Source organism: Coturnix japonica, chromosome 1 (assembly GCF_054131305.1).
Source record: "Coturnix japonica strain WE chromosome 1, WE-NBRP24, whole genome shotgun sequence".
Lineage (NCBI taxonomy): Eukaryota > Metazoa > Chordata > Aves > Galliformes > Phasianidae > Coturnix > Coturnix japonica.
The window spans coordinates 25,479,147-25,705,280 of NC_140663.1; the positions used below are offsets into that span (position 1 = coordinate 25,479,147).

Sequence of the window (226,134 nt, forward strand, 5' to 3'; positions counted from 1 at the left end):
ATCCTCATTCATTCAATGCAGTTTGTAACTGTATAAGTTAATAAGCATTCTGTATGCTTTTCAGAATTAAATAGTTCCATACAGCTCTTTGTTTTCCTTTAGATTTAAAATCGATTGCTAACCTGCTATGCAGGTAGAGACAAATAGAGATACAGATGTTGATGTAAATACATGAAGACTAATGGTCAAATTCACACAGTTAGAAAGAATTCACAAATATCAGTTATTTTTAACTCTGTGTATCTATTTTATATCTATGTATATTTAAGTATTCAATAGGTGAACTTAAATGAAGTCACGTACAGAGTCTGCCTTTTACAAAGAGGCAATAGTAAAAGTCTGACAAGATTAATCCTGTTTTCAGCATGGTGTTCTTTGATGTCTGTCCTACATCTGCCTTTGGGTTTGCTTTTTTTTTTTTTATTTTTTTTTCTTTATAAAGAGCTGTTTCACAACTTTTAATCATTTTATAATGTACCACAGATATTTCACCAAACTAATTTCAATATTAAAGTTAAAAATCAGATTTCTTATAACACCATTGCTCCCTACACTAAGAAATGCTTATTTCATTACTGTGAAGAATTAACTGTTTCTTTTCACCTCAAGAGCCCAAAATGCTGTTGCTATAATATACAAAAATTTCTAAAAGTCTGAATTGAAGCCCTGCCACATTAATTTCACTGTGCTGTTTATTAATCTTTGAATCATCCATCACTCAAAACAGACACACAAAATACCTTCTTTCACGATGCTTTCATCACATAATACATAAAGTTCTCTGTATGTAAATCAGCAAAGTAGCTAAATGATACACAAATCACAATCAAATGCTATTGTAACTTTTACACAAAAGCAAAGTTCACATACGAAGCAATGTAGCAAGGAGCTAGTCTGCCATGAAGCTATTAGAAAGGACAGAGATTTTCTTACCTTCAGTAATGCCACTGGGGAACCACACAGACCACAGCTGGGCAATGAAGAACGGTGACCAACAGAGAACATATGCAACAACTGTCACCACTGTCATTTTTACAGTCTTGATCATAGCCTTTGAAATACAGTTCACACTGCTGGCTCGGGATGGCAGGACTTGCTTCTGATTCGTTACTTCATACTCATTCTGCTTTTTCACATAGATATTTCTTTTGATTATTTTGCAAATCTTAACCTGGCAAGTGATAAGGATGGTCGAGGGAATGAAGAATATGACTACAAAAATCCAAGTCACATATGCTTTTGGGCCCCACGGTTGAATAAATTCAGCCCAACATTCAAAGATATCTGGAGATATTTCAGTCTTAGAAAAGATAAATACCTGTGGTAGGCTAAGAATCAAGGATATAGACCAGCTGGTGCAAATGGGAATGTTCCACAGAGCTCTCTTCTTTTGGAAAGTGACCATAGGGTAGCAAACTGCTTGATATCTGTCCACTGTCATGACCACTATCATATAAGTAGAGGCAAACATACCTAGCAATTGCAGATACTTGATAATTCTGCACAAGAAATCTGGCCCTATGAAAACATCTGTAATATCCCATATGAGTTGAGGCAGCACTTGAAAAAAAGCTACCACTAAGTCAGCTATGCTGAGGTGCAGCATGAATACATACATCCTAGAGAGCTTCTTTCTTCTTCTCCACAGCACCAGAATGAGAATAAAATTGCCCACAGACGCTGTCAGAAATATCACCCCCAGTACAGCAATCTCTACTTGAGCTAATTGCTCATCTCTTTCCGGTCTTCCAACAGGATCTGACTTATTTGTCAAACCCAGGAATCTGTGAGGAGGACTTTCAGTCTGATGTGTGCTATCCTGCATAGGAAATGAAAAATTCTTCATAGTGCACAGAAGCTACTCCCAGTAGCTGCTACTTGCGACTCAGGATGAAAGCTGTGAAGTGCCAGCCAGCAATAAACCAGCACAGGCTCGGGTTTCAGGATATCTTCAAACAAATCTCCTCCTGCTTGTGCGAACTAAAGCAGTGGACCTGTGTCTCAATGAAATTCTGCCTCTTGCTGGAGTGCAAAAAGGCTTTATATAGGCTCCGAGTGGAGCTTATGTAACTCCAGAGTCATCAAGTAGGCTGCCGGCACCCGAGCCAATAGCAGCGCGAGCCACACAAGTGGGCGAAAGACATAAATAAAGGGAGAACTTCACAGGCTCTACATAATTAAATTACTCACTTCAGTCAAAAGCTTAACTTGTAAATAGCTGTGGCCAAAATCATGCTTAAATGATATTACTCTCGGGAGTGTGTTCAAATATTTTTTATTCAACGCAGAAGTGTGTGCTTCAGCTTAATCAGAAGGAATGTTTGTACGTAGACGGAAAGTTAGGCCCCTGAGCTCAGATGCATCGTAACTGCAGTCCCCTGGGTTCCTGGGGCAAGATCACATCCTAAATGCAGCGGAGACAAATAAATACATTTTTCCAAAGTGGTTTGTTTTGTTTTGTTTTGTTTCGTTTTGTTTTTTGAGTCACCTGATTCTGAAAGGGGAAAAATAGTTTTGACTGCCCTAAAAATAATGCTTTTATTTCAAGAAGAACTCAAGCTTTGGATGGTTTATTTCCTTAGTAAAATAAAAAATAACACGTGTAAAATAAATTATTTTAGTGGGATCATGAGCCTACTGAGAATTTAACAGGAAAAGAAGTGAAAATTCAACTGAGTAAAAGGTCTTCACAATAATATACTTTTGTAGGGTGTCTATTCAACGAGTGACAAAGGCTGAAAGGTCATTTTTCACTGTCTAATTCTTTTTATTTTTGTGCAGTGAGTTGCATCACAACCATAAGTGTGTCGTTGTTCTTTCAGTGTAACTTTTGCGTATTGGTAGTGGCAGATAAGAATAACAATATTGATTTAATTCCATTTGTTCTCCCTCAGTCTGTTCTCTCAATCACAAAAAGATGGATTTAATAAAAAGAATTAATTTAACATGAAAGATAACACATATTTCTATGCAAACTTGTCTGAAGATAGAGCGCTCATATCCTTTTGGATAAGGTCAGAAGAGTGGTAATTTTAAGTTCTTCTGAAGAGTTAACTGATTAGGTTATAATTCTGTCCGTACTACATGAATACCATGTTATACATATGCAGTATAGTACCTCTATACTGGTTTAGCATCATGGTCAAGATTATGTTAAAAAAGCAGCTGTGTAGTCATGTGAACAGATTTACACCTCCTTGGCACTGAATGTTTTCATCAGCATACAGGGGTAGGGCAAGATGCATAAACAGGATGCTGAGAGACTCCAAAGGTTTGTAGACACAGTGATATTTCTTTTCTCTCCATTTTTTTTCCCCTTCCATCCCACCATGGGACTGACATTAATACCTCAAGCAAGACTAACCTTATGAAAGCAGACAAAAGACAAGCACAACAATCTCAGTAAATTTTGCCACTGACAGCAGCTATTAGTATCCTTAGTCCAGATTTGTCTGAACACTACTGCAGCTGCCTGAGTCTCTAACAGCTTCTTTCTATGATCACGCTGCAAAGCCTATGAATCATAACCACTTAATCTAATATACCTGATAATTTTTTCCTAACTGGAAGGCTGTCTGTAACAAACACAGATTCCAAAGGTTTCTTCTTTTTATTTTCCACCCAGACTGCAATACATCCCAAGCAGTGGGATGCAGCACAACATGACTATAAGGGAACAAATGATTTTGCCTTCACCCTTTGCTTAGTAACTTTCAGGAGAATAACTGAGCTGACCACAGCCTGAGAATATCGGGCAATTCTTCTGGTTGCAAACACTCTGCTGCAGAGCAGGCTGGCTGATCTTCAACTCTATCTTCAGGTGAAGACAAAATTTCAGGTGTGTGCTCCAAAATCATTTACCCTGAAAACCTTACTGTACGAGTTAACAAAAAAACAGGCATGTTCTTTGTTACTCTAGGAGGCTGAGATAACACCTAAGTTTATGCAGTGGTTAGAACTAAGTGGATTGAAACATGAACATGCTGAATAGAAAGCAAAGCCTAGGCGTAGGTAAAGATAAATTTACACTTCATGATTTGAAAGACAATCAAAGAATTATGTCAAAAAATACTAAATATGAAACACAAGTCATTTCTGGGATAGTACTGAAAGACTAACAAGAATATAATACCATAATCATATCTGTACAACTTTCACAGTGCATCATGTATGAGTAGACATATTTTGAGAAAACATGCTTTTTCACCTACACCTAGGACAGCAAGAACCCTGGAGACACACTGATCTTTGGAGGTTTATGTGTGGCCTCAGCACCCAGAGCCTGGGCAGCACAAATGCTGTAATAGGTATCAGCCCCAGCATGTGGACATGGGCGGAAGGGCAAGCACACTGCAACACATAACCTTTGTCATGTTTATAAAAAAGGAGGGGCCCTTCTTGTACAAATTGTCCTAGTGATGTAAGACACCACTCCATCTTGCCTATAATTAGTTCAATATATGTTAATAGTTTCACAACTTTATAATCGCGCTCTTTCCATTCTATTCATCCACGCTAGCTGACATTTAGGATAATGTTATACTGAAATTGATTCCACTCTGGGAATATAACTGTCTGTGAAAAGAAAAACAGAATAACAGATGAAAATGTTTAAGCCGTCTTAGCTGTTCTTTTACTCTGTTATTTCTTTCACCCCTTGCCGAGCTTTGTATCATTCCAAATCCTATCTGTCCAAGTTAAATTCTTTCCCTAAATTATTTACTTTCAGTAGAGTGGGAAGGTACATTGTAATTAATAACTGCTGAATTTCTCAGTGTGGGCCTTCATCTAATGCTTGTGAGGTAGCTGGTAGGGAGGGATTCAGCTCACAAACTAAGACAAATTTAGGTGTCTGTTTAGAATTTCATAATGACATAGTCGTCCAGCCTGGAGGGCCTCTTTTCCAACCTCCTGCTAAAAGCAGGGTCAACACTGGATTTAGACCAGTTTACTTAGCAGCTGTCTGGTCACACCTCCTTGAAAACCTCCAAAAACAGATTCCACAGCACTCTTGGGTAATTTGTTCCAAATACTTAATAGTTGTCATAGTAGAAAAGCTTTCCTTCTGTGCCACCAGAACCTCCCCTGCTTCTGACCCGTGTCTCTCATGTTTCTTCCACCATCTCAGTGAAGAAGCTGGCTCCAGCTTCACCCTGAGCCTCCCTATGGGTACTGGAAGGACTCTACTAGGTCTTCTGAAAGCCTTCCCTCCTCCAGGCTGAACACATTTGCACCAGGAGCCCTGCAGAAGACATTATATTCAAGGAGCTAGGGATCTTCACTAGGCCATCTCTGCTCTGCTGGGCCTTCCACTTAAATCCTGTGCTTTCTTCTGGTAAATGTTATTATGCAGATGTCATTCTAGCCTGTGAGAAGATATATGATTGCTACACAAAAGAGGCACCATGAGGTGGAAGGAAGGAGGAACCTCTTAATAGACAGGATGCATGGAGCGTGCTAGGGGAAGATCTCTCCAGTGCTGCACAAAAGCAGTGTTCCCAGCTCCTGATTAGACCTGACATGCTTACTGTTTAAATATTTTTTTTACCCTCTAGCCCTCAGAACACCTCCATGGTCCTATGCCAAGCTCCCTTAAGCTCATCAATATATTCCTGTATGGGGACTCCAAAACTGGTGACAGAACTCCAGACACAGCATAAAAAGTGCTGAGTAAAGGGGAATAACTATGTCTCCTGACCTATGGATTACACGTGAGTTTTGTATCTCAATTCTCATAACATGCAAAATAAATAAATAAATAAATAAAGAGAGATCAAGCCTTCACTTCAGTGCTTAAACACAGGTGCTGAGTCCTGTATTAGTTGTTGTAGTGATATTGCTCAAAATTTATTTGGAATCATAGAATCATTTGAGTTGGAAGGGGCCATTAAAGGTCATCTAGTCCTACTCTTCTGCAACAAATAGAGGCGTGTACAACTAGATCAGGTTGTTCAGACACCTGTCCAACCTTACCTTGAATGTCTCTAGAGATGGGACATCCATCACCTCACTACCCTTATGACCCAGGTGCAGGACTGGGTCTTGCACTTGAATTTATTGAACCTTATCAGGTTTTCCTGGGCTCACTGCTTGAACCTGTCTGGGTCTCTCTGGATGGCATCTCGTCTTGTGAGCATACTGACTGCACCTCACAGTTTGGTGTCATCCACAAACTTACTGAGAGTGCACTTGATCTCCCTGTTGATGTCATTGATGAAGATATTAAAGAACACCAGTCCCAGCAGAGATCTCTGACAGACACCATCCATCACTGATGTCTATCCAGCCACTGACAATAACAAAGAAAAACCTTCAAAAAATGATCAGTTGTTTCATCTCATGATAGGCATGAGATAGGACTTTTTATTAAATATAACTCATGAAGACAAAACATTTCCATTCTTTTATTTAGGAATGCATAAATAAATTCTAAAACCTTACTATTTAAGAAAAGATCAAGTGGAAAACACTACTATCTGCTTTTGACTTAAGAAACCTCAGTCTGTCACTTTACCTGTGAGACTCTGTTGATCTGAAGAGCTAGTAGTTAATTATTACTGAATTCATCACGTCACGAAAACCAATTAATTAAGAAAAGCAAATTTTTGCATAGTTGGCTACATTCCTAGTATATTTTGAAGAAATATAAAATTATTTCCTTAGTGGTGATGTCATCCTATTTCAATTAAAATCTTAATCTGTAGGTCAAAAAAAATAAGTGTGAAGACTGAATTACCAAGAACATGTATAAACACTGACTTCTTACTTGAAATGTTTATTTGTAAAGCATTTTGCTAGTAACATGTTCTAGAGGAGACAAAAAACAAACATACTGTATTGAAATTATTGTCATGGTAGAGAATGCATTCTATCAGATACATTAAGTAACAAATACATAGTGATAGCAAAAATGTAACTCATTTTTGGCATAGTATAATTGTCAGCAGATGCATTATTTCACTTAGTGAAAGTTACACGAGTGCTCTGTCAGGATTTAGGCTGTCATACGGATGAATTTGCAGTAAGGTAGTTTAATATTTTTCAGTATTAAAATACAGCTTATTTCCAGATTCAGCATATAAACAACTTTGTTGAAAGCCATTTTTACCGGACTAAAATTATGACCATCATTTTGCTGCTGCATTGGTACGAATTTCTACAGTTCTGGTCTTTAAAAAAAAAAATTAAAAAAAAAAAAATCCCCCTACTAATTCTTTATTTATATTAATGTACATGTGTTTGTTTGTTTGTTTGGTTTTTTGGACAAGGTATAAAGATTTGCCCCAAAACTATATAATTTTGGATCTCTGGAAATAAAGCTGCATCAAATGCAACAATTAAACACAAAGTGCCAATAAAAGACACAGAAAAAGCATATTGGAAATAATATTGCAGGCAGCACATGTACAGTCATCCAATAAAGACAGATACTAATGCTGTTGTCACAACACAAGACCCAATATGATGAATGGTGTCAATAACTCCATTCTTCAGAAGGAAGAGAACTTTTAAGTGAGAAGCAGAACTCTTGGGAAACACAAAAGACTATTACAAAGTAAGTCTGGACAATTCAAATTCTCATCAGTATTTAATCCAGACCTACTTTAAACTACCTTAAATTTTAACTTTATAATAAACATGGGATAAATTTCTGTCCTGATAAACACGTATATAAATGGAAACTGGAAATCAAATCCTTCAAAGTAGATCAGGCTCTTAGTTGTACACATACCTATGTTTTGTATGTACACCTGTGTGCATACCTGTGCAGACATATGTGTGTTCAAAAGCTGCTCTCCCTAAACACAGCTCAGATGCTTTTCACCTTCTGTGGAATTATGTTCTGAGTAGTATGCCAACTGTGTATTTGAAGGAAGGGGGAGTTACTTCAGTAAGATTAATAGCTACATAACAAATCCAGCTTTATATACTCAAAATGTTGGACTGCAACATATCAAATTACTATAATTACTCTTAGGCAATATTTTTGGACCAAGACTCCCATAAACTAAGAACAGCAGGAATTAGCCCCAGGCATTAAAGCTGGAGAAAAACAATAGGTATTGGCCCCCTCTGGCTCGTAACTAGATTATTACAGGTACTCATCACAGAACAGTAAAACCATCTACGTAAATTAGTACGTGATTCTTTTTAATCCCTATGGATGTTATGTCCAAGAGAATCACTTTTTAACCTTTTCCAGTAAACTTTAAACTTTATTATTCACCAGCTCTGATCTCATTCTTTGTGCATGTTTCTGATTTCAGAGCTGTTACTGACAGCAGGGAGTGAGAGTCCCACTTGGCCTGAGGACTAAGTTTGCTAGATTCTCATACTTGAATTATGGTGGTAGAATTATTTTCCACAGACTATAGATCATTCTCCAAATAATACCTTATTCCCATTGCCACAGTAAAAAATTGCGCAACTTTAATAAACCGTGCTTAACTGCACAATACTGAGCTTTTGCTTTTTGCTTATCAGGCTACTTTATATTGAGACATAAATCTTTATAATCTAGGTATGTAAGCTTCTTCCAAAACTTGTCTTTTTAATTTGCAGCATGCCAGTTCATCTGCCACTAGTGCAGTGGAATATGGCTGATAGAGAAGGATACCCACAGGAGCCTCAGTGAGGCTCTGGGCAGAACTAACAGAAGTGTAACTTAGGAGAAGGAGTTCTGGCTTAGAAATTGAATGGCTTTGAAGAATAATGACAAAATACCCCTTCAACAGATGAGAAGCTATAAACAGAGTTTTTGAGCATGGGTACAAATGCTAAGAGGGAACCTGGCATAATACTTCAGAACTGGTGGAAGAGTCAGACTTACCTCAATGCTTAAAATAAAGACAAAGTAAACAGTGATGAGTCAGTTCTTCGTACAACACTGAGTAAGTAATAGCAAACAAGAAGGACGGGGAATTAATTCCAGAGTACCTAAAAGAACTGTGTGTTTTGACTTCTTCCATTCTTGCCAAGAATTTGGTCTGACACGTACGCAATTACACCCTCAGCCAGATGCTGCAATAATGACATTCACATCTACCAGTTTTTGCATGCTAAAAGATAACACAGAAACTATTATAGTAATCACAGAGGGCTGAAAAAGAATTGTAATATGACCTCTAGCATGAGTCTGAATTACAAACTCTAAGTAATCTACTGCATTATTCATAATTACTATGTAATTATTTGATTAATACATTCTTATTTTTAGCAGCCAGGTTTATAGAATGCACAAAGGCCCTGATCAAGGCAGAAACCACTGACTATGGGCTGTGGAGAAGCAGGAAGTCAAGGTTGACTATAAGGAATATTAAGTAGCAATAGAATCCAAACCCCTGATTTAGGGATACAGGTTCCTTTATGGGAAGCAGGAAACTGCTTGGAAGTAGTGAAGCACATAAATGAATAGAAAGGAACATAGTGGAAATTTCAGATCCCGATTCTAATTAAGTCTTAACTCCCAGCTAAGGCCTGGTATCCTCATCCACTGAAAATGCAGAGCCTGCAATTCTACAGGTATCATAGAATCATTCCTTCAGGGAACACGCTGGGACTCACCCAGTTCTTTTAAATGGGGTGAGAAAATGGAAGTTCATGGGTAGGGAGAGGAGAAACAGCAGGAAAAGGAGGAAAGAGGAAAAGGAATAAGGTCATTGATGATATGTAGTGTAAAACTATCTTGAATAGAAAATTTGAACGGGTGATGTAAGAAAATAGTTTAGTGCAGTTTTCAGCCTCAGGAAGTTTAAATACATATTTCTGATCCCATGAGAAAACTTATTGCTCCTTGATGTATTTGCAATGCAAAGCACAAAATGCTTTCTTCTTCTGTTGTTGAAACTTGGTGACTATGCAGGAAAGAAGAGTCATAGAACCAAGAAAAACCATGGAAACTATAGGTTTTTTAAAGTTCCCTTCCAACTCAAAACGTTTCATGATTGTCTGAAAAAGGGACATAGCTCTACATCCTTGTGGCTAAAGCACTCCCATGGAAAGAAGGGCAGGCCACACTCTGGTGTTTGGTCCTGTATGTACTTTTTATATCAAACACTACTGCAAACTAAGAATCTGAAGAAATAAGATCAGAAGCTGTGGTCATCTTTTTGACTTTCTAACCATGAGATCGAAAAGTTGTATGTAATTTCAAACTTACCTTCTGTATTAGCACTTTTACTTCTGCAATTTGAAAAACCTCATGAGGAAAGATTTAACAAGAACAGTTTATGTATTTTCTGGTTATAGTTAATGAGGTTGCCAGCACTGCACAATGTATCACAGAATCTGTATAGCTGCGGTAGCAGCTCAACGAGGGAAACACCAGGTTTGATTGTGTATGACCTGTTACAGTTCTAGTGTTGTATATGCACATCAACATTTAATAGCAACCAATTATGTGCTGGCTACCAGTTCTATAAATGCACCACACATCTATGCATAATAAGCAATGCAAAGCACAGCAATTCAAATCTGTTTTGTTTGCTAACAGAAACTCATGCATGCACAGAGAGTAAATGTTGCATCCATGGTGCAGACAGTATCCCAGAGCCTGCAACAGGCACGCTAGCACTGCAGGTCGATGGATTCACATTTGGATGGATGACTCAGAGCAGATGTACCCTCAGGGACTCTGACCCTCATGATAAATGAAGTGTCAAACACTTATTTTGGAACATGCAACTGGGATAGGAACAGTGTAATAGTCCAAAATATTACTGGCTGACAGATGATCATATATTTCATGCTTAGTACTACGAGTTCTATGAAATTGAACTGCCTCCTTAACAAATGTTAATTCTCTGTTACTCTCTATTACGAAGTTCAGTTACAACAAGGAGCAAAGTTGCCTAATTAATGATGTAAAATAAAGATGCTAAGCAGTTGCAAAATAAGTTTTATATTGCCTGTCGTTGTAATTTACTGAACTGCACAACCATGAGACTGCTGGGCAAGGATGGCTATCTCTGAATTATTTTCTTCAGTTTGATTTGTTTGAGCCCTTTTTAGGGCTTGAAGAATTTCAGCCATTCTTTGACAAGAGAAAAATATAGAAGGGAAGTAACTGAGATAAACAAAGCAATCAGGAATAAATGTCAAAAAATTTCATTTGATTATTTGCAGTATTTGTGCCCAAAAAGCACACATCCAAATGAGAGGCTGAAGGAGGTATCCAAGCTGTCAGAAGTATGTGACCAATAGTCTTCATTCTTATTAGTTTGAACAGTGTGTGCTTATTCAAGTTGCACATTAATTTCTCAATACCGTAACTCCAAGAACTAGGAAATATTTTCCCATTTATGTCTGCCATCTAGTGTTAAAAGGCAGAATACCTGTGTTTTGCATTTAGACAGCTTAAAAACCTTGGGTACACCATGCAGCTTCTGTCCATTGCACTACATTGATGAAAATGGAAAACAGCATTTTCCCTAGGACTTAACGGAAGATGCTATATTAAAGCAATTACCCCAGATACCATTATTAGCAGAATGCTGGTCTCTCAGTTCATGTTAATTTGCCCTAGAGATTTGAACAAACTTATGTTTGCTCCCAAGTTTGCGTGTCTTGATTACTATGTGTTTCCAGGACACTATCCATAATCAAATGGGAGTTATAAAAACAAAACCACATGTCTACAAATGCTCAAAAGATATACATACGTATAATATCTTCATATTATGTGTACAGTGAAAGTATATGAAAATATATCTTTTCAGGCATAACAGCTCACCCCTGGAAGTTGATTAGATTTCATTAATCTAAGTTGAACTCAGTGGACTCTGCAACTGAAATAGTTTCACTATCTAAAGGGTTACTGAGCCTGCAGATGTATAGAGATTGCAAGTATGGCTTTGTGGGATTCCATAATACAAAAAGACACAAAAGCTTTATCTTCTAAAAATTTCTGTTTATCACAGATCACAACAAATCACCACTAGCAAGTATACTATGATTAGTAAGGTGATTATCTACCAATAAAAAACAAGCTATTATAGATATTTAAGGAAGCAAACATATATGCAGTAGAAAATAAGAGTACGACACTAAAAACTGAACAGTAGCAACAATTAAGGGCAGTAGAAAGGCAATTAGATGTAAAAAAATCACCAATGTATCAGCAAATAGAGATTAGCATTATAGGTTCAAAAAACTTATCAGTAGTATTATGGAAGTGAATATACTTCCATAGGATTAACTTCACAAAGCTGTAACAGCAAATATGGCAGGTTGTACTTAGCAAGACTATATTTATGACCAATTTCATAGGAAGGCTGCTCTGAAAGTAGTGCTCTTTCAGCACTCAGAAACAGCAGTGGCAATGCTGGAATATCACAAAGTTTGGAGTAAGTAGGTCTTACAAGTGCTTACACAGGAACAGAAAGAATGCCATATGCAAGTTTTTCATGACCTTCTGGATACTCAGTACAAGGTGGAAGGTGGCAGTTTCCTGGATGGCTCTATTACTCACGACAAGACATGGTGCCACCACTATGACCTAGTATCATAGTGGCAATGTGTGAATTCCCCATCAAAGAAAAACTTCAAGACAGAGTCATCAGCTGGCAAAGTGATATGAAGTCTTTTGCAATAGGAAGGGAGTGATCCTTCTGGATTTTCTGGAACCTGGACAAATCAGCAGCTCTGACCGCTACATCACAGTGCTGACTAAGCTGAAGATTTAAATTTGCCGAGTCAGGCCAGAGAAGAAGACAGCCTTTCTCTTGCAACACAATAACACCAGAACCCACACCAATTTGAAGACCATGGAGCACTTTGCCCATGTTGGCTGGACTGTCCTACCGCATCTACCATAGAGTCTGAATTTAGCGCCTCTTGACTTCCATCCATTTGGGCCAGTGACAGGTGGACTGCATGGGCAAGACTTTCCTAACAACGATGGCTGCCATAGGAACTGGGAATCATTGGGTCAACTCCTCTGTTACAGATCTTTATGAGTGCAGCATATGGGCTTTTGTTCATTGCTGGCGAAAATGCAGAATGAATGGTGATGACTATGATGAAAAATAGTGGTTTTTAACTGAGAATTTGCTGTATTAAACAGAGTCATTGTGCTTTTTGTATCCATTGTAAGTTTCATGGAAATTGAAAGGAGGCATTACTTGAGTGACCTATGAACGTATATATATATATGCATAGAATCACCAGTTCCAAATGATCAAACCAGTCCAAGAAAAGGTGTCGTTGTCTTACCAACCTCAAAGGTTCTAATTAAAAAAACTGATCGCAGAAGAGACAGATTACTCTAGGAAGCAGTCACAGAAAGGAGACAAAAGTGATGAACAGTCTCGCTTCAAAGCTGGTCCACATCACAGAGTGTGGACTATCATGGAGTTTAGGAGTCAGTTCAAGAGTTAGGAGTCAACTTGACTCCAGTGAAGTTTCAATCTATTTAAAATAAAAGAGAGAAGTGAGCCATGAATAGAGGCATAGAGAGAGGCAGAGGGAGAATAAAAAGTCTTTGATTTTTTAAATTGTTAGAAGGATAATAACCATAAAAATGAAACTACATTCAGTATTATCTGAAACTGGAAACTGCCACTTTTCAAGGGACCAGCCTGACAGAAATTGCGTTGCTAGGCATCCAGTCTAACAGACATCATCAGTCAAAACATTGATAATCACAGAAAAAAATCTTGGTTGAAGCTTTACAAAGAAAGTATTGAAACAAATGAAATTTTAAAATGTACATTCAATTAAAATTAAAATATATCTCAAGATGTGAAAGAGGGGAAAAAAATGAAAAAAGGATCATTTTCATACTGTATGAGAACTACTTTATTTGGAGTTTGTCACCCTCTGAATGTCTTGAGCAGATTTATCTCCCTAATCTAAAAATCAGGCACTTAGTCAGATGGGGTGAATCAGCTCTCCTTTGAATATGAAGAGAATCCAGAAAATTAGTTTAGTGGAGGTGCCTATCTCTTAGATAAATGGGTAACATTTCTCATTAATGTCTCTATTAAGAGAATGGGAATGCACTTTAGTAAGGGAGATTTAAATGTGTACATCATGGTCAGGCATGGAACCAAAATATACTTAGAAAATGAATAGAGTTGAGATATTATTAACTAACTCTATCAATTCCAAGGAGTAACAGACCAAGAAATAAAAATAGGATGGTGGATAATCAGTAAGTCCACCCACGGAAAGACATGTCAGACTTCTGTGTACAAAAATCAGTGGGAAGGACCACCAACTTACTGTAGATTTAGTTGATAGAGAAACATTAACTCCCAATTATGACCATATTCAACTGTGAATGCAATCTGTGGTAGTACCAATTATAAGAGAATGTAAAGAAGACACTTTATCCACTGGAATTTGAAAGATGGTTTGGAAGAATGCAACTAAATTTGAAAAAGAATTCCAGTCCTGGTGGTATTTACTTAATTTTACTAATGATCCCATCAACGATGAAGCCACCAGTTTTGTCTTAACAGTGTGGTTATTTTGGTATATATCATATATCCAATCATTGCACTAGGATTAAGTCACAGTGAGACTAAACTATATTCATTAGAACACAAAAGTGTGGGCCAGAAGAGTCAGAAACAAATAGCAAACTTGTGATTGTGTGCATTGCATGAGAAGGGTGAGGTATGAATCATAACATAAAAGCCTGAGACTTTTGTCTTGACATTGAGTAGAATGTTATTTCCCAATGAACACCCTGAAAATGTATATTTTTGAAAATTATGTGCTTGTACAAGAACCCTTTGTGATTTTATAAATATTTGTGCTTTTAGCTTTACTGAAACTATGGCGTGCAACCTTAATTATTCAACTCCTGTAATGTTTTATCAGTTATTACAATCTGATTACATACTAAGTCTGGATTTGTTGCCTGCTTCTACTGGAATGAATCATACTGGTAAAGAGACTGCTGCAAAGAAATGCTCTGTGTCAGCTACTGAAACAATGGACTAAAAGCCTAAGCACCATTTATCATGATGCAGTGGAGATGCACCATGTTTGGAAAGAGTGTGAAAAAATGGAAAGCATGATTGGTGGGAAACTACTATTGAGTGGTCACTCACAGCAACACGGATTTTTAATGTAGCAAAGTGGGGGTTAGAATCTTCTCCCAGGTAACAGCAATTGGACTAGAGGGAATAGCTTTAAGCTGCACTGGGGTAGGTTCAGGTTGTATAGTACGGAAAATTTCTATCCAGAAACAGTGTTAAGGCATTGGTACAGGCTGCTTAGGGAAGTGGTGGAGTCACCATTCTTGGAGGTGCACAAAAAAAAAGGATAGCTGTGGTGGTGAGTGATATGTTTTAGTGGACATGGTGGTGGTGGCTTGATGGCTGGATTAGATGATTTTAGTCGTCTTTTTCAACCTTAATAATTCTTTCATTCTATGATTCTACGGAAGACAATGCTAAACTAGTGAAACATTTGAGAAGATGTGGATGCACAATTTGCGCCTGGGAATATATGAATGTATCCCTTCTTGTTCAGCATTTTTTAGGCTTTTTTTGCTGAGTTGTGTGGTTGTTCTGAAAAGCTGATGAATCATAGGTCCCTGAACATGCTTAGATCAACAGGTTTGGACATGCTCAGGGAGACCTGTGTGCAAGAATGTTTTTGTTTGCAATCAGACCTGAAACATGAAATCCCTTAGAAGAACTTTTTGTGTAGAAGAGGTTGTATGTACACACCTCAATGGTAAAATGAATGACTTAGCTGGCACAGAAGGGCTCATGGGAGAATGTGTGATTGATCAGGAAAGAGCTATTTACAGATAAAAGGGATCTGTAGTAACTTTCATGTTATTATTTGGCAAAGAAAATCAGGATGCGCACGAGCAGTATAAGGCTTAAAGGAGCAGAACCTTCTTCTTACTAAAGTTGTTGGTCTTTTGCCTAATCCTCTGTTGCTATAAGAATGCAATTTATCCTACTTAAAGCCAGCTCAGACTGTTGCTTCAGATGGGCAACTGGTTCCTAGGAGATCCACCTCCATCCACCACCAGGCAAACAAACAAGGAGTTCTAGGGTGTGCACCAGGGCAGACACAACTGGGGAGGCTGCTTTGGCTTACACTGCTAGCAGTGAACTTACTCCTGTATCATAACCTAAAATCTATCAGAACTGTGATTCTTTTATAACATAACATTAAGTTATGATCTAGAAACTCATAAAATAATGGACTACCTGCATAGCTATGTCTGGCACTTAGGGCTGAGGCCATGACTGTGTCATCTGCATCAGAAATAGCATGTGCAGAAGAAAGCTATGAAGTTGGAAAAGGGACTCGAAAATTGGAGTGACTGATGGAAGTGGTATAGTTTAGTCTGTAGATGAGGAGGCTGAAGGGAGTCCTTATAGCTCCCTTACAACTATGAGGTTGCATATGAAATGAGGTTGCGTATGAAATGAGGTTGCAGCGAAGAGGTTGTTTGTTTCATTTATAAGATAAGTGACAGAACATGAAGTAATGGTCTCAAGTTGCACCAGATGAGGCTTAAACTGGACATTAGGAAGAAGTTAGAGGTTGGCCAAGCATTGGAAAAGGCTGCCAAGGCAAGTGGAGAGGGCCAAGTAGGGTGTTAGGAACTAAGGCTCTTCACCACAGGGCGGTGGGCATGGAACAGGCTGCCCAGGGCAGTGGTCATGGCACCAAACTGCATGAGTTCAAGGAGCGTTCGGACAGTGCTCTCAGGTTTGAATGCTGGGTGGTCCTGTGTGGAGCTCAGTGGTCCTTGTGTGTCCCTTCCAACTTGGGATATTCTGTGACTCATCAAATATTCAAGAGTTGGGAGATGTCCTGTAGGTAGCTGAATCTGTTTGATTCTGATACTAATTACAACATGCAACAGACTTAAATATTCCCAGGGCAAAGAAAACATCAGGTAAGGAAATTAATTTTGCTTTTTGATTAGTGAGAGAGATCATTAGTAAGTGGTGGAACCCCACCCACAAACCAAACACTGCCTCTCTTTTGGGATAGGGTGAGGAGCTCCTCACCCCACGGTGACTTCACCTGTCGCGCCTCCAACACCGGTGACGCAGTGGTAGGAATGCCGCGTTGCAACACCGGAGGCCGTGGGTTCGAATCCCCCTGTGGTGCAAGTGGTAGAAGTGCCGCTCTGCTACACAGGGGCTCGAATCCCGGGGGGTTGGACTCGATGATCTCTCAGGTCCCTTCCAACCCGCACGAGACTGTGATACTGTGACTATGATAATACTTAAGAGAACTACACTTAAGGCAGGTGGGAAGGCTGGACTCTGCTCCTCACGGCTCCTCACTCCTAACACCCCCACAAGCCGCCTGAGGACAGGGCGAAGAACCAGCTGGACCGCTTCATCCCTGTGGGCAGGCTCAGCTGTTCCTTGCCGTACACCGTAGTCGTGTCACAGCGCACGTCGCCCTCCAAGCGCAGCTCGCGCGCATGCGCACCCATCACACCACCCGCCCCGGACACCTCACGATGATGACGTCACGCCGCCCAGGCTCACCCCCTCCCCCCTCGCTTTGGGGATGTCAGTCTCAGCTGTTTCCGGCGCGCTGGGAGCGGCGCATGCGCACTGTGAGAGCTCCCCCGTTATGGGCTGTTGTTGTCACTGCCGCCCCGCTCGGCCTGGGGGTGCCCGGTGAGTCGCGGCCTCCGCGGCCGCCTTGTAAGAGAGGGCGGCGGCCTGGGGAGCGGGGGACGGCGGGAGCCGCTGTGTGACGGGTACCCACCGGCTGACGGGTACACACCGCCCCCGGGACGAGGAGGAGGAGGAGGGGGCGGCGGCAGCGCGTGTCGGGCACGAGGGGGTGGGCGTGGGTTGAGGCGGGCCTGGCCTGTCCGCCCTCTGACGCGGCGCTCGCGAAATCGTTTCCTTGAAGTGAAGGTCCAAACAAAGCACGCCCTCTGCCCCTTCCCCCAACGTCTGCCCGCCTATATCAGCCCCGGGCCGGTGGCTGGTAGCGCTGGACGAGTTGGAGTGGGCACGGTATGAGGAATCTGTAAGTAGCAGCCCTTTGCATGCAGCTGGGCCTGCTTTGGCCTTGCCGCTTGGCAGCAGTTGGGCCGGGGGTTGCCGTTTGCCATGGAGGTAAACGATGGATTTGGGCCCGTGTGTCTACGTGAATCCTGTGTAGAGCTATGAGCCGCCCTGGGAAAGTTCGTGGTTTGCTTGTGGATTAAGAATTATGTGGTGTACTGGCTTTAGGATGGGATCGCTTCATTGAATTTAGTTATTGAACTTAGTTCGGAATTACACAGATTTGAGCAAAGCATTGGTGAGCACTTTCTGCCCTGAGAGGAATTCCTCCAAGAGGCAACTGTACTGTATCATTTTCATTTGGAATTTTGTCTCATTGTACAAAATCGCTTGCAAAAAAATGTGTAGATTTCTGCCTATGGGAAGAACTAGCAGGTGCTTTTCTGTGTGTCACTAAATGGTTTCGATAAGGGTTATATGTTGCTTAAGGTGAACATTAACTTTTAATGAAAGTTAAGTCTTTTACTTGTTGGGACTTTACTACCAAGTGCCCTGAGCAGTAGGTATCACCACTGTAAGGTTGTTTATCTGCCTTTACCGGAGCTGTAAATAAGCTGCATCAGCTTTAAATAACGCTGAGCTTTTAGTGTAACTTGTTACTGATTTCATGTTTCTGTTATTTTATTTATTTTCCAGGTAACAGCACGATTTGAGGCTTGTTTATTGAAATCTATTTTCCAGGATGAAGTAGACAAACAACAACATAGGAAAGGTGTAATTTATAAGTAATGACAGTTCATTTGTCTCTAGATGCGTATTTGTTCTTTGTCATTAACCCCAAAAGTCTTTGGTGGAAGCAAAGAAACAAGTACTTGTGTTTGTATCGACCTAAAGTCTGCTGGAGGTTAAGTCATGCCATTCACCTTAGAGTATTTCATACCGGTGAGCCTCAGTATAAACTGGCCAGAAGCAGAACGTTGTGGTATAGCAGACACATCTTCAGTCGTGACTTTTTGTACTACAGAGTTTCGAAACTTTTAACTTCGTCTTCCAAGGGACTTACAAAAGTGAACAGTCGCATGTCACGAATTAAGAATACTATAGAATCCGTTTCAAAGGCAGTGTCTGGCACTCACAGCGAACTGGTTTCACGAATAGCTCGTTTGAAGTCACATTCAGGTACTCTAGGAAAGGATACTAAAAGTAATGCGGATGAAAATAACCTCAATGTGAATCTGGAAAGTTGTAAACAAGTCTCTGATGCCAGAACTCAGGAGGATTGCGACAGAGGCCTCGCTGCCAAGAAATTCAGTAACACAAATGAAAACTGGGAGTGTGTGTTAAACAGTACAAGTGACACTAAGCAAGATATTCCAGAAGATTCACCGTCTGCTAAAAACCACCTTTTTCATATAAGTTACCTTTCCACAAGTTTTGGCGAGACTTATAACTTTGTTGCTGATCATATCAACTGGTATTTCAGTAATAGTTCTGTTATGGATCCAGAGAAGAAGAGGGATGCTTTGTTACAGAGCTCTAAAAGTGAAGCAAAGCTTGATTCATCGGAGAATACTGTAATTAGTAAAGAAAAGACAGTGAATTCAGCAGCTACTTCAGCTCCTGAAACAGAGACTCAAGGTGCTGAGAAGTCAAATGCTACTCTTCCTGTTGCCACTAAAAAAAGTATTGCAGACTTTTTTTCATATCCCAGTAACAGTGTACAGGCTTTTGTAGACAATTACATTGGTGGGTTCGTTCCCAAGTTAAGATCGGATACAAAAGTTACTGCAGAGGTAAAGAGTAAACAGCCCGAGCAAGAAGGGCCTGAGAAGGATGAGGAGGATGAAGACAAAGAGAATAAGATTGTGGAAGAGAAGGAAAAACATCTGTCCATTCAGAGAGAAAAAGTAAGTCTTTCAGTGTTATTTTTACAGACCTGTTGTTTCTATGTGTATTTTATAGCTGTGTATATATTCATGTGTGCATATAGTGTGTATGTAGGTCATATCTATATACATTATGGGTAGATGTAGATATTTATTCTTGTTGTAATTACAGTAGTATTATGCTTTTTCATGATCAACCTGCTGTAATTCTGGGGTTGTCCTGAAAAAGCACCACATAAGAAATACTGATACCGGTTTGCTTTGGTGCGTTGTTACTGTGAGCATTCTTTACTTATTTTCTAGTAGGCCAAGTCTGTTTATGTCTAAGAAAACCTTGTTTGTGTTCTGTAGCAGACCTTTAGTACAGCAAGTGCTGTCCAGGACTTCTGTGAAATCTTAAAATAACCTTTTGCTTGCAGTTAGGCTTGACAATTTGCACGTGTGTCTTAGTGTAGCCCTGTGTTTTATGTGTAACTTTTTCTGTTTTAGATCATAGCAAGAGTGAGTATCGATAACAGGACTCGAGCTTTAGTTCAAGCCCTACGAAGATCCTCAAATCAAAGAGTCTGTATCAGCAGGGTCGAAGAACTGACTTACCACCTTCTGGAATTTCCAGAGAGCAGAGGAGTTGCAATTAAGGTGCAAAAAGTTATGCTTAAACAAGCAATAAATATCTCTCAGAGAAAGTTTTATAAAGTAACATTTTCTTCAGTGTTTTTATGGGCTAGGCATATTTTTAATTTGTGAAGAATATAGTTTTTTATAGCTATTTGTTTAGCTGGTTCAAGCAGATCTGACAGCTATCAGTATTTTAACTTTAGACTCGTAGGATTGTTATGTTTAATTTAGAAGCATACAGCATTGTCACGTGGATAGATAATATAGCTTACTCTAGTGGTAAGTGATGGTTGTACACTGTGTTCTGTTTTGCAATGGGCCAGAAAGGAATGTACAGTACAGTTGATCTTTGTGTGTACAATAGTTGTGATGCTTCTTTATGTGTTCCTTGCTAAGACAGAGGACAGGACTGGAACATAGCCATCAAATAATAAGTTTATGTCATCTAGTTCTACTTGTTTTCTTTCCTGCCTGTAGTGAAAGGACAGGAGGTAGCTGGTAGACTATTCCAGCACTACTAACCAAATCACAGTGCTTCAGTCCCATGTCTTTTCTCAGCAGATGTGACAATTAGCTGACATGAGCTGTAAAACTGGTGCAGTGAAGTTCCAGCCAGATGAATTACCCTATAGCTGAGCACAGGTCAAGAACACACATGAATAGTTATGAATTATTTTATTATGAGAGAGTATGCTTGCTACTTCCTCAGTGAATATAATCTTATGCATCTTTGTAGTAATAATTCCAAATGTAAAGATTAGTCAGTAGGAGGAAGAATTCTAACTTTTGTTTGATATTATTGTACTATTTCAAATGCAATTCCTACTTTGCAACAGAGTGATATTTATCCAGCAAAATCTGTGCTTTTACCTATACTTTAATACGCTTAGGACTTAAATTTCTATTTGGCAAATGTAACAATGTCAATAAAATTAAATAGGTAAAATGCAGCAACAACTAAAATACCAGTAAATATATTAGAAGGATTTAAATTTCAGCTTGCTTGTGGAATTTTGATAGCCGGCTATTTTAACCATAATTTTAGCAACAATAATAATACAACATAATATTGGAGACATTTCTTCCTTATGTTAGATATAGAGATGGGTTTAAAGAAATTTCCCTTCAACTAATAAACGGCTATTACTCTAAAATGCAAAACTAGTAAATTTGAGTGTGAATTCTTTCTGTGTAAGCATGTTGAGGAATGTAAAGTTATTTCCTTCTGACTGCAGGAAAAGATAATCCCATGCCTATTGCGATTGAGACAAGCAAATGATGAAAGTCTCCAGGCTGCTGTTAGAGAGACTTTGGCAATAATCGGATATACAGATCCAGTGAAAGGCTGGGGAGTTCGAGTCCTTGCTATTGATGGAGGAGGAACAAGGTGAAACTTTTTATTTTATTTTCTCATAGTGTATCTGGAAATTGAATTGCAGTTTCTCTTTAATATTTTTGTGCCTAAACCAGTTCTGTTGCATTTGACTGTTCAAGTGTTAGGTACTTACTTTTGCATGTGTTTGTGCTTAAACTTCTATTAATATATATATACTGCAAGTCCTTAATTGCCTGTGCTCTAGTTCTGTGTTAATTAGTACACCTACCAGAATTTGTAGGAAGCATCAAAATCATGTACATTAAATTTAAAATCTTGTTAACTGAAAACTATGTTTTGAGACATGTTTGAAGAAATATTTTTAGCAAATATTTGCTGAATGATTAATCTTTATTGTTAGAGTGGAGTATAAAGTCCACAACAAAAATAGTTACACTAACTTTGTTTCCTCATATTATGTGGTAAGGAGTAAGAATGTGGTGCAAACCTGATGTTTGCACTAGATAGTAGTATTTTAAAAATACAGGGTACTGTGTTAGTATAACATATAATTATTATCAATATATCTAAATTGTCTTTTTTTTTCTTAAGTACTTATAAGTTTAAAATTATTTACTGGGAAGTACTCTGTAGGTATTGTACTGTAAAGGTATTGTTTTGTTCCTATAAAACAGTAATATAACTTAGTCATACACACAGTACAATGAAATTAATATAAATTTATTAATAAAATGAATAGGAAGAAAAGAGTTTTATGTGTCCCCTTGTGAATTGAGGAGGTTTCTTTTTATGTATTGCATGTTTTACAGGGTAAGACTTTCAAGAACTTGCTACTGATTTGGACTTTCCTAATGTTTCTGTTGAAGCACCTTATTGTTAGAAATCAGAATCTGTAGCTATAGCATGAAAATGAAACAAGTCCAGAGAGTAAGCCTGATCACTGACTACTGTCTGTCTTGTGGATTAATTGGTAGTGTTCAGCTGATGTTTTTACAGGGCTGAATAGCTCTCTTCACCTCAAGCCAGGATAGGGTTAGAAGTAGCATGCATTAGGGGCTGTTCTCAGCAGAATGTGTTGCCAAGATAGTGTTTGCTTCAGTGCTTCTTTTGCCTTATGCAGTTCTTTAGCATTGGTCTGGAAAGGACTGATACCTTGTTTTAATTCCCTGAAATGTTCTTAATATTGTATATACTGGTTATAATTAAGCAGAGGTAGGCTTAATTAATTAAATTTGCGTAAGATAAAACTACCACTGTGTATGAACATGTTGGGTTTTTTGTGTATTTCAGGGGTTTAGTTGCACTTCAGACACTACGGAAACTAGAAGAACTTACTGGAAAGCCAGTTCATCATCTTTTTGACTACATTTGTGGTGTAAGCACAGGTAATTGTTACTCCACAAGTTGGAATTTTGTTATGCATATAGTAAGAATGTCTGAAGTTAGATGTAGACTTGGCAAAATTTGCCACATTCATGATTTAGGGTATAAGCTGGGGAAAGTACACATTTAACTTCTTTAGTTCTTCTACATAAAAAAACTTTGGGTCATTTATGATATACTACTTAATTCAGCCTTAAGAGTAGGCTAAGAGGTAGGCCTTATTGCTCTTATCTAATAAGGAAATAGAGAGAAAACAAAGCAAGATGCTTCATGAAGGTACACAGTGATAGGAAAAAAGTTAACAGAAAAACTGGAATATGGGAATGTATGATTAGGATAAGAAATCACCTTTATTCTTACAAAGATGATTTGACAGTAGGAAGAGTAGCATGGTAAGACTGAAATATCAGTCCTTGGAGATGCTCAAAAGTCAGATGAACAAATCCTGAACAGCATGTTCTAGTTGAATCAGTTTCACCAGGAGGTTGGACTAAATGACCTCTAGAGTTTCCTCCTGTCCTCAGTCATTACCCTGTGACTCAGTAAGTTGCCTCTCCCTAGGAGGCAAGAAACTGTAAAGGTAAGCTTCTTTTAGAAAGACTATCATTGCTTCAGGACGTTATGGTAAACTAATTACAGTGCATTTCTGTTTTCTAACATGAGAGATGTATTCAATAGTTCAGTTTCTGTTATCATCAGTCCAACAGTTTTATCTCTAGCAGATAGGCCTAGTATTCTTACTTGCTTCAATCCCACTACTCTGTAACTGCTAATAAATGCTTAACGTGTTCTTTTAAGCTTTACTTCAATTAGCAAGTTTTTGTCTGTGCTAAGTCCCAAGTGCAACACGTGACAGTGTTGGCTGGGAGAGACTGTGAATGTTTGTCAGCATGTGCTAGTTGTGTACTTGACCATTGTGATTTACATTGATGGTACTTTGTATTTATACCAATAGGATTTGCAGATGCTTGCAGCTGGTTGAACTGTGATTTGCCGAAGTGATGTATTAAAACATGAGAGGGATGCCCCTTATGTTACGGATCTTCTTTTCTGCTGCACAATTCATCTCTCTTATTATCCTTTAGCTGTGTGGCCTTGAGGATTAGGCTTTGCTGTAAATTTAATATCACAGTCTTTGTAGATAGCAACTTGTACTTCTCTGTAGTGATCATGGGGTGTAAATGTGGAAGCCACACAGGCAAATCTGTATAATGATGCTGTAATGAGCCCTGTAAATTTAACTTGCTTGCCCATTGCTGAGCATAATATCTGGGTCTGGAAGTACCAGAAAATCTTCAAGCCCATGAAGTGCAAGGATGGCCGCTGAATGTTATGTGTTTTTTTGTTTTTTTTTTTTAATGGAGAACAGAGTTAATGTATACTGAGTTTATGCTGTATAAAAGTCCAAAGATGAAAGCAAGTAGTACCATTTTTCCATGAACTGAGCTATTGGGAATTCCATCTGTTTATCACAGAGCTCTGGAGTGTGGTATGCTTTCATAAGCGTACACAACACTTAACCTTTTGAGGACTTCCTACCTGCATGTTTGCTAGAGTTTTCACTTCTTGTGGAGTCCCCAGATACATCAGTCAGAGATGCTTTTCAATAGCGGTGCGCTTACAGTTCAGTCACAGGGAGCAGTTTGTAACATCAAGAATATGTGATCAGGCCAACTGCATATATGTGTGTTTTCCACGTGTGGATCTCCTCCAAGAATGCTAATAGGACTTCTTCCTAAATCTTTGTATAATTAGTAATCTTTGTAATAATTAGTGCCATTTTGAAGTATTGTGTGGTGGATTGGATCACTGACATGCTCCGATGCACTGGAAAACAGTATGATTGGAGAGCCACTCATAGAATCATAGAATGGCCTGGGTTGAAAAGGATCTCAAAGATAATCTAGTTTTAAGCCCTCTGTTGTGTGCAAGATTGCCAACTACTGAACCTGGTGGCCGAGTCACATCCAGCCTGGCCTTGAATGCCCCCAGCGATGGGGCAACCACAACCTCCTTGGGCAACTTGTTCCAGTGCGTCACCACCCTCTGTGTGGAAAAACTTCCTCCTAATATCTAACCTGAATTTCCCATCCTAGTTTAAAACCACTCCCCCTTGTCCTATCACAATCCACCCTTGTAAGCAGTGTTTCCCCCTCCTGTTTATACTCTCCCACTCAGTTAACTAAAGAATCATCTGAACTGTAGTGATCTCTTTGATTAGTGATTCTGTGTGTATATGAAATCTTCATAAGGATCTTCTCCAAAAATCCTCCAAGCTGAGAACAATACAGGGTTTATTCTCCTGTGCATTCTCCCACCCTTCATGGATTTGTAGGTTAGGAGCCTCCTGAAACTCAAGCTGGCATTTCTAGTAATGGTCTGGGTGTGTTTTTTCTCCCCCGTGTTTTCTTTCCAGTATTGAAATGCTTTTTGAACCTCTTCCTGATGGAAGAAATACTTTTTCAGGACAACTTGTAAATACGTCAAGTTGTGATATTACAGAGTTGGAATTGACCTTAGAAGCCTATCTCATTTCCCAAGAGATGAATAAGCTTTGTCTGTTTCACTGCTGACAATTGTCAGATTTTGTATCATAACAGATGTCTTTAGAAACCTTGTTCTGGCGTTCTGTTGTCATTAGACAACAACATTTCCAAAAGGTGATGTCAATCATCCTTTTGCAGTTCAAATGCATTTCCCCATGTCCTGACTCCCCAGGGACATGGATGACATTGTTTCTTTTCTCTTTGAAGCAGTCTGCTGTGCATTTAAAGGCTTTCACTGTTTATTTGGTCTTTCCTTGGAGATTTATTACCTTGACACATGGTGGCTTGGTTGTTGGTTTTTTTTTTGGTGGAAATATATATGTGTATATATGCATATATATATTTTTAATTTTATTTTTTATTTTTTACTGTTAGGACCAGATATAGAGCTACAGCTGGCGTTTGTTGGTGCCAAGTAAGGAAGGAATACGTTCATCCATCAGCTTGCATTCTTGCTTATCTTATGTCTTATTAGCCTGCTGTGTATCCGTGTTCTTCAAGTTACGGTCCTTAGCCTCTCAAGTTTTATTTAACTGGGCTTTTTTTTGTTCTCTGAGATGTTGGCAGCCAAGGCTGAGATGGTAGCTGGAATGTAGAAGTCTGTCGTAATAGGCCAGAATGTGGCGGAAGCTTTAGACATGTTTTCTCTGGGTCATCAGGTAGAGCTTAGACTATACCTGTGATTTTTTCACTTTACTCTCCTGGGAGTGTCTTGTTACCACCCAACAGATTTCAGTAAAGCCCTTTAATGGGTAACTCAACTGATAATATCTATTGCCATTTGTGTGCTAACAGACTATGGTTTTTTTTTTAAGCTGTTTTTCTGGTGGTAATGGGGAAAATGTTTTTTGCACTTGGTATTCTGCAACTGTGCTGTTTGGAAACTGTTTTTTCTTAAAAGGGTCATTCTTTTTTTTAGGCACACACTAGATGGCAGTGTTTATGAATAGAATAGTTCAGTTGGAAGAGACCTTAGAAGGTTATCAAGTCTAACTGTCTGACCACTACAGGGTTAACCAAATGTTAGAGTATAACAGTGTAACACAGATGCCTCCTCTACACAGGCAAGCTTAGGGTATTGTTGCCTGTCTAGGAAGCTGTTCCAGTGTTAGACCACTTGCACAGTAAATACGTTTTTCCTAACATCCAGTCTGAACCTCCTCTTGCACAGCTTTATGTCATTCCTCTATGTGCTGTTGATGGTTCCCAGGAGAAGAAACTGACATCTTCCTCTGCATCTCCCTTCCTCAGGGTGCTGCAGGGAGAAATGAGGTCACCTATCGGCCTCTTCTTCTCCAGGCTAGATATACCAGGTGTTCTCTGCCTCTCCTCACAGGATATGCCTTGCCATGCTTTTACCTGTTCTATTACCCTACTCTGCAAGCTTTTGAGGACCTTAATTTTTTATTTTTTTTTTTTTATACTGTGAAGTGCAGAACTGCACACGCTTTAGTGAAGCTGTATCACTGCTAAATGTAGTGGGAGAATTCTCAGCTGGCTGGCTCTGCAGTATTTAATGCACCCCCAAAAAGCAGTTTGCCCTCTTGGCTGCTGGAGTGCACTGGTTGCTCATGCTGAGCCTGCTGTCACCACCGCCAAGGTCCCTTTCTGCTGAGCTGCTCGCAAGTCACTGGTCTCCCAGGCTGAGTCTGGTGTTATTCCTTTCTAAGCGCAGCAATGGCCATTTTACTTTATTGAACTTGATACTGTTAATGATCACCCAGTACTCTGTTCTATCTAGATCCTTCTGCAAGGCATCCATCAGTGATTAATTATAAATGGTTGCAACCAAATAGATTTCAAAACAGTCAGAGCTCCCCTGTTATAGAATTTGCTAGAAGTTTTCTTCAAAGAGTTGAGGAGTTTGTAAGATAGCAAGTAATGCTCCAAATATTCTTAAATACAACAGCACAGACTATTCCTACACATTTCTCTTTCCAAATAAAGCAGTGGGTTTAACCTGCTTTCTGCCAAATATGTTTTGGCAGCGATAAAGTTTGCAGAACAAAAGAATAGCATTTGTCAGTGTATAAAATTGTCTTTGAAAATAGACTCTTCCTATCTTCTAGTTGTCCTTTAAAAACATTATATATTATTTTTGAAAATGAATTTGGTGTTAGAAATGACAGTTGATCACCCTTTTCAAAACTGACTTTTTCTTAACCTATGAATGTTATGGTAATTAGTAATCCATCATTATAATCTTATTACGTGCTATTCTTAACATTTCAAAATATTTCTTTTCAGGAGCTATATTAGCTTTTATGCTGGGGTTATTCCATATCCCTCTGGATGACTGCGAAGAACTATATCACAAGTTGGGATCAGATGTTTTTAAGCAGAATGTTATTGTTGGAACAGTGAAGATGGGCTGGAGCCACGCCTTTTATGACAGTGATATCTGGGAAAAAATGCTCAAGTAAGTTGGTTTTTTATTTTAAGAAAAAAGTAAAATATAATTCACTGTTACATGTTTTGATGGCCTTCATTTGTGTTAGCGTCTCTTTAGTAAGTGAACTGTTAAAGAAAAATGATTAGTATGTAGTCTCATTCTTTTGAAATAGTTGTTTTAATATTTAGCAGAACATTGAAATCCCTTAGTGTACTGTTTTTTGGGAGCAGAGTAAGCTTTTAGTGTGCTGATTTCTGCTTATACTTTTGAATGTTTGCCAAATACTTGATCTGACTCATTTCAGATCTGCATCAAATTTTACTAGCCACCTGCTGTGCTTTTTTTTCTTTTTTGTAAGCAGATATAGTAAGAACTGAAATAAGTTGTAATAGGGATATTAGATGTTAGCTGCTCTACTGAGGGGTTATAACCATTTCCCATTCCTATAAAATATGAAGTCTGTCAAAATTGCAATGGAAAAAATATTCACTATGTTGAAGTTAGCAATGTAAAGGTATATAAATGCATTAACAGGTATTAGGGAAAAAATCACTGGAAGAAATAATTGTGTATTATGTGTTCTGTTATTTTTCATTCATCTGTATTCATATTGATAGTTCAGTTCTTGAAAATTTATAGTGTAAGCTCGCACTGCTACAGAGAGAACAGAAATGACTTAATATGAGAGCAGATGTAAAATGGTGAAAAGCTTATTTGGATAAGTAGTGAGTTTCTTACGTTGGCCCGTGCTTCTCAAGTTGTAAACATCTCACTGCTTTACTGAAGTGAAGCCTCCAAACATTTCTTTGTGCTTTTGCATATTTTTAGGAATAAATTTTGTTGATGAAATCAGTATTTTTCTTCTAAGAAAATTGGAGCTGTTTTTCTGCCCAGAAAATTATAAAATTACAAAAGTTAGCTCGTGACAGTATTTTGTATGCTTTTAATTAAAATAAAAATCCTTTGCACCTACATATAACACAAGGGAAGTAAAACACTCTACTCATGTATAGTACATAAAAGCAAGGCATTTATATTATTCATAAATCAGATTTTAAAATTAAATGTACTGATCATAAAATCGTATTGTAGAATTGAAGAATCGCTTGGGTTGGAAGGGACCTCGAGGTTCATCAAGTTCCAGTCCCCCTGCCACAGACAGGCTTGCTTAGCAGCTAGATCAAGTACTAAATCAGATTCTCTGGGGCCTATACAGCCTGGCTTTAAATGCCTCGAGGGACAGGACATCTGCAACCTGTTCCAGCACCTAACCAGTGTCTCAGTTAAAAACTTCCCCTTGACATCTAAAATAAGGGAGACTTAGACTAGTTTAAAACCATTCCCCCTCTCTCTATCTTTGTTTTCTTGTGAAAAATGTTGATTTCCATCTCATTTATAAAATTCTTTTGAGTATTGAAAGGGCACAGTGAAGTCTCCCTGCAGCCTTTTCTTTTCTCGGCTTGAACAAGTCCAGTTCCTTTAGCCTGTCTTCATAAGAGAGAATCATCGTTTTGGCGCTCCTCTGGACCCTCTCTGAAAACTCCACATCTTTGTGTTAAGGGCCCCTGACTTGAACATATTACTCCAGGTGGGGCTCTGTGAGAGCAGAATAGAAAGGGACAGTCACCTCCCTGCCCCTGCTGTCCACCCCATTTCTCATGGAACACAGGATACAGTTGGTCTTCCATGTTGCTAGTACATACTGCTACCTCATGTTAGGGGTTTTGGTTGATGAAGAACTTAATCTTTCTCAATAGAGCTACTCTCAAGGAGTTCTTGTCCCAGTTCATATGCATACCTGGGATTACCTTGACCCATGTGCAAAACCTTGTACTATGTGTTATTGAACCTCATTAGGTTTAGAAGTACCCACCTTTTGAGTTTATTAAGGTCCCTCTGGATGGCATCCCTTCCTTCTGCTGTATCAACCACACTGCTCAGTTCAGTGTCGTGAACAAATTTACTGAGGGTGCACTTAACTTCAGCATTTAATGGAATTATTTCCAGGAATTAATCTTGCTGAAAATAATCAACTACATTAGTGATTAGAATACAAGATATGGAGAAATTTTCACATATAAAATGAATACTAAATGCATGCTAAATTACTGTTATGGAAGATATTCTTCTCAATCATGCAGGATGGTGCATTTATGTTCTTAGCATTTGATCTCGTAATGGAAAACATTTACTTTTGTTCCTATAGAGCTTCTTCATGATATTGCTTTTATATATATATATATATATATTCTTAAATGTAGCAAAGTACTTTGTTTTTCTCTTGTAAAGTAGTTCAGTAATCCTGATGAATTTTGGTTATGTGATGAACTGAGTAACTGAATCAAGAACTCAGTCACTCTTCAAGCTCATTCCCAATGGCCTAGAAACTTTCGTTCATTTTGTCCATATAAATTAACCGCAGTAACCTGATTATTAAAGTGAAATTCAATGATTGTTTCTTCTAAATGAAAAATTCTTGTAAGGAGTTGTTTCACGTATCTTTTGTTCATGATAAAACTCACAGAGCATTTTCATTTTTCCACATTTATTTGTAGAGAAAAAATGGGATCAAATCTAATGATAGAAACTGCACGGAATTCCAAATGTCCAAAGGTAAGTACAGTGTTCTAATGTGAATGCTAATCATATGCTCTTTGAGTACCTGTTAAGAGTTTAAGTATTATCGGGGAAGAATGTAAGAAAAAAATAAGGACTGATAAGTTCTGCAAGATCTGTGCAAGGTAACCTATGCTTCTAAAGAATAAAAATCCTTTAGAAGCTTAGATTTTTATTGCATTTTTTTTTTTCATGTTTTTAGTTAATAATGTAGGTTAGAAGATGTTTTAGGTTTGTAAGCAGAAAATTGGTAAATGGCTCTATGTCCAGATGGAGTCTGGTAAGGAGTGGTCTGGCCCGTCTTGGGATCAGTACTCTTTTAACATCTTTATCAGTGACCTAGATGATGAAGTTGAGTGCAGCCTCTGCAAGTTTGGAGAGGATGCCAAGTTGAGTACTGCGGTTGATAAGATAAAAGGAAGGAATGCTACCCAAAGGGACCTTGACAAACTTGAAAGGTGGGCCCATGTAAAAATTATGAGGTTTAGCAAAGTTAAGTGCAGAGTGTTGCATGTGGGTCAGTGCAGTCTCAGATATGAGTGCAGACTGGGAGAAGGACTCCTTAAGAGTAGCCCTACCCAGAAGGACCTGGGGGTCCTGGAGAATGAAAAACAGCATGAATCAGCATTGTACACTTGTAGCCTGGAAGGTCAGCGATATCCTGGGCTGCATCAAAAAAGGGCTGGTCAGCAGTGTGAGGGAGCTGATTGTCTGTCTCTACTGTGCCTTTGTGAGGCCTCATTTTAAGTATTGTGTCCAAGTCTGGAGCAAAGAAAGATGCAGGGCTTTTGGAGAGGGTTCAAAGGATGGCCACGAGGATGATTAGAGGGCTGTTGTTCAGTTTGGAAAAGAGAAGGCTCTGAGGAAACCTTGTTATGGTCTCCCAGTATTTAAAGGGAGACTTTAAACATGAGGACAATTGACTTTTTACACGGTACATAGTGATAGGGCAAATGGGAATGGTTTCAAACTAACGGAGGAGAGATTTAGATTAGATGTCAGGGGAAGTCTTTGGGGCTGTTGAGGTGCTGGGGCATGTTGCCCAAAGATGTGGATGCCCTGTCCCTGAGGGTGTTCTAGGCCAGACTGGGTGGGTGCACTGAACAACTCTAGTGCTTAATCTAGCCGTCGGCAACCCTGCCTGTGGCTTGGGGGTTGGAACCAGATGATCTTTGCAGTCCCTTCCAATCCAAGCCATTCTATGAAATGCTTATGTCAACTTCCTTAAGTTTTGTAGAGGTAACTTTCAATAGAAGATTGTAGTGTCTGGAGATCCCACATATTAAATGTGATACATCTTACCGTGAAGTAAGAGAAAGGAGCCTCTCTCTGTGTTACCTGGATCGCTAAGTTTTCTTCAGTCTTGTCTGTTGGCCTTAAGATCTCTATTCTTCCTGTATCTGAAGGGCACCAATTAATTGGAGGGATGTTATATACAGAAACAGCATGAAAGATGAGAAAGCATGGGTATTTTATTTTTGGTGAAGGATAGGGTGTGAAGAAAGAAGAGAAATATAATAGCATATATTTCAGAACAATCTGTAATTAACAGGTGTTTTGGTGCCACAGTACTGTATTCAATGCTTTACTGTTAAATGGAGGACATTCACATTTTTCTAAACATAGAAACACGTGCTTGACTGACTGCGTTCCTAGCCCATGTCTAAAACAAGGACATGAAAAGGACACAGTGGTATGTTACTTTCTGAGAGAGAAGCTAGCCTACACTGACTTGAAAGTTATCTTTGAACTGGGATATTTGGCTTCATTCCATGTTCTTCAGTAATAAAATGCGAATATAAATAGAATTGAAACTAGTTGTTGATAGCAGTCAGTGTAGTGGTTGCAATCTTTGGGAAGCCAGTAAAATCAAAATAAAATACATAGTTGCATAAACTGTGCTGCTGTAAAATTCCTGAAGAGATAGATTCTTCCAAAATGTGCTCAGTATTTTACCAGTTGCACTTGCTTCAAGAAGTTAAATATGAGTAGTAAAAAGAAAAAAAAAAAAAAAAAAAGGTAAAAACTCAGGTATTGATTTAATAGGTTTATTTATTAAAATTTCTTAAGTATTTTTTTTTTTTCCTCAATGCTTCTAGCAGTGCTTAGAATCAGGCCTTTTTTTGGACAAAACAGGAGTTTTTTTTTCTCCAACAAATCACAGAATCAGAGACTTGTAAGGGTTGGAAGTGACCTCTAGAGATCGTGTCCAACCCCCCTCTGCCAAAGCAGGCTCCCTACACCATGTCACACAGGTAGGCCTCCAGGTGGGTCTTGAATATCTCCAGACAAGGAGACTCTACCACCTCCCTGGGCAGCCTGTTCCAGTGCTCCGTCACCCTCACCGTGAAGAAGTTCTTCTGCACATTCGTGCGGAAAATGATAGAGTACGATCATTCCTGCATTTTCCTTCTGTGTTTGTTTGGTTTTTGTTTTCTGTATAGATGTAATGCTTATCTTGATTTCTTTTCCTTTCCAAAGGTAAGCTTACTGTAAATTAAACAACTGTCTTAGCTGAAGAGTGGAAATGAATACAGTGATATCCCAGTGTCAGCTGCTAGTAAGGCTGGTGCTGAGTAATGTTTCACAGAAAAAAACCCTACTCTGTAATGAACAGTACACAAAATAGAATTGAACACCCACTTGTCTGCTGTATTGTTCTGAATGGTGTCAGGCAGACTGGCTGCGTCATTGCTAAAAGGTCTTGCATATTCTAAAGCTTATCCATAATTATAGGTACACCCACCTCATGCTATTATATCTGGAAAATATGCTAAATTTTGCAATTGTACATTTTTTAATGGAAATGCAGCTTTGACTTTTCACATACATTTGTCTGACTTAAAGATGTTTGTGTCCTTAAAAAAAAAAAAACAAACAACCTTGAAATAAAATCTTTCAAAGGTTTTCTTTTTGAAAGAGATCCTTTCTGCAGTTCTTTAGTTGAAGTTGCAGCTTTAAGTAATTATTTTCTAGGAGAAATTTTTTGATGTGTCAAGTACATGTATTTTGTGCCACTGTTACATTGTTGGATACTAACTTGTGAGAACTGTTAGTGGTTTTCATGCACTTATTGCATTTATTAAGATTGTTCTCTTGGAGTGCATTGAAGACGTTGGAGTTTGAAATACTATCTACGTTTATATATATATAGCAAACATGAAGAGTATTGAGATGGAATATTTTCTGTAGCTCTAAATTCTGTTCATAAGGGTGAAACTTCTTTAGTTGCATAGCTTTCTGTTAAAATATTGGTAAGCAGATATTGGTAGCAACAAAATAGGAACAATGAGAGGTTTAAAAAAGCATTCTCCTTAGGGAGGTTGTTGGTTTTTTCTTTCTTTTAACATTTACATAGGTATTATTGTAAAAGTTAGTGAACATGCACTGAGCAGAGTTTCTGTGAAGCATTTAATGTATAAATTGTTTTTAGTTTGTTTTCTTAAGTTTGAGAATTTGTCCTTATCTGTTATAACTTGATTTTATTCCTTTCAATTCACCAGGTAGCCGCAGTCAGCACCATTGTAAACAGAGGAACACCACTGAAAGCTTTTGTTTTTAGAAACTACAACCACTTCCCTGGGGTGAAGTCTCATTATATTGGAGGCTGTCAGTATAAACTGTGGCAGGCCATTAGAGCATCATCGGCTGCACCAGGGTACTTCCAGGAATATGTTTTGGGCGATGATCTTCACCAGGTAAGCTGAAGTCTTAGCCTTGAGTAAATATTTTTCCAGGTAGAATGCTGGAAAATCAGAATTAATCAAATAATTTTATAGCAGAAAGAAAGTCTAGGGTAGGTAGGAGCAAGGAAGAAAACTTATTTTGTGTATATAGACTTTACAGAACCAGAGATTGGCACTGGCTTAAAAAATGTAGGCTTCCTAAAATATGACCTTAAGTTCTTCTACTGTTCCTTTCTTCTCTGCCTGGGAGGGAACTTTATATGAGTTGTAAATGGCCTTTGACTTCCTGCTTACATCTGGTATTTCATTGAGCATTATTTCACTAGGTGGATGATACGGCTTTCCATCTAACAGTACTGCAAAGCATGAAAATTTCAAGTTGTATGTTTCTGTGCCCCTTTTTATTACTGAATAATTTTTGTTTATGGGTCTGCTTTTACTTCCTTTTACTGATGGAATCAGTGTAGAACTTAAGAAGCTGAGTTTAAAAGCAAAAAGAATAAAAGCTGCTATGGCAGTAAGATTAAATTCAGAAGACAGCTTCAAAAGAAATTCACTTAAGTGTGAAGTGATATATCCTACTAACAGTGAATGCTGTTTTATTGTATTATAGCTCTTTTTGGTGATCATGAGTGGTAAAGAGGAAAGGAAATTAACTTTATGTAGTACATTTTTCTTCTGACCTTCGTTATTGTCCTCCAGTACCTGTTGATTGTTTGTTCTGTAACTATGAGTTCGAGAGAATGCTTCTTATAGTATTTAATTAAAAGTAGTAGTGCTTATTTTGGAAAAGATATATTATAATCTCTTGCAAAAAAGGCTGTGAAGGATGACTGAATCCAAGGCCTTCAAGCAGAGACAGTATAGGATTGCAGTCTTTCTAAAGAAAGCATCTATTATATTTCCATCATATTAGTTCACATGTTGGCATTAATCTTAACTCTTGGAAAGCAATGATGGCATATTTGTGTGATGTGTACCATAATCAAGCATAAATACACCCAGACCGCATCCAGAATTTCTTCTGGTATTTATTAAAGTACTGTAGAATCTCATTAGTATTGTCATATGCATAAGTACTACTGAATTTTAAAGACTAACAAATAATACACTAAGAGTCCGTAAATGGAAGCACTGATAGAAAGGCAAAACCGGTAGAATATAATTGAGAAATTAGCATAGGAGGAAAGTGCAGAAATGTGTCTGTAATAATCCTGTGAAGAAACTGAAAGCAAGTCTGTGCACATTTTCTGCCTAGACTGATCTCCTGCTTTACTAGTAATAATAGGAGAGGGTAAAAATACTTAATGAAACTGTAGGCCATGGCTTGTAGATTCATAAAGCAGTATGTATGCAACATACTAGGATTTTGAGGGTATCTAACATTTCATATAGATTTATTTTTCCAGTGCTCAGTTTCTCTTTCTGTAATGTACACAGTTGCAGTTGCTGAGGTTTCTGGAAAGCTTAATAAGAAAGTTTATCATAGACCTTATCCATTTCTTCTAGTGTAAGATCACTCTTCAGTGTGTAATGTAATTAACTTACTTGTATTGGATGAATTTATCTAATTTTAAACGTTAATTAATGGAGACTTGTTATTGGCAATTTTGTCTGTGTATTGCAAAAACATCAAATAATCATTAAATGCAATGACTGAAAATGGTGATTTCAGAAGGTAAGCTATATCTTGAAATAACATTTATAAAGAGCTGGCGTAATTACATTCAGATATATAAAAATTACGTAAGTTGGGGGTTAATGTTCTCATGAAGGGCAGGATAGCCTTATTGCATCAACCAGATTGAGGGTGCTTTTATTTTCTTCATGTTCTGTTTTTCTTCTCTCCTTAGGGCCTTTTTGTTTTTCATTTTGTTTCCTTTACTATGCTGCATCTGGTTATCCCCAAAGCATATAATCAGATGCCACCTGAAATAAGCAAATAGGCTGTTTTATTTTTTGGGGAAAGCTAAAAGGGGAGTGGCACATCAGATTCTTTTTTTCAAATCTTGAAACACAGTCGTCTTCCACCTGTCCAAGTAGAACTGGAAAGAGGGCTAGTTTAGTCTTTGGAGCTGCTCCAAGCTGCTCCTTAACTACTTGGTTGGTCAGGGTTAAGCTATGCGAGGCACTTTTCTTTCTCTTCTCACCATCCTACCCCCTCTTTCCTTGAGTTGAGAGCACATCAAAGCCTGTCTCTGTTTCCAAATGAAGAATAGCTGTATGGAATGATTTTAAACTTCTACAAAATACTTAATTGCCAGACTTCAGTGAAATGTATTAAAGTGGATTGTCAAACAACCTATACTCACTTTAAGTCCTATTTACCAGACCAGAACACATTAAAAAATTGATTAATATTATTAGAGACCAGGTCCAATATTCTCAGATATTTAAATGACATCTAGTTCATTTTTCATACTTGGAGTTCTTTGGACAAAGCCCTTCCATGTGATCAGACCAGCGTTGCCTCACAAGCTCACAGTTCTTTTCTTATTAAAGCACTCTCTTTGGTGTATTTGGATTACTAAAGAGCAAGAGATTAGGATGTCGCTTGCTTAGTTCTACAAAATTCCTAAGGCTGTAGATTTTGTATTCACTTTGCAAGGAGTTCATCATGGTAAACCACGGGGAATTAAATGTATTTTCAGTATTAAAACAGTTCATTGTAGTAGAACTAGATACTAGATTTTCTAGTTATTCTTCCATATCATTTAAAAATCTATATTCTTTCCAAGCATGATATGTTAATAGTCTTGAACTCTTTAAATTTCTTTTAGGTTGTTGTCTTTTGTCTTTCAAACTTTTCTGATTTTCTTTCCTAGATTACATTTATTATTTTTTAGCACATGGGATGTGCTTGGTTTTTTTTTAATAGACAGCAGGCTAACAAGGTTCTATATGGCAAATGCTTCATAACTTTTTGCATGTGGATTTGAGAATCAGATTAATTTGCATCAGTGCACATTTGAGCTACCTTGAATTACTTTGTTTTGATCCTGAGGGAAGAACCTCCTTGTCTTCATCAAACTTATATGCATGTTTTGAATGGAATGGTACCTCAGTGGAAAATGTAAGGTGACCGAGGGGTTTTATTTCTAGTAAGTATCCAAGATTGAAAACAATATGTATATGTAAATGTTTCTAAATGGAACATGAAATTCAGTAATATTTCTGGTTGAAATGGATTTGTTACTAATATTTCAGCTTTAGGATTTTTTTTTGAATAGGTTAATATAGCTCTTGTGAGTATTAGGAAATCCAGCATCATTATTGTAGGAGTTAACTATAACTGGCTGAGAACGTTAACATGACGAATCTTATATGGTGCTATCATAGTTTATATGGAAAACTCTTTTCTGTTTATCACTTTAATCTCGCACACTAACAGACTGGACTGCTTTTGAGCTACAGAAACAAATGAAGCACATAATTGTTAGGCAGTAGTACCATGATTTTATTTTTTAATTCATCATACAGTATGCATTCACTGTGTGCTGAAAGCTTTGATACTGTCCAATGTAGAAAATACAATGGTCTTCTCTGGATTTTTTTTTTAATGGGTTGGAGACTTGTATTAATTTATCAACATTATCTTTTCTAGTTTAACCTCTATATAATGTACTTCTGCACTGCTTGTATTTCTACATGGTTCAAAAAAATAGAGAAGGCCAGAAATGTGAAAATATTTGTAAAAAGCCTTGAAAAACTCAGAATGGTAAATAAAATGAGATCAGCTTCATTGTTTGGGACTCTAAAGGATATTATATAGATACCAGGCTTTGTATTGGCTTATCACTCAACTGTAGGTTGAAAACTGAATGAAAGGCACTCTGTCATTTGGTTTGACTTTAAATTTGTGGAAATACTTTTACAGTGGAAGCACAGTGGATTTTTTTTATAGTCAGTCTGCATATTCACTTTTCATTTCGTCTGGCCTTTGTTAAAATTGATGTTGGATTAGTGCTATGTGTGAGGATGATATTAATTCTTAAAGATTTTATGTATAATACTGGCTGTATATGCTGCAGTCATGCTTGAGCTAACTGTGTTTGTCCACTTTAACACTCACATTTCCATCCATACGTATATATTTATATATGTATGTGTATTTGTGTGCACACACTCGCACCCTTTCTCTGGGAATTCCAGTCTCACTTCCTGTATTAGCCTCTGCAAATGTTTGAGAGGATTGTAGTGTGTTAATTTATTAATAAGTTAATTATTTCTATAACTCCTCTGATATAACTGCTAAAAGATATTTCCAGGTGCCTGAATGCTTTGTTTTTATTTGTGCAGTTGATAACTTGATGCCAGATGTATTCAATTTCCATTTTTTTAAAAAATAAGTAGTTAAAAAACCAAATAGCAATATTTACATTCAGGTCAGTGGTGCCATGCTATCTTGTTCCACCCTGTCAAGAAGGAAAAACAGCGCAGCTGTTGGTAGATGAGGGGAGGAGGATTAATACTCTTTGTGGTTCAAAAGAGGAAGACATTAGCATTCAAAGGGATTTAATCCCTGTAACATGCTTCTCCAGGAACCCTGCGAGTCGAGAGAGACGGAGTCATGATGTCACAGTGTACAAGCTGTATTGCCACGTATCAGCTTTTTGATACTAAAATCTATTTAAGAAGCACTGAGTGTCTTAATCTCTCTCCAGCCAGTGCTTTTCTTTTTTTCCCACTTCTTCCCACAGAGGAGTGTCTTTTTTTATTTTGTTTTTATTTTTTACATTGCTCACATTGCTCTTTTCTTCTGCAGTGTAAAAAGCATTTCCTTTTTAGCTGTTCAACAGTGTCACTTCAGTAGACGGTGCAGTATGCTGAGCAAATTGCCAATTAATTAATAGAGCAATTTGGGATTTAACAATCATTATGCACACTTCACTCACTTGATTTTACGGTAAAAACTAAACTTGTACCACAGGATTAATTAGGGCATGGGGAGAATGGGAAGTAATTTATCAAAACCATATATTTTACTTAAAATAAAATATCCTGTTTAACACGTTTTCTTACAGTACATTCCCATGATTTCACTGCTTTGATGCAATTCATGTAATAGAACACCAGTGTTGACTTACAGCAGTGTTTAAATAATGGTATTTTCCAGACCACCTTTGAGCAAGATCAAATGCTGAAGTATTTAAGAAAACGGCAGCTAATCTGTTAGTTGAGCTTTAATAACCCAGGAGAAAAATGCATATGGTGAGAATGTGATCTAGAAATAAATAAATATATAGTAATATAATATGTAACTAAAATTTCAAGCTTCACCTCAGTGAAAGGGGGGGGAGAGGGGAGTGGAAGTGTTTTCTTCATATTCTTCAGACTTCTGTGCTTTTAGTTGGTGGTAAATTTGCAAGCGCCATTTCATGTTTGTAGCTTGTTATGAGAGAGGCCTTCAAAAGTGATTCGCTTAATAGATCCTACCCTAATTGGTTTTACACGGTAGCTTTTAAAATTAGATTCAAGGGTACTTCCCAGGCTCTAAGAAGACATAGAATATAGGTCACATTGGAGTTCTTTTCATTCTTAGGATATGCCACGGTGATCAGCATGTACCAGAGCTTATACAGACTGTGCTTTAATAGGTGTATCTTGTTCTCACAATGATAGAAACAGATATTTCTTTGTTTCTTTACTTGTTGCCATACACATTTTGTTCACTATGTGGATATATGGAGTTCGTTTTCTCCTGTGGATTCTATGGATTTGGTTAGCAGCTCATAGGGTGAGTGGCCAAAGGGCAGTTTACCAGCCTTCATGCTGTTTACTGCAGCAGTGTTACTGTGCAAAGCAGGCTGCTTATAGGCTTCCCAGCAGAGACTGACTAAATGACTTGGTTTTGGAAGATTTGTTTCGTGAAAGGAAATAGTGGGTTTGTTTTGTTTAGGCATTTAATTTGGAAGCATTATGAATGTGAATCTACCATGATTCAGAGTGATACTCTGTTACTGTAAATGTAATAGTTGTGTGCTTTTGTGAAAAAGGAGGAAATAACAAAGTCACTCCCATAGGAGCTGTATTAGGTCACGCTATTTTTTTTTAAACTTTCACACTCCGTGCATCCTTATTAACACCATTTACCAGCTAATATTTGCTATAACTAAATCTTATAAAATCAGAGGAGACTGGCACAATAAAAATAAACTAAAAGCTGAGGCCGTGCAGTAGTGTGTTCAGTCATTATTATAGGCTGCTACTGTCAAGTGCTGACATCACTGGCTGTAGTTTCTGAGGAGATCACAAGGGACTATTTTCTGTCAGTTATGCCTGTAATTTTTATTTTAGGCTGTACATCTGTCCAATAGCGACTTGGAAGGGACTGTATTTCCTTATGAAATAGCCTTGGGATGGTCATTGTGGAGGAAAGCCTAAGAGAGTGCTGTTAGTGTCGATCTAGTTACATTGTGTATGAGATGGTGGCCTGATGCATGTTGTGAGTAATCACTTTGTGCTTTGTCGTATACCATCAATTCTGATTTCCCTTTTGCATTGTAGTTCAGCTTAGGAAACTGCCCTGTTTGTCATGGATGCAGGTCTTAGTACCACAGCAGTGATACTTTCCACCATGCATAGAAAATGTGCATGAAGTTGATTGGATACTACCAAGTACATTCATGATAGTTGAACAGGGTACAATGCCTAAGCCCTGTTTCCTGTGCTGAGCTTTTCTTTTAGTGCATGGATTAATCTATAGTGCTAATTTTGCAAATCCCAAGCAGGTTGGAGTTCTCTTTGATTCTTCATGTTGCAGTTCTTCTTCTACGGAGTATGTGTTCAATTATGTCTTTAGCAGTGTATTCTTCTTATATTTTACATCATATTTTCTATTTTTGTCTAATTTTTGAGAATTATTTCAGCTGGCATTTCCTTAGGGGGAAAAAACCCAGGAGAGCACAGATCAAAACAGTTTCCCTTGGGTCAAATCCAGTCCTCTGTTATTGTTGCCAGCTACATTATAGACTGTAGTTCATAAACATGTAAATCTGTCTTTGCTGCTGTTACCCTTTCGGAAGGTTATTTTGAGAAGGATATTTAATCTTTTGATGGCCAGGAGATTTCGGATTTTGTTTATTCTGTTTATGATTGCTTTCTAGTTTAATTAACTCTTATTTTACTGGCATTTACACCCTCCTCTCCTCATAATTGGAAATACAAATACTAGGTTGTTGATATCAAAATGCTGACTCCTCCATGTCAGTTACTTCCACTGATTAACTCACTTTCTCTTAATTTTTGTCCATGTTACAATCAAATTCTGTACTTATGAACCTGTTTTGTTCAGTTTCAATGTAATAAAATATAACATCTGCATCACAAAGAATGAAACTAGTAAATAATAAAAATAGTTGGCATAGTTTTGTTAAAGTAAATGAATGGACTAATTTCATTTGACTTCACAGTATGAAAGGTGAAACTCCTCTTTATTTCTGCCTGTGCTTTACAAACACACCAGGGAGAACAGAAGTTGGGATGTGTGTTTGGGGCCAGTGTGGATTTAACTACAACCCAGCTTTTTTTTAATCTACACTGCACACTATGATCCCTTCTTGCTTGTTGTTGGGGTTCCATGTTTTAAATTCTGTCATTCATTACTTAATTAATGTAATTAAATGTAGTACACAGCTTATGCCTTTAATGGAATATCCCACCGTACATTTCATTGCCCAATAATTCTTTCTAGCAAATCTTCACCAATACAGTGTAAGTACATTTTCTGTGTCTGACATAAAAATTAATTCAGTAATGTCTTCAGAGCAGCTGGTTGTTTTCTGTGAATTAATGACCTGCTGGGATGAGTTAATAATTTAAGATAATCACCTAGCACTGTACCTCTGCCAACCATTCATTCTAAAGATACGTCAAGAGCAAACGTGGCTAATATAGAGGAAAATAATGTGAAATATGTTATTAAATATTTAGTAATACCAATTGGTAGCTCTCGGAAGCATTTAGCATGAGATTTGTATGTATATAAGCAGTGTAGTGTGGCATCACTAATTTTTTTACAGAAATAAGTAGTTCATGGGAGGACAGTTATACTGAAAACTAAACTTAGCTTTCAGTCTTTACATAAAATATAAGAGGTATCCAATAATTTGATCTTAATATGAGGTGTTTTTTAGCTGATGTAGTAGAAGTACCAATTTAGCTTTTAAGATGTTCTAGTTTTTTACTAATCTAATCTTTACTAAAAATAATGGAAATATTAATATCAATGCCATTTAATAATGCAGATACATAAGCATCGAATTATATTTTCTTCACAAGCACTTTCTAAAGAGTTTTTCTGTTTGCCCATTCAAATGGCATCAGTTTTCTGCTCTAAACTGGAGCAGTTGTTTGTCACAGCTCCAGTGTTTGTTTTTCTAGTGTCAAAAAAAAGATAGCCATTATAAAACAATGAGCAGAACACATTTGGGGAATATCAAAAGAGCATCCGAATTTCATTCAGAATCACATTCTTGAAGTTTGGTGTACAGGAGGAATGCATTTGTATTCTCACTTCTGTCTTCTACACTGGGAGCACTCCCTGCTGCTCATATGAACGTACTGAGCTGATTTTGCAGAATGATTTGGCAAAGCTTACTTTTTATTGAAGGAGATGAGGCTAAATGTTTTTGGAGTAAGTGTTTGAATTTTCAGAGCACTGATCTCTTACCATTGTGCGGAGAGTCTCCAAGTGCTCATTTGAAACAGTAAATCTTATTCTTAATCTGCATCTATTAATTATTTTTATGTTGATTTTAAGCACCAAATTTGAAAAATACTCTTCAGAGTCTCTTCAGAATCTTAGCCTGTCTTGTCTCAGCCTGTGATAGCTTTGTACTAGTTCTTTTCCACGCCTTCCATATTTACAATGAAAGTAAACAACAGAGCAAGTCTGTAGAAGTGAGCTAAAATGCAAAGCATGTCAGCATAGGCAGTGAGGTGAAGTGGTTACTATGGAGCCTGCAAACTCAGCTTCCAAATGTCAGACTTGGCTTTCTTAAGTTATATCCTTCGCACAGTGCTAGATTATTTTCTTCACAAAGCTTAACATCACATAAGTGAAACTTGGGATGTTACATGCAGCCATTAGAAGGCACAACTTGAGATTGACAACATTAGGAAATGGAATGAGATTTTATAGGTAAACAGTGTCTTCTGAACTTCATTTAAAAACAACAAGCTGTCCAAAATAAACTGTTATTTAGACTGCTCGGTTGTTTTTGGTTTTTTTTGTTTGTTTGTTTTTTAACATCTTCATTTTAAGAACTGTTTTTAAACTACTGTTTTGAATGGCTGAGGTGATTTTTATATGTTCACCATAGTTATGTACATGAGACAAGAATTTTCATAAGGTTCTGTACTTCCAGGCTGCTGAGTCGTCTGGAGCACTTCTTTTATTTGAGTTCTCTGTATTTTCATTTGGATTATGAAGTAAATGAGGAACATTAGACAATACTGAAGCATGCATACCTTAATGCCTAGAACTGCATGAGCAAAAAATCTTCACCAAAGAGATTTCAATGGAGCGTTATGCCTACAAAAAGTGCACTTATCCTGCTTTAAATAAATCGATGTGGTAGTCAAACCACAAGGGAAGCCTTCTCTGCTTTGTAACTGTCAAAATACTTGAGGGAAATATTAACTACAGCTCTAGCATAGCTAACTAACGCCGGGCCCTAAAAGTGTGGTTGTGCTTGCATTGACAAGTTATAGAAAAATCTGTGCTCACTGTACTGTCTGCAAATTAAGGTGACTTAAGTGTGATTTTGCAAAGTTCAGAGGTTGAACGAGCGCATAAGATTTGCTAGTGCACTGACTATAGCAGCACAGGGAAGAGGTAACTTTGTATGCTTGGGAAGTGAAGAAGTTTGCAGTTGTATTGCAAACCAACTGAATGAGAGGAGGTGGTTAAATGTAGTCAAGGACAATCTAAGAATGGGAGAACAAAGCAAATGAGTCACTGGTCTGCTCTGGCTGGTTGCCTGGCACATAGTCAGACAATTGCATATTTTTATGGATGTTAATCAGCAATTTTGTCATTTAAAGAGTTGCTGTAAGTCAGCCCTTCAGCTCATTTCTAAGGTATGTGCTGTGTGTGAAAAATGCACATTGGCTTTTATATTTTTTTTAAGACTCCAGACTGTACTGGAGTAGTTCTATATTTTGTAAGAAAGGCTTTTAAAAGTTTGTTTTACAGCTAAAATAACACGTACCTACAACGATTCATACGCTGTTTCTTTAAAGAGTAGAACATTTGGAAAATGAAAGAGAATGAGGCCTCGGGAGGTTGTCTAGTCCAGTCTCCTGTTCAAAGCAGAGTAAACTTCAAAGTTGGGTCATGTTCCCAGGGCCTCGCCAAGCTGGATTTTGGAAATATCCAAGAACAGAGATTCTACAGCTTTCTTTGTCTGCACTTTGTTCTGTGCTTTTTTAAAGAGTCTATCTAGATATTTTCCCCCCTCCCTTAGACAGAAGGCTGTGATTTGACTCCTCTTTGACTTACTCTTTTATCAGGCTAAATAAATCCAATTCTGTGCATCATCTTTTATGTCGTGTTCTTTAGTCCCCAAACCAGCTTAGTGGTTCTTTACTGTCCACGTCCCATTTCTTCAGTGTCTTGTAACTGAGTGTCCAAAACTGGACACAGCATTCCTAGTGTGACCTCATGAGTATTGAGTTAAAGGGAATTATCACTTCACTTAACTTACTGGTTGTTATGCTCTTAGCCCAGTATGCTATTAGTATTCATTCATGCAAATATATGTTGATAACGTATTCGTATATCTAATGTACTATTCATATTGTCTCTCTTTATTGTCTCTCTCACAGACAGTGCTATACCATAGCAATATAGATAGAAGGGCAACACGTTCTACTAGGAGCATAAAACGTTTGGGGTCAGGCTTCTGAAGCTTGTATTGTAATTTAAACCATCACTTTATATCAACAAGATTCTTGTGATGCTATACATGGCATAAAGAAGCTGTTTTATTTACATTATTTGTTTTTGTACATAGGCATTAAGAGAGTAGAATTGTGCTATCCAGTGTGAGTCCGTTAAATCTATGCTCTTCAATTATACATAGGTTGCTCCAAAAGTAATACCTCCTGTTTATTTCCATGGAAGCTACAGCAGATACAATGAACACAATAGCACTATTTGATAGAACAAATTCTCAGCTACACAATGCTTTTTCAACACAGTCACCATCATTAGCTGTGCATTTTTGCCACCAATGAACAAAAGCCTGTGTGCCATGCTTGTAATAAACCTGCACAGGGGAAGATGCCCCATTGTTACTGCCTTCACTGTTGGAATGTATCACACACTGCCTCGCTGTGTTCCCATCCACTGTTTGTTCTCCATCAACATTCAGCAACTGTCAATGAATGTCAATGAATGCAATTTTTTCTACATGTAGGAATTCATTGACGCACCTTTGCTTTATCTGCACTTCACTGTCAGACCCCATTCTGTCAGACTGCCCCTCTGCTGCCATCTGTCACACAGCAACAACATGGAATAGGATATTGGTGGGAAGGTTCAACCTCTACTGCTGCACCACCAACACCTGCCTCTGGCATTATGGACCAGCATAATAAAGTAGGAGGCACTGCTTTCAGAGCAGCTCTCATAAAATATGAGGTGTTACTAGGGAGCAGACCTGTATGTCTCAGGAAGAACTTCTTGTGCAATTTTATGAAGACAGAGCAAGAAGGCAATTATTTGGAATCAGGGAAGTCAATCTCTGATAATTTCTGGTCTTAGAACTGGATTTTTACTTTTTTAACAGTTCTTAAAATTTATATAGAAAATTTACAGTGAGATCATTGAAACTAATGTGCAATATTTAGAATGTGACAGTTTCATTCTTTGACTTAATGTGTTCTAATGCTTCTGGAGCTGCAAATCATTATTTAAATTATTGCAATACATCCTTCGCTGAGTCTTCTAATGTCCAGTTGAATTAAGAATGTTATTTACTGATTCAGTAGTTGATCTCTGAAAGCAGAATAGCAATAAGATGAACGTCTTTGTCAGAGTAAGCTGATTTGAAACACCCTGTTCACTGGAGGGCAGAAGGACTAGATGGCCTTTAAAGGTCTCTCCCAACTCTAAGGATTCTATGATTTTGTGTTATCTTTCTTTGGTGTTTTTTCTGTTACTTTGATTAAAGATACAGTGGTATTCTGTTATTAACTACGCCCTGTATTTTGATAACACTAAGCTTTCCCATGGTGGAAAAAAAATCATGCTTGATTAAAGTATATTGGCAAGATCAGTGGAAATTATTTGGTAAGCATTTTTTAATCTAGGTTATAAAGAAATAAGTAAGTACCATAAAGATAAGTATTAAGATTTCCGATTAAGATTCATGGGGAATTAAATCAAGGACAAAGACATCCTTGTATTTTGTTTTCTATGTAGAATGAAATTTATCCGTAAGCAAGGATAATAGGCACTGAAAAGACTATTCATTTTAGCAGTGTTTTGAGCAAAGTAGACAGTATTCCAGAAGCAGTTCAAAGATCTTTTTGTAGGTTGAAATAGAAGCTTGATAAACAAAAAAACCCAACTCTATCTCAGCAATCCTGTTCCTACTTTTCTAGCACAGCTGTAGTTAATAACAGTTTCTGTACAGTGTGCATCAATTCCGTAATGTTTTTCATTCTAAGCTCTGTATGAATGTCAGTGGTTTCTTTGTTATTCTTGTAATGGGATTGACAGGTACAGGATTTAGGTAGTTCACAGAGCCTTTGCTTTTTGCTTATGCAAATACTCAGCCATATACTATTTCGACTATATTTTATATGGTTTTTTGAATGGCTGTAAAATTCTTGGCCTTTGCTATGATTAATTACTGTTCTTAACTACAGAAATCTTGAAAACAAAAGGTCTCACTTACGTTCATACATTCTACTTCTTGCACTCCACAAGTATCCTTTAGTATGCTCTTCTGGCTGTCTTAGAAGCCTAGAAGACAGAAGTACTTATTAAGTAGCAGAGATGTACCAGTTAAGTGAGCAAGTTCAGTGCAGGGTCACAAAGATGGTGAAGGGATTGGAGCATCTCATATGAGGGGAAACAGAGTGGGGTCTGTTCAGCCTAGAGAAGAGAAGACTCATGGGGGAGGGGTATCTTACCAACGTGAAATAAAGGTTTGGAGAGAATGTAGAAGAGGAATATCCTTAGAAAAGACGAGGGGTAATAACACAAATTAAAACACATTAAATTCCACCTGAACTGAAGATTATTATGAGGGTGGTCAAGCACTGAGAGAGATTGCCCAGAAAGGTTTTTGGAGTCTCCGTGTGTTGAGATACTCAGAATCCAACTGGTTATCGCCCTTGGCAGCACGCTCCAGCTGATCCTCTGCAAGGAGGGGGTTTGGACTACGTGATCTCAAAATGTCCTTCCTAATCTAAACTAAGCACTCACACCAGCAGAACTGACCAGAGATTCAAGAGGTGATCTGACAGTGTCCATAAGCCCAGGAAGCTTAGCTATGCAGCTGCTGCAAAGCCCAAACAGAATGCTTGCAGAAGAGATGGAAATTATCGCCTGTTTTATTGAGATATTTTAATATAAAAATGCTATACCCGTTCAGTTTGTAATTGCAAATTTGTTTTGTTTACATCATATATAGTATTAACCCTTATATTTATTTTTAATTTACAGGATGGAGGCTTGCTTCTAAATAACCCTTCTGCACTGGCAGTTCATGAGTGCAAGTGTCTTTGGCCAGATGTTCCACTGCAGTGCCTGGTATCGCTGGGTACTGGCCGGTACGAAAATGCAGGGAAGACGAATGTCACATACACCAGTTTGAAAGCCAAACTCACAAACGTTATCAGCAGTGCAACTGACACAGAAGGTTAGTGTCTTAATTTGTCTTTGCTCTCTGGCTCTTTTCAGCTTTTTGATGATTCTTATAATTTCAATTCAGATAGCAATTTGCAACATTTTGTTTTTCCCTTTTTCTCTGTCTAACCCACTGAAACTTCTGCCTAGGTCTTATAATGTGTAGCAAGAACTGTGTTTGTTTGACTATATGTCAAAATCGAATGCAGACTAAAGGAGAGTTTTTGCTTTCAGAAAGCTGTTTTCACCCAGCAAGTGTTTGGAACAGATTGTCCAGAGAGGTGGTGAATGCACTGTCCTTGGGGGGACATTCGAGGTCAGGCTGGACTGGACTCTGAACAACCTGATCTAGCTGATCTCCCTGTTCATTGCAGGGGGGTTGGACTAAATGACCCTTAAGGGTCTCTTCCAACTCGAACAATTATATGATTCTGCAATTTGAATTATAGCAAGAAAGCATGCATTTAAAGCATATATCTTCTGAACTCGTTACATATAGCTAGTGTTTTAATACTAGTATTACAGATTTTCTGGAGATGGTAATACCAGTGCATTTCTCAGTGTTATCTCCATGAGTCTGCATCATCATCATTGTGCCATTGCTGAGCTCTTTTAGCTTATGAGGTCTCAGCTGTTAGTAGGTGGCTGATGACATGGGTATACTGCAGGTACCTGAAAAATGAGAATTCCATTAGTAATCCATCAGGATTTGTACAAAGGGATATTGATATTGAGAGGGGGAGTGTTAGAATACACAGAAGGAAGTAAGAGAGTGAAAGCTGGAAGTAGTCACGGAAATGGAAGTTTAAAGGAGATAGGGGGATCTTAAAGGAGGGAGAAATTAAGTTGTGGAAGAAGAAAAGAGGAAGCAAAGAGAGGGACAAATACATCTATTACATAGCCAGTTTATTTATGTACTGCTTAACTTTCAGAATGCAAACATTTTAAATTAAATGAAAATTCCAAAACCAAAATGTGTATTCATATTTAATAGTTGCAGTTTAAAGAAAGCTTCAAAGCTACCTATTTCTTTTACTGCAGACTTTGAGATTAGAGTGGAATATATAGGTCTCTGTTTCACAATCTTCTCCCGTTAATATTGAGTGTAACAAATCATGAGGATCCTGAGTGGGGATAAGTAAGTCACATTACTGCTGTTCAGAATGTCTTCTTTTTCATCAAGGAATGAACATATGTGTACCTGGATATTTCACAAAGTCTCCTCGATTATCATGAGTGCAGTTGCCTTAGAATAAAAGTTGAAGGTTTTCAGCAGAAATAGGGCTGTGGGGTTGTTTGCAAAATAGTTTTATTAATTCGTGTAAGACAATAGTGGAAAAAAAATGTACTTAGCAAAGCAGCACATATTTACACTTTCTGTGTCCAGAGCACCTGTTCAGACTGTAGGGCTATTTGTCTCTCGTGTAAATGTAACGTTTTCCTGCATTTGTTTTCAATGCAGAAGTTCACACCATGCTGGATGCACTGTTACCACCAGACACTTATTTCAGATTTAACCCTCTGATGAATGAAGACATTGCTCTGGACGAAAGTCGGAAGGAGAAGCTCAGCCAGCTGCAGACAGATGGGATTCGCTATTTGGAACGAAATGAAGAAAAACTGAGAAAAGCAGCAAAAATATTAACAGAAGAAAAATCAACTTTACAGAAATTTCACGATTGGATAAAATTAAAGGCTGATATGTATGAAGGTTTTCCTTTTCTTTCCAAATTGTGAATCTGTAATGCATGGAAGTCTGTAAATGTGAACCTTATTTCAGAAAACTCATTCAGTGCTGTAGAGGAACGGTGTTCATTGTGGGTGAGCAACATCTTTGGAAGCTGTCCGTAGAACTCTGTTGCGATGCAGGATGGCTGTTTTGTGCCCACTTCCTTGATATCAAGTTTTATGTTGTTAATTATTTTCAGAACTTTAGGGATCTTACTGTTGTTCTTATTCAATTTGTTGAAGTTGGTAAAACTGAAAATTATGAGAACAGTGCATTTTTCAGTGCGTGTACCATATTTATGGCTGGAGTGAGACTCTTGTCAGCCGCCAGGCTCATTGCAAATGAACCAATTAATGACAAATAAAATCCTCATTCACTTTAGGGTAGGCAACGTACTTGTTAGGCTCTTACGTAGCCACTGTGTTTAACAGAAGTGAAGCCAAAAACAAAAACAAACCCTTTGCCTGTGTTAATTGCACTTTTACATTTGAAAGATAACATTTAAATTCTTCTTCTTTCCAGTGGTTTTTGTACATAACTGTTCGGTGAGATGTTTGGATGAATATAAATGGCATATTAAATTATGAAGATTAACCAATATTCTTAGGACTTACTGCCTTTGTTGTTTTTTTTTACTGACTTCGTTCTTTGGTTTGTTCGTTCTTTGGAAATAATCCCAAGCCTTCCAACTACATTTGAGCTGCTGTTCTCATCAGAAGGTAAAGGAAATAAAGCTTAAAAACAGTTCACTAGTTATGCAAGTGAGAAGCTTATTATAGAAGCTTCAGTTTTTGATGCCAAACCTCCACCGTCAAGAAAAATGTAGCAGTTGGTACCTGAAATAATAGATTATGCATTGCCTTTTATCTTTCAGCTTTCATTCGTGCACTCTCGTGAAATCATGTTAGAGTTGTGAGGTTTTCTTCACAGCTTTACTATGATCTTACTACTCATTCCATTGCAACCTCTTGCTTATGTTATGCAAGGGGTTGTGGTAAGCGATGCCAATACTGTACATAAGTGAAACATTTTCAGCAGCACTATTAGGAACACTAATGAAATGGGACTTAGCTGCTGTCTCGTGTTGGGCTTCAATACAAGTCAAGCACGTTTCTCTGGGTGACTTTTTGCACCTTAGTAGACTGCTGCATGGAACTGCTTATTCTGTAACACGTCCAAAAAGCAACGTTTGTCCATTTGTTTTTCAGGGGTTATAGAGTGCCACTGCATGTTCTAAATATATTGCTTACCTTGACAGTCACCTTCTGCACTTGTCTTCTCCAGTCAAATATCAGTAGGTTACTTTTCAGAAGAGGACGTGGATGAGGATGATGTTGATCCTCAGGAGCTGCCACGTTGCATTTTGTGACTGTGGGGGAAAATATTTGATTTGGGCTGGTTTCTATTTTTCAATATGAGAAAAAGTATACCTGAGTGTTTTGTATTTTTTTCTCTACTCAAATACCCACTGTTTTCTGGTGTTCCCTCACTTCTTGGACTTGTTTGGTCAGTGAAGCTGATAGGTGCCATTAGCACACAACAAACTGAAGCCTTCAGTTTCTTATTTAACTCTTCCCCATGCAAATAAATTCGAGGTGCACAAGGATTAAAGAAGCCTTTATTATTCAGCATGCAAGGGAGGGAAAAGGAGAAACTGAGAGAAAGAAATCTCAGTTTAATTTTTACAAGAATGAAACCCATGAGCCGCTGGTGTTGGACACTTGGGTAAGTGCAAGAGCTGATCGACTCCATTGGTGTGAAATCACTTCGCAGGTGGGATGTCTTTTCTGTTTTCTGCAGCGCTAAGATTTTATGTAGAACCTTGGCCTTTAAACCTTTCATAAGAATGCATTAAACATGTTTGTTCTAGGCTGATGAGAGCAGTTTGTCTGACTTCTGAGATCCCATATTTCAGAAATTAGAATGTATTTGCGAAGGCATCAGCCTTGCCTGCATGTTAGAAGTGTTCCGTGAAAGATTTCTTGTGTGATTACACTTGGAAGCTACTGTTCCTGTTCCTCCGTTTGTTCTTGATGTAACTATATTTGCTTAGGTTTCCTTTCTTTCTTCCTTTCTTCCTTTCCTTTTTTAAGTACACATAAAATAATAGAGTTGAGCTACAGAGTAATTAATTCAGACTGTTTTAGGCCACTTTGTGTATAGACTCACAAGATGTGTGTATTGAATCCTTTCAAACTACAATCTTTGATCCTCGGCATTGCAGTGCTGCGCTGTCTATCAGGCGCTAATTAGGAGTTTGCGCTCCCTTCTAAACCATTTTAAAACACGCGGCCATGAGAGATGTATCGCTCTGGCTGTAATTAGTTTTTAGTTACTTACAGATATGAGCAGTTTCCAAGGATTCCCACTTATCCTGTTCCTACATCACAGAATACAACTGTTTACAGGAAGTTTATTGAGGCTTTAGATGTGGAATCCCAACTGATATTCTAACAGAAGAAAATGGAATAGGGAAAGCTGTAGAGGAATCAGAACTGGTTACATATGGAGAAGGAATTTAAAATTAAAGGGGCTAATTGGTAGGCAGCAGATGGTCTAGACATGGATCATATACCAGCATATTTTAACTAAGCACGTGGATGGAATGAAGAACACGAAAACCAGGTGAATCCAGGAAGGGTCCTCGATACGGTGAACAAGGAGAATTCAGTGCATCATGAATCTAAGGAGGAAATTGGTTAGAGAGAAAGCAGTGCCTTTGAAGAACACCGGTGTAAGATCAACAGAAGAAGGAAGATTACTGTAATGCAGAAAATCGAGTTAAAGGAATCCTGCTATGAAGGAGTACCCTGAGGAATGATGTGCATTTATCCAGTTAACTAACAGAAACCGAGTCAGCAAATTCACAGCTCCAAAACCAGGTGCATGTATCAGTGCACCTCAGGGGATGCCACGGACTGACAGATAGGAATAAAAGCGGAATAGGAGATATCAGTGTGAATTTTGGAAATTAAACCGCAAGAATAAACTGGATAACTGTTCCAGGTTACCTGGTGTGAGAGTAGAAAACAGAATTCTTCTGCCCAGATGTCTGATCACATTTGAATATGCCAAGCTTGCATACTGAAAATGAGCAGGTTCATGCTTTAGTTTAGAACGTGATAATGCCAAACCTTCGTAAAATTGACATAGTACCCTTGGTCTGATTGTGAGGAGCAGGAAGAAGGAGTCTAGACAACGAAATGAAAGGGTGAAGATGTAACATAATGTCTCTTAATGCAATGTCAGAAAGAGAAAATGCCCCTTGGACGTGTCTTAGTTTCTAATTGCCTTTGCAGCAGGAGATAGTAGTTGAAAGATGATTCATTACCATAGGAAAGAAAATCAAACTTTTACATGATGTAATGTGAGGCATTGATTTTAGGATATTTCCTGGCAGTGGCAATTCAGTACTAATATGAAAATACCGATTCTTTGCAGAGGGCACAGGCATCGAGAGTTGAATGTAATTACAGCTGGGACGCTGCTGTTAGTGACATTCAGACTAAAACAGATGCAAAGAAGGGCTGCCAAGGGGAATGTTAAGAGAACATGGTTTGGTTCACATTCCAGCTTAGAAAACAAGGTCTGGAAGGAGGGTACATGCTTTGTTCCTTCAAGGAGGAAAAGGTAATAAAATAAGGGGCAACACTTCCATAAAACCAAGGGCATTTAAACTGACCAATATGAAACAGGCAGAAAATGAAAAGGTTCCAAAATCCAAAGCAGCAATGTTACAAAATACAGCAGAGCTATGCAGAGAGTTAACAGGGAGAAAGAAACTCTCTTGCTGTAAGTTTTAAAACAATTCCTGAATAGGTTTCTACAGTGTGACACTATAAGGGCTGCAGGCTTCAAGGCCAGGAGAATCTTGCTAACCTGCGCAGTAAGAGCTCATTAACCCTTTATATGCAACAGGCATCTGGGCCCCTTATTAGCACCTTATTAACCCCCTTATATACAACAGGTTTATGAACACATGCGTTGAGAGGGAAAGGTATGCTGTACAGCTGTTCTGTAATCTTTAGAAGAAAGAAGGAATCGCCATCCTTTGGTTCCATTGAGCACCCATCCTCTGGATCCTATAGATACGCTTAAAGGATGATGGCAATAAAGATGATGGGAGACATCAGCGCTTCCTTTAGTGCCTTCCAGCAGTTGTTCTTGGCTACAACCATAGAATCGTAGAGTCCTTAGAGTTACAAGGACCTCTGAAGACCATCTAGACCAACTTCCCTGTGCTCAACAGGGACACCACAGGTAGATCAGGTTGCCCAGGGCCTGATCCAGCCTTGCCTTGAAAATCTCCAGTGATGGGACATCAGCCACATCACTGGGCAACCTGTTCCACTGCCTTACCACCCTCACTGTATAATAATTTTTCCTTATATACAACTTAAATCACCCTTCTTTAAGCTTGAAACCACCTCCCCTTTTCCTGTCGTAACAGACCCCGATGAAGAGTCTGTCCCCTTCCTTCCTGTATCTCCCCCTTTTCAGAGGCTGCTAGCAGGTTACCTCACAGCCTTCACTTCTCCAGGCTGAACAGCCCCAGCTCTCTCAGGCTGTACTCTTAGGAGTGGTGTTCCATCCCTTGGATCATTTTTGTGGCCCTTCTCTGGATGTGCTCCCACATGTCCATATCTCCCCTGTACTGAGGACTCCACATGTGGACACAGTATCCAGGTGATGCTTCACCAGTGCAGAGCAGATGAGCAGGATCACATCCCTTGCCCTGCTGGCCATGTTTCTTTCAATGCAGCCCAGGATATGGTTGGCTTTCTGGGCTGTGAAGGTACATTGCTGACTCACATCCAGCTTTCCATCCATATACAAAGGAAAAGAAGCATGCCAAGTTCCTCCTCCTCAAGTGCTGCAGAAGCAGGATAAGCAGGACCGTTCCTTACCCCAATCCCACCAGTGGCCACATCCTTGTAGTGTAATCTCAGGGGGCTGCTGTCCCACTGCTGCTCTTTTTCATGACTTGGCCTCCTCATTACCATGCCTGCAGTTGGGTATCTCCTGGTACTATTCAATTTCTATGCCTTGCCTGGTTGTTATGAAGACAGTTCTATAATGTTATTTAATAAAGTTGTCAGGCATCGCATGTGAGATATCATTAGTGATTTTCAACACAATGGTATAAAAATGAAACAAGTACTGAAGCAATCCAGTACTGGAAATGCGTGTTTAATCTCCAGTAGTAATGCAATTTTGCTGTTCCTTTATGATTTCATTTAATTTACTGCTTTCTTGTCAGACTGTCACACCAGAAATGCAGAGAGCTGAAAAGCCAGGTACTGAGTACTGCTGTATCCCTATAAGGAAAGGCAAACATAACATGTACTGCTTAAATGTAAAGTCACAGAATGAAACCATGGGCACAACTAAACCTGACCTTAAAGGACTGCTTTGCAAAGTTTGTGAAGATATAAAATGTCACAGCTTCACAGCTTGGTCACTGTGTCCGTTCTGGCTGCTTCATTTCTTGTGTGTTAAAGCCCTCACCAAACAAAGAGAACAAAGCTTTGAAAAGATCTGGTTATAAATACAGCAAGAAAGACAATAAATAACACTTCCTTCAACTGAGTTATCATGAATTTGCACTAGATATGTCACAAATCCTTGGGAAGAGCTACAGATCAGCGAGGAAAGCTTAGATGAGATTAGCAGGAAAAACATGGTGTGAACAGCTGTTTGTTGTGTGGGCTTATATGTACACACACACACATACACACACACATAGATATCTATACATGTATGTTAGAATAACACAAAAAGCAAGTGTGCTGCTGTTCTCATGCACTTTATATCTGGCATGTATACTTCAGCCTGTCTGAGGAAAGCTCTTCCTCATCTATTATGCAGTACTCAGTTTGCTGCAGCTCCTCAGGTAAATGTCAGCTCTTTTCAAACCAATGCGGCAGCCTCATCACAATTCAACTTCAAACAAATGTTATTAAAAAACAGAAGTGTTTCCAGAAGTGTAAATACCCAGTATGCTGGATTAAAACAGAGGGGCTGCTACTGTCTTTTGTCAGCAACTGGTGTAAGTGGTAGACCCAGAAAGCAGCACTGCTTCATGAAGTCACTCCATACTCAGACAGCAGTCGGTTATTCAGCACCCACTCTCTTCCTTCACATTGGAGTGTACTTCATATTAGTAGTCAGTGATGCTGTACTGAAAAAGATGCCTCTCTTTCCTCCCAGAGATAATAAGGAAGAAGACAGAGTTCATTACAATCCAGGACACAGTGCCTCTGTTTTCCTCACTCATAATAGCGGCTTAGAACGAAGCAGCTTGTGCATCAAGACCTCACAAAACAATGCCCCATAGTCAAAATACCCCATGGTCACAATAGCCTGCAGCCAGTAAAAGTACCAGAAAGGACAGTTTCTCAGGTTCACAAACTACTCTGAAACCTCTGATTTCCAATGAAGCTTAGACTGCCAAGCACTAAAGACAAAGGGAAAGATTGGAGGTACTGAGCATCTCTGAAGAACATCCTCACGGTGAGTTCTCCATTGCAAAAACACTTCAGAAGTGCTGAGACCGCAGAACAAATGAACCTCCAGCTGACGGCCCATACCTTGTTCTGGTAACCTTATTCTAGCAGGTGCCCTCCTGATGAACGCTCACCTCTGGCATCAGATGGCCAGCTGACAGATAGAGCTGTTCATGTAATGGGCATCTCAAGAGCAGAAGACTCCCATCCCCACCCTCTCTAACAGACAAATTTGCTCTACAGCAAGACAGGAAAACTCCCAAACTGGATTCAGCGTTGGGCTGAGGGACTGGGCTGGGTTAAAGCAGGTTTCCACATGTACTAAGGAGAGGAGACTGTTTCCTGAGCAAACACAAAAAAGGGAGACACATGGGTGCTGCTCTGCTAACCCTGCAAGTCCCTTGTAGGACTTACCGTTCCCATCACAGGATGACATGGGGATAGGTGGGCTGCTATTCCAATCATGGTCAAGTTCTCTTTTGCATGAGAGGACACTCTCCTCATGGAGGTGGAAAAACATCACGAGTCCCAAACTGGTCCCGAAATAGGAGCATGAAAGTCCTGTGACTTGAGGAACACAGTCCCAGAACATCAGCAGGGTCACTCTCCAGAACCCCCAAGCATTCTCTAGACATACGCTTGCCTCCTTTTAGGTGCTGCCAGGGGTATGCTAAGGGAAGATGATTTGTGCTCCGCTTTGCAGTGAAGGAATCTAAAACTGCAGAGCAGGCTCAGAGCTCAGATGCAGCAACAAACAGAACTTCTAATTAGGAGAGTTAGAGCTTTCTGAAGAAAAAGAACAGCTCAGAAGTGTGTACTTTCTATATCATGACAGTTCCTGGATGGCTTTTCTTCCCAGTCACCTACAAAGAAAGAAAATAAAGACTTTCTTCGGGAGGTAAGTCACCCTGTCAGACTGTATTTGTAAAACCAAACATATTGCATATCATAAATCTTTCCTCCGGAGCACTAAACATCAGATTAGAAATTAACTGAATACTGTTTGCTTTGTAATCGGATGCAGATATGCTCGAGTAGCATTTTAGAGATAGAATACCACAGCCTTCATCTGGCTTGAAATACCTGCCAGTCAATGCCTTAGTGTTACCCCATTGTCTGCAGTAACATATTGTGAAGGTCACAGCATCAGATCACAGGTCCCCTGTGAGTATTTGACATCTTTGGGATTTTATTCAGGTATGCATGTCAGATCTGGGCATCTAATCTCTATGTATATATCTCTATCATTGCTAAAACATGACGTCACGATAAAAGTCATCTTGCCTTGTTGAAGATCTGGAACATTTATTGTGAGTTGAGGCGTAGGTTTACTTCCCTAGGGGCATAACTTAGAATAGCATTTCTGCACAGGTTCCAATGGGTATTGCCTCCAGATCTTCCATTTTCCTTTTCCCTTCTGCTCATCTATTTCTCCATTTCTTTCCAGACAGAAGCGTATTTTCCTAAGATAGCTCTCCTTGTGTTCCTTCTTGACTTTGTGCCACAGAACAAAACACGATAAAAGTGTTACAGCAACAACAAAAGCAAAAAGCATTCGCCTCATATCTCCTGCTCAAAAATGTCACTGATACAGCATTGCTAAAACTTTGAGCTGAGCTCAGAAGTTTCTCAGAACAACAGAAGTGAGAAAATCGCCATTACGCTGCTAAAACAAGAGAAAATCATTGATAGTGCCAAGGGATTGGTTTGGTGTTTGGATTGGATTGAACTTTGGAAAATAAGGGAAAATTAGGAAAAAAAACCCGTGAAGTTTAATGTCACGTATAATAGACATAGTATGTTTTTGGAGAGAATTTGAGATGACAGAAGAATCTATTTGCCTTGAAAGCATGCACTGAAACAGTGAACCACAACTTGTGTATAGATTGCAGGTATTTGTATATCAGGCATGGAAATTATTCTTGAAGTGCTACATAAAATTGTTACTTAACATATCAAAGCATGTGAGGAAACTAAAATCTGTTTATTTCATCCACTGCAGTGGAAACACTGAACAGCTGTGTGCACATATACAGAAAAAAACCCAGTATGAACTCCATACAATTAAAATTTCGTATGAGGAGTACAGTCATTCTTCTGGCTCCATTTATGGCACTTTGTTTGATTAAGAAGTCAAGGAGTCAGTCCCATGGATCCAGAGGTTTTCTTTGCCTGTCCTAAAGCTGGCTGACCCACCTCCAGTTCTGGGTGTCAGAGCTACCTCTGCCAGACCAGTGAAAGCCTGCGCCATATCACTTGCCAGCAGGTGGGGTTTACAGCACCAAGGAGAAATAAAAGTGCATCCTTTACTTTTTTAGGCTTGCTTCCACTATGCCTTTATTATTAAGGGAGTAAAAAATCCGGCTGGTATTAGGGAGTTGGTGTCAAACAAGAAAAACTTTGGCTAATAAACCAAATATTGCACAGTTTGTGCTCTGTCACTTCAACCATGTGATTTAAAAGCATTTAGCAGCTAATTATATTAATAAGTTTGGCATGTTTTCAAGGTGTTCTGGGGAACTTCTATACTGAAAATGATGGACTCCTGGAGCAGCTGACATCACAGCCAGCAGGAGGTGAACGGCTGTCCTTTAAAATTGGGAAGGAGCTAAATTCTTTCATTTATTTTAGTGAGATGCACCACACAGCTGGGAGACACCCAAACTTAACAATAATTGCTGTTTATGACACTCGCTTTTCTAATAAAGCGTAAATAAAGAGTGAGACAGAGAAGACAGTTCTCATAAACTGTGCCATGTTCCTCCAGTTTGTGAAAAGAAAATGACACGATCTTCCTGGAAAAGAATGGAGTATGTTTCTTTCTGAGTACTTTGAAGTATCTTATTTGTCTGAGATGGATTTCTTGAACTCTTCTAAATTCCCAGCCCATACCTAGAAGTCCATGCAAGAAATCTGCACTGGAACTTTCCAAGAAATCAGCTCCTCTCTGGATGATCATTACAGTCCTTTTCAACCCAGGCCATTCTATGATTCTATGACTCTATGCTCTCCAAAGAGCTCATGATTTGCAATTCCAGTGATCACTGTGTCTTACAAACACTATTTGGTGCTGGGACTATGACAAAGCCTTTGGATTATTAACTAACTTTATTCCCAGTTAAAGCTGAGAATTACAGCCTAGATTATTACCGAGGCGATGGGCTGTTGCTTTTCCTCCTATCCCAGATGTTCTTCCTGACATTTTCAGGGTCAGATTTTTTCTTCCTTTTCTAGTATTATGGTAACAAACACAAACATAAAGTGAGAAACATTTCACACAAAGTAATTGTAGTTTTCTGGGCCTTTCAAAATAAAGTTATCCTGATACGATGACCAATGTAAGAGAGTCTTACAAATATGTTTGGTTATTCAGAAACAATGCTGATTGTTCACTGGCATCTGTTTTCAGAAAGCTATAAGGACCATGAACAGCAAATCATTGATGTCTCTCCTCTGGGAGTTTAGTAGAGCCAGCAAATTTATCCAGAGAATTTCTCACTTTCAAAGCTTCAAGGAATCCAAGCATGAGCCTTTAGGGCAACAGTGTGTTTACAATTTAAAAGCAATCTCATCCTCAGAAGATCCAAAAGACTTAGAGAACAAGGTGTCTCTTAAGCAAGCAGACTAGAAAAGCCGGGTGGGCTTTTTACTAGTTCAAGACTAAAGAATAACTTCAAAAAGCCTTAACTGATGTAATTCTATAGCAAACTTTCTGTCTTTTTCTTTCCAGTCACTCAGGCAAAACCTTCCTTCATTCCAAGCCTGCACGTGATCAAAATTCATATTCACGTGTCGGGAAAGGAAGCAAATATTATTCTTTCAACAACTTTACTCTTTCTCATTGTCATCTGTAAAGTTTGTGTATGTGTCTGTTTATCATTAAGGGTGCTTTTGTACATTGTACATATGCACAGGAAAGTGCGTGAACATTTGGTGGATTGGAATTAAGAGTCCATTAGAGCAATAATAGCAATAGCTCTAAATTGTTTTTAGTCATTTTCCAGAATCTTGGAACGATTTCTGGGTGATTTCTATACTTGTCAGACATTTAGCAAAAAGACGGGACAGGTTAAATCATAAGGTTGGGCTTAACCTCAACCTCCTAATTTTCAACATGGACCCACTTAGCATTCAGCACCTTAGAAGTCCCTTGGAAGAAGATGTCTGGTGTCTGCAGACTTTTGATCGTGAACCACGAATCTGGCTACTAAGAGATTTTTAAGGACTTGGCCAATCCTTTTAAATGGAAAAATAGGAACACAAATCATGTATGCAAGCCATGTTTGCTATCTGCAGAAAGTTCAGTCTGTTGTGTGAAGGACTTCCTTCCTTTGTTTATATGCCAGAAAAAACACAGGTCGTCGTGAAATCAATACCCAATTCCCATCAGCTTGAGTCATTTCATCGTGTTGAATAGAGCTGTCAAAAATGACTGTAGTTTCCATAGTATGCTACAGATCGCATTAAATATTTATTTCACTTAATCCTTTATCTCTCAAGTTCCTGAAAAGTTACAAAGATCTTTTATGACCCTTGAGATCACCTTCTGAGAATGGCCAAAAGTACCGTTCTCTGTATACTTTGGCATCTTTTTGTGTTTAAAAAGTTCATCTCCCTCTTCTACCTCTCAAAATTGTTCTCTGAAGCATTTTTAGAGCACTTCAATCTAATTGACTAGGCTTCCCACAAAACCAGGATGGTAACGTCTTGCTGTAATCACAATTGTCCAGAGTGTTTGAGAAACATTTTAAACACCTTCTTTTCAGCCTTTCCTACCCAGCAGCTAAAAAAGCCAAGTATTCCAAATGAAAAGACTGCTGTCATCTCTCCTTCCAAAGACATTTCACATTGCATGGAGTACACAGGAGAGAATGCTCTGATCATTAGTCAAATTATCAAGCTGCTGGGCAGAAAGGAGGCAAAGGGAGAAAAATGCCATGAAGTATTTGGTGTAGGTATACGGTTAAAACCCATTTCTTCATAAATAGGCAAATATATAATTACAGAGTTTCTGTGTGTTTTTGTGAGATGTATTTTATATGCCGTAAGCTTACTTTCTCTCAGGATTTGACTAGCCTATACAAGGTGGAAGAGCACCAGTAGAGTGGACTGAAACCACCTCATCATCAGATTCTCCCAGATGCTGTTCTAAGGTTTCTGCCCTGAGAAATTAAAATTCATTAAGATTCATTCTGCTTCATTCCTTTACATTCTCCTGACCAAGTCAATAGAAGACAGGGCAGGTGATGGCACTTGTAGCTCCTTGAAGAACAGGACCCACTCCTTGTATTCAACCATCTAAGTCCTGAAGGAAGTTTGAGCCCTGTGACGGCAGTACAACATGTTCAATGCTTAGTCATGAATTGCCCTTTGAGAAAATAGTTCTGAGGCCTAAAATTGAGCATTATTTTTCAGTTCTTGACAGCATTTCTGTATGATTCTCTTGCCGACCTAGTTCTCAACATATTTTATATTGAAATACATCCTTTGCATGGTTCTCTTTGAAGGCTGATTTTCATAGAATCATAGTCACAGAATGGCCTGGGTTGAAAAGAATCTCAATGATCATCCAGTTTCAAACTCCCTGCTACGAGCAGGGTCACCAACCACCAGACCAGGCTGCCCAGAGCCACATCCAGCCTGGCCTTAAATGCTTCCAGGAATGGGGCATCCACAACCTCCTTGGGCAACCTGTTCAGTGAGTCACCACCCGCTGTGTGAAAAACTTCCTCCTGAATTCTAACCTAAACCTCCCATTTTGTTTTTGTAATTGCATACCAAGCAGTGCAACTTTTAATATTAGACATTATCACTGGAGCTTTTGATACTGACTTTAAGGTATTTCTCACCGGTTTACTTTGCGTAAAATGCTTTCTGCTACACTGTACTCCACTCACCACTGTAAAACCCCAGACCAAGTGAAACAGTGGCGTAACTCACATAAAAATCACAAGTGATATTGAGCTGAATAAAAGCAGAGTGTTAAAATACAGGCATTTGCAGCTGAGCAAGGCACCCGCTGGTCCTGTTACAGTCAATGGAGAGAAACAGGCATTTCTAGGATGCAACTCAGCTCATCCTACTGTAGACATCTAAAATAGGTTAGATGAATCATACGCTAGAAGTGTCTATTTCTGGTTCCCTTTATACTCAGTGGAGTGACTAGCTCAGGTGCAGACATTGACATAGTAGACATCTAAACTTAGGTGAGATGAACAAACCAAAATGTTTGTCCATGCCTCTTAAAAAATTCTGGTCTACAAACAAAATGTTAAATAATTCTTTTCAGCTAAGGTGAGTCTCTTTGACTATCAAACTTCTGAATGTTTAGTTGGTAAATTCTTCCTGAAAACAGTATGGAAATGCCCACATAATTACTGATAGCTATCACAGACAAGTTTTGGATAGCTTTTCCTGTGTCACAATACTGCAACCACATGTATCTATTTTGTGTATCCATTAACTGGATGTATCATGCATCTAGAATCATAGAATTGTAGAATCATAGAATCACAAGGTTGGAAAGGACCTACAAGATCACCTAGTCCAACCATCCTCCCTTTACCATACCTACAGAAAACCCCCAACCCATATCTCGTAGCTCCTCACCCAGACGCCTCTTGAACACTGCCAGGGACAGCAACTCCACCACCTCCCTGGGCAGCCATTCCAGTTCCTGACCACTCTCTCAGAGAAAAAGTTCCTTCTTATGTCCAATCTAAACCTCTTCTGGTACAACTTGTGGCCATTTCCTCGGGTTCTGTTTGTTGCTTGGGAGAAGAGGCCAAGGCTCTCCCCAAGTTCCCTTCAGGAAGTTGTACAGTGCAATGAGGTCTCCCTGGAGCCTTCTCTTCTCCAGGCTAAACAATCCCAGCTCCCCGAGCTGCTCCTCATAAGGCCTGTGCTCCAGACCCCTCACCAGTTTTGTTGCCCTCCTCTGGACACATTCCAGAGCCTCAATGTCTTTCTTGTAGTGAGGAGCCCAAAACTGAACACAATACTCAAGATGCAGCTTCACCAGAGCTGAGTACAGGGGGATGATGATTACCTTTCTGCTCTTGCTAGCCACACTATTTCTTATACAGACCAGGATGCCATTGGCCTTCTTGGCCACCTGGGCACACTGTCGGCTCATGCTCAGCCAAGCATCGACCAACACCTCAGGTCCCTTTCCTCTTCACAGGATGCACCTGATCATTGTTTCCCCAAACAAAGACTTAAATACTCAACAGATTTTTTTCAAATATGGAAGTTGGTGACAGAAAAGTAAATGAATTAAGGTTGCTGTTAATGATTCATGAATACTAAAACACTTACTTTGGAAACACCCATTCATGGATCTAATTGCAACAGGCAAAGTGAGGAGAAATGCTAAAAAAACACACTGTAATCATGGAATTATGATTCCAGAGATGATACAAAGCAGCAGTGAATTACTTTAAAACGTAACAGTCCTTCAGCCACACAACTTCTATTCACATGCTTCTACCAACAAACTCACCTATCTATTTTCGCTTGATGCCACCATCCTACTGCCAGTGTTGTTGGCACTGCTCCACAGTAGATGCCATCACCAGCAGGAGTAGCTCCTAGCTCTGCTATCTGCTGCATAAATACTAAATTTGTTTATGTAACACTAAATAATAATAATGATATGTGTGCCACCATTTGGAAAGTTATGCTTTATGCTGATGAATGTATGCATTTGTTTATCTTGTTAATAATAAAAGATTGAATTTAATTTCTATGGGGTATCATGTAACCATAGCAATTGCAACATTTCAGCTTAAACATACACTGAGGTAGTAACTGTCTGTCACACCCTTCATGCAGTGCTTGAAAACTCTTCACTTATTTGGTTTCTGCAGCCTAACACGCAGCACTGAGTTTGCCATAGCCCAATTGATTTGTGTTTACAAAATCCATCATATGTGGTTTCTAACATCCAAATATGAACCAAATCTCCATTTCTACACTTAAAAATAAACCAAAGAAAAAACTTTCAAGTCTTTCCCTTTTAAGTGTGCTAAGTTTCTCATTCCACCTCCTGAAGCTTTGGCTCACCGTGTTCTCCAGAAATCTGGCAAGGATGCAAAAAGACAGCTGAGAAATCACGCTTCTCTCAGCATTTTATGCCCACGTTTTCTTGAAGCCAGAACTGGCTACATATTCTCCCTATGAAACAGCATCTTGGAAGCATAGTTAGCCAATATCCCAATGTTTTAGGCTCTCTGTTTACACATTGCATGATTTTTACTTAAGCCACAGTGTTTCCGCATTAAATAAATCGGCAAAGGGAATTCTATGCTAAGAATAAATACAAACAAATGGAAATAAAGAACATACAGGGCTATAGCGTAAATTCAAGCACTTCCCTCTCTTCATAAAAAGGATTTTTTTCACATCCTTTTAATCTTCTTTACATATTCAGCTCTCAAACAATAATGCCCTAGCATCAGATTGATGGGAGCCTGCATATCTCCAGAGTCTGAAGCAGTAGTGTCTGACTTATTATTTATCCCTTGGATATTTATACGCATGTGCTATATCATTTATAGCATCTGTTATTCATCCGGAGTGCTGTTTTTCAGTAGGTCAGCTGTTCAGATTTAACTTGACAGCGTCATAATTGGTTCTCTGCAAAGATGCAGGATGAGAGCTTTTTGTTTACCTTGGGCATTGTGCTCTATTAAGTTATCACCGTGGAGTTCACCTTGAGAGCTGTTTCCTGAAACACATAAAGAAGAGTTAACCACTATAAAAGTTACTACCTCACAGTCCACAAAAGGGTGTTCCTAAGATGGCTGATAGCACCCTCAGCAGTGGCAGATGATCGAGTTTATCATGTGTCAAACACAGTCTTGGATTAATTTTGAGCAATATTGAGCATAGCCTACAGGAGCCTCAAAATGATATTATAATGCTTTCTGACTGCTATTAAATGAGCTGCAGGATGTGAAAGGGAAGTGCAGGTGTGCACTGTGAGCATGCTGGGATGCATTGACGGGGATGTGCTTTCAACAGAGCTGTCTATGTGAATAAGTACTGAATCAGGCTGGAATATAGGGGTAAACTGGAATAAAGGGAGGTGATGGAGTCGCTGTCCCTGCAACTGTTCACAAAAGGTGGAGATGAGGCACTGAGGGTTAGTGGGCACAGTGCTGGTGCGTTGATGGTTGGACTAGACGGTCTTAGCGATCTTTTCCAACCTCAACGACCCAGTAAACAACCCTCACTTGAGACTCTCCTCCAACAGCTCTGACCCACATTCACTCCCTCAGCACCGGCTCCTCAGCGCCCACCATCCCGTAGCCGTGCGCTGGGAGCTCAACGCTGCCCGGACGCGGTCGTGCCTTGGCCCTGTCCGTGCGGCAGAGCCACGGAGCAATGCGGGCCTCCGTCCTCCCCCAGCCGGCCTCGTTTACTGTATCGTCGTACCCGGGGCTGCGGGAGCTGCTGGCTGCGGTCCTGCAAACACCCGTGTTTAACTGCACGCATGGGAGCAGCGCTGCCGAGCTCAATGGGGCTATTCTCGAGCGTAAAATAATACCCTTGTCTCCCGTTTGGGAACTTGCTGAGCCCGTCTATTTAGAGGGGCACTGCCGGGCTAAAATAATGCCTCTATTTAAAACGGCGGGGAGGGGGGTGCCCCGCGGCGATCCGGGTTCCCCGCCCGGACGAGGACAGCAGGGCGGGCGGCCGCCGCCCACGCAGACACCGGGGAGATCGATCCGGTCCACTCCGGGGATCCTCCCGAGGGCCGGCAGCCAGGACGGCCCGCTCTCCCCGCTACAAACAGGAGCGGGGCGCTGCCCAAGATGGAGGCGGCCGCCCCTCCGCCTCAGGTGCGAGGGACCCGGCTCCGCGCCGTCCCCACTCCCTCCTCCGCCCGCCGCGCGCTCTAGCGCAGGCGCGCTCCTTCCCTCCCCCCGCGGGAGCGCGCGCCCCGGTAGGGCCGGGCGGGGGCGGCGGGGAGGTGATAGGCGCGGGAGCGCGCCCGCCGCCGCTCTTCTCGCTGGGTTGCCGGGCGTGCGGCAGGAGGAGGCGCGCGGCCGCGGGTCTCCATCGACTGACTGACTGTCGGGTGGAGGGGCCGCAGTTTCTGTGAGTACCGCGTCGTCCCCCTCATCCAGCCCCGGCGGCGGGGAGCTGAGCGGCAGCTGAGCGGGAGCTGAGCGGGAGCTGCCCGCCGGGCGCGGTGCGGATCCCGGCGGCAGGTGCCGGGCTCGAAGCACCTGACGGGGAGGCGGAGGCAGCTCGGGCTGCAGGTGCGGGAGGCGGGCGCCGGAGGTGGCAGCTGCCGGCGAAGAGGGGCGCGGCGGGCCCGGCTGTGGAGCGGCACGGCCCACACCGGCTCGGCTCGGCGTGTGGCGGCGATTCCGCCCGGCGCGGCCCCTGCCGGGTGCCTGGAGGTCGCCATTTCGCGCTCGGCAGCGGCCGGGAGCTGCCTGTGCCGGGAGCTGGAGCTGTCTGTGCCGGGAGCTGTCTATGCTGAACCGCCGGCGGCAGCCCCAGGTGAGCCCCGCAGCGCTGCCCGGCCGGAGCCGCCCCCGCCCGGCTCTTTGCGCCGCCTCCCGCTGCTGCTGTCGGGTTGGGGGGTGAGGAGAGCACAAGGGGGGTCGGGGTGTGTAGTGTCCTGGAACCGGCATAGAAAATGGCAACGGGAGCGCGAGCAGCGATGCACCTGCTCCTCGGTTCTAAAGTCATCATTAAGTGAACGTTCTGCTCAACTTTCCGGCACGGTGCTGTTAGTTCTGAAGTCTGAAATGCGTTTACGCTCCGTCTCGGGAGCCGGGGTTTAGGCGCTATCTGATTAATGAGGACAAGCTGTTTAAATATTTAAGCTCGCGGTATTCCAGCCCAGTCAATAGGGCTGTTCCACACGGACAAATGCAGTGTGACAGCAGCGTTGTTCATTAGTTGGCTGTGTAGGGTGATAAAATCATGGAGGATGTGATGTGCTGCTCTGTGGTGAAATGTGCAGATCGTGACCTGGTCTTCTGTTTGTAAATATCCTCTTCTTCGTTCTTCCTTTAAACAAGGAAGGCTCTTCTAGGCTCTTCTGCTGAGCCTAGAAGCCAACTGCCAACAGTGTTCCTGTGCTGTTGTATGCTTAGAAAAGGTGGGTGAAACATGAAAAGAACTTTATCAAATCTAACAGGTGCAATGTTAATTGTTTCAGCTTCTTCCATTATTTAGCATGATCAGCGTGGTAGCTTATGGATTGTGATTGTATGGGGCCGTGCATGCGGTAGGTCAGTGTGCAACACCAGAAGGCATCTGGGCTTCATGTTGAGTTGGAAAGCAGTGTAGATGCCAAGAGATGCATCTGCAGGTGTTCTTTTGGCAAAGGGTATCAGCTGTCAGAGAAAGCGTGGTGTGATACCCTGAAGCACCCGCAAGTCAGAAAGCTGACATTCTGATTTTTGCCTAATCTGATAATTTGCGTGCGCACACACTTCATGCATTTCACAGGCGTTGGAAGAGACCTCAGGAGAAAAACCAGTCCAACCCCCTGCTAAAGCAGGTTCCCTTGAGCAGGCTGTGGTAGGTTTCTTTAGTTGATGTTTGTTCTTACTTTTGAGTATGACTTGCAAAGCAAGAGATTGGAGTTGCTAAAGAACCGAAGACTGTGGAAATTATTTATCTGAATTCAGAAACACTTTGATATTCTCTTGGGTGTTTAAAAACAGCTGTTGGGCTGTATCGATAGGGTTGGCAAAGTGTGTTTTGAGAATACTGAATTTAAAAGCAAACCAACCAAACCCTGACAGGAAATGGCTTAGTGGTGAGAGAACCCGGGATCCGCTGAATGAATTTGTATTCTGGATTGTGCAAAGGAGATTTAGCTAAAGGAAAGCTGTACAGCTGTGTGTCAGCATCAGATGATGTGGCTGTGTGTACCAGCTGGTGCTAATGATGAGGCTAAAACCCTCTTCATAACTCAGAGTAAAGCCACAATTAATCATCCTCACATTAGTACTTTGTTCTGTAATTGGTCTCACTGGTTACAGTAAAAATACTTGAAAGTAATCATGCTTAAGGTGAGGGAGATCACCAGAATCTGGTCTTTAGTTATTGTTCCTTATCTTCTCGCAGAAAGGGTAATGTTTATCACGTTTCCTGCAGAGCTGGTTTGCAGAGAAATGATTTTAGCATGGAAATCCGACTTCCTTAAATGGTCTTTATTGTCAGGCATGAAATGAGATAACAGATCCAGTGGTACTTACTCATATCTCCTAATAGCGCCCTGTGCTTTGGTCTTTCTCTCTGGCACTCAGAAGGGCAATGGCAGAAGCGTTAATAACCAAATTGTAGGTTCCTGGAATTAATGAGGCATCTCTCTAACTGACAGTCCTTATTGGGTTGAAGATTCTGATTTTGAGCCAGGAAAAGGTAATGCAAATCTCCCCATTCTTTTTGCTGTGGTGAAGTAGTGCATCTCCGTAGTATCTGGATGTAAAATGTACTGAGTGTATTAAGGACTGGGGATTTATTGGTAAAGCTTAGATGCCTCAGTCAGCCTGAAACCCAAATCTGCTGTTTGCAGCTGTGGAGCTGCTGTTCTCTTTTGTTTTATTTGGTTGTCCCAAATCATCTTGGGCTGTAATTATTTACCTTCCGATATATCTGAAGAGTGCAGTAAACATATCCAGTGAAAACCAAGTAGTGCAGTTTAATCTTGTCATTCTTTATGAAAAGAGTTTGTAAAATGGGAAGCTGTACAGAGACAGTACATCCCAGTAATGTAAGCTGAGGGAATAATGTAGGAGGCTGTCTGCTGGGCAATGTGCAGTGAGTCTGATTTCGCCTTCCTGAGTGGGCTGATAGTATTCAAAAAATTCTGTTATACTTTATCTGCAGTGATAATTTGCATTTTAAATTAGTGAGTATGTTTATTGCCTGTTAGCTTTAGTATTAAAGGTACTGTAATTTAATGCATTTATGAATATTATGGGGGTTTGTTTGTTTGTTTCTTAATACTAAGAAAATTTGGAAAGAGTTAAATGTCAGTAATAATCGTAGCATGATTTGCCTGATTTGCCTTGAGTTTTGCCCTATTGCTTGTGTAGCAGGAAAATATAGTTGCAAGCTGGCTGTACTGCTTTCTTCGGAGCTACTGAGGGCTGGCTGGGCTTTCAGTTATTTACCTCCATAGAAAACTGGAAGGAAAAAAGTGAACAAAGGAGGTCTGTTTTGCCTGTCCCACTTGCTGGGCTGTTGTCTTTGCCCTTTTCAGTGAAGAAGGGGGTAGAGCTGGGTCAGAGTTGAAGAACACTGAAAAGGAATTCAAGTCTCATATTGAAATGTGAACGATAGCTTAGTTTGAGAGCCGAACGTGCTTGTTTGAGTTGGAGTTTTTCTATCTGTGGGAGCTGTAACTGACAGCTGGTGACGGACTGTCATACTGACGCTGCAAGGTGCAGCTAGATGTGCGCCCGAGCCCTGATTAAGACTCTCAGTAAACAAGTACGTATCTGATGAGACGATTAATACCGGAGATAGTGATGCTAGACAGTTTGCAACACTAGACACTTGATTGTGCGAGTTAAGGGCAAGCCCCTGCAGCTGGCACACATTCAGGCTTGCTTGTCTAGCCTAATTGCATTGCAAATACCTCTCTGGATTGCTCTGTAGCTTCTCCCTTCTCCTAAGTGTTGAATAAGTACAGAAACGTTCATCTGGATCTTCTATTAACTGTTACAAGAGGCTTTCAGTTTTGTTTTGTTTTGGTGTATGAATCAGGATAAATGTATCTTACTATTCACTTCATGAATGCACTGTTTCCCTACACTGTTTTGGTTTTGAAATGGCTCGATTCATAATGTGATTACAGCTTTCCCCTTGTTAACTTTTTAGTATGGAAGCATATCAGCTTGAATTATAAAATGTTTCTGTATGAGCTCACAGTACCCCCATTCTACTTTAAGCCACCAAACTTTGTAGAAAAAGCAGCATTTCATGCAGAGCATCTCAGACGCACAAAAATAGCCAAGTGAGGAGAAAAGGCCAGTTCAACTTATAAGGACGTGATAACTTTAAAAAACAGACACATTAAAAAGGATCTGGCTGTCTAGTTGGTCAATTAGAGCGGACAAAATTAGCACTGATGTGGTGTCTGTAAATCCTTGTGTAAGGCTGCTGAATTTGGATGAGGTCTAGTGGGAATGCAGGTGTTCTCATACTCGGTCTGCAGCATTAGGTGTACGTGACCTTTTAATTTCCTCTGGTTTGAAGCATGTAATTGTTACTGTTTAACATCTTGTTTGAGGAAAACAAAAGTTTTGCATAACCAGGAAGTTTGGGATCTGTCTTTGACTAAATAAAAAGCTTCACTGATCAGTTATCCAAAGTGTTAACGTACCATGTTCCCTTACAGACTTATCAAGATTTGGGCCTGGCAGTGCTTATACATTAATACAGGTATTTTTTTGTGTGCGTGTCTTTCTGAACTATAACTTTCACTTCCACCTTCCTTTTATCAGTGTTCAGTGTTGCATTTGTCCAACTTGAGTCTGAGAGCTTATGTGGAGGAGTTGCCTTTTGAGCGTAACAAACCTGTGGAGGTCTGTATGCATGTATGTGAAGGCACTGTCCATGGTCAATTAGTGCAAAAAACAACTGTTGTGCAAGAAGTGGGGTTAGGGAACACTTCTGCAGCTGGAGAACAATGCCATGGATTTAATTGACCTGTACATGGGCACTGGCCCAGGGAAGTCTTCCAGCTGAATGTTGTACTGTAGCATTGGCAAAGTAATAGAAATGGTTGAAATGCTAACCGAGAGTCTGATTGAAGTGATGAATTAGGAACAGAATCCACAAGGAGGGCCACTGTTCGAGTAAAAGGGTAAAGAACAAAACGCGTTACAGAGTTTTTCGTCAGAAAGAAGTGGTAGAACTGAGGGATTTGGGAAAGAAAATATCACTGGAAGCCATTGAGGAAAGGCAATGGTAGAATAATCAGGGAACATACATACAACTTGTGCACTTATAAAAAGGGATTTTCAAGAGTATTTTAAAATGCCAGATGGTTCACTTTCGTTTTATCAGTAGCCTCCCTATAACCTTCAGTTATAGGATAGGCAATCCTCTTCCCTACTCTTAGAGTCTGCGTCTAGTGGGAATAAAAAGTGGAGCTTCCTGTCCTGCTACTGTTCACATCTCTGGGTTAATCAAAATAACCAGTGCCTTTCTTATTCAAATCTCTGTGGAATATGAGCAAGACAAACGTGTTGTGAGCTATTCTTTGGGTGGGATAACAAGGTCTAGATGGTTGGTTGCTGCTTTGGATAAGCTGGAGACTGTAGGTTCCTGCCCTCAGCCCACTCCATTTATGGACCAATGTTGGGGTCTGTAGACAAACTAAATACAACAGGATGTTTAATCCTATTGTGTTCTTCTTTACTGAAAAATGAAAGGTATTTTTTCTTCTTACTTAGCATAGCTGAATTGGTAACTTGGTGATTGTTACATACTATCAAAATCTGGTTCTTGCCTTGGGTGATATAGTAATAGGCTGTGCTAGCTATTTTACTGTTTTTTAATCTATTATGACTCTGTGTGTATACATATAGTTTTTATATAAACTATATATATATATTGTTTTTACTGAAGCTCAGAAAAGACAACTGCATTCCTTTTCCTTTCTTTCAAATTTTGTAGGATTTGAGTGAGTCTAGAACAAGTGAAAGAAAATGGTAGAAATAGAGGCCTACTGTTTTTCTTGTGTCTTGGAGCAGTAAGCTTGGTGTTATAGGTCCAGCTGTTCTGAAGAGCTGTGTTTTCTATGCATGGTGAGCCTTTTTAATTTCCCTGTACCATAATGTACAGCGCAGTCTTGGGGTTGTCATGTTCTGAGTGATTTGTGGCTTTCTTGAGGGTGCAGTGGGAATCATTGTAGTGTTGCTGTGGTCAAGTCTGTAAGTCATGAGGGCCAGGGCCTTGTCACCTTCTGGTTCTGATTCCTACTTCTGTTAATCACAGTATTTATGATTGATCTACGCTAAAGTTCAGAGACTCCAAAAGGCAAGGAATACCTTGGCAGTGAAGGTGGATGGGAAAGATGTGTCCTTGGTTGGGTCTGTCACACAGAATTCATGGTTATTTGAACTCTTTCTAGCACAAAGGCCATGCTACTTTTGCCTGGGCATCGGTTTGGTTATGTTTGTAGGGCTGATGAAGACAATTACTGTTCATATGATGACCCAGCCCAAGTAATGCTATGTGGGTGTCTTTGTGTTTGTGAAGAAACTCCCTCTTCTTATCAAAACTGGTTGTACTTTGTTTGACATGCTTTTCTCTGCTCTTATGTAGGTTTTGGTTACGTGCATAATAAAACCAATGAAACTAATTTCGGGGCTTTGTGTTCACATGCCAAATGTGTTTTGAATCATTTTGAAGATTGTCTGTGTGGCTAATGCCTTTAAAAACATCAAATAACAAGGGAAAGGGATTACCACCTACGGCTTCTCTGAAGATGAAGGTTTAGAGCTGGGAAACAATTTTCTCTAACTCCTTCCTGGTTGTATGATACCATGAAAATAAGGAATTTGAGTGATTGTTCTTCGGTTATGTGAAATAACATATCTGCTAGAAGAGCAGTGTAAATAACTGAGCAAAAAGCAATAAATTATCCTTGCCAATTGGATGTTATTGTCTGTATTGATCTTGCATGATAGACAACATCATAGAAATTTCTGTAGTAGTGTAAATCTGAAACAGTAAGTGCACATCCTCCTTTAAATATCCAGCAAGAAGCTCAAGTTGGCTGGAAGCTAACAGTGTTAGCACTTGCATGCGGCAATTCTATAAAATGCATTTGTAACTTATAGGGGGGGAAAAATCTGGGAAACAGTGAAGGTGATCTTGACCAGCAGAGGGCGGACATATTGTTTATAGAGCACAAAACAAATCCTTAGAAAGGAGATACTCTCTGTGTCTGAAAATACAATGAAAGTGAATGGATAACATACTATAAATACATAGAATGTCCTAAGTATTATGTAAACACTATTATGTTCTGTTAGTATAAGATGAAAGTAAACATGTCTGCTAATAACTGGTCGATGGCTGTGCATTCATACAAAGGAACGCAGAAAAGCAATTCACTGGATCACTGAACCCAATAACTTCAATTAAAGTGCATTTTCATGTCCATCATCATTTGACAGTAGCAAGCATACCCCTTGCTCAATAGTTTTTCTCTTGCAGGTAAAGAATAACTTAATTCAGTCTTCATGTCATTGCAGATTCCCCAACATTTGCATGTTCTTCTACTGTTTTTTATTAATAACACTTAGGTTCTTTAGAGCATATAATTTTGCTTCTTAGGGTATCATGGAAAATACTTAACATTATGGGCCTAAGGTTAAGTACTTCAATGGAAGTAGCCTTTTTCAGGAGTTTTGTAGTACTGTAGTTTGTAGTGAAAGATGATGTTTGGTCATTTTATATAGCTTTCCTGCTACAAATGCAGGATCCTGATTAAAGCACGTTTGCCTTTACTGTGTCTTGTACCTTCTCAAGTTACAGTGATAGTCTCCTTTCTCGGAATTACTTTCTTCTAAAATCTAGGCTGCCTTTTTAAGAAAAGCAACAGTATTCTTTATCCTGTGGTTTCAAACTCGCAGGATTTGTTATTCTTTAGACGCAAATCTTAAGAGCTTTCCTTGTTCTCTGCGGACTTGATTCAGCTTGTTTCGGGAATGAAGCATCATCAATATAGCCTTAAAAGCTGCCCTAGATTTCTAATTTCCCCACTGTTGCTTCCAGCAGATGCATTTCTCTTAACAGCAGGATTTCTGGAGAAGTTATTTCTATGACTGTTTACAGATATCGTTCTCAAAACTTTAGCTGGAGGAATTTTTCTCCCAGTTAGTTCTAAGATTTTATGTACTACTTCACAATCTTTTCCACTTGGCACTGAAATATGGAAGTTTTTTTTTCATATTATTCAGGAAGATGTCCTGGCAGAATGGGCAGCATCAGATACTCAAGTGTGTCAGTGGAATTAATGATTTATTAAGATTTGCATCTAATAGTTCAGTTGGGTAATGTGTCCAAGCACTTGGCTTTTCAATGCATTGTTCAAGTTATGACTTTAGCTTCATAGAGGTTGAATTCTGCTGCTTAAATACAGTGACAGAAACATTATTGCCAAGAACATGCTCCGTAGCTGGAAATGGTTGCCAGGATTAGTCCAAGTATTAGTAGATTAGTTGTAGTGTTTAATACATAATATAGATGCTTATATTTGTTTCTTTTCTCTTCTGTGAAGTTGAGATACTGTCATAAGAGTAAATGATTTATTTTCCCCCTTGGTTTGAAACACACACCATGAAGTATTAGCCATTGCTGCGAAAAACGGTTTCGTACGGTAAGCTGAAGTAAATAACACCTGCCCTTTTATTATACTAGATGGGGAAATTTTAAATTAAAAACTACTATGCAACTTCCCAACTTGACTGTTAATAAAAAGACATGAACTACAATGGAGAAGATAAGTCCTGAAAGCTGAAGGTGGTTTGGAAAATAGCTGATGAGAGGAGATGAAACAAAGGCAAATAGGTCTCTTAAACTACTCGCAAATAGCTGTTAATAGAATGGAGTTACGATTGCTTGTTTACTAAAACATAATATCAGGTTACTGTTTTAATGAATGGAGCTTGTAACTATGGAGTATTGTGTGGACTGGCAAATAATTAAGCTAAACAATTTAGTACTACAAGAAATAATAAGTTGAAAGATTGCTCTCATAACGATCACACACCTATTCCTTGTCTTGTTGCTCACTAGAGGAAAAATATTTCACTGCTGGTGTCATGGTCTACACTCCAGTGATTATTCTACATGCTCAGGATGAGTTGTTCTTTTTATATGAAAAAGCTTAGAGTAAATGAAGGCTGGAAGTAGGGGGCAGGTATACATGCAAACAAAAATAGTTTCAGTGATTGAGTATTATCAATTGTCTTACTTAACCCAGAAACTTATCCTCCCTCCTGTCTGGTAGACTCCCATAATCAAAAGTGAATGTATCAGCATCTAGGTAGGGGTATAACCTTCTGAAGGAAAGGACTGTTTGTTTATAGGAAAACTGGATTGAGATTAAATAAAAGAAAACAGTGGGTATTTCAGAGCAATTCCTAATGTTTCATTGTTATTTTCTGGAATTATTTTTTATTTCTCCCAAATGCAAGATCATGGAGTTCTTTAGTTGCATGCAGATAGGTCAGATAAGGCACAATTATTAAGCAAGTAACTTCTTATTCAGTCAAGGAAAGGTACCTGTTTTTTTGACCCTCACAGTATTAAAGCTAGGGATATAGTTGCTTAGTCTGTCAAAGCAAAAAGAGCTTTGAGCAGATGCAGTTGCATTCTGCCCTTTTATAGACTTTAGAATGTAAAAATCTGTGTATGAATTGTGCATTTTCTGACTATGGTTGGGAATGCAGGGGAGACAGGAGGTTGTACTTTTCTTTAGTTGATTCTGTGTTGTACGAGGACTCCATGTTGACCTTGTGTGTCACGAGGAAGCACTGGGACTCTCTGAGCTCTTATTCTTCAGCTTGTGGCCTGGGTTTGGGTCTTCTGTGGCAGGACCACTTGATCTGTCAGCAGTTTGTATAGCAGAAGTTGGAGAGTCACCTCAAGTAAGGCTGACTGAAGCAGGTAGTTATTGGGTGCACAGGTGCCATGTCTTCAGCTCACTAACTGTAGAGGCCCAGGAGGTTATGGAGCAGGCTTACAAGAGGTTATGAAAACTAGGAGGGTAGGGATGAATGTCAGCAGTAGGTTGGGCATTTGGGGCTGTAATTCATGTTTTGGTCTCCCAAGCCAGCTGTGTTCTAGTTCTTTGTAGTTATATAGGCAGCAGTATATAATATACAAAGGTGAATTATATCAGTATCATATAGTAGATTTTATTCAGTAAAGCCAAGATCTGTGCAGTAGAGTAAGTTGGGAAGGGACAGAAAGAATGGCTGCTTTGGATAGTGGAAGTTAAAGAAAGCTGTGCTGTAAGGTGCAGGGGCTCATTTCTCTAACATCTGGACTGCAGCAATCTATTCTGAGGTTATACTGGAAAAAGGCTACATAGAATAAATGCATCTCAAGCCTGAGGAATACCTTGAATCATGCATGTTTTGAGACTAAAGGAAGTGAGGAGGAAATGCGGTGTTACAAATAAAGTGTTACAGATCACTTTGAGGGGTGAAATTGCAAGCGTTGTCTTTCACCATTCAAACTGGAGAAGATGATCAGCTTGATATGAGATCTTGTTTAATTATGTGACAATACTTAAATAGATCACAAAACCAATATTGGTTGTTAAGAGAAAAATCATCTTTGCTATACAGTATAAAAGCTCTAAACAGGAGTCCGTCTTATAAACTTAATGTGCTTTTAAGATCTTTAAACTGGCAAAGCTGGAGTGCAACCTAACAGAAGAACCTGTTTCTCTAAAGATGAAGAATAATGCTGCTCCCTGAGGTTGTGTGTTTGACTTACCCTGGATGGTAAAGGATGGAGTAAGATATCTGTTTCTGAAAACACATCTATAAAAATTGTTGAATATTTACTTTCATTAGGACTTCTGTGATTATGGGGAGTAATTTATAATTTACTGTAGTGAGTTAACGCACTGCTTTGAACTGGTATTTTTTTATTATTAAAAAGTAGAATTCAGATTAGTGTAATTATGAATTTGCATTTCATAATGCATTATCTAATTATGGTCATTTAATTTTTCTCCAATTTAAATATTAATTGATTAAAAAGGAACTAATTTGATTGTGTCGGTCTTGCATTGAAGCATGACTTGGAAATTAAAACTTAGGTATGTTAAAATATATTGCTATTCAGTATTATCAATTTCTATATTTTAATAATAATCTTTTTGATGCTAAATATCACTGGAAAAATAACCCATAACTGTTTTGAGAGAACAGAAACTCAACTTTTGTAGTGAAATTAAGTTTGTGAACACTAACCCTCTACCAAAGACTTGTGCAGTATCTGGAAGGAAACATCTGGAATTCTTAATTAGCATCTAGAAGAGCATCACTGGGAATTCCTATGTCTTCTTTATCCCTATTTATGCCATCTTAAGGTAGTGAATTTTACTCATTTATTTTTACCTGCTATACAGGTACTGGTGAATATTTAACAGTAATTAATAGTGTGAAAATCTTACTTTGAATGCAGTTGTGTAATGGTAAGCATAGAATTATAAAACAGAACTTCAGAGTTCCTTTTAAGAAGGCTTACAGTCTTAAATATAATTAGACAACCAGACTTTGAAGTAAATAGTTTAAAAACTTTGCTGTATGATGACTCCAGAGCTTTCATATAAAATGATTCTGCTAATTTTTCTATGTTCATTGAGACTGTGACTGCCTAGTTATGTTACTAGGCACAATCAGATGGTAATTGATGATTGCTGTTCAAAGACACAGTTAATGAGTACAAGGGAGTATGGTTTTATAGCTCTAATGTTTTTAAAAAACATTAAAGCTAGCTCCATTAAATATGTTAACATGTTGTTCTACTGTTCTACACCAGAGTTTAGAAATACTCTGAAGGAATGTCTGCTTTTTGTATTATACTTTCAGAAGCATTTCATGTAACATATCTAACTAGTCAAAAGTTTTTATTTGCACTAAAGAAGCTAGATTTTAGTTTTTTAATCTTATTGGGGATTTGACATGGAAGACTTGTGTTTATACCTGACTAGTTTAATTCTGAATAGTGCTTCATTACTGGAAAGCAAACAACTATGTTGTAAAGAAAATATCCTTCACGGATGGCTTAGTGAGATGGCACCGTTGTATGTCTTGGAGAGCCAGAATGGCCAAATCCACACTGGCTTTATCCTACATATGAATGAATGATATTCTGCTGCCTATATTCAAATTGACAATTAGATTGGTAAATACAATATCTGATGACAAACAAAATAGGAGTTTTGACTTCATTGTATTTTCAAGAAAGATGGGGGAGGGAAGGTTTCTTGTACATCCAATCAACTGTCCTGAAAATTGTCAGTGGTTTTGATGTTACGTTGGTAATTTGTAACGTTAGAAGTAGCATCCTGTAGTAGCTTTTTATTTAAAGCTGTTCATTGTCTTTATTTCTGTTTATTCTCTGACATATGAGCAGGCCTGAGTCCCCCAGAACAAGAAAGACATGGAGCACTTGGAACGAGTCCAGGGGAGGGCAACTGAGATGATAAGAGGGCTGGAGAACCTCTCCTAGGAGGAAAGGTTGAGGGAGCTGGGCTTGTTTAGCTTGGAGAAGGCTCTGGGGAGACCTCATTGTGGCCTTCCAGTACTTCAAGGGAGCATATAAACAGGAGGGAGAATGACTGTTTATGAGAGTGGATACTGATAGGACAAGGAGGAATAGTTTTAAACTGAGGCAGGGGAGATTTAGGTTAGTTATTATGAGGAAGTTTTTCACACAGTGTGGTGACGCACTGGAACAGAGGCACCTAAGGTGCAACTTCTATGCAGGAGGTACTGCTATCCATTGCTATCAATTCAAGACAGTCAGCATAAAAGTCATATCTCAGGATCTCTGTTGGGATCACATAACCATGTGCTTAAAAGAATAAAAATAAAAATCCAGCCTGGGTGGTTTGAGATGCAAGAGTGATGAAACAGGTTAGATGGGTTAATCTGAAAACTTGTGAGTGGTAGATGTAACCTTTGCTCAAAAAATCCTGTCTGAGTAGTATTTTAAAGGACTTGCTGGAGTTGTGGTGCAGTGACCTTACTTCAAGTATTCTGGGGGGAGAAAAAAGAAATAAAAAAAAAAGAAGTCACCACACAATTCTCTTTTTTGTTCCTTTTTTTTCTCCTCCTTCCATCTGGTGTCATTACTTAAAGACTTTTTTTTTTTTTTTTTTTTTTTTTCATGTAATCTTACATGTCAGACCAGAAAAAACCTTTACGTAAGCTGGGAGTAGTGCCTCAAGGACTAATCTGAACACTGGATTGGGCTTTTGACCACTTTGTCCTTTAGTTCAGTGCAGGTTTGATTAAAAATAAATATTTTTAGGTATTATGCCAGAATATTTAATCTGGAAACCACTAGGGAAGCAATACAAATGCAGATGAAGTAGGCTTAATATGACTTCCAGTTTTGGGAAGTGACTGTAGCATTTTCCGTGAATAAAAGAATATAATCCTTTGTCTCCAAATAACTTTCTTAATACTGTTGCATTGTCAAACAGCTGTTTGTTGAAAATTGAGGTAAAAGTTGTTGGGCACTGTTCCATAGAGTAATGCTCATCTGGAGAATCTAATCTCTCAGTTCTTTACTGGATGGCAATAGGAGTCTTCAGCTGGATTAGATGAGATTCCTCAAAACGTTTGCTGTTATTTATGCATGATCTGCTTCTGTTGGTTATGTTAACCTTATGTTCAAAATGCTTCCCAGCTGTCTTGCACCAATAGCGGAAAATACCGTGTAACCAGGAACAGTTTAGGCTGCCTTGGGATGTCTCTGGGAGTGCTGGATTCTCAACCTGGGGTTCTAGTAATGCATTTAAGCACATGACTAACTCTTCTCAGTCAGTCTGTGTGCAACATGAACTGCCTGGGCAAACTACAGAGGTCACTACAGTTCCCAATAGGAGAAGTCCTGTAGACATTAGCCTGGCTGTATAGGCAGCTGGGGGTGACATCAGCCACCACTGTGCACAGGTTGATCTGTGGGCTGGTTTGGGAGACATGACTCACTGCGATACTGAAGTAGCATTGTGGATCTGCACACCAGTGCAGGCAAAGCTTCTGAAAAATATGTATTTTTTTAAACTAGTAAACGGTATGTCTAAAGACAAGTTTTTATACTGATGTTTATTACTCACTTTACAGCTGTTGCCACTTACAAAATGTAGTATTTCAACTACAGAATTAATACAGCCTGTGAAATTGGATGTCCTTTTTCTGCTGGCAGCAATGGTAAAAAAAATATTTTTACTTTATCAGGACAGTACAACAGTAAATTTAAGCAACAGAAAATGCAGCAAGCCTCTGTGCTTTAAGTTGATGAAGTCTCTGGGAGAGAGCTGCCATAAACCTATCCCTCTGCCTTAGGCATCTGCTTTTAGCTGCTGTCAGAGATAAGACCTGCGGCTAGATGGACCTTTGTGGTTATGCAAAGTGAATGCCAGGCTTGGTAGGACACATGGCACTTGTACTTGCAAATTATAGATTTAAAACTAACCAGCTAATGATTTGGAAAGCTACTGAACTCTGGGATATTTTTTTGAGAAAAGGTAGTGTAATAATAGAATATATCTGTAGACGTAGTACAGAGTGTATACGTGTATGTGTGCTCAGGGTGAATGCCTGTTGGGTAGTGAGCCAGCCTGCCGAACACAACTTTGTTACTAGCATTTTGCTTCTTAATGAGAATAGATGTGCTCTGAAGACCAATCCAATGGAGTGTTTGTCTTCAATTAGAAGCATTAAGGATTTTGTATCTCACTTGAGATTTGAACTGGTGCTCAGCAGAGAGGAAGGCGGCAGTTTAAGGTAGGTGGCTTCCAGAACAGGTATGTTATCGCTTTGGGGTATCTCTAATGATACAGAATATCTCTAATGTATATACAGAATATCTCTAATGTATCTCTAAAGATACAGGATTACTAGCGCAACGACACATCATCAGTAGGGTAAAACTAACCTGTCTCACAACGGTCTAAAATTCATAAATTAAAGAAAAAGCTAAAATCAGTTTTAGTGCTTGGGTGCCACTCCGGCTTTGGGTGTTGCATTTGTGAATAGAAGACATTGATTTGATGTCACAAGTATTTTTTAACAGGATTACAAAATACAAATAGCATTATGTAAGACAGATTACCTATGGCTTTAATATAGGGTTGTTTGTAGGCCAGAGGCTGTTTTGCTCAGTTATATACATTTGTTTATAACCAAGCACATTAGGATTAGGTTTAGCAGGATACCATTTTCTAAATCCATAGTATTTTCAGGTTAGATTATTTCATCTTTGGGTTTAAAATTATGAACTTAAAATCTGAACTGTGATTTATTTTCTTCAACTTCTTTCAGTATGGATAGCTTCTTTGACCAGGATCATTACGAACCACCTGATTTTCAATGTTAAGTTTGCTTTTTTTCATTGAAGCATAACTTTTTTTTCCTTCAGAGAACCACTTTATTCCAAAACCCACATTAAGACCTTCCTTATTTCCTGTACATCAGATAATATGTGGACAAAATGTCATTGCACGTCAGATCAGTGAAGTGTTGATTTTGTAATGAACTACAGGGAAAACGTTACCAGCAGTTGAATTTGAAATAATTTATAAATGGCTTCATACATGCAGTACTGCAAGTTCTTGACCTTTTAGTGAATGAAATTTCAGGAAGCTTACATAGCTGGTACAGAATAGCTTCATGTGACTCTACATTGTTGTCATTGCTTTATTCTCTGAATGCCTGAAATGTGCCACTCCCTATTGGATGGGCAGAAGAGAGAAAGTCTTTTACAAAGGTAGTGTTTCTGTTTGGAAAGCTGAAATCTTTATAGTATTCAGAAACAGCCACTGTTCACTATTATCAGATTCAGCTAAAACAAGCAAAATAGAGTCCCTCCTTAAACAAACAAACAAACAAACAAACAAAAAAACACACAAAAAAAAATCCCTTCTTTTTTTCCATTTCCCCATGGCTGATACTCAGTTTCATTCAAATATACTGGCACCTTCTGGTTTGAGCACTGAGGTTTCTTCCAAAGCTTTTCTTACTCAGGTATTTTTCTAGAAAGGAAAGATTTGGTAGTATTTTCTGAATGACGAGATGCATTAAGTGTACACGGAAGGAAAAGGAGAAACGGATTTAAGCAGTGATGAAAAGTTAGTATTGCATAAATGCAAACAAAAAATAGTTATTGCAAGCATTTTAGGAAGCTCTTTTGAAATTGCCTGATTTTGTAGTTTTTCTTGTGTTGTGACTTTTGCATCTCTTATTGCAATGTGGTACTTCTTGCATTGGCTTAATTTTCATTTCTACTGAGCTCTGTTCTAGCAGTACTGAAATAGGACGTCCACGTGTTACAGGTGATAAGAAGTTTGAATATTCTAGAGATAATCAGCGTACTTTCTTGGAAGGTAAAGTCTTGTATCATTTTCAATCTGCCTTTTCTAGGCAACATTTGGATGGATCCTGATCTGTTCCAGGGGGCGTATCATCCTTGTTTCTGAGAGACCTGAGAAACAGGGTGCTGACTTTGAGGACTTTTTACGGTGGTGATAATTTCTGGTAAAAAATTGGCTGGAGAGGCATCTTAAGAAAAGTTCCTTTTGCGTGATTACATTCAAGTTATACCTCAAAGAGATAAAAATACAATGGAGTTTGAAGGTCGATGTTCTTTAAATACCAAGGAAGCAGCTGAGAAAGCCTATGGCTTCCTGCTAAGCTCAGCTCTCTCTCTCTACCCCTCAGTTTTAAGTAGACAGGAATTAGTCCTGGAGACATTGTGCACTGAGTTATTAAATGACAATCTGATCAAGGACACAGCTGTGATTTGTATGACTTTCACATCTCTCTCTTCTAATGTATGAGACTAGTGGGAGTGACATTCTGTTGTTCTCCTTATGGTCTCTTGTGGTCTTCAAGTGCTGAAAAGGAGAAGAGGGATAGTGTTCGGAAGGGGAGAATGAAATCTCTATGAAGTCATTTGTCAGCTTGCTCCAGGCAGTAGTGATGCAGTCATTTCCTTTAGTTTAAAATTAAGTGTGGGTATTTTCACTGAAATGGGATTATTCACAGTAGTGGCTCAGTGTATTTCAGTAACTCTGTCCTCAGATGGTTTTTGTTTTTTAATTCTTTTTTCCTCTATGCTCGCACACAAACCCCAGACATTATCTGTGTCCTCTTCTGATGGTATTTGAGCAAACAAAATTTCTTAGTAGGTTATGTGACAAAAAGTTTTTAAAGTAAGTGCACAAAGTTGTATTTTGAAGCGTCAGCTTTGAAATATCTCAAAAATACACACAACATAGACTAACCAAGCTCCATGTCTGTTCTTGTTTGTTGTGCTATACCTATGGATTATGAGTTCTCAGTGAGACCAGGCTGTACACTTCTTAACCTGCATGGTTCAGAAGTAAGGTGCTTAAGCAAACTTTATAAAATATTAAAAAATAAATTGGAAGTGGGAGATAATAGTAACAACTGTATGATATGGACTTTGATGTTTCCTCTTTGGTTTATCATCAGTGCACTTGTTAAACTTGATCAATAAAGCTGCTTCCTGTGGTAAATAATCCACGGAATATGGTGAAATGGGAGAAATGCATGCAATGGCAAGCTCTTCTCTGTATTATTACCCTCTTCCTGCTGCATCCTCAGCTGTTCTGAATGGGAAGGGTAGAAAGAGACTACCTCTGTGAAGTGGTTTGTGCAGACCACTGCCAAATGTTTTCTGTGCTGAGCCTACTGAATTAGTAGAAGGTGAAATGATCAGTGCTGAATGCTTGTGGAAATCAAAACGGTCATTTCAATTCACATACAGATTGTAGGTAACTACCCTGTCCTTGAATAGTAGGAAATAATTTAAAATCTACATTTATTTTAATATATTCATATATAAATACATCACAGGTTTTATTTGTTGGCTTGTTTTCATTCTTTTAGAAGACTTCTATTGCAGAGTTCTTGGAATGGAGAAATTCTGCACTTAGTAAGATGAGAAGGAACGAAACTTTCATCTTCTGAAGCTGATTTTTCATTTTCTACAGAAGTTATGTCCTGCAGTAACTTGTGTCTAGATCATTAAATTTTTCTGTAATATTTTCTTGGTGTTCTTTATTTTCAGAGTGAAGTCTGTGAATATTGCCCTTGTGTGCATCCTTCCAGAAACAGCATTTTTACTGCAGTTGAAGTAAAACCTAAGTCCAACATCATTTTTTTAATCAGAAAATGTACTTTGTCATGCCTGATATTACTCTAGGCCTTACCAGAAGGATAGCAAAAACTGCAATTTACACTGAGTCTGAATTAATCCATTCTGTAATTTGATGCAAGAAACTGATATTCTCATGAGACTATAACCTCTTTCATAGTGAACCAATTATAACTCGGTGTTCTTTTTTTCTATCTATCATGTATGCATACTTTTTTCTTTTTTTCCTGTGACATTTGGAATTATGAAGTCTTTGATTACAAAATTTCCTAGTCCTTATAGCAAAGATTAGATGACATATAGAGATATATTTAATCTGCAAATATGGCTTGACATTTCTTGGTTTTGAATGCTTTCATCCACTGTCAAATTTGGTATTTATCAATGAAATAATTTGGTTTTAGGGTTGATTTCTATTCCTCTTCCTCCTTGCTTTATGTCTTTCACCCTCTCCCACTCAAAAATAACTTTTAAAAATGTTTTTAAAAGACTCATTGGTTTTGGTTACTGGCTAATCCCGGTGAGTGACTGAGAGTCTTCTGATTTTAGAATAAAAGATCTATTGGCATAACACAGGCTGGAACTTCTCATGGGTACTATATTCACCAATACTAAGTATGTCTGCCTTTCTCACCTACAAATGTAAATCACCATGATGAATCCCAGGGTCAGAGATGATGTAGCTGTTGGCTGTCACTGCTGGTTCTTGACCTTTTCAGTGTGTACCCAGAAACGTGTGCTAAGGGAATATTTGTGAAACATCACCAAGAAGGAACAGCAGAAAAAAAGTGGTGAGTGCTTCCTAAGGGATACTGCTGCTGAATGAAGCCGTCCTGTTCTCTATTGCTTATGGACTCACAAAGCTACATATGTTGGCTTCTGTCCCATTACTTTGTATGACTCCTCATAACCCTGTGTGCTGTCTCTTGGTCTCTCTGAGTGATCTGCAGAGTGCCTGTGCCACAGGCATGCCTAGTATGAAGCACAGATGCAAGGAGGAGGCTTGACTTCCTCAAGTCAGAAATTCTTTCCCTTTCTTCAGGCTGATACAGAGAGGGGGTAAACATAATAGATATATAACTGTGGAGTGACACCTGTTGCTTTCCACCATGTCCTTACCCCATCAGCTCATTTGAGTGCAAGAAGGTTGAATGCCTCTTTTCAGGAAGAACCAGTGGTCTGGCAGCTCCAGAAAAAATCAGCTCTTGGAGCTGAATTTCATCTTCTTGGATGGATCTCATCTTTTTTTGTAGAGGCTGATATGGGTTCCTGACCAAATGGTCATGGGTTTGCTTTGTGCTGTGGATATGGCAACAGTCTGGCCTTGTTTCCTGATGCTGTTTTAAACCAGTGTGACCCAAACTACTGCTCACTCAGCCCATTCTAAGAACTCAGACAGTTAGCTATAGATAATATCACCTAATTCCACCATGAAATGATTGGGACTGGGTAATGGAAAACCTCCTGACAAGAGCTGTTTTGCTTTGAATAATGCGAACGCTGCATCCTCCTGGTGAGCCCAGAGCTATTTCCCTGTGGCCATGGGTCTTTGTTGCTGCTCCTGATAGTCTGCACGTCCTTTCAACAGTGTAATTACCAGAGCCCTGCTGCAGTCAGGCTGAAATGCGAGGTGTACATCCAGCTGATGTTGTTTGCTCCTGTGTATGGAAAGTTTCTACAAAAGAAGGTTTAGCTGTTTTTATTTTTCAGACATGTTAATGGTCAGCAATAAGATACAAACCCTTTTGCAGATCGCTGCTTACTCCAGTCCCTCTATCAGAAATATGAAGAAAAAAATATATCTTAGTATAGTAGAAGTGCTAAATGTATTGCAAGACAAAGAATGTTTCACCAAAAAAAGAATAAAACTTTTTTTTTTTTTTTTGGTGGCAAGCACCATCTTTATCACCATTTCTTCCATAATAATTTTGAGAAAGCAGAGGTTGATTTATTTTAAGTAGCTCTTTGTGGCTTTTATGAATGTTACTGAGAAAGTAACTGTGTATTATACTCAGATTTTCAGACCTCTGTCTATACAAGAAGGTATCTATTAAGTTTATACTGTGTTACTTCTGATAAGAGAAATTCGGTATATAAGGAGAACTATAAGATAGCTTTCAGAAATATGGATTTCTAAACAAAGTATATTTGTTCAGTATTAATGTAGCTTACTGAATTGTTTTTAAAGTATGTGAATATGTATTTTAAAAGTAAGGTAGTTTATAAACTCGAGCATAAACTTATTAGTGCATTCAATTTTGATAAATAAACTGCAGGGTGAATGAAGCTAAACTCGTAAATACATGAAATAAAGCCAAATGTACCTAATAGAAATATAAACTGTGATTATTTTAGCCTTCTTTCTCCCACGCCTCAATTTTAGGCAATTCTGTTTGCTGATTATTGTGTGTGGAAGATGAGAAAGAAGGCAAGGTTGGATAAAGGCTGTTGCCTCATCTGGCTCACAGCTGGTGCCATCCCTTTAGGAGAGCTCTGATTGCAATAAGCACGTGCTTTAATTGCCTTGCAAGATGAAAAGGCTGGGGCATTCTATTAGCATTTCTCACATGACAAAATAAAAAGAACTGCTTTGCGTGTTTCTCGCTATCGCTTTAGCTTTCAAATTTTTATTTAAAAATAAGTATCTGCAGCTTCTAATCTCCATGAATTTTACACTGCAGTGGTTCAGAAAATTGTGTTATCACTCTGAAATATTTAGTAAAAGATCCTCTTCTGAGGCTTAATAATTCCTGACACATTATTTTAGCTTAAATATTTGGAAGTCTTTCTCACTTCATTTTAAAAGGACGATCTTAAAATGATAATTCTTCGAGGATATCTTTCAAGGTTTGGTTGGTTTGTTTGTTTTCCTGCTGGTAAGTGCCTCTGTCAGCACTTCAGTACTTACATGTATTTTACACATAGTTAAATGATTAACTGGAAATACCTGCTCTTTAAAGGTGGTGAAATCTGCTATGTCAGATATACAGGAGATTTCAGTTTAACTACATGCTAGATGAGGAAAACACTTTCTCTTCTTTTTCTATGCCTTCTCTCTGCTAATTTTGCACCGCTGTCCCCTGAGGACTCTGCAGTCTTCTAGACGAGTCATCTTGTAGTTTTGATCATTTTTTGTTAATCTCCTCTGAAGTGACTGAAATTTGAGGAGATGGTTTGAGGGATGGCAAATACAACACAGAAAATATAGATGTATCATGGATTCATGTGGTGTAAGCATGTTATGTTTCTCTTTTTTCCCCTGATTCTCGATCTGCTTTTTTTTTTTTTTTTTTTTTCCACTTAGTGATGAGAGCTGTGCTGGTCTTTCTTAGAAATAATATTTATAAACCTAGTATATCATTATTGAATTTTTAGAAATTAATTCTGAATCTTTGAATTTCTTCTGCTATTTTCTTGTCCACTGGCTTCATGCTGCATTACTTGTGGTCAGTTCTTGTCTTTAGGACGACGCTTTAGGAACACAAGCTGCCTCACAGTTTGGTCTTTCTCCAGATCATTTTTGAATAGATTAAGAAGCATAAGCCTGAGCACAAATCCCTGCGGGATTCTGGACAGGATTCTTTCCCTATATGACAATAGTACCTAGTTAGAATTTTAAAGCTACCCCTCATATTACAAGTAGAAACAGTAATGAAAACTCAAACTTGTACTTGTTTCTCTTCCTTATTTGTTGTGTAGTCTGTGCTTAGTAACTAGTGTTTGATAGCAATAAATGCTAGTGGATGTTTGCTGTGTTCTCATTGCTGCTGTTTTAACCTTTATTATTATTATTATTATTATTATTATTATTATTATTATTATTATTATTATTATTATTATTATATTTTTTGTTTTGGTGTCTTAAAACACAGAGCAGAGTAGCTACACCAGTAGTTGTGAGCTACTGAAACTTCGAACAGGGAATGGAAAAGAGAATGTACAGGAAGTTGCATAGATGAAATCTTCATGTTGCAGCATATAAATCTGTATGTATTTTGTTTTCCAAGAACCAGTACTATATAATAGAACTTTTTCAATATATATATATATTTTTTTTATTATTTCATTAAAAAAATATATATATTTATAGTGCAAGGTATTTGGAAGTCTGACAGCTGATTAGTTCCATGTTCTTTGGTGGTACAGCATCTCTAATGCTTAATTTGTAATTCAAAACAACCCTTTTATTACATGGAAGGACACATTCAGACTAACATTTACAATGATTTGTATCAATTATTGTATCTGCTGATTGCATAAATTCACATTTCAAAAGCATGCGACTTCACTATATCAGAGAACGCGCCTATTGTTAAATAACTTTTATATACAGATGCTTGTTGCACTTCAACTATAAACATACATACATACAACCACTGAAGATAAAAATAATTGTCATTCTTTTGTTGGATGTTACTTGCTTTTGCATTGTAAGAGCAGAAGAACTAAAATGTCTCAAACTTGTGCAATAGCAGGGCTCGGGTGTTTGTGAGGAGTGATGGTGTGTCACTGTGGGTGTATGAGCAGCTCCCAGAATCCAGAAACCTGGATGTGGAGATGGAGCAAGCAGTGGCATGGTTATTATGAGAGCTTCCTGAAAGAGAAAGGGAGGATGGTTTCTTTTGGTGTTTTCAGTAAGCATGCTTGACTTTTAAATTCATTTCCGACCTCTTATCAAAATGGCTGTAACCTCAGGGCAGCGTGACTACATTGTCCTTCTATGCACTCATGCTGAGAAAGCAGACTGATTCAGACTTCTGTTTAAATAGTTGCATGTGTAGAGGTTCTTCTGTTTGTGCAATGTGTCAGGGGTTGGACTGGCAGTAATTCTGCTATAGTGTAATCTTTTGGTTTTGTACTTTTTTTTTTCTCTTATGATTCAAGTTTCCAGTAAGTTGCAAATAGACATCTTTGTTCTCTATTTCCCCCTCCTTCCCTTACCCTCCCTTAGTATAAGGGTTTCACTGGACAGGACAGAAAAAGAGAATGGACAGTTGGAGGAACAGCAAATGAAACCTCAGAGTTCTCAAGGGATGTTAAGCAGCTGGTAGTGACCAGATGACAAAAGACTTCTTCAAAAGAGTTGCGGGGAAGAAGTAGAGAGTGAGAAGTGTTTTCAGCTGTGCTGAGAAAAGGAAATGCAGATTGGAAAGTCTTAAAAAAGGGGGGGAAAAGGGAAATGGATTGTCATAAGGAGAAAATTAGAAATAAGAACAAGAAAGTAACCTTTGTAGCGCAACTTCTCAGTGTATTTATATGCTTACATAGACATTTGTATAAGTGGTTGTGGGATTGGAAGGCAACGTTTAGGACAAAATATGTTGTGCGTGTTTCTGTATATATTTCTGTTCATTTGAATTGAATTTTGAATGTGCAAATTCTTTCCTAACAGGAAGTTCAGATCAAATGGCAGCTTCAGTTCCTTCATTTGTTATTACTGAGTGACATAGACCTGAACAGACAAAGAGAAAGCAGTAGCCTAATCAAAGTGGAATACATGGAGATATTTTCAGTTCTGCTGTATATGGAGTTAGGATTAGAAAGGCTAAAGGTAGCAAATATTTAAGCAATTGTCAGTATATTCCAGAATAGTTGATTTAGGCATCTGAACTACATGAAAATATGTGCCCTGGATATGCTAAAGGTCTCAGAGCCCTTGGATAACTAGAAAGGAAACAGTGGCCTTGATTGCTGGTTGGACATCTCAGTCACTCCACCACCACCACCATCAGCCCAGTTTATTTGTGTACTTGCGCGTGTGTTTGGTTCAGCTCTCCAATCACACAACAGGGGAAGACTTCAAAAAGCAACCAACAGGCAAAACCACTTTAGGCCTCTGACTGGAACAGTGTTCTCTAGTAGTGTTAGCCACTCATATTAATTACCCCTGCTAAGTCAAAGGCTTCTGTTTGCTTAAATCTCCTGGTTTAAAATCTCCCTGGCCATTGTCCTCATGGGGAGCTGTAGTCTGACAGAGGCTGGAGTCAATTTGTTCATTCATAGCTTAAATGAAAGCCTTGGTTCTAGCTTTATTAACGTTAATTAAAATAAAGATTGCCTTTGTAAATGAAGAAGAGAAAGCTTTATGCATATTTTTTTCCTGTAAATGACCAATGCTAATTGTTTTTCTACAGCTTCTTGTGAACTTATAGCTTCTATTTATATCAGGTCCGTTTATTCAGCCCTTTAGATTTTTAAAGCTGGCTCTAGCAATGTCCTTTCCTTGTAATAATTTCTGGAGGGACAGCTTTTAAATTTAGTAAACCATTCCATTGTAAAAGAGACAAGTGCGTAGAAAACATGCCTATTATTTCCATAGCTAATTTTTAATCCGATTATTATCAACAAGATGCTTCTGTGAAAATGTATTACAGCTAACCTGTAAGAAAAAATGAGTTACTGTGGGTGAGTTACTGTTCATTGTATGTTTTTATATGAACATAATTTGAAATTGTCTAGTATTTCCTGATTCCTTTGGCTTTTTTCACTCTTTGTTGCACTTTTACCCTCAGATTCACGTTTATGTACTCTGAAAGGAAAGGTAAAGATTCCACGTTGTCTCTAGGGTGATAGCTGGATTTGAGAGAAGTTTTTTCCTCCTTCTCTTTCTTATCAAAGAGATAAGCAATTAAAAACACAAAAGAAAATACTCCTGTACTCTTTTTCTAGGTTGGATTCATTAAATGTGTAACAGGCTGTTGTAGCACCGTCTCTGTGATCATAGACGTGATGATAGAAAATAGACTTGGCAGATCAAGGCAGTGTGATGAGCTGCTGGAGATGAATCTGTCCCACGTCTTTTCCCACTTTCCCTGAGGCAATTCTTCTCAGCACAGTAACCTATTTCCATCTTACTGGGCTATTTTGCAAATCTCATTAAAATATGATTAAAATGAAATGCAACAAAACTTATAAGACAAACTTGATTAGAAGATGAACTATTACATTCATATTACCCCTAGGTACTACTTGATAAGTATAATTTAAACTTTATTCGTATTTGAAAGCAATTATCTGTTCTAACTAGAACTTCTTTTCTCGAAAGCATTTATTTTAATCTCAGGTTTGGGAAGATTTAAATATCTTAATTTTCTTGGTAGTTATTTATCTTTTTTAGAGAATTTTTACCTTTTTTTTTTTTAAAATCTCATGCATAATTTCCATCTTAACTCAGCTGTGAGCTCAAATGCAGATAAAAATAATGTTTAATCTTTAGTTTAACTTCAAGGTCAATCTTAGATTCTTGTGATGATAAACTTTTGTGTTGATTGACTAAATGTGTTCACAAGAAAGGGATTAATGTACCATGCCAGTTATCTCATAAAATGCAAGAGCATAAGAGGGAGCTGGCTTTTGAATTCTGTCTAGGAGGAACTTACAAGTCTGTCCTTCTTGAACATGAAGAAATTCAACTGGAAGGAAATTACATTTTCATTTGGTTCTGTTCCAAAACTGACTAGTGGAATTTCTTCTTGACCACTTTCCTACACTCAGTGGATTGTCTCCTGTGTCACATCACATATTTAAGTTAGGATGTATTTTAGCGGTTTGCGATCTGTGAGCAGTTGTTGGGCTTGCTGTTGAAGAAGGAAATTTGTGAGAAGAAGCCTTCTCACAAGGCCTCTCTTGTTATTTAACCATACAGGAACAGATTCTCTTGGCTTGACATTTGGCTCAGATGGGACTTAGTCTGGTGAGGCACCACGGCTTTGTGAATTTGAGATGGGCAGTGAGTCACACAGATTCCAGTTGGAAAATGTTACCCATTATTCCTGCTTAGATCTGATAGTTATTATCATGAGACTTTCAAGAGAAAAAGTCCCTCTCCATTCCTTTCCTAGTGAGTTATCTGTCTTCATTGATTTCTTTTGACTAGTTTTTAGTTAGAATCAGCTTTTTAGACCGTACATTCTTAGGGTATTCTCTAATTGATATCTAATTGCTGTTTTGTATTTTCTTCCCTTCCCTTCCCTTCCCTTCCCTTCCCTTCCCTTCCCTTCCCTTCCCTTCCCTTCCCTTCCCTTCCCTTCCCTTCCCTTCCCTTCCCTTCCCTTCCCTTCCCTTCCCTTCCCTTCCCTTCCCTTCCCTTCCCTTCCCTTCCCTTCCCTTCCCTTCCCTTCCCTTCCCTTCCCTTCCCTTTTTTTCTTTTTTTTTTTTTTACTTTTCTGCTAAGGCAGGTACTCATACCCATGATTTCAGTCCTAATTCCATTTGTCCCAGAGAGCTTAAGTATAAGCAGGCAGGTACGGCAATTCTACAGTGGGATTTTCATCTTGATATGTTGGAGGTTTTCTGTTGGTTGTTTTTTTTTCCTTCTGTTTTATAGCCCACAATACCATCCTTCACTTCATCTGCCCAGTGATTTTATGAACCCATGCATAATTCTGCTGTTCACAACATTCTCTGTGCTGTCTAAATTGCATTTTTATCTTCACTATGCCATATACTAAAGCTTATAGTCAGTTTTTACCCAGTCACTTTTACCATCTGTTCTCTTTATACCTTCTAATCCCCACCTCTCCAGCCATGTTGTTGTTGACCTGAAAGTAGCAAACTTCTCTCCAGAAATCATTTAGTGGTCCTTTACAGTCCTTGCTGGTTGCTTCTCAGCCAGTTCTAGGAGTTATCGTGTTCTGAGTTGGGCAGAGGACAATTGTATGTGTTGTTCAGGAGACAGGTGTCCTACATGATATGCCATCAGGTAGAATGTATTTTCCCTTGTCTCATTATTACCGGTTCTCAACTTCTGGCTTTTTGATTGCTTGAGAATTGAGCTGACGTTTCTGAAGAACTGTTACATTGCCAAGATCTTATTTTTGGTAACAGTCTGCCTGGAACTTGTTAGCAAATCTGTTCATGGGCGGTGTCCCAGTGTGTGTTCTTCTGGTTTTGCTGCAGTGAATTTCATCTGCTGCCCTGTCACCCACATGGTCAGCATATACCCAGCAGTATGCACACTACTTGGTCTCACTGCCTGCTCTCATTGTCAGCACTTAAAGCAAGGAGGAAACTGCCTCTGTCTATATTCCTAAGCATCAGGATTTGTGTATGTGTGTGTGTCCACCTGCTTTCATGTAAAGACTCTTCCATATGTACTTAATTTATTACCATTGTTAGTATTTGTTTCACAGGGAGGTACTGTGAAATAATTTTACTTCTCCAAGTATTTTACTGGAAAAACTGTCTCTGTCATTCGCAGTGTACAGTTACTGACTGTTCATGTTAAAATCTTACCACCTCCCAAATGACCAGAGTTTACTACTACATGGTAATATTTCACACTTTGGCATTTTTTTGTTTATTTGTGTGGTCATTGCAAACTGCTCTTAAAAACCAACACCTGTCCTCTCTATTTTCCTGTATGTGTGTGCCCTGGTAGCTGCTTTAGGGCTTAATGTAGAGAAGCAGAGGTGTGCAGTTCCTCTCTGTTATCTGACAGGCTGGTTTGTATGTAAAGCAGCTAAGTATGAAAATTTACATTGCTGTGAGTTGATCTGGGGCATACCTGTACTACGCTACCTCTCAGGCTGGAAGCATCAACGCAGACTTGAGAAGAAGCCAGCTTGTCTCTGCAGTTCAGATCAGCACCTGTTTCTGTGCTGATGGAGGTTTCTCACACCTGAGTTGCTTCAGATGTAGCTGTGCCGTCTGTGCTTTGTGAGATAAGGCTGTTACCTGAGGCATCCTCGTGCTGAGCACAGCCTAAGTTTTGTTATAGAGAACAAAAGCTCATGAAGAACAGGGTCAGAGGAAAAAAGAAACAAGATTTTATGATGGTGTTCACACACATAAGATTATTGAAGTCTCTACCAGTTTTTGGATGCTGAATCATTTCCTACCATCCTTTTTAGATGGAGATAGATAGCTGAAAAATATACACAACTTTGGAAAATGCACTCATAGCTGAAGACTGAACATTAGAACACTTAAAACAGAGGAAAAGGTGTGTTTTGGGGTGGGCTTTTTTCCCCATAGTATTTTAAAACATTCATGTTTATTGAAGTATTGGAAGCAGTGGAAAGCGGAACTTGGGTGTCAGGCTCAGCAGTGATTCTCATGACTTCCTTTCTCTTCAAGCTTCTGTATAACCTCAGCATTTGGGGCCATGATTTGTGTGCTTGATAGGCATCTTAATTTCTTCAGTAAATAACCATGAACAACTAAAATTTTTCCCCCTCCTATTTATCGGGCTGATGACTACAAAGTTATTTAGCTCGCCCTATAACACTGAGTTGTCATTGACTTTGATTGAATTCTGAAGCATAGTATTGTCATTGTTTCATATTCCTTTTTTATTTTCAGTGCAAGGCAGGCAAATGTGTGTATCTGAACTACCTTTGTTGAAGTAATCAATGAGGTTCAAGATGATTTATGGAAAGCAGTGGGTGACCTCTGTTTGTTGGAATGTCCTTTGTCATCCTAATGTTTGCCAGGCAGTGCTGCTTTACAGCACTGTGCTGTGAAGAGCAAGGGTGCACACAGGGTGGTTCATGCAGTGCTGAAATTGAATGATGGCATGAGAAGCTTTTCTGAGTCTAATACCAGGATGTGGAGATTTTTTTCCCCTGCAAATACAAACACTGTTGTCAGGATATATCAACTCTTTGTTACTATAGATTTCAGACCAGTACTAAATCAGCTTGAGAAAGTTCTTGAGACTCTCTGTCACTTTCTTATGGTAAATGCATTTCCTCATTTAAGTTTCTGCAGGAAAGACACTATAAGGACTTTTGTGTATCATTAGATAGATTATCAGTGTTATACATACAGATTTTGGAACATCTTCAGTGTCTTTTTAATGGCACCTGAACGCAGAGGTTGGTGTCTTTAACTGGCAGGATTTCAATTGACGTGCATCACTGTTTGAGCCTATGTATGCACTTTTTTTTCTTGCTGTACTGTGCTTAAGTCTTTGAAAAGTAATGTATTGTGAAATACTGTAATTTAACTTTATTTCTTTAATGCAGGGAAGAAAAGCATCCGTAACACCTGAGTGCAGACTTCAGCATTTTTTAGCATGAAGGAGAACAGTGACAAAGCCTCAGTTATAAATAATGATTCCCAATTTATCATTATTTGAAAAAATGTGCTGTATTAAAAGCTGTTTTCCTTACATCATCTTCTATTGATTTAATAGCTATCGAATTTGACTTGATCTGTTTATGCCTTGTGCTAGCATGTATTGCTTTGGAAGGCCTCATTAGCTGTCTGTCTTCAATTAAATTACGTCTGCCTGCAACAGGATTGTAATTTAGTTCATTACACTTTTTAGCAATCAGTGATATCTGGTAAATTGTCAGATGTTGTTTGATTAACTTAAGTAAATTTCTTCATTCCCCCCAGATGACCTTTCAAGGAGCTTTAAACCTGTGTTGCTTATCTGACCCATAAATTATTGTCTGAGCACCAGAGAAAAGCAGAATTCAGTGAAGATGTATTATATTGTGTCTGCTTATTATATTGTGTAAATAATCAATTCATTATGAGAGTGCGTTATATGGATACATCTGTACCAGCAGCAATTTACAAATCATTCACTTTGTATGAATTACTCAGGCTCTTACCATGTAGTCGTAGTCCAAGTGTGTACTCTGCGGGGGGCTGGGGGAGGAAACTGTCAATGAGAAATATATGGAAGATGACCTCTCCCTGGAGACAGAGTGATCAGTGGGCAGCTGCAGAGAGGTCTCTGCAACAAAGGGAAATGGTCGGAAGGTAGAGAAAGGAAGGCTAAGACAAGTGGGTTGTCTATGGGATTGGATCTTAAGCTTTTAAAACTTACTACTATAAACATGAAAACTTGAATCAGTGGTCAGTGTGCCTTGTTCTCACACTCAAAACATTCTTTAATATTAGATTTTGTTGTCTTTTTGTAGAAGTCTTCTGTATGCTCTGTAGAAAAGCTGAAATATCAGTTTCAAAGCTCTAGAACTCGTTGTGTTCTCTTAAGGTCTTAAAGTTTTCAAACAAAAAAACCCAAACCTGTTGACTGGGTTGAAATGCCTCTTAATCTATTGTGTTGTTAGAAGTCAAATAGGTAAGCAGAAAGTAGTAGGAAATTCTCAAACTGTAGACTTTTCCACCTGAGTTAAAATGTTCATGTTGATTTTTTTTCCCCTCAAAATATAAGCAAAACCAGAAATAAAGGAAACAATTAAAGCACCGTGTTTGTATTTAAAATACAAATCTCAATTTATCCAAAGCTATCATGACATTAGAATATATTAAATACTCCCTGATCTTAAGCCATCAAATATTCAAGTGTCTTTCTTAAAGATTGAGGTGGAGTTTATCACGTAATTGAAAGAGTCGTATACTTCAGTGCCTAGTTATGATCTATTAAATTTAACATAAAACGAGTGCTTGCAACAATCCAGCTTTGCTGCAGTGTGTGTATGGCAGGGTTCTTTCTGAAAAATATCTCACTGTAGGTATATGGCAGAGGCTTGCTTTTGTTAAGGTCAGCCACTTGGGAGTTCTCTATTTAGTGAATCATGTAGGTTGTGTAATGATTAGATGCCAAGTCACGATCTAGCACTTGGAGCTAATTTTACTTCCAATGTGCTGCTTTTGAATGCAGAGCTCTTCATGCTGACACTGTTACATTCCCCTGTAGCTGAGGGAGGCTGCTCCTTGCTGCCAGGCTTCCTGCAAGGCTCTGAGCAGGACAGATGGGGTTGGGGCACCACAGTGGCTTTGAGGCTCAGGCCCTGAGAATCCCAGTCATTTTAGGGGCTGGTGGATATGTTTGTAGTAAAAGATCATCTGTTACCTGATGTTCTTTTTGCATTCCTGAATTGCTTTCTCCTAAGGATGCGGAGCCTGAGACAAAAGTTCAGTATTACTCATTCTGACCAGCCCAGACATTGCCAAGCTGTCTGAGCCAACTCTGTGCTGCTCCAGTTCTGTATACAGCTATTCCTCCTGTGGTTCTAACCAGTGGAAGGGGGTCCCTGGTTGCTAGTTAGAACTGCATAAATTGACTGATAAAGCACTGCTAGGGTCTGCCTCCTCTTGTACCCTGGCAACATCTCTACCACGTGGTATTTGGCTCTGGGTCTCCTATGATCCCTATGTAGTCATCCTGAGCTGTAAGTCAATTGATATTTTTGTGAAGAGGCAAGGAAGATTTAGTTCAAAGTATTTGATGTAACGTGAAGATTGTGGTATAGGATGTTCTTGGATAGGTGTACTGTGTGTCCATGGGAGAAAGAGTATTTGAGAGTACAAGGGCTATCTAAGACTGCTGAAAGAACCAGGACTAAGGCAGTCTCATTAATGCTGTCCAATGCAAACGGCTCTCAAGTGAAGAATAATTCTAAAAATCTAGTTGAGGTGACCTGTGAGAGCTATGTAGTAAACTAATAAACAGTCTGGGTGGTCTAGCAGCTTGAGGCTTTATTAAGTCCGTGGATGTACTGCCTGCATTACACATGTATTCAGTGTGTGATTCGGCAAAGGAATCAAGTACTGTAAAGGGATGGGGAGAAAAGGGTTAGCCTGAAACACTGGAAGCTTGTTTATGTATGTGGATTTGCAGGGGGGGAAATGAAGAGTGAAACAGATGAGAGAAAAGCCAGGTGGAGGTGGGTGACCAGAAGAAACCCCAAGGAATGGGAAAACAAAAGCTTGATTTGTGGAGAGTGTGACCCTTAGTTAAAGAATAGCAGGGCAAGAAGAACAACTGTTTGTACGTGTCCTATCCGCAGTCTGAAATATGCTTCTGAATGGTGTGCTTTACATAGCTTTGAAGGCTGACTGCAAGATTTTAGAGTTGTAACTAATTCTGTATATTCCACTGCAAAAGCATAAGTTGTCTCCTCTGTTGTTTTTTTGGCAAAATGACATTTGCTTTTTTAGGCTTCTCTTTAGATAAATAGATAATTAGATAATGCCATGCTTGCTGTAGCAGACCCTAAGATTCCAACTCTGTGTTAAAGCCGTGATTATTTAGAATCATGCCATATAAGGGAATTCTTATCTCCAAATTTGTTTCTGAAATCTTAGTATGGAGGTTTTGCTGAAGGACCTAAACTTGCAAAATATAGAATTCAGTAGAAAAATTAGAATAAATTTGCAAGCTTTAGTCTTACAGTGATTACAGTGCACATTATTATACGGTAAGGCATACTAAAGTTGATGTAATAAATCATGTTTACACAAGGGGCAGGGATGAAATTGCTGCTGGAAAAATTGATTTTAATTATTGATGTGGATATAGGATAACACTTTGTTCTGCCATATGCCATTTATGAAATATACATGGAATTGGGTGGTGGGGAAAGCGTCCCTACAAGAAGCTGGCAAGCATGCCCATAGCAATAAATATCAAAACCTCCCAATAAATGTTTTGCAGAAACTCTGTGGCATTGTAGGCCTGACTTCCCTGCTGTTTCTAGCACAAATAACCTGGTTTCTGTGTCCAGATACCTACCAATAGGCTTCTGGGTGTTTTGAGGTAGATTTTTTTGCACCATATTTGAATTTAAAACTTTCATATTTGTTGAAATATGGGAAAGCCCTGCTGCTGCCTGCTCTGCAGTCACACCCTGGGCCTGACGTGTAAGAAAGGATGTGTAATGCCTGGTGATGGCACAGTGTCATGGCAGGGCCCTGTCAGTGCTCAGATGCCCAAGGTGCTGCGTTTTTCAGCCTTGTAGCCAAAAATCAGATCTTGTAAAAGTCTTTTTTGTGTTCCTCTCTCCTCCTCCTAGGGCAAAAACAAGCCACAGGCATTGTGGGCACAAAAATGTGGGGTTTAGTTTCTTCACCATCTGGTGTTAGGCTTCTTGCTAGAGGAGCCAGGTGGCTTCTGTGGGTAATTCACCTCCGCAGGTAAGAACTATTTCAATGCCCTGTAGTTTTAACAGATGCTATCAATATACATACTTGGTGCTAAAATACATGCACAAACAAATGCAGATATTTTATTGCCATTTTACACAGACAGCACTGCGGACAGCTTTGTTACCAGCTAGTCAGCCTGGCTCTTTTCTCAACATTTCAATACCTGGGTTCCTGAATTAGCTGCATACATCCAGATGCATTAGTTGCTTGCTTCTGATGTGTAAGAAAGGAGAGGATGTACTTTGCAGAGACTTCAGTGGATGCAACAGAATTTGTTCTCAGATGGGAAACTAATTTAGACTGTCAGGTGTTCAGCAGAAGGTGCTTCATAGTACAGATACAGTGCAGCATTTGCTTTTTTTATTTAAAAAAATAAAATAGCATATGTTATACGTGATGATTCTGGCCACCAGTGATAGTTCCTAGTGAGTGCCTGATTTGAATGGTGGTCTGGGAGCTCAGGGTCAGGGCACTGAGTACTGGTTAGGAAACGCAGACCAGGGCCAGATAAGCCTAATAGGACTATGCAGAACATAGAAAGGAGTGAGCATCTGTTACCATGACATTGTCATTGCCCAAGATTTTTTTTGCCTTTTGAAGCTTGTGTAATTGTCATACTGGAGTGTATCATCTGTTCCTTCTTTATAGCCCTAAGTCATTTAAGCTCTCAATATGCTGTGTAAAATAAGAGCTGCTATTTGACTGTGCCATGTTGAATGGTGCATTGAAGCTGCCTGTAAAAAAGACTTTGTAAAATAATGTTTAAATCTATATTATTGAGAGTTTTTAATTTCTATTTTGCAAATGAAGTTAATTGGACCTCAAATAGTATCTCATTGTGAATATCTGAATTGTTAACTATCCTTTCAACCCAGGTGGGATGGCAGAATATATACTTCTTTTTTTCCACCAACTGACTGGCACTGTTAATCTGTTTAATGTCACCTGAATTACTCCAAGTTCAGTATCTTTGATCTGGTTACTCTGAGACTGTTGGTATCTTTGTAAAAACAGCTGAGCAGTCCAAATGGCTTTATAATGAAGCTATCCCCAGTGTGAGGCTGTTTAAATATATGACAGAAATTGTCTTAAATGATGAAAAATATAGCTTAAAAATCATCAGTTTTTCTATAGCTGTGTACTCAACTGTATTTTGAGTTATTTTCTTTGTCGTTGCTGTCTCTGTAAACTCCATGAAGGTATCTTTATAGTGTTGAGCTGTCAGGAAAGCAGAACTTTTAAAACATCCTCAGGAAACTGGAAGTTGAAAGTTTTGCACTGAGTTCTTTAAACTTGAATCTCTATCTCAAAAAAAAAAAAAAAAAAAAGTTCAAATGCTCTTTAATGTTTTATTTTGATAAAATAGACATCTTGTCAGTGTTTAAAGTCAAAATAACATTAAATATTTAATGACACTATAGCTTTAGCTTACTGTGTGTTTTTAAAGCTCGGTACTTCAAAGTGTGGTAGTAGATCTCTGTGTTAACCTTGATTGATAGATGTGTATAAGTCCTTTCAAGTAACCTCTAGCCACTGTTTCATTTATTTATTTATTTATCTTCCTTGGGACTGTTCCTGCATTGGATTTGGCTTTGTTAACAATATACACATCATCTCTTGCTTTTTTATAGAATTTTGAGAGTGAAAGTATTGATTTAAAATTGCTTGCTGCCTGTGGTGCGTGTGGCCCAAGTATTATTATTTTGCTGATAAGGAAGAACTGTGAATGCATACAACACTGTCTGTGCTGATGGATTACCCTAGACAGTCTATAACAACAGTGAAAAAAGAATTTGATTTCCACTTGCAAAACCATTACAACATAGGAATGAAATGGACTTTTCCTTTTAAAACTTAGTAAATATATACTTACTTACATATTTGTATAAATTCTGGATTTAGAAGGCTCACTAAAGGCTTATTCACTGAGTAAAAAATGACCTATCTGAATAAGCATATATCAATACAGAATGTTTTCAGTTCTTTGAGACTGATTCATAATTTGGTATAGGCAAAATTCCAGTAAGACTTTTGGATTTACCGTAACATAGAGCTTTGCCCAGCATGGCTCCTGAACTGAAATGTTCCTTTATTGTTATGGTCCTCTGCTTTACTTGCTGAAAGCCGCTGATTGGTGGTGCTGTCTAAAAATGGAGTAAAATAACTCAAATATGTTGCTAATAATAATAATAAGGGGGTGGGCATGGGGTGAAGGGGCAGCTCTTCATGTGGACATTAAATAGTCCTGTGAATTTCCTCCTTCTCCTTGCACTATGTAATTTTACCTACAACTTAATGTTTGTTTGAAATCTAGTCTGTGAATATATGTAATAGCATATTCTATCTAGACATATTCCTGATACAGTGCATTAAGGTAAGTAAATGAGAACCCTCTGTCATCAAGATAGGTAAAATACACTTGTTAACAATGCCATTACCTTCCTGGTTTCTGAAGTGGATAAACCTGTTGTCAAGAACAACTTTATGTTTTTTCCTCCATTTTGATGGGAAAGGATCTTCGTTGACTTTAGGAGGCAAGAAAAAGATCCGTGAGTAAAATGCCATTCTAAATCTTCATGTGCATTCGGTCCCATGGACTTGTGACAGTCCAGGTGGAGGAGGAGTTCTTTAACTGTCTCCACCTGAATCACTGGAGGTGTATTCTGCATTGCATCCCAGACTTCCAGATCAGGGCGTAAAGTGCCCTGAGGATAACTGATCTGCATATTAAAGGCAGATGTAAAGAAGGCATTTGTAATTGGAGAGAAGAGCTAGCATAACTCATTGGAACTAGGGGTTTTATTGACGGGAAGAGGTGTTCAGTGCAGGTTGGAAAGTAAATTAGGGGAGCGTATGATGAATGGATGTTAAAGCTTTAATGGACCATTCACAGATAGTACTATATCATGACAGTGATAAAAGCCCCTCAAAGGGGAGAAACAAAGCCCACTTGTAGTATTGTTTGATTACTATATATTTTACAAGCTTATCAAGCTCTGAACCTTAAGGCTGCATTTGTTACATGTGAGACCTTCCCTTTTGAAAAGGAACATGCTACATTTGTTACCTTGGCAAACTGCTGGAAATCTCTGATTCCCAGGTTTTAGCCTTTTGGAAGCCAGGGCTACGGCCTCTCCTGTGCAAGTAAAACCTATTCTATATATAGAGAACACACTAAATTTGTATGTGAGGTTGCTATTTTACAATTGTGTACGTGCTATACGATTTGGTAATCAAAAAGTGCTTAAAATGGGCAGTTTCTTTGATACTAGCAAAACAGGCTTCTGCAGAGATCATGCTCTTATGAAGACTCTTAGGCTTTCCTTAGTTTGTAAGAAATCATCTGACAAAATATGTGAGATCGGGAAAAACCATGAAGGGAGTAACATCACTGTTTTAAACTCATTTTTGTGTGTGTACATACTTTATCTGCTATTGTACAGAGACAAGGAAAGGGAAAGTTGGCATCTTTTGTCACAGTGCAGAAGCTGTGCCTCCGAGGAGAAAATGCTGAAGGTTTAGTCCTGCTTTATGTAAGGGACTATGTACACAATAATGCTGCCACGCACTTTTTCTCTGTCTGTGATTATAGAGAGAACTGTGCTGTGTCACTGCCTGGGAGAGCCCAGTCGTTTCCAGTGGTAGGCAAGCTCTGTGAGAACCTGTTGAGAGCAGTCCTTGGGAGACACATGTAGATAAACTTAGTTTCTAGGTGCCAGTCAAGATGCAGTCATGCTTTGAGCAGAGAGCTGCTAAATTTGTTCCAACTGTTTCAGGAAGGGGGGACAGCTCCAGAGCCTCGAGTCAAATTAGAGACACTACTGAGTTGTTTGCTTCCAGGTACAGTGGCAGATGAAATTGGACAGAGGAACAAAGATTTGGTTTGGTTCCATCCAGCTCCCTCTCTGGGCATTAATATGTATGTACATTGCAGGCAGAAGTTGAAATAATGTCCTTCATACCAAGAGAAGCCTTTGGAAAGATGAAACATCCTGAAAAGATTTTTGCAACAAAACAGGGCACACCATATTCCTTTTCTTTCCTTTCCCTTGATCAGAGACCCACTGCCACCACTGTTGAAACATACCACCTGCTATGCTCATATTCGCTGTTTGGGTCTCTGTAAACGTTCTGCAAGCGTGGATGAAAGTCGGTGGATACCATTTTTTTCCGTATGGCACCTTCATATGCACTTCCATGTCAGATGCCGTTTTGTCAGACTGTTCTGCTGCCATCTATTGCATGGAAACAAAATGGAATGGAATGTTGGTGGGAAGGTTCAGCCTCTACTGTCATACCACCATCATCTGCCTCTGACATTGTGAGCCATCGGAATAAAATAGGAGGCATTACTTTCGAAGCAGCCATTGTATATATTCTTTTCTTTCCTAGAACCAAGATTCTAACTATCCTCTTCTGGCTGTAATCATCCTCATCTTATTCTCTTCACATTCTCTTTCTCTCTGGCTTCATTCAATCTTTTGGTAGTTTAAGGTGATTTTAGTTTGGTATTTCAGTAATTTCTCCCATTGTTGCAGTGTGCCATCAGCTAATTGTTACTGATGCTGTGAGGGGTTTTGTGTGTGCTGATAAATTTCCCTGTCCTGGGGCTTATAAGCTGCATGTTTGTCTGTGTGTGTACTGTATTTCAGTGGCCCATGTGTTTAAATGGCCTTGGGCATCCAGTGGTCAGGGATACTCCCTGTTCACAAAGGAAGGCAAAAACAGTTCCCTCATGAAAAAAAGAGAGGATAGTGCTGGAGAAAATCCTAACGCTGTGTACCTCACTGTATAACAGCCTCATCAAATGTAATGTGAAAGGAGGAAAAGAAACCCATTCGCTTGTGTCTCTGACAGTGCCAAGCTGTATGTGCTATAGCTGCTAAAATAATAAAGTGAATGAACCTTGAGTTGTTTGAAGAGGGCTCTTCTCAGTCTGGAGTCACTGCTGGGAAATCTTACTCTCCTTGACAACAGTTCTGTGTGCTAAACAGCTTAAAATGCTGTGCGTGTGGGAAAGGTCTCTCTTCAACAGATTCAGTGAAGTCGTAGAGTCATAGAACGCTTTTAACCGCTTTGTCTTAGTTTAGTGTTTGTATTCCCTAGTATTTCCAATATTTTTTTTTATACTTATTTAATTTTGACACAGAGCAATCAGTTTTCCAGTTTGCTGTCTATCTGTGGTGAACACTGTGAAAACATTTTGCTGTTCTGTGCTTATGGGATCTTGACTTCATACTAACACCTAATGCTTACTGGTCACTCTTCAGAATCCATCTCCCATCCCAAATATTTGGAATGGGAGTGGGGTGTACAGATAGCAGTTAACGTTCGTTCTATGTTTTGATATGGCTGGATAGCTTTGTTATGTTAGCATGACTCTTCTGTCTTTAGGCTTAGATTATTTGATGTTAGATGATTCAAGTCTACCACTCCTTTTCTTCCTGCAATATTTTAGAGAGGCCTTGCTTGGCCTAAATGCCAACATTTAAGCATTGTGGGACCATGTGCCCCATATGCATGGTGCTCCTGAACCACACTATCTTTTAGTTTTAGACCCCATGCCTTTTAAATGGTAGGACAAGGTAAACTACCAAGCTACTTGAAGAGCTCAGCTGAGTATTAACACTAGCTAAATTTTGGTATGACTTAGAAAGAATTCACGTTTGTTTCCTGACTATTGTCAAATGTCTTGAAAGAGTTGAGGCCATCTGGAAGGGAAAACAAAAAATACATGAAAAGGAAGATGAATGAGAAGTCAGCATCATCAGACAATTGCTAAATATTTTTTTGTGTCTATTTTTTCTTTTCTTTTTGCAGTGGGTCTTAAAGCAAGGAGTTGTGCGCTACATACGCACATTACAGATATTTTTAGCTTAAGGAGTTCAATAGGTTAAAAAGTAGCTTTGTTAATATGTAAATTGTTCAGCAAGACATTCCTGATGGCTATATTAGTTTAAAGGTTTCCTGCGACTAAAATGGTAATAAGATGTAAAACAAGATGCCATGGGTAATATTATGATTACTGAAAAATTTATGTAACTCATTGAACATTTTTAGTGGCATACACGATTATTTCTGTCAAAGAAAAAACTTGCTGTTATGACTGAAAGCTTTCTCATCATAAAAACATATTATGGGGTAAGAAAACCAGTTCATAGAGTTCTTTTTAAGTCTCCACCTTAAAGAGTCTGATTTTATAACTGCCATGCTGACAAAGCCAAGTGACAGATTTTTGCTGTGGGTTTTGAGCTTACCATTAAATATAGCATCTCCATTTTTTGAATGTTTTGAGTTGCCCACTGAGTAGCTACTGTCTGAAAAGTACGAATCACAGTGGGAAGCTGAAAGGGAATGGGCCTCCAGAACATTTAGTGTTTAATGGGGCTACAGCTGTAGTGAAGCAGTGTGCAGAAATAATTCTGATTAGACTTGGTCAATCAGACAACAAAATCAGACCTGCCCTTCATGATTCAGCTCTAAAAATTAAGAAAATAACTTTGGCTAAAGCCCAGTTAAAAAGAGAATGTCTGTTCAATTAGTTATATTTTAGCTGGTTTTGATGATGTGTGCTGTCAAAAGCTGAGGGGAGCAAACAGTTCAACTACTCAGTAAGAGAAGCTGCCTTTTTTCATTTGGGGCTTCATTTTTGGAAGGAATGATAGAAGGTATGAAAACAGTGATCTTTTATCTCTGTTAAATATTACTAAATGCAAATAGCATTGCAACTTGTTTGTGGCATAGTAAGTAGTTTATTATTTACAGTTTCACACCAGCTGTTTTCATTAGAATATACAGTTGTAAATGGGCAATTAAAAAGCCATATCTTCAAATGGCAGAGGAGCCAATTACTCTTAAACAACTTCGAATGGTTTTGCCTAATGAGCGCTGTATTATCCGATGACAAACCTTCACATCAAAACCAAATTGCTTGTAACTGTAACCTCTGTTTTTCCAAGACTTTGCATTCTCAGCAGAGTTCTTTATATCTCCAGAAGCATGGGACGTGCCTGAAGTGGGAACTCAATTAAGATGCTCTGATTTTATTTCATTATGTTTAGGTGGTCAGGTGGTTGTAGTTGTTACGAACTTTACTGGCAACTTTCTTTGAAGTAGATTCTACTGTAGAGATTGTGCTTTTGTGAAGGAAAGCATTGTTCTAAACAAGTCTTGAAATCGGAGTAGGTTTCAAAGGAGCAGATGAAGTTATTGTTCGGAGCTAATGCTGGTACTAATAAATGCTGACAGATTCCAAGGCTGCTCCCTAGAAAAGCTGCAACTCTCTTGAAGTTAGAAACATTTTACATTTTAACTAGACTTAGAAACTTTTTTTTATTTTTTCTTTGTTTAGGAGTTGATAAAAGGCACTGTTCTATACCAGCACTGCTCCAAGGTGGTTCCTTGGAAAGCAGAGGTGGTGGTCCAGAGACTGGTGCAGTGTGTGAAGTTGGTGGCCTTCTTCTAACACATTTTCCTTTATTTCCTGGTACACGTATGCTTTCTTTCTCATGGAATTTCACATGTCAACGTATATTGGTTGATGTCAGTGGAGAGCAGAGGGATGCCCATTGGCAGCATGTGGTCTAAAGAATGGACAGGAGAAATGGAACAAGGCAGTTCCCTGGCAGTTATTTAGGAGGTAATTCTACAAAAGGTGAGATCCGGATAAAAGTTGTTGTTGTTTTGATATAAATATATATATGTATTTATTTTTATAGATGGAAGCTCATTACTCTTAAACAAACAGATAAAAATGTCCTGGTCAGTGAGAATCATTTTACTGAAAGGCTCATGCAGCTAAGCAGATTTAGCTCTGGTTTTAAATAAATACAGGGAAATGTTTAACCCCCTTTGTATGGCCACAAAGCCTGTGCTGATCACACAGAAGCATGGGAGGTCGAGGACAAAGCCATTGGCTGCTGGAAAGGGCTTTTTGTGCGTGCTTCTGCACAGCACTGTGACTGTGGGGCTTAGCAGCAGACTCTTGTCAAGATTACAATGTGGAGGGGAGCGTGTTACAAATCCCTATCTCCCACTAACAAAACAAAAGAAAGAAGATAAAAAATTTAAAGAGGAGGTCTGTATAGCTTTATGCACAAGGTAATGGCTGATTTCCCTTTTCTATTCTGATTCTTCTTGATCTGTTATGTGGTTGAAGTTTGTGTGCCTTGGTAGCAGTTAGCTAGATTTATTGAGTAATAGGAACAAGAGGAAATGGAATTTAAACTTCTGATGCAAGAACAGACCTATTCTGTGTAACTTATTGAAACAATTAACTTTGATTATCCATCGAAAAACTGAAACATGTACTGTATAATTTATTTCCATGGTGGAAGGATGTGACTTTTTACCATATTAAAGATGAGAACAAACATATATTCTGTTTTGACTGTTGTGATATGTTGAACTAGATTGTATAAAATGAACACCTTGCTGGAAAAAATATTAATATAATCTGGGCTCAACTACTTGCATTAGAATATGTATTTACGTGAATTTATCTATGAAGAATGAAAAATTGAGCAGTTATCTTTGGTGTATTTCCAGGATATGGGTTTTTTTCTTTTTTTTCTTTCCATTATTACTTTGTCAGAATCATCTGGGGCTGAGCACTGCCAGAAATAAGATAGATATGACAGAAAGATGAATCACTGCCCTCATCAACCACCAGGGTAGTTTCTCCTCTTCTGAGGGCTCCTCATCACTCCTTAACTCTGAAAGAAGAATTGACATGAGGGTGAATGCTATATCTCTGCAGTATTGAATAACATAAACCTGTGCTTAAATACATTCAATATATTTCAGATCATAAAGCAAATGTTTTCCAGGCCCCCAAAATGTGTTGCATTAAATATTTTCCTACAGTGTTGTCAAGTAAAAGGAGGGTGAATTATACATGTGTGTGTGTGTAGTATTAGTTTTAGGAGAAGGAGTGCATATTGTCCCATTTTACTGTTGTTTTTTAAGGTTATATTAAGAAGATAAGAATGTTCTACCTTTTGATGAATATATGAATTGCATTTTATCTAAAACCATTTGGCCAGTCTGATTATAAAATAAAAATGGGATTTTTATTTTTTGATTTCATAAGAATTTGAACTTTTTTGCATATTTTTATTGCAATGCATACTTTCTCATTCTAAATTGTACTTCTTTGAAATCTATCAAGGTTATTAGTTTAGATGTTTTTAAAGCAATAAAAGCATATAAATTTTAGTTCTTTCACAAATTTTTAAACGAGTAAGTGCATAGTAGTGATAATGATCTGATGTGGAGAAGTAAAGGGTAGATTCTGTATTTCTTCAGCTTCTTTTGCCCAATAAGTGATAAATAATTTTCTTCAACTTATTTCACCCACACTGTAGACCTCTTTATAAAAATAAATAAAACAAATGGTTTACAATGTTTTTACACCATGTTCTTAACCCTTTTTTTTTTTTTATTTTATTTTTAATTCATGCTGTCTTACTGCATTTACTGCTCAGCAATTGTACAAATGCTCCTTTTTCTTTGGAAGCCAGATACCTAGTTATCCATTTTCTGTCTGTGAAGTCCTATGCACAAGCTGTACTGAGTCTATTGTCATGCCTAACTTTTAAACATAATTCTTGAGACTGCAGTTGTTTTTACTGGTGATAACAGCCAACCAGGGAAAAATTCCTGACGTTCTGATAGGATAATTGGCAATTCTCTTATAAAAAAGACTGGTCATATATTACCTAAGGTAATCTGAGTTTCATCTTGGTGCCATAATGTGTCTGTAGCCCTAATATACAGCTAATTGGTGTTGTAGTTCAAAGCATCTCAAGGGAGTTGCGTGACAGTCCACCAAAGCCATGAGTTTATAGCATAGCATTGTAAGTGCTGTGTGGAGGCACTGGCGATGTTTGGGGTTGCATTGACTTGTAGCAGAAAGCCAAAACTTGTGCGACCACAGCCCTGTGGATGTGGCCTTTAGGATGCACTGTTCCCTTAGATGTGTATGATCTAGTGAGGCAAAGCAGCTGGGAGGCAATGTGAGTGGCAGGACAGATGTATCCATCATCTTTGTGTAGAAAGGATATGTGTGATGGTCATACTCAAGGGTTTTAGTCAATTAGGAGTTGCAAATGGCAGTTCTAAATGCAATTTCAATGCTGACTTTGTCTAACTGAGGTCCTGTTGGTATATGATGAGCTGGATTCCCTGGGTGGGTAGAAAGCAGGGAGCGATTTGAGTGCCTAAGTAAAGATAAAGGCAGTGAAGTGATTTTCACCTCAGTGAAATAAATGATAGATGGCAAACTTCAAAAGTTACAGTGACAAAGGTATTCTTTCCATTGCTTTGTTATGTAAGAGCAACAGGTCAATTAGAAAGAGTAGAATAGGGAGCAATGTATGAGAAGAGTGCTCTTTTCTACTGGAAAGAAGAGATACAAGAGAGTAGATACAAGATATAGAATAAGAGCTTTCCTTGCAGTAGAAGCTTGCTGCCAGTGTTGCATTGACCTTCCAGTAGAACTTCCAGTCTTAGAAACTTAAACATTTATATCCTGAAGAACACTGCAGAGAGTACTCAGTATGACTTAAGTTAGGTTGCTGAAATTCATGAAGATATGGTTAGATTTCCCACTGGCTTGGTCAGCTTTCATGCGATGAGTGTTTTTCACTGGATTCAGTGAAAAGCTAGATGCAGAAAACACTGGATACTTAAATGAGTGATCTGGTTTGAGCTGATGGGTTTAGCTTTGTTATTTTGTAGAGCTAAATGCAAAATATAATTTTAAAAGCTATGGAGTTTGGTTTGTTGTTGTTTCTGATGACTCCCATTTTTCATTCAGACCAACATATGTCAATTAGCTGCTAGTGAAATAATGTTTCACTTAGCTCAGTAAACCATACAGGATTTAACAGTGCACCTTTATGAGGACATATCTGTTGTATTTATGATATTTTAACAGCAAATGTGATTCTGGGCTTGTGTAAGTAATTCAGATTCTACATCATTTTTATTTTATTTTTTTTTAATTTTTTTTTCAGGCAAAACAGTAAGGCAAAAGACCGGCTATACAGCAGAGAGAAGGGAAAGTAAATAAACAGATCATCTTGCTTAGCAGTTTTTTTGGACAAAGGTAAGAACTTTCTCCTTCAAATATTAATCTCCCATTCTAAACTGAGTGGGAAAAAAAGCTACTAGCATTGAGTTTCTATAAGTGTCTTTAAAGAACTGTCTGGGTTGTCATATAATGTACTCTGCATTTTGCTGCATTTCCATATTTGTTTGGGTTAACAGGTTGTAAATAATATAAACTTTAAAATGTCAGCACTGCTTTTACCTGAACTGCTCAATTCAAATATATTAACTGGAAAAACAGCTAAAATTATTTCATAGCTTCACATAATTGAAGGTAGGCTTAATCATCTCTGATGTTCCCTGCTGGAGAGAACAGGTGTCGTGACAAATCATCTAGTAAACAAATCAGTCTGAGAAGCAGAATTTAAGAGAGACTTAAAGTATTTTTGTACCTTATTATCCTGCTAGTGTAGGTCATAAATTTGGTGATAGGGATATTCTGAATTCTTCAGTCTCATCATTTTTTATAAGATTAAAATGCCAGTCTTGGAAGTTTTTGAAGTAAGCTTTATTTTTTCCCCTCAGTCTCAGCTCCTTCCTGCTCTTGTATTTGAACTACGTAAGTCTTTCTGCATAAGAACAGGGGTAGCCTTCCTTGAAGTCACTAGTAGCTGCTGAATAGTCATCTGTGTTTTAATATCTGAATTTACTGAATAAAAAAAATAAATCTGATTTTGAGTTTTGAATACAGTATTGTATACAGAATGCTGGAACAGACCTTTTGTCTTCAGTAGTGCGTAGGCATGGATGGCTGCAGTGTTTTAGGCCTCATTTGTGTATTCAAGCTGACAGCATCTGAAAGCATCAGTACATGATTTAAAATGGAAAAGTGGGTAGACGCTGAAACTGTATGCTGGCATTGTTTCTAAAAGTAACATTTTGTATATCCTTTCCTTCCAACAAAGATTTTTTTTTCTGCTTCAGAGATCTCTTCTGAAATGGTTCATGTGTTAGTCACTCAAGAGTTAAACGTAGCTTTGCGTGAAGAGGACTGTTACTGTAAGGTTCTGAAACTAGACTACTCTGAATGAAAGATAACCATTGAAGATTCTGAAAGGCTTTTTGGATGGTAGTCAAGTTAAGGAAGTTCTAAGGTTCTTTTGGCTTTCCTGCTGGCTGCTTTCGCTCCCCAGGATCCTGGCACCCTATCCCTATGCCTTCATTGCCTCCATAGCTCTAGTTCCTGGGTCAGGGAATGCCACCATACAATGGCCCCCCCAGAGCTACTTGGATGAGTGACAACCAGCCAGCTCCGAAGTGACAAGTGTTTGAATGTCTAATTGGGTCAGTGCGCGGGTGCCTGCTGCTCATGGGTGAGATGTTCTAGCTTTCCTCTGTGGTGTTTTCTTGGTTCCTCTCATTTTTCCAACAGTTGTAAAGCAAAAAATCTCAACACTTTGTTACAATAGAATGGGCATTAGGATAATAAAAGCACAATTTTTCCCCATAGACTGTTATGGGTAAGGTAGCATTACTTCTTGAGTACTGTCTGGGGCAGTGGCTAAAGGAGCCATTGAAGTGGGATATATATGCTGATTCAAATAGATACTGTAGTGGACAACACAGTAAGTTGATTGGTGAAACAAATACAGTGTCTTAGCCTGTATTTACACAGCTTGTATACTGGTTGGAGTCTTGTGCATCAGGAAGCGTACAACTCCCCCTACGTGGAATTACAAGCAGTTGGTATTTCAGCTGCTCTTGCTGGTTCTGTAGCAACAGCAAACTTGTTAAGGGTGTACTTTGATTCATTATCCTGGTCATTAATGAAATTGTTGCATAGCACTGGCCCCAGTATCAACCCTGGGGCTACACCAACAGTGACTTGCTTCCAGCTGGACCTCATGCTGATCCCAACCATCAAGCCCAGCAGTGCACCGAGCTTTCAGCCTCCCTGTCCTCTTATCTAGTTTGTCCCTTATCAGTTTGCCTATGAGATTTGATGGGAGATAGTGTCAAAGTCTTATGAAAGTCAGGATAAACAACATCTGCTGCTCTCCTGTATCCACTGAGCACACTGTTTGCTGGTCTGTGTGCTCAGAATGCCTGAGTCATGGCAGGTCCTGCTGGCAGAGCCACTCTGTGGCGTTGGTGTCTCCCCAGTTCAACACTTATTTAAAACAATGTTGGCAATTTTGATTTGACCAGCTTCTGAGTTGCTAACATAGTGATTTTTTTCAGTGGTGTATATTTAAAAGTTTGAAAAGTGGACACTTGAATATTTTCATACAAACATGACAGTGTTTAATGTGGTGTGGGCAGCAGCATGATTATTGCCAATATCATTTATATAGGAACTGTTTACATCCCCGCTTGCTTGGTAGGGATGCTTAGTCCTTATTAACAAAAAGACCATTGGCAAATGCAAAAAATAAGGATCAAAATGGAGTATGTGTATGATTTCCAAGGTAATTGTAGTTCATATAAAGTGGTTTTGTCTGATTATTTATTTATTTATTTATTTTTTCTCACCTTATTATCTCAGGTTTCCTCATATATAAAAATTGGTTAAAATAAATTGACTCTTTCTTCAGGTGCTTTTTTTTTCTTTTTTCTTTTTTTTTTTTTTCTTTAGTTTTTTCTGTATGCTAAGACAGGACAGTGTGTGAAGAAAATACATAAACTTCGGTTGGTGATGCATAGATTTCTTTTTCTATGATTCTATGATAGGTTTCTTTTTATAAGAGCTTCTGTTGGCAATTAAGGAAGTATCTCTTTTATGCCACGTATGTTAATGCAAATTTGAGTTGATTTCTGTGGCAATCGTGAAAACAATCAAGGAACTCATAGATGAACATTTAAAAACATTTTTTACATAATTTTAACAAGGATGGGAAGTTGAAGGTATTGAAAGGACAAGAAATATTAACACAGTCTTTGTTCTATTTTTGCTCTGGAAAGCACTCTGAGCTTTCAGCTTCCTGCAAGAGAAATAGTGAAGGATCTTGAAAACATACTTGAGTGTGTTTCAGTGCTGCAATGTACTCAATAATATGCCACTAGGATTGTCTGTTAAGCAGCAAACAGCTATCATGACCTGGATGTTTTCCATCTCATTTTAGGTGCTTGGATACATCAGATACAGTAACAGCATGGTTTTTTACTTGTCCCAGCAATTCTCTCTGGCAAATATACATCATCTGATCTTCAAAGGTCTCCTCATCTTTTTGGAAGTTGGTGGTCCTGCATGTGGCAGGGGGGTTGCAACTTGGTAATCCTTTGGTTCCCTTCCAACCCAAGCAATTCTGTGGTTCCTCAGTGTTTTGTAATTCAGAGATCTGAAACCAGATAGAGTTTTCAGGACAAATACCTGATGATTACCAGCTGAAGCTGTATCATAATTGTCTTCAGTCTGCTGACTATGCTTTTGTTAATGCTCTCTCTGACATCCATATGCACTTGTTCCTGCCCTGTCCTTCCTTTGCTGTGGTTGACACTGAGTGAAACTGTCTTGTATTGCAGTTGGGTCTTTGTGCTGTTAATATTTTGTATAAAAAATGGTTCAGATTTTGAGAGTGCTATGTGTGAGCATGCATATATGTGCATATATTTCCCCCCATAGAAACAGCAGTCTTTGTTCAATGCACAGCTGATTTGTTGGGGGCATTAATAGGAAAATGTTAGTTCTGCTGTCTGTGTAACAGGCACCCATATCTCAGTTACTGCACTTCTGTTAACTTACTGGTAGATACTGCGTGACTGAATTGATTATGGACTGGAATAACGTCTTTGTACTATATGAAAGAGGAATTTGTCTATAAAGAAAGAGGTCTCACAGTATATTATATATATATGTATATAAATGGTGTTATTTTTTCCTAGGAAGGAGAGATGGGTGAAGCATTCGAGTTATGCTTGAAATATGAGAATAAAAGCAAGGCAAACTAGCTGATAAATTTATAATCTGTCTAGGCAGAAATCCTAGAATTCCACTCAGTTATGTTAAGCCTAACAAAAAAATGGTCACATCTAAAGGCAGGATTATTATAACCTGCTGGCGCAGCCTAAGGTGAAAAAGAAGTATCCAGACTTAATCTTTTTGTTACCATGCCTTGACCAACCAAGTTTATACTCTACAGAACCTCTTATTCATGAGGCTTGGAGTCTTGTAAAACATTCATCCACATTCTTTTCCTTTTTGTTTGTCAGCCAAAAAGCAATGCTGCTTTCATCCTTCTGTTTCAATTCCCTGTGATCTTAGGGATTGATATTGGGAATATACAATGGCCTTAGCACTGCCCTGACTTGATAGTTTATAAAAACACTAAGGTACTGCTAGGCAACGTTACATGCATTTGTACAAAGTCCAATTTTAGTAAATATTTTATGGAACATGTTAGCATGAGAAATAGACAAAGAAAAAGAAAAAAAGACTACAGTGTTATACCAAAACATTTTGAAAATAAATCCCTGAATAAATCTTTTTACCTGGGTCTGTCATGTGGAAAGCTTGGCGATGCTATAGAATGGTTTGCTACTGCATAAGCCCATGTTTATGTGTACAGGGGTATGAAGTAATAAAGAAGCTGAAACGATGTTATTAATTGAAATTTAAGGGAAAAAAGATGGTCATCCACAACATGGAAGATAAGCTTAAAAAATCAGTTGGTAAAAGGCCAACAGAATGGATTACAGGGGGATAAAAAGGGCAAAGGATAACAGCTCAATATGGAAAGGGATGAATTCTTTTTGAAGTCACTATTTTTAATCACTATCTGCAATAATAGAATAAAAGAAGATGCAATTTCTTGTTTTATTATAAATTTACAGAAGAGTTATTAAACATAATGGGCAGACAATATTAATGGATGATCTGAATAGATTTATGCATTAATAAAATGTAATTATAATGAGTAAAGGCAGAAAATGTTATGCACTTTAATATCTGCAGGGCTTTAGCCTTTGTTGAAGGATGATATATTTTTGCAGAGGAATACAGATCACCCCTTAATTATCTGAATATTTTCCTAGGCTTTTGTGATGGGAATGTATTGTGTCTAAATAACTATGAATATTAAAGTGTCTGGTACAGTGTGACACTGTTGGTATTAATTTTACACTAATTATTTCAAGGAAATCATAATCTAAAAGCTTTAAGACTCCAGAATTGTTTTTGCATCATTTGATGAGCTGCGTTTTTCTCTGAAATAAAACGTTTGTGTTATTGCTGTTAAAAATTGGTCGTAGATGAAGAGGCATCTGGAATGTATGAATTTATTTCTATGAAGTTAGGGCTGTAATGGGATAACAGTTCTGGGTCTGTGCTTAACATAAAGGCAAGTACAGGGCTGTAACTAACTTCCCCCATCCTTTGATTCTTCCCTCCAAATCTCCTTGAAGGCACAGAATGGATAGAAGAGCACTGACTGCTGAAAGTAATAGTAATTGATCCTCTGAGCTTTAATCAAGGCTTTGCTATTCTGCAAATCCTAGATAATGTCTTTTTGTACTGGAAAATATATTGGTCCCTTTCTAGGATCCATTGTGTTACATTGTGATCCACTGTGTTACATTTCCTGAGTTTCAGGTCATTCTTGTAAAGCACACAGAAATGTTGAGTAACCAAACAGAGGTTCATGCTCTGCGCTACTCACAACATGATATATGTGCATCTTCTAGAACTGATTACTTGCCTAATTACCCTTCTCAGAGGAGGAGACTTGTACATGATCTTGGGTCAGATGTATCTCTCTCTCTTATGAGATGTGTCTCATAAGAGTGGGTCTTCCATTTCTGAACCATGTTACATTAGATATGATTTGTGGAGAGGTATGTAGACCGTAGATTTTGTATGCATAAGAACTGATAATGTGTTCAATGTATGTATATATTTTTGGTTTCTGTGCAAGCAGAGATTGTCCTTAATGAACTTTATGCCTGCAAGGGAGGGATAGATGCCAAGGGTTTATAGTCTCTTTGCAGTGAACAACACATTTCACTGCATGTGTTCTGTGAGCGTGTGTCTGTGTGTATACTTGAGAGAGAGATATTGGAACCACAGATTTTCTGTGAATATCAAATAGTTTAATGCATCTGGGTGCCAGTGGAACACTGTGGAATTCCCTGACCTTCACGTTCATTCTGTCTCTCTTCTCTTTACTTCGCTGCATCCTTCTCTAATCATAGCATGGGTTTCTCACCTTTGTAGGCTTGCAAAACATCCTTTGGATCAGTGACTGCTGTATGCATGTGATAGTTCTTATTTGATACCAGCCTCTCCTAGTCCTGAGATGAGTCAGTTTCTGAGCCATCTTTGACTCCTGTTCAGACCTGGTTATATAAATATCTAAATAAATCTCATTGGTTCCACCTCATAAAATTGTTTGAGTTGTAAGAGACCCTTAAACATCATCTAGTCCAACTCCCCTATGAACAAGAACTTCTACAGTTAGATCAGGTTGCTCAGAGTGCCCAGACATATCTTGAATGTCTCCAGGGATGGGGTATCCAAAACAGAATCTGCAGAGGTTGGAAGGGAGCAAAAGAGATCATTGAGTCCAACTCCCCTGCTAAAGCAGGTTCCCTACAATAGGTTACACAGATAGGCTTCCAGACTGGTCTTATATTTCTTCATGGAAGGAGACTCCACAGCCTCTCTGGGTGACCTGTTCCAGTGCCTCACACCCTTATTGTAAAAAACTTCTTCCTTATATCTAATTTAACCCAATTTCCCCTCTTTTAGCTTGAAACCATATCCCCTTACAGACCCTGATAAAAAGTCTGTCCTCTTTTTTTTCTAATAGACCCCCTTTATATACTGAAAGGGTATTCTGAGGTCTCCTCAGAGCCTAATCTCTCCCAGGCTGAACAGCCCTTGCTATCGCAGTCTGTCCCTGTGGGAGAGCTGCTCCACCCCATGAGTGATTTTTGGGGCTGCCCTTTGGACACACTCTAGTAGGTCCACATCTCTCCTGACCTGAAGAGTCCTCATCTGGATACCCTACTCCAGGTCATATTTCAGTAATAAAAATAAAAAGAGGGAGAGAGAGAATTTTGAGACAATTTCATTGTTTCTCTTAAATTATTTACAATTCTTGTAGACCTCTTACTGTCTGCTACTTGTGTGCTACTCTGTTTTTTTCCCTGTGCTTTTCTAGCTGTTCTGTTTCCAGGACATGCTGAAGTAGCTACCAAGGTTAAAAAGTACAGAATGGGAGAAGCTTCTCACTGAAGAAAAGCAGTAAAATAATAAATTGTATGAAGATTCTGAAAGAAAATACCTGAAGCAATATCTTTTGTTTGTGTTCAAGTATGAGTTTGCTTGCAAAAATCTTACCTTTGATTAAAAATCAAATAAACAGTTAAGGTTAGCCCTTCATAACAATATTTTCAAACACCATGATAAGATCTCTATAAACATCTGGTGTTTATAAATCCTGATTCTTCTGAATTTCAGTTCTAAAAGTATTCAGTAAAATACTAATCATGGAATGTGTCAAGCATGATTAACAGTCTGTATTCCAGTGTAAGCTCTTGTGTAGTAGAAATGTTTCCAAACTTGAAAATTTAAATAGATTATTCATACCACATCAGACACTACTCCACTGTATTTCTATTGTTGTCTTCATTTGAATCTTGATGACTTGAAACATGTGGTAAGCAGTTAATTTAAAGAACCTGACAAAAATAAAAGAACTATGTAATAAAGGCTGAATAATGTAGATGTTTAAATTGTGCAAGAAGTATGTCTTAAAATATGAAATATTTTCAAATTTGAGTTGCTGTGCTTGATCCATTAATTATCCGAATAAAATGAATCTTGATTCTCAAAAGTGTTGCTCTGAAATAACTTCAGACTGGACTCAGTAAGAACTGCTAGCCATTTGTATGTATCTGTTTTTTCCTTGATGATCGAAGTCCGGTCCAAAATTAATTTTTTGGATGAAAGCCTGTAGAGCAGCTTTGTTGTAAAAGGTGAACATGTCTTACAGGCTTTTTGCTCCTTTCCCATAGAACCTCTCAGGGCTGGTCTATAGCTTAAAAGTTCTCTTGACAGTTTTCTGGGCAATTAAATTCACATGTAGTACTTCAAAGGAAAAAAATGGATGCTTGTCTGGAAGGAATGGATGTTTTCCAGCCAGGGAAAAGAGAAATATTACAAGGGTGATGTAAGCCCTGTAGGTATTTTTACATAACCTACCACCAACTGTTCTATTTTCCTTCTACTTTGAGATTGTTCAGACAAGTTTTTTCAGTCCTCTAAATGAAAAAGCAGCTTTTAGGCTTCACAGTTGAAGCTATCTAGAAGACTGTAGGAAGACTGAGTACTTCTGCTTGTTAATATCTTTCAAGCAGCTATTAAACTGGGATTGAGACATGTAGTGGATGGTGACATAGAGTAACATGGCTGCTGTTCTTCAAATTAGTTCACAAAGTTAAAGTACAGCATTAGATGCACAGTATTTTCTATTGAAAGATTAAAGGTAGTATTTTGGTATCATTGGGACTTCTTACTATTTCTTTTACTCTTTGGTAATTGGAAAACACTTACTGAAACAATGAGATGGTTGAGGAACATTTGGAAAACAATTAAGAGTTCTAGATTTACTACAGCAAATCTTTGGTTAGTGAGATGTTCATGAATTCTGCATGTTACTGTATAAAAAATCTTGGAAAGAAATGTTGGAAGATGTTAAAAGTGGAGGTGAGATTCTAAGACAACTATAGAAGAATTATTTTTCTAGGTTAATAATTGATCTGTGTTTCTTTCTTTACAGCTTCCCCAAAACAATAACTAAAGTGAAATATGGCTGTGATTTTGATAGTTCCATATACTATACTTCTATTAGTTCTTAAATTGCAAACTAAGAATTTTAAGCTGAAGTTTTATAAAATCGGTTTGCTCACTACAAAAGTTTGCTTTGTTTAATTAGTTGAAAATTAACACAAGATTGGAAAGCTGATGGGGTATTTTGTTTGACTCATTTTGTGGCACTGTTACAAAAAAAGGAAAAAACACCAGTGAATAACTTGTGTTTAAACTATAAGGAAACAGATCCGCACCTGTTCTTTCAAAAACAGCAAGTACTCCTTTAATGGTGTTTGATGCTTGGTCATTGGTTTTCCAAAAGTAAGTTATGAAAAAGACATTAAGAGCTTGATTCTTTATAGTGCTGTTACAATAACCATGCCAGTAACCTGTGTGAAGCTGCTGGAGCACAGGTATGTAAGAAATAAAAATGGGAAAGGTTTAGCCTATATGTTCTGGAGAACAGTTTTAGAATTACTGTTTCTGTAGAACATAAAAAGGTTTACCACAATCAAATGTATTGTGCTGGCTGAATCAGCTATCTCCATCTTTTCCTTTTCCCTGCATTACTGCAACGTTTAGATAATGCATCTTGAAACCGAAATTAGATCTATATATTAATTTAAAGCCTTATCTTTTGAAAGGCTGGAAGGAGTGATGGATTGGGAGAGGATTTTATGTAATTGTGTCATGATGTGAAAGTTTTCATGTAATATGTAAAAGGAGAATGACCATAAAAAAGCTTCTTTTATTGTTCCATATCAAACTGAATGAATATATACCTGTTGATAAAACAACTATATGTTTTACTTGAAAGTTCCAGGAAGCATGGTTAATTTAATTATTTCTCCCAAACACTCTGTAGCAAGATCTGCTGTTTGCTGAGTAGGGTTCAACAGTCTTAGCATCAGAAGTAGCTTTCACAAAGTATCAAAATTCCATCAGAGTATGGGTCTTCTTTTGGAGGAGAGCCAATCACAAAGAGAGAGCTAGATTTTTGAAGATACCATGGTGCTATTCTTTGCTGAATGTAATTAGCACATACAGATACTAACATTTCCTTAATTGCATAATGGTCCAGCTTCAGGAATAACATAAAATCATCGGTCTTGTGATTATGGCCTTTTGTTAGCGTAAACTTAAACAAACAAACAAAATCCTGGAATACAAGTTTCTACCTATTTCTTCATTGCATTACCACACATCTGAACACAGTATTGCCACTTCCTTCTTCCACTTTCAACTATACTATCATGCCATGGTCTCATAATGGCATAAGGGGTTTTCAGCTCTGATTTCTGGTTTTGTGCTAATGTAACAGTACTTAAAATTCCCAGGAGAAATAATTAGCAATTTTTCATTAGTTTCCGTTGGTTTTGATAGGTGTTTCTTCACTGCGGCTGTTGTGAATATTATGCACAAGCATCTGCCTATGTTGTGTTCAGTGTAATAGGGAACATAAATGTCCAGTGAAAGTGTGATATGCATATGGCCTTAGGGATTGGGAAGCACTTTTTTTTGTGTGTCTCATTTTGATCCTAGTTGCTCAAGCAGGGGCTGTGGGTTGTGTGTGTGGTTTTGCATATTGTCATACTTATCGCTGAGAGAGCTCAGCATTGGTTGGCTTTCAGATAGTAGTAAGCTTCCAGTGAAAACAAAAAAAAATTTTCTTCCTTTAAAGAATATAACTCATCAAATATTGCAGATGTTGAGTCAGCTTAGGAAAGGATTTTGCATAGAGAAGTGAGACAAAAGTTGCGAAGAGCCTTGATGTAGGACACAACTAGACTGCAAGGTCAATATCTGATGTGTGTGTTTATACCTTGACAGATGTCAGCTTTTATCTCTGTCATTCACGGCTGCCTTACTGTCTGTTCAGCCCAGCAGTCCAGTGATGTTCCCTGTGTGTGACAGCCAATTCCCAGGGCTCTGCCAGATGGGTGTGTGGCACCTTGGCTAGGAGGCAGTCTGCTGCGCCCTGCTCTTCCCACAGATGTTGTGAAAATGGACTGTTTAGAGAACATTAGTATGGCTTGACCTCCATTTTGTTTCCAGGAGGCAACTCACTTTCTAGTTGAGTGTGCAGCTCTGATGGTACTTGTTTCCAACCCTTATTTGATTCAGGAAATGTATTTGAATATAATCCTGTCAAGCTGGTCTCAACAGTTCCTGTTGACCTTAGTACAATGGGGATATTGTCCATTGCCATAGACCAGCTGTGATGAAATTACATTCTCTTCACATTGTGGTGGGTGAAAGAAAATTGTTAGAATAAGCTTTAAGTTGCATAATGTTCTTTATCAATTGATTGTTGTAAAGTTCTTTCAGTCTGTATGAGTCGATGTAGGAGGAAGACCCACAAACACCCACACAAAGATGTTTATGCATTTTTCAACAATATTTCCTTGTAAAAAGAGCGGTCATGAGGGAATATAAGAAACTTTCTGTGAAACACTGTACAATACTTTACATTACAAACACAGATGGCTCTTATTTATCTCTAAAAAGCAGTTCCAAAGCCATTGCTTTTTCAGGTACCATAATTCTTTTCCATTCATTCACAGTAGGAAATGACTGAAGGAGCACACCGTGCTGTGTTGTTGTGACTGTTGCTTTCTAATATGGTGACTTCTTAACTTAGCATGTAGCTGATGTCCTTTTCAAAGAGCTGAGCCCTCAGTACAACTTAATGTCAGTCAGTCTGTGTACTTTTCTCCTGGTCAGTGGATACTGACTTCCTTCCAAATTGCATATTTGTTCTTTAACCTGGTTAAGTCTTGACAGTTCCTGTATTGAGCTTAGTTGTAAGAGGATCAAAACTGTCCATAGCCTTACATGTACTATGTTAGTGATGAGATAATGAACTGGACACAAGCCTGTATTGGTGGACTAGAAGCCAGTATAAATTGCTGAAGAATTGGGGATAATTACTCCATTTTTTGTTTGTGGATTTGGGCACACGGGGAGCATGGTCTAGCATTCATAAGCCCAGGGATGGAAAACTAAAAGTTTTTCAACCAAACTTAATAATCAGAGGCAAGAAGAGTAATATCAGTTTTGAACCTAAAATCTCAGTAATCTTATGTGGGTAATGTAGTAGTTTGGGCTGTATTGACACTGTCATCAGAGGGAAAAAATGATTTCAGTATCACTTTGCTTTTAGTTGAGATGTAGCGAGGGATTTTAGACTGTTAATTAAACACCAAGGATTATGTACCTGCACTGTTATAAGAGATGAAATCTAAAGTTTGTAACATTAGGATTCTCCAAAGAGAATATGCTTTTTCTTTCATTTTGCAATCCATATAAGTCCATTGTGAAATAATAAAAAAAGCTACTATATTTGGAGAAGCACCTGTGGAGCATCAACATTTTCAGGTTTTTATTAAATTAACAATCTCTGTAGCATTTCTGGATTCCATAGGAGAAACGTTAGATACTGCACGCTGAAGAATACATAATCTCACCTCGCATTTATTCCACAGAGATTTTTGGTTTTGGATTCATGAAGTCTTGTGGATCTTCTAAAAATTAGCAGATGTGAGCACTGTGATAGCTCAGTAATGTCATCTGTCTGGTATCTGGGGCCCTGTTTTGCAGTAGCTTAAGTGTCTTTTGATATGTGCTGTGGTCTGGTAATATTGTAAAGCTCTCTGACTTCAATAAAGAGTAAATGACTGGGTATCAGCAGTTTCTAAAGCCTTTTAATACTTCAGAAAGAATAGATAATGACAGTGTACAGTAGTAGAACAAAAAAACAAAGACTGGATATAAAAATGTTGATGGCCACTTTGTTTCTAAAATAATTACGGTTGGTGAGCTTTTGGTTTTTAAAAGTTTGGAGTATAATTGATTTTGCTGAATTTCTATAAAGTTTTATTCATGAAACACATTTCTGCAAAAAGCCATCATATGTTTAGCCACAGAAAGTGAAAGCATTTTTAAAGGTGTCATCCACTCAGCTGTCAGTATATTCATTTATTATAGAAATGCCACCAAAACAACTGTGCATTAAAAAGGAAAAAATATTTTGAAAGACAATACATCCTTCTCATATCAGAATTTATACTAGACATTTGCTGACAATGTACAGGCAATTTAACCTACCCTAATCTAGTGGCAAAGTGAAGAAAGAAATTATGTACTTTGCCTGGCAAAATACAATAAAAATGAGATTTGTATATTATTTAGAAATGCCTATTATATAATTTCCATTAAAACAAGTCACAAGAGGCTGGAAAAATGAAAATATGATAGACAAGCTCTCTGGAAATAGTAGAAAGTTCCTGTTGTATCTGCCTACTGCAGCACTTAATCTCAGTCAAGTAGCAAAAAGAGAGTCTAACTACTCTCACTACCAAACAAGTGCATTCTTCTCTGTTCACAAAGTACACCTTTGTTCCTCAGAAAAGGTTGATGTCTTTTTTTCATTCACTTCTTTATTAAATAAGACAACATGTAAAGAATTTAATCATTAATTTCTGTGTAAAGCATCTTTTAAACTAGAACCATTTCAGTAGAGTACTTCCTGCAAAATTTCAGGTATTTGTCAACAGCCTTCCATAACTGTTAGTAACACCATTGTTGTTTCGTTTTTAAGAAGCTAACTACCTTTAAGGTACAAAAAGGGATATTTATTGCCATCTTGATACTGTCATCCTTATCTACTGCTCTTTGTAACAAAGATAAAGGGCTAAGCATCCTTCCACTCACAATGTTTTTCCATTCAAATGAAACACACAAAACAAAGAGTTCCTTCAAGTTTAATATAAGACTAATTTGCATGTGTGCTTGATCACATTGATCAGAACTGAATTAGATGAAGACGACAGCGATACTGAAAGTGAGGAAGAAGATTTAACATAGGCTGAAAGTGTCTCTAACTAAAACATGCCCCTTTCTGAAACCAAGAAAGTGATCTTCTAAGTTAGGATGCTGCCTGGAAAGTCTATACAACTTTGAGCAAAAGAAAAGCAGCTTCTGATTTATTTTTTAATGGTAGACTCTCATATATAAATGAAATGCATAAAAATATATTTTTTTATTGGAGTAACCTACAAACCAAGATGCCTCTTGGGCAACACTCATGCCAATATCAACATTTCCCATATTATTCTGTACTGACAGTGCTTTTAGTCTTTTCTTTTACTCTACTCTGAAGTCATTTTCCTTGGCTTTGCAGATCATTCTTCATCAGCGCTTCAGCTGGGAGCATAGTCAACTTCAAGTGATGAGAATACTTCAGTAAGGCATTGACTCAGCTCAAATTCATAAAGGCTTATGCTAAGGGTGTGGTTATAAAGTGATGTTTCAATTCATTTAATTTCAGGTTGTCATCCAAAAGAGGCTATCCTTTATGGGTGATTTCTGTCAGATCAGAATCTAATCTTTTCTTTCCTAAGTTTCTTTTCTCTTGGATTGATGAACTTGAGAAACAAAGGCAAAGAGAGAGGGTAGAAGGTTGTAATGAGGCATCGAAAAAAGATCTCCAGACCTCTCTGTATCTTCTTGGCAAATACTTGTCATTACTTCAGAGCAAGTCAAGTATTAAAATCCGCTGTAATTAAAGTACCAACATTTTCACTCAGTTAAAAAGCAACATTGGAGGGAGTTGTAAGAACCACTTTCACAAAAAAGGAAGTGTGGCCATTGAATGTATAGCCCTGATTTCTCCTCTCCTCCTCTCCAGTTTCTTTTGATTTTGTGGAGGTTAGCTAACTCTGTAATGCTTGGACGTTTCCCTGCAAAGCAGAGAACTGTGACTTTAAAGCAAGTAGTTGTTTCTAGTCTACATGAATCTTCATTTTTATACCTGTAGGTGTATAGGATATGTGGAATATAGAGGACTTAAATGTACCCTCCAATAAAGTACTTTGATGAACAGGAGACTGTGGATTCAATTGTTGGCAGAAAAGAACAAAATGCTTTCATATTCCGTCCCCTAATGCTCTCATAATGGTAGTGAGAACTCTATGGCTAACTTCATTTTTTGCTCAGCAGTCAAGTTAGTTCAGATTTAATCACATATTTTTCTCAACTAAGATTTCTTTAGGTGCTTTTTTTACAGGTTATAACCTGTACTACCAATTATAATTGGTTCATTTTAAAACAATATTTAAACTATTTTTCTATCCTTTTAGAATCTTTGAATCTTTCCTTCTTTTTAGGTTTCCCCATGACGTTAAACATTTTCTGCTAAACCAGTGCAGTGACTTAGGTAAACGTTCTTTGATTAAACATGTGAGAAAGCACACATTTGAAGTTCAAAGCGTCTCAGTAAAGCCAGCTGATGGCTTTATGTCTGGAAATTCTCGTTTTTTATATTAAACAATGGGTATATCACACTTTTCCCAGCATATACTCATGTGAATATATCTTGCAGTGTTAAAAACAGCCAAGATTTTATACCAATGAGGAAGAAAGGAATGTAGTTTAATTAAGCAGAAATTTTATTATCTTACATGGCAACTGCCCTGCAGCAAGCATTATGTGTTGGAACACATGTAATTTGTTGGACCCAGCCTAATGCTGAGAATCTAATACCAAGATTAAAAGAGAGTGGGAAACGGTCTTACTTTGTCTCTACCTTCACTACAGTTTTGTAGAGGATGATTCCAGACAGTCCCCTTTTATAGCAACAAGCTCCAGTTATAGAACCAATTACAAATGTAAAAATGGGATGTGTGAATTCAGGGACTCCCTGTGATGCATTCTAAAGCCTATAGAACTTTTGATTAAATAATCAAATAAATAATAAAAAAAAAAAGGGGGGGGGGGGGGGGGGGATGCAAACAGGTGAGTTATCCTTGTGTTCCGCTCCATAAAAAATCCCAAGATGTACAGATGGACATCTTAAAGAAGGTACAGAATCTTTTCTTTTCTGCTATTGATGGTTATGGGAAAAGTATTCCTATGCTCTATTGATGTGTCCTAATTATATCAGTGCTTGTTTTATGCTTTCCCCTTCTGGGAGAGGAATCTTGCAAGTGTTTTCTTATTGTGTCCAGTGAATGCTTCACAGGCAGCCAATGTGACATAACACCATTCATGAACGTGGTCCAATTCCATCTAAAATGTAGTGTGAAGTGTTTGTTTCAGAATCTCAAATGACAAAAATACCAAAATAATCCCATTAAAAAATTAAGCAAAAAGAACCCTGGAACACACCCCCTAAAAGCTGCTTCAATCCTTGAGGCTTTTAATGCCTATCTATTTTGATTTTCATGACGTTGTTTTTATGCACTTAGAGATGTAAGTTGATTTTGTACTCCAAATTTTTCTGTGATGATGAATGAAACTATTAGCTTCAGTCTAAATGTTGTCTGCACAAATTGAAACCAACTTAATTGTAGAATATAATTATAAACTGATTTATCTTTTAGGCTAGAAAACAGCAAAGTACTAAATCTTTGCAGTGAAACAGTTTGAGTCAATGTACTGTTAAAGAAGAGAATAAGTGGGAGTGGAGAGCTCCAATTTTGCCTCCAGCTGTTATCAACCAGTCTCAGCTATCAAAATGTCCCACTCAAAGAGGGTATTTTATTATTAATTTAGTATTTTATTAGAAAGGAAAACCATATCTCAAAGCCTCTTCCTGCATATTGGGTAGATAATTCTTAGTTAAGGTCTGATTGATTCCTTCTTTCATTGTCTTTTTTTCTCATATCCCTCCTCCATAGATGGATACTTTCTCAGCAGCATTGAAAGCAGTTCTTCCTCCTGTCTGGAGGCACCCAGGTAGCTCACAGCTTCCAAGAAGAAGGAAAAGATAGCAGCTGTCTTCCTTCAAGAAGGGAAGGTGTTTAGATCAGGGGGAGGGAGAGAAAGTATACCTTCCCAACAGGTTGTCTTAAGGTCCTGCCTTGATTTCTTGCTTCTCACCATAATTTGATCTCATAGTGGGTGCATACAATAGCAACCCTCGTAACCATCGTGAAACAACATGCTCAGTAGAGTTGTCTTCTTGCTCTATCTGTATCCGCTGTGAAGGGTTTCCCAGAGCACTATATAAGCCTTTAATTCTTTCCCATAGATTGTACAAAAATTACGGAAGTTGTCCCCACAAGTCAGATTCATTATTCTTCTGAGATAATCTGAAATGGGAATTAAAGGTGTGGAACCCTTGGGAATAATGCCTGAAGGGAAGCTAAAGGTGAGAAAAAAACAACGGCTGATTTGAGAGATTTAAGAACAGGAGATCAAAACTGAGATTTCTCCCATTAGTGCAGTAGTTTCTACATGTCCTTACAGACCCAATTAAAATAACATTTGATTAAAATGAATAGAACAAAGCTCTATTTTAAGTGGTGCTAAGTCTCTGGATAAATTGAAAAACCAGCAAAATTTAATTTTATATTGAAGATTAAAGAGTGCTTTCTGGTCTTAGTTATATCATGGTTTCTCTGGTGTATAAGCAGTAAGGCAATTCAGTGTAAAATTAAAAATCTGTGGACAACTGCATCTCTCTCTCAATTTAAATTAGCATAGCTGAGAAAATCATTTTAGCCTTTAATGTTGATTTTTGGCAATTTTGCATACTTCACATGTTGAAATCAAGAATAGTATTATGCTAAAGCAGTTATGTCATTCATAGGTTTTACACAAGAGGTGAATGAGCAGTTCTTTGTGTTTTACTTTGTAGGATCAAAATTTGAAGATGTGAAAAGGTCAGGGGTCTGACTAACAAACTGCCTTGATTTGTTGTTATTCAGTGACTAGATTGACTGAAAAATTAGTCGCAGGGAAGAGAGGTTATAAAAGCCATAAGGCACAGCCAAGTATTTGATGTCATAAAAGCTAATGCTGAATATTATACTTGTTTATTTTCATTTTTTAAAGGACTTGGTTTCCCCATTCGGTTTCTTGAAGTTTATCCTTCTGAAATATTCATATTTTTTACTTTATTTCTGTGAAAAATGCACATGAAAAATCACAACTATGCAAAAATTATAACTGGCAGAATTTCCTGAATTCATTTTTTACTAATTCTGAGAGAAATTACTGTGGAGTGTAACTATTTTACTGAAGAGAAATCTGTTTTACTGCCTTGTTTCTGTGCATTGATGTGTTGTCATAAATCAATAACAAGCTCTTTTATTTTTACTTGATTAAATGTATCCATTCTTGAGTGTGGAAAAAAAGTAATCCAGAACTTCATCTGCTGTTACCTGCATGCAGAAAGGATTGCAAGCCTTGTGGTGTAGCATAGTTACGTAGTACTACGAGCAGAAATTCAGAAAGCCTTTTTTTGAAGTGATTTGAGGATTTCATGTTTTCCTCTTGGAATCCTTTCACCTTAAAGAATCTTTCCTTTTTTAATTTAAATATTTAATATTAATTTTGTTGGATGATTATTAGCATAATATTCGTATGATGGAAAAACAGAATTTGACACTATACATTGAATGGAAGAAAAGCCATTGGTGTGACAGTGAAGAAGTGCACTGAACTTATTTTAAACAGAAAAAAAGAAAAATTGCTATCCTTACCATGTGTGTAGTTTGAGATCCTGATTTAAAGGATAAATTAGTTGTAACAAACCAAAGAAAATAGCAGTAAACATGGCAGTATGAAAGAAATGTCTTTTATCTCCTCTGCGGTAATATGAATATGCAATTCAAATGAATCTGTGAACATTGTACATTTTTACATCAAAGTATAATGTTGACTTACATAATAGATATGAAGTCCTGGGTAAGTTTTTTGTTCTTTTTTTTTTTTTTTTTTCATTAATGAATTGCATACATACATAAAAATGCAGGAAAAGCTATTTCTGAGTTAGGATACAAACTAGATTAACTTCTCAGTGAGTAAATGAGCTTTTTTTTACCCTGAAGGTTTGAATTAATGATTTGTATTAAAAAAAAACCTCACTCAGGATGTAGTTATTGGCTTCATCCTATTGCTGTTTTGTTAAACAACAGCTAAATGTATGTTGTTATAGTGGCTTTAAGTGCCTTTCCTGGTTCTTATAAACACAAAATCAAAAATATTCTTAACATATAAAATATTTTTAAATTGAAAAGACAGATTTATTGTGAGAATTAAGCTGCAGGGTTTTTTGATATTCTTTTATAAAAAATACATTAAATTAAAATAAGTGTTACCACTTTAAAACTGCAATTGCAATTGAACTGTCCAAATTACATAAACGTGAAACACATTTATAAAAGCCCTTCATTTATATATTAGAATCCTTTTTTTTTATTTCTTTTTTTTTCTTATTTTTATTATTTTTTTAGATTATTTTTTCTTATCTAATATTGCAGAAACAAGAAAATGGCTAAGGAATGCAGAGTTTAAAAATATGAACTGCAATAAAGATTATAGAACAAATCTTTAGAGGCCAAGTTCTGTTGAAGCCAGTGGAAGATCTGGTTGAGTAGCCCTGATAGAGTGAGAGATTAATCCAAAAACTTGCAAAGTTATTGCATTTTATCTCTCATTCTAACTTGTCCTGCTAGGATAAGGTAACTTTGGGTCTATCATTTGGGGTATTTAGATAAATAGATAATAATGGATGTAATAGACTTGGTAACAGATGACTCTGGCTGAAAGTAATACAAAGGGAAACACTGATTCATCCTTTGCTTCCTATTATTTCATCCAGGGCACTTTTCCTGCCTTGAGCTAAAAATGTTCACTTTCATGTCAGGCTGACTAATAGTCAGACCCATAGTGCTGACTAATTAAAAGCAATATGGTGAGGAGCATAGATACAATCAGGGCTGTGGAAGCATCACTTAGATGCAGATCTGTGGTACCGTCTCACAGTGCACTGAAAAGTTGCTGGCATTTGCCGTATGATGGATCCACAACTTATTTGAAGCCTCCAGGTGAATATTCTCTAATTACAGCAAGTTCAGTATTTTACCTTTTCCATGTTTCTTCCTGTGAAATATCTGTAATGCTGTTTCAGGCTTTTTTAAAGGTGTAATCTACACTGAAGTAATTTGCCACTATGAACTTTCCGTAAAAGAGAATATGGATATAACAAGTACCCCTCCACATAGGAAACCATGATGCTACTATTTATTTGCTATGTCACATCTCATTACCACGCTTATGTTGTCAGTTGCCTGTCCCAGACATTCCCTCCCCAGCTCCAAGCCCAGAGCATCACCTACCCCGTGTCTCTCTGGGTCAACCTGCCACCTAATGGAGGACCAACATTATTGTTAAGAATTTTAGAGGGAAGAGGACACATCTGGCTGGGGCGTGTGTGCCCTCTTCAGTGAGAATGGGGGAAATCCTGGCAGTGTGTAGCAAGGAAGGACTGACCCATGTTCTGGTGACTCTTTCTATTTCTGTGTATGTTATGGAGAGTAGACACCAGATGTCTTTCCTTTCTCAAGTGCCAGCTGAATACTTTAGCTTTTAACTGGGTGATACCAGCAGACAGCAAAGTTGCGCTGTTGTTCACAGCACATTTTTGCACAATGTTGTGTGCTCTTACCACAAACTTCTGTAGTGTCGCTGACAGCTAAAGGCATTCAAAACCCAGGAGGTCTGCAAGGCAGTGTTAAAAATAAAGACAGTATAAATGGAAGACTGAATGCTAACCTTCCCTACTGTTTTTAGTCTGTAGAGTCTAGGTGGCTATGTGCAGCCAGCATTTTTTGTGAAGGTGATAAAAATAGTTAGCAATTTGTATGTAATGAATTGAGAGTGAGGGGAACTGGAGATACTTATATAGAAAAGTAGTTGTATCCCAAACTCATCAGGTGGTCTCGCTCTTTTTGGCATTCTCAGGACGGTATTCGTCTCTGCAGAGGTGACCCTCAGTGTGGTAACCTGAGCGTTGTGACCTGGTTGTTAAACATGACTCAGTGCTTGCAGTATTTGCAAGTTTGGAGGAGTTGCTTTGCTTGTTCAGGCATCACATCTTGCTGCTGGGAAGAGTAGTAGGATGAATGAGCATGAATGAGAGCAGGGACAGACCTGAGATGTACAACTGTAATCACTGTTAATGTTACCAGCATTTTCCATGAAACAGGCAGACGCATTTCTAAAGCTTTAAAGGGTGTGAATCTGGTAAATTTTCATTTTGGTTTCTAGTGGTGTGCAGAGATTTAAAGCTCACAGCTAGCTTCCATAATGGAGTTAATTAAAATTAGCAAGCATGATAACTTTGCCTGCTAAACAGATATGACATCTAGGTGCCCAGTCCCCAGCCCCCATCTCCCAAAAACTTACCCAGGGAGCTCGCTGGAGCTTGTACAGTGTGTTCCCTCAGTGCTGTTTACCCTCCTTTGTTCATGTACTTGTTAGGGTTTTAGATCTGACAGAATGCCTTAGTCCTCAGTTTCTGGCAGTGTCCCTGCTCTGAGTGACCTCCTCCCTAGCATAACTATTCTGACATTTCACGCTAATATTAGTGGTTTCTGCTCTACTTCCCAGAGGGAGGAGTTTCCCTATCATTGAATCAGATTCTGCTCTTTTGCACAGTAAGCTTTTCACAAGAATATCTCTAGGATTGCAGGAATGCTTCTAGACAGTGCTTTTGGGGTTAGCTGTAGGGATGTAAAGAGGTAATTAACGAGTAACACAGAATGCATTATCTTCTGAGATACAAGCTCTTTGAATCACTTGCTCTGACTTCTGCTGGGTTAAAAGAAAAATAATTAAGGAAAAAGAGAGAAAAAATAAAAAAGAACATCATCATATCTCTTAAGCAAAGAAATTAGCATTTCAGGGAGCATTTCAGCTGAGCATCCCTTTTGCATGTTTATGAAGAACAAATGGCAGGCGCTGCATTCAGCCCTCGCTCAGGATGATGGTGCATTTTCCTCCTGCCCACTCTGCAGTTTTCCTTCTGGTTCCGTTAGCACAGCACAGTATTGCTACAGCAGTCTGATGATTCATAGATTTATTTCTCACAAGACAAACTCCTCTTTTTATTGCAAAGCTTTCAGAGAGAAAGAAATGGCTACTTGAAAGCCTTGTCTTGTTTAAGTTTAGTCTGACTTAGAACTCCTGGAGGTGGATGTAGTGAGCAACCAGATCATTTGCATGTTTCTAATGGTGTTAAAGCATAACCTGAAGAGCTGTTCTGATAATGCAGCAATGTTGGTACCTGCTTTGAATACCCAGGTAGCTGTAAAAATGTATTTTCTTACTGTTTTCTTACATTCATTCTGAGAGATTTTTTAACTCGCTGAGAAATTTGATAATCAAGCTGAACTCCTTACTTCCCTTTATCACCATATCTAGTGATGAACTTCAAGCCCAGCTGTTATTCTGAATCCATTTGAGTTGTGTTTTCACTCTATCCCATCTAATCCCACAGTCTTCAGCTGCTTAACAAAGTTGCACTCAGTTCAGTTGCTTTAACCCATGTTTTGAAGTAGAGCAAAATACACACATGTGGAGAAGAGGCAATGCATATCAGCACAGGCTATTTGCTCATGACAATAAAGGACTAATGAAACAAATGACAATAAAGCACAATTCAAATGTTCTATCTTCTGTTGTAAATAAGAGGAAAGAAAAGGTGAAAAAGACTGAATGCTGTGCAAGATTTAGGTCACCAGAAAGCACCCAAGCAAAGCGGAGACACTTGAGTTTAAATTTGAATTCCAAAATGCCATTTAGCTGCCGATTTGACTCAGAAGGCATCTAAACTTGCAAGGCTTACTAGCTTTACCTCCCTGTATGAGAGGTATCCACAGCTTTGCTCTGCCGTGTATGTAATCGCTCCAGTCAAAGCAGCTTATACTTTAATCTGAGCAGGATCTAGAAAACAAATGCTCCTCTTCTTAAATCCTCACAGGGCCCAAATCCAGTATAGGTCCTCAGGGAATATTCAAGACAACTGTAAAAGGACAGCTCAGCTCTGCTGTGGTCTTTTAAAAAACAGCTCTAAGTGGCTTCTCTGAAAATAAGATTTCAGTCTGTGGATTGTGGCTGATTCTACACGGTGACCTATAGGTGTTTGAACTTTACACTTAGGTGTTTGGTTTTTTTTGCTCTGTTTTTTTGGCCACTTCTAGAACATGGCATTTGCACTTCTGAAACAGACATTTGAAGTAAGACTGTGCTGAGAGGAATTTTGAAGGCCTACATTCTCGCTTTTTTAGCTGTATCCCAGTGCTCACAGTTTGCTAATGAGCTGCAGTTCCAGATATAAAGTGTTACAAGGGTCAGGGAAGAACAACATGAAAGACTGCCTTAAGAAAGTGGGAGAAGTATTTGGAGAAAGTAAAATTTTTACTTTTCCTGTTTAAGTATAATGAATATCACAAGAAGTTTGAAGGAAAAAAAAAACAAAAACATATTTCACATTAGGATAGAGAGCTTTTTTAGTTACTATTATCCATTAATGGATATTAAGCAGTACATGTTGGAGATACGTGTTTTTAACCAGCAAATCTCAGTGTGATGAGTCTGGCTTTGAGTTCTGGAAGAGACAGTGGGGGAGACTTCTGGTTCACAGGTTTTCATTTTTAATACGTTCCTTGAGACTGGAAGAAAGCTGGTGTTCTGCCCAGATTCAGAGTAGACGAGCAGATTGAGCAGGGTAAATATAGCCTGATATAAATCGTGGTGAGCATATGGAAAAAGCTGATTGAGGATTCAGCTGATACGGAATTAAAGGCCATGAGTGAAATTAATTCTACTGAACATAGTTCTATGGAAAGTGGGGCTTGTAAAACAAACCATTTAGGAAAACCTGATTTTAATCTTTTAATATTTGATAGAATTACAAGTTTGATAAGATGATTCTGTTGATGTAACAGACTGTGAAAAGCATTTTACTTATTGCCATGTGAAGGTGGTTAGTAAATAGAAAAATTTAACTATATAATGAAATGGACCAAACTTGAATGATCAGCAAACTAGTTAGAAGGTCTGAATTTGTAACTATCGCTAAAAAGGCATCAATGACTGTGAGGTTTTCCCATGGGGTTCTCATGAGGAGCAATGCAAAGACCAGTGATATTCTGTCTGCTGACTGTATCAGTTGTAATTTTACACATTGAGATTAACAGGTGGTCTGAGGGTTGGCAGAACAGCAATAACCCTGAAGACAAGCCAGTCATTAAGGCAGATTGAAATGACTGAGTGAGCCAGATTTTTGTTTCTAAAGGCTGTGAGATGCAAATAATCCATCTAAGAAGGAAGTTAACAGGCCATGTGTTTCTAACCTAAAGTGTCCAGACCTATGAGTCACAGCAAAAAGATCACTATCACCAAAATGTGCTTTGTAGTGCTGCCAAGTGTTCTACCTTAGGTTCATGGGCACTTTCACTCCCTCAGTTGTTGTTCTTTTGCAGCTCATTCGTGAGAAGTGACCATGTCATTTTTGAAACAAAAAAATAAAAAGTGGGGAAAAAATAGATGTCTCTCATTTGCTCCTACCTCCTTGTGAGAAGGTGTCCCATTGAGATCCAACATTACACCCAATGATGAAATACTTTATGTTTGCATACTAACCTTGGCTCCTTTTTCCTACACCATAGCTTCAGCCTTTAGTCCACAATATCAGAGTCTCAGCATGAGGAATAGAAGATATAGCAAGTGATATTTTGTTATGTACGTAAGAAATGTGTAAACATAGAGAATCTTATTTTGGGCAAATCAGTCAATAGTATGAGCTATCAAAATCCATGTGTTTTCCTATAAAAAGGGTAGGAAATCATGTCTGAGTTTTATGAGAGCTGTTAAATAAATTAGCTGGAGGAGAAGGCAATCTGCTATATAAATATTTCAGGTTTTGAAATTGAAGCATTTACATTGATCTGCATTTAGAGGCCTGGCCTATTTTGTAGTGGATAATATTATGTCAAAAAAATGTTTAGTTCCAGTCAGCAGCTGTTGCACTCATACTAAATTATGTCAGATTTAATTATGAATGCATTCAACAAGAGCATGCAATTGTGCTGACAATCCTAAAATCATTTTCAGTTAAATATGTCCTATCGCGAGTCATCTGGGCATGTTTTCTCTGCAGTGACAAGTCAGTGTTCAAGCTCAGCTTTGTAACTCCTGCTGCCTGTTGAATTCCCATATCACATCCAAACATAGCAGCAGCAAACTCAATAGATATCTTACAGGAACAATGCAATAGCAGCAGTAGATGTTGGAGGGCATTTTCTCAAGAGTATTATTTTCACAATCACTTTAATTGCACATACTCAGTACACTGCTTGTGTATTCATTTGTACTTGTTCAAAGGGAATGCAATTTAATTCTAAAATATCTCAAATTACTGCAGTGCTCCCTTTGCACAATGAAAGAACGAGACTGTAAAGGGGATAATTAGATTCTCAGAGTTTTCTAAAGAGAGTGAAATTTTGCTTGGGGAAGAACCAGTAAAAGTTTCAGTTTGCTTGCAAAATAGTTCAAAGAGTGTCTACTAAATCCTTAAGGTCAGATACCTTGTACAAACAGAGTGTCTTGTAAAGACGTACAGAGTTAAGAGTTGAACTTGCATTGATGAAATGAGGAGATTCAGTAAAGATCAGGAGAGCAGTCTGTGGAAACCTGGTCCCTATGGAGAAGTGCAGACAGCTGTAGTCAGTTGAATGAAGTCAGCGCAGGGACCATAGGAAGCCAACCAGATTGCTTAGGTGCTACCGCTGGAATGGAAGAAACATTTCTCCCCTTCCTTAGTCAAAACATTCAGAATTTTGAAGTGCTTATTTAAAATGCAAGAGTGTTCTGTTTATTTTTCTAGGGGAGTCTGTATCCATTTGTCATGGTTCCCTGCAGTGCACTATGATAACCTATTAGGTATTTTGGAGTTAGGCTGGCCACCTTGTCTATACCATTCCATTTTGTATAAATATGTATGCAAGCAACTCAGGTGTTCTCTCTTCTGATGAGTTTTGTAATTGTCATATCTACCACAATAAGTACATAGTTGTTTCAGTATGATATGCAGCAGTGTAGATAGCTTGGCATGTAAAGAAACAATTTGCTATCTCCTGTGCTGCTCTAGTCAGTAGAAGTTTAACCTGCTGGGATACTTTGATTGTAGAACAAACGTTCATAGTTGAGCCAGTGACAATAAGAATCAATCTGATGTGCTGGTGCAGGTTGAGAGGTTGTGCTCTACACTTCAGTGCTGGTTTCCATTTCCATCCTCTGATTAGAAGGCTACAAAGAGAGAGCCCATTTACAGCAGCAATTAAGGGATATTTTTTTCTATGAACTGAAGATTAAGGCAAATGTTTAACATAGACTACTTTAGGTGACTTCAGAAAGCACCAGTGATCTTTCTATATAGTATTTTTTAAGGCAACTGCTTCTCTGCAACTTTTTCTCCTTGTAGATTTGATAGCATTGTGTTTTCCATTTGTATGCATAGTTGGGAAATGCTCTCTACAAGGTAAATTCACGCTGGTCACTATGAAGTTGCTGGTCAGTTTGACTGGCCAGTACTTTCTCAGCCGATGTCTGATTTTTGAGAATCAATATTTGGATTTCCAAGGCTGTATTCTTACAGCTCTTTGTAGGTCAGAAGTGATGATGAGAGTCAACAGCACGTAGATTTTAGTACTTCAAAATTATTCTAAGTTGTAGCATGATCCTGGATGCAGTAAAAATAAGAAAGAAATCAGAATCTTTCTTCTACCTTGGTTTAATAAGATTGTTCATGCTTTTTTATAGTGAAAAACCTAGACCACTTCGAGGAACAGATTTCCCTTGAGTTTTGTTTCTGCCATGTCTTTACGTAGTGAAGGAGAAAAATTCATTATGTATTGCTAGTTAATTAGATTTTGGTGCTCAGACTAGATATGATATAAGATATAAAGTACCTACTTTAATGTTACCTGTTTTGACAGGGATAAAAGCCTAGGTTCCTATACACTATGTAAACAATCTCTTCAGCATGGCAATCCAGAGAGTCTTCTGTGTTCAGACTACAGTTGTCTAGTAGAAACAGTTCAAAAGCAAAGAAGCTGTCACATTAAAATCTTCAGGTGGATCCCACAACGTATACAGCAGTTTTGTGGCCAGATGCGTTCTCGTTGGGACAGACGCCTAAAACAACTTCCCAAGACTTATGCAGGGTATTTGAAAGGGACTAGGTTGGCATTCAGAGTTCTAATCTGCTGAAACTACATCAGATTACTATCTTCTGTAGTATGTGCTGATTTTTACCTAGGACTGATGATTTATCCTTCTTAGAAAACTCATTTGCATTTCCATTCAACAAATTTGTAGGTGTTCACTAAGTAATTTAGGAGTTGCTGCAAGTATTATGATCTAGGTGTCCTAAGAACTTCTGGATCTCGACTTCAGTATAGTATGTGGTGTAGTCATCCCTGGATGTAATAAGTATATTGCTGATATTTAATAAATATTAATAACATGAGATCATTCCACTACATGTTGTTATTGTCTCTTTATCTACCAGGTTTCTTGTCTGTATTTACGTAACTATTCCAAGCTACCTAATCTAATGAAGTTGGACTTCATTCATCAAGTGTGATTTACTCAATAGAGCCTAAAATCATGATGAAAATGAAGAGCCTATCTGCAAGCAAAGCTTCCTTGGTTTTCTTTCTGTGCCAAATGATTTCTGCATTGGATGTACCTCTTGATTGTAAGTATTAGCTTTTTAAATAAGTGCAGAGTGTTGGAAAATTAGACAAAAACATTCTGTACAGGACGAAAACAGCTCCAACATGGAACTAAGCATGGAGTGTGTTTGTTCACTTCAGTCAGGACACTGTGATGATGAATGTTTACTCGAATTTACTGAAGATTATAAAAAACTATCTATATAAAATGTCTTACATTATTCACTTGAGAAAGGTTACACAAATACAACAAAATTTGCTCCATCTTTATTAAATAGGCACACTAAATAATTTATAGTGATAAATAGCATAAGATATTTGATGTATATTATCATTATTTATTAAATTGATCAAAAATGAAGAAGGGCAGAGAAGCCTAGTTAAATGCTATTTATGTGTGAAATGATTATTACATTGGCAATTTCAGTTCACTTGAAATGGAGGGTGCAAAGGTGGAGCCAGGCTTTTCTTGGTGGTGCTCAGTGCCAGGATAGGAACAAACAGGAACACTGGAGGCTCCCTCTGGACACCAGGCAGCACTGCTGTGCTGTGCAGTGACAGAGCACTGGCACAGGCTGACCAGAAGCTGTGGGGTGTCCTTCTTGGAGACCTTCAGCAGCCACCTGGACTTGGGCCTGGGCACCCTGCTCTGGGTGTCCCTGTTGAGCAGGTTGGGCCAGACTGACCCAGAAGGCATTTCCAACCTCAACCATTCTGTGCTTCTGCGTGAATTTGTTAAAAACCCTGAAGCTGATTTGATATCCAGTAAAATCTTCAACTACTCACACTGTGGAAGCATCTTTCTTTTTGATCCAAAAGAGTAAGTCAGTCTCTTAGATGTTTCTAAGCAGCATCTGAAAAAAGTTAAGTACCCAACTTGACGATAAAAGTTTATGTGAGGAAACATCTAGAAGGGGGGAAATAGTAAGATCTGAAATTATTGTGTCTTATTCTGGACTGTGTCAGCAAGGAATTAGGCGTTGGTAACACTCTGCTGAAAAGAAAGCAATTGCAGTTGCTGTCTTAAAGCTGTAATGGTTAATTCTGTGAATTTATTCATGCTCCAGGTTGTTATTTTCTTCTTATTATAAGCATGATCACATTTTCAGAATTCAGTGAACCATGTTGCACCTCACATTGACTATTCATTTGGTAAACTAATTACCAGATAAGAGAACATCAGGGTTGGCATTAAATTGATGAATTAACACATCAGTAAATTCACCTACGATTCTAATCCTCATGGCTTTCTTTACCCCTGTGGTTCTGACACTTGCCTACCTTCCATATATACGTGTTTTTCTTTAATAATCATTGACATAAAGTGCAACTGGTTTGGTGCTATTTTCTGCCTCCAAACATATTTCCAAGCCTCTCAAATCAATGAACTTTATTTCTGTAACGTGATCAATATATCTAAAGGACAAGAGACTTGTAGTGCTGTGAATGCCTTTAGTGCATTAAACTGATGTTTATAGAGAGCTTTAAAAGTATGATGAACAAACAACTTTGTTTCCTAAATGCAATTTTTCTCCACAAATGTTTTTGCAGTCTAGACATATTGTTTTAACACCTTGTAGTTTAGAGACTAATGTAAATTGTGCACCCTTCTTATATTTTCTGTATTGAGCAGCATTTCAGGTTAAATTAACCAGAAATGCATCAACAGACAAAAATAAATAGCTGTTTTAGATGTATTACATTAACTCTCAATTAACATGTTCCATACCATTTAATATTTAATTCTGTGTCTAATACTGTATTTGTATCTGATAAAGTCAAACACTTGAAATTTTGCAAAAAAATTAGGTTAACCAAAAGTTTGTCTATAATTACATTATTATTATTTCATATATAATGGCTAGAATGGTATCTGGGAGAGCACTGAAAGGACTGTGTTCTTCTTTCTGTGGGTCTTCCTACACACCCACTGCAGAGACCCGGTGGTAAGATCACACTTGATTAGCTGATTAGGTTTAATTCATATTAGGTTTCTATGCTCTTCACTGTCTCAAAGTAGGTAATGAATGACTGGCAGTGTAGCTGTTCAAAAGCAGTTTATTTGCTCTAAAACATTATTGATGAGAAGATATACATGCAAAATATTTGAAATAAGCAATAAAGATATGACAACCAGGACAATATATTCCCATTAGTTATTTTTCAAACTAAAAGAGATTGCATGTCTGTTGAGTAAAATTAAATGCTTTCGTCTTTATAAGAGTAATTTTAGCCTGAAGCTTTCTCTTTGTTCTTCTCTATGGTCATATGGGTTGATTGATTTTGACTGTTGCATGAGGGCAATGCACTCCATTAATTCTAATTTGCTATCTCCTCAGTACCAATGTTTTGTGTCCTTGTAAGGCCAAAATCACAATATTGTGCTGCCCTTAAAAAGTCAGCACTTCAAAAAAGTTCCTCATGAACCTTGCAATGGCAATTGCTACTGGAAGTTGACGTCATCATCACCATTATAATACTAAAAGTTTTCTTTCTAATGGTCACTGATTTACTTGTCAGAGATACTTATCTTCCCTCTCAAAAATTCTGATTTTCTTTTTACTAACAAATGTTTCTCTTTAATCTCCATTTGTCCATTCATCTGCTGATTCTGATGGGGGAATAAAAGCAAAACTTCTAGAAGAATGTAAGTTCCTGTCCACAAAAACTAGACTGTGTGCTGATGAAAATTAATACTGGCCGTGTTGCAAATTGAGTATGCAGTCAAAAACGTGTGATTCTGACATTTTGCACCTAATTTGGTTTGCTGTAGCTAGATGCTTTGTGCATGCAGTGTTTGATAAATGCTACTTTACATAAATCCTTCTACTATTTTGAACAAATGGATTGTATGACTTTTTGTTTGTATGCTATCTGGACATTAAAATTACGAATATCAGCATGAGCAATGATTTAATACTGCTTTCAGGAGTAAATATAGTTGATAAAAGAATAAATTAATTAGAATATCTGTATATATATTTTACATGTCTGAGTTGGAAGTCATGTTTAATCAGAACGTAGTTTTGCTGGTAAGCCAAATTCTCTGTGGGATGTTCTTTTTCAGCTCTCGTGTCCCGGTCAATTCAGTGAGTTTTAAGCTCAGTGCATAGCATAGCAGGACAGTCGTAAGGTCTTTTATGTGCATCAGGTGGAATATACCATATGTGGTACGTTGCTCATGTCATGTCCCTTTTCAGAGTATTCTTGCATTTCCCACAGAAGTAACTGATTTTTACTGACTCTGAGAACTGCCTTTGAGGAGGAAAAGGGCTGTCTTCACTTCACTGCCTCTTTAAGTATACTCATACTTATATGAGTATATATATATACTTATACTCATCATCAAGTAACAACATTGCCGTCATTATTTAATCACACTTCTCTGCAGTGAGGATGAAGAGCAAAGCTTAACTGTGCATGTCCTGTTCTTCCCTGCTTAGCTGTTGCATCTCATGATGATGCACACCATGATCTGAATTTTCTTTCTGGCTATTTCCTCTGGGCAGCACTTTACAGACCACTACCTCTTTCTACAGAATCCTTTCTCCATGTGTAATTGTAGGGAAGACTTAAAATAAAAGTCCCAGATTTACAATGTTAACTAGCTAGAGTGGAGTATGAGGACACAGATAACACTAATGATTGAAATAATTTGACTAGAATTGACCCAAAGCAGTAGCAGAATGTCTTGCTGGACAATTCACAAAAGTTTGCATAGGAATATTAGCAATGATCTTATTAAACTGTCTCCTTTAGTTGACACTACACTATAAGCAGATTGATAATGTTGAGGAAGTCACATTTCTCACTATCGTAATATCACAAACAGAATTTTTCAATGAAAAATGCACATAATTAATAGATTATAAGTTACTTTAAATAGGTAGCCATCATCCAGTTCGGCAAACAAATAGATTCTGCTTTACATCACTAGTTTTGAAATTATCCATAAATCATAAATGCTCAATATTTGTTTGTCTTGGGGCAATTCATGAGATTGACTATATTTTTATTATTTTTATTTCAGAAGCATTGGTCCCAGACTTTTTCTTCATGTTTACTCTCTTTGGAAACTTTTGGTTTCTATTTTTTTAGATCCTTCATGCACTATTTTATTTATAGCATGTTTTACTCCTGAAAAGTAGTTACTCAAAGCATGCTTTGTAGATAAATTCAATGTATTGAGCACGATATTGTGAAAAGTTTACAACCATAGGGAATAAAAAATATATCAAATACTTTAAAAAGCAAAAGCGATACGGAGATTTTTTCTCCTTCTCTGTGTTAAAAAAAATGTTTTGTGTGGGTTTGTATCTCACAACTGTTCATTTGGGGTGTGTTGGACTTAGAATTCAAGTGTCCACAAACTTCATGGAGATCTGTTGAAATCTGATATGTAGAAATTATATCCATCAAGCTGAGATTCTCCTCCACTGTAAGTGATAAAGCTCAGTTGGAAGTTTATAGCAACACTACTGGAGGAGAGGGCTTCAGCCTCCAAATACAAAGGATACTTTAATCCAATGCTTTTGTTGATGATTTTGCTGCTTGTAGTTCTGCTTTCTCCAAAATCTTACAAATCTGTTTTGCTGGCTCTTTGAAGATATTGTTAAATTCCTCTCTGTTTCTTATATTCCACACTGAAGTGTCCCAACCTCCAACGATAACTCAGCAGTCTCCAAAAGATTACATTGTTGACCCTCGAGAGAATATTGTAATACAATGTGAAGCAAAAGGAAAACCACCTCCTAGGTTAGTAGTGACTTTTATTTTGCTTTTTTTTTTTTTTTTTTTTTTTTGGGGGGGGGGGGGGGGGGGGGAGGAAGGCCTAATATCTCAGGAAAACTAACATAAAAGAATGTAAATTTTGTAAACAAGAAGTATATGCTTATGTTTGTGCTGGCATACAGAGAAACATGCATGTACCCCCACCTCTGTAATTTAAACAGCTAGCAGAAAGTGGCATGTATGTGACTATTTTTATCCTTGAGATTTCAACTTTTCATAGTCATCAAGTAACTATAGTGTATTTGATTTTTTCTCCTCAGAGCTCTAACAACAACAAAATAATACTAGATTGTTAAAGGGGCAGATAGGTAAATGCCTATGAAAAGCTAGATGGAACCCATTCCTGATTTGGGCATTGTGTCTAAGAAGAATCCACACTGAATAAATTCAGAGTGAATTCAAATTTAATGTTTTCTAAAACACTCAGTTTTATGAAGTTCATCTTGGAGTGCATGCATATTTTGTCATAATTTGATTATTATGTATCCATTGTCTAAACAATAAGACCTTCATTCACCAGGTGTATTTCATAGCCTGGAGTTCTGTGCTTAGTGAAAATAGCACTGCTAAGTTCAGATGAGATTCCTGATCATCTTCTGTGTTAATACAGTATTTGAAATTAGGAGCTTCTAAATATTTGTGCAGAATACCTCCACTGGAAGTAGCAGAAGCAGTGGTGTATTCTGTCATTACTAGTAATTAGTAGAATGCTTCTGATTTCTGGGTCACTAAACAGAAGTGTGCACCCCTGTGTTCTCAGTAGTATCACACTACAATTTGTTCACAGGGTCAACCTATAATTGCTTCTCAGACACACACTGAGCTCATTAGATGTACTTCATGTGAATAATAAGTATTTTTTCTATGTTATTCTTTCTGGTTGCTTTCGGACCATGATCATTATTATACTGGGTGGCAAAATGGCAAAGAAGTATATTTTCTTTAATAGTGTCAGCCTATGTAGTGTTCTGTTAATGGCAGGAGTGCAATAATGCTGCTGTTTTTACAAGTATTTTAGATTAGCAGCCATCTTAAGACTCTGAGCGTTGACCTGGAGGACTGGGTGACTACTGTATGCTTTGAGACATTTGTACTGCTTCTGCAGATGCCTCTTTTGAGTACCTTTTGAATGGCTGGATCTACCAAAGAAGCTAGGAGCACAATTAATGAGACTGAATATATCACAGTGCTATTCCAGAGGCTCTCTGCTGCGCAGCTTCACCTTTCCCATCAAGTCTGCGTCTGCCTTGTTCTGCTACAGAAGAAAGGGCAGGATTTAAGTGCAGGCTTTTTTAAGGGAGAAAAATAGGTTGCTCTTAGTTCTGTGGTTCTCCCCAGTGCTGATGGTAGTTGGAGACTACAGACACTGCATTCTGCAGCTTCACCTGTAGAGCCCTGAGAATCAGGTTCACTCTTCATTCACTGTGCACCCAAGTCCTCCCGTGCACTCTACACAAGTATAACCAGTATGAGAACTGTCGTTTGCAATATTCAAAACAGAGTGCTTGAAACTTCACAGCCATTGGTCTAGTTCTGAGTAACCACACTTGTGACCATTAACAAATCTTAATTAAAAATTCAAAACCTGAATTAAAAATTAAAGAATCAGTGTTTGCAGTAGTGTAAGTTGCATGCAGTGAATCTCTGCTTTTCACAGTTTATTGAATGAGTTCTAATCATCTTCATTTTTAGTGTCTGCTTTTCAAAACATCTTCTGTTTTGAGTAACACCAACATAAACCACATTAAGTATGGACTGCCAGGCTGCAAAATTTCATTTAATAAATGACATTTATTTTGTGTTAGCATAGTGAAAAGGAACCAAACTCACTACAGTCTTTAATTCACATGCTGAACTTTAAAGGGGCCAAACCAATTAAGAGAAAAGGTTTCCTGCCGGGCCCTGAGATTACAGATTTCAGCCCAGAGCTAGTTTATAAAGGCACGTTTATAAAACCTTTCAACAATAGGTTTTAAAATGGAAATGCTAATGCTGCTTTAGCAGTATCAGTTCTAGCAGATGCTACTGTATCATCTTCAGTAGAAAAGAAATCAATTCTTTTCCATATACGATTAACTTCTGCATTTTTTAATGTAATTTTTAAAATAAAAATAAAATAAAAGCTTTGAAATGGTTTCTACTAACAAGTTGAGCCAAGCCTATTATCTCAAACTATTGCCATATCTTTTGTATAAAAAAACAGCTATATTTACTTTATTGTTTGGTTCAGTTTGGGTACAATTCTTACTTTCCCGATAAAAAACAATTTGTTATTGAAAATGACTTTTTTTTTTTTTTTTTTTTTTTTTTTTTTAAATTTATTAATGTAAGCTACAAGCGGTAACTCAAGAAGTAACTTTTCTTTTTGCTTTTATTATGTAGCTTCTCCTGGACACGCAATGGAACTCATTTTGATATAGATAAAGATGCACAGGTAACAATGAAGCCAAATTCAGGAACCCTTGTTGTAAATATTATGAATGGTGTGAAGGCAGAAGCATATGAAGGAGTATACCAGTGTACAGCAAGGAATGAAAGAGGAGCAGCCATTTCCAACAATATTGTTATACGTCCATCTAGTAAGTTAAAATCTTATATCAGTAAATTGCAAATGTCTTATATTTGTTTGTTTTCTTCTGGATATTTTGATTCATTTTCTTCTTTTCTCATATTTTATATCTTTATATATTAGAAGGTGTTGTATAATTGCTAATATTCTGTTTTGATAATGCCTCTCCCAAATTCCTTAGAATATTTAGTAGACAAAATGCTTTCCTGATTTTTTTCTTAGTACAACTTCATGATCTACGATGTTTAAAATTGGGTTGCACTTATACAATTTCAATTGGAATGAACTTGAAATCTTGAATGCTCCTAAATGATATGGGCAACATTTGCTTTCTTTCTGATCGTTGTATTCCATAATTTTTATAATTGCTTTAATTCAGAGTATGTGGAGAACAAAAGGAAGATAAAGCTCAAAGATTTAAAGTAGTGGTAAGCTGCTTCTCTGGCTTTTCTCAGATCAGTTTTTCAGACTTCTTAGCTTAAAATATGCCATTCTCACAAGTTTGATTAGAACATCTACAATATTATTTCAGGAAGATTTTTATTTTCTAATTTTGTGCATTACATTTTGTTTATCATTCTTAAAATTTTCTGATGCTGTTGTAGATCCATTGGTAATTAGCCAAAATACTTTGAATCAGTGATTATACGTTTAGTGAATTGTTGCTGTAATTATTTTAAAGAATCTGTTTCTCCCCCCAGGAAAGCATTAAAAAAATCAAAATTAAATATTTAATAAATAAGTTAAGATTTTACATTCTGCCGCTTCTAGTTCTTGTTGTTTTCTAGAATTCTGTGTGTATTTTTTCCTTAAATTGTAGATCTTTTCTCCATTCATAGTTTATAAGTGTGTTAAAATTATTTTCTCTAGGATCCCCTTTGTGGACTAAAGAAAAACTAGAACCAAATCACGTTCGTGAAGGTGATTCCCTGGTTCTAAACTGCAGGCCTCCTGTTGGCTTACCACCACCTATAATATTTTGGATGGATAATGGTGAGTTTGCTTTTTATGTAGTCTTACTTTACTTTACATTTACTTTACACTGTTTTTCTATGCATCTGACTGTTGCTTGCCAAGACCACAGGTGATGGAGTTTTGCTCTAAGTTAAAATACAGACTTTCCAGTTCTATAGTAATGAATAAACAAGCAAACATGCAGCTTGAAAGCATGAAGCCAGAATTAACTAGAGATCTTAACGTAAGCCAGGGATTAACACAGTGGGAAAGAATGGAAGGACAAGGGAGTTCTAGAGAAAATGTCAGGTGTGTGTATTTACAAACCTAGAAAAGAATAATGGAAAAAATGTAGAGTCTGCAGATCACAACAATGGAGAGAAATTATAGTTGAAAAAATTTATTCTTATTTTTCCTCAGCTTTCCAAAGGCTGCCTCAAAGTGAGAGAGTTTCTCAAGGCCTCAATGGAGACCTTTACTTTTCTAATGTACAACCAGAGGACACCCGTGAGGACTATATTTGCTACGCGAGATTTAATCACACACAAACTATACAGCAGAAACAACCCATTTCTGTAAAAGTCTTTTCAAGTAGGTATTGCATCACCTAATACTTACATACTTGCATAGTATTTATCCAGAATCCTCAGGTACTTACAAAACTTCTGTAGTTTTATGATAAAGATTTTGTTGGTTTAATTCAGAATAAGAAATTGCATTACTTTTTAAAGCTTAAAATGTAATCTCCGGTTTTCTTGGTGTATAATCTGTTTTAAAAGCTGTCATTTTTCCTTTTATTAGGCTTTGTCTTTTGAAGAAATATTTCCTAGGATACGAATGACTGAAAAAAATACAGTGTAAAAATAACTTAAGTGGTTTTTATACTCAAGAATATCAATCTGTTACTCCTGTAACTATCAAAATAAATTAATCAACCATTTGATTAACTCACCGTGGCCATAACATCACCTTTTGATTCCCAGTACTTTGATTTATCCCTCCTGTTTGCATTCTTCATGATATTCTGTTTATTTCAGTGGATTCATTGAATGACACTATAGCTGCTAATTTGAGTGACACTGATATTTATGGTGGTGAGTTATACTGGTCCTCACTGATACTCCTTGTTTCACAGTAGAATTTAGTTAACTAACTTTACCTCTGTAGCTGCTTAACCTTTTGCTTCCTTTTCAATTTCTAATGAAGGTATCTTGAATGAAGTTCTGGTGATAATACATGCAAAATGGGCTGCACAGTCCTTTCAACTTGTTCATGTTTTAATGTTACTGTAATATATGTGTCATAAACAGTAGCAGCTCCTAAAATAAATGAGTCCTTTCACACTGGGGCAGATTTAACAAGTTATTTATTTGCTTCTGTGTTATGTTGCTTCTTAATATTTTTTCTCCAACTATTAGTTTGGTTTGTTCATTATCACTGGGACTATTCAATATCACATGCTGCATAATAGATAACAACAATTAAGAGTTTAACAGATGCTCTTCATGTTTAATAACTTCTTAAATGTGCCATTCATTTTTAATATACTTCATGAATGTCAATCTGAACTGAAATTGATTAAAATCTAAACACTTTAATACTATCTGTGCAAATAACCTTGTAGGGAAAAGGTGTGTTTGTTTGTTTGCTGTTTGAACTTTTCACTAATCTATGTTGAATGGTGTATTGCAAATTAAATCCACCTGAACAGGTATTTGTGCTTAGCAAGGCTGACTGTGTGGTAAGACTGATGCCACAGCAGCTGAGCATCTGGAACACCCCACTTAATCTTGTTTGAGATAAATGCATAATGTTTGTTCTGCTTTGTCTTTCTGTCAAGTGAGTCTCTGTATATGTTCAATTGTAACTTACCATAATCTGAACTGTGTCAGGGACACAGAATGTTTTCATTCTCTGCATAAAAATAAGCTTTCATTCAAGAACAGACAGTAACTATGAACCTGAGCGCAGGATGATATGTTAAATGCAGTTAGTAAGGAGCACGATTAGTTGGTCTATAACTCAGAAATATGAGAATTCCTTGAATTTTCAGTCTTGCAAAGTGAGACAGTGATCCTTAGTAGTGCGGAAACTGGATAGACTATAAAGAGCCTGTGACTACTGACTGTGTTTGTTACGCTTGACCTCCCTTTTCTCCCAATTTTAAGTTGCTCAGGTACAGCTTTTAAGGAATTCATGATAAATACTGTATTAAAATTAAGCACTCTCTTTATGTCAGTAAATCCTGTCCCCTAATAAGCTATGCTGAACAAAGCATATTACAAAGTGAAGCATACCTCTTGGCAACTTTGTTTATATTTCTGAATTTAATTACTTTGCTTTATTAGTGTTCCGATGGAAGCCCAGAAACTTTTGGTAGCTTTCAATCTTTTGCGGACTGTGCTGTATGCATCCATACATAATTGCTTATGTAAAAACTATGTATCAAATGCTGCCCTTTCAGCAAACAAATAACAATTTTTTTTTCATAGAATCATAGATTGGCTTGGGTTGGACAGAACCTTAAAAACCATCTCCTTTCAGCCCCCCTGCCATGGGCAGGGCTGTCACCCACCAGATCAGGCTGCCCAGGGCCCCATCCAAACTGGTCTTGAGCACCTCCAGGGATGGTCCATCCATAGGCCCTATGGACAACCTTTACCAGTGCCTCAGCTTTCTCTGCATAAGGAACTTCTTCCTAACATCTAACCTAAATCTCTCCTCTTTTAGTTTAAAGGCATTTCCCCTTGTCCTATCACTGTCTACCCGTGTAAAAAGCCAGTCTCCCTCCAGTTTGTGTACTCTCTCCAAGCACTGGAAGGCCACACTGAGGTCTCTCTTGAGCCTTCTCTTCATGTGTGTGTTCAAAATTCTAGCATTTACCTGGTTGAAATATGATTCTGATATGTCTGTCAAATGACTAACTTGTTAAAGTGTGTATTTATGTAACGTGATACTTTTAATTAAATGGACTATGTGTATCAAAATCTGTGTCTAAAATGTGAGAATGGATGTATGTATTTGATCAGTATTTAAAAAAAAAAATAATCTAGAAATTAATTGTTTTAACATTTCTTGTTCCAGCCAAGCCAGTTACAGAAAGGCCACCAGTTCTTCTTACACCAACGGGCAGCACAAGTAACAAAGTGGAACTGAGAGGAAATGTTCTCTTGTTGGAATGCATCGCAGCAGGATTGTGAGTGACTTTTTCTTCCATGTTTTTCTAAATAGAAGTACAGAATTGCTGGAAAACATTTCAGAGACAATTAAGAAGTTAACACTGTATAATCTTAAGGATTTAAGGAACAGAAATATTAAATGGAAAGAGGACTTGAAGGAAGTCCTCCATTTTTTTCGAAAATCAGCAGCCATTTTAAGACTGGCTATGAACTTAAATGTTTTTCTCATTTATTAAATATACAAGGTGGCTTCTGCTTTCAGGACAAGAAAGGTTGTAAGGTAAGCTTGGACACTTGTCTTCATGTCTGAAGAATTTCATTCAGGAAACAAGTCTGATTTCTTCCTATCTATACAGCCATTAGGCTCTCTAATGGTATATATAAAAAAAAAAAAAAGGATAAGAATGTGCTGGTATAATCTGAAAAAGCTTTTCACATGTGCAAATAGTTACTTAGGGATCATCTAGATGGGAGTTGTTGAAACATACCTTCAGTGACTTACATCCAACTTCTTATTGCAATTTAGTTTAATTGGTACTTGTTTCTTCAGTGTAATTCATGTTTGCCTTCGCTGCTTATTGTGCAAGTAGAAAATTACCGAAGAGCAGTTTAGCTTCAAGAACTAGTTTGCTCTTAAATCAGTTTCATTCTCAGGAAAAAATCAGCAAATGGTTCGGTTAGTGTGGCAGTGGACAGTTTTTAGTATCAATTTATTTTAAACACTTTACAGATATTTACAATGCATTAAAACGTTCAGTGCAGATCACTCTGATGTAGCAGTGAGGAAAACCAGCAAATGATGCAACACAGCATCATGTAGAGATATTCACTTGCAGAAACTCCAGAGGGTATGCTCATGTACAGTTTGGCATAGCTTGATACAGGGGTCTGTGCACTGTTTCTATCACAGCTGTGGTCTCTTCAGGTGTCCTTGTATTAGCACCACTAGCATAACCACAGCTGTGAGCAGGAATAGAATCAGATCTAGTAATCTTCATCCACCATACAGTCATACGCTTTTTAGCAACCTGTCAGTAAATTAATCAGAGGTCCAAACACCAGTAAAATGTCTGTATAAAAACAGGAAAAAATGAAAATATCATGCTTTATATGGATTTGTGTCTTTGTAATTTTTATGTTGTATAGCTTTTTGTCTTAATAATTCAGTGAGGGAAGTTTACACTGCTATCCACAAGAGGCCAGATTCAGGCCTCTTGATTCATTAACGTTTGAGAGAAGATATTCTAATTAGTAAGTCATTTGTGTCTGGATGAGTTTGAAAATCTTTTTACTTCAGTGGCCACCATGGGGCACAACCAAGATTTAGACACAGTGCAGTCATGAGTAGCCATACTTGACTCTGCACTGGCATTTTATTCTATGTTTCTTTATTTTTGCTTTCTTGTAGGAAAGATTTGTTTCCTAACAGCTCTGCTGTCATGTTTATGATGTTCGTGGAGAATTAAGATATTGCTCAAAGGACAGTTGTAAACTTGTCATGATCAAAAGTTACTTTTAAGTAATCATAATAAAAAGTGTAGGTGCAGTAAGATATAAGTACATTTGTATCCCTTTATTAACCATCAAGGTTTTTAGATTAATCAGCAGAGAAATGCATTCCATAATTATTAAGCCTACAAGCAGATGGCAATCGACAGTGTTAGTGAGGCTTGTCATTTCCTAGAAACAAAAGCTGGCATACTTGGCACGTTTGCTGGATGTGCCCCAAAAATCTGAGTAAAGTCTTTTAAATGAATTGTTTGTAAAATATATCTTTAAATATAGAACTCTCATCTTCCTCGTTGGCAGTCCCTTAATTTGATCTTCACTTTTGCTTCCCCAGACCCACACCAGTAATCCGCTGGATTAAAGAGGGTGGCGAACTGCCAGCCAACAGAACATTTTTTGAAAATTTTAAGAAAACTCTCAAGATTGTGGACGTCTCTGAAGCTGACACTGGGAACTACAAATGTATAGCAAGAAATACATTGGGTTCTACTCATCATGTCATTTCGGTAACTGTAAAAGGTAATACTTAAGTAATCCTCAATTCAATACTGTCGGTGTCGAGAATGCAAGATTGAAATATACTTACTAGGATAGTGAATTTTTGCTGAAAGGATGGATGATAAGAATAACCAATAGTGATCAATAAGCCAACTGAATTCTGCCATCAGACAGACTTTACCACCTCTAAGTTCCGTTTCTCTTTTTATTATATTACTTTGTCAAGCAACATGCTAAACCGGGGCTGTACTGTAACACCGGTAAAATAATTCTTTAGCTGTGTTCATTTTAAGTTTTTTGATTAAATGTCATTAGGCTGCTTCTATCCTTTATTGCTGTTCTGTTTTTGTTTTTTTATCTTCCTCCACATCTCTCCTCTCTCTTCTTCACTTCGTTAATATTTTATCTTTTCTTCTCTCCGTTCATATAGGCCAGATTATTTTTTCTGTTTTTCTAGACATCTTATGTTCCCTTTCCTCCCTCTATGCACATTTCTATTTTCTTGATGTCTTCTGTCCGCTCTATTGTCTTACTAGTTACAAAACCTCAATATTTTTGTTGAAATAGAAACCATAAGTATATTTGAAGTACAACAAAAAAGTTGGAATAACAGCTAATTAGGAACTCATGTAGTTTGTAGTGCTCCCATTGCATACTAAATAGCTATTTATTTTACAGTAGTCCAAGGTCACTTTACGGTCATGTTTAACCTTCTTTTCAAGAACAGAAGATTTGTTTACACACATCTCCCCATGCAAAATCTGAAGTTTAATGGAGAATTGTGATAATATATAATAGATGTGGGGTTGGTTTGTTTGTTTGTTTGTTATAAAAAATAATTAGTTAACTAAAAATAATGACATAGATGCAAATCTTTTGGTAAAGTCAGTGTTCCTCCTGTTTTGATCTTTCTGTGTTTTCAGCTGTCTCATATGAACATCTAACCCTACTGAAACCACCCACTGAATTCAGCAAGACCAAAGATTTTGCCATTTATAAAGTTTACCCTTGATATGAAATCTTTTTGTATAATCTATCCTAGCTTCAGTTCTAACAGCCTAACTTCTGAGAACATGGATGTATCTGAAATTAATCAAAAGACCATTCTAGCCTCTATAGATGCCATAGTCAGATAAATCTTGCTGTCTTCATGAAAGGCAGTATTTGATTAAAAACAAGTTGCCCTCTAAGGAAGAAGGAACATTCTGTTATTTATCTCAGGATTTTGAAATAAAAAGTTAACCCCTATTTAATGCAATGAGTAGCTTAGTTTAGCCAAAGTATAATTTATCAGATAATCCTTGAATATCATGTGTACAAAAAAAAAAAAAAATAATCCATCTGTGCAAGTTCATGTCTGTACCTATACATATAGTTTGAATTATTTTGTTATATCCATTGTTGTGCCTCATGGTTTTCTTTATGTAATTTTGGAAAATGAATGCTGTGTTTCTCTTCCTACCTCCAGCTGCCCCGTACTGGATAACAGCACCCAGGAACTTGGTCTTATCACCTGGAGAAGATGGGACATTGATCTGCAGGGCTAACGGCAACCCAAAACCTAGCATAAGCTGGTTAACAAATGGCGTTCCCATAGCAAGTAAGACTTCTAACTACCTTGTGGGAGGGTTAATAAGGAAAACCAAAAAGTATTAGTTTTTATAAAAATTATAAGTGAAGGATGCATTTGAAGTGTTGTTTTTTTTTTGCCTGATTATAAGTGAGGTGTCAAAAATACTGTAGTTACTAAAGATGGAATAACAAAATGTGTATTTAATGTGCTTGAGAACACTGGATTTGTGAATATACACCTGGTTATCCCATCTGGTAGCATGCTTACAGAGAGACATAGCAACAAAGCTGTGACATTCCTTTTAGAGGAGTATTACTGAGGCATCATTTCCACCACTGGCATTCATCTTATCCAGTCCCCTCATTTGCTGCCCCAGAGATAGACATTTTTTGTGTAAATCAAAAAGATGATGTAAAAGTCATCACCCCTGTGAATGTTCAGAGCACTTTTGCAGGGTTTGCAGATTAGATTATGTTGGAGCCCTTCAGGCTTCAGCACTTACAATCATAGAATTACCAAGGTTGGAAAAGACCCTCAGGGTCACCCAGTCCAACCATCTACCAGTCACAAATAGTTCTCACTAAATGTCCCTCAACACAACGTCCAAATGCTCCTTATAAGGCCTGTGCTCCAGACCTCTCACCAGCTTTGTTGCCCTTCTTTGAACACGCTTCAGGGCCTCAGTATCTTTCTTGCAGTAAGGGGCCCAAAACTGGACACAGTATTCAAGGTGTGACCTCACCAATGCTGAGTATAGCAAAACTGATCAGCTACATCAACAAGTGCCTGGAAAACAATATGTGCCAAGCAAATGTCAAAGAAAAGGAACCTGTAAACCTGTGAACTAGTTTCTCTGTGTATGGGTAAGAAGAGCATCCCAGAATTCATGACCAAGTCAGACACATGTTAGCTGCTATATAAAGCATGACTTTACTTGGGAAGAACTTGCCAGAGAGTGCTGCAATGCACTGTTGATTATTTTGCACTCAGCATGGCCAGTGCTGTCAAATCCCACTTGGTTTGTCTAGCTTTGTCCTTCCTTTTTCATAAAGCAATATGAAAATAATCCACTCTGTTTCCTTGTGAGAGATAATGCTCTGTAAAATACTGTACTGTTCTGTCCTACTGATTGTATAACTTTGACTTTTGGGATTAAAAGGTGTTTGAGAGGTGTAACAAAAGTGGGTGTCACAGAGATTCTCTGATGATATAGGAAATAGCAAAAAGCAAACAAGAACTTTCATTAGATTTATTCAAAATATTTGCAATACAAGACAGCTGACACTGAGCTGCAGGGGGAAAGTACGCAACTCTGAGGGAAAATCTAAAGGTATTTACAAAAGACACTCTACTGTTCTAATTTCCACAAGGATGCCTGTGATAGCAAAGTAGTTTTCAGAAGCCAACAGAGTCTAGCATGGTGTACATTTTAATCTTTTATACCAAAAAGATGAAATGAGGGAAGGTATTGAAATGATTATTTAGCCAACAACCTATTTCAGGGGTTTTAATTAAATGTAAGTTGAGATCTTTGGCCTGAGATTTCAAACAGGAAGCTTCCATTGTTTAAGAAAACTATGCAAGCTGACATTAAGCACCATTTCAGAGAGCTATGTCTCATCTCACCAAACACTGGTAAGTACTGCAGGAAAATAGCAAAGTAATCTTGTGCATGCTGTATGTACATAAATAAGGATTTCTGCTTTATGCTTGAATTTTTGTACCTATCCTTTACTTACCTTTCTGGATTTTACATGGTCTCAACATCCTTATTATTTTTATATAGTTGCTTTTAATCTTGTTTTGTTTGATCTTGTTTGGTTCTGTGGAGACTTTTGTCTTGTGGATAGTTTACCCCTTCAGCACTCTTGACTAATAACATCTTTTGCAGATGATTATAACATTCATCTTTGCCTTTTACTGCTTCTTTGTCAAAGCTGTAGGTGTTGCTATTAAAATAGTGAACAAGTAGATTTTCCAGAAAAGCCAGGATGCATCTTGCAACATCTTAGGGTAGCAGTAAAACATTGAGAGATACAAAGTTTCCAGAAGCAGCTGCACGATGCCACCAAACTTCCCCAAAACAAGGGTAGCATATATTGGGTCGCTGTCCCTGAGGAATCAGTATATGGTGTTTTATTGGAGGGAACCTGGGAAAGATTAAAATACTTTAATAAAATTACCCACTCAGTCTCAGTAGGAGGGAAGGGAAAAAAGGAAAGGCCAAAGAATACAGCAAATAGTAACTGGGTAGCTAAGCATTATATTAAGAGTCACTTTCACTTCTGAGGAAGGCTGAAATTTCACCATCTTAAATATATAATTTCAAGTTCACTGGATGCTTCAGGACACTGAGTCTGTCAGAGCATCAAAGAGAGGAAAAGCATCATGATCACAGAAACTGCAGTTCTTAAGATTCTTGTGATTTTGTGTTATTCTGAGTTATCAAAAAGCTGGTATGGAAACTACCAAATACAGTATGCCCCTTTTGTTCACTTGTTAGTAAATGACAGAATTGCGCCCCTCTTCCAACTGAATGATTAGTAAATCACTGTAAAAGGAAACTAAAGCAGCTGTTTCAGCTTCAGGGCAGTGCTGAACGAGCTACACCCATGGCAGGATTTCAAAGAAAAAGAACTACATTTGAATTTCAAAGCTCTGCTGTCATGTATATCCCACAATGTGCCCCCTGTGGCCCAGTAATCTGTTTGCAATACTTTAATTTTCTATTGGAAAGCAACACTGGGGGATGCTTAATTCTTCCGGTTTTGTTTTTCCATAATACATTCAGGCAAGGAGGGGGAATGTTGAAGAAAGAACTATCCATCCGTGTCTCAGTGAAAGGGTGAGCCTTAAATAACAGAACGGGAAAGAAAAATGGAAAAGGGAAGAAAGATGAAGACCAGATTTGTATCAAAATAAAGAAAAATATTAACATATTTTAAGTATCTATGAAAAAAGTGAAATGTTCTGAATTATATTACCCAGCATGAAAGGATACTTTTAAAGGAAGATTTTAAGTTTATTTGAAATCTTTTAGAACATTTTTTTGGACAGTAATGGTTTGAGGAAAAAGTTACTTTAATTTTAAAGCAAGCTGTTCTGGGCATATTGGAGTGATAAGGGGCAAGCCTTCTAATATTTACTCACAGGAGTAATTTGAACCCACATGCACAGTCCCATTGAGGTCAATTAGAATTACTTTTGCAAGTAGCAATTGAAAGTTCAGGCCATGACTCTGCCTTGCCTTGCGCTTCAATTAACACTCCAGTTCTGCATTATTTATACTGCTGTATAATCCGTTGTGTTTCAGTGCTCAGATATTCAATATGGCTTTACAAAAGGGAAGCCATGCATAAAGTATCTCAACTTTTAAAAAAGTAACAACATGGATTAATTGGGAAGGGGAAGCGCTTTCATAATTGGACATTGCAAATACTGCACAAAAGACTAATTTATTGGTTCAGTAGTTCATAGTCCATGATGAACTATTAAATATCAAATGCACACTTAGATTTAAACAAAGTAGTGCACTGAAGGGCACTGTTTATCTGCTTTCAAAACAGATTTCACATTTCACATTGAATCTTGGTTTGAGTTAGTCTCCATTAGTAATCACTTTGAAGTTAATGGAGAAACACTAGCTCTTAAATTTCCTTCATGAAAGGCTTTGATAATCCCTGGCTCAGGGATTTGTTGTCCATCATGCTTTGTGTGTGTACACACACGTGCTGTTTATGATGGACGTGGGAGGGTGGTGGCAAACCTGCTGGACTCTGATGCCCCAAGGAGATGAATCTGGCTTAGGACTTGCAGTAGACAGTAAAACCTTTGATAAGCAGCTTTTTTTCACTCTGCACAAGATAGTCAAAATACAGCTGTGGCTGTGGAGTTAATACTCTGTCATCACTTTGGTGTTAATAGTATGATAAAAATCAAAAGCTTGCCCCAGAACAAGGATTGCAGTGATGACTGTGAAATATTTTGCTGAGAATCAAGTGAGATTATTAAGAAAAGGGCACTTCTTTCTTTCTTTCTTTCTCCATCTCTTCCATGTTTAAGTCTTTGAGAATTCATTATAGGTGATAGAGTAAGGCAAAGTTGAATTACACAGGTTTCTTTTTCTTGCTTAGTTTTGGTCTTGTATGACCCTATAGGTTTTCAGATCTTTCTGATGCTCTGTACTGCTCATCCTTGCGGTTTTACTATTAGCTTTTGTCCAGATTTACCCGACTCTGAAAATATAGACCAACATTCCTCTGGGTCAGAAGCTTTTCTGCACACATCATTGGAACTGTATGCATCTGTGCCGAAATACATCCTGTTTCTATGATATCCTCCTGTTGTCTTAGCTAATCCATCAGAATACAAATGTATAACATTTTACAAATAGTTCTTCAGAACTACCACTTCAGTCTCTCAACTGTAGTTATTTTTAACTGCAGAAAGATCTTCCTCATTTTGAAAATTGCATGTCAACATGAATTTTTGGAGAAAGAAGCAAGTCGAGAAAAATAATTGTAGATTATTTTTAGCAAAAGTTACAGTAAAAGTGATCGTCTGGTACAGTCAGAACCTGAAGGTCATTACTATGCAAGGACCATATGTTTCTAAACCACGAAATATTGGGAAATATTAGGAGTGTCAGAAGACAGTTGAGTAGATGCCAGTCTCAACACAGCACACTTGATTCAGCATGCAGGTAGCTAGGTAAGAGAAAGGAAGTGCTGACTAACCTGATACTTTCTTCTTTTTTTTTTTTCTTTTCTTTTTTTTTTTTTTGTGTGTGTGTGTGTGTGTGTGTGTGTGTGTGTTTTTCTCTCTTTTTTGTTCTTTTCTCCTGGGACCCATGACTTAAAACCCTTTCTTAGAACAGGCAGCTACTTCCTTTTCTTGGAAGTGCTGAAGAATGATATCTCGTCCTTAAATGAATCAGTGGGAAGGGAAGATGCTAACTTAAGCCTGTAAGTTAAAAAGTATGGGATGTATCCAGACTGGAGGGATGCACAGAGCATGGGACAGGACAGAGGCATGAGCCTCTGCCTCTTATGGGGATGGTTATGTACATTTTCCGTGTAATGGTGACCTGTGTACAGAAACAGGATGCTTCTCACAGTTGACTAGACTGCCTGCTGGGTTACTGACTGCTCCAGTATTTTCAGCCCATGAATCTTTTAGTGAACATGGCACTTACAAGTAGAGTACTAAGATACTATCTGAAACAAAAGGTACTGCCACTTACAGAAAATCCATGTCATTTCTTTTAATTGATCTTTTCTATGCATCCAAAGAAATCAGGAATGTTTTTATATGAAAATGTCTTCCACAAATGCACTTATTTTCTCAAACTCCATTAATTGGTGTCAGTCTCAATGACGCAAACATACTATGATGTTCTTATTTATTTACTTATTTTTCATATTAATATAGCAATAAGTTCACCAGTGTATCAATATTAGTAATGCTTTGATAGATCTTACTTAGCTAGCTTAAATGTTAAACTATAATTTGTGCATTTTTATTTGGTGCGGAGTTACGATATAATTCTGTTATACCTCTGTGACTCCAGTTGTAACATAACTGATAGCCATTATTCTTCAGTTATATATCAGAATTCTATTTTCAATTATATTCTAGATTCTGGTCTGCAAGTGTGTTTTTATGCACTCTTGCTGCTATGGAATAGTTGGAGAAATGGCATCTTATAGGAGTTACATAAGGGAAAGAGTGCCACCTACTGAATTACTGTCACTGCTTTTGTGAAGACTTGGTTTTGTGTGAAAGAAATGTCTTACTCTGAGATAGTTTGAAATGGACTATCTAAATAATTCAGATAATTATTTAGGTATATAAACACAGGTTTGAAAAGCTGAACAATTAAACTCTAAGGGCTTTAAGGTTCCAATTATAACCCAGTTTTCTTCTGATGTTCAGAAGTATTTCTTTATTTTTGTAGATGGTGTTTGTAGCTCTCTGAATTTTGTAATATCTGTGTATTTCCTCCTTGTTTTGTGCAAAATATGATCTCACCTTTGCTTCTTTGGGCAAAAAGAAACACAGTGCAACAACAAAAGCAACAAACACTAAAGCCTTTTAAAAAAGGTAAATCTACCATTCTGAGTTAAATGTGCATAGAACTGAAAGAACTTTCTTAATCATTCTGGATTGCAGATCTTACACAGTGAACAAAGGTGAAAACAGAGCAAATGGCATATTGGTCTCACATATTATATCTTCTTTTCAGTACCATGAAACATGTAACACAATGGCAGTTTAAGAGAAAGTAACTATTACTTTTCTTTACACCAACAGTTGCCCCGGAAGATCCTAGCAGAAAGGTAGATGGGGATACCATTATTTTCTCAGCTGTACAAGAACGGTCAAGTGCTGTTTATCAGTGCAATGCTTCTAATGAGTATGGATACTTGCTGGCAAATGCATTTGTAAATGTTCTTGGTAAGAAAAAATACTTATATTTTTCAGTCTTCTTGGTTATTCATTTGTCTTCTGCTACTTACGTGGACTGTATACCCAAACATTCATTGAGGTTTTTAGTATATGGAAAATGATCATTTCATGAGCCTTGTAAATGCCCCATATATAGATATCTTTTGGTTTCTTCTTGTAGGATATTCTTGAATTTCCTTTTCACTACTACTTGGTAAAAAGCATAGTTGTGGAATCTGTACAAATTTGGATGATTTTTTTTTTTTTAATTAAATCATTAAAAAAAGATAAATAAAAAAGTAAGGTAGGAATTAATATTCCTTAGGATAGAATGTTTTGGTACACTTTCATTTATTTGTTGGTGTTTTGGGACAGTTAAATGTATGTTACATCTGAAAACTACGGTATAGAATGCATTCCACTTCTGCAGTGATCCGAGTTTCAGGTAATGCCTGGGTAAGGCACAGCTAAACTACAGATTATCTATAAATTGCTATTACAAGGAGTAATGACTATGCATTAGTCTTGAAGGCCTCCAAGGATGTGTTTCATGTTATGAGATATTTTGGCCTTGGTATCTTCCCACTGAATTTAACAAAAATAGTAGAAGGATGGCCACTAAAGGCTCTTGTGAAGTAAATGGCAGGTCGTATGATTGAGAGACAGGTTTTTAAATGAAAGAACCTAATTTTGGGATTTCTGTTAAAAAAATGTAGGTGTTTCACCAAAAATACCTGTTAGCTTCTTTCGGCCTGAAGGTTGCTTGGAATTATATGGTTCACTCTGTTTCCAGGAGTACTTCTTCATGAAGTTCATTCTAATTTAAATTTTCCAATTGAAACCACTTTCTTTAGTGCCCTATAAATTGTAAAGAGCAAAGAAATGCTTGTTTTTTGGATGAAAATTTTGCTGCATTAATATTTCCTCAGGCTGCAAATAGTAGAATGTAATTGGACCCTAGACTGAGATCAGGAATATTGCTTTAGGCCCTGCTTGATGTCTTCATGTTTTGCATTTGTATCTTTGCATCTATATCCAGATATCTTTATCTTTTCAGCTGAGCCACCAAGGATTCTGACTCCTGCTAATAAACTGTATCAAGTCATTGCGGATAGTCCTGCATTAATAGACTGTGCTTATTTTGGTTCACCTAAGCCTGAAATTGAATGGTAGGTTATAGTTGTTGTGCTTAAGTTACGGAACTGAACCAGTTGTGCCTATGGAAGCAAAAATATTAATTATATTTGACATAGCAACATGGTTAAGTGTAAAGTTTAAACTTAAATTTAAATCATTATGTCTGTGTGCATTTGCTAACATAGCAGTCCAACATTATATTTCCTAGTAATAAGCTATGATAGAATGTACTTATGATGTTTGGTAATGGTGTTATCTTTCTCTTAAAGGTTTAAGGGAGTGAAAGGTAGCATCTTGCGTGGAAATGAATATGTTTTCCATGATAATGGAACCTTGGAAATTCCAGTGGCTCAGAAGGATAGTACTGGCACTTACACATGTGTTGCAAGGAATAAATTAGGGAAGACACAAAATGAAGTACAATTGGAAGTTAAAGGTAAGCTATGAATCACTGTTTTATCATGAATTACTATAGAACCGAAGACTTTCTAAATATCTAATAGACATTTCGAATTTCAGACCCAACGATGATAATTAAACAGCCAGAATACAAAGTGATTCAGCGATCTGCCCAGGCTTCATTTGAGTGTGTAATAAAACATGATCCTACCTTAATGCCAACAGTTATATGGCTGAAAGACAATAATGAACTCCCAGATGATGAAAGGTATAGACAAAATATTTCATCTTTAATTTTTCTTTTCTTGTTTCTTCTGTGTGCTTTTTCTCCTGAAATTTTGAAGGGCACATACTGTCACATAGTGACATTTTTCAAGCAAGACTGTCCCATATTTGATGACTAAAAGACTCTAATGTGGTGAAAATATTAAATTAGAATTCAAAATGAAATGCAAATTTTTTTTGTATGTGTATGTTGATCATGCATATCAGTTAGAAGCATAAGAAACTAAAGGGTAAATTAAGACATTTCTTCTGTAGATCACAGGCATTTAAAAGTAGTTTGAGTGTATTTGGAAATAAAAATACATTAGAGAAAAGGTAGGCAGCTACTATGGAGAGATGTTTAATGCAGAAAAACCTGATACAGTTCCTTAGGTTACATTGTTGTCTAGATATTTGCTGAAATACACACGTTGGATTTGACAGTGCTTTAAGCATATTTCTTATAGTAGTACCAGTTGTTGAAAAGTCATTGGCTGAATCTATTGTATTTGCAGGTTTCTAGTTGGTAAAGACAACTTGACCATTATGAATGTAACTGATAAAGATGATGGAACATATACTTGCATAGTTAATACTACTCTGGACAGTGTTTCAGCAAGTGCTGTGCTTACTGTTGTTGGTAAGAATACTCTAAAAAATTCTGATAGCAGAACTGTATTTAATTTCTGTTAAGTATGCAAACAACACTTGATTTAAAATAAAAAGCTTAAACATAGGTTTTGGTTTCTAGGATAGGTTAAAAAGAAATTTCACCTACTTGCATATGTGTTTCGTTTTTAAAAATATAATAGTCTTACCCTAAAGTTTGCTTTTGAATCATCTACTTAAAAAAGGATCTGATGGCTTCAAGACATGCAGTTTCTATCACACCTGAGCTATCATGGTAAATTATGAATGTCTAAGTACTTGTTATTTCAGGAATATCTTCTGCAGCTAATTTACTCTTCAGAAATACTGAGCATGTTGGACTATTCAATGATTTTCTTCTTAAATTTTTTCTCCCTGTTAGCTTTTTACGATTGCAGATTTTTGTAAAATGTGTTAGTTTGCCCCTTCTCCCATTTTATCGGAATGTTTTAAATAGATGTCCTGTATGATTCCTGCCTGGGGAAGTTAAATGGAACTGAAGTTCAACCTGAGAGTTGAAATGAAGTATGCTTGTGTTTTAAAATTGTACTGTGGTCTTACGCATACCCAGGAATTACATCTATTCTACTACTTACAACCAACTCATGCTTGTTTGTATGTTTTTCTAAGATTGCTTATTTTAGTTTCTTGATCCATCTATATTGTAAAAAAAAGAATAAATTATTGTAGAACGCTTTTATCAGTTTTCAGTTTAAAATTCTCAATTACTCAAACTCAACTATTTACTCTAAATAAGTTAGCTTTTCTTTATCTCTAATTGTTATGATCTTTATCTACCTACTATATTCTGTTCCTTTGGCTACTAACTGATTAAATCCTTTATATTAATGTTCTTTTCAGCTGCTCCCCCAACTCCAGCTATCATTTACGGTAAACTAATACAAAGTTCCCTTCATCTGCCAGATATATTTCTCATTTTCCCATTAAAAAGTGCAACATCTTTCCTCCTCCCCCTTTATTTTACTTTATTTTATTGTTTTGGTGTGTGTTTGTCTATATGTTTGTTTGTTTTGTGGTTTCATCCCATTTTACCAACTATGCTGTTGGAGTGTTAGACTTCGGAATTTTACAGTGCAGGGTGCTTTGCATTTTAGAGAAGAAATGACTTTAAGTCATAAATTACTTTTAATTGAGGTTTCAGTGTGAGAATATTTTCTGATGGTGAACACTTTAATGTAAATCAGTTATATAATAAATGAAAGTTTTAGAAGGTAAAGCCATTCATTTATTGAAAGCTAATTCACTATCAAAGAACTTGTAACAGATAAATTGTAGTATGTTTTTCTTTCAATTTAATAATAACTGTCTTGGTGTGGTGTATTTATGTCATAGTTTGTTTAGATTTTACCTCATTCAAAATGGATAGGACCTTATTACTTCATTTATGATTGATGAAACTGCCAAGTAATGATTTCGAAATTAAAGTACACCGAAGAATCTGTCAGTCATGTAGAGCCTTAAATTGGATATCCTACCCCCTTTAATTTGATAGCATTTGTTTCTGAATTTGGAGTTTTAAATGCTGTATAACATGCCTAAAACTCTTCTGAGGGTTGAGCACAGTTATGTAGGTCCTGTCATGTGCAGAGGAAATTCTTAAGCATTCTTAAATGAACCTACTGGTTAGTCTTGATATTCATGTATCAATTCATATCATTAAATATTTTTTTCAGTTGAAATGGACATTTACATCTTCATGCCTTATGAAGGTGTATTTTATCAACTTGTTTAATATTTCAAGATTTCTAAGAAGTAAAACAACAATAAGTGTCTTAGCAGCTCAGTTTCCATTTGCACTATGCTTGCTTAGATTTCATAAGCAACATATTTGATGTGCTTCTAGAAAAGCTTTTTTGATGTGATTTATTTATTTTCCATGTTATTCATTATTTCTATTTGTAATAGATTACATAAACTAGGCATTGTTCCATATTTCTTTTCTTCTCATTACATTTTTATATCACAGTGCAAATTCTTGTCTCCGTTTATGTTTCCAAATATGTCACTTTGTCCCCACTTTGTATCTGTTTTGTGACAATTGCATGCTAATAGTCATGAAACCGTGCTTATACAAGTTAGTAGACCTGCACTGCTGTATTTGTGAGCTTCTTTTGATTGGAATGTAAGGATTTTTTTCAAAGAGGAAACTACATATTCTTACATGATTATTTGTTTTGTGTTCGTTTGATTTACAGCTCGGCCAAATCCACCACTTGACTTGGAATTAACAGGTCAGCTAGAAAGAAGCATTGAACTCTCATGGGTACCAGGAGAAGAAAATAACAGTCCCATTACAAGTAGGTTTGTCTATGTCTATTGTAGAAGCAGATCCCAAAGAGTTATTTTTTTTTTCTTGTGCAGCATGGAAGAATGGCAAATTCATCTGTTACAGTTCCCATTTATTTACATTAAAAGAATCACTGATTATCCTCTACTGCAGAGCCAAGGTAGCTCTTATTTACTGCACTGAAGTGCTGGACTTTTATTTCAGATACCTGTGCTAGCTAATGTAGAAGTTGATAGTGATGTGAGCTGTGTCTGACAAGGTTCAGTCTTATGAATATGTAGAGAGCAAACTTGTTCATTAGTTGAATGAGTAAGAAGTTACTTATATGTCCTTTGAAAGGTGAAAGCTACTAACATCTTGCTTTAAGACTTAAAAAATTCCCATGAACTTAAAATAGCAACAGTATTATTATCTTTAAAAATTATTGATCACTACTGGTAACAGAGTCCTTTATGAGAATATTAACCAGTTAGTTATTTTATTTTATTTTATTTTATTTGCTTTTTCTAGTCTAGAGATTTGAGGGAATGGGATGCGTCCATGAGACAGAGAAATAAATAAAGCCTTTTTTTTCTTTCTTTTTTGTTTTGTTTTGTTTTGTTTTGTTTTTCTATTGAAATGCAGTCATTCTGACTCAAGAGAGTTGATAGCAGGTGATGGTTATGTCAGGGATTTTCCAATGTATACATTCAAATACTGAAAATTTCACTCTTCTGATTAAGTAATGCTGGTATTGATTACAGTAAATTGGATGTGTGGTTCCCTGAGAGGCTGTAAAACAAGGCATTTGCTTCATTAGTAAGGCAAATATTGTGGCTACCATTGCCAGTTACAAAAAACAAAACAAAACAGGGCTTTAAGATAGGACTTCATTTTGAGTGATCCTTTTACAAATGTATATGATTCATGTAGTAAAATTTGTCTTTTGGCTGATTGACTGACAGCTGAAAAAAAAACCCAACATAATAATGTATAGTGTTTTTGTTTTTTGTTCTACAAATCTGTCTATCCCTGAGGTTGTATATTCTGCGCAGAATTGATTGCAATTAATAATATTCATGCAGAAAAACCTCAAGAAATCAAGTTTCTGTACATGAATTCCTTGACTTATTTTGAAGATTATGAAAAGAACACTTAAAAATCTTACTCAAGTATTGGTTCTGTTCTTGGCTTTAAATAGTTATTCACTGGTCTGACTGAGAGAAATGGAATACTCACATGGTTTTAATGTTGACTACACTAATGTCATCTTGATGTAACAGGGAGCAATGTATTTGTCTGCCAAAATAGTACTTTCAAAATTCCGTTCTTGTTCCACTTCCTTGCTGTGATAGTTCAGGGGTTCCTGTTACATTAAAATCCAGTACCTAGGAGACAGCTCTCGTAAGAATGTACTGCCTGACATCTGTATTAATAACAATACCACACAGCAAAAGCACAAGTTCTTCTCTTATACCTCCATCCAGGCAGTACTTTTGAGACCCACATTACATATGTCTCCTATGTTCTTAAACTTCAGTTTTCACGATTTTTAAAAATGTTATCTGGATTACTCAGTTTTGATTAGCTCATTCAAAAATGACTACACTGATCTGGGAAGGTGTTGCAAGTTTTGACATAAAATTGGATTCAATTTCTGTTTGTAGACTTTGTGATTGAATATGAAGATGGACTACATGAGCCAGGGGTATGGCATTACCAGACGGAAGTTCCTGGATCTCAGACAACTGTACAGTTGAAGTTGTCTCCATATGTCAACTACTCATTCCGCGTGATCGCTGTCAATGAAATTGGTAGAAGTCAGCCAAGTGAACCATCTGAACAGTACCTGACAAAATCTGCAAGTAAATAAGTATTCCTGTTTACCAGTGATTAATCTGTATGATGAATTGCATAGAATTTGCTTGGAATGGAAACAGCAGTCATTCTTGTTCACATATAAATACTTTGGTTTTAGACCCTGATGAAAATCCTTCTAATGTGCAAGGGATAGGCTCGGAACCTGATAATTTGGTAATAACATGGGAGGTAAGTTTGGGTTTTGTTTGTTGTTGCCACTGTAAGTAGCATTTTTATAGATATTTTTTTTTAAAGAAATAATGATCTACCCCAGATTTCCCTATGAGACAATAAGTGCACTGTGCATTCTTGAAAAAAAAAAAAAAAAAAAAATGTAGGCATGTCCCCTGCTTCATTTTCAGGGAAAATCTGACTACGTTATCAAAGAAAAATATTTTTTCAAGGCTCCATATTTTCTTTGAGTGATTTCTATAAGATAAGCCACTAAATTGGTAATACAAGATGTTTTGCTGGCATGTAGAAAAATTTAAGTATGTAAATTGAGGTTCATCTCAAGTATACTCTTAGAATGAAATCTAATGTAAAACGTAATTCTCAGCTTTTGTCATAAGCGGAATTGCTGTGCACAATTCCTTTGAAAAAACCACTTGTGTTTCTGTCATGCCCTTGCCATCATGACAGGGGCACAAGAGAGCCACTTAAAACCCATTTCACCTCCCAGAAGAGATAAATTCTCTAGGGACACACTATTTTTAGGGAGCTGGTGTAAATCTGTTTCTCCCTCTTCTTCTAAAAACTACATTTGAAAATGAAATACGTACGAAAGCCCCACTGTATGGTTGTCTGGTAATCAGCTGTAATCTTATTCAAAACTCTTAATGCAATTTTTACTAATACTGAAAAAAATCTGAACATACCTCATATAAAAAGTAAATTGGAAATTTCAGCAGTGCTTTTTTGTCCCAGAACGCAATGGTAATTTTTCAGTAAAATTCTTAATCAACAACTTTGTGACTTTAGTTTTTTTTCAGAGGCTACTGAATATTTTAAAAGCAGTTTGATTTACTCTTTTTATTTCAGTCTTTGAAAGGCTTTCAGTCTAACGGACCAGGACTCCAATACAAAGTCAGCTGGCGCCAGAAGGATGTTGATGATGAATGGACATCTGTTGTAGTTGCAAATGTGTCTAAATATATTGTGTCTGGTACACCAACTTTTGTTCCCTATGAAATAAAAGTACAGGCTTTAAATGACCTGGGATATGCACCAGAGCCATCAGAGGTTATTGGACATTCAGGGGAAGACTGTAAGTTTCCTAGTTTGACTCTGTGGCATTAATTAAAAGCAACTAAATGTTTTAAGTGGGAATTCAAAATATTAAAGTATTAAAAAGGGATATATAGTCGATTTTTTCCCGTAAGTTAAAATGAAGTAAGTTGGGAATAATAAGCATTCATAAAACTCTGTAGTATGTATATAGAGATTGTTTTTTAGCACATGGGATCAATTTTTTAACCTATCTTCTCATAGGAATGTTATAAGTCATTCCAAGAAAATATTTTCATATGATGTCTGATCCTAACTCAGTACCTTTCCACACAGTGCCGATGGTTGCTCCAGGCAATGTGCAGGTTCATGTAATTAACAGCACATTGGCAAAGGTGCACTGGGACCCTGTTCCACTAAAATCTGTCCGAGGACATCTTCAAGGGTATAAAGTAAGTACAATCAAAAGCTTGTTATTCTCATTTATTAGAATAGAGCTCTCCTGCAAGGTGAGATTGAATCCAAATTGAAGTAACTTGATATGTAAGAGAACTCCTTTCTTTTCAGAGAGCTCACAGGTTTTGCTGACACGAGCAACAGTGTTGTTAAAACTTAAATTTTGGCAAGGCTCCAGTGTTGTAGTATGCCTCCTGTGACACTGTCCTTGAAGAAAAATGAGATGTTTTTGCAGTCAAGTTTGCACACATTAAATAGATTAAAAACTTATAATAGTTTTACAGATCCTTTTTCCAAAAGGATATTTAGGGGATGAGTAGAAATAGTTTCTGTTGGAGTCTTTAGTATAATGCTATTGAGTAACTGTTTTGCAATTGTTCATCTTCTGCTGTAATATGATTAATCACATAATTCCGATGCATTAACCAATTGGTAGCTTAGTGCTGTGTCTTTTTAGAGGCCAAGGAAAAGCTCAATTTAGAGATATGGGAAATGGTGGAAGATACGGAGTATATTTGAAGGAAGCTTTTTTGTTTTGACTCTGGAGATAACTGGGTAGGTTGTGTTGGAAACAAAACACTACAATTAGAAAAGAATGGAAGACTTCAAAATAGAAAACTGGAGCAACTGGTGACCTTCATAGATCAAGGAAAATCCAGTCACAAAAGTTGCTTCAGAGTTTTTGCATTAGAAACAAATCAGAAGAAAATCAAGAATTGAAACTTGTTAAGTATGATAGATGGGCTGTGGAGCGGATGTTGGAATGAGAGGAGACATTGACCTACCCTGCAACAACGGTAGAAAATAAGTAACTACTTATTCACTCATCTGTAAGTAGACTAATAAATATTTCCACCAGAATAGACAAGTTACACATCCTGAACCTTGTGAGACAGACTATTTTGAACTACTTCTGTTTAAATGAAAAGAGAAAAATAAATGTTTGAATACTGACAGAAGGAAAGAATATTTGGAACAAAAGAAATGCACATCACACTTATAAACTGGAGGACTGGAATACAAAAGCATCCAGTGTTTTCACCCTTCAAATGCCATGGATGCCAATGCATCCAGTGTTTTCACTCTTCAAAGGCTTGTTTACAGGGAGTTGTCATAATCCCAGGTTTTCTGTCCTGTATTCGTACTCTTCTCTTTCCATTAGCCTAAGAAGTTAGTCATGCCATGGTACCTTTTGTTTAGTGTGTTAGTCCTTCTCTGCATCTGGTATGTTTGTTGGGTTTTTTGTTTTGTTTTGTTTTGTTTTGAAACTAAAATAAGTTAGGCAACAGTCATAAATAAAACAAGACTACAGGACTGACAGCTGACCTGCCCACTGAGTAATTTTGCTTTAATAGCTAGGACAAATAAGACAATGGCATATCCTTGAATAAGTTGCAGATACAGCAAAAGTTTCTTAAATAATTTTTGCAGATACAACTAAATCAAGCTAAAACTAGACAAGGCATGACATGTCCTAAGACTCAAAGAATAGTTCGTTACTGATAGAAAGCTTTCTCTGAAGATGTACTGAAAACTTGTCGTGGGTGCAGATTTTGCTTTATGTGTGTTAGTTACTGAAATAGATTATAAAGTATATAATCATATCTTTTTAAACACTTCAGAAAAACCCTGCTGGCAAACTCAGGCTTTGCTAAGTAATAAAATTATTTTAGATGTTAGCCCAACATGCTCATTGCATTAGGGGTGCCTTTCTTAGTAAAGGGAAGGGAATTTCTCAAAAAAGCCATGTTATGAAGACAAATGGATGAACAAAGCAGGAAGGTAAATAACTAGCAGCAGTTTGTACTAGACTGCTCATATTTTGCTATTTTATTTTATTATTTATTATTGGATATTCTATGGTACTATGAAGCAGTTCAAACTGAAGAAAAAACTTCAGTGTTGCTGCTGCTGCCATTTTTTCCTGTTATACTTATAAATTCAGTGGTTATTCAATAAAGGAGGCAAAAAAATAATAATAAAATGATGCAATGTCTTTTAGTGCCATATTATTCTTCTAGATCACTGCTTATCAAGCCCAGCTTCAATTTCAGCCTAGATCACCCAACTCTAATAATGTACTTTTGAAATGAACCGTACCTCATGAGTCTCAATACTAGCAGTACCAGCAAGTCATGCTTTTCTGAACTTATAAACAGCTTTCTGCACTAGATGGTAGAGTTAGAGGATGAGAGCTAGCAGCATTGGAGAACATTAACTCTAGCCATGCAAAATATCATGGCCCTTAACAGGAACTGGAGTGAAATGGAAGGTAACTAGCATTAGAAAGATGGTTTTAGTGTAACACGTCTTCATAAGAAATCCAGTTGGGCCTTGTATAGCCTAACAATTCCCTTTTACAAATTCAAATGTGAAATCAAAGCTTCCTTAATTAAATAGGTGTTATACATTTGTCAAAAATAAAACCAGAAATTTACTCATTTGTACTGTTTTATCAGTTTTAATGTCTGTTTTTGTGTGCATGAAAATTATGCTGTGAAAGATGAAGAGTCATGCACTAGCAGGTGATATTCCAACGGTTAACTTTGTAGGGGCAAATGTTAATGTCTTTCCAGAAATTATGGTACACTCATTGTGGTAAAGACTCTGCAGTCAAGGAGATACCAGTATTTACCTGTGAAGCTCATCTGCAGTTTCTTAGAAACAATTTCAGCAAAATGGACGTAAGAATCAGCAGTGTGCTCTGATCCTTATATCATATAAAAGGAGGAAAAGTCCTCTTGTCCATACATGGATTATTGTATGACTGTAACTTGAGAGGCCTTTCATGATCTGTGTGTTTTTCCAGCCTAGAAAATGTCAGGATTTTTCCTTTTCAAATTAAGAACATCTATTGGGCCTTCACATCACAGGGAATATACCTGTATGGTCAGGGTAAAATCATCTAATTGTGTAACAAGATGGCAAGGCTGCTTTGAAAGCTGTGTAGACTCCTTACTGCAAGTATAGATTATATGAACTTAGATGCCAACTTGAGAATAATCTAATATGAAGGCTGTTCCAAAACAGAATTTGCATCAAACTGGCTTTGATTATGAGCAGGACTGGTGGATGTTAATCTTCACCCAGCCATGTAGGCACAACTGTCTGGATAAGATTTACCCCTGGATCTCTGTGCTGCTTCTCAGGATAGCCGAATTGAGGCCAATGGGATTAGGTTCAACAGGACCAAGTACTGCATCCTGCACTTTGGCCACAATAACTCGTGGCAGCGCTTCAGGCTTGAGGCAGAGTGTCTGGAAGACTGTGTAGAGGAAATGGATCTGGAAATATTGATCTGTGCTTGGCTGAACATGAGCCGGCAGTGTGCCCAGGTGGGCAAGAAAGCCAATGGCATCCCGGCTTGCATCAGTAATAGTGTGGCCAGCAGAAGCAGGGAAGTCATTATGCCTCTGTACTCAGCATTGGTGAGGCTGCAACTTGATTACTGTGTTCAGTACAAGAAAAAGGCATTGAGGCTTTGGAGTATGTCCAGAGAAGGGCAATGAAGCTGCTGAGGGGTCTGGAGCACAAGTCTTATGAGGAGCAGCTGAAGGAACTGGCATTATTTAGTCTGGAGAAGAGAAGGCTCAAGGGTGACCTTTATGCTCTGTACAACTGCCTTAAAGGAGGCTGTGGTGAGGTCAGGGTTCAACCTCTTCTACTGCTTAACTAGTGATAGGATGGGAGGGAATGGCTTCAAGTTGTACCTGGGGAAGTTCAGGTTGGATATTAGGAAAACTTTCATTTCCAAAAGAGTGGTCAGGCGCTGGAATGGGCTGGGGGTGTTCAAGAAACACTGAGATGTTGAACTGAGGGACATGTTTTAGTGGGAAATATTGGTGGTAGGTAGATGGTTGGACTGGATGATGTTGGAGGTCTTTTCCTACCTTGGTGGTTCTGTGATTCTCACCTGAGTTTATTTAAATTGTAGATACTCTTACATATATCATTCATGAATATGCATGGAAAAGCTTAACTTGTGCATAATTGGAATACTTCTATACTCACTGTAAATTTTCTTTTGTCTTTAGGTTTACTACTGGAAAGTACAGAGTCTATCCAGAAGGAGTAAGCGACATGTAGAAAAAAAGATCTTGACTTTTAGGGGAAACAAGACTTTTGGAATGTTACCAGGGCTAGAGCCCTATAGTTCTTACAAGCTGAATGTTAGAGTTGTTAATGGTAAAGGAGAAGGACCAGCGAGCCCAGACAAAGTATTTAAAACTCCTGAAGGAGGTACGAAAGGAGAATAAAGTCAGATGTTATGTATTCAACAATAGAACACTGAGGATACGATTGCTGAATTTGTATCTCAGATATCATAAAATAATAATATGGTTCAATATTGTAATATTCTTAATAATTCATGAGCTGTTTTAAGTTCATCTACTTTGTGTTTACCATATATTCCTCTTAAAAGTTCCTAGCTCACCCTCCTTTTTGAAGATTACTAATCCAACACTGGACTCTCTGACTCTTGAGTGGGGTTCACCTACCCATCCAAATGGTGTATTGACATCATACATACTGAAGTTTCAGCCAAGTAAGTTTATGTTGTATATATTGCTCTACCTTTGATGATATGTTCATCAAACAGCAAATCATTTCTTAAAAATAATGTTAAACTTATTATGATTAAAAAAGATATGAATGTACTATAGATGTCTTGTTTGAAAAAGATCAATAGATTTTGACAATATATCTGATCCTATTTGAATAATTCTTCTTGTTCAAGTACAAGTTTAGCACCTTTCCATTAGTTTTGTTTCCTCAAACCATGCTTCACAGGAAAATAGAGGTGAAGACCCACAGATAATCAGCAGCCAAATCAGAAGCACTTATAAATCCTATGCTGACTGCAGAGAAATTATCACTAGTGGTAGATCAAAATAAATCCAATTATATTGTCGTCTGCTTTTCAATTTTCACAGTATTCTAATTTTAGAATAAAAAATATCAGCAAGGACACTGGGAACTGGGAATTACATGTGCATGGAACATCTTAAGGGAGATTGTTTTCTTTCACTTACCATATTCCACTGTTCCTTGACATTAGGTAGAAGACACTCCAGCATGTTTATTTCTAAGCATGCTGAATTTATTTCTAAGCAGTTCGTTCAGTTGATGTACACATAGTGCCTTGTATTCAGGTACTTTACTTATGAGAATGGAACTTTAGCTTAAGAAACTTATAGGTGTTTCCCATTTCCCCATTGAATTTTTGTCCCTTTTGTAGATCCTTTTTAGACAAAGGTACATTTCTTTGGAAGATGTATATTATCACTGATATAACCTGAATTGAGCAATGCATCAGGCAAACAAATACAAAAAAAAAGTTAAGCCTGTTTTAACACAAAGATAATGTAAGTGATTTTCCTAACTAATTCTGTTGTTTTTTTCCTTTTATTTTTCTTGCACTAACAGTTAACAACACTCATGAATTAGGTCCTTTGGTTGAGATAAGAATTCCTGCCAACGAGAGCAGCTTGATATTAAAGAATTTAAATTACAGCACACGCTACAAGTTTTACTTTAATGCACAAACATCAGTTGGATCAGGAAGTCCGATAACTGAGGAAGCAGTAACAATTATGGATGAAGGTAAGATGGGTATGTATAAAGAAACCCCACTGAGTTTAAAAAAGACTAGCAATTTGGATAAAAATATTACTACTGCCTTCCATTAGGGAAATAGTCCTCGGTAAAAAATTCTCCAGGGCTCTTTTTAACTGTGTTATATACTAATGAAATACTATATATAGTTTTTAAGAAAAGATGTGCAAGTTTCCCTATTCACCCAAATGAGGTGTGAAGCCTCTCCTTCCATAGTAAATTCACAAGATCTAAGCCTATGGCTTTCTGGGCTTCAAAATTTCATGTAACTTCACATCCTAAGGGATCTTCCTCCATTCACCTGTTGTATTTCAGTCACCTGCTTGGGTCATGGAGAATAATAATGAAATAATGAAGCTTTATGATTCACTGAGGAAATTTATTCTCTCTTGGTGTCTGCAACAGCTTCTTTAATGCCTGTTTTTTTCTATTTTCCCATAGAGCTGAAACAAAAAATACAACTTCATAAGGTTGCAGAAATAAATTTATTATCTGTGGCCCATGTAACTGGTGACACTGTGTATTTAAATACTGTTTGATCCCACCACTATTGCTTTTATGTTTGTAACTATTCTAGATCTGGGATTTTGGCAGACATTTAGTTGAAGATGTTATTTATTATTTATTTAAATACGAAAGCTCAAAAATTAAGAGTAATTTCAAGTGAACAGGAAATGTGTGGGGAAGCCCTTTATGATTTTGCACATCTCGGTGTTAAAGTTCTACTTTGATGCCATCTTTTCATGTAGTTTTATGTTTAGTGAAATTGCAATTTATTTCAGTTGCTTTAAATGAGTTGGTATGCAATATAATTTTTCTAATAGTGTATTAAGGTTGCATATGAACTTCATGTATTTTAGACCATGAGTCTTAACAAGCATGACCAATGAAATTTAGGAAATGCATGTATATTAATTTTTCTCATTTAGTAGTGTGTCCATGTACAGCATAAGTGGATTGTTTCTAATTTATTTGAATTAATACATTTTTTCTAGTCTGCATGCTTTTCTGGTTTATAATAAAATAAGATATGTATGTTCCCTTTGGTGTTTTACCTAATTATATAGTGTTCCTATTCTTGTTTTCCTCCATTTAAGCCGGTATTCTTCGTCCTGCTGTAGGTGCAGGCAAAGGTAAAATAAAACTGCATGATTTGTTAATGTGTGGGTTTTGCAGTGCTTAAAATGGGGAAATTGCAGGGGTCAGGACATAAAATCTTCAACTGCACCTCATTATACAGAGTATTAATCAGTGCTGGAAGAAAATATTTCTGTCTAAAAAAAAATAAAAAATAAAGGGAATACAGAATGCTTATTAATACCTTTCATCTGCTTATTTTGCCACAGAGTTCCAGGGGAATTCATTAGCTTTGCTTCAGCGAAGTCTAATTATTTCTGAACACTTAGCAGATGTATCTCGCGGTCATAAATATTCAGGGTCCAGGTGCACTAGCACTGATGAGCTGGAGTAGAAAAAAACAGCACATCTACAAAGGAGATTTTTACTGCTTGTGCCCTGTGCATTTTTTGTTTTAAGAAAGTAGGTGCTCTCTCTTTCTCACTGGTGATTAATGCTATCCATTTGACCACGTTTATTTCATTTACAACCAACTATGCACAGGATACAAATGAGTGACAATACTTTCTGTGCACTTCTCAGTTCAAGCATCAGATTGAATATAGAGGCAGGTGACTTCCTGTTCTCTTAGGTTCACAAATCTTGTGAGAGAATGCTTGAAGTGAGTGGAACGTAGCACGATCCTTATTCTTGGATTCAGTAATACTCGGTTCTTTATAATGCTATTCTTCTGTCAAACAAGGTATTCTTAACTCAATTTTTATGAATAAGGTGTTTGTACACCTATGTGTCATCACAGGGGTGTCATTAACACATAAAAACATCCGTGTTTCAGATTCTCAGACCATAAAAATCCCAAGTCAAAATCTCTATGAAAATTTATATCATTTTTTACAAACTTGGAAGAGACAGCAATAATTGTTTTATGTATATTTCCTTTCCACTTGTTGATTAGGCGTTTTAACAATGATATGACTATGAAAATAGCCACTCATTCATTTCATTCAGTCAGTATGGAAAAGTCAGACTATGTTTATATGCATGCAGTTGTGCATTTATATATTGCACGTATACATGTATATATAAATGCTTTCTAATATCAGATGCACTTCTGGTAGGTTATGGAGTAGATTTATTTTAACGACAATTCTTTATTACTGTTTTTCAGTCTAGTTATAGCTTGGAGGCAGCACAGTTTGGAACAATGAAACTGGCTTGTAGTCCTGGACACAGCCACAGAAATGTAAATTAAGTTCTCATTATTTATAGCTGAGCACAAAAACTCATGCAAGGAAAAATAGATTCTCTGTGTGAAATTGCAGTCTAATTATAGCTGTTCCACCGTCTGTGGCTATCAGAAAGCATCTTATTTGTATGATCAGCTGGAGCAGCTCACATTTCAGAGCTGTCATCTCAGATTCTCCAAAAACTTAAGCAGATGGCTTTGTTCAGTTTCATGCTGTTTATGGTTTCAAAGTTTTCACATATCCCTGTTGCATCTAAGTCTCACAATTGCAAAGAAAACTTCAGAACTGCAAACAGGACAGAGCTAAAGCCATAACATCTGTTAGGATATCTGAGTTGCACCAGCTTTGAGATAAATGTTCTCAGTGGTTACTCACATTAACACGATTAACTGTTTCACTGTTAGGAAGGAAAAAGAGGATCAAATTAGCAAGATCAAGTGCCAAATTATTTGATCCTGTCTGTGGGTGGATTTGGAAAACAGAAATCCTCTGCCCACACAAGAAATAGTGAATTTTTACTCCTCCATTAAGTGAAGAAGGGCCTATTAGTAGATACAGTTCTTACTGATGGGTTTCACAGCCAAGCCAAGGAGAATGTGAAATATAGGTATTGTCAAATGTTTTCTCATCTATCAAAAAGAGCATCTCAACTTTTCATTTTGAATCGAGTTACCAGAAAAAATGCATTCAGTCTTTCAATTTGAACACTTCTAACATGGAAGTTGAGAAAACAGTAGGTCCCAGATTCAGACAGCCTAAATTGCAAGGAGAATTTTGAACTGTGTGTTTTCTACTGGGCAGCTGCCCCAGCTGGTCAGTCAGAGGCATTGGACACAAGGTCCTAGAGGGATTCAAAATGTCTAAACCTGGAAGATGTGTACAGTGTGGGACTTATTTCACTTCTCAGAGTATAGGTATTGTGTGGTGGAAAATAATGCTACAGTAATTCTAAGGATTCAGGGATATTACTGTAGACCTGAAATGTATTTGCTGTCTTTTGCAATCTTTCTAGACAGTCGGGGCCCTTTATTGCACTGTAGTCATTTATCATTAAAAAGAAAAAAAACAACAAACAAAACTGCTTACATCTCCCCTTTCAACATTTGTCTAATCTGAGTTTATCTGACTGTAATGACTGTGCTAGTGTTAAGTGTTTTAAAGTATTTTCTAGATTGGCAAGTTTTAAAACAAGCCCTTTTACCTTTTCCCCATAAGTTAACATAACGATTTCAGAAGAAAAGAAAAAAGGTCAAAGATAAGAGATGGGATAAAGGAATATTTTAATTTTTCTGATTCATTTACTGAACAGATAAGTACATAACACTGTAGCAAATGGGAGGCAATATAGAGAAGAATTTGTCTCCTAGCAATGAAGGCACCATCCTAATCAGAATGTTTATTGGACAAATAGTGTCATTGCATCAAACAGAGAAAATCCCAGGGATCTTAGTGAATTACAAGGCCTGAAGTTTTATTCTCCTCTAAAGGGAAACTTAACAAGGAGATTTGTGTCACTATTGCAGAAGCTCAGATGAGTAAATCATTAAAGAGATTATTTTATTGTGAATAAGCAAGCTACTGTGTTGTACAATTTATACTCAATAAGGTTTGTGCTGCCTTTTTTCCTTGTTAATAGTGCAGTACTATGTGTGGCATTTTTAATCAATTTATGGCATTACAAAGAAAGATTGTTTATCTTTTTAGTAAATTATTCTAAGTGTGTGTCTGAAAACTGCCTAAAACACCACACATTATACCAAGTGTTACGTAAGCAGTGACCATTGGTGTTGCCATCTGTTAGTTGGCATCTACATCTAACAACACATGAGGTATGAGAGGAAATTAGGAAATAAGAACCTGATTAGCTATAAAATATATAAAATAGAAGCAGCTGGAATCCTTCCCACCATCTTCCATGAGAAATTTTAAATAAATGGACTATGCAGGAAGGAAAAGAGAATAAGTTAACATGAGTTAACTGCTGGTTAACATGAGCAGTCAGAGGGACTCGTTATGTTGTTTGCCAAAGTGTAGGGAGTCTCACCGTGTAATTACACGCTTGTGTCAACATTTAGCAAGGCTTCTTGTTTCACTTTTCAGTTTCTCTTTAGTACAGTTCACATCTTTAACTTAAAAGCAAATTATTGTGCTCTGTGTGCGCACAGGCATTGATAACTGGCAGTCCTGAACTGCAGCAAAAGTGAACTTTCTTTGAAATGAATGCTTCCTGTTAATGTGGTGCTTCTGTCTGGTCTGCCTTCTTTATATGAACTTTGCATCTCAAGAATTACTGATTGAAATACTTTTGTGAAAGGAAGAAAACAAGTAGAGCCTCTGAGTCTGAAACTTTTCTTCTAAGTCTCTAGTTTGTAATTCTTTAGTCTAGGCTAGAAATCATTCTCAGCTGGGCTTATATCTGATGTATGTTTAGAAGATAGGATCTTCTCAATTTTCTTTGTTCCATAAAAAATGCTGTTGTTTAACTCATTTTCCCTGCCCGCTGTCTGTTTTATCTCCCTTTTTGAATCATTTCTCATCATGTTTCTATATTTTTCCATAACAAATTCAAGCTCTTTTTTCTCTTCACATGATTTACAGTGTTTTTGTATGGCTTTTTAAGCCACTCTCTGTGGCCTGCTCCATGGTACATACAGGTGATTCTTTTATTTTAGACTGCTAAACAGTACTACTGTATTGTCCTCTTATAAGTATACCATGAAAGATGCCTACGCTATGGGTACTAGAGTAGAGAAAACAATGATTGTTTCAATGTAAAAATTCCTGCAGATACCTTCAGCTTTGTAGACCTAAGAGGAAGTCTATTCATGCTTGAGGTTTATCAGTGAAACTATTTTGTGCATTTCTTCTTTGTCTTTTGTATGTCTTACACTGTATGAAGCTGCCTGCAATGGCTTGAATAGCCTCAGAAGTGACTAATGCCTGTCGCTCAGTGCCAGAAATGGAATTCACTCCTTTTGTTATACTAAGGCTTGAATTTCCTATTCTAAAAGTTGTAGGTTAAAAAGCAAATAAAAGCAAACCCCTTATGTACTTGTCTTACAGCTTCTGAAAGAATCTGTCACCCTTTTTCTTCACCTTTTCTTGTGTGTTTGTGTCAGGGGAACATCCTTCGAGTTTAGTTTTCACTTTGTATGTGCATTTCAATTAATTCTTTGTGACACATTGCTTGATTGCTCTTCCATTTTGATGAGTCCTCACATGCGTTTTTATCACATATCAGCCATTTCTTCCAGGAAATCTAGTGAATCCTGTGAAACTTCCTAAAGTTTAATCACCTGGGAGATTATTTAATTTACTTTTCTGATAAACTAAATCTTCAGAGACAGTATCTATTCTGTTGTTAAGATCCTTTCTTATCTCTTATCACAAATTACTAAATTCCATTAAGTTTGCAGTCCGAGGTTAACTGTGTTGTTTGGATGAACTCTGTTTCAGGAAGGCTGTAAGATTAAATACCTCTTTCAAAATAAAGAAACAATAACAGCAACAAAAAACCCACATTAGTACTAATTTGAAAGGACGAGTAAGCATTACTTTGAGCCTATGCCTTTCTCAACATTGGAAATTACTTGAATGCCATATTTCACTACAGGAGTGAAGTAGTACTCAGAGAGGCTGGCAAATATTTGCATTAAATAGTGGGGTTAAAATAGATCAGTTGAACAGAGGAATCGAACAAGAGAAAACAAATTAAGTATGTGAACAAAATCTTTGCAGCAACTTCTTGAGAGTGGGCACGTTTTATTTTCTGGTACAGATGAAGTCACTGGAATTCGGCCACTTTTGTCTTTCATGAGACTAAGATTTTCTCTGTAGTGTTTCATGGTATTTTCAGAATTATTTTTTTATGCTGTTTCTGATAGGAAAAAAAAATAATCTAGCAGGATCAAAATGTTAGTGGAAAACAGAATAAGGCATTTTCATTGAAGAGTAATTTCATGCCACTGAGGACCATCTCCTTTGGTTTTGCACTAAACTATTTTAATATATTTTTATTGGTATTATGCAAATGAAAATACTTATGTCCCTTTGTAATGAGTGTAATTAGAAAAGAAAAAAATTAAGTTACAAGCAAAGATGTGACTAATTAGAAGATGCTGAAGAGAAACATATTTCTTTTCACAGATGTGGGGTTTGCACGTGTCTGTGCAGAGTACTATTGTCCAATAGTACTTTTATTATTTTATTTGTCCAATAAAATGCTGTATTTTAACCTGCACAGCTTCTTGAATTAGCATTCCAGTGACTGAGTCCTTCACACCAGAATATTTTGATATTTGCTTTCCAGTATGTAATGGTTTGATGTCTGAAGGTGCAGTGAATCCTTAATGGCAAGGAAGGTGATTTTAGAAATGTTCCATAAAAGTGAGGGTCTCAGCACAATCATTCTTCCATTTGTTTTCAAATACGTGCATATCACTTAGCCATTTCATATTTTAACAAGTAAAACTAATCAAATCCTGCATGAGTGTAAAGTGTGCATGTGTTATTCATTTAACAGGTAAGGTTTTACTGTGTTATTTAAATGTTTCTTTCTGATGTGAAGTGTTTTTACTGTTTATTTTTTTCTTTCCTACTCCCTCTGATGGTGAAGGATACTCAGAAATCCTTTTTGCAACCTCCCCAGTCATGCATACTGTCCGTCCAACTTTCTATAAGGGTATTGTGTTCCTTTCTTATCATTATCAATGCAATAAAGAAAAAGTCCTATGAAGGGTTTGCAGTTGAGGCATTTATGGTCAGTTCTGTGACAAGCAGAGTAAAGGGAGGTGTGTGCCACTTTCCTGCCTCCATTCTCTCCTACCATTTCCTGTTACCCCGACAATGTTCCTGCTTTTCAACTGTCTGCATTTTTCTTCTTGGTGAATAGAAATAGTGTTCTCTGAGACTTTGGCAATTAGGTATTTTAAAGTGTTTGGTACTGCTCACAAGAGTATATGGATTTTACTTTCTAATTTCAGTGTAGTAACTACCTAGGATTCAATTATCATGCATGCTATTTAGTTGCTAATTTCCAATAATGGAAGCAATGACAAGTGTACTGTACTTTCCCTGTATGTGATATAAATCAGCATAGTAACTTCTTAAAATATTTTATTTTTATTTTTAATGTATGAAGTCACAATTTCATATTCTGCTTTGTTTTTCTATTGTATATTCAGTGCAACCACTTTATCCAAGGATCAGAAATGTTACAACAGCTGCTGCTGAGACCTATGCCAATATCAGTTGGGAGTATGAGGGACCAGATCATGCCAACTTTTATGTTGAATATGGTGTAGCAGGCAGTAAGAAGTCATTTCATTAAATTACGTTAAGTGTTCAGATATACTTTCAAAGATTTTTAAGTGGTCCTAAATGGACCCAGTATCAAAGATAGCTCCTAAATGTTTAGAATTTTTGTGTTTTGTTTTGTTTTTTAACTGGATCGGGAGCTCAAATAATTTTCATTAGAGATAATATCAACATGTAGTAGTTTTTTTGGTGATTAGACAGAAAATCAGCCTTTGTTCCTTTGTATTATCTTATAAATTATTGTGAACGCAAACTTCTAAGAAAGGAGATTGCTTGAAATTGGTTATGATGCAGTAATTAGATGTGTGAAAGTATGAATTTGTACATTAAAATGGGATGTAACTGTTCTCCTAAGTTATGTCCAATTCAGGAAAAAAAATAAAAAAATTTAAAAAATCAATAAAAACAGTCTTCTTTGTTAAATTAAAGCTTAAGACAAGGTATCTACCAACTTGCATGCTTTTCTTGGCATAAAATAGGTTTTAATCTTTGAGAATGCTTCTAACGATTGAAATACAGATAATTGCCTAATAAAACAAGATATTTCTATTCAATTACTCTGTCCTTCTGAAGTTACGACTAAAGGTGATCAATCTGAAAATAAGAATATAAATACATCTTTCTGGATATTACCCCAAGAAGTAGCTAAGACTACTGGGAAAATAAGATAATGATCAGAAAGTATGGTCTGTTCAGAATACGGCATAAAACTTCTGTGCTAAAGTAAATGTTAACTGAAGCTACAGAAGTGTAATCTAATTAAATGATTAAAATCTATTTTAATGTGCTTTATAATTGCAAGTTCAATAGGCCTTTAAAGAAAATAAATGAAAATATTTCTATAGTACAGTGGAACAAAAGTTTAAAATAGCTTCATAATTAACTTACAGTGTCTTAGTTCATATATTGCATGCAATATATTATTTGAAGTCATAATTTTATGCAGTTTTACTACCTTCTGACATAATTTTTGTCAGCCAGTCCATAGCTTAGTCAAGTAACTGTTTATAGTATTATGTCTAGAAACTTTCAGTAACACATAGAAAATTAAGATTCCAATATGTTGTTTTCCTAAAATTTTTGTAGGCAAAGAAGATTGGAAAAAAGAAATTGTAAATGGTTCTCGAAGCTTCTTTGTGTTAAAGGGTTTAACACCAGGAACAGCATATAAAGTCCGAGTTGGTGCTGAGGGCCTGTCTGGTTTTAGGAGTTCAGAGGATCTGTTTGAGACAGGTCCAGGTGAGGCACACCGTACCAATTCTGTATCATAGTCAGAATTTCAATAGACCACATGCTGAAACGTTGAACTGCTTCTAGCTAAGACATGTTGTAGCTAGCATCTTTGTTTGTTCTTTTCTTTAGAGCAATATTGAATTGTTTTTTAAACTCCTATATGTGCTAGCACATTTCATATGTAGATTATGAATGTTTTCATCCTTTCAGTTCACTGTACTCTCTGCTCTTTATATTAGAGACAAGATATTGTTCACACTCCATCTGTGTGCTGTGCACTGTAGATGACCTATTCCATTTATTTCTAATTAATATTACTAGACTGTTGTATTTAAATAATGTGTACATTACTATATACTTTTAAATCTAACAATTTGCATATCAGATTTAATACCAAAAAAAAAGAGTTAAAATGAATGTTTAATCAGAAGTGAATAATTCGATGTTTTATATAATTGAAACTGCTCTTATGAGATTTTTACTTACAAATTTTTGTTTTCCCATTTTATACTAGTTTTATAAATATTTTGATTTTGGAAACTGTGTTTTGTGAGTCAGTAAAACTACTTAAGTTCCATATCATTATAGTGGAAGTCATTGAAGAGGAGTGCAGTGGTAATTTATTCATAAGCAAATCAGTAATGCTTGTTCATTTCACTTGGAGGAGAAGCTCTGTGGGAAGTTTTTTTTATGTTAATGCTGAATATGTTGTCGTCACAGCATGTTCTCGGTCAGCTATTATTATTTATTTGTATTTGCTGCTCATTCCAAGCATTTTGATCCATGCACAGTTATTTAACTGTAGCATCGCCAGTTCCAGACTGTTATGATTTAAGAAAGTAGTTTAAATATGACAATATGTTTGAACAATATGTAATAATTACGAGTCAACAAAGTAAATAATGAATATACCAGTCTGAATTTGAACGCTTTCTGAAATCATATACTTTTTTTTTTTTTTTTTTTTGCTATGTTTTGTTCAATTTCTGTTCACAGTTTATTATGTTACAGGAAAGCTTTGAAAATACAGTGCTGAATAATAGTGCCAAACAAATATGTATGGGCTAAGCAGAGAGTTTATTTGTGCCAGGGACAACAACTGGTATAAATGGCAATGGGCAGAATTTTATGCAAATACACAAAAAACAAAGCCTGAAGCAGCAGTAAAGAAGGGATCGAGCCTGCAGTGTAACTTAAAGCAAGCAGAATGGAAACCTCCCCAGAAGCATCTTTTTGAACAAGTCATACTGAACTAGTATATAAGGGATTCTGTACATAACTGTGAGTGAACCTTGGCTCATGTCTAAGGAAGAAGGGGATTTAAAGGGAGTTTAAAGACATTGTTTTATGCATATACTGCACTGTTTGTGATTCTTGATTTACTGTTTTACATAGCAAGAAGAAAAGATTATCAGAAGTAGTCAGTATGGATGTACCAAAGAGAAACTATGCTTGACCAATCTAATCTTCTATGATGTCAAGACTGGAGGGATGAGCAGTGTATGTTATCTACATTGACTTCAGCAAGTCTTTTGGCATTGTCACCCTAAACTTCCTTGTGGGTTAGTTCAGTAAGTATGGGATAGATGAGTAGACAGTGAGATGAGCTGAGAACTGGCTGACTAAAAGTGTTCAGTAGGTTGCAGTCTGCAGCAGAGTCTAGTTAGAGAGCCCTCTATGTAGGCTATAGCTAGTGGTGATCCCCAAGAGTCAGTACTAGGTCCATTCTTGTTCAACATCTTAATCAATGAAGTGGATGAAGGAACAGAGTTACAGCACCCTTAGCAAGGTTGCTGACAATGCAAAGCTGGGAGCAGTGATTAACACACCAGAAGGCTATGCTGTCATTCAGCAAGACCTGAACAGGAAGGAGAGTTGGGTGGAGGGGTGTGTTATGAAGTTCAACAAGGGCAAGTGCAGTCTTAAACCTGGGGATGAATAACTGCATGCATCAATACAGGTTAGGGGCTGACCTGCTGTAAAGTTGCTCTGCAGAGAAGGACCTGGATGTCCTGGTGAGCAATAGGTTGACTATGAGCCAGCAGTGCATCCTTGTGACTGAGAAGGCCAGTGGTATCCTGGGCTGCATGAAAAAGGGCATGGCCTGCAGGTTTGAGGGAGGTGAACCTTCTCCTCTACTCTGACCTGATGAGGCCTGGAGTACTGTGTCCAGTTCTGGACTCCTCAATTCAAGAAAGACAGGGATCTCATAGAAAGGGGGTTCACAAAGATGATTAAAAGGACTTAGTCTCCCTTATGAGGGAAGTCTGAGGGGTGTGCAACTTGGAAAAGACTGAGGGTATGTTATCAGTGCTTATAAATATTGAATGGAAAGGTATCAAGAAGATGGGGCCAGGCTCTTTTCAGTGTGCCCAGTGGCAACAGACACAAACTGGCATACAAGAAATTCCGTGTGAACGTAAGAAAGAACTTCTTTACTTTGGCAGAGCACTAGAACAGGCTGCCCAGAGAAGTGGTGGAACCTTCTTCTCTGGAGGTATTCAAAAGCCACCTACTCTAGGGAACCTGCTTTAGCAGGAGATTGGACTCAATGATCATCTCTATAATTCTGTGATTCTGTGTGATTTCTTGAAGAAAAAATGTATGTCACACTATCTTTAATCTAGATCATACTTTTAAACATTGCAAACAGTTAAGTACATAGCAAGAAAAATATTGGAGTATGGAATGCTTCCTTAATTAGTAAAACAACTGCAATATTTGGCATATTGCCACATTTAATTTTTTAGTAAGTTTTCCTACAGAACACCTTCATAGTGCATGTTTTGTCTTTTTAAGCATACCAGTAGTGTACTGCATTCACATCTGCATTATCAGTTCAGCAGCACTAAATGCCTTTCTGCCTGTGGCAGATAGTTTCTTAGAGTTCATAGGAAATTCTGTGCCATTTTTGAAGTTGCTCTGAGGTCCAGAAACATTTTCTTACTGGATATACAGTAAGTTAAAGAGTACAGGAAGCTGCATAAGTAAGTTTTCATCTATGCTTTTTCCCATCTATCGTAAATATTTTTATGCATGAGTTGTTTTGCTTGTTGCTTTTTTTTTATTACATTTGAATGTTAAATGTGCTTTCGCATTTTGCTACAGTATTTATTATACAACCTTTAATGCCTTATTATAAATGCATATGTAAAACACTCCAAATAATTTTGACCTCAGTAAGAAAACAAAATTTATATTACTTCAATTTGCAATTCAGAGGAAGATTGCCTTTGTCATTTTGTTTAAGATTGTCTTTTGTATTGATATTTATATATTTACAGTATATAGGGTATAAATATGTATATATACAAAGGCTGTGTGTATATGTCTATATACATGACTTTCAAACATGTTAATGTAAAAATGGTTAAAATAATACTCGGGTACTTACAGTCTTCATTCAGCCTGTGGAAGACCCTCGGGGACCATATGTTGCTGATATTTCCAAGCTCGCTGTCTTAGCCTCTCTTAACTAACAAACACTGAGACATGGGCTTGAATTCTGACCTGTAATTGTAATATTTTATTGTTAGTGTGCTTGCCAGTCCAGCACAGTCTCTTGTCAGCTCATCTGCCAAGCAAGAATGCAGTATTGCTCAAAGGATCAAGCATGGACTTCTTAACAGTTCATATTTTCCATGGTTTGTAAGGAGAAGAGAGTGTGTGCTATATGTATCACATGGACTCGTGGTTCAGTGAGTTTGGTCAGTCAGTGCTTCATTGAAAACAGACTCTCTGTAATGTGTCCTTATGAGCTTTCTCTTAAAGACATCTTCTCACAGAGAGGTGGAAATGGGATTCTAAGGCTTTCACATTTCTGTTTTTAAAGCTATCTGTGCATTATGCCCTCCACTTCACAAGAAGCAAGCCCATGGATATTATTGAGTGGATATGGGTGAATTTTTGTGCCATGGGAGCTGGGATACTGAACAAATAAGTCTTTGTAGAACATCTCTATTGGAAGGGACTCATAGGGATCAAGCCCAGCTCCCTAGTACAATCTGATCATAGTGCAAAGTGTCTTCTAAGATGAGATCTATTGTTCTTTAAAAAATTGGCTTTAATTCACGAAGTCAGTAAAAAAATAATACTGAAACAAAATACTATGTGAGCTGTGCATAGGAAACCTTTGCATGTGACTTTCCTCATTCGTGTGGAAAGATGATCTTTGTTTATGTCTCTCAAGACAGAGATGACAATCCATAGAGTTTCAAACTGTTGGGTTTGAGGCTTGGAGAAGAATAAATTAGTAAGGGTTCAGTGAATGTCCATCTACTTCACCTTCTTCTGTCCATAACTCACATTTCCTGCTTCTCTCAACCTTCCCACTTTATCCCAACAGCAGATCCTAAGGTCAGTCACTGGCCAGTGTATTTCCAAATAGGAGACTAGAAAACAAGGTTATCCAAGAAAATCCTCCTACTATGTCAGAGATTAATTGGAAGGTTCCAGCCTCCAAACCACAGATGATTTCTTTCCTCACTTGTGACTGTAGTGTTTCCTTATGGTTTATATTGTTTTCCAAATAGAATCAGCATTTGGACAGAAACAGTGTAGAGAAAAAGCTTCCCAATTGCCTTGTGTTAAGTTCTCACTAATGCTAAATTATGGCAATCGTGACAAATTTTAGGATGCTGTACACATTTGAGGAGAGGAAGAACACATTATGCTTAATAAGGCTTTAAAGGATGCTTCATTGTTGATTTTTAGTTGAAATTGAATGTTATGGTCTTGAATGACCCATATGTTTCTGTTTCTGTCTAATAGGTGTGCAGTAGGTAATGAGTATTGTCTTTTTATTCATTCCAATAATGCACTCTAAGTGTTTGTGTGAATTACAATTTGCAATTTCATTTCAGTAGTTCAATTAACATAAAACGATTGAAAATAGGTCTGAAATTTGTGAAAAGCAAAACAGTATGTGAACACGTTTTGCAAAATAGTTGCTAAGTCTAAATGTTGAAAAAGGTCAGCAGAATTCTTATATATTAAAAAATAAGTTCTGGGCGCTCTTCCTTGTAAGCATTTTAAATAATAAAAATATTCATCAAATAAAATATCACTGATTTTCTTAATACTATTTTTTCCTTAACTAATAAGTGATGTATACCAACTATTATTTAATTTAATTAACATAGAATTTTAATGCAGGTAAACTTCTCACAATGTTTTTTTTTTGTTCTCCAGCAATGGCAAGTCGGCAGGTAGACATTGCTACTCAAGGGTGGTTCATTGGACTTATGTGTGCTGTTGCACTTCTTATCTTGATATTACTGATTGTTTGCTTCATAAGGAGAAATAAAGGTGGCAAATATCCAGGTATGACATGTAACAATAAAAGTAAAATTTATCTACTGGTGATCAATCCATTTAAGACAGATATCAGGTTACATTTGCTGCTAATTTATACACAATTGCATTGTATTTGTGAGAAATCAGTCCTAGTGTTTGGTAGGCTCATTGGGAGGAATCTGCCTACTGGTAGAAAACTTCTGTCCCTAAGAAGAGGTATCTCCCTCATCCTTAGAGGACTGATTCTATTACCCTACAGTAACAGAGGGTTGAGCTTTCTTTGGGATACTTGGCCATCCTGCCAGAGCTGCACACCCCAAGTTTAGTCTTTTAAGTCAATTGAAAGAGCTGATTTAAAACTCTTATTAGCTTTTTACTGCCTTAATTTTAGCATGTCTTCAGATTACGAATGGCTATTAAAAAGTAGTCAATTGTTTTAATATGAAGTTATAGCAGCCAGATTAATTTCAAGGTGTTATGAATTATCATGAGGAATGATTCATACCATCTTAATTAACAGTGTATAAACTGATGATGTACAAATTAAGTGTGGAAATGACCGAGATAAAAGATAAGAGATAATATATTGGATTATATAACTGTATTTGCTGAACACGGTAATAAAAATATCAAAATAAAAGTATCAAAATAAATATAATAATGATAATAATAATAAAAATAGTAAAAATATTAAAAAAAAAAAAAAAAGGAAATGAAATGAAAAGACAAAGAGAACCATGAAGAATATAATTTTTGACCAGTATTTTATTTTACTCTGACAACAATCTTAATTTATGGGAATTTGTTTTCTGCAAATACTTATCTTCTCAGATACTGGCAGGTTTCTGTGCTACATAGTTGCATGCAGACAAATTACATGCAAAAATTAACACAAGACATAAGCATTCTTACTAGTAAATGAAAACTGTAACAGAGATGTGCAAGAGATAAGTCTGTGTTAAATTCTGGTTCTGTTTTATGTGTTTTTGCTTTGCTTTTGATCATTTCATAGAAAGGAAAGAAAAAGAAATAATGAACAGACCAAGCCTATTCTTTTCTAATATTAATATTTTTGAAAAGATGTTTAAAATCTCCTAGAGACTACTCCAGTACCTTTACTGCATTGTTAGGGCGTGACATGGAAGCAGAAGGAGACAAGCAGTGAATACAAGTGAATTTTATTCAATTTCATCAGTCAATATGGGAGAAATATCAAGAGGCAATATGGAATGTGGATATTCAGATTTCAGTAAACAATGGCTCTGCTAATAACACTAGAACATGAAATATTTCAGTATTTTTTTAAACAAATACTTATATTAAAATGTGAGAAAGGAGAAGTTTTATTAGTGCAAGATTGACACAGTGTTTTGTACTTGAATTAAGATAAAATTCTGTAATTAACAGATCTTTTCCTTCAGAAGAAGACATATAGCAGTCTAAGGCTTCAGTTCAATACATTATTTTTATTCAAACCATATTCTAGGCAAATCTGATCAGTTGGAGAAGTTAAGGTCTTAAAGGTTTCTAGCCTTGCATTTTAATGATAAAAAATATTATTTCAAACATTTCAGTGAAGGAAAAGGAGGATGCACATGCTGATCCAGAGATACAGCCTATGAAGGAAGATGATGGAACGTTTGGTGAATACAGGTGAGCACCTGATGTGGTTTGTTCTGTTTACTCTTTGTATCACGTGTACTTTAGGTAATATCACACTTGCAATTTCAAAACTAACTTTATTTCAGTGTTGAGAAAGATTCTGCTTCTGTTGTTCTGTAGAACTATAGAGAGCATTTCAACTATGCTATAAGAAAAAAATTCTGAGATTAACTAATTGAGAGTAATTAGAAAAAGCCACTGTTGCAAGCTGAAATCCAGATTCAAACACAGTTGTCTCAAAGGGAGGAATCTTTTTTTATAAACCCATGTTTCAGGTATTTAGAATATCAGATACAGTGTGCCTTCACCCTTTTAGTTAGGGTACATTTGATGTTATGTCTTTTGAAAATACGTTTCTAATTGAAGTTTCATAACGATGGTCTTGTGTTCCACTGACTGGAAAACAAATGCATTTAAAATGCCACTAATTGTAACACCTAATAGCAAGGCAGCAACGTTAAACAGGGAGATGAGGGAATGTCCCATGGGGAAAAACAGATCTTTCCACGTATTTCAGTGCAAGAAAAAGAGAAAGCAGCTTCAAAGCACGCAACGCGGCTCTTATTCCTGACTCTCTTCCTTCATTCTAAAAGTAGTGTAGCTGAATCTCCTGACATCACAATAAGCGTGCTTTAGCAAGTCCATTCACAGGAGTAGAGATTATGAAATAAAATAACAGCATATTATTTGGTGTTTTCGAACCACTATTTTTCAAGTAATGTTCTTAGTTTCTAAATATGTTTATGCTGTTATATTTTACTTAGGTACTGTAATGCACTTTACACTGTATTCCTGTGTTACAAATTATTGCAAAAAACCCCTTATTACTTTGAAAATTCTTAACTTACACACACTTACACACAAAGGAGAAAAAGAACACCAGTTTTTCCAAGAAAAATTGTCTTGCTTTAGCTTTCTTGTGTAAGAGAAATGTGCATATGGATCTGACTGCATTAGATTTCCAATTCTGAATATCAAAGAGCAGTTTCTGTTTGTTCTTACTTGTATTTATTTTTTAAAACCGATGCTGTTCTGTTCATAGGTTAATCGTTTTTGTGTACCATTTTATTACAGCTTTAAGTGTATATGTGCTAATCAAATTTAGCTGATAAAAGCAGTAGCATAAAACAGCATTTGGAAGCAGATGTAAATAAGTACTGTATATATTTTCCTACGCAGTCCAGTTTGCATTCTCATCACTCCTCTGCTTTTCAGTACTTGGAACTTTCAGCAGCAGAAACTGGCCCTTGTACATAATTGTACAAATTCTGTGATTTGAATAAATGTTTTTGTAGGTCTAAACTAAAATTATTGAAATCTACTTTCATGTGTGACCTGCAGCAGGGTTTGAGTTTGTCTCCATGTTGAAGAGACTTAGGTCAATCTAAAGAACCACATAGTATTTTATTAAATGATTGTATTTATATACCACTTGTCTGGTGAAAATGGACCTTTGCATGCCTAGCTTTCAGACTTGTTCATGTGCTCATCCTATTTACCATGCAAAAATTCCTTTCTAAAATGTATTTCTGTGTAATTAGTCTATGTTGGGCTTTCCTCTTTCTTCCTTAGAGACAGGGCAGCAGCAGCAACCAGTCAGATTACAGAAGATATTTTGGCACCCTCTCTGCAGCCCAGCATCCCTGCAGTCACTCAGTTCCCAGTTTGTCTGTCTCACATGGCATTGGTCACGATGCAGTGTTTTTATGAGGACAAGAGGCATAGGGTCTCCCTTGAACAAAAATGTGTTTTTTGAAAGGTTTAAAAGTCCAAGTATTTTGAACTTTTTTCATCACTTCAGGTCCATGTCTGCTTGGACAGGAAAGAAAATGGACAAGGAAAAGAAAAGAAAAGGTAGCTGTGCAAGTTCTTCTGAAGCAGACCCTGTCTTTACCAAAGCAAAGTCTGTGAGATCTGACAGATCCGACTTCTTCAAAAGGTCAGGGGATCAATATTCGAACATCAGATCAGAGACCTCCTACACCAGGAGGAAAGCTAGGCAGTCTGCAGAGCTTAGAAGGGCTAGTTCTGTCTCTGCTTCCCTCTGCCAAGAGGAAAAGAGGTACAGGCATGGCTCTAGACGTCATGCTTCTGAGCAACAGATAATGGGTTTGGATGAGGGCTCAAATTCTCAGGCAGAACATCCACCCCCTTTCCACCAACCCCTCAGCTGCAACTCAATCTGTGGCTCACTGGCAAGGCAGCATTCTTCTCTCCTGCACCGATTCAGCCAGACCCCAGACTACAGCTCAGATTCAGAAGACACTCAGAGCTCCAACCACAGGAAGGTAAGACCTTCTGCTACTACTCATTTCTCTGAGTCTGAAAAGAATTCATTAATGAAAGCTGTAATTTTGCCTGAGCTAGCTACTGTCTTAAAGGATGCACTCACAGCAGCCAGACAAAGTATAAATTCTGTGGCACAAACTAGGTCCCACTCAATAAAGCATCCCAGGATACCAGTTACAGGAGTTCCAGTGGTTCCTCTAGGGGCAGTGGGGAGCAGTTCCCAAACTTTTGAGTCTGATCAAATAGGCAGTTTAAAAGATCAAGCAACTTCTGGGAAGGAGAGAGTTGATGCTTACAAGGCTTTGGAAGTTGATTCATCCCCTGAAGATGAGGAGGTGTCATCTGAATCCCCTACAGAAGACGAAGAAGGACCAGATGCTATACGTAAGTTTGGCATGGAAAATCAGAGTTATCTGTTCAAGCACATTAAAAGAGTGTTAAAGCTGAAAACTTCCAAAGGTGAAAGCTCTTCAGAAGAAATGCCTATCTTATCTGAAGAAGGCAAGGTAGATAATGCACTTCCTATCCATTCAACAGTGGAAAATCTCATCTGTAGGATTTGGGGTAATCCTGAGGCAAAACACGAAGCCCCAGAAATCCTGCGTAAGTTGTATCCTCTGCCAGTGGATAAAGCTGCTTTGTGGGGGACCTTGCCTAAGGTAGACAGGCCATTGATTACTGCTGATCCTGTGCTTTCATTGCCTGCTAACGTAGATGCTCTCCCTAAAGATCTTACTGATAGAAAGATTGAAGAAGAAATCAAAAGATCTTTCAAGCTGGTAGCAGCCCAGCTTGGAGTGTCTATCTACTGCACTTATGCTTCTAAAGCATTACTGGTATGGCTGGAGGAAGAACAAGCCAGAGTCAAAAGAAAATGGGTCCCATCTGGTGCCATACGGAGGAAGCACAGACTGTGTAAACTTGCAGCTAATTTTATCCATGATGCAGCTGAGGATTCTCTTAGACTCACAGTTAAAAATATGGCATGCCTCACAGTAGCCTGGAGAGCTATATGGCTGCGTCCTTGGACCTCATCACTAGATCTCAGATATCAGCTGCTCTCTTTACCATACACTGGTGGCAAACTATTTGGTGAATCCTTGGTCCAGATCCTGAAGGACTTTGCAGAACACAAACAGTCCTTACATCTAATGAAAAAAAAATGCTCTTTTGGCCATTCGTTTTCTTCTCCTCACAGGTCTCAGAGTTCCTTCCGTTCTCCTCCAAAGTTTAAAGGAGGAAAGGGAAAATACAAGATCTCACAGTCTTTTCATGCCAGCTATGAAAGGACATCTCGTTTTCAAAGAGACACCAGACCATCAAGAGGAACTTTCTAAGAACAGCTAAAATTATCTTTCTTTCTCAGGAACTGGGGAAACTGAAAAATACGGAAATCTATGCTGAATAAACTTCAGTATTTCAGGGCAAGTAAGGCCAATGCTTTGAAAATGTATTATTTCAAAATAAGATTTGTATTATTAAATTAATAATACATAATAATAATAGCTAATTATGATTTCCTATAGAAGCAGATATATATTATAGGGAGGTTTTTGGCACATTCAGCTTCTAATATTCCCCAGTATTCTTGTAGTGGCTTGGACTTGTTTGAAATGTTGCAGTCTTCAATGATGTTTCTTCTTCTGAGAGCATAGTTTCTACAGAAAATAGCTTCTTTTTTTTTTTTTTTTTTTCCCATATTGATCTCATGGAGGAAAAAATAATGTTTCTGGAGTCACAGATTGACTGGATGTACAGTGTTCCTGTGATCGGTGGCATACACAGTTCCTCTAGAATTACTGCCCTACAATCCCAGTGGTTTTCGCATTTGGAAAGAAACAGTGGACAATGTTTACACCAAGAAAATGCAAGAAGAACAACAAATGCTGTAAATGTGTTTATTTAAATTTAAAAGAAAAACTATACAGAGCTCCTGTTCCAGTCACTGTAGCCCAAATTTCCGTACTGGGTCATAAATCAAGAGAGATTAGGAACAAATGGCATCTATAGACCTATCGATTCATGGGTGGGGAGAGTTTTCAGGCATACATTTCTTATTTAGCTTTATGAAAATAAAGCTTTTAGCATCTCTTCTTATATGATATCCCAGTGTATTTGTCCTCAAAGGAAGATCAAACAGGATAAGGCATATATAGTAGCAGGACTGCTAGTGTGCCTACACAGGCTATTTGCACATTTTGTTGAATTCCTTTGCCTTTTTTCTTCATCGTTTTGACACACGTAATTTTTTCTAGAAATTCCTAGCTATGCTCTGGGAGACTTTCTGGAAATGGTTGATGGAGAATTGTGAGGCCAACAGATAATGTATTAGTCTTCCTGCTTTGTCTAAATTTACTAACAATGAGGATATAGTTTGTAAATACAACAGTATTTTTTTATGCTGTTTTATTGCAGCCTAGGTTTGTTTCCAGGGGAACCTAGCAATGATTTGTGCCTCACAGTGGTTATAAGGTTGATCCTTTCTAGCACTAGAGATGATGTCAGTAGACTGCCTCTGGAGGATTCCTGTCTCTGAGTAGTCTGATTGGATTTGGCAGTGATCTTACCGTGTCCTCATTCACACATGCATTCTTTCTTTGATGGTTCTTATTTAATTCTTGAGCATCTGCCATCACCTGCTTTTTTAAATCAGTTCTTTGTTTTTTCGTTGTACAGTTTTCCTCCTGAAATAGCAAGGTAGGAAAGTTTGATTAAATTGATCTCAAGCTTGTTTTTCTTTACAACTTTTTTTCTAGGAGTAGATCAAATTCTTAGGCTAACAACTCTTTCAGCCTTTGGCCAGGAACTTAATCTTCCGTTTTTTCATCTTCTGTCATGACTGAAGATTACAGACATGCTAAAGAAAATCTGCTCAAAAAAAAAAACAACAAAAAAAAAAAAACAACCAAGATAGATGTGCCTTTGTCTTAAGTAGATTGGAAATAATACGAAGTTTTGAAATCTGAATTATTTGTGTAAGAGTATAGGGAGAAGTATAGTCTGCACAGTCTTCAGGATCTCTTATCAGTTAAGGAGTGTGAGCAGATGCCCATTAGGCATTGGATCAGAGTTTGTCCTGGAATCTACAACAAAGCCTTGGTGTAATGTACTTCTGTGCCTTTATTTGTGTGCTTATACTTAGATATTTCCGGTCTGTTGACCTGAAGGCACAAAACAAGAAATTCACTACCAACAGATTTCTTCATCATCATCCTCTTTCTGCATCCAGTATCTCAGAATGTTTTACCCGTTTTGTTTGTTTTGTGTTGCCTTTCATCTGACAGCTGTGCTATAAGGAAAAGTAGTATATTGCTAACCATATATTGAGTTGTTTTGCATGTCCATGAATGTGGCAAAGTTTAGTGGGAACTAGTTGCCTGCTGGACTGCAGAGGCATCGTAATACTGTCTTCCCCATTCTGACTGGTTGCTGCATGTACCCATATCTAAGGAAGAAAAGTTGAAAAGTTGAAAGAAGAAAGGAGATTTCAAGGTACATATTTCTTTCAATAACTCATGCCCTTGTGAAATGGAAGTACTTGTTAAAAATTGTTTGTACTTTGCATTTATACATTATTTTTACCTCCGTACTTCATCTCTCTTAATCATTGTCTGAAAATTTACTGCATGTTTCATAGAACTAAGAGGGAAAAGAAATATGTATTAGTAATCATCTCAGAAAAGTATTTAGAGTTTTAGATTCTGCCTTGCTATCAAATTCTTGTTGAAATGGCATGAAATGCCTGATACATATTGGTACATGGCAAAATGTCTGGTGCATTTCAGTGTTTATTGAGTAACTTTCATCCTTAAAAAGCTAGTAGTGTGGAAAATATCTACAAGACAACAAATCTTCATTTCATGGTCTTCTGATCTAAAGACAAAATTCAGTCACATTCTCATCTCCAGTTCCATTCCAGCCTTCTTGTCTCATTGTTAGCTGTGAGCACTGCATACATGACACGTTTCAAAATAGTTCTTAAATTTTCCATTGTAACGTCAGTTAACCCAACTTGTACTTTCTGTTTCAGTTCAGAATATTGCACTAGATTAGTTTAAAAGTCAGCAAGCAAAACCACAAACAAAAACTAAAAGAAGAAGTGATCTATGCTGGTTGCATTTTGGTCTAATTTTATGAAAAGTCATTAACAAGATTAGAAAATCTTGCAGATTCTGTATCAACATTTCTGACCTTAAAGTGTTTTTGCAATATTATATAGTCTAAAGCTGAAAGTTTCATATAACTCTTTGGACATCAATATTAATAACAAGACAACTGAGTGGCTTTTGTAGTTGGCCTCTTGGCAGCACACAGAAAACCCATTCTAATCCCCAGAGTTCCAGAGTCCCTTCTCTGTTTTGCACACCCGGGGTTGCAAAAGTGCTGTCCAAAATGTTGATGATGTCTTCACTTTTTTTTCTCTCTCTCCTCTTTCTTTTCTCTTTTATTCTCCCTTTCTTTCCTTTCCGTCCAAAACTCTGTGTTCATCTAATACAAGAGTTTTAATCCAGCTTGACAAAGAATCAAGGCCCCATTCAATGTTTCCTCTTCCTGAAAAGGAGAGGAAAGCACCTTGGTTAATCCCACTTCTTTTTTCAATGCCAGAGTTTGGGAGTACTTCTTTCTAGACTTTTCTGGCTAAAGAGGAAAGAATCCCCAGGTTCAGGCTTGATTTTACACCTGCTGTAACTGTGTTCTTATACCAGCACCCGCCTCCATGCAGGTACACACCTGGGTAAATCTGTGTTTTCTTTGTTTTTATACAGACAGTAGAATCTGTATCCTTACTAATATCTAGAAAAATTACAGACAGAATGCAACCAACTGCGTCATCATTTATTTATTGTTTAGTTTGTAAATAAATTTTGTTTCCAAACAAACAAACAAAAAACCAACAAAGATCAACACATAGGGAAAGTTTCCATACATATACTTATCAAAGATGTAAATTAAAATTGAGCTTTTTATTGGATTAGACACAAAAATGTCTGAAATGTGGATATTTTTAGTACAGTGATGGTGTATTATTTACTTACTTTATACTTCCAGCCTAGTGAATTACACTGGATAGGATCATGCTTTAGAACATTTACAGTTTCTTGTCCAGCTGGATAGGATGCAAATGCATTTTAATTTGTTTTCATGCCTACATATTACTGCATAAGCAATTGTGAAGCAATGTTCTTTACTAAATGCTATTACTAAGAAGTCTTTAAACACTGCAGGTCATTTTTCTCTGGGTGTAGGACCCGGTACCATTCAATGTGAGGGTCTAGTCTTCATTGCTTTTTGTATAGCCTGTTTTAATGACTGTTGCCCTCAAAGGAGGGCACTGAAGAAAATACTTTGCTTTCTGACTAGGAGACTTGAACTTACTTAGAATTTATAAACAGTCTGTTCTTTATTTAACCTTTTACATACAAGTGCCTTCCAAAATGATCTGTCTTTGTAATCTGCTCATGTTTTCAGTGTCATAAACATTTACGCTTTGCTGCTGAATGACTGACATTTTGGAGCAGAATTCATTTAAGTGTTAATAACCTAAATGTTTGCAGTGAGCACAGAAGATCAATCATCAGATATTTATCCTAATGCCGTGTACAAGCAATAACAAAAAACAAAGTCAAGCCAGTACAGTCAAGTGTATTTGGCCTCTGTACAGTTTAATATTGACATGAAGGTTTTCATAAGGTAAATGTTCCTACCACTTCTGTGTATACACAGAAAATCTCCTGCATGCTTAAAATAATAATAATAATAAAATGTTACATGCATATTAGAGGTGTCCTTTTTTCAGAATGTGAAAACTTGGAGTTTTCCAAAGTAAAGGATGTTGAGATAAGGAATATCAGTTGGATGGAAAGTGATGTAGTGGGTTGCTGAAATACTTCTCGATAGAGCATCGATCAGTGAACACTATAATCTGTGACCTTGTCTATGCTATAATGTTTTGATTTTTCTGGATACTCAGAGGTAGTAGAAAAAGGAAAGCAAATACATTATTGGACGATCTAAGGTATTTGTTTATAGGAATTACACAGTTAAAATAGTTTGCTGAACAGATATTCAATCTAAAAATGTGAATTTGACGTATTTTCATTTCCTCGATATTCTGTACATTTTCCTTTAGATGGAAGTCATTAAGGAGAAAAAAAATATTTGCTCTTAGGTACCTGTATAAAGTCAAATGTTTTTTTTAAGACAAAGTTTAAGGCAGTTGCACCCAGCAGTGCAGCTGCCAATAGTGTTTTTCAGTTGGAAATGGTTTGGAGCTGCTGCTGAAATCTTCCTCTTGAGACTGAAGTGCAGTGTTGAGGATTAAGAAAAGAGCCCAGCTACATCTGTTTCACAAAATGCAGGCTTGTCACCGCTACAAATTTGTTTGGGATGCTGATGGTGCTGCAGCTTTTCCACTGACTGCAGTATTCTGCTAAATAAATCTTTCATCCTTGCCTTTCTTTCCTTGCCTGTTTCCCTGCCTTTCTTTCCTTTTCCCATTGTGCTCCAAATCATCCTCATCATTGCCTGAACATGTTTTCGATTATGGATTGAGATAGGGAGATTGATCTCATAAGCAATAAAAAACCTAAGCATGCTCTTAACTGCTCATTTCTAGCTAGTGTAAGCTGAACTTGTTGATTTACCTGTATGCAGTAAACGTTTTAGCAATTTTAAAAGCAACTTATTTCTGATAAAATACTGATCACTATCAGGATATGGACTTTGCTTTTCTTCTTAGGCTATTTTCATTTGTTTCTTCTGCACCCTTTTAATGGAATATGTAGGTCTCTTGAAAGGTAAGATTAAAATTGTAAGTCTGGCCTGCATTGTGTAACAAATTATTTGAAGTGCAGCACTGTTATTTTCTTTGTACTAGTAAAGAAAATCAGTATATTCCATTTAACCGAATTCATTCTTCATTCGTGTTGAAGGAGTCAAAGAAATTAAGAAGTTTAACAGACTAACTTCACAGCACATCAGAACCTTGTTACTTTGAAGAACAAATAATTTTTTTTGGTAACTTTACAACCCCCTTTTTAATGCTTGCAGTTGCATCTAAATTGCTTCCAAGCCAAGGGCACAAATCTTACCATTGAAAAGTCATGCACGGTGAAAAAAATAAAAACAGCCACAAAAAACCCACCTTCCCCTGAAGACATTCTCTGTTTAAACCATCACTACACCATGCATTCATGTCAATTGCATCATATCAATTTGTCTCTACAATGTGTTCAGATTTACTGAAGGATTATAGAGCTGCACACATGCTTCTTATGAACTCTGCATGCATTACTGATTTTGCCTTACAAAACGGTGCATCACTTAATTCCTTTCATTTGTTTGTTTGTGTCTCCAGTGATGCAGAGGACCATAAACCTCTAAAAAAAGGAAGTCGGACACCATCAGACAGAACTGTGAAAAAAGAAGACAGTGATGATAGTTTAGTTGACTATGGAGAAGGTGTAAATGGCCAGTTCAATGAGGATGGCTCCTTTATTGGACAATACAGCGGTAAAAAAGAGAAAGAACCTGCAGAAGGAAATGAAAGTTCTGAGGCTCCTTCTCCTGTAAATGCCATGAATTCATTTGTGTAATCAAAGAACTCGATTCCCTTGTGTTTTCTGTTTGTTTGCACTTGCACATCCTCCTTCTTGTACGATGAACACGCAGGTAACAAAGCTCCTCACCTCAAAGTGTTTATGCTATGAGAACGTGCTGGTCCATACAATTAAATGGTATAATGACCAAGTGGGATGGTAATATGAATCAAGGTAAAAAATTCAAACTTTGTTTGGAACTCGGATTTTCTTACTTTTCTAAAAAAGGAACTGACACAGGAAAAAAAAAAATAGCATTGACTTACAATTTTGTTTCCTGTTGAAAATAGGGTATAATGCATGAAAAAAAAGATACTACACAATTCACAGTCTCATGATCACTATAAAAACATGGTTGGACAGTTTGTTATGCAGTCCTCAGCCAAATCCCTGGGTATGAATTCCATTTTCATTGTTAGTGTTATAGTAGTATTATATAGAACTTCAATGTCTTTGTGGACATTGTTGTGAAATTGGTGACTTAATGTCTAGCTTTCATATGTCTTTTTGCAAGACAGTTAGGAACAGTATGTACAGTATATAATTGCTAAATGATTTTAGTATGACACTTGCATTTGCTGATGCTTAATAAGGCCCTATTATCTGCTCTTTGCTCCTATTACTTTATAGCCTTTTTAATCTACCAAGTATTACAGCAGTACGGTGTTCTATTTTTTACATCAAAAAGCGTTGGATTGATTTTAGGGTATAAAAGATACGCATTGCAATGCATTTTGGAATTTGTACAGTCACTGAAAGAAAAACTTTAAAATGAGAGAAAATATTCCAGAAAATACAGGGCAAAATACATTCAGTGCCTTTATACAATATGCATTCCATAATGCACTGTACTATGAAATCAGTTGGTGCAGTAAACTGTGATTAGCGGACTACTATCATTGCCATAAATTAAAAAGTGTAAAATAAAACAGTGTTATGAAACTGTTGTGCTGAAAAGTGGGACGTTTCACATGTTTTAAGTTAAACAAATGAGAATATAGTAATAGTAATAGTAATAGTCTCGTGCGGGTTGGAAGGGACCTTAGAGAATATGAGTGTTTTTTTGTTTTTTTGTTTTTTTGGGTTTTTTTTCCTTATTAAAAAACACTTTCTAGCCAGTTTCAGCACAACAGGTTTTCATGGCCTTAGAAGATTTATTTAAAGTAAGTAGTCAAGCAACCAGAAGTAAATTTACTTCCTTACACAGCAAGCTATAAGCTCTTGTAAAACAAAGAGTTAAAAACCAAGGCAGCCAACTACACCAGCAAGAGTGCATTTCCCTCTGTGTCACGGCTCAACCAGTGCGGCAGCTTTGGAATTATCTTCACCCTGAAGCAGTGTGGGGGATGCAGCTCACAACTGCACGATTCAGTCTGACAACTGCTCCTATGGTTTAGTGGTAAAGGTTTACCATTGTCAGTTACAAAATTATTTTCTCACATACGATATCAATCAAGTGTTTACCTCCAAATATAAATTTTATAACAACCTATGGTTGAAGGAATGCTCAGTTTCATTTGCCAATAAATTGGTTTTTCATAACTTGCATCAAGTTTAATTTTAAGTAAGCTTTTTATATGTAGATATTTTGTTGAATTTGTAAATACACTTAAAATGTAGGTGCTATATGCTTCTAGGTGTTACAAACAAATAAAACAAGAACGCTTATGTTGTACTGTGTAAGAAGTACTATAGCCCATGGTGTGCATGGTATTTTAAGGCATCTACTTCAATATTATTTTGGGGGTTTTTTTTGTTTTGTTTTTGTTTTGTTTTGTTTTGTTTTTTGCTGTGACAACAAAATAGAGAACTGTTCTGCTTTCTTACTGCAGATTCCTAATTGAACCATTCAGAGCTTTCGCCGGTGCGTTACCTCAGATCATAGCACACCTTGCAGCATCCGTGTATATATTGTAGGTAAAGTACAGCTGAAGTACTCACAAGTGTATCTGTTTTAAGCTTCTTTCGCACCTTTGAGCTTTCTATTGATCCAGTTTTCTTAATGGGAACCGAAACAAGAAGTGAATTATACAAACACTGACTACAAAGCACAAAGAGAACATTTCGTAAGATTTGCCAGTGGTTTTGGTAAAAAAAAAAAAAAAGAGAATATAATTTTATTTAATTGTAGATGCTGAATGATCTGTGCATGTGGGGGTAAACATACAGGCTTACTTCTGTAATAGTGCAACAGATTTTGTATTAAAAATAAATGTGGTTTTAAAATTTCACTGTTTGTTCTGTTTACACTAGCAGTAAAGATCTCATCTGATTTACCATCTAATTAAGAATTTGAAGTAGGAAAGAGCATAAAGCAACTCTCTCAGAAGCTGTTGCCATGGTGTTACAGGACTGCATATACTGCCGCCAAATCACTTATGGAATATCGCAGGTCTGTACATGCAACCATTTGAAAAGAAAGGTGAATTTTATCTGATCATTTGCCATTGAAATCTGCTGCAGCTTATGTTTTACTTCCATCAGTGCTTTATTTAGTCACATTTCTGAGAAGAAAAAATAATGAAACGAACGGTCGTGCCCATACTTGTAAGTGTGAATGAGAGGAAATGTTCATTGCAAATTAAGAGCCTTCAAATAGGATCCTAAAGCCTAAATACAAAATTCGGAGCATTTTTAAACAGCAGTACATGAACTGAGAGGATTTGAAACAGCACCTCTTACAGTGTACAAAATCCATTGCAATGCTCTTTGCATACCTTGCCTATTCTGTGTATGAGTGGCTGGGCAGGAGGGCAGTTGCTCTGCTGAGAGGACTGCAGGGGAGCCATGGATTCCAAGAGGCACAGATGCTTCAGGAAGTACATCAGAAGGTTGGTATTTGCCCACAGTGATCCAAAAAGGGATTCAGTCCCTGAATCAGAAGCCATTCTGTCCACTTCCTGAGCCATCTTTATAACTGGAACCCCCTGGCTATTCTGATGTCTGTCATCTGTGTAGTTGCCGTTTTGGCACCTTCAAATATCAGGCTGCCTGTTTTTCTGCTCAGGTATGTGTTGATTTTTCCAGCAATGTGCATTGACTGGGAGATATGAAGCACTGATGTTTCTATTTAGAAAAAAAAGATTATTTCCTGGTAAGAGGGTTCTGGGCTCACTAGGCTTTGTTGAGACAGAAGATTTCACATGATAGTCATTTCTGGAGACACATGTATGTTCTTTCGTGCATCGTTCCCAAAGTGTGCTGATACATGAAGTGGCTGCATATTCCTTTTGGTGATTTTCATTTGCTTTTGATTTTATTCTCACTGAAGTGGTTGTATAAATCCAGAGGGAATTAAAGAGGATATGCCAACAGTAATTTCTCTTGTAATCTTCTATTTTCATATGGTTCCCAGGAAAATACCTCAGTGCTTCACTGTCAAAATATAAGCCACTGCTGTAAACTTAATTTAATTATTTCTATTATGTTTTAGATACAAGTGAAGAGGAGGTAAAATGCTTGGTCTGTAGTCTGCCATGTTATACAAATCAGTGTGCCAGGACTTCAAAGCTGGGCCTTTGAACAGTGGGGTGTAAGGCAGACTGAATCTGTTGTCCAGTTTCTTGGAAACTGCTTGGCCTCATGCTCTGCTAAGGAATTAACTGTGTTTATCTCTGACAGTAAACTGCATTTGATCTGTATCTTCCTATTTCCTAATCCAAAGGTCTCTAAAAAGGGAAGCTTTGATCTTGAACTCCCACAGCATCTGACAGGCAATAGCAGCCCACTCTGCACAGCGCTGTGCTGTGTTTGCACAGCTCTGAAGGGCTTCAAGTCCTCGCGAGACTAAGGAGACAAATCAAGTTTTCTACATTGCAGAATTCAGAATATACTTCAGTTAGATGGGCTGCACCCACAGAGTCCTTGTGGGCATGGCAACATGAATGGATTTTTGTTGTTCTATTTCATATTTATCCACTGTTTATTTCAAAAGACTTAGAAGAACTTCTTCATCTTGGATCCTTTGGCTGAATCCAATTGAAAATTGCCAATAACTGCAGGTTTTGATGGAGGAAGTGCTCAGATGGACAAACACACACACATAAGGCAACTGCTTTCTTTCCTTAATTTCTGAATGAAGCTGCAAAGTTGCCTGGGAAGAAAATGCTCATTATAAGCATAGGGCAAGGCCAACTGAAGACAACCCTTCCCATTAGCTTGGGAATTCAATCAGTATTGATCAAATAGATTGAGAGGAGGGGGCTATCCCAAGCTCTTTAGATAAGAAAAATAAGAATTCTACGTGATGAGGTCATCAGATTCAGATGTGGGATGCCAGAATCAGTGTTTCTGAAGAGCTTCCTCAGAAAAAAATATAGGGGGAAGGGGGAATTAATTGAAACAGCTTGTGGCCAAGTCAGAGAACAGAGTGAATGGAAGTGACATGGACATAGACTGGAATATTTTGACTTACAGTAAGATGAGCACAGAGCCCTTTGCTCAGCCATCTGGCAGTCTCCTGGCGCAGATACCACAAAGGGAACCACTGATTTTCTTTCAGAGGTTATTTTCTTTTCCTAGCCTGTCTTCAATGTTGAACTGGTGCTTCAATTTTATATTTTTCTATTTATTTATATATATGTTTTTTGCTTTAGTAAGAAAACAGATTCGTCTGTTGTATTAAAATCAGTGGTTTTAAACTTTTGAGAAAGGGAGGGGTTTGATTTGTTTCTAAAACAAGTGGATTTTTCAATGTGACAGACGGATTTTTAAGCTTTAGAAGTAACAATTGGCCACTAGGGGGAAACCACAGTTACTCGTTAGCAGAAACCCGTGGAAAGCAGCTATCTGAAACAATGCATCTAAGTTCACATCGCATATGAAAGCGAATAGAGATATACAAATATATATGCATATGTACAAATATGCATATATAAAATACTATATAATACTTAGAAGAAGTAAAACCACTGCCCACACTTTCTGTGGCCTAAAAGCAAACATTTTTAAACAGACTCTACCAGCTATACCCCCAGCCTTTGCTTTCTCCCCTTTCAGGGTGCTACTGGGTTGCAGAGGGAGCAAGAGCTCTGCCTTTCCAGCCCATGTAAACCCTTGCAGGGAGAAACCATGAGACCATAAAACTGAAGAGCTTAATGGAAGATCATGTGTTGCTGTGCTGCCACATTCACGATAAGCTGTACGGGATATTAAGGGCAGGATCTTACTCATTTAATTTCCTGTGACTATGAAAACTATATCTGCTCTTGTGAGCTGGATGTCTCAGAACCAACATAATTAACCAGGAATGGGCCACATCCAGAATCTTTCTTGTACTGAGAAGTGCTGTTTGCACACCCAAACTGCAGTTGTGCTTGATGATCTTTGTAGGTACATTCCAACTGAACTGTTCTATTCCATTCTATTATGTGAAAGGTCTCTGGTGCACAGTAGTTCTCTAATGTTGTCTGTGAATAATTTGACAGAGTGCTGTTGGCCAGAGTAGACCCAAAACAGGGATTATTTTAACAACATCATGGACCGCTGGGATGTTAAGCTTGGAAATATTTCCAGATGCTGTTTATTCTGCTGGTACAAACAGCCAGAGGACAACATTTGGTCACCCAGATACAAATTAAAGCTGGGTAAATGAAGTTTAAGTTTATTCTGAAATTCAGCATCCGGCCCAGTCTCAGAGACAAACAAAAATGGCAACTTTTGAAGGTGGAAGCAGAATCAGGATCAGCCAGAACACCTTGCTGTTTTACTAACTCCCAGCTCAGCGTATCTGCGTACCAGTGCTTGGCAGCTGTATAAAATAATTAAGGTATTTGTTTGTTTGTTTTTAATGTAAATTTAGCTTGTAGCCAATTAGCTCAGATTTTAACATTCACCTGAAAGGGAAGACTGCTATTCTTAGCTGAATTTGTGAAAGCAAAAGAGATACATCCCCACAACAAGGCCGTGCTGCATAATCAGTAGCCCATCATCCCAAAGTAGGGTGCTTCATCTTATTTAAATCTGTCAGGGTTGCCCTTAATCTCCGTGTCAAAGAGGAAAGGCTTAAGGTCTTGTTGCATGTGGGTGAGATAAACTCATCAGGCAGCAGATAACACTCAGCTGGGCCTGCCTTGCAGGGGTGGAGGAGCTCAGTGTTAGGCTGTCCATTTCAGACAGCTGTGCATGCTGGCCCTCTTTGGGTGTGTACAAGACAATCACCGCTATTAACCGTGTCAATCGAGGCAACATGTTACCATCAGGGGGGCAACCTCAGAGCCAGAGATCTTGAAGATCACCTAGTTCCAACTCCTTGCCACTGGCAGGAAACACTGCCTACAAAATCCTGCTGCTCAAAGCCATATCCAGCGTAGCCTTGAACACTTCCAGTGATGGGGCACCCACAGCTGCTCTGGGCAGCTTGTGCCACTGCCTCATCTCCTTCATAGTAAAGAATTACTTTCTAATATCTAATATAAATCTCCCCTCTTCTATCTTAAAACCATTTCCCCTTGACCTATCACTATTCTCCCTAATACAGCATCCCTCCCTGTCTTTCCTGTAGACCTGTAGTACTGAAATGCTGCAATGAGGTCTCCCCACAGCCTTCTCTTCCGGAGGCTGAACAAGCCCAGCTTTCTCACCCTGTCTTTGTGGCCCTCCTCTGCATCTGCTCCAACAGCTCTGCATCCTTCTTGTGCTGCTGTGGGGGCCCAGAGCTGGATGCAGTGCTCCAGATGGGGCCTCACAGGGACAAAACAAAGGGGGGACAAACACTTTCCTCACCCTGCAGCCCCAGATACAGTTGGCTTTCTCAGCTGAAAGTTCACCTTGCCAGCTGATGTTAGTTTTTCATCCACCATCATTACCATATCATTCTCGACAGGGCTGCTCTCCATGTACTTATTGCCCAGCCTGCATTCGTGTTTGGGATTGTCTCTACTCAAACAATTGCATGTTTTTTTGGCATTACAATATCAGAAGTCCCATTTGTCCAAAAATAGATGAGGAATCCAGGACTGGATCCACACTGTCAGGCAGCATCATCTTTACAGGGCCTGTGCCTGCAGGAGCCATCTCAGCATGCCAAGGTCTCCCATACTAGGAAACTGAGTGATGTCCCTTACACTGCGTGCTGCCATGTCTGTGTCACAGCAACATGAGGCAGAGTGACCTTCATTCAGAACATGGACGGTTTTGCAGCAGGACACCTGTTGGATGGGGTGTGGGAGTGAAATAAAAAGAAAAAGCATAGGATATTCAGAATACAAAAGAAGGGTTGGAAACACCTTAGATATCAAAGCCAAACAAAACAGAAAAATAATTGTTTTTGTCTCATACAAAACACAGCAGTACAAGATGTTTGAGATTAGAGGGGCTGCCTTGCCAAGGTAACAAATAAAAGCTGATGAATTCTCTTGCTGCTGGAGGTGAGAGCAGAGCTTGTAACACTGGAACTGGGACAGATTTCTTCAGCCGCCACACTGCCAAAGCCATCAAAGCTGCGTTAATTTATACCAGCTGAGACTTCTGCTTGTGGCATTTTATGCAAGTCTTCGGGCAGAGGTTTGCATAATGAATTTTTGTTTTTAGTGAATAAATGTCTAATAACGTGTCAGTGTTTCTCCACTAATGACAGCAGCCTCCAGCAGTGACACACCAGCCCCAGCAAGTGATGCTAGAGACAGTCACATGGCAGAAGGGCAGTCTTTCTTTTCTAAATGATTTATTTCAGGCTACAACTGAAGAACATTCTGCTAAAAACAGTAAAAACAAAACAAAATTGCTTTCGTGATGTAGTTCATTTCTGGTGAGATTATGGCCAACTAGTTGGTCACTACAGTGATCTGTAATAATGAAAACAAAGTAAAAGCACCATTGGAGGAGCTCAAAGTATAAATTTTAATTCTACACTGTCATGGTTTTGTAATTTTGCTATCAGTATCAGTATTCCACATCATAACATCATGTAAAGTATGGATACTTCTATTGAATGTGCAGTCCACAGAAGAAGACTACATATCCCAGAGAACAACAGGGTTAATGATAAGTCACGGGACCAGGACGCTGTATAATCTCGTTCCCAGGCTGGAGTGCCCTCCTTCTTCTCTCGAACTTCTCGGAGAGTGGGAAGCGTTCCAGCCGTGTCGCCTAGAGCTCACAGTAGGCCTCTCGGTTTTCGGGGACTCTCTCTCTCTGTTTCGTTCAATTTGTTAGCCTCAATTATATTATATTGTGTTATCTTGTATTTCGGCATCATATTTAGTAAAATAAGTTTTTCCTCCTTAGATTGTCGCTGTTTTATCCCACTCCCTTTTTCCCCCTCCTTTCCGGGCCCCGGGAGGGGGGCCCACGGGGTGGCTTCCCCTGTCACGGGCATAGGTAAATCTAAGTAACCCGTGACAGATTTTTTGGTGGAGAATGCGGGCATAGAGCTTTTTAGCTTTTAGAACAACTCTCTCTTTACTCTTAAAGAGCTTCGTTAGGGGAGTGTTATCTTTTCGTAGCTGCTCACTGAGAACGTGACCTTGAAATACCAGACAAATTGTCAACATTAAGGGCTGCTGTACATTCTCAGCACTGCTATCTAACTTTTGTGTAGAAAACAAAGGGATTTCTTTCTCCCTTAGAGCAAAGCTAGCTAGCTCTGACTTTTACAGAGCCTGCCAGCTATGAATCCACTCTTCATCCCAGTTGCTCTGTTTAAGGGATTGAAAGCAATTATGATCTTCTTAAAGTATTGGTCAACTATTAACACCATAATTTGGTGTTGTGGAATTGTGCAGGTATATAGCCTAATAAGGTGGATACTGATGGAGACACCTGCCTGGTACTTTTATGAGATGTGGTATGGTCAGAATTTTGGCACCTACATCCCAGATGGAATTGTGAATCTTACAAACACTTGCATCCCAGATGGAATTGCGAATCTTACAAGTACTTGCATCCCAGATGGAACAGGCAATTTTACAAACACCACCATGTTTAATTCATTGTACAGGCTAAAAAAACCCTTTTTATTTAGGTTGTACTCTCAGATTTCCACACACCTTTCAATAACTGAGATAGGGTTCATACTTGCATCCATGTTATCACTATTAATGAATGCATATATGTTCCTATGCATTCGTTCTATGCGGAAGTCTCCTCCAGAACCAGAGAATGATGACTGGCAGGGAATATGGAAAGGTTTAGGAAAAGTCTTAGAAGCATGGGGACCCGCAGTGTCATGGGATTTCACTCTTGAACACCTAAGGGACCCTAAGAAATTAAGTGAGTATTTGGGTCAGAGATCTAAGGAGGTAAACCTTATGTGGGGTTTGGCTTATGCATACCGTGCTTTGTATCATACTATTCTGGAGAGAGAGAGTTTCCGATCTGAGATTCAAGCCCAAGTTAATTCTGATCAGTCACAGGAGGCATCAGTAGCAATATCAGTTGCCCCTGTGGAAGGCAAGAAATGGAAACGGGTGTCCACGCGTCTAGAACGAAAAGAAGGAGAAGCACAGGGGGGGGCTGCAGAAGACCCAGGTGCCGGGCATGGAGCAGTACCGAAAAAAGCAAAGGCAAAAACCAAGAGGCATGAAGAAGAGACTGATGATGAGGAGGAAATCACCTATTGTCGACCTCTGAAGCTGACTGAAATCCAAGGCTCAAGAAAGGAGTTCACACGGCGTCAAGATGAAGGTATCCTTGCTTGGTTGCTTCGCTGCTGGGACAACGGGGCCAACAGCTTGTCTCTAGATGGTAATGAAGCTCGCCAACTAGGAAACATTGCCCAAGATGCAGGTATCGACAGAGGGATTAGCAGATGTTCGGATGGAGCTGCCACTCTCTGGTTGCGGCTGTTAGAAGCCGTGAGAGAAAGGTACCCCTATAAGGATGCTTTGAAGCCTAAATTTGATAGTTGGAATACCGTCCAAAAAGGTATTCAGCGCCTGAGGGAATTGGCCATGGCGAAAATGTTGTACAGCCCTGATCCAAGTGAACTTGACCCTGAGAGAGTGAGGGCCGATCCTGACATGTGGCAGAAAATCACAAGTACAGCACCAGAGAGAATGGCACAGTCATTGGTAACAGGTTCTAAAGGGTTCGTGGACAGATGGCCCCGAGTTGTTGAGCTGATTATAATGCTTCAAACCACTGATCAGCAGCTCCCTCAACTGCATGCCGCAGTTTCTGCCATCTCACGGCTAGAAAACCGAGTAGATGAAATGTGCAAGAAATTGTTTCCATCAACTAATCATAATGATGATCCCGTAATAGTATCAGAAACAACAAAACAACCATCAGGTAGATAAAGCTGCCAAAATTGAAGTGGCTCAAATTGACTTGGACTGGCAGAATAAGGGTGAATTATTTCTAGCTCGATGGGCTCATGAGACCTCAGGTCATCAAGGAAGAGACGCGACATATAAGTGGGCCAGAGACCGAGGGGTGGACTTAACCATGGACGCTATTGCGCAGATTATTCATGATTGTGAAACATGTGCCATAATTAAACAAGCCAAAAGGATGAAACCTCTCTGGGAGGAAGGGCGGTGGCAAAAGTATAAATATGGGGAGGCGTGGCAGGTTGATTATATCACCTTGCCACGATCTCGCAGTGGTAAGTGTTATGTACTCACCATGGTAGAGGCAACCACTGGGTGGCTTGAAACATACGCAGTACCCCATGCAACTGCTCGAAACACCATATTAGGTCTTGAGAAACAAGTCCTGTGGCGACATGGCACCCCAGAAAGAATTGAATCTGATAATGGGACACATTTTAAAAATTCCCTTATAAATACTTGGGCCAAAGATCATGGCATTGAGTGGATTTATCATATTCCCTACCATGCACCAGCTTCTGGTAAAATTGAACGATATAATGGGTTGTTGAAAACTATGTTGAAAGCAATGGGTGGCGGAACATTTAAGCACTGGGAGAAGAATCTAGCAGAAGCCACTTGGTTGGTGAATACTAGAGGATCTGTCAATCGTGATGGTCCTAGTCAATCTAGCCCCCTACACACTGTAGAAGGAGATAAGGTCCCTGTTGTACATGTAAAGAACATGTTGGGAAAAGCTGTTTGGGTCCTTCCAGCTTCTGGAAAGGGCAAACCTATCCGTGGAACTGTCTTTGCCCAGGGACCTGGGTGCACTTGGTGGGTAATGCAGAAGGATGGGGATGTTCAGTGTGTACCACAAGGGAATTTGATGCTGAGGGAGTGCAGTCAATAATTTTATGTATTTATATGTATATATGTTTGCATGTGTAGTGTATTTTAGTTATTATAGTATTATAGTTGTACATTTAGTTATGTTACATGTAATTCTACTGTTTAGCTATCATAATTTTACATACGTGTATATATATGTATATATATTTTTACCATGATGTAATAATGTAGAATAAGGGGTGGAATGTCATGGTTTTGTAATTTTGCTATCAGTATTCCACATCATAACATCATGTAAAGTATGGATACTTCTATTGAATGTGCAGTCCACAGAAGAAGACTACATATCCCAGAGAACAACAGGGTTAATGATAAGTCACGGGACCAGGACGCTGTATAATCTCGTTCCCAGGCTGGAGTGCCCTCCTTCTTCTCTCGAACTTCTCGGAGAGTGGGAAGCGTTCCAGCCGTGTCGCCTAGAGCTCACAGTAGGCCTCTCGGTTTTCGGGGACTCTCTCTCTCTGTTTCGTTCAATTTGTTAGCCTCAATTATATTATATTGTGTTATCTTGTATTTCGGCATCATATTTAGTAAAATAAGTTTTTCCTCCTTAGATTGTCGCTGTTTTATCCCACTCCCTTTTTCCCCCTCCTTTCCGGGCCCCGGGAGGGGGGCCCACGGGGTGGCTTCCCCTGTCACGGGCATAGGTAAATCTAAGTAACCCGTGACATACACACAAAAGCTTTGGGAGAATGATTGCAACATCCTTCTTAATTGTAGATAGGATTTGCTGTTTTGATGGCTGCAATTTGATGTTCTTTCGTAAAAGATAACAAGATGAATTGCCCTGTCACTCAACTAAAGCTTTTCTGCAGGTTTGGTTCTGGCTTTTTTGTTTGCTGTCAGGCATTTAATTTTTTTTAATGCATCCAGTAGGATGGGTTTCAACATGATTTACGTCCAGTCATCACTGGATGATGAGGTTTTCAGTAAGAAGTTTGGAGAAAAATTGCTGTAGACCATAGAAAACTCTGTTGAAAATGAGATAGGACAATTAATGCAGCTTAATCCTGCATCTGGGTGTAGTCTTTCCCTGTAAGTTAAACTGTAATTTCAGCCATGCTTTCTGTGTGAGACTTGAACTGATATAAAAACACATAGATATTGAATCTGAAATGCTCAGCTACTTCAGTGAACAAATATAGGCTAATATATGAAGTGGATGTATGGCTGTTTTAAGACAAATTAAGATGGTGAATGCATTGGGGTTTGTTCCTGCTGATGATAATGCAAACTGAAATCTATTGCAGCAGAAACTACAGCCTTGCTAAAAACACTGTCTTTAACTCACATCTCAGCCTCACAGAAAGAGTCATGTCTTCTTTTCCCTGAGCTCAGCACAATGAAGTCAGTTCTCCAAGGATCTCCACGCACTGCAGGGCTCTTTGCTGTGGTTCAGCCTCACCCCGTGCTGAGAGCACTCTCTACTACCCTCCCCTACAGTTGGGAGTGCACTCAAAGGGAGAACAGTTATGGAGCGGTGGTCATTACATAGAGATTAATGCTCAAAGTCCATTTTAATTCCCTCCCCTTCAAAGTGCTGGGCTAGTCACTGAATGCTATGTTTTTCTATTCATTCATCTTGTTGGGTGAAATAAATATTGACATGTTAGCTATTGGTAGAATGGATAAGCAAACTAAGTACTGAAAATGAATTCCCTGAATGCTTTGTGCCAGCATCCATTAGTGACTGTTACTGACCTGGTGACACACAGATGATGATTCATAGTGTTACTTGCTTATGCTCTCACTTCACATGCTCCTCAGCAGTGCACTTAAACAGCACTACTCCATTCACTTCTGGCTTTTTAAAATTCTAGTAGATACTTTAGACACACAGGAATGATCAGTAACGTCGACATCAGTGAGGACTTCTAGGCAAGTTCACATTACAGTGCATCTTCACCAACAGAACACGCTTCAGAAATGGATATATTATTATGTTTTAGGAAAGGGAAGGAAAAGGAAAAAGGAAAAGGAAAAGGAAAAGGAAAAGGAAAAGGAAAAGGAAAAGGAAAAGGAAAAGGAAAAGGAAAAGAAGGAGAAGGAGAGGAAAGAAGCAGGTGGGGTTGTTTTGTCCTCACTACATGAAGCGTTCATAGAGCCGAATCCTGGCAAAGTCTCTGAAGCACGAAAACAGAGCGTATCCTTGTGATGCAGCAGGCTGGGAGCAGTCATCTGCTGCAAATCCCATGTTGCTGCACAGAAGTGATCATTTCCTATCTTCATGTTTCATTGCTCCTTGCAAACAACAGGCAGCAAAATGAAAATACTTAGCAGGATAAATACATTTATTGAAGAGGTTCTGTCTAGATTGAATATCAGTCCCAGGCATTCTGCTTCGGTTCTGGTACAGGTCTGTGCATCACCCTGTGCATAAGGGAACATTGGCAACTTCATTAAACAGTGCACAATTGATTTTTACATCTTCTGAGATCCTAATAAGCTGCACACATGTCTAAATCTGAAGTGAGATCCCAAATCAGATTTGAAAAGCTGCTGTTCTGAATAAAAACGCAGGTGACTTTGAAATATCATTTAATTTCAGTAAATGTCACATGGCCCAGCTGCATGTGACCATGCGTTAGCAATGTGATATTGCAATTACTGGTTGCACCCCTGCTTTTTCAACAGGAGTCCTCCAACAGCTTCCAGAACATGTTGGAGTTTCTGCTAAAATACACCTAGATATTTTCCATCATCACCTCTCAGAAATGTCAGACAACTGCTGAAGTTTCTCCTTTGTTCCTGTCCAAGGCCCACTGTAACTTTGAAATGCATTGGTTTTTCTAATGCTGAATTTTGCAGACAGCTGAAGTTGAGTTCTAATCAAATACGCATGGTTTCTGTCTCATTAATTCAAATGAAGTCACATCATGAATTTGTTTACCAAGAATTTCTTTGTAACTTTGTTGACTTTGCAGTAGTCTCAGTAGGTTTGTCTCCAACCGCTAATTAGAGGCCAGGCTCACCTCAATTGCTGTTAGCTGATTACCTGGCTGTTTTGAAGGGCTCTGTTAGGGCTTTCAGGGACCTCTGTAGTACTTGACTCCCAAAAGACAGGGATGACAGGACTGCAGCATTTCAATTCTGTCTCACATTGCTCTGTGTACCAAACGGCCAAGGACAACAACGCTTTGGGGCTTTCAACCTGGAAGATGGAAAGTGCAACAGAGCCGCTGCTAGTGCTTCTTGGCCACTGCAGAAGAGAGTCTACTCAGGGAAGCTACAAAGTGTTTTTTTTCTTTGTTCTTGGAGTCGTCACTCCTGCACCATCTTTTATTTGAGCATGTCCATTTTGTGGCGCTGCCTTGCTCTGTATGTTGATTGCCAGTGATGACTGTGCCACCCCTGGTGAGTTGAACGGGGGGGACAGTACTAAACAACACATACTTTAAACAACATAGCCCAAAGCCACTCAACTGTGGTTTCTGGCCATACTGAGAAAACATATGGTTTAGAAAAACATCCTATGCATGTTCCTTATTGCAAATTGAATGGTAACCTTTCTTACCAGAAAGCAAGATGGAAGATCCTGTGGAGCTTGTGTGAGTGCAAGATAAAAACACAGATGGTAATCCAGAACAATATTCTGCTTTTCTCTGAAGCATTGGAGGCTCTCCACACCTAAAGATCTGATACAGGAGATCCTAATGACATTAATTGATATGGTGTGCAGATACTTCTTACTGCAGGCTCAGCTTTTGCTCTGTTAGTGATGATATATGATTTTTAGCTTGAGTTAAATTTTCAGATCCTGTTTTTTTCTTCTCACTATCTTTATATAGCATTGTCTGCTTAAGGCACTGTATGATTACATTCCTTTACTTGCTTGATACACAACAAATCACCACTATTAAATAGATTGGATAGGGTGCGTAGGTCAGAGGACACAAATGTACTGTACACATATAGGCTGGTGTATAAGATGTAGATATACCAGATGGTAAGGAATGTTTCATGTGGATATCCATTCAAGCACTAATGCCTCAATGAAACTCAGTGTAAGTGGCAAAGAAAAAGGCACAGGAATAATGAGGTCAGTGGGAAATGAGGTAACAGAAAGAAGTCAAAGATATAAGAGTGAATGACCTAGTCAAGACTTTTCTACTACAGATGTAATTACTTTGGAAGAAATTAATCTACATGATCATTACATTGGTTTTATATGAATAGTCAAGAAAAAAAAATCCATCTAGAATAACTTACTTGCCACAAAGATGTGATGAAAAAAGAATTAACCTTGAGGGAACAAAAAGCAGAAATGAATGGCTGATTGCCCAAACCTAAAAAGAGACTTCCTGCCCACTGTCGCATGCACACTTGTTTGATGCCTTAAAATGTTTTTGTTGGAGTGGAGAAAAAAAACAATTTCAGAGCCAAGTAATTGCCACTCTTTCATTGAATGGTAGTTAATAAGACATCCGGGGAGAACTGGGTTGATTTAAATTCTTTATTCTAAAGGGTATTCAGCAACCATGTTCCAACTAAATGGATAATCAAATAAGTCACACTCTCCACTTAAAAATGTGGTCATTGTTAATGGACCTAATATCCAAGAGTACGGCTTTGTCACTGAATTCAAGCACAGTCTCAGTTAAAAGCACAGTCCCTCTGAGCCTTGGACTCACACTGCTTCTAACACCAGCTCTGGGCACCAGAGAAGCTGAGAAAGCTCTGTGTGTATTTTAGATAGTCTTACAGGTGGCAGAAATACATACCTTTATGCTCAGTTTCAAAATGAGTGATTTCCTGTGGTTAGAGAAATTAACCATGAAGTGATCCCAGGACTTTGAAATTTATGTGGCAGTGAAGTGAATGGAAAGAAATTGGATTCTCACCACAAATGTTCTTTATATTTATTTATTTATTTATTTATTTATTTATTTATTTATTTATTTATTTATTTATTTTTGTGGGGTCAGATTTCCACTGTGGTTTCTTTCCAACAACAGGAGGGAACAGACCTGGTCTTCAGCTACTTCCTGTCTTCCAGTTCCCACCAAGCTGAGTAGGGCTAGTTTGATTTGAAAGAGCCAGGTAGATAGCCAGGTTTAAACACATTGAAAAGTGATCTTAAAATAATTAAATTTAATGCTTTCTTCCCCTTAACATCTTTAATTTTCTTCCATGAGATCAGATTGATCACCAGAAGGAATTCATTGTTGTGGGTGCTGTTATTTATGTTAAAGCAGCACAGAGTGGCTCTAGGAGATCCCAATGTATTAAGTGACGTTAAAAATTTATGGTAGGGTCCATCCCACCTGTCAAAGTTGTTTAAAAAAGGTCTAGGTGTTGTCTTTAAGTTCATTTTTACCCTCTCACAAAAGACAATGACAAGTCATTCCACCTATTTTTGACAGCCCTCTCAAGTGGCAGCCAACTGTTAAGTTTATACTCTGCCCTTAAATGCTTCTGCCAAGAGTAGAAAGGCCCATTGCAGGCTTGGAAAGGAATGGCACTATTTGTCTTCTTCTGCCGCCATCTGCAGACCTCTTCTTCTTCCCCAGCCCCAAGAAGTCTCAGTCCCTGTACATACAATCTCATTCTGTGTCATGTTGCTCCCTACGGGCTGCTGCCTGCTTTATGCATACAGCCATTTGTGCTGCGAGAATTTGTAAGGAAGTTAAATGATAATGCTTTTCCTAAATCTAAAAGGACTTTGAAAATCTACCTAACAAGCAAATACAAGCAACTAATCCCTTGTCTTCACAATTTGCCAAGAAAATCCTGTTGCAAAGCTACCAGTAGCTACTGATCTGATCACAGCAGCAGGAACCTGACTCGTATGGTGGGGATTATGTACTGCAAATTAATGGTACCTGGTAGATTGGTACAAGGATGCTGGCAGTGTGTAGTGAGGTCGCATATACTATCACGTATTGCTCTCACAGCTTTGTACTCATAAAGCTGAGGAGGAGCTGGTATAACAAAATTTATTCCATACTGAATATTGGATTTATGAATAAGCTGATGATTTAGCAGCTCAGGTTGGCAAATAAATTAAGAAGTCACACTCCTGAAAAATTAATGCAGAAAAGCATGAATTTAACACCAGATTATGAATAGGTTTTGAAATCAATGGCACCTACAGGTTGTGAATCATTACATGACCTGGCTGTAAGTAGCAACAATTAGCAATCTGGCACCAGGAAACTTGTAAAGTGAGAAAGTTCATCAAAGCAGGAAGATAAATGGGAAACTCCACGAAAAATGACTCTTGTTTTTGGATCACAGATTCTATAGAAAATCAAATGTCTGTCCTTGTAGAAAGTAAGATAGATTTTTCAGACTGTTAAATCCTGGCAAGGGCAATTTGAATCAGTTCTGTCAGAAGTATAGTCATCCTACTGGAAGAACTCCAGAAAAGAGATTAGCAGTTGTTCAAGCAGGAAGTAATAAAAGTAATTCAGCCTCCTCCGGGGAAAGGTAATACCACAACACTGTGATGTTCCTGGGATAATGGAGCATTAGACTGGTGAGTAAGTTGATGTCATTGATAAAAGACAGACTGGAAATAGTGATTACTCCAGTGAAATAAGTTTCACTCTAACGGAAAGGGCATCAATCATGCCATGTACCTGAAAAACAGCCTGGCAGTATGACCAGGAAGATTAAATGGCCACAAAAGCACCTGGATATAACACAAAAAATGAGATCAATACTGATATTGTGAACCTATATCAATGGTGAACCTATAGGTTCCATTAGAAATCAGTGAATTATGGACAGTGAACAACATTTCATTGAATTTGAAGTTGCCAACACAACTCCAGAAGAAAAAGCTGAATCCTGACCCTTTGGCTCCTTTGGAGACCAGTTTTGCTGTGCATCGACGCCCCCAAGAGGTGAGGTCACACAGCGTTCTGCCACTTTAGGTCCATGGCTTTTGGTGATAAAATTCCGTAGTACTGCACTATGTTCAGTGGGTGTAGAATATGAGCAAGGAAGTGCCCCAGCTCCTGCTGGTCATGCCACTTTAGAAAGGAATTTCAAACAAACTCATTATATGTCTTTAAATTACAATTCCTAAGAGAACACATAATGTAGAGGTAAACTGAATGAGTCAGACATGAAGATAAAAGCAAACTGAGAGTAAAAACACTGATGGCTGTTTGGCAAACTAAAGAGAACTGGAGAAACCAAGGAGGGATGGTAGTGAATGGGAACTGTTTTTGCTGGCACCGAACACAGCCACTGTGATTCAGATCTGGAAGATGCAAAGAGGTCTTAGAAGAGTAGAAGAAAATATTATTCAGGCTTTAGTTCTGAGTAGATCCTGCACAACCCCCAGGAGTCAAAGCTTGGAGCTGTAATAACACAGCTGACTGTCTAATTGAAATGTTCTCACGGCAGTACAAAATAATTTCTAGGAAGATGGACCTGCTGCTGAACCAGTTATCACTGTTCATGGATTGGGTGGGTCCAGACCAAATCTTATGGGCAAAGATAATTCTTGTGGCTTTTACTTCAATGTGTATATTTCGGTGTAGATGTCTTTTACTGTGACACTTTTTCCTCTCCTTTGGAAACAAAACAAAAGAATTCTGGGCTCTGCAGTAGCAAAAGTTTCCTTTACCCATCCAAAATAGTCCCCTTGCAATTTCATAGTCTTCACATTATAAAACCCCCCAAAGAACTTTCGTTACTGTAAGAAAGATAACTTTTCTTCCTCAGGCAACAGACAAAGAGACAGACAGATTTGACAGAAGAACTAGAAATATTTGGACAAAGATTAAATAAGAAGGAAAACTGAAAATATGACTGCCAAATTTCAGGAGCGTTAGGAGGAGTACTGTGAAGTTTTGAGTTGTGCCAAAGAAAGGAGATCAAGGAGAGACTTTAGAAAGATGGTAGAGACGCTGGAACTCTGTCCAACTCAAGGCAGAGAGGCAGGCTGAGATGCAAGTCTGGGCAGAGAGAGACAACAAGCAAAGGGCTGAATATGCAAGGTGTCATGCTGGAAGCTCAGATTGACTGAGTAAAGAGAAAAACCACATATGCACAGGAAGAAAACAAAGCTGAAGTGCAGAAGAGGAGTTCCAGAGAAGGAGATATTAAAGAGAGGGATCCAAAAAGCTCAGATATGATGGGAAAAAGATGTTGACTGTGATGCTGAAAGCAGAAGACAAATAGAGTGGGATGATGCCACATCTTTTTCTTCTGAATATTTCAAAAAGAAAGTAGAATAAATCAAAATGCAAGAAAGGAAAGAGCTGGGCAGAGAATCTCAGTGCAGCAGCCATAGAAGGATCATTTGATAGAACTATAAATGTAAGGATAAAATGAGGAGAATGGGAACTGCATGCTGGGAACTGCTCTTTTGGAACAAAGCAATTAGATATCAAAATTGCACTTATACATTGGTATTTCTATTCTATAAATATAAATAAATAAATATAATAAAGAAGTTTATTTATGCTAACTTCTTTTTCCTCACTGGAATGAAAAATGGTGTTTAAGGAATAAAGTTATCCATTATCAGTGGTTTTCACATATTATAGGAGTTATAAAGAAAGCTCAACGCTGGTCAAGCAAGAAATGAAACCAGTGTGACCAAGTTCCCAAACAAAGCCAGGACTTGGACCAGGCTTTGGGTTTAATGGCACCAGGAGTTACAGAAGGTCTAATAACCATATTCTAATCCTGTGTGTTCATGTTATAAAGATACGACCAAATAAGTCTTCAGTAGTGCCAGTGTGTAATCACGTTCTTGCTGTGATAGTTTATATTTTTGGTGTGGCACAACAAAGCAAATAAATAAAAACATTTTAAAATAATATTGTTTGCTATGAAGTACCCTGTTTCCTGAATTATTATATAAAGTACAACTTTAGCACACAGGTTCATGTGCAGTCTTTGGCAATCTCAGTTTACATGTGTATTTCTTCAGGTATGTCAGGATGACAGATTGTGCAAAGACAAGATACCTCTTATTTTCATAGTGTAACTGATCTGCTTTTGTTGGGTGTGAGGTGACTACTCTGCCCAAGAAGAGAAGGGATAACAAATGAAGTCCAGTTGTGCAGTTGTCAGTGCTGAGACAGAATAGACCATTAAAGTATATCTGAAAAGATCCAGGTACTTCTTGTGATATTTAATTTACAATCCTTACTCATCTGATTGGATTTCTGACTCTTGCTGCCTGACTCAGTACAGCCACAGTTGCTACATACAGGATATTGGGTCCCTTGTCTTCATTAAGTCTTCTCTTCTTCTAGACATCTCTTTAATGTTGGCCTTCCACTGAAAATCTTGTATTACATCTCAGTACTTTCCAGGCCTTTTTCACTGTGTTTTCACAATTCTTATCAGCCCTGACAGCCTTGTCTCAGTCTACAAGACTCAAATTGCTTCCAGCCAGGGAGCACAGACAGTGTTAGACAAAATGTTGTCAAGCAGCTGGTGGTCAGAAAATCATAAGGACCCGTAGAAAGACTTGTGGAAAATGATGCTTAGATTGTGCACTAATTCTGAGAACCAAAATAATCAAAAGCCTGGTGCATATATGTATGTATATATATACGTCACTCAAACTGTTAGAAAGAGCACAATGGCATTGTTTGATAGAACAAAATCTCAGCTACAAAACTCTATTTTTCAACATAGTCACTATTATTAGCTCTGTATTTCCACCAGTAATGAATAAGAGCTGCCTGCTGCACTTGTAAACATCTGCACTGCTGGAGGTGAACTGCTGTTGCCACTGCTGAAAATGGTGGTGGCAGCTTTACTTCATATCAACCACAATCTTTTCCCAGTGAGCTTCTGTAAGTAACTGTCAAATTATGAGAAATCTCTAGGAAGGCTATTCTGCCTTCCACCAGCTGCAGGACGGTGTGGTTCAGACCAGTCTCAGCCATCTCCCAGTGCAGGGCTCTGAGCTCAGTCACTGATGACTGACCCACTTCTGTTGTATAAGTGCAAGGTATGAGGGGTTTTTTTTTGTTTTTTTGTTTTTTTGAAGAGAACTGCTGTGAAATGAGACACTTCATTTCTGGAAAAGGAGAGTAATCTAATCAGGCGAACTTGTGTTTAGTTAGCTAAGTTTATGGCCTATTTTAAAGAGGATGTGCTACAGAGGTTCTATATTTCTATGAGATGGATGTTTCCTTAAATAAGCGATGACTTAGGTCAGCTTGAGGAAAGCAGAGCTGGTGTAGATTCCAAAAAGCCTGCATAACTGTTCCTTCTATATTGAGCTGATAACAACTCAAAAGCATATTTATTTCAGTTTCCTATATCTGTTTATTGCATGTTAGAAGCACGTGCCAGCCCTACTTGACAAGCATTATGCTAACAAGAACAAGTAATGTTCTACAGAACATAAGGAGTAAAATAGGACCAAACATCTTCCAAGTTGTCCAAAGTGGACAGTGTTCCCCCTGGTCTATCTATTTAAAGGAAGCTGTACCCTCAGCAGGGTGCATACAGAGAGGGATAAACATATGCAAAGTAATCCATGGCTTGCTTTTCATTTGCCCACCCTTTTCCCTCTGTATAGAATATGAGTATAAATCTACAAACAATCAGACATACTATCACCTGTGCTATATCCACTGGTTGGCTGGAAATGAGGGTGCCATTTGTTTTGAACCCTGATGTGGAAACCTGAGTCCCCTCCTGCTTGGACTCCTTGGGCACCTGGTACAGTCACTTCCAGCTCTGGAGCTTGGCATCCAGGCACTGTAGAGCCACATGTCACTGTTTCCCTGGCCCTATGTGGAATTACTGTCTTCTTCTGGCTTTAAGTGGGAGGCTGACTAGGTCAGCCTGATGAGATAAGGATAGGAATACCTAGCTATATATATACGTTTCACTAGCATTTAGATGTTATATGTCTCATTAGGATTTGAGTGTTACAGAGATGGCAAAAACCTCATTTATGTAATACAGCCTACACAATTCAGTGTGCTCCAAGGGGAGATATTTTCTGAAGACTACTGCCAAAAATACACGCTTAAAAAATTTAGTAGCTTTGGGGGATAAAAATTGAACTTGAGCAGCTATAAGGATGATTAGCTCCCTAAATCTCCTCTGTGAATCCTATTAAATACAACTTCTACAGCCTGAAGAGCTTCTGTTCCCTCCCCCTACCGACTCCCTAGACAAAGGGAAATGTGTTGTGCTGGACTAAATGTTACCCTAGCAGAAGGCATCTCTCACAAGAGAAGCTGGAAAAACACTCATTAGAATAGAATTGCATGGGATTTGTTTCTACATGCAAGCACCTTTCTTGACCTGTCTTTGAACCAATTTTATCTGCTTTTCTTTGCTGACCTGATGAGCTGCTCATGAATACTTAATAACTACTGAACTTCCTACACAACCACGGGAAAAAAACAACACCCAAACAAACCCAAGGAGAATATTTAGAGATGCTCTCTTTTCAGACATGTCTTTGTTGTTTTCTCTTCGCGTGGAAACAAAGACATCTACAGCTTAAAACTTATTCTCTTTTTGGACTTAAAAATCTTGCAATACTGTATAATGGTACAGATGGAGAGAGACTGGGCCTAGTGCTGAGAATATAAGTTTCCTTTAATTAAAGCTGTGAATTCACTGTGACCTCATCATCCTGTCTATATTTAGCTGAGCTGTCTGGGTCCAAGTGATATTGAAAACCTGGACTGTCTTAAAGATGACCCTGTGCACACTCATAATGTTCCTGTAGGCACCCTCAGATCAGAGATACAGTTTATCTCCAAAATAATGTCATCCTAGAACACATATGCCAGCATTCTGAACCTCCATGAATCCATACAAGAGCTATCCCACAAACATTTTGCAAAAAGAACTAGTAGTTCAGAATTTAGGGCCCGGGTCTTAATAGATGCTGAAGAGGCACCTAACCATGGTCCAAAGCACTGACACATGGCCCAGGGCAGAACTAGGTGGACTTGGATGGACAGCACAAGAGTGAAGAGAGTCACGAACAATACTTGGAAAATAGTCTTATGGAGATAAAACATACACAATGCACGATCTCCTAAATAAAAAGACAGGCATTACAAACAAACAACCTAAAACAAAATAAAACAAACCAAAAAAACCCATCTATTTTTAAAGCAGCTGTGGTTTGTTTGAATTATTATCAGTTGTATTACTAATCATTGCTATTTAACGTGAGCATTTCTCACAAATAAACAGTCATGCTGTGCGGATTTTCTAATTGCTTCATGAATATGTGGTCACATTTCATTTTGAACTTTAATCCCAATTTTGGCCATTTTTGTCCATCCTCAAAACAAATACATTTCCTAATTCCCAGTACTTGCAATGTGAATCCAAGCATCATACAGCCTTGGACTGCCAGCCAAACTCACATTAGTCTGCTGGCTGCCTAAACTGCCCACAGACCACTATGTCCAAATGATTTAAGGAAAATAATGGGCAGAGGATGTTGTTGGTGTCTGCTGGTGATGTGAATGTGTGTCCTCACAGTGGCAGTGCAATCTCATCAGTGCATCTGGCTCTAAAATATACCAAAGAGTACAAGGAGTCATGGAGACTCTGATGCGTGTTTTTGGGAGATGAAAGAACAGATATTATTAGTCTGGAAGCGTCTGGATTTGCCTAATGATACATGCATGGATAATCCATTTCTTATGGACTTGATTGCTTGCATTATAGGACACTGAAATAATTACAGAATGCCAGATGTAACAAAAAAATGTAATCATCCTGATTTCAACCCCATTTGTAATCTTGGGTTAGCTTTTTATTTCAGATACACTTAGGACTGATGTCAAACAACAAGTGGGTTTTACGCCGGTATGACAGAACGAGTATATATTGTGCCACCAAATCTCATAACTAGAATATGGGATCAGATGAATACATAAAACTTAATTTAAGCTCTGTATTAAAAGGTTGTCTCATTTTAGGTCTCCTCGTCTGACCTATTATCTGTGAATATCTCATTTGATCTTTCTGCAAAGTGAAGGATAGATTATTTTAATGTTTGTAGTACTTCTGATTTAATCAGCATTTTAAAGAAGTACGAATGTCATTTTTACTTTCTAAGCACATTAGAGAACATCTATATTCTATTTCCATGCCTAAAACTTTGTGAAGTTTTGAACTGTATTTGACATAAATTCCCTACTGAAATAGCAAGTAAAGGTGTGGCTGGAGGATGGTCTCTTTTGCAAATAAAAACAACACTGACTGTGCAAGGTACCCGAAGGTAATTTATTACAACTTTAACCCCCCTCCGCCCCCATGGCAGTTTTTCCATCCAAGAAACTGTCAAGTTCCTCTACTGTGTCTAGTATATCACATATAAAACAGCTGCTGTGATTCCTGTTGGAATAATAGTCATGGGGGGTGGTCATGGCATTTCCTAGAGATTTTTCTGCTTAGTTATAATACCCAAAATGCTCATGGCATCCCTGTTCAGAGGGATAAATACATTTGAGCATGCTTTATCTTAAATGACAAATAAACCAGAAAATATGTTTTAAACGTACAGTGTCAATGTTAGAAAGACAAGCACCAAAAATCTGCTGGGTGGTAAAATCAAGCTTTCCTGTTTAACTTTGATTTGCCCACTTATGCACATATAAATATAGTCTTTGACAACTTGACCACAGACTACTCTTTCCACTGTGATGGTAGAAAGTATGAAGTATGCAGAGCAGCATCTCTGGGGATGGGTACTGCTATTTAGTAGAATTATAGAATCATAAAATTACTTGAGTTGAAGGGGACCCTTAAAGGTCATCTAGTTCAATTCCCTGGCAATGAACAGCAACACCTACAGCTAGATCAGGTTGCTGGGAACCCAGTCAAGCCTTACTTTGAATGTTTCCAGGTATGGAGAATCCACCCTGAGCATGTTGCTCATTTGACTTCAACCATTTCAACCACCTGATGCTGTTTCCCTTGCCCAGGCACTCCCCATCTCTTCAGCAGCTCCAAACATTAATGGTTCCATATTTTGCCATTGCTTTTCTTGGTCCAGCACCTTGCCCAGAACACAAGTCTAGCAGGCACCAAGTCTGACTGCTAGATGTCATGACCTCAGATAGGGAGAAAAGTCCTCTAAGGTTGGGTAGCAGGAGCCATTTCAAGGAGAATTCAGCTTTCCACTGCTAAGACTGTACATACATGTATGGCCAGTATGGGGATGGCTTATGCAATTCAATCATATTTTAGGAACAGTGAGAATGTGAAGTGTGCTTGTACATGAAGATGACATATGGGACTGGAAAATCTGCAGTCAAAGCTGTATTAGTAAATTAAAAGGTGGTGGCACAATTTTGACCTGTTTGGGTGTTTTTTGTTCTTTGTTTTGTTTGTTTTTTTTCTAAAAACAATTTATAAACACAGTTTGGAAATCAGCTCAGCCAGGAAACTTTCCCAGCCACAGCTGCAATGAGGCTCTACTGCTGTAAGGAGCAAGAGAATATAGTAATGACATGGGCAGTGCCAGACCAGCTGGTCTCTGTACCAGAGATCAGGCACATTGAATTTATTGGCCTGAATAAACCCTGAGACTCTCAGTCATGGTCACTGCTTTCTGACACATTGCACTTTTAAGCTGTATAACAGCAGCAGTATTTATTCACTCAGGCAGGCAGTTTGCCTGAGTTTGAGACAGCGTGATGGAACCAACAGTGCGAAGAATTCATTAAAAGAATTAAGAATTCATTAAAGATTTTATTATGTGTGGTTGGGCATGGAAAATGTCAAGCCATATACTTGAAAAAAAAAAACAACTGAGAACATTCTGGAAGAACTTGGATAAAATTTCCTAATGCAAAGTATGAGGTGACATTTATAACAAAGTCACTACCCTAGCCACATTTGTAAAAAGGTTAAGCATTAATGCACAGGGAACAGCGTGTGCAGAGATTGGATTTACTTTCCTTGCTTCCAGTAGCAAAGCAGTGAGAGATTCTGAGCTTCAGAGCAGACCGCTAATTATATCTTTAAAGACACAACGACAATGGCCTTAACAATTTGGAGCATTTTTAACTGCCTCTTGCTCAGGAAGAAAACAAAACATCCTTTCCCCAGGATGTCTCTGAAAGGTCATATCAGTAAGCATGGTCTTGGGTAAGTGACAGGAATAACATGTGGTGGTCATTAGAGGTGAGACTTTGGCTAAGCAGCTGGGGACTGAAAATTCTCGTTACTTTGTCCTAAATTTTCTAGCTTTGCTATCAACATAAAGCTCAAAAAAGACTGCTGCCAAACTGTTATTCGGCTATGCTTGTTATTGCTTTGGTTTTACCAGTATCTTGGCTTCTTAATCAGTAAATGACATTAAAATTCTCATTTACATCGCAATCACTGCTGGCAGTTCCCTCTTTTATGCCTTACTGGATTCAGGTTTGTAGATGGAAGGAGCCTTTCAGGACTACAGCTGCAGCATTTTGGGTTGTTCTGGGTCTGTTGAAAACTATCACTTAACAACATGATGGCATCACAGCTGATATCTGAAGCCTATCATCACCAGGTTTAAAAGCCCTCAGTGCAGTTGAACTTTACTAGACTCCTGATTTTCAGCTTCTACTTGAAAATAGTTAGTGGATGTAAGAATAGCAGCTGATCTCCCTGTTCACCTGTGGACTTGACTGTGCTTTGGGCTAGCAGTATAAGGTGAAGTCCAGAGGCCAGCTGTGCAGTATGGCCCTGGTTGGGAGTGATGGTTGGTGCTGGGTCCCAGGGAGATAATGCTGCCCTACAAGATGATAAACTGTGGGTTGCTATGGGTATGCAGTGCTTACAAGTGCTTTTGCATCTCCTTCTGATTTGTACTTATCCTTTTCATCTTAATTTCTTTTGTATTTCTACTGTATTACAAGTATGTTATTGTTTGTTTTTAGAAGGAACTCCAGATGATACAGGGTTAACTCTGGAGTGTGACAGTCATGCAGAGTTCCTGAATCTGCATATTTATTCACCTGTGTATTTAGCTTTTTGTGTTTACGTTGTTTATTTTTAATGCAATTTCAATGAGTACAGTCTGGACAATACCAGCAATCTGGAAGTCACCACAAAATAAGTAAATATGCATGTAAAATATTGATAAAGCATTATTCCTATGATATTTAAAATGCTTAGTGGGAAATTAAGAGCTTGATCCAGCAAACTTCTGCATATTTCATTGACCACATCAATGATGGTAGGCCTCTGTGTGGGGG

At 37.9% G+C, this 226,134-nt stretch overlaps 3 protein-coding genes across 56 annotated transcripts in view; 2 read left to right on the forward strand and 1 right to left on the reverse strand.

Annotated features, from left to right (window-relative positions):
- Window positions 1-2,011, reverse strand: part of LOC107309427 (arg8-vasotocin receptor-like) — a 3,854-nt gene extending 1,843 nt beyond the window's left edge. For both annotated transcript variants that reach the window (XR_004306381.2, XM_015854229.3), the window contains exon 1: window positions 934-2,011. Coding sequence is in view for 1 of the 2 variants with exons in the window: in XM_015854229.3 (XP_015709715.1) it covers window positions 934-1,846 (913 nt within the window). In the remaining variant the exon portion in view is untranslated. The remainder of the gene's footprint in view (window positions 1-933) is intronic.
- Window positions 2,012-17,543: 15,532 nt separating this feature from the next.
- On the forward strand, window positions 17,544-50,613 carry PNPLA8 (patatin like domain 8, phospholipase A2). 4 transcript variants are annotated; one of them, XM_015854242.3, is made up of 10 exons: window positions 17,544-17,979; window positions 18,654-19,864; window positions 20,333-20,482; window positions 21,697-21,848; window positions 23,088-23,182; window positions 27,974-28,145; window positions 30,674-30,731; window positions 34,238-34,432; window positions 48,102-48,297; window positions 49,747-50,613. In XM_015854242.3, the coding sequence occupies exons 2-10, from the start codon at window positions 18,746-18,748 to the stop codon at window positions 50,019-50,021; spliced, it is 2,412 nt and encodes an 803-aa protein (XP_015709728.2). In that variant the 5' UTR covers window positions 17,544-17,979; window positions 18,654-18,745; the 3' UTR covers window positions 50,022-50,613. The 4 variants fall into 4 exon arrangements, with proteins under 4 accessions (XP_015709728.2, XP_085392249.1, XP_015709736.2 ...); XM_085536123.1 differs by having other exon boundaries at window positions 17,544-17,719; XM_015854250.2 differs by having other exon boundaries at window positions 17,544-17,618.
- Window positions 50,614-66,227: 15,614 nt separating this feature from the next.
- NRCAM (neuronal cell adhesion molecule) lies at window positions 66,228-199,794 on the forward strand. Of its 50 annotated transcripts, XM_085534665.1 has the most exons (36): window positions 66,525-66,623; window positions 110,315-110,406; window positions 124,340-124,401; window positions 126,837-126,894; window positions 137,522-137,710; window positions 140,317-140,334; window positions 142,337-142,442; window positions 144,861-145,057; window positions 145,918-146,040; window positions 146,422-146,592; window positions 147,039-147,095; window positions 149,086-149,197; window positions 151,024-151,208; window positions 152,656-152,787; window positions 159,073-159,216; window positions 160,265-160,376; window positions 160,614-160,780; window positions 160,864-161,011; window positions 161,523-161,647; window positions 162,517-162,546; window positions 163,872-163,973; window positions 165,610-165,807; window positions 165,921-165,991; window positions 166,844-167,069; window positions 167,366-167,481; window positions 171,520-171,724; window positions 171,909-172,031; window positions 172,913-173,098; window positions 174,199-174,234; window positions 180,041-180,106; window positions 180,609-180,734; window positions 181,828-181,980; window positions 187,165-187,296; window positions 188,844-188,922; window positions 190,733-194,712; window positions 198,578-199,794. In XM_085534665.1, exons 5-35 carry the CDS (start codon window positions 137,620-137,622, stop codon window positions 192,555-192,557), a joined length of 5,562 nt encoding a protein of 1,853 aa, XP_085390791.1. In that variant the 5' UTR covers window positions 66,525-66,623; window positions 110,315-110,406; window positions 124,340-124,401; window positions 126,837-126,894; window positions 137,522-137,619; the 3' UTR covers window positions 192,558-194,712; window positions 198,578-199,794. The 50 variants fall into 50 exon arrangements, with proteins under 50 accessions (XP_085391019.1, XP_085390713.1, XP_085390791.1 ...); XM_085534893.1 differs by lacking the exons at window positions 66,525-66,623; window positions 126,837-126,894 and adding an exon at window positions 66,228-66,364; XM_085534743.1 differs by lacking the exon at window positions 126,837-126,894.
- The last annotated feature ends 26,340 nt before the right edge of the window (window positions 199,795-226,134 follow it).

Excerpts from the sequence above, each read along its gene's own strand:
- NRCAM (XM_085534893.1), top strand. The coding sequence starts at position 137,620 with ATGATGAAAATGAAGAGCCTATCTGCAAGCAAAGCTTCCTTGGTTTTC. Across the intron at positions 146,593-147,038 it reads TTCTGTAAAAGTCTTTTCAA|TGGATTCATTGAATGACACT; the intron begins GTAGGTATTGCA and ends TGTTTATTTCAG. Across the intron at positions 160,781-160,863 it reads AGTACAATTGGAAGTTAAAG|ACCCAACGATGATAATTAAA; the intron begins GTAAGCTATGAA and ends TTCGAATTTCAG.
- PNPLA8 (XM_015854242.3), top strand. The coding sequence starts at position 18,746 with ATGACAGTTCATTTGTCTCTAGATGCGTATTTGTTCTTTGTCATTAAC. Across the intron at positions 19,865-20,332 it reads TGTCCATTCAGAGAGAAAAA|ATCATAGCAAGAGTGAGTAT; the intron begins GTAAGTCTTTCA and ends TTTCTGTTTTAG. Across the intron at positions 48,298-49,746 it reads CAGTGCAACTGACACAGAAG|AAGTTCACACCATGCTGGAT; the intron begins GTTAGTGTCTTA and ends TTTTCAATGCAG.